This window comes from Solanum verrucosum, unplaced genomic scaffold (assembly GCF_900185275.1).
Source record: "Solanum verrucosum unplaced genomic scaffold, falcon-dt-bn FXZP01000229.1, whole genome shotgun sequence".
Classification (NCBI taxonomy): Eukaryota; Viridiplantae; Streptophyta; class Magnoliopsida; order Solanales; family Solanaceae; genus Solanum; species Solanum verrucosum.
In genome coordinates, this window is record NW_026020011.1 from 5,899,655 (window position 1) to 6,182,297 (window position 282,643).

The following is a 282,643-nucleotide window of genomic DNA, read 5'->3' on the forward strand; positions in this document are numbered from 1 at the left end:
GAGTTTGTTGAAGGATCACACCTTAAGGTTACGATATAAACAATGTAACCTAATTTAACAAACATCATGACTACACGACTCGAACTTGTGACCTACCGATTGGACCAAACATTTATAAACAACAAATTGATCGTTAAAATTCATAGTGGACAGAGCATTTTCCCTAGAAAAACATGAAAAAAAGCTTACACACAAAATTACAAAGCAAATGGTTCTATTTTATTTAATTTATGTCTAATCAAAGTCCCCATGCTCTAATGCTCTTTCTTAAAAGGTCTATTAGAATTTCAACGAGTGGTAGTGACAAATGTTGTCCTTTTCCCAAATTAGAAAATATTCTTCATAGGCCTTAATTTCTTTTTGGTAATTTTATTACATTAATTTTTCTGAAAAAGCAACATCATGTGTGTGCATCAACTTTATTATATAATAAATAGTACTAAGTTTTTATAAACCAACCAGGTCAGTTGTGACCTTTTTTGATAACCTTAAATAGGCAGCCATATTAATTGTATGCTAACATCAACAAAAAAAAGATTTAAACAAACCATCTTGCTTAGTGCATTTTTGTTCAATTTAATGGCCATATTATCATATCACACAGTCATTTGTATGTTTATTTTGTACATATTTATAATTTCTATTGCTCTTCAACAATTTGTGTTGGTAGATGCATCAAGGTCATTTTCAAGATATCCTCCACCTCCTCCTCCGGTCGAAATTACACATCGAAAGGTAAAAAGTCTGTCATCTAATAATTTTTCATTCAACGGTTCCAAAAGCAAGTACGAAAAGAAAGATATACCATATGTCACTCCTGGACATAGCCCGGGAATGGGGCACGATACTCCTCCGAGTTCCTCATGATTAATATGACTATTTTATCGAAGGGATATAAAGGGAGACAAGAACTACAATCAAAGTTGTAGAAGGTAGAAGTACTACAAAATTCATTTTTGTTTTTTTGGTTTTTTTAGTCCAAAGGGTAAAAGCACAAAAATGAGTGTTTCTTTTATTTCTTCTAAAATTGTTGTATTTTTATTTTTGTTTTGTGTGACTGTTTTCTTACCCTTTAATTAATTAAGTCTGTTTTTATTTCTTTCTTTTTATTTTTCTATTGGGATATAGAGAGTAATCTTATTTGATTTATCATGACACAACTAATATACTATGTCCATTTGCTATCAAATATATACAATACAAGATTTAGATCGAGTTAAAATAAATTTGAAGGTATTAAATTCGAATATAATTGGATCGCGATCATATGATATGTTATGCAAACGTAGAAATATATGCAATAATTATAACGCAACAACATACAAATAGCTTGTGCATGCAACACCCATAGTACCACAAACTAATTAACCTTCTCTAGTGTCATACACTATCACAAACAAGGTTTTTTTCCATCGTGAATTAGTGTAATATTCGTGTTATATAATATGATTTTCCACTTATCATTTTCCGTAGAATCAGCTCATTGGAAAAATGCACGGTTGGAAATAAATTCTCACTGAAATAGTGGGATACTTCCTAGTTCTCTTTCATATGATAAATAACATTATTATTTTTTCTTTTTTAACTTTTTCTCACTGATTTAATCAAATATCTATGGAAATACCCACTGAACATGTTTCATGACACGACTCTGTGCCCTAATTAAAGTGAAGCTCGGGACTCATCTTGATCTTCATTTTGCCTCAATAGCGCGACTCCAACTATGTCGTATATTTCATGTCAATGTTTCAAACGTTAACTAGCTAGCGTACTTCAATTTTCTCATATTTTATTGGACTAGATACGAACATTACTCGTGTTTTGTGCTCGTTAATTCGCCATGCAAGCAACTTGGGCTAGGATTCAATTTAGGGCAAATCACATAAATCCCACTAGTTTAGGTCTTAATTATTAAGATTCCCAATAGTTTCAAATATTACTTCCTCTACCATATTTTATGATTAGGATACATGAGTCTGAATCCATGATATACATGTATCTGTCGAATTTTAAAATTGAGATACAAAATTTATTTATTTAAATTAATTGGTTGTAACTTATTTCCTTAATTAGAGGAGTAATTGAGGATTTTCAAAATACATAGATAATTAATTTCATTTTATTATTCTTTGAAATAGTAAATTCATTAATATTATTAATATAAGATAAAAACATGTATATCTTGGTAATGTAATTTGATTATTTTCAAATTATTACTCTTAAAATAATAAATTCATTAATTTGATGTATCTATTATCAATATATGATGAATCCAACAAACTAAACATTTAGATACATGAGTGTCATACAAGTACATTCATATGTATCATAGAAGTATCTAGCATTAATTTCATGTATTTGTTATACGTATCTAGTATTAATTTTATATATATATATATATATATATATATATATATATATATATATATATTAATTTCATGTATCTTTTATATGTATCTAGTATGAATTTGATGTATCAAGTATCAATTGCATATGTTATATCCAAAAACATGTATCTCGAATACACAGTAAACATATACATCTAATTATGTGTATCTAAATATGGAATATACAAAAAGAAGAAGCATATACATCTAATTATGTGTATCTAAATTTCATACGTTATATCCAAAAACATGTATCTCAAATACATAATAAGCATATACATTTAATTATGTGTATCTAAATATGAAATGTAGTTGAAACACATGAATCTATGAACAAATCACGACTGTAGAGTATCTGTCGTATCATTAATATCATTGTGTTGTTAAAAATCATGTATCCGAAATTTAATATATAGTGGATACATATACATGTTCAGATACCCCTTTACTAAAAATACAACTCGAATCTTAATTAAGATTACTACTTATTGGATACACATGTTTCAAGGGCTATATCAAAGTAATATTGGTATTACCACATCCATATCACAGTAACCAAAGAAAGTCTTAGAAGAACACCAGCAAACAAAAACTCTCAACAATATTCCCTTTGATCCTTTTGCACTGTGACATAACATAATCAAAACTAAGATCCATTTCTTTCGGAGACAAACAATCAAGACCCACTATGAATTGAAAGTTTTCTCTGTAGCAGTTACTGTGATTGAAACTCGTGATAAATGAACAATACAAAATGATATTTTGGTTCAGGAGAATTTGTGGTGATGATATCTTGAGAAGAAGAGAGTAGATTAACTATTGTTGAAATGAAATTGTATGGTGAAATTCTTGAATCAGAAAGGAGGAGACATAACTGAGTGATAAACATGGGAGGGGAGAATTAAGAGATAGTGGTTGATTTGGAGTGAAAGAGTTATTTAAGCAGATAATTAATCAATAATAGTTTTAAGAAATATGGGTATCTAATAGTATTTTCAAATAATATATTAATATATGGTATAAAATACTAAAAGTGGTAATATATGTAATTGTTTAAAAGTAAAGATATATTAGTATATATAATAGTGATGTATGTCTAATAAGGTAGTTTATCCTTCAATTTAAGCCAATGTAAGGATTATTGTGGGCTGAGATTGAAACTATGGGCTTTTTAGTTAGGTTAAGTGTTAAAAAACATGACTTCCTAATATTGTGGGCCGATCGAATCATCATTGACTTTAGGAAAAATTACTTAAATACACAACACTTCTTTACCTATTCTCAATATTTCCCTATTCTTTTACTAAAATACAAAAATCCCTTATTTTCCCCCAATTCAACTTAACCGGATACTTTATTAGTTTAAGTATCCGCCCGTTATTAATTAAAGTATCCGCACAGCTATATTATGCATCCGCCCGTTAATTAAGTATCCGTGCTGCTAACAACTTAATAATTTAAGTATCCGCCCGTTATTAATTAAAGTATCTGCGCTGCTATCTTATGCATCCGCCCGTTAATTAGGTATATGTGTTGCTAACAACTTAATAATGTAAGTATCCGCCCGTTATTAATTAAAGTATCCGCGCTGCTATATTAAGTATCCACACTGCTATATTATGTATCCGAAAAACACTAAAAAAAGAGATTTTTGGTAATTAATGAAAGAGTAGGAAAAGGAAGTAATTTCTTTCTTATACTATGTCATTTGCCTAATTTTTACACTTGACTTTATTTATTAATGTCTGCGTACCTAACTACACAAAGAAATTGTCTTATAGCTTTACTAATAGAGTAACTCTTTTTTTCATCTTCTGAATATAAATAATTATTATTTTAAATAAACAATGAAATAATTGGATTCAAAATCCAAGTCAAACAGGCTTATTAATATTTCCAAGCTTAGAAAAATAAAAAATTGTAGAAAACAATAGAAATAAATTAACAAACACGTACTATATTAACTTCTTAATGAATCTCATTACATTAATCTAAAGAAGTTCTAGGATGTACAAAAAGGAAAACAAGAACCATTAACCATGTATACGATATAACTTAATTACACTGACGATGTATATAACATAAAACTTAGTCTGAATTAAACACGAATTATCTCGATTTGGTGTTACATTTTGGGTAAATAGTTCTTCCATCTAATGGTAGCTTAAGCTTACAATTAAGATGCAACCAGAATTTAACAGAACCAACTAACCCTAATCTCCATCTAGTCCTTGAACTTCCTTTAAGATCAAGAACTACTAGTCTTTGATTTAATGCCACCTCAGCATTTGCTCCTTCCTGTGGAGTCAACGCGATCGACGTTGACTCCACAGGATAATATAATGGGATTGTACTATTTTTAGATACATCAAAAGGGTCAGCTCTTAAATATGCAACTTTCACATCATGAAAGTATAGTGTATAAATTGTCTCATAGAAAGTTGCATGGGCTTTTACATTGTCATTTTCAGCATTGATCACAATTGACACCTTGATTGATAGGAGATTAGACATGTCATAGGCAAAAGTGTCTATATTTGCACTTGCCACACTCATTTGTGGAACTTTTGGCCTAACAATGATGAATCCGATGAAGACGATGATGCCAGTGATGATCACGGCTAGGGTTATGAAGGTGCAAAGTAGGGCAACACACCAAATTAAAGGGTTGGTGCGTCTTTCCGGGCCTAAAACGGGCTTTGGCATTGTTGGTAGGACGGATGAATAGGAGGGAGGTGAAAAAATACCTAGTTGTTTGTTATGTTCTACGAATTATCTGTTGTTACTGCTCTCGTTGCTTGATGATTTTGGCATTGGGAGGACGGACGAGTTGGAGGAGCAAGCAAGAGATCAACTTTGTGTGATTGATCTTGTGAAATAACGTTGCTTGTTGATCTGTATTTTACAAACTATTTGTTGTTACTGCTCTCATTGTTGATACGATAATCTGAGTAGACAATTCTCTCTTTTTTAATGTTCTTGATCATGAGATTCATAATCAATGCTATTGAATCTGCGATATCATCAATTCTTGAAATAAGAGCTCTAGGAAATCATGATAGAGTAACAACATTAGAAGAAGTCCAAAGAAATATTTTTTTCCCCTCTTTGGATAGGTGCATGTGTTGAAGTATACTTAGTTATAATTGGTGGAGAAGGTTTTGGTATCTTCTTTTCCTTAAGATAAAGTTTTCTTTATGAAAACTTGTATATTATGCTTTTCTCATTTTAGGTGAAAAATTATATACCTAGCTTGCAGACAATATACTTAATTTGCCACTTTTTGTTGGTTCTAAAAGAAATCTTAACATGCACATTTGCATACACACAAACACACATACAAAGGGTAATATGGTCTTTTTCCAGGCTTACACTAATTTAGAAGGTTACATAATATCATCGTTGAAAAAATATAGATATATATTTGTTTTAATAATACATCTATATTCTAGAAATTCTAAATTTGTAATTAAAAAAAAAAAACATACTTTATGTGATTGTCAAGATGGTCCAATTCACAATGATCGCTTCAAGTACAAGGACGTATCAATAAAGTTGAAGTAAAGAAGATAAACTTTTATTGAACTTGAGATCATAATTTCAATTTAAAAAATATATAAAATCGACTCATAATTTTATATTTTGTAAAAAAAAATAAAAAATTCATCACTTTAAATTTTGCAAAAACAGAATACTCATGCATGCTTGACTTGAAGAGATTATCCACCGTGATTTGCTATTTAGTATGACGGTTATAAAAATTGAGAATTTTAATAATTTTCATAATCTTTTTATAGTTACGAGAACAAAATAGTATATAAAAAATTCAAATCACATGTATAAACTATAAACAAAACTGCAGCTTTAAATTGATCTAATTTTAAATGATGATTTTATTGACCCAAGACCAAAAAAAAAAGGTTTGATACATTGATTTGGTAACAAAACGAAAAAACAAACAAAAACAAAGGAACTAGACATTAAATTTATCTTTGCCCAAGAAACTATTCCCTCTGTTTAAATTTATTTGTCAAATTTTAACTTGATAAATTTATTTAAAAAGTAAAAATTAATTAATATAATGAATTTATCATTTTTATTTTTATTAATAAATAAGTTCTAAATATATTTATTCACCATATTCTTAAAAAATATTTACTCAATGTAAATAAATTGAAAATATAATAAAAAGAAAAGTATATTTTCTAAATTATCAAAAATGACAAATAAAATTAAAAAATATTTAAAAATAAAAGTGAACGAAAAAATAATAAATAAACTATAAAAAAAGACAAAATTTTGTTTCGTCAATGATAGACAAATAGATTGCCAAATCGTCAACGTAATTAATCATTTCCACCAAACTATTTTGTTTTCATTAACACCCCCAAAAAATCTATGGCTGTCAATCTCCTAGTGACAAAATGGTACCCTCTTGTGTTAAATCGGATACGAAGTTTAAGAAATAAAAAGATATTTTTTATTATATTTATTAAAATTAGGGATATGATTGAAATTTTAAATACACATCTTAACTAAAATAAGGTCTTACTATTATTCTCATAACCTCAATTTTTTTGGTAATTTTGTATACCTTTTTAGCTTACGTGGTATCCAAACATCTCTCACTCGCGCCAACTACGGCGAGTCACGGAATATGCCACGTAAGCCAAAAGGTGTACAAAAATTACAAAAAAAATGAATTTGGAGAGGTAATAAAACCTTAGTTAATAAGTTAAAGTGTATCTCTGAAATTTCAGTCATAGTCTAAAGGGTCCCTTAAAATTAGTCGAGACTGACAATTTTTTCTATTTTTAGTAGTAGTATACTAGTGTACTAGTGTTTCAGTATCCAATTTTCTACAAGCAAATATTTGGAAGGTTCTGTAGAAATGGCACTATCCCTCCCAAATCTGTTTCCAAAAGGTCAGTATTTTTTTAAAAAAAAAAAATAATTTCATCTTTGAAGTTGATTTAATTGTGTTTTTTTTTAAAAAAAAATTGTGTTTATATATATATATATATATTGTGTTTTGGGTACTTTAGAGTATTGATTTGTTCTTGATTTTGTAGTGTTCGATCTGTTTTGGGAAATGATTGTTCTTATTGATTTAGCTAATGTTGTTTGGTTAATTGACTTTTAGGTATTATTTTCAGATTTGATTGATTTTGATTAGTTCTAATGAGGCTAAAAGTATGCAAATAATAGTCCATGAGATAAATGAATCAACAAGTATTTATTAGTGAAAAAAAATCAATTTGATGTGTTTGGTGATGAATACTAGTTGTTTTAGTAATTTGATTTGCTTAGACAAACAATAAGTCATTTTTTCCATGAAATTTAGCGTTGTTGATTCGAAATAATGGAGTTTTATATGAGTGAGATGTTTAGGGAGAGAAAAGGGGCAATATAGTTCCTTAGCCACGATTCTGCTATTTGCTGCAATAATCTAGGATGAAATAGAAAGAGTAAATACAATTTTCAATACTTTGTAGTAGTAGTTTTAGGTAGGTTTAAATCCTCGGTTGGGAGTGATGTGGGGCGATGATGGAATCGTTGAATGTTGAGAATAAGTACCCTCCTATCCCGACTTCCCTAGAGCTTCCGGAATCACAGCCTACACAGCGACGGGTTCTCTGGCCCTGCGGGGTTAGAGTGACAGAAGGTTTTTTGTGAGCTCGTATTCCAACATGTGGAAGTGCAGTGAGGTGTGAAGGTCATGGCGAGAATGAGCCATTTATCATTAAGATAGGTGTCAAGTGGAAGTGCAGTGAGGCATTCTAACAGACCGGTAGACTTGAACCTTGTTCCTACATGGCATGATCAATTCGATCAGGCATTAACCATCTATTTTTATTGTTCAAATCTTTTACAACACGAAAAAATTAACCGTTATGGTCTTAATCTAATTATATGTTACTTTTCAGGTGATGCTTATGGGACAAAGTATTTTGAGATTAAAACTAAGCCAAGTCAATTGAAGCTTTCCTTTAGCTATAGAGCCAGAGCAAATGCAGCTCTTAATTCTCGTTCGAGTTCTGTTGAAATCCCTCGTCAGTGGTACAATCTAGTTGCAGACCTTCCAATCAAACCCCCTCCGTCGTTGCATCCCAAGACGTTTCAGCCTATCAAACCGGAGGACTTATCTCCGCTTTTCTGTGATGAGTTGATTAAGCAGGAGGCAAGTGTCGAGCAGTTTATTGATATACCAGAAGAAGTTTTAGACGTCTACAGTCTTTGGCGCCCAACCCCTTTGATTAGGTTCGTATTCTGTTCTTTTTTTTTGAAGTATCAACTTTCATATCGCGAAAATTCTTAACATGTGGTGGTAACATTTAGAGCAAAGAGGTTGGAAAAACTGCTTGATACACCCGCACGAATATATTACAAGTATGAAGGTGGTAGCCCGGCAGGGTCACACAAGCCCAACTCTGCTGTTCCTCAGGCCTGGTACAATAAAATGGGGAATGTTAAGAATGTGGTCACGGAGACTGGGGCAGGTCAATGGGGGAGCGCGTTGTCGTTTGCTTGCAGCTTATTTGGTCTCAATTGTGAGGTAAATGTGTCTATAGTGTTTACGTGTTCATTTTCAATGAGGGGGTTCCTCTGCCCCTGATCTAGAATTTTTAATGCAGGTATGGCAAGTTCGAGCTTCGTTTGATCAGAAACCTTATCGTAAAATGATGATGCAAACTTGGGGTGCGAAGGTGCATCCTTCTCCTTCCGACCTTACAGAGGCAGGTCGGGCTATTCTACAAATGGATCCTTCAAGTCCAGGAAGTTTAGGAATAGCTATTTCAGAGGCTGTGGAGGTTGCAGCTAAGAATACAGACACAAAGTATTGTTTGGGAAGTGTTCTCAATCATGTTTTGTTACATCAGACCGTTATCGGTGAGGAGTGTATAAAACAGATGGAAGATTTCGGAGAGACTCCAGATGTGATCATCGGTTGCACCGGGGGTGGATCTAATTTTGCAGGACTTGCTTTCCCGTTTATCCGGGAGAAGCTTAAGGGGAAAATCAATCCTCTTTTTAGAGCGGTTGAACCTACAGCTTGCCCCTCGTTGACGAAAGGTGTATATGCTTACGACTATGGAGACACAGCAGGCATGACTCCTTTAATGAAAATGCATACACTTGGTCATGACTTCATACCGGATCCCATCCATTCCGGTAAGCCTTTGTCGCGTAGGATGGTTAAATTTATCCCCCTTTACTACTTCTTATAAAGATTTGAGTTCATTTTCAGGGGGTCTCCGTTACCATGGCATGGCGCCATTGATATCACACGTCTATGAACTCGGATTCATGGAAGCAATATCAATTCCGCAGATTGAATGCTTCCAAGGTATCTTTACTTCCGTCATATTAAGTACTCACTTTCGCCATTTTGACATTTAGTATATAATGAAAAGGCATAATACAGAGCCAACCCCTTAAACTTGTCAAGATATTCCATTCAGACACTCGAGCTAAGTCATGTTCCAATTAGACACTTTCAGTTCAAGTTTGGGAAAAACTTTTGCATGTGTTTTCATTCGTCTATTAAGTTAACTTGATAAAATATTGTCCAAACGCCAACTATGTAATTTTTCCGTTTCAGGTGCTATTCAGTTTGCAAGGTCTGAGGGGTTGATACCGGCACCAGAACCAACGCATGCTATAGCCGCTACTATAAGGGAAGCTCTAAGATGTAAAGAGACTGGAGAATCGAAAGTTATACTCATGGCAATGTGTGGACATGGACATTTTGATTTGTCATCTTATGATAAGTATTTGCAGGGAAGCTTGGTTGATTTGTCATTCTCAGAAGAGAAAATCAAAGCCTCACTCGCCAAAATACCCCGACCAGTGTCATAAGTTGATCCAAATCGAGGAGACGATGAAAACAGGAGGTATGTCGTGTACTTTTCTCCACGAATAATGTTTTCCTAGTTCAGCCAAGTTGAAGAATAACATGCTCCCCAATCTTTTGATCGAATAGTATTCGATAGGATTAGTTGTGGTTTTGTAAGTTGTTGTGTGACCTTCAATATTTCGAGTTGCATGTAATCGTCTATTTGATTGACTTGACAACAATGAAGGATCTGGGAGTGGCATTCCATCATTTTGTGCTAAGTATTTGTCGATTTTTTCTTAAATTTTCGATATCTACTAATGTATCGTTCAATATCTTTTCATTGGACATACTAGCTGAGGTCTCATCCTTTGCAGATGAGCAATGTTATCTTCATACAATATTAGAGTTGAACTTATCTGGAGTCGGTGAAGATTTATATAGTCGATACTAATCATGTGTTTGAGATTAAAGATAGTAATGTTGCTGTTGTTGTGATGGGCATCAGACACCTTCTTAGTGTAGCAGTATTGTAACAAGTGTATGTAGGAGGTTCTCTTAACGGGGTGAGGTTATTTTGAGAAAACTATGTTGGCTTAACCTAAAGAATATATATGGAGTGTCTTATTCCAACAACTGGTATCAGAGTTAATGGTCGATGAGACGAGTATTGAGATGGTGGAGTGAATAGCATGGGCTTGGTTTACTACCTTTACCATAACAAAGGTAGCTCGGAAATGCACGTGCAAATAAAGAAGCTAGCTCTAAGCTTTGTTGGTCATAAATGCTCGGTCTAGTAGGTGACACATATTGAATCTTGGAAATTGACTCGTGGATCATGGTGATGGACCGCGTTGAACTTAGTTCGAGGGGGAGATATTGGGTGCAAAAACAAAGTCCCATATTAATAGTGATCAAAAGATTTGGTAGCTACATATAAAGTATATGAATACTTTTAGAGCTCGTTTTGTTGGGGAACAAGTTATTTCGAGGTTAATTATCCACCCTTAATGTGAGAATAACAATAACACTACAATTTTAGGATAACTCGATAAGTTATTACGCGATTTTATTCCAATCAAACATAGGATAAACTCATTATAAAATTAATTTCAGGATTAGTTATCCCTTATCCCTCGTATCAAACAAGTCCTTAATGGCGTGAGGTTTTCTGAGTAATCATGCAGACTTGATCCAAAACGAACAAGAATGTTAATGGAGTATATGTTGACATAGGGTTCGAAAAAGGACTGCACCTCCTTAGCTATGAAAGGGTAATAAAGTAATCAAGCAACTTGTTGCTACTCATATAAAAAAAAAAAATCCATTAAAACATTGAATTCCGAAAAGGGTAACACGTTCCAATTAAATAAATCAACTATTAATTATTAATTAATTGAGATAAGATTCATTAAACCATTGGAGCATATGGCAATCACTACTTTGAAAAAAGTAGATTAATTAATATAGCAACTTGATAGTATTAATTATGAAGTCCTTAATTAATTAATTAATTAATTACACCACTTGTGTTAGATTTATTATAATTCAAAAAGTAATTTATCTTCCAACGATAAAAGTAGGACAATATGTCAAGGTTGTCACGATGGCTAGCTGAGGTAAGTAATTATATTTAACACTAAATTTGTCAGTATTGTTTATTAAGCCTAAAATGTAAATAGTTGTTATATTACTAATGAAATCTAATCAAAGGTAAATTCAATAGATCGAGTAGTTGTTAAATCGACTATGTTGTACAGGGTGAAGTACTAATCAATCACGAGTTCACATTTAGAAAATGAAGGTAGCAGAATGAGAATACTTAGATGGTTGTGCGTGTATATTAAATGAGAAAGATCAGGAATGAAGATATATGGAGCAAGGCGAGAGTAGTTGATGTGCATGTAAATTAAGAAGCAAGAATGTCCTAGTGAGAAAGTGTGAGAGGTTGACAAGTGATAAGTTTGTGGAGAGGTAGAAATAAATCAAAGAAGAATTGGGGGGGGGGGGGGGGGGGGCATTTGACAGAACACGATATATCTACACATTACTGAGCACATGACCATAGATAGAAAAACATTGAGGTCGAGAATTAGGGTAGACTGTAGACAGATAGTAGTTTATAGAATGTATATTATTATTCATACTTTTCTTTCTTTGATATTTTCAGCTTAACATTTTGAATTTTTCGATTCTATGAAATTAGAAATAAAATACGCATATACTTCATCCTCTTCAAATTCCACGTATAAAAATATATTAAATATGTTTGTAGTGATGTTAATCATTTTATTTTTAAACAATGTTCTTTAAATCTCCTCGCCGAAAGAGAAGCTAACTAAAAAGATGATTAATTAAGACAAGTATTATAAAATTTATAGACTTGACTAAATAATTTACCTTAAAAGAATTTGCTAATATAACTTTGATAATGTTGTCGATAAAGTTATCTTACCTATTTGTTCTCTCGATGCACTTTTACTTGTTTACTAAAAATTAATATCTATAAATAATAAAAAAATTGTACATTCGAGTTGCGAGATGAAAACTAATACCACAAGTTGAGAAATTTTCTTCTATTTAATGTGTATGAGTTTAATTTTTTACACTAGCAATATTGAAAATAAATACATAACTAGGTTATGACTTAATGACAAAGTCAGAATTTTTTTTAAGAGTGTCTAAGTTTTAATGTATATGAATAAAAAATAATTTTTGACCGATATATATATATATATATATATATATATATAGGATATCTGATTGACCACTCTGAGCTATATGTGGCTACACCACTGGGTCATGTAGTTATGAAATTACAAGTCGAACTCTTCTTTAACACCTCCCCCCCTCCACGTGAGCTCTTGGCGAGGCGATTTTGAATAAATTGCTAAAATAAAAAGGATGCATCGATCCATTCAGACAATTCTGAAGAAAAACGATTGATAATAAGTAACTCAATTTCTTTTTTTTCAACTTCAAAAATATGAAGAAATATGGACAAGGTAAAGCTAAATCAAAAGTTCGAGAGTAGGATATCGAAAATAAGATAGGATTGTGCCCTTGGATAAGAAAAGAATTCCAAACCTTTATGCATTCTATAAAAGAACAAAGAGAATAAGGAAAAGTTTCTTTTGGAGAAAGGTGTATTTGGTGAATCTAAGGACCTTATGTAGAAGGGAAATTGTCGGCCACTTTAGTATATAAAATTCCACCTAGGCGTGACAATTTTATTCTTATTTTTTTTAGTTATTCCGTCTTTTACGTGGTACTTTAATTCACTCTAATATTATTTTTAAGTCGATGTTTTAATGGAGCATGAATCTAGAGATCAAATAGAGATAGATCTGATTTTAATACTATATAAAGATATAATATATGAACTCAATTCACATTCAAAAGTTATTTGAGTAAATGTTATGAATTTGGAAGTACCAAAAATGATGTTTGGCATTCAATACTACCGATAAAAAAATTAGAAATATTTTTAGTTGATTTCCATAGTAGAATTTTTTTGTGGTTAGGTTTTGTAACTAGCGCCTCCAGATATATTCTTCTTTCTTAATTATCCGTATCATTCATCGTACATTTCTTTGTCTCTACTTACTTTTATTGCGTGCTATCTCTTCTCTAGCTACTTGTAATATATATATATACCCGTATCATTCATCGTACATTTCTTTGTCTCTACTTTTATTGCGTGTTATCTCTTCTCTAGCTACTTGTAATATATATATATATATATATATATATATATATATATATATATATATATACACACTCATATTCTACCTGCTATTTATGTTTGCTTTATTTTGGAGCTCAATCGGCCTGTGCCTACTAAGTATCACGTGTTTGATACTCATACTACACTTTTGCACCATATAGATCATAGTACGAGTTCTCACTGTTGACATGTGTCTCATACGAAGAAGTTGTGGATCAGAGACTGAGGGTGAACTCTTGACATTCATAGTTGTCCTTCTCCTTCAGTCGAAAAGATAAACATCTACCCGGTATATCAGCAATCCTTCTATGCGGATACCCTTTTTTTACTCTCAACCATTGTAGAGAAGAGAAAATGCTCAAGGTTCTATATATTCTTTCTTTATTCAATTCATTCCTATCCTTTTTGTTTTCAGTCTCGGGTTTCCTTTCCTCTCCAAGCCAATCGATCGCCTTTTTAGTTAACTGCAGAACCTACCCTTTAGCCATCTATCTTTAGATACGGAGGGCTTATCCTGACATTCAGAGTTGTCCTTCTCCTTCAGTTTTTGACTAGAATAGTCTTAGTCGGATACCATTAATCATCAACCCCCCCCCCCCACCCCAAAAAAAAAAAAATTCAACACTAGTTTTCTCCAAAATCAAACAATCAAAAAATCTAATTAAAACCATAATAACATAATTAACATCAAACATTTAATTAATTGCTTGAGGAATAATCTCAAATTTCAGAAATAAGTTGAAAATATTCTTTGTAAACCTCCTTTAGCATATTTTCCTCTAAGCATTCATTTGAAATATTGTTATCACATCCATTCAGCAATTCATCAAACAATTGAAATTTCTTACAAATTTCATCATTTTCTCCAATTTTATCTTGAAAATCACTTTTGCTTGAAGAAGAATATGAATATCCATGTGGAATAAGCCTTATTGGTTTTGGAATATGCACTTGAAACTTCCCAACTACTTCATCTTTTTCCATCCGGCTTTCACGCTTTTCGACCTCCTGTTGTAGAAGGTTATCAGTCTTTCTTGCCTTTTTACCTTGTCTTCGCCGTTTCTCTTCTTTGTTTTGTCTACATTTCTTTTTAGTAGTTCGTTTTGGAGTGGATTTTTTAGATTTTGGTTCGATTCCTAATGCCTTGAGTTTCTTCGAGAGATTAGTGTGCCAATGATTCTTGATCTCGTTATCAGTTCTCCCTGACAATCTTCCAGCTATTAGGGACCATCGACCACCAAGAAGTGAATAAAGACGGATGATAAGATCATCTTCGTCTGGACTAAAATTTCCTCTCTTAATGCCTGACATAGACGAATTTAGAATTTAGAATCATTATAATTATGTTGAGCAAACTGACTTATTATATGTAATATTTCAAAAAAATAGTCACTAGTCAGTTCAAATCCTAGGTGTCATATTCTATTTTTTTTAATCCCTCGTATATTGCTTGAATAAGATTGTATTCATGTTGAATGAATGCAATCTTATTATATGTATACATTTCAAAACATATATATAAACAATCGCAAAGCCAACATGAAATTTGAACATGTAATGAACCTAAAGCAATTTTTGAATTCTCTATGCCACTTGACTATAAGAGGATTCAATCGTTTATCACACTATAAATTTTCAATGCCATTTAATCAAATCAACAAAACCTACTCTAGATCTACCTTTAATACCTGGTCGAAGATAATTCACCCATCTTAATCTGCAACTTTTACCACATCTAAGAAGTCCTGAATATCAAAAATAAAAGGAAAAAAAATAAGAAAAAAAGCTCATCAAACATGAGCACATGAATAACTAACATTGATACACTAAAAACATTCAAACCTATTGTACTATTTACGTTTACTATAACAACAACAATTATATATTATGCTTAATTCGGTCTCAACAAGTTAAGATCGATTATATGAATCTACATTATTTCATTTATGCTCATATCGTATCATATCAGAATAACTATGTCTCAATCCTAAACAAGTAAAGATTGACGATATGAATCTTCATTATTTCATTTAAGCTCATATCATATCATAATCATTGTCGAACAAATATATCATATTAATTATTACCAGCATGCATTGGCAAAGATCTCCAATTACCTTCACCATGTAGGTGAATGTAATTAGTGAGCAACATATCTTCTTCTATAGACCATGGTCCTTTCTTCATTCCAACTTTAGAACAACATGGAGCTCTTCCCATTGAGAAATACTATGTGTGTGTGTGTGAGATAGAGATGGTAGAATTTAGAAGGCACAAAAAAGGGATAAAACTTTCTTTAAGGTGGAAGGTCTTTATTTATAATTAAATTACTGAGCAGATCTAGCAAAACCACACTAGTACTATAGTCTATTTTTAAAAATATAAATACTTATATAATAAGTTAATGGTAAAAAAACATATTTTGATATATATTGTGAGTTTCATATCTCGACTATTAGTTATTCTCTTTTATAATCTGAACTATCGTCATTTACAGAGGCAGAGCTAGCTAGGGTATTGGAAAGGGGTTTGTCTTCATCAAAAAATTACATTGTATATATACGATAAAAATGATTTTTTTATGTATATATAGTTGATATTGAACTCCCTTGACTTTTTTGTATGTTTAGTATATTTATTTATATTTTGAATCTCCTTAATACAAAGTTTGTTTCCGCTATTGATTATCTATGTATCAAAATACACTTTAATTATCAATATTATCTTTTTCTACATTATTTATATATCACTATCATTCAGATAGTAAAAGGGAACTACTGAAAATTAGAATTGTGAAACTCGTAAAGAAAATGATAGTTCTAATGTGTTTTAATTATTATAATCTCTTAATAATGAATTACTATATTATAGTAATAAGACATCTGGTAAGTTTTGTTTTTACTTTTTGTTTCACGTGAATCAATTCTTATCGATAAAGGACTAATGATACATTAAAAACTAAAAGAGGCACATGTTCTATTAAATATTACTCTCTCTATTCCAATTTATATGACACTTTTCATTTTTTGAGAGTCAAACAGTTTAAGTTTGATCGGAAATTTACGTACGAAATTTTCAATTTTTTTAAAATGAAATTTATATATTTGTAAACTACATAAGAAATACTATAAGTCACAATAATTGATAATTCAAAATGTAAAAGATCTATGAAAAATTTACGATCAAAGATAGACTTATTTAAATCCCGAAATCTGAAAAGTGACACATAGAATGAAACGGAGGGTGTAACAACTTGTCCAAATGCTTTTTTACTCTTTTATTTGTGTTTCATTTTAAAAGAATAATATGTTTCTAAATTTAAAAAAAAAAAATTTACATTTTGCATGTTAACTTTAGTGAAAAACTTTTATAATTTTACATAATAACTATGACATACTTCTTTTAATATTTGGTAAGTAAATTTTAAAAATATTTCAAAAGCATTTATATATAATTAATTAGCGAAATACATAAAAGTGAGATGAGGTGAGAAGTAGGGATTCGGGGGTGGGGGATTGGGGGGGGGGGGGGGTTTCTAGAGAAAATGTTTTTCACAACGTTTTAACCAACAAGATATGAAAAAAAATAGAAATCAGACACCCTTAATGATATGAAGTTTTTTGGAGATACTTGTGTGAGTTTGATCCAAAACAGATAATATTAATATTAAATCATATTCAAGGTATTTTAAAACTGTTTTAGCTCAACAAAATGATATATTGAGATAAAAATAGGGAAAATTGTATATAATAGCAAACTATTAATTCAAATTAAATGTTATAAATCATAGTTTGATTTAATTGTACCCCATAGCAAACTATTGTTATTTCGCCTCTCTCCTGGTGAATCTCGCTTGCCACTCTCGTTCTCGCTGGGCAGTCTCCCTCGCCTCTCTTGCTTTTATACAAACACAAATGTATAAAATGCGTTTGTGTTTGTTATAAGCGAGAGAAAATTGTATATATACATATATTTTCGTTCCCCTCTCTCCCTTCTCCCAGATCTCGCTCACCACTCTCACTTGCCTCTCTTACTTTATACAAACACAAATGTATACACTGCGTTTGTGTTTGTATAAAGCGAGAGAAAATTGCATATCCAAATACAAATGCATATATTTTCGTCCTATACACTTATGATTATACAAATACGGTCTTTCCCTGCCCAGTTTTCTTTTGTCTTTCTCTCTTTCTCGCTTTATACAAACACAGATTATACAATTGATCTTTTGTATATGTATACCGACACAAATTATACAATTGCTTTCTTTTGTATATGTATAGCGAAATATACATATTATATGTTTGCTATGAAGCACAATTATGCAAACTATAGCTATAACATACAAATATGATTTTTATGTTTGCTATATGTGAAAGTTGCTCATAAAAATATTGTGTATTAACTAATTATTACTATTACTTAAATAATAAAAGTATATGTAAATGACCATGTATATATGTGCTTATTGATTCCATATTCTTTCTTTGGAACACTACAAATTCTCTATAGTAATAGAGTAGTTGAGAATTTTTGGGGCCCAAAAAAAAGTTAAAAGGCTGTGCAATGAGTCAATGACTAATTAATGGATATTATCTCTATGGTCTTAAAATTTGTTCATATTGGTCTTGGGCTCTTGGCCCATGGTATGAACTTCTTTTTTCCCTTTGTCAATATATTGGAATGCGATCAAACTTGAATTTCTCTTTATAAAACTCATTTCTAGGCGAAAAACGCTGTAATAATTTTAGGAGATCGAATTCAAAATATCTAATAAAAAGGTGAAGAAATCTCAATAATTAGATAGCATGAACTTATTACTATCAGAAAAATATTTCTCATCAAATTAACTAATTTTACTTTATAATGAATTTCTATATATATATATATATATATTAAAAATCAACTTAATTTCTTTTTGATGATTTTCTTGAAATTCCCTGACCCCACACACACACACACATATATATATATATATATATATATATATTAAAAATCAACTTAATTTGGACGACTTTAGAACCAAGAGGATAAGATTGAACTATATATGTGGTCAGGGAATTTCAAGAAAATCATCAAAAAGAAAGTAGTACTTGTCACTTTAATTTGTTCTATTTTGAAAAAGTTAATTCCTTGATGTGAAATACATTTATACTCTTATCTGTTTTGATTTATTTGTCCAGTTTTAATTTGATACAAATAGTAATAAAGTTATAATTTTTAATTTTTTATCAAGAAAGTTTAAAATATAAAAAAATAAATATATAAAGAAGTCAAAAAGGTTCAATGTCAAATATATATAGTTTAAACACACAAAAAAAAGTAATTTTAATCAAATGTAAATAGTATAACTCCAACATACTTGTGACTAGATATGTAAAATATATCAAAATGTATATCTTTTTAATTTTGTGATCTTAAACATATTATGTAAAGTAAAAGAAAAAAATATTATTTTTTACACAAATTTTTAAAAAATACGACAAATAAATTAAAACAGAAAGTTATGCTATACCAAAATCAATAATGTTGATATGTCTTTATAGCTAAAGCAACTTTATTTTATAAGTAAAATCTCTATCACGCTGATATAAGTCATTTTCTTTCTTTTAAGGGAAGTGATATGATTTCTAGCATTAGATTATTTGATGCACTAAACGATTATTACACCTTTTTTTTTTGGTATTGACAATTTTGCATACTTACTATTTCAAACAAAAAAATAATAAAAATAAACATTACAAAATAAATTATTTTTCATGCAAATTAATTACATTTTCTTTATGCTACATAAATTTAAAGGAAAGGAAATAGCTTTGAAGAGGAAATAATCTTCTATGATTATGTTAATGAGTAAAAATATATTTAAAGTATTCCGAATTTTTAAATTTTACATCTGAACTATCATGTGAGTGAGTTTTTTTACTTGAACTATTACCAAATATTTATCAAAACACACATGAATTAATAATTGTTCACTTTTCCTACCTGAATCATAGTGATGTTTCCATTAGAAAAAGTGAACAAATTAATAGTTTAAGTATAATTCAAAAAATCAAAATATTTTATGTATTATTTTTTACCTTTCACTCTATGTAAACTTTGAATATAAAAAAAAACAATTTTTTTAGATTTCTTATATATAAAAATAAAGATTCTTATTAAAAAAAATAAAAAAAAATTATAAAATACAATAAAAGTCAATTCATGGTATGGTCATTCTTGCATTTTCCTTCCCTTTTTTGTGTCTACAAAATAAAAGATACTCCTTAAGTCATTATCCATTGAGTTTTTGTGGAGTGGCTTTTTGTGTTATTGGAGATGGACTAGGACTTAGAAAGGTGTCAATCTTCATGCCTATTAATTATTATTTTTATCATGAAATCAGAGTCGGTTTTTTTTTTCCAATTCATTATTTAGCTACTATTGAGTTTTATTTTATATTGATATTATTTTAATATATTTTGTCACGAGTGTGTTGGAGACAAGTAAAAATAAACAGAACGAGTAATACTTCATATTCATTAACATCACTAAAATCGAGGCAGAAGCAGTTCTATTGTAATATAACAGAGTTTGAGGCGGAGCAGACTCATCTTTGTCGACGTGCTTACTTCAACGAGCGTATTTTTGATTATTTTTTTTATAGAAAAAATGGGGGTTTTTTGGTTCTACTTAAGTGTAATTAGCGTAGAATTTCTTTGAAATTATTGGACCCACTTTAGCTATGTCCTTTAGTTTTAAATTCATATTATTTAGTTATGTAGCTTTAATACTTTGAAAGCAGTAATATTTGTATAAATTTTGTAACTACTTTGAATAAGAAATCAACAATTGATGAAGAAAAATATTTTAATTATTGGCACTACAATAGAACTCTTCGGATTAAATTTTTATTTTAGAGAAAATATTATAAATCATTTAATTAATATCACTTAAATAATTAATATTAATAATATTTATCATATATTTATATTACATTTAATGAGACCGGTGTAATATCATTTAAAAATAAATTTATTAATAAATATTGAACCAATATACAACACAAGATTTTCGTAACCAATATTCCCTCTATTCTTATTTAGTTGTCATCATTTTAGATTTCACGTTCCTTAAGAAACTCTATAAGTTTACCATTGTACCCTTATTTAGTGTTCTCCTGAAATCAAGTTTTCAATAAATAAATATAAATTAATTTATTTTGATTAAATTAGTTTGACCAATGGACATGAATAAATTACGTAGTTATCCTATATTGGTCAAATTCATACTTCTAAGACAAATAACTCTCAAAGATAAATAGAAAAAAAAAATAATCATTTATGCATTCACTTTTTTTTTTATGAAATGATAAGTATTAATGAATATTTATTTTTTATAAGAAGGACATATTATTATTATATTATATAGAAAGATGAAGCCAACCAGACGACCAAGGGTAGTTTTGTCAAACAAAAAATATTTCAAGCTTAGTTTAAGTGTACATTGTGCATAAAGTATTAAAATTTCCAAAAAAACCAACCAAAATTTATGTAATTCCCAATGAATCCATCACTAAGTCAATAGTTGTGGATTTTAATGGACACACGTGTACCAATACATTGGGAGGAGTAAAAGAAATCATTGCAAAGTTACATGGACCCCATTTATTGATTTACTTCAAAACCATGTACATTCAAGCTGATAAATTTTTTTAAAAATTCTTTTTTATTTTTGAATGTATAATTTTTAATGAGATTTTTTCATACCAAAAATTCAAATTTGAGGGCATTTAATCATTTCCTTTCTTAGTGTGGTTTGATCATGAAAAAATACTGTTTATTTTATTTAAAAAATTTATAGTTGAAGTCATGTTTGGTTAAATTTTATGCAAAAAATATTTAGAATTTAAATATACTTTTTCTAAAGGCATAATATATAAATATGTCATTTAATTTGTTTCATCTAACATGCCCTTCAATTTTAGATATTCATAAGTAGACACATAAACTTGTATAGAATTGAACAAGTTGACACTTGTGTCCTACTTGACGTCCTATATGACAATATAATTCACGTCCTATGCGATATTTTATGTGGCTCCCACGTGTGTTATTCCCCGTAGGACGCGTGTGTCTACTTCTTCAACTTTATAAAATTTTAAGTGCTTACTTGTGCACTCCCTAAGTTGAATGTCATAGATGTCAGACGAAGTCAAGTTAAAAGATATATTTATATATTATGTTTTTCTAAATATGGTTTATATTCCTCAGTTTCTAAAAATTACTTGACTAATATACCTGAGACGTACAACCAAATTGCAATAAAAAAAAGTAATATCTCAAAATAGATAGTTGTATAATGTCATAGATTAGATCTCATATAAGAACTACCACATACTATAACAAAAAAATATCACTTTATTTAAAAATTTTGAAGTTGAACTTGTGTCAAGCTATTGATTTTGCAAATTATATTTGATTATTTGAATGTGTTTTTTTTAAAAAATAAATAAACTAATATGAAATATAATTCAAATGGGGCCATTTTTATAAGAACAAAGAATTTGTGATAAATTTTAAAAAGGATAATATAGTTAGGGGCTGTTTGGTTATTGGTTAGACTTACGCAGTTTTTAGTAATGCATGGTTTAGTTATGTAGGATTTAGTTATGTGGTATTAATTATGTTGGTGTTAATTATGCAAATATTAGTTATGTAGGTATTACTTAGTTATGTAGAGATTACAATACATAAATTATTAATTATTGAATATATTATTTACAAATAAATAAGCAAGCAAATAGTATAATTTCCAAAAAAAAATAAAAATAGAAAGAAATCTTCTCTATACTTAAGTGGGAATTCTATTTATTTTTTCTCTCTCTATTTTTTTTTTAATGTTTAAAGCTTATAAAAATAAAATACCATAAATATATTTCAAGTACATTATAAAATCCTATTTTATATAATGTAAATTTCTATCAAGATGCTGCATGTATTGTTTGTACATTTTTAGTATACCAAATATATGAGTTATATATAAATTTATATTCCAAATAAAAAAACAATACATAATAATTAAATATGTGGAATATATTTAGTAATATATGGTGATAATATATGATTAGCATATGCGTTGTCAAAATTATACATTCCGATTCATCATATTAATAAAATATTTATATTTTGATTTCAAATGAAAACAAATAAAAAATTGTTCGTATACAAAAGAAATAAGAAACAAAAATAGCTAGGAAAATAGAATAGTTATGTAAAGTTTTTTCTAGAGTTTTCAATATAAAAAGGTAATAATAATAATATATTATTACTATATAGAAGCGTGAAGCCAACCAAACGACCAAGGGCAATATTGTAAATATATGTTCATTTAAAGGGCAAATATTAATTATATTTACTGAAAGCAAGTTAAGTGGGTTAAAAGTCCAATCAGAACAATTATTTTATTATTATTATTATTGTTATTTATCTTTTTGGTGTTCCCGAGGACCAATTAGGACAACGACCAGCCAATTCTAGATAATAAAAAATTTAATATTTCTTCCGTCCACTTTTAATTGTTATAATTTTAATTTTTAGAGTCAAACTATAAGAATTTTGATTAATATTTTATAATGTATTTTTCATCATATTGATATACACAAATCTGCAATTTATAGTAGTTTTTGTATACTTTTTTACTATCTATTTTTTTTTAAATGTCTTATTAATATAATAATCTAACTTATCTTTGAAAATTAGTAAAATTGATTTTCAAAAAGCGCAACATGACGATTAAAAGGGGACGAAGAGAGTAATTCTTCTTTCTCCATACATATGGCAATTTTTTTTTCCGGAACTCTGATATTATTATTTCATTTTATAAAATGTTTTCACAAACATAAAAATACAGATCCATTTAATAATTAAATATTCAACTTTGATTCTATAATGTAGCTTAAATTATACATATATTGAACTTCATGTGATAATGAAACATGCTACTTAGTTCCATTTTTTATGTGTGTGATAAATAAAAAATATTAATCTCTCCGTTTCAATTTGTTTGTTCAATTTTGACTTGGAATGAAGTTTAAGAAATTAAGAAAGATTTTTTAATCTTGTGGTTTTAAATTAAAAATGTGTGAAATATAGTAAATGTCTTTTAATCTTGTGATCTTAAATATATTATGTGGAGTTGGAACTAAGAAAAGAAAAGGAACATTACTTTTTAATAGATTATAAAGAAAAATATGACAGATTAATTGAAATGAATAGGATAGATTTCAAGATAATAATACATAATAATTCATGATTTTTATATAAGATATATAATTCAATCTAACAGACAAATTAACATTGAATCCTAATAAATTTGTGTCATTATAGTAAAAACTAAATAAATTAAATATTAGACTTGAGTGTTTTACAACTTAAAAAATGAATCTACCCATCCTTAATACCAATTATACTTAAAAAATATTATTGGGTTAATTTAATATTTTTTATTCAATATTCAATATTCAATATTCATATTGAAGTTCGATTAATTCTAATGTACGCCGAAATAGGGCACATTCGGATATAGTGGTCCCTACTAAGAATTTTTTTCATATTCAAAACTCAAAATTAAGATATTTAATTAAGGAAGGAGCAACTCAATGCAATGATGCACTATATTCTTTGATGGTAATTTCAACATTTTTTATACTAATTTTTTTATCAGAATCAATATTAATTAATATTGACCAAAATGCTATAGAAGTGCCTTTTAATATTTATTAAATAATGATTAATAATCGATTATATTGGGCCCGTATCACGGACCTTAAGAATCTATAGAAGTGTGAAGACAACCAACGACCAAGGGTATTTTGGTAATTTTCCACTATATCAATCTCTATAATAGACAAATTCAGGAAGTGAAATTATTGGTGTGCTCAAATGCACATGTCCAATCAAATACATGTATTGATAGTATAAGTGCAAATGATCTTTACTTCTTAAGCAGTTTCTTGCCTATTTCTTTTTCCATCAAATTGAATTTTTAATTATAAGAAAAATTGTATATCTTGATTCATTTTTATGATGGGAGTTGCATATTTCTGAGAATTTCTTTTCTGAGAAGCACTGAGTTCATGAAAATATAATTTGGTTACTTTAGAGGTGATCTTTGAATTAATTTAATTTAATTACTTCAGAGTTAATATATGAATTGTCGTAGTAGTAGTATTTGTAGCTATATCACATCTATATAAGTAATAAATCAACAGACTCCGCGCTAAAATACAAAAGTTGCTTCAAAAAAAAAAATTTATTGAAAAAACTTTAGTATGAATGAGACATAATTGACCTCAAATAATTTGAGATTGCACTTGATCAATTTTGGTGTATATCTATTAGTAACTGATTTATAAATAGTTATATGAAAATGTAATTAATACTCCCATATGTATAATGTTCAATTTATAAATAGTTAATATACAAATGTAATTAGTACTCCCATATGTATAATGTTCAATTTATAAATAGTTATATGCAAATGTAATTAGTATTCCCAAATGTACAATGTTCATCTACGTAAATATTTCACTTTAAAAACAACATTCAATATAATGACATTCACAAAATATATAGATAACACGTTTAACTGCTATATTATTTATTTATTTTATATAATGGTGTTTATATGCGATTGTCTCATTTATATTAATCAATTTTAGATCACGAATAAGACCACACGTTGGGCCCGTGCTTAGCACGGGCAATTCTTATCTAGTAATATATAAATAGAAGAAAATTTAACTTAGCAGTTACGTTGATTGATTGTTCCACTTTTACTGCAACAATCAGTAACTATAAACTTTATTTCACGCCCACGTGCAATTAATGTAAAATTTAATTACATCCAAAATTATTTGTAATTACAGGTGGCAGCAATAACAACAATATATTAATCTTATTGTAGTCCCATAAAATATAAATTGTCATTTGGAGAGGATAGTGAGTACGTTAAATTTTAAAATGTACCTCTAAATATAGAGATATTATTTTGATAGATTCTTGTTTTAAAAAGGCAATTCAAAGTGGTCCTGAAAAATAAAATAAAATAAAATAGCAAAAGTGCCAAAATTTAACAAACACTAACAATAGTACTTAGTAATTAGTAACAAAGACTAAAAATACAACAAAATAATAAACTTAAAAAAGAACGATTTAGTTTGACTTGATGCAAAACTTAAGAAAATAAAAAGAATTTTAAAATTTTATGATCCTAAATTAAAGTTATCTTAAATGTATCAAAATATTATTTGATTGTGTGCCCTTAAACATGATAGTGTCGGTTCAACTATGTAAAAGAAAAGATATGTGCCTTTGGTGGTACACATCAAAATTTGAGGGACCTCATTTTTTAAAATAATAACAACTAATAGATTATTATTTTTAAAAAAAGATATTTACTATTTGTAAGAAAAGTAAACTTTTTGTATATAATAAAAAAAATCATTAGAAGAATTTTAATATATTTGAAGTACTATGCCTGAGGAAAAATAAAGTAGATTGGTTCTATAATTGAATGAAAAAAGATAATAAAAGAAATAAGTTATTAGTTATTAACAATTTTTTTAAAGTTTAAAGCTTGATTTTAGCTTTAAGTCATTAATGTGTTTGAACCGCTCCTAAAATATGTCATGTCTTGGGGTGAAATTATTTAAGTGTTGCAAAAAAAAAAAGGGGTCATCATTTTTTTTAATAGATTAAAATAGAAAATATATCATTTTTAAAAAACAAATGGAGTCATAATTAAAGGACAAGAAACTGCAAGAGCAATATTATAACTATTAATATGAACAAAGAATAAGACAACACACTGCTACCCTTCGATCCTAATCTGCATCCTCTACATTATTCTTTCTAGAGAGAAGTATTGAAAACACTTTTGAACTTGACACAAATTATTAGTTTCATTTCTGAACTATTAATAGCCTTAAAAACAATCCTATACTAACTAAACTTAGCTACAATCTCGATCTGCCAAATGACATAACTAGTGGTCTCAAACTCTTGATAAATGATCGAGAGAAGCATTGAAAACTCCCCTAAATTTGACGGGAAATTAAAAATATATTTCACTCATGCTGCAAGATCAATGGTGTACTTAAGTTCTGTTAGTCAACTAAATGAGTGTTTTTAAGACTATCAACAGTGTGAAAATAAAACAGTTACTTCATGTCAAATTTAAAAGTGTTTTCAATACTTCTTTCTTTTATCTAAGATAATGACTCGATAAGTTGAAATTGTGTCATTAACCGCTACTAGTGGCATTCCCCCGTAATTATACCCCAACTCCAAGCCCTTATATACAGATCTGTCACCATTTTCACCAACCTCATTCAATATCCACGTGTCATCATCCTATTCGTCTGTTTTCTCTATAAAATCACCTTACAATATCTAACAAGTCTCTCACTTTCTCTCTCTAGCTATTTATAGGGAGAGTAGGTTTTTCCTTTCTCTCTCTAAAAATCTCAGATCTATATATGTACAGAATAGATACAGAAAGTTTGTATTTCTGTTGCGGCGGCCTCTCATTCGCTTGGTGCAGGTCGGGACCTACCTCGCCGGCAACAATGGCGGTAGCTGACGGCGACGGCAGCTTACCGGTAAAAACTAATTTTTTACATGTTGTCTGTGGCGTAGTTTGGGTCCCGCCTTGCATCAACTGAATAGGAGACTGCGGTGAAATTGTTTCGACGAAATCAGCTTTGTTATGGATCGATCTAATATCTTCAGCTTGTTTTACATGAGGTTTGAATTTGATGTTGTTCTATTTGATTTGTTTTTGTGATATTTCGATGGAATTCAGCTGGATCTAACTTTGTTAATTGCGCAGTGTGTAATTCCAGTATAGATCTTAATGCTGTACGACTTTATTTGTTAGTTGGATCTACGATTTTGAAATTTCGATGCTGTTAGTGAAGTAGAAAAGCTTAATTTTAATGAAAACTGTTTAATTTTGTATGATTTAGATAATTTTTAATTATGCTAGAAGCTTTCTAGTTTTCATTCTGCTTTAGGAGGACATAGTAGCTTAAAGATTCGATTTTTGACGAATGCAATCAAAAACTTGTTTAAATATTTGTTAAATGTAGTAGATCAACTTTAGAGAAGTTTAGTGCTGTTGTTTTTGCCATAGAAATTGAATAGTGCAGACAATTAGTTAAGAAGGAAGAGTGCATACATAGTAGCTTAAAAGATTCGATTTTTGACGAAGGCAATCAAAAGTTGTTTAAATATTTGTTACACTGTAGTACATCAACTTTAGAGAAGTTTAGTGCTGTTGTTTTTGCCATAGAAATTGAATAATGCAGACAATTCGTTAAGAAGGAAGAGTTTTCCGTCTTTGAATCTTTCATTTGATGCTAGTGTTAATTTTTCGATGTTTGTTGCACTTCAGTGTTATATTAGGACTGAGGTTGTATATGACAAATCATTTTTCAATTTTTAGTTACAAGAAAGAATTTTCTGAGGAAAACATATTTCACCGAAAGAAGAAAAATGACTTATTTGTAGGATTAGTTCATTCCTCTATAATCATTTGTTTCATGTGATAGGCAAACAATGTTTTCAATCTTTAAGTGTTAAGTAATTATCTTTTGAGAGAAATATTCGATGAAAACTATCTTGTCACCTTTACCTTCCTCTGTCAATTATAAAATTATTTACTTATCCAAGAAAAAAATACTACCTGAGTAACACTCATGTTTCAGAAAATGCTTTTTCAAGGTAAATTCTTTTGACGGAAAACATTTATTTGCATATCTAGTGCAGCTTGAGTCCCTGACATCTAGATGCTCTTATCTCGGGTTTAGGAGGAACAAGGTTATGTTCCTACAAAGCTGGAAAAAGATTGCGACGGAGAAGGTAGCTGTGTACTTTTTCTTTTGAAGATAATGTACTGGCCAAGTCATCTTATGCACCTATAAAGTGATAGGAGTCGTATTTAATCTACAACTTCTATGGTTTTCTCTAAGTGCATGTTTTGCCTAGGTATTTGTTGATATCAAATATACTATAAAGAGTTTATTAACCTAGTTATGTGGAAATTAGCGCAGGCTAGACTTCATTCTAAACAAAGGAAAACCATGCAGCGTGCTTGTTGCATGTTTTCTTTTTTACGTCGTTTCTATTCAATCAACTTATTTTTTTTTGAGAATTTTCTATTCTATCAACTTAGCACACTTATATTTAGGTTTTAGATTAACTTGGAAGCTAATGGTGCGTATTTCAGTATTATGATCTCGTCTCTGTAACTTTTTCTGTATGCAGTAGTTGAATTAATGGTTATAGTTCTCCTTAGCATCTTGTAACCACTTTCTTCTGGTTATATGGGAAAAGAAAATTGAAAATTTCTTTGAGAGTCTGACATTATGTGTTAATTATGTAACATCGTCATTCGTTGGACTAACTTCTAAAAGTTTAATCAAACTAAAAGTTCAGTCTGGAAAGTTTTATGTTGTAGGATTTGAATTTTACAATAGTCCAGTTTTGTCCAAGAAACATCAGAAGTAACTCATGTGCATGTTTGGTTGATGCAGATTTAGTTGTGTTTACATAGTTTTGAGATAATAGGCTCCATCACAAGTCCTATCCAGTCTGGTATTCTCTTGCACTAGGGCTAGAGCAATATATTTTCTTTAGAGTTTACTTGCTTGGCCTGCTGGGTGTTAACCAAACTTTCCCTTTATGTCTTCACAGTCAAAAATGTGTCACTCCCCGTCACCCCCTTTCTCTAACATCATTTATGTTTTCACTTATATCTGGATTGAAAATGAAGCTGAGGAATTTAGGCTGTGGTCTGTAGCATTTAGGTAATAGTAGCTGTTTTCCTTGGACTGACTTTACGACCTGAAGCAAGCATGGACTGTGTGTGGTTGATGGTAACATTCCAAGGATACAAGGTCACTGTACTAACTTAGTTACCATGTGAAACTGATGCTACAAGTTGGACTCGGATAATGTAGACTGTGACCCCTCCCGTTTCTCGTAGTTCCATTTTGTTCACATTTGTTAAGTAACCCTTAATCCACAGATATTTTGGTCGCCTAATGCTGTGAACGATGAAGTTTTTGCTGTACATCTAGGCATCTAGCACATCTGATGCCCGGAAAATGGAAGTCGGAAAGTATTTGTTCTTTTTTTTTTTAGGTCCAAATGATATTGCTTCTAATTTATAAACTACTGATCTAGTTCAGCAATATCTTTGTACTCTTCTTTTACTTTTTATTTCTTTGTGATGGCTGCAATCTGAAGTGATCATAGCTTAAATGACAGGGGATACCAATTGTGTTCAAATTTGTTGGAGAATCTCTTGAAACTACTCAATATTACTTAATTGATAATATAGAAAAAATTACACTGTCAATATGTAGATTTCAGTTTCATTGAGAACATACTCCCAAGAGAAAGACCAACATAATAGGATGTGGTTGAATGGATCAAATCTATCTGTCCTGAGGTTTCTAGTTTTCGAGCTTAGAGAAGAAAGAAAAAAAATTTCTTTCCTAAAATGGATCTTATGTGATGTGAATTATAATTAGTCAGGTTAGTAGTTTCATAATCAAGTGATTAGCCGACTCAATTCATTTTTTCATCGAATGATCTTTCACCTTAGGACTAACTTTGATCAGCGTATCTTGATTGCCTCGATAATGTTACCGTTGCAAGCTACTACTTAAAGAATAGGGAGTGAATGATCCTTTTTATCAAATCTACTAGATGGAAGATGATCGAGAGTCAACTATTGTGTTGCACAAGATGGTGCCTTTCACTTTGAGGTTCCTTTCTTCGTAGTTGAATATAATGAAATGTTCTATTTGTGTTACCTACCATATAAAAGATCTGTTAGGTGATCGAAATTGCTTTGGTCAGTGAAGACTCTTATTCACTCACCTACTCCTTATCTTTCCTCTTGACTAATTGCGTCGGGATATAAGAAAGATACAATTTTTGCAATACTTGATTGATTGAGAAGAAAGAGCTTCCATAAAAATTGGAAGCCTCTTGCATGTACGGTATGTCGGTAACCTCTCTCCAGCTACCTAAGCCAAGAAAATACGAACGAAGTGATAGGCCCTTATAGAAGATAGACGATAACTTTATTGTGGTTGTAATTGAGAACATCTCCCTCTTTTCTTAGCCTAGACAACTTACTTATATGTCGGCTTAGGCATATTTCTCTTTCTTAATTTTGTGATGGACTAATGATAATGAATGAAAGTAAGTCTTTTAATAAGTGTATCTAAGCGATTGTTTAGTGTATAAGCAATTCTTTAGTGATCGTAACAGAAATATATAATTTTCTAACTTACCTTTCCTCTCGTGTAACAGTGCAATACTAGTTCAGATGTTACGAGAGAGATAGTGACAAAAATGGACACAACACCATCTCCTAATAAAATCCAAAGGCTATAAATTTGTATTGGATTATTGTTAATATTGTCAATCTGTTTTTCTATCGTGTATTTTTTTGATGAGTTGATTTTGGTGAAATGAAACGAAAAAAATCTATGTTTTACTATCATTTTTAATTTTACGGAAAAATCTTCTTGTCCAGAATTTGGCCATATTTATATTATTTTACCTTTTAAAATAATTTTACCCTTTTAACTAAAAATGGATGATCAAAATCATTTAGCACTTCCCTAATTTAACCAGACAAATACATCAAATTCTTGTACAAAAACCCAGAAATTTAGTATGACAAAAGTCTTTTGAATAAGTTTCATCCTATCATATGATTGATTAGTGTGTAATTTTACTTTAATTTACACCCACTTTTAAGTTCAGATTACTTTATTTGGGGAACACGTATCAATACACCCCTCCCCCCCACCCCCCTCCCCAATATTAGGCAAAAAATAGTCATAAAAATATAATTAATTTAATTTGCTTAAGATTAGATGCATTATAGTTTTTTTTATCTGAATTATTACCTTCTACTAGTTATGTAGGAAAATGGACCAATCAATATTAGAATGTGAAATTCATGAAAAAAATAATAGTTTAAATATATATATTTTATTATTTCTTTAATTAATTATTTTAAAAACTTGTCGGATTTATCATAATATTAGAGACAAAGACTCTTGCCATCACAAAACAATGAAAAAATTGTATTATAAAACATATTATTTTTGTCTTATTTTCATCAAGCCAGTTCATTGAAAAAATATATAATAGAAAATAAATTTTTATCGAAATACTAAAATACCCCACCCCATCCTCCATTCCTATTTTATTTATTTTTGAGTTTCTTATTTAGTGTCTGATACCTATATTGAAGTATAATTATTTCGAATTCGTGCAGTGTAGGGCTCGATTCAAAAGGGAGCACTCTCTACACAATGAAGGACTTATTTTATGTTCAAAATTCAAATCCAAAACTTTTAATTAAATGAGGAACAATCTCATTCACTCCACCACATCCCGTTAAATTTAGTATGTCATCCTCTCTTCACCATAATAAATGTATTTATTGACATCCTCTCCCTCATTCCTCACACACGCAAATTCCTTTCTTCTCTGTTTTTGCTCTCTTTTGTCACTCTATTTTCAGCATTTGTTTACTGTTTCTTTCTTTAAAAAACAGATTTAATTATTATACCTCTGTTTTTTTTCCCACCATTTCACACTTGCAAATAAGAAAAATAATATTTTCTCTGTTTTTTTTTTTTCTTCTTCTTGTGAAAAAAAAGCTTAAAGTAGGTTCTTTTTTGAATGGTGCCCATTTTGATATGCTCGAAGATCGAAGAACTCCAATTTTGATCAAATAAGAAAAACAAGAAAAAGGTTAGCTTTTTGTTCTAACTCTATTTTTTTTTTTGGCTCAAATTAAAACTTCATTCTCATAGCTTTTGATCAGAGATCTCGGGTTTAAGCTCTGAAAAAAAAAACATGAACTTGGATTAGTTGGATATTTCAATTGTCAATACAAATACCGGACACCAGAAGAGAAATAAGAAAAAAAATCATTTTTATCATCTCTGGAGTTCAAGTTTTGAATATGTAAAAAATTCGGATAGAAATGATTCCTTCTTGAATTGGTTTTATGTTGTGTGAATCCAAAGTAATCGGACATTCGGGATAATACTGGGTGTGAGACACACAAAAAAAAGCTTCATTTTTTTTTTGTGAATGTAAAATGTTGTAGATGCAACAAGCTCAATTTTTAATTATTTTTTATGTATGATTCTCTGTTTTTTTTTAATTATTATTTATACAGTTCAGAAGAACAATGAAATCGGCATCATGATAAATCTGAATCGTCTGAAATAATCCAAAAACATTTTTAATCTCTACTTTTTATATTAGAGTTAATGGTGAAAAAAAAATATACGTTATTGCTTTTTCACGAGTTTTGTAACTAAATTTTCTCTTTATTAAAACATAACTTGATGTTGAGTTCGCCTACTCGTGCCTCTTATTAATTGAAAACCAAATATTTGGTCATGATGAGTGTTTTAATATAAAGAGCGTATTAGTTTAGAGGTGTGTTTTACTATTAACACTCTTTGTATTATGGTAATAAAGAAAGTTGATTGCTTGTATAAAAAGTTGTTTATTTTAGGAGGATTTTGGCCAATTATTATATGATCATATACACCTTTTTCTTATAATGGAAAAGTGATATTTTCTTTTCCTAAACCTTTTTTGTTTACATAATGTTAACTTTAGGAGTAACAAACAAAAGTGGCAATGCATATCACACTTCTATTTTAAATGTTTTGTCAATATCTGATTTGTAATTTAGGAGGTTGATGAGCTGCATTTTGGCCAATATTAATTGAGATTGATATCAAGATCTACGTACAATTTATCCTTATCAGATGAATATGATGATCGTGAGACGGACACTAGCTTGTTGTACAAGAGATAGAGAGATTAGTATTGACTTTGGTGGAGAAGAGAGTAAGATTCCCTTTTTGTGTTCCTTTTATTTGTTTTTTAGAATGTCACATGCTAATTTCCCTCCTATAATTTAGGTAAATCTAAGTTTTTTAATACAAAATGAGGATTATACTTTTCCACAAGTGAATGCTAACATATAGATTAAGTTTACTATATATAATTGAACTCCAACCACCTCATGTTTAGTGTAACTTTCTTGACTTTTGTGAACTAGACGAGTCTAGACAGAGTCAGATTCAATATATGAAGTTTATGAATTTTTATAACGACTTAAACTTAAATATATATAGATATTTTATTACTTGTAACCAACTTTCTAGATCCATCCCTAAATTTAGAATGTGGATATTTACACGTTGGTTATTCTACAATGATTATTACTACGTCTCTAATTGTTTATGTCACTCCATTTAAGCTGTCTCTTACCAATATTATTAAAAATAATGGGATGTTAGTTATATGTGAATGCTTATTAAAGTCAAGTGCTTTTAGCCAAGATAAGAGTAAGGTCTACGTAAACTCTATCCTTTCCGGCTCTTACTTGTGTATGTTGTTGTTATTTATTAAAGTCAAGAAACTTAACAACCAAATGTAGAGCATCAATGTCTTGAAGTTACAAGAGAATTTTTTTTTTTTATATTTTTCATAGTTTATAATTCAAGATCTTTTGTGGGACCCTTAAATTGTTAGGTACAACATGTTTTGAACTTATGTGTGTAACATGTGAGGAACATAAACTTTCAACTTTTCTTGTCTATTTGGTAAATGGAAAAATGAGAAAGAATCTTCCACTGTGAAATAGATAGATGGCATTATAGTGATAGTAATTTGTCACACCTTTGAGAGTTTTCTTGTTTTTTTATATATTGTCTAATTTGTAAAATGGGACCTAACTCTCATTTCATGAAGCACATAAGTGACTATGGGGACAAAATAGTCATTGTCTATTGGTATCAAAATTTCTACTTTTGGTATTCTCTTTTCAGTATGGTCTATTAATGGTTCTATTTGTTTATATTGTAAAGCATAAATACCTCTCAAAACTTATTTTTTAAAAAAGAATCATTGAGATATGATTAGCTATGCATATTTAAAGGATAAGGCACAAGCACCCCCTACACTATGATAGAAATTTCAGACACATCTTAACTAAATTAAGGTTCTAACCCCGAACTCATTTTTTTTGTAATTTCATACACCTTTTTGGCTTACGTGACATCCAAACATCTCCCACGTGCCTCAACTACGTGGAGTCACTGACAGTGGCGGATCCAGGATTTCTGTGGAGGGGGTTCGAAATATAAAGAAGTAAACATGTGAAAATTACAAGATAAAAAACTGAGCGAGATAGGAGGAAACTAGTAATCTGAATCCAATAAGTTTAACTTGCCTTGTCATGTCGCATTTAATTTTTTTTACTTTTACCCTTTTTCATTGAGGTTTTTTTAAAAAATATTTCTTGTGCTTTTTTTCTCTTTTATATTGCAGTGTTCTACTCTATTTTTTGAATTTTTTTAAAATTCAACCACTAAGATATTATAATATATATTCATAAGATAAATAATTGACATCGTCGATTTTTTAGTTCATTTAATTCAATTTACTAGGTTAATCATTCGTGAAAAAGATAAATGATGAATAGAACAAATAAGTTTAGTTTTAGATTTTATTAAAAGATTATACACAATTTTTAAATTTCTTCATTCGATTAACTTTAATTTAATTTATTTTATATAATATTTTTTGTAAATCAATTTCAAATTTAATAATAATTCATCGTTAGTACATGAAAAGAGACTTATGTAGAAATAAAATGAGAAGTATAAATAAGAAGAATAAAAGACAAAAGTATCTAAAATATATAAATTTAAACAAAGATAAATTGAGAAAAAGAAATAGCATAGAGATAAAAATAATGATAACAAAAATAATAAAACTTTACATTGAACCAAAAACAATGAGGCATTTCATTGAGTTGGATTTGAGCCCGAAACGAGAGCCCATTCAACCTTCCAAAAACAATGAAATATAGTTGGATTTGAGCCCAAAGCAAGAGCCCATTCAAAGAAAAAAAAAACAAAATGGGAAAATGTTGCAGCGAGTGGGAATCGAACCCAGACCCTCTTTCGGTTAGAGTTGAACTCCATAACCACTGAGCCATGCTTCTCTTTATATTTGAGGGGGTTCATTTTAATATATGTACTCATAAAATCAGAAATAGACCTTATATATACAGTATAATTTTTCAACGAGGGGGTTCGGGTGAACCCCCTGCCCTCCACGTGGGTCCGCCCCTGGTCACCGAGTGTGCCATGAAAATCAAAAGGTGTATAAAATTACAAAACAAATGAGTTCGGGGGTATAGGACCTTAGTTTAGTTAAGGCGTGTCTATGGAATTCCGGTCACAGTCTAGGAGGTACTTGTCCTTATCCCAAAATACTACTACTCTCTCCTTTTCACTTTGTTTGTTTACTTTTGACTTGACACGAAATTTAAGAAAATAAAAACTCTTAAACTTAAGATACGTAGAATGTAACACTATGCCTTTTAATCTCGTGGTCTTAAATATGTTGGTAGAAAGTTAGAATAAAAGAGGAGTCAAAACACAAAGAGGCATTCTTTTTGAAAAGACATAATACATAAACATGACCTTTAATTTGGCTTCATAATACATAACTATGACCTTTTTAAACTTCGTGTCATGTTAAGGTCATGTTTATGTATTATGTCTTTTCAAAAACTGATTAAAAATGAAAGGCAGATAAACAAATTGAAATAACAGAAGTAATAAAGATAACCTTTTTATTGTTTCCCACTTGGTGTCCGCCTGTCCGGTATCCATTTTGGGTCCGGACTAATTCCAAATCGCCACGTTAACCTATTAAAGAGGAAGTACTCCCTACCAAGATTTTTTCAACTGAGACCTATAGTTAAGGGCGGAGGGCGAAGAGTTCGGTTTTTTAAGTTCTACTATCAATTTTGAAGTATTGTGAATTATCTCCTTTATGTTCTTCAAGCAATATGAGTTGAGATGGTCGTCTTTGAAATGAAAAAGGAAAGTAAAATGCAGCTAGCATATGGTTTATTCTGTTATACTAGTGAAATGGTAAATGTAGTACAACTCGGGATCTATCGTAGGTGCATTCTACGAGTTAAAAATCCCTTCGTGAACAATGTCTTGTATTTAAGTGAAGAAGGGTAGATAGACGCGACCATAATCTTCATGGAGAAGTCATTTAACTTGTATCTATTTTCTTTGCAACTGATCGATACCTCGAGTTGTTTAGTATTCTGTACAATCTGTTTTTGGCACATCTTGTAACCAACACAAGAAACCATTATATTGTTATCTTTATATAGTTTTTTCGCGTGATCTAAAGCCCTGTATCTAACTAAATCTACGAATGGTTCTTCAGGAATTACAACGTATGATGGCCTCGAGAGCTGCATACTGAACAGTCAGTCTTATGACAATGAAAGTGTCAATAGCAGAGTTGATGTTGGTGTTACAGATTCTCTATATGATGACGACTCGAATAGCTCTTCTAGCAACAATGTTTTTGGATCATTTTTATCTCACTGGACAACAAGCCCTCAACATTTTTATGTGAACGAAAAAACTGGTTGTACAACACAACTTTCGGATGTGGAAATGATGAAAGAGAGATTTGCAAAGTTGTTGCTCGGGGAGGATGTGACCGGAGGAAGCAAGGGGGTTTCTACTGCATTAGCATTGTCTAATGCCATTACAAATCTTGCAGGTACATAATTGTTACTTCTTTATTGATCAATACGTTTTAGTGAAGAGACTCTCTGATACTTGAGGTTCTTCTGAATGTATTTTCGTTCTGTCTAATGCTATACTACTACTGGATTTAAAGCGTCTGTGTTTGGAGAGCTGTGGAAATTGGAGCCACTTGCAGAGGAACAAAAGATGAAATGGAGAACGGAAATGGATTGGTTACTCTCACCTACCAATCATATGATTGAGTTAGTTCCTGCTAGACAAAGTGGTTTGAATGGCCAAAGTTTGGAGGTAATAACTCATTTGATTAATCCGTAATGTGAAATGACAAATTCACTTAAATAGAACGACATGTTTAGTGAGAATTCATATGGCATAGTTGTCGTTGTTATACAAAACGACATATTGAGTTCCACTTCTCATTTGATGAGCAGATAATGACACCAAAAGTTCGTGCTGACATCCATATGAATCTTCCAGCACTTCGGAAATTGGATTCGATGCTTCTTGTAGGTGGTCTCTTAAAATCCTTTTAACTTATACAACTTACACTATGCATCAACTTGGGACCACATTCTTAAAGTTTCCTTCTCGACTTGATAGGAAACGCTGGATTCAATGGTTAGTACTGAGTTTTGGTATATGGAAGTGAGTTCCCGAGCAGAAGGAAAGAACATAAAGTGGCGTCTTCCTTCACCTAAGGTACCCGTAGCTGGACTCTCTGAAATCGAAAGAAAGAAATTGGTGAATCAAGGGAAATTGGTGAATCAAATATTCAAGGCAGCAAAAGCTATCAATGAAAATGTCTTGGCTGAAATGCCTGTTCCAACAGTTATCAAGGATGTACTCCTAAAGGCAAGAGAATTCTCAGTAAAGCTATTTTACTATTGAGTTTACGTTCTATGTACTGACATCGTAAAAAGTTTCCAAAAAGTGCTTATTTGAAAGAGTCGAGGTGTTTGACCAAGCTTTTAGGAAATGATAAGTTGTTTTTCAGATGTTGAAAGTAGTAGTTCACTCGTGGAAACACTTTCCGAACCTTAGTCAAGAGCAAATTGTTGCTCTAGTATTGACTTTTTAAAATTGATTAGCTAAACACAAACGGCTACTCTCCTACTTATGACAAAAAAAGAACCAAATTTATCGCTGAAAATGGTAACTAACGTACTATCACAAATTAAGTTACACTATATATTGTAAAAACTTTATATTGTCGATGTATATAACTCATATCCTTTGCTTTATGGTGTACTTAATTTGTTGAAATTGCTCAATTTGATCGATTCATTCCTGCAGTCTAGCAGGACAAGCCTCGGGGACGACCTTTATAGGATCCTGACTGCAGAATCAACTTCTGCTGAGGAAATGTTCAATTCTTTGAATTTGAAATCTGAAAACAGCGCGGTTGAAGTTGTTAATAGGTTAGAAGGATCCATTCTTGCTTGGAAAGAGAGAATAACTGATCAAGCTAGCGGAAAATCTCCAGCTCGAAGATCTTGGTCTTTTGGAAAAGATCCAATATCTGAGCTAGACAAATTGGAGGTCTTATTGTGCCAAGCAGAAGCTCTTGTACAACAGCTCAAATTTGAATATCCTAACCTTCCACAGACGTTCCTCAACGTCACAAAAATCCAGTATGGCACGGTGAGATAATCGTATCCACTAGTAAATTTTGTTCAATGCAACTAATAAGGATGATTCTACTAGTAAAATTCATCAAATGCAACTACGTTCACTTATGAAAAGGCACATTTCAGCTTTTGTTATAACGATGTCATTATAAATGTGATATAATTGTCTTGTCCTTAACTCGCGTTAAGATTATATGTATATATGTCTCTATGCTGCTATGATGTACACGAACGTGCTGTTAAATGCTCACTAACATTGCGATTAATCCTTGTTCTTTCTGTATCATTGTAGGACATTGGACATTTGATTATGGAAGCATACTCTCGAGTTCTCTTAAACTTAGCATACAACATTCTTACACGGATTAGAGAAGTTTTGCAAGTAGATTTCTCGAGCAACCTCAACTCACCTGCAGCTACTGTCTACTCGAGTCCTATATCGAGTGATGAAACACTCGTTTATCGAGCAGATGAACAGAGCTGATGGACATTTTAGAGACTCCTATGAAGATTGTAGCAGCATGTCTACTGCAGATTCACCTCAACAGAGTTGTTGTGCAAGTCTTTTTGTGATATATAAGTATATGGTACTCAATTAAGAGATAAAATGTGTGTATGGAAAACATATGTCTTGCATTTATCGACTTGGTATAAATACCGATTGTGTAAAAAAAATTATTCACACATGATGTTTACATCAAATCATATTGGTTTATTGTGATTAAGTGATAAACTAAAGTAAGAGTGCGTGATTAATTGATTATGGTTTAGTGATAAAATAGTACTAAAAAAATGTGTCATGTATATGTTGGTTTGATATAAATATCAGATACAAATAATTTTAACATATTGTGCACATATTGATTCACGTTCAATCATTTTTGTTTGATATTTAGATATATGTGCATGAAGTTCAAACATTTTTGCTTGAACTTCAATCATATGTGGAAGAATTCAATCGTTCTTTGCATGAAGCTAAGTTGTTTTTGCCTGAAGTTCATGCATATATATGAGTAGAGTTCAGTCATTTTTGTTTGAACTTCAGCAGAATAAAACTTCAGACACCACATATCTAAAATTATTTCTGATGGATTTGCAAAAAATATAAAAAATATAAAAATCTAGGTTCAAGTTAAACATTAGTGTCCAAATATGACACCTTGATATATTTTTTATGATTCCAAATCGAACCTACCATATACGAGTCTAAGATCTTAAAAAAATTCACCTATCATTGCTTAAATGACCCTCCTTTTGTTATCTTTGTAACTTGTAACCTTTTTTTTTATCACAATCTAAAATATTCCTTTTGTCAAGATGAAATTTTATAAGAAAACGTTAGATCACGATCTATATTTAAAAAAATATATGAGCAAATATTAGTCAATAGCCTATATTGCACTAACTTTTAAAAATAGTGACAAAATTTAAATAGTACCCTTAAAAGGGAACATTTGTGTAAATCTTTACTTATTATTTGGGCCAGACCCGAATAAGTATAAACTTTCACAAAACCCTAATAAGACATCAACATATATTTGCCGCATTTAGGTCACAGTCACATTCCCTATTGCCCTCCCGCCGATCAGAGCCATTCTCTTCAACAATTTCAAGGTAAATCTCCATTGACAGAACTATTTTTGTTCTAATTATGTGAATTGTTATCAGTTTTCATACACATTTGGTGCGATTTCCATTTTTTGAAGATTTTTTTTCATGTGAAATTGGTGGTGTTTTGTTGTATTTGAAGATGTTGTTGTGTTATCGGGTTCTAGTTGTGGAAACAGCTTTTTGTAGAAATGCAGGGGTAAGGCTGTGTAGAATAGATCCTTATGGTCCAACCACTGTGTATAGCGGGAGCTTAGTGTATCAGGCTGTTGTTTTTTGTTATGTTTGGAGATCTGAATTAAGCAAGTGTTTGTGTGTGTATTTAAGTTGTTAAGTGTTTTGAAGCCTAAAGGAAGGTTTTGTTTGCTGTGTTTGAAATGTTAGCAGCTGAAGGATTACTTTAGTTGTAGTTTGGTGTATGGATTAGAGTTTTGAATGCTGAAGAATATAAAATACTGGAAGAGCAATGAAAGAACTAGTCAGTAGTCACTATTGTTGCCTTTATGAATGTGTATTCTGATTCATGAAGCTGGGATATACTGTTGGAATAGGGAGAAGTGAAGTGAAGGACTCTGTTACTTTTGCCGCCTAGACATAGAGTGAAAGTTGATTTCTACCCTTACAGTTGAGCTGAAGTGTGTGTGTTTGTTGTTGAGTATTTTGAAGCGCGTTAGGTTTTTTTGAAATGTTAGCAGCCACTAAAAGATTACTTTAGTTTTAGGTAAAGCATTTGAGTTATGAATGCTGAAAAGATTAAAAAAACTAGAAGAGGATAGAAAGAATTAGTCATTATTGTTCCTTTTATGCATGTGTATTCTGATCTCTATGAAGTTGGGATATTTTGGTGGAATAGGGAAAAGTGAAATGAAGAGGTGTGATAGTAAACAAAATGAGTCTGGTGTCCGGGCTTTAAATTTTTTCTACTTTTTAACACAGAATCTGACTATATACACATGTAAGTGAATATCCTCCCACCACAATATTGGCACAAGGCAATGTGTTGTGCTGATGGTGTAGTAACCAGAAAGTCCGTGGGATGATCCACCTTTTTGCTGATATTTGAATGGAACGGAGAAATTAGACATAGTTTACTTTAAGTTGAGAGTTAATGTTGGTTAATCTTGTACAGAGATGGGTGAAACACCAGTTCCAGAGTCAGTTTTGAAGAAGCAGAAGAGGAGTGAGGAATGGGCTCTTGCAAAGAAGCAAGAACTTGAATCTGCAAAGAAGAAGAATGCTGAGAACAGGAAATTGATCTACAACAGGGCAAAGCTGTATGCAAAGGAGTACGCAGAACAGGTACTATCAAACTCCGTATTTTTTGGTCAACATGCTCGTATTATGTTAAGCTTGGTTATCAGAATTCAATTTCCTTTTCTTAGGACAAGGAATTGATCCGTTTGAAACGCGAGGCTAGATTGAAAGGTGGTTTCTATGTGGATCCTGAGGCAAAGTTGTTGTTTATCATCAGGATACGCGGGTAAGAACTATTTTGGTCTTCTTCGTTCTATAGTATGATGAAATGATTAATACTATGATACTCTTAAAATTTGATCTTTCAGGATTAACGCTATGCCCCCACAGACCAAAAAGATTTTGCAGCTACTACGTTTGCGCCAGGTACACACAACTCCTTTCTTATACCCTTAAAGAAGACGTGTATAATTTGATGTTTGCTGGTATATAGGCTACCTTTGATATATCCTTATATTGTTTTGTTTGCTGGAAATCCACTTGAGTATGTGTTGGGGTTATATCTCTCTCACTTGATAGTTAAGTACCTGTGTTGATCCTGATGATTGGACTGGCTTGTTATACCAAGTGTCTGATCATCAGCCAAGTTGTTGTGTTGTTGTCAAGATTATTTATAATTCTTATGTTATTCTTCTGATTCCCCTCTCGTTGAAAACAAAACAAAAAATATTTCTGGTTTTCTGGATGTGTTCGATTTTGAGAATGCCTGTTTTGAGTTATTTTAGTGTTACCTCTCTGCTCTAACAGTGAGCTCTTCTTCCTTTCCACATTTCTTGTGACAGATCTTTAATGGGGTCTTTTTGAAAGTTAACAAAGCCACAGTGAACATGTTGCATAGGGTTGAACCTTACGTAACCTATGGGTGGGTATCACTTAAAGCTCTGCTGTCTTCTCAAGTCTTTCCTCTCTACTGCTATTGCAAACTTGCAGTCCCTTATTTCCGTTGTTGTATCTTGCAGTTACCCAAACCTAAAGAGTGTTAGGGAATTGATCTACAAAAGAGGTTATGGAAAGCTTGACAAGCAGAGAATTCCTTTAACCGACAATTCCGTCATTGAGCAGGTAAGTTTCTGTCAGTTCTTCATCTCCGAATTTAGTGTTTTGTGATGTTGACAACTCAGAGTTCTCCGTGTATGTTTCAGGGATTGGGCAAACATGGAATTATCTGTGCTGAAGACCTTGTCCACGAGATCATGACTGTCGGGCCCAGCTTCAAGCAGGCCAACAACTTCCTATGGCCATTCCAGCTGAAGGCACCTTTGGGTGGACTCAAGAAGAAGAGAAATCACTACGTTGAAGGTGGTGATGCTGGTAACCGCGAGAACTTCATTAACGAACTTATCAGGAGGATGAACTAGAGTGCCTGAAATTTTGTTTTCTAGGCATTTTTAGTGATCAACAGTTCAGAATTTCCTCCATTTGAGATGTTATTTTGGTTTATGATAGTATACGACATTATTTTTGTTTTAATCCCCCCAGTCTCTATCGTATTGTGTTGGATTTTTGAATTTATGTTCATTTTGGTTTCAAAGCTATCTAGTTTTTTTTCTTCTCTTGAATGTTGAATGTACCATTTTTGTTGCAGTACTCTTGTTTAATTACATTCACATCTAAGTAGCTTTATCTAAATGCGTAGAGTAGATTGATCAACACTTGCGGCATAAATTCATTTTAAACTTATTGGTCCTAGTATCGTAAATAAATAGTCCTATGTTCGAATCTAAGAATAACATACCTTAATTAAAAGGTACAACGGCTCAAGCGACCAGACATGACAGCCTTCTATTTTTGTTCAAATAGCCAATTGTTTAAAGCTTCAGTAGATTGAGTTACTCGATGTAATTATATGTTATACCAAACATAAATGGGGGTCTCAGACTTACTCTCTATAAGTTGGGGGTGTGCAGTGGGGTATATAATTTGAAGATCTATTGATTCTAACAACTGATTGCAGAGTTGATCATTTGGATCTTTCAATTCTTCATAGATGTAGATCTCGGACCTATGAATGTTGGAATTGACACTCTAGATCTAGATAGATCGTATCTTGTAAATTTGAAATTCTTTCTTTTGTATTCTTTAATGACCAATGATCTCATCTTTTACGGATTCGATCTTCTTTGACTGCACATGAATTTGTGGAGCTCAGCATGCCTGGAAGCATAGGAGAACGTTCGTTTGTTGATATTATTACCAATATTCAATACTTGGTCATTCATAACACGTGAAGAGAAACCTTTACAAGTTAAGACGAAAAATATGTACGCTCTTATAATATTATTCAACGTTCGGTACATAAGATAGATGAGGATATTTAGGATTAATTTTATTTGGATAATAACTCGGATATAAAATTTAGGATTAATTTTATTTCATGTTTTGTTCGACGTATTAACTAAAGATATGGTGCATTAAAACACATCAAAATAAAACAAGGGGCTCATTTGTAACTTAAGTGAGAACTATAAGGACTTCATTGAGATTTTCTCTTCGTTACAACAGAGAGCGGCGGCCGGCGATGAAGTTTTGCTGGTAAGATTTCTGTTTTCTTCTTTTAATCATAAAGAATTCAATAGTATTGTTGTTTGATTCAGAAAAATATTTGTTTTTTTTGCAATAAATAAATAAATAAAATAATGAAGAGACCAAATTAATATGTAGATATGGATTTTGCAAATTCTTGTTCTTAAGCTTTGTTTTATATTCAGGTAGGAATGTTCTTAAGGAATTGAATTTGAAGGGTCTAGTTAGTTTTTAGAGAGGTAGGATTTCACTGTATATATACTGGGTCAGAGGTAGATTCAGGATTTGAAATTTACGTTATTGTATACCAGTTTGAGCAAAAGCTAGTGGGTTCCCGTGAACCCATAGGTAACACTCTGAATATATTCTAGCTAAATGAAGATGCAAGAATGGTACTTTCTTGATTTAGCACAAAGTTTGAGGTGATTTCTCAGATGGGTCATTCGACTAATAGTTGTTATCTTAGAAAGTTATTATCTTTGTTGAAAAAAAATTGGAATCAAGAAGAAGGGTGACTTTTTCACCCTTCTGAGATGATAAGTATTAGTTGAGTGTTTAAGAAATCAACCCCGTGAAGTTTTTAAGCTTAAAATGTAGATTAGGTCCCGTTTCGTTGTGCATATTGGTGAGCTTGCTAAGTAGTTGAGTAAGATATTTGTAGTGATGTGATACTATTGAGCTATCTAAAGCTCTATTTTGTGTGAGGAATAAGTAAATATTGAAACAAGGGTATGCTTCATTGTTCGACTATCAAGGATCAATTTTTTATTTTTCGTATAATCGAAGGTTAGGCTTGTTGTTTAACTAATTGTGAGTTTTTCTCTATGATTGTCTGATATGTGAGTAATTTTTATGTGGTGAGGTAAATCCCCAAATTTTCTGGTTGTAGGTATTGATCTTAATATAATACATGGGATTGCCGAGATTTAAACGTCCTGTAGGGACTAGTGAACCAAGTTCAAATCTTTATGTGGCCAATTGTGGACCTGCAGTTGGACTAACTTTGGACACAATTGAAGCCGTATTTGGTGCATATGGTCAAGTTAAGGGAGTCCATCTTGCTGATGAAAGTGGCACTAGAGTTATTGTGTCTTATCATGAAGAAAAGTCTGCAGAATCTGCCCTGACGGAGTTGAATAGACGTGAATGTCCTGAGCTTGGTGGCCGGTCTTTGCACATTCAGTATTCAGTACCCTCTATTTGTCAGGTGATTATCCTTATCCATAGTAAAGTCTTGATTTTTTTTACAGTCATGTAATTTTCATGAGATTATTTACCGTGCTTCTCTTTTGAGCATGTCGATTCAATTATTATTTTGAATGTACTGTACAGTGGAATTAGACAGCAGCTTTAAAGCATGATATAACATAACTGATTGCATAGAGCTTCTGAGGGACCCTTCACCATTCTTCCTTTCGGTTAACATGTTTGCATTTCTTTCTAGTCATTGCTAGATGAAAATTGAATTTATGAAGGATGATATAGTCATATAAGAATCAGTGCACTCATGCTTGACGTAAGCGCCCATTTTTCATGAATTAATGTTTGTGTTCTTTTATCAATTTTGGCCATGTCATTTAGGAACTGGTCAGTGTGTCTGTGAACTGTGGGTATTAAGTGGAACTTGTATCAGTTTAGCATAGAGGTTGCCGATTTCTTTTGTCTTTACTCCCTTGAATAACTTCTGTTGATAGTTTGTATATGTTTCTTTTCTTTATGAGCTTGCTTTCTGGTTCAGGTTGCAGTGGATGACTCAATTGAGGTGTCGATGGAAGCTTCAGAGTTAGATATTCCTGGTCTTTACTTGATTCATGACTTCATCAGTGTCAAAGAGGAGGAGGTCAGGGATCTCATTTTTGCGGGAAAATACTATAGGCATTTACACTATTCTTATATTTTCTCCATCCTTTCTCAAACCTTATTCTGAAGAGTTTCACTCAAGTCTAACTCAGTGTTGGTGAATCTTTAGGAACTACTTGCAGCCGTTGATTCAAGGCCTTGGCAAAAACTTGCTAAAAGAAGGGTGCAGCATTATGGTTATGAGTTTCACTATAATGTAAGTGCAGACCGCGTGGGTATTTGGAACTATGGAAATGCAAGTAATTATACCAGCATATAGCAGAAGCATGTTTTTTCTGAAGTTAGATATATGTATATGAAGAATTAGTTTCTTTGCTCTTCTTTACATCTGTGACCTGTTTTCTTAAATCAAAAATCCTACTGGATCTACTAAAAACAACCCCCCCACCCCCTTCCCCCTGGTCAAATGAACAAATCATAACAAATATGGGAGAAGAAAAGAGCAAGATGGTTTAAATTGAACGTTCTTGTTTTCCCTTGCTTGGATCCTTTGTTTTTGTACCAAAGGGCTACACATGTATGGACTCTTATTCTCAGAACCTGTGGTAGTGAAGAGTTAAGGGTAGCATATCGGGTCAGAGGGAATTAGCATTTCCAAAACCACTAAATCGGTTTAGCGGGGGATGTGTGGTTGGCACACGTTATGAGCTCGATTCTAGTGGAGCAGGGAAGAAGGTAGGACCCACTATCTACTCACTTTAGAAGTTGAAAACAGTGGATGTCTCGGTTTTAAAAAAAAATATCTGTAAACCATACAAAAGTCCCAACGAAATGCTTTATTGTTCCATCAAGGACAGCTGAACCCCAATTTTGGTTTGATTAAAATGTTCGAGAACTTCTATTTGCCACCTAATGGACCTATTAGACTTCTTCTGAGCTATCAACATTAACTTTCCCCTTCTCGTTTTCTTTTAAGCCCTTGACAATTCACAACTGCTTAAAAAGTTCATTTGCAGATGTTAGAAACTCTTGACACTCTCTGCTAAAAGCTGCCAATATCTCTTATATTGTTTATTTCTTTAGATTATTAAGCTTTCAAAGGCTGGTAGGCTTTAATATCTAAAATGCATTTATGCTTCACAAAAAAAAAGGATCTAAAATGCATTTATTAAATTCTCTCTCTATTCGCCACTGCAGACGAGGAATGTCAACACAAATCAGTACTTGGGTGAACTTCCATCATTTCTTTCGCCAATAATTGACAAGATGTCAAAGTTTCAAAAGCTTGGTTACACTGAAACCGTACTTTTGGACCAGCTCACGGTTAGTTAATTTCACATCTTATATTTCTTCATTTATGAGCTGTCCCTCCATGACTTGTCTAGTTTTATGCTGGGCAAGGGAACTAGCTCTTGTCTGACTTGCAATGTCGTAAGGATTTTCATTTTCATTTTCAGCGATAGCTTTAGTTTTCAAATGTTTTGTATGTCATGAACTTTTGTTGTTAAACTTTATGAAATGTGTTACAATCTTTAACAGGTTAATGAATATCCACCCGGAGTGGGATTGTCTCCACATATTGACACCCATTCAGCATTTGAAGGATTAATATTCAGCCTTTCATTGGCAGGGCCTTGCATCATGGAGTTCAGAAAGTATTCTACTAGTGTTTGGCCTACAGACCCTAACGCATTGAGTGATGAAGAGGCTCAAAATTCCGACAAGAGCTCAAAGTTTTTGAGAAGAGCTATTTATCTACCCCCTCGATCTATACTGTTGTTATCACGAGAAGCACGCTATGCTTGGCATCATTACATTCCACACCATAAGGTAACTCCTGCTGCCAATGCATGTTCTTTAATCGCCTCCCACCCCCACCCCACCCCCACCCAAGTCAATAAGTCGACTTTTGCTCCCTGCAACTGTGCACTTAATGATTTACTTCAAACATATGCTTCCTATCCTTGATGATGGTTTCAATTTTTTACCTGTTCTCTTGTGGCTATGACTTGGGATTCTAATATGTTGAAAATTTTGTTTTAAACCAAATAGATTATCTCTAATTCTTTATTACTGTCAACCAGAATTTCATTAGAGAATGTGAATCTTACTTCCAATGAGTAGTTAAGGTGGTAATTTGATAAGCTAAAAGATCCAGTTTGGAAGAGTTCACAATACGTGAGTCACTTCGAATGTTGGAAATTATGTAAGTGTGTCTCTCAGGAGAACATGAAATGAGTTTGATGCTCTTATAGCAACTTGAGTTGGATATGGTCTTTAAGAATTTCACATCCAACTATTATGACTCGAAACTTGGCCTCATTTACTTGTGCACCTAATTATTGGGAGCTCATTGACATCAAATTTCTCCTGCAAGAAAGTTTTTGCTATCCCTGAAAAACTTGAAAATTTTGGGGAACATCAAAAAAATTCCAAACTTTGCACCGACACCAAGTATTCATCAACAAGTGATACTTTTTTTCTGAATTTTCCAAAATCAAAAAAAGTATTTTGGATTATTGGGAGAATAATGGTTTAAGTGGGACGTAACAAGAGTTTTGATTTTAATCCGGGTATGTAACTGAGGATGTGGTGTCATTATTGGAGATGCCAGTGTCAATCTTATTGGTAGGATGCGGCACTACGGTCTTGGCTCCCTTGGTAATTTTATTGCGTCATTGCTTCAACCTATGAACTTTTATTGTTAATTCATTTCATTTTTGTTCCCTTTTGAACTTCAGATTCCATGTTCAATATATGTGCTTGATTGATCAAGTTTTGCTTCTCCTTCTATCTTTTCTTGCATCTGCATTTCAAGCATTCTTCAACTATAATGACAGTCTCAGTAAGTTCTTTTCCATTGATTTTGCCAAACTTGCGCATTGCAGATTGATGTGGTGAACGACACCAAAATCAGAAGGGCTTCAAGGAGAGTGTCCTTTACATTGCGCAAGGTATGTGGATTTGGGTCTGGCTTTGGTTCTGACTTCATAAAACTCGATTTTTGGAACTGTAAACTAGTTGTTTGGAGAGTAATAATAGCTCTCACACATTACCTTCTTGATGGGGACGGGACGTTCAGTTTTACCTTCCCAGAATGTAGTTGAACGTTCTGTACAACGTGTACAAGAGTGAATAATGGTAATATAACAACGATAACTATGCCTCAATCCAAACAAGTTGGGGCCTGGAACAATATGGTAATACATATAAATCGTGGGAAAAACTATCACGCATAAATTCAAGAAAAATACCATATCTTGAAAATACTTGAACTATTAGTGAGTGCTTCGTTTGTTATCTTCGTATATATTTGCTAATTTTAAGCTATGTCCCCTTGTTATGAAGATCTTTCCCTTCTTGATGCAGGTAAGAAAAGGACCATGCAAATGCGAGTTCCCCGAATACTGTGATTCTCAGAAGTAAAAGACAAATATACACTGATTATGTTTTGCCAGAAACCAGAAGATGTGATCATTGCTTATTTCATTCCGCGTGGTTATGTTCTGTCTGAACCGTTTTCTGGTGAATTTAAACAACCAGGTTCAGGTTGAGGTTGAGGTTGAGGTTGAGGTCGAGAATTTTGATATAAAGCTCAGAGGTTCATTGTGTTTTTAGCTGAACTCTATATTTAAGTTGCATTGAGTAAGTGTCAAATTTTCTTGTGTCCTTTTCTGTTTTCTGGTCTATTGCAGCAGAATTCCAGGACATATCTTTTTTCACATAGTTTAAGGGCATTTTAGACTATTTTCCGTCAAGTAGAAGAAAGAAATATAGGTTTAGACTTTAGTTACCTTCTAGCTAGTTTTTCATAGTAATACACCTTGTTTGGATTTTTGTTACTCGTTGTATTGTATTGTATTGTTAGTTCAAATACAATATATTTGTTTTGATTATTACTTAAATTTTATTGGATTGTATCGTTGAAATCTGTCGTTAGGTAACGACGAAAAGACTCATTTTATGTAACAATCGATTTGGTGTGATCGCGTGGTTGACTAATATTTTCTTCTCATTTTGTCTTAGTTATTATTTAATAATTATATTTCATCTTTTATCCTATCTTTTCATAGTAACTCTCTCTCATGTCCATTTTTTTCGATAGGTTTATCATTCAAATTATGAATATGTGACATTATATTATATACAATCTATCCAAACATTGTAATTCTTTTAAATAATATAATATAGTAATACAATGCAATAAATTATGACACAATACGTAACAACTGTTGAAACAAAGTGTAATAGGATGATAATTTAATGTAAATTATGACAAAAACTCAACATGGGACTTTAATTTGGAGCTTTATTTTCATTTGCGTAGTGATTACTCCATTCTTAATTAATTGCATGAATTATTAATTACATAAAGGTCAATGGTAATCCACGTAGTTTTAACGTGCTCCGCCAAATTAGTCCAATTAATTGACTAAATTGATATAATATTTAACTAAGTACCATACTATATTAGAGTAGGAAGCCCCAATTTTTTTTTAAAAAGTGACTATAATACCTTTTAACATAATATTATGTTAAATATATTGGGGGTTACCAACTTATTACTGATTTTCCGATTGATTTACGCTACATAGATTGATTGAACGCACAAAACCTTTTATTAACATCCATCTATATTTATTTCAACAAAAAAGACTGTAAGGCAAATTATATCAATTAAATTTAACAAAAATAATTGTATATTCTTCCTCATCAATAGATTTTTTCCAAGCCAAAAACTTATATTGTTTATAAACATTTCAAGTGTTTAAGATATTATGAGTCATTTAAAAAAAAATTATAAGACAATTTGACTAGCTTATATCCTAACCAACATGAGTTGTGGTGCACTGGTGGGAGTACTTCATCCTTAACTAGGGGTTTCGGGTTCGAGCCCTGGGTATGGAGAAAATCCTATTGGGAGCGCCACCCTCGAATGGGCCATGCAGAGTACGATCCGAATTTAGTTGGAGCTCCAATGTGGGTTCCGGACACCAGGTGGAAAACAAAAAAAAAAGCTTATATCCTAAGTCATACACCCTTTTATTCTAATATAATTTATATCAGCGTGATAATTTTTATTAATCGATATGAAATACATATGCTACGCACGTGATCGAGAGGCTAGTCAACTTAGAAAATTAAACATAATTCCTTGGAAACAAGTATTAATATGGATAATTCTTAGACTGCATTTTGCACTAAACTCTCTCTTTCTCTCTCATTTTTCCCCCTATTTTCTTTGTCAATCTTTTTTTTTTCTTGCATTTTTTAACATATTTGAAAATATGGGAAGCCAAACAAATTATTTAGGTGAAAATTACACAAAAGAGTTGGAAACACCTACAAATATCACTATAAAAAAGATTCTTGGCTTGTTGATGGGCATCATAGATGAAGGTAATGTTTAAAAATTGTATTTAAATATAAATAATAAGTAATTTTTTTTATATTATAAATGAAAAATTGTGTCTTTAAGTTTGATATATAGGTTAAGTTTTTATTATGTAGTGTTGCTTTTGTTTCAATTATTTGTCTTATAGATTGATTAAAAATATGTATAACGTATCAAAATATTTTTTTAGTTCTTATGGTTTTAAAACACGTTACATGTCAGGTATGATGTTGTATTTATAGAATTATCATTAAATATAGAAATGAATATTCTTTTTTTAGACAGATTAAAAAGAAAGTTAAAATACATAAATTGAGATGGTTGAAGTATTTATATATATTGTATGTTGGATCATTTTGACTTTTTTTACCTGTTTTTTTTTTTTAAAGAAAATTCTAATTCCGTCACTGAAATTTCGGACGGATGATGAAAGGAAGAGTGAAGTGATCTCATTGGGAATAGGAGATCCAACAGCTCATTCATGCTTTCACACAACAAATGCAGCTAAGGAAGCTGTTGTTGAGAGTCTTCTTATTGATAAATTCAATGGCTATTCTCCCTCTGTTGGTCTTCCAACTACTAGAAAGTAATTTTTTTTTCATATTTTATAGTTTATGATTTGTTCTATTAGGGTGTTTTTGGTATGGAGATAAATGTTTTCCAAAGATAAAATGTTTTTTTTTTTGGAGAATAAGTGATTTTTAAATTTATTTTTGGGTGTTTGGTTAGTAAGAAAATATTGTCCCAAGAGCATTTAGGTATAATCTGGATAAATACTATGATACTGAGACAACCATGACTACCAAACAGACACGAGACCTGACTCTGTAACCCGAATCAAAACTTGACTCCCAATCCTGATACTTGACCCCGACTTAAGATCCAATTCCCGATCCTGACACTCGACCCTGACTTGAGACCCTACTATCTATCCAAGACAAGACTTTCAATCTGAGATCCAACTCCCGACCTCAACACTCAACCCTGGCTTGAGAAACGTCTCTCGATCCACGACCCGACCCTAATTCGAGATTAAACTCTCAACCCGAGGACCTAACTCTCAACTCAATCCTGAGCCCAACGATCCTAATTCAAACCCCATTTTCCAAACCGGACATGTGTCCTAACTCCTTACCCCGATTCAAAATTTGACTCTCGATATCCCAACTCAAGATCAATCTCTCAACCTCGATAACCAACCTGGGACCCGATGATGACTCAATTTGGGGCCGGGGTCAGGAGTTGTGATTCGGGTCATCAAAATTCGGATGTTGAGGTTGAGATAGAGTCTTGAAGAATATTTTTCTTACTTTACGAAGTTAGGTCATTTTCCTTAAATTTGAGGAAAACAAGTCTAATAGAGAAAAAAAAAACATTTTTCACAACATTTAAGCCAACCAAACATGAGAGTTATGCATGTTTATTAAAGAATTTAAGTTATATACACTAAAAGTACCGTAAACATGTCATGTCATGTATATATATGAACTTATATTTTGTCAATGTGTCTTATATATACTAAAGTTTTTTTCTCTCTATATATTAACAGGGCAATTGCAAGCTACTTATCAAGAGATCTTTGTTATGAATTATCACCAGAAGATGTGTATATTACTGTTGGTTGCACACAAGCTATAGAAATAGCAGTGTCTTTTCTTGCAAAACCTAATTCTAACATTTTGATACCAAGGCCTGGCTACCCAACTTATGCACTTTGTGCTTCTTTTAGAAATATTGAAGTTAGGTACTATGATCTTGTACCTCAAAATAATTGACAACTTAATTTGGAGGCAATTGAAGATTTGGTTGATCAAAATACTATTGCAATTGTTATTATAAATCCTGGAAATCCTTGTGGAAATGTCTACTCTTATGACCATTTAAAGAAGGTACTTTTTTTGTTATTCTGCACTACGACTCGTTTCAATTGAGCATTCTGAATATATAAAGGGTTTTTATTAGTCACTTTTGGAAAAACTTTTGCAAGTGTTCTCAAGTGTCTATTTATTAGTTAATTAATCACATAAACTATGTCATCTCCTTAATTAAAATTTGTTTCATTTTGTTTAGGCATAATATATAAAAATGTCCTTTAACTTGACCTGAACTGACATCTATGTTCTTCAACTTTGGGTGTGCACAAAAACGCATTTAAACTTGTATATAATTGAACAATTCCTACATGACAATTTGCAGTCTTATATGGCATCTTACGTCTAATATGCCACGTAAGACGTGTGTGTCTGGTGCTTGTTCAACTTTATACACGTTTAAATGTCTATTTGTGCACATCCAGATTTGAAGGACGTAAATATCAGTTGAGGCCAAGTTAAATGATGACACGTTTATATATTATGTCTGTTGTTTATGATTAGATAGCAGAAACTGCAAAGAGAGTGAAGACATTGATCATAGCAGATGAAGTTTATGGACATCTTGCTTTTGGAGAAACCCCTTTTATACCAATGGGATTATTTAGTTCAATAACACCAATATTAACACTTGGTTCTTTGTCAAAAAGATGGTTAATTCCTGGTTGGAGACTTGGTTGGTTTGTCATTAATGATCCTAATTGCATTTTCAAATCCCCTAAGGTATGTTTCTAAATTAATTAGTACTATTAATAATCTTCAACTTTGCAAAAAAAATAATAGTTTGTTGCTAAATAGTAAAAATTTGTTGCTTATTTAGGGGTGGAGCTAGAAAATAATGTACATATTGGTTCGGTCAAACCTTAGTCCAAATATTATGTTTGTCCTAAGAAATTCATTTATTCTGCATTTCAGATGAATAAATAGGTGTGGGGGTAGTGGGACAAGGAGGGGAGGCTACGAGCCCTCTCTCGACTCTCGTTGTTGTTATCGAATTGACCACCCCAAATCTCTTCATTCCTCTTTGCCATGTTCGGTGAAATTAGATTTCTAGAGCGAAGTAAAGTGATAAGAAAAGATAATTGGCAAGGAATAATCCTTATTCGTGAAAGCCCCTTGTTAAGATTAAGGGAGAAGTCTAGAGAATATTTTTTATATAAAAATAAATAAGAGGTATATATGAGTTGCGCAAAAAGTTCTTTCAATTGAAGCGCCATTTAATAATGATATGTATAAGTTATTAATTTAAAACTCAATAGCTTAAAAACGATTAGAATCTTAAATATTTCGTAAGTTTCAAATTCTAATTCCACCTCTATTGATAGTGTTGTACTTATTTATATGTGATACTAATTATCATAAGCTTTTTTATTCATCTCTCAGATTATTGAACGTATCAATAATTATTGTGACATATGTGCAAGTCCCACAACTTTCATACAGGTAAATCGTAGCCTATATATCGTCAGTGTAAATAATATTTTTTCACGATATCAATTCATCTAAATGATATCTATAAATAAGTCTTCTTACCATATAAAATTTGAAATCTTAAAAACATATAAGATATGTTATAAGCTACAAGAAGTGTAAGATTATTTATTCCGATAGTGTATATATCACATAAACTCATAAAAAAATAATAATCTATGTTCTAGAGTTTCAAAATTTACAACTACGTGAGAATGTCCTAGAGTTTCACTTATTGAATCTTTAGCTCTAGAACAATGACTATTTTTCAAATATAGGATAAAAAAGTAGACATATGACATTATTTCTACCTATCCAAACACGTTGTAACGATTGTAATAGATAACCTACCTTATATAAATCAAACGTTAAACTATATTGACAAGGTATATAACTTAATTTATTTTTTTTGTAAAAAATTATTTTGATGTTGCAGGCAGCAGTCCCCAAAATTATTGAAAATACCAAAGAGGATTTCTTCAAAAATACACTCAAAATGTTAAAGAAAAATTCAGATATATGTTATGAAAAGATACTCGAAATTCCATGCCTAAATTGCCCTTATAAACCTCAAGGTTCAATGGTTGTTATGGTAACTCTTTAACTTCCCCAAACCTTTTAATTTCATACACTTTGGTCCCTTCTTTTTTGCTTTTATTTCTTTTTGGTCCTTCTATTTTTTAATTTTAATTTTCTATATGAAGGTGAATCTCAATATAATTCTCCTCCAAAATGTAATTGATGATATGGACTTCTTGTTTAAGCTTGCCAAGGAGGAATATGTCATTTTACTTCCTGGTTAGTACACCAATTCAGAATATAAATGTGTTTTACTTTTATTTTTTTTAATTAATATAAATATAAAACAATTTAGAAATGCTAAAAGGTGAAAGTTAAATATTCAAATATTAATCTAAAATGTGTTTGATTAAATAGGGAGTTTACAAAAGAAGGGGAGATTTTTGGGGATATTAAAAACATCATAAGTATTTGTGGTTCTAAGTATGTCATGATATTTTTGTATTTATTATTAAGAGTATGTTATTACGATTTACGAGTACAATTAGACGTTTAAAGTTACAATGTTTTATAGATGATTTTTCTATATGAATCATACCGTAGACTAGAAAATAGATTTTTAAAAAAAAAACAGAAACTACAAAATAATACCTTCAAATCTGATCCTGTTAAATTCTTTTTTTTCAAAGTCTCTGCTAAATTAATCTAACAAGTAGAATTGGTTAAATATTTGATAGAATATAACCCTTATAGTTTATATACATTTGTTCGATTGGACATGAAATTTATGAAAAAGAGAGACTTTTAATGAATAGCAAAATTATATGTATAATCGTCTTGATAGAGAACATGTTATTAAAAGATAAACATAAAAGTTTAAAGTTAACGAATTTCATAAATAGAAAGTATTATATTTCTTTTGAAAATGAATTAATTAGAAAGAGTAAAATATGATGTAAACTACTTATATTTTATAAAATATTTACACTAGTTATGCATGATAAATGAAATTGTCCTTTTTTATGCAACAAATTTAAACTAATTAGCCTGATTTTATTATTGTTTTTATAAACACAAATTTTTATATTATTTTTATTTTTAAATTTCAGGAACTTCTGTGGGACTTAAAAATTGGATCAGAATCACATTTGCAGTTGAGTCATCTTTTCTTGAAGAAGGATTAAAAAGACTCAAATCTTTTTGCCTCAGGCATTCCAAGCCCCAAAATTTAATTAATTAATTAATTCTAATTTTCTGAATTTCATTTTCATAATTCTTGGTCAATTTGGTGAATAGATTCAAGTATAATGTTTAGTCTAAAACTTTGTTGGATTTCAGTTATTAATATAATTTCCTTATTTAGTTGATATGATTTGCACTTTTTTCGAAAATAATTTCTCTACTACCACAAGATTGTGATATAATTTGCCTATATTTTATCTTATTTGTGGAATATCACTGAGTATATTGTTATTTTCGTCTACCTTTTCAACTCTAAACCATGTGAAATTGGCAGATCCTCAACATGAAAATAATAATAATAATAATAATAATAATAATAATCATGAAAATAATAATAATAATAATAATAATCATGAAAATAATAATAATAATAATAATAATGAAAATAATAATAATAATAATAATAATCATGAAAATAATAATCATGAAAAAAAAAATGAAAATAATAATGAAAATAATAATAATAATAATAATGAAAATAATAATAATAATAATAATAATAACAATATTGTCTACAAAGATTCACAGAAAACATGTTGCTGTTTCAACTTTTCTAAATTTAGTACACCAATCAAATATTATACTAAAGAAGGAGGAATCAAATCAATCAAGATTTCAAAATTAATAATATCCGACATCAGGTAAAAAAATATAATTAAAAGAAAGCATATTATATTGTAAAGAAAAAAAAATATTTTATTTAACTAGTTGATATAATGAAGCAACATGTATATTATAATATACTTTATTTGATACATTTCATAACCAAAGTAAAATTTATCTCGACTTTTCTGATACTTAGGTAAAATTGAGTGACTTTTCTGTCATAGTCTTGTCTAAACGGTGACGAATTCCATGAATTCTTCATCATTCTCCATTGCTAACAACGTGGAAGGCACAACACAAACTTCAATATCTACGCTTCCTTCTTCAACCCCAGGGAATAATGTAACTTTTCCATTGCCTTTATTCGCCATTCCACTTCTCACTGCCACTGGTTTTCCCCAACCAAAATCACAACTATAAATGCTAAATCTTGGAGAACTACTAATTGACAAGTTATTAGCCATAGCACGTGCTCTTTTACTAAGCATCACGGGTTTTTCAACCCATCCTTTGTATGAATTGATCACTTCTTCATAGTTTTGTGAAACAACAACTTTATTTATTTCCAATGCTGCAAATCCAAGTCGATTTTCGAGCAATTCCCCTGCTTTTACCTTAATTGGCTTGAAAATAGCTGCATTTCCCCAGTACTCTTGAGGTAGAGGCGGATTTAACCTTGTTCTTGTGCCAACGATAATGTTGAGAGTGACTTCTTCATTGGCATTGACACAATTACAACGTGTAACGGACCTGTTGAAATTAAAGATGGAATAACGTTTTATAAATGAATAACATGTGATAATTGACATAAAAATTATACGATATAAATAGAAGGCATTGTCTTCATAATAATTTTTTATGACCCCTTAGGTCTAAACAACAAAGTGACCTCTTAAACATAGTAAATTTTCGTTGGTGCAAACAATCACTTAGTCATCCACTTAGAGATAAAAGCATAACGCTTTATACACCTGAGTCCTACGCAGTAGCAGAGCTAAAACTTTATGTAACAAGACATTTATTAAAATGTCATATTTGAAATTTGAACATGTAACCTTAAACAAGTTTTGAACCGCACTACACTAAAATTTTCTCGTATGTCAATGAAATTCAATAGTTTGTCTATAACAAAAAAAACAAACTTATTTTTATTTGCGCAATTCAATGAAGGGGATGCGGTTCAACCTCTTTGACTTTAGATAATTACAGGTGAGTGAGGAATATATCCTATAGATATTGAAACAATCATATATACTCCCCCACCCCTCCTTTTTAAGTAAGGGGGAAGTCGTGCAAGCAAGCAAAGTGAAATCTATTAGAATAAAAAATAGTACAACTCGATCAGTATAAGAATAAAGCCAGGAGGTTGGCAGAAAATGTGACTTTCTTTTCCTTTTCAACTTCTTCCTTTCCGGTGAGGGGAACACAAGGCCTCCCCTCTAGTCTTTGGTATGAATACCAAATTACAAGGGGATATAAAGGCCTTGTAGGAGGATGACTATTTTGGATAGGATATATAGTAGTTCAAAGGGAGTTAGGTACATGCCTTTTTTCCTCTTTCCTAACTGCAATCGCAAGATCAAGATCAAAAGTTTCAGGGTTTTTGCCTATTACACCCCTTTGCTCTAGTGATCGCTTCGTATACTACGCTTTTTATCCATCGTATTGAACTCGTTTAGGCTTTCCCGATAGAAAAATTTGCATGCAATAGAGATCTCAATTCCGTGTATCTGATTAAGCAAGCCATGCCCTCCAGCTTCCACCCAGACAAAAAAGGTGAGCATCGCTCCGCCGCCCCTATTTTATTTGCGGCAACCACTCATAGAGAGTGAAACATAAACAACACATCTTTTCACGAGTAGATGGAGATAATTTCTCAGATGACAACTCAACTAATTGTTATTCTTTGATAAAGTTACTTCTTCTTTTTTTTGAAAAAGAGTTGAAATTAAGAAGATAGATGATTTTCTGAGATAATAACTACTCTCTCTGTCCCTAATTACTTGTCCACTTTTAAATTGACACACTTATTAAGAAAGCAATTATTGACATAGTGAGTTTACCATTTTACCCCTATTAATTATGAAATGGATGGATTAAAAATTTAAGATTTTCAAGAAATTCTACCTTTTTCAAAGTAATTAATTGAGGGTATAATAGGTAAAATTATTTTGTCCTTTCTGGATTTGTCAAAATGGACAAGTAATTAGGGACAACTATAAAAGGAAAAGTGGACAAGTAATTAGGGACAGAGGAAGTATTAATTAATTGATCTTTTGAGAAATCAACCCCGAATAGATGTATCCTATAAAGATCGGATACATCTTCATGATTAATGAACAAAGAAATTGAAACAATAGGCACATTAGATTTTGAATCGCATAAATAAAATTAAAAATAAAATACCTCCATAGATGAGCCAAGAAAGCTTGTAGAGAAGAAATGGACTTAGTACCCATTTCAGAGTTGGCTTTTGCTTTCAATTCACACACATTTTCTTTACTTAGATGAAAAATCCTTTCCTTCAATATTGGCATAGCTATACACTCATATAATTTTTCATCATCCAATTCCAAAGGGAAGTAAATTGGTGGATTTGTATTTTGAGGAAACCATCTTTCTAAAGCCGGAAATCGACTAATTAACTCAGATCCACGTGTTATTTCGGACCAAGAATTAAAAAAATGCCAGAAACAAGTTCCATCCCCGAGGCTATGACTCATACTGCAACCAATAAAGTAACCATCTACGAGCTCAGTTACTTGTACTCCAAGGAGAGGCTTCGTAACACATTGCATGTTACGAACTTTATTGAGTGGGAAAAGGGAATGTACTATAGTTGGCACATAAGAAGATTCAAGAATCTCTTTTACTGTTAACTCTGGAGCGATCGCATGAATGAATTCAGCTCCAGAGTTATTACAAGTGATGGAGAAAGAAGTCATTGTGTTGTCATTAGGGTTTTTGGTAGTGGAGAATCGCCCGGCTAGTGGTGGGAAAAAGTCTAAGGTGCGCGAAAGCGAGGCTTTCAAATGATCAACTAAAGAAAGAGAGTCGAGTGATTTGACCAGGTTGTTTTGTTGTTGTGGAGTTGGTTTCTTGAAAAGAAGGCCTTTTTGAATTGTGCCAACAAGGAGGAATTGTAAATCCCATGGTGTCATATCAATGTTTTGGGAAATGTGTTTGTTGCCATTGTTTGAGTTTGAAGATGCTCTAACTAAACAAGTAGAGATGATTTGAATTTCTTCCATTTTTTTCTCTAAGGAGTAAGTGGAATGAAAAGTTTGGGTGTAGTAGGTGTATATAATGTAACATTAATAATTAATAATAAATGCAAGTTGATCATGACATGGTCAGAAGCACATGCCTTGAGATCTGAAATTAAATTGTTTCGCCAAACATTTGAAATTATTGGGATTATTTAGTTGAAAAAAAGTATTTTGAAATTAAGGTATAGCTCTTGCCTCAATTTTTTCTTTAAAATCAGAGATTGTTTCAAAAAAAAATTTGTACCAACAGCACAAGGATATTCCTACGTTTTTTATGGGTGTACTATTAATTATATTCTAATTTATGCTAATTTCTCAATATAGATATACATATATACACATTATTTTTTCGAAGTTAAAGGGTGCACGTGCACCTCACCCTAACATGTGGATCCGCCTCTAATCATACACGTGTTAAAGATTAAAACAACTTAATATTGAGAATTAAGAAATCTTATATAAAATTTTTGCTGGAGACTAAAATATAAGATAATTTTCTCATTTATCTAAATGTTAGTGGACATAATTACTTGTTACATGTTATCTGTCTAATTCTTAGTAGACAAAGTTACTCAAACATGTGGTGATAGAAAGTGTTAGCGTCATAGCATGGATCGTATCTATGTTATTTAATTGACATAATACACAAATATATTCTTTAACTTGGTTTTGATTGGTACTTATACCCTCCAACTTTAAATATATACAACTATGCACTTAAACTTCTATAAAATTAAATAAGTAGACATATGCATGCGTCTTAGGTGTAGGGCTATTTAAAATCGATAATCCAAACCAATATTTTTTTAGTGATTTATCGATAATGGCTTAATGATTCAGCGCTCATATTAGAAACTCAAGGAGGAATTGTAAATCCAATGGTGTCATATCAATGTTTTGGGAAATGTGTTTGTTAGCATTGGTCGAGTTTGAAGATGCTCTAACTAAACAAGTAGAGATAATTTGAATTTTTTTTCATTTTTTTCTAAGGAGGAAGTGGAATGAAAAGTTTATGGTTTTATGAGGAAAAGTTAAGGTGTATATAATGAAGCATTTGTAAAATATTTATTTTAAAAAATTATATCACTTAAAATATAACTAGTGAGGGAATCATGTGAAAGAGATGGTGAAATATGAAATAATATTTTTAAAAAAGGATAGTAAGTCACAAAAATATAATATCACTCATATATATATGTTGTTAAATAATCTTTTTGCCTCAGGCATTCCAAGCTCCCAATTTTAATTAATTAATTAATTAATTAATGCTAATTTTCTGGATTTCATTTTCATAATTCTTGGCCAATTTGGTGTTTAAATTCAATAAGTCTAATATTTATCCTAAAACTTTGTTGGATTTCTATTAGTAATACAATTTCCTTAATACAGTTGATGGAATTTGTTGTCGTACCTTTTCAACTCTGAACCATGTGATATTGGCAGATCCTCTACGTGAAAATATTATTATTTTATATGCATAAAATAATAATATAGTCTACAAAGATACAGAGAAAACACGTTGCTCTTTCAACTTTTCCAAAGTTTAGCACACCATTCAAATATCGTAAAAAAGATAATATTTGAAATCTGATATGAAATCATAATAACCCTCCCACCCACCACCAACCCAAGATTTACTTGAGTCAAGGCAAATTCCACCATCCAATGACTTTATATGTGATACTTTATTCGATAAAGTTAGAATAATATTTCATTATAAAAATATAATTTATCTCGACTTTCTTGATACTTAGATAAAGTTAAGTGACTTTTCTGTCATAGTCTTGTCTAGACGGTGACAAATTCCATGAATTCTTCATCATTCTCCATTGCTAACAACGTTGAAGTCAAAAGACAAACTTCAATATCTACGCTTCCTTCTTCAACCCCAGGATATAATGTAACTTTCCCATCGCCTTTATTCGCCATTCCACTTCTCACTCCCACTGGTTTTCCCCAACCAAAATCGCAACTATAAATGCTAAATTTTGGAGAACTACTAATTGACAATTTATTAGCCACAAAAAGTGATTTTTTACCAACTATCACGGGTTTTTCAACCCATCCTTTGTATGAATCGATCACTTCTTCATAGTTTTGTGAAGCAACAACTTTATTTATTAGCATTGCTGCATAGCCAAGTCGATTTTCGAGTAATTCCCCTGCTTTTACCTTAATTGGCTTGAAAATAGCTGCATTTCCCCAGTATTCTTCGGGTAGAGGCGGATTTAGCCTTGTTCTTGTACCAATGACAATGTTGAGTGTGACTTCTTCGTTGGCATTGACACGATTACAACGTGTAATGGACCTATTCGAAAAATATTAGAGATGGACTTACTAATTATAAGAACGTAATGCATGAATATGATGTGATGATTGACATTAAAGGATACGATATAAATAAAAGACGTTGTGTTCAGAAGAAATCGACATGACTCATTAGGTACAAACACCAAAATAGTAGATTTTCTCATCTGTCAAGGAAATTCAACGGTTAAAGTTATGTATAACTAAAAGCAAACTTATTTTGAATAGCGCAATTCAATAAAGGGGATATGTTTCAACCTAACTCTATATAGCTCCGCCCCTACTTCTAAAGATACAATATTGAATCGCCCCTACTAAATAGAAGTTTTGAAAAGTTCATTAATTTGTCATATGTAAATAAAAATTGAAACAATAGGCACATTATATTTTGAATTGCGCGAAATTAAATAAGAAAAAGTACCTCCATAGATGAGCCAAGAAAGCTTGTAGAGAAGAAATGGACTTGGTATCCATTTCATAGTTGGCTTTTACTTTCAATTTACACACATTTTCTTTACTAAGATGAAAAACCCTTTCTTTCACTATTGGCATCTCCATACACTCATTTAATTTTTCATCATCCAATTCTAAAGGGAAATAAATTGGTGGATTTACATTTTGAGGGAACCATCTTTCGAAAGTCGGAAATCGACTAATTAACTCAAATCCACGTGTTATTTCGGACAAAGAATTAAGGAAATGCCATAAACAAGTCCCGTCTCCGAGGCTATGACTCATAGTGCAACCGATAAAGTAACCATCTACGAGCTCAGTTACTTGTACTCCAAGTAGAGGCTTTGTAACACATTGCACGTTACGTACTTTATTTAGTGGGAAAAGGGAATGTACTATAGTTGGCACGTAACATGATTCAAGAATCTCTTTTACTGTTAGCTCTGGAGCAATGGCATGAGTGAACTCAGCTCCAGAGTTACTACAAGTGATGGAGAAAGAAGTAATTGTATTGTCATTAGGGTTTTTGGTAGTGGAGTAACGCCCCGCTAGTGGAGGGAAAAAGTCTAAGGTGCGCGAAAGCGAGGCCTTCAAATGGTCAACTAAAGAAAGAGAGTTGAGTGATTTGACCAAGTTGTTTTGTTGTTGTGGAGTTGGTTTCTTGAAAAGAAGACCTTTTTGAATAGTCTCAACAAGGAGGAATTGTAAATCCCATGGTGTCATTTCAATATTTTGGGAAATGTGTTTGTTGCCATTGTTTGAGTTTGAAGATGCTCTAACTAAACAAGTAGAGATGATTTGAATTTCTTCCATATTTTTTTTCTAAGGAGGAAGTGGAATGAAAAGCTTATGGTTTTATGAGGAAAAGTTTGGGTGTAGTAGGTGCATATAATGGAGTAGTTGCAAAAAAAAATCTTTAAAATATTAGATCACTTAAAAGATAACTAGCATGAATCACATGACAGAGTTGTTGAAATATGAAATAACATTAAAAAAGAATCATTTGATGCACTATAAACTTGTGTTACATGGGAAGTTCAAGAAAAGATTTGACCATAACGATCTTTTGTATACAGTCTTATTTTGCATTAATTATGTTAAGAGATTATCTCTATCATTCAAATTATTACCTCACGAACATATGACAATAATTTTATCAGTTATACCAATTTCAAACATAAAAAATATGATGGTAAAAGAATATGTTGAACCATTTCTAGGTTGGGGTGATAAAGGTAAAAGAGCGGTAAAAGAATATGTTGAAACATAATAATGCAAGTTGATCATGACATGGTCAGAAGCACATGCCTTGAGATCTGAAATTAAATGGTTTTACCAAACATTTGGCTGGCTGAACAAAGATTGCTTGGATTGTTTAGTTGAAAAAAAAGAAAGTATTTGAAGTTAGGGTATTGTTTCAATTTTCTAGTGGGATAGTTGAGGGAAGCGATGGAAGAACTAGACGTATCTTACTAGGTTAAGACAGATTAAAATAAATCGCTTAGGCAGAAGAAAGAACTAGAACGTAAAGATGGTGGAATTGCAAAAGGAGGTAGAAGGGAGCTAGGGGGATTATGGAAATAAAGGTTCTCGCCTTCATAGACACATATTTTTACAGAATAGATCTCAAAGCTAAAGATTAGGCAGAAGAAAGAACTAGAATTAGAATTTTTCGCTCCTTTTCTTGTACCAAGAAGCAAGTTCAAAACATATGAATAATGAACTTATCTATTATAAATCTCGAATGTTAAAAAAAAAGAATATTTGGCCATATAATTAAGAAAATATTTGTGAACTTGACATATATTTTTAAACCTAATACTTGCTGATCCACTGAGATTTGTTAAGGAATTAGGTATAGATAGAGATGTAAAAAATGTATTATATCAGAGTTTGATATGATTCTTTTTGTTTTCTCCTCTCAAGATCTTCCTCCCTTTCTCTCTACGAAGATTCGCGGTTTTTGCTTTAGATTCGATTAATTAAATTTTTCTTGATAAGTTTCATTTGGGGTAAGATATTCACATCAAAGCCGATTTTTCAATGTTTGAACTTTGAATTTATCTTTGATTAAGACTGAAGAAATACTTTATTTTAATATGAAAAAAATAAAAATGTATGACTCTACTATAATGGACCCACACCGATAAAGTGTCTTGACTTTACTTTTATAAAAAGTTTTATTGTAATTTAATAGTAATAAAGTTTATTGTAATTTACTACTATAGTGAATGTAGTCAGTTTAATGTGACACTCTAATGTTACTAAAATTTGTATGACTACACATAAAATTAAACTAAACATAAACGTTTGACAAGATATCTTTCTTAATTATGCTTTCAAAGTTTAGATATACTATTAACTTAATAATCATACATGTGTTTAGATTAAAACAACTTAATATTAAGACCATCACATTTAAAGATGTGACTTAATAGTTAGTAAAAAGGGTTGAGAATCACGAAATATTTTATTAAAATTTTGGCGGAGACTAAAATATAAGAAAACCTTCTCATTTATCCAAATGTTAGTGGACGTAATTACTTGATACATCTTATTTATCTAAATCTTAGTAGACAAAGTTGCGCACACAAGTGGTGATAGAAGGGTTAGTATCATAGCGTGGATTGTATCTATGTTATTCAATCGACATGATAAATAAATATATTCTTCAACTTGGCTTTGATTGATATTTATGCTACCAATTTTAGATATATATAAATATGCACTTAAACTTCTATATAATTAAATAAGTAGACACATGCATGTGTCCTAGGTGAGGATTGTTCAAAACTGAACTGAAACCGATAACCCAATAGTAAATTAAATAATTATATTTATACCATTTGGTATATAAAGTTTTTGATTTAGAATTTAGTTTCATACTTTTATTTTAGATTGTCTCAAACTTTCGGTTATCCTACAATGTGAAAGTGTTTGGTTTTGAGCAAGATGCATTCAGGCAATTCATGTGCATGGTTCATTTGGTTTGTCACCTTATTTCTAAGTGATTTTTTAATAATTTTTTTGTGTATCAAATCTTATTAACGGTTAAACTGATAACAGAACCGATAACGATCAATAACTACTGATAAACCAATATCTTAACGATTCTATAAAGATTTAGTATGTCTATACAAACTGATAACTAATAAGTCAAATCACTAACTACAAAATCGAACCGAACCGACCGATACGCAACACAAATTCTGTACTGAAAAATTCCCTGCAATTTCTAGGGTTCCATTTTCCTCTCAAAAAACTCTTTTCTGCTTCCAATTCAAGCACAAAAATTCGTATATGAAACCGCCAAACACATTCCAAATTGGTTTCGGATTCATATAATTCAGCATTTTTAGAATTTGGATTTATATATATTTGTTTGTTTTTGGTATTTAATTTTATTATGATGATCATTTTTCTCCTCCGTTTTGCTCCAATTAAGCTCACTAATCTTCGTGTTTTTGGCCCTGGTTTGAATCCTTTTGCTCCTTACAACTTTGCTAATCATTCCTCTCGTTTTTGCCTATTTTGCTTTGTTGCTTCTCTTTTTTCAATCAATTATGTAAATTGAAATAAAGGGTCTTCGAAATTACCGCCATGTTAGAATAATAATTCAAAGTTGGAATAGGAATCCTAAATTGTTTAGGATTTGTGATTGTTTTGTATTTAATTAAATTAATGTATTGTTAGGATTTTTTTTTGTCATAATTCATATAGGAATATGCTTTCTAATCCTTGTTTAATTTGGTTGCTTACTATTTATAAATAGATATGTTACTAGTTATTTTCAATATACCGAAAATACATAAACATACATAGAACTTGAAGTAAACTTCAACAACTTAAAGTTTATAAATAAAATATTTTCTTTCATCACCTTTTTTGGGTCTTAGTAGCTGAAGAATTTCTGGGTTGTTTTAACAATCTGTTGCTGGAATTTGTAAAGAAAAATGCAAGAAGAGGGATTGAATATAAGTAGGGGTTCAAGACGAATGCAGATTATTACAGGCGGTTATATGGATGATCGAGGTTGGACTCTGCTTCATATTGTTGCTCGGAAAGGTGACCTGAAAGAGGTACTATTTGTTCGTTTTAGTTAATACTAAGGGGTCGTTTGGTTGGAAACAAGTTATCCAAGATAAGTTATCCTGGGGTTAGCTATCTTAGGATAACTTATCCCACCATGTATATGGGATAACTTATCTCATCACTATAATATAAATGGTGGGATAAGTTATCCCAAACATGGCAACCAAACAACATAAATTTTTTTTATCCCATCACTATTATTTTTAATCCCTTCACACCAAACGAGCCCTAATAGTAGTTCTGAGAGATCCGTGTTTATATTCTTGTCTTGGTTTCCATTCGTTATGTTTACAACAGGTCAAGAGACTTCTTAATGAAGGCATGGATGCAAATGTGACTGCAGGGGGGCCTAAAACACTTGGTGTGACTCCACTTCATCTAGCTGCTAAGGGTGGTCATGTTCGAGTTATGGATGAGTTGCTCGAGAGAGGTGCTGATATTGATGCAAGAACCAAAGGTGTCTGTGGATGTACGTACCTGTATTCATGTAATAGTCGTTCATCCTCTATGATGTCCTTACTCCTTACCTTGTTTGTGTGCTCGTTCCTTCGTTGCAGGGACTCCACTCCATCATGCAGCTAAAGAAAGAAAGAGGAAAGCAATCAAATTCTTGATCAGAAATGGTGCATTTTTGCCAGATGAAATCCATGATATCAGGTTCAATCCTCCACTTCACTATTGTCCTGGTCTCGAATGGGCTTACGAGGAGATGAAACTGCTGCAACTAGAGAGTTCATCCTCTAACACCTCAGGAAACTGAGTGTGCAACAACACTTCTCTAAGCATGTGTTCCACGAGGAAGAAACGTTTACAAGCATAGCCATGTTCTAGATTTCTCCATTCATAATCAACTTCGTCACATCTAGAATTGTCATCAGTAAACTCCACAGTTACAGTCTCAATGGATAATGGATCGTCTCTTCTATCCTTCTCTACTTAAATACTATTTTTTTGTACTTATAACACATTGTTATTAATACTTGGAAAGTGTAGAGTTACAAAGCATACTTACCTACATTATTTCATCTGCAATATTCAACAGCAGATATATATAGAATTTAAAGACCTAATAATATAGCAGTCAAGATAGCACAGAAATTTAAAAATTTAATTACAAAATAAACCAAAAAAGAAGAGGGTATTCGAATTGATTTACGTAGTTTTTGGTACAAATTCCTTTTTCATATCCAGCGTTTGTTGCGTCTTGAGTCGTTGCCTCCATGAAACCATCTATCTAAATGAACATTTATTGGCCCTCTAGTCCTGCAACCATTAATCATACAAATTTTAACCGGAATACGGGCATTAATCATGGGTATCGAGTAATTCTGTCCACCCAACTTAGCCAATAGAAAGAAATCACTCTCTAAGTCATAATGATAATAAAAATAAAAGAGCAAAATTAAGGTAAATACTTACACTGGAAGGAGAGCATCAGGTATTAACTCAACACTTGAAACTAATCTGCAATAAAATAAAACACAATTAATTAAGTTAATTACAGAATTTTTTCTTTTTATTTCAAAGACTTACTCTACTAAGTTTGTGTTTCTTCTATGAATATTTTGCTTTCACAATGTGATGTTTTATTGTTTGAATTCGACCGAAAGAACAAGGATCATAGTGTAGTGATCAATATTTCTTCATTCGTAATCAGAGATTTCAGGGTTCAAATCCTAGCACAATCGCTCCTTTGTTAGGAAAGGCTTTATCAGGTCACAAAGTGAATCTTGACTTAGTCGGACATCAATGTAGATACCAAACATCGAGTTCTTATATAAAATTTGCATATTCTTCTTCTTTTAGCACTCCAATTCTAATAATCACATCATCAATGTGCTCTTTTAACTTAGCCTCAACTCACATTTACGCTCTCAAACTTTGAATATGCATAAGTAGACACTTAAACTTATATAAAATTGAACAAAACATGCTTACTACATGGCAATTCACATGAGATACATTTGAACTGATATCCATTATGTCATATAGGACGCATACTATGTAATACAAGCTGTGTATATCTACTTATTCAACTTTATACAAATTAAAACGTATAATTGTGCACATTCAAAGTTAAAAGACCACCATGATTTATTATGACTTGTAAGCTTTCAAAATTGAAATGGAAGAAACAAAATGTTATACGAAAACTTACTCTCTGCAAACGAGTGAAGCCTCACCAAATGAATCAAGCTGATCCAATTCTTCCTAAATAACAACAAAAATATCCCCAAATTACGAAGAAGAAGAAAAAAACTCAAAACCCAGTAAAATATAGGATACTTACCTGAATGATGTTGATTTGCTGATTGAGAGCAGCAATTGCAGCAGCAAGACGATGTTTCCCCATAACCATATTATTCGGAGCTCCGGTTCTCGAAACGGGTCTTACAGATGAAGGAAGATCTGTTTGTACCTCATTCAGTTCTCGCGAAGCTGGTGATGGTGAAGACGACTCCATTAAAGCTCCAAAATTAGAGCTATGAGAGAGGTAGAAATGGAGATCGATTTGTGTTTTCTCTTTGTTGGGGGGTTCTGATTTGGGGGAGAGAGGTTGGACCGACAGATGAAGGAAATGAATAATAAGGTCAAAAAAGGTGAGTTGGAATAAAGTAGTAATAAAATAATAACGTATCAAGTGAAATTTCATAAGTAGAATTTGGAAAAGATAAAGCTCACATTTAAAATTAGGATGAATGTGTGATGTATTAAGAGAGATAAAATTAGGATCGAAGAAATTTAGTACAGAGAATAAGATGAGTAAAGTGAGACCGATGGTTTGAACATGTAAAGGAGTAACGCACAAATGTCCCACTAGGAAAGTTTGAGAGGTTAACTGAGGTGGGTATGAGGAGAGGTAGAGAGTCGAAGAAATATTAGAAGAAGTGATTAGATAGGATGTATGTACCTGCAACTTACAAAGGATAAGACACTACTATGAAAATATGAAGTTCGATAAATAGGATAGAATGTTGGTAGGTAATTTGAATGTTGTTTAGATTTCTTATTAATATTGTAATTATTGCTTTTTTAAATATCTTATTATTCAAATTTAGTATTACGCGTTATCTCCTTAACTTTAGTTATCATATTATTTGTTGGTACATTTCTCTTCTCTTTTTTTTTCTTCGTATTAGTGCTTCATTACTGTATTTGTTTTATAGACTTAATTTTTTATATGTTTTACTAAAGTTGTGGATCTTTCAAAAATAATCTTTTTATGGTTATTCTCAAAGAAAAGGTAAGACGACGTACAATTCTTTCCAGATCCTATTTGTAATAAGACACTAAGGGGTCGTTTGATAGAGTGTATTAGGAAAAATAACGCATGCATTAGCATTGTGTATTACTAGTACCTTGTTTGATACTCTTTTCCAACCTATGTATAACTAATGTTTGCATTAGTTATACACTCTATTGTGTATTAAGGTGTGTATTGCTAATACCATGGATTTCTAGGTATTAGTAATGCAATGGTTATAATGCATGCATTAGATTAACTAATGACAAAACTACCCTCTAATAATAATAATTATTATTATTATTATTTATAATAATAATTATTAATATTATTATTATTATAATTATAATAATAATAATAATTATAATAATAATTTTAAAATAATAATTATTGTAACACTGACAAGACCATTTGCAAGATGATTATTGAAGGATTTACCGGTCAACTAAGAGGATGGTGGGATAATTATATGCCCTCTGATGCGAGAGCAACAGTTATTAATGCTAAGGCAGTAAATGAAGGAGTTAATAATTTAGGCTTTGCCCTTGTTCAAAATAGAGAAGACGTTGTGTATACACTTATTTTGACTATTCTTGAACATTTTAGTGGTAGATTTACCAATCAATATGAAACCATTAGATCTCTACTAAATGGTCTTAGATGTAGACATTTAGGTGAGTTTAGATGGTATATAGACACTTATTTAAGTCGGGTAATGAAACTTTCCGAAAATGGTTTAGAATTCTGGAAAGCCAAATTTATTGATGGCTTACCTTTTTTATTTGCAGAAAGAGTAAAAAAGACTCTTAGAAATCCACAAGGAATTATTCCCTATAGTGATTTCACTTATGGAAAGCTTATTGGGGCTTGTACGCAAGAAGGCATAAATGTGTGCAATGAGTTAAAACTCTCAAGACAGCTTAAGATGGATAAGCTTAGAGAAACTCTCAATTAGGAGATTTTTGTACTCAATTCGGTTTACCGGATGCTTCAAAAAGCACCCACCGAGAAATTTCTAAATCAGAATATCATAGATCTCATCATAAGAAAAGAAGATCTAGAAGAAGGACTAGAGAAGAAAGAGATGAGCATAGGGCTCATCGTAAATCTCATAGATTTACCAGGAATAGGTCCAGGCGAAATCTTGATAAGATTAAGTGTTATAAATGTGAAAAATTTGGGCATATAGCTCCAAATTGTAAGCTAGAAAAGCTTAAGACTCTAGAACTTGATGATGATATTCAAGAGAAGATTTTTAGTTTTCTATATACTTCTGGTTCCGAATCAGATTATGATGATTCTGAAGCAAGTTATGCAACAGAAGATGAGCAACCTGAGTCATCTAGTAAGGTTCAACAAGATTCGAATGATGCTTGCAAATGTCATGGTGATAGTTGTCACTGCGAACATGATGAATTCTACAAGCTACAATCTCAGTTCGAAGACATGAATATGTTCACTATCACTGCAGACAATGTGATAAAACTTCTAAAAGAAGTTACCGATAATACTCTTCGTGAAAAGATCATTCAACTAGCTGCTAGTAAAACTAGCTCTTCAACTAGTATTCCTAGTATTAGAAAAGTTAAAGATGATTTTAATTATTCTGCTCCTTACTCTTTGTCTGAAGTTCATAATAGACTTTCTTCTAAACAAATCATGGTTATTCGTGATACCTCTTTTGATGATTTAAAAGGAGAAATTGAACATTTGAAGGAAGAAATTAAATTTCTTAAACAAAATCATATTATTTGTGATCACCGTCTTACTCAGATTGAGTCTGCTAATAGCAAAGAAAAAAATAAGGTTGATGAATCTACTGCTGAAGAAAATATTCTTGTCAACACTTTGAATATTGATCCGAAACAAAATATGCTTTTAGGAATGATGCAAATTGTTACAGCTCATAAATGGTGTGTTAAATGTACTATATTAATTGATAATGTTTTTTCTATAACTAACATTGCTATGATTGATAGTGGCGCTGATGTGAGTTGCATTCAAGAAGGTCTTGTACCTACTAAATATTTTGAAAAAACAACTCATATGGTTAAATCTGCATCTGGTCATGCTTTAGATATAAAGTATAAATTATCTAATACTCGTACTTGCCAAAATAAAGTTTGTATTCCTCACTTCTTTTTCTTAGTAAAAAATCAGTTATACCCTTCTATTATTCTAGGAACTCCTTTTATAAATGCAATTTATCCTTTTACTAATATAAATGCTAAAGGATTTTCTGCTAGTTATAAAAATCAAGATATTAGTTATACTTTTATCACCGAACCTATTTCTAGAGATATTAATGCTCTAATTGAAATGAAACAAAAGCATGTTGATTATTTACAGCTTGAGATATTTAGTATGAATATATTCGATACTTTAAAATCTGCTAAAGTACAGGAAAAAATTAAACTCATTTCTAAAAAAATGGCCATTGATATTTGTGCCGATCATCCTAGTGCCTTTTGGAATCGGAAAAAGCATATTGTAACTCTTCCATATGAAGATGATTTCTCTGAGGAAAATATCCCTACCAAATCACATCCTTGTCAGATGAATACCGAATTGGTTGAATTCTGCAAAAAAGAAATTGATAATTTATTACAAAAAGGGTTGATAAAGCCTTTCAAATCACCATGGTCGTGTTCTATTTTTTATGTTAATAACGCAGCAAAAAAAAAACGAGGTGTTCCCAGGTTAGTTATAAATTATAAACCTTTAAATAAATTTTTAAAATTGATTAGGTATCCTATTCCAAACAAAAGGGATTTATTAACCAGATTATATGATGCTAATATCTTTTCAAAATTTGATTTGAAATCTGGATATTGGCAAATCCAAATATTTAAAGACCATTCATATAGAACGACATTTAATGTTCCGTTTGGACAGTACGAATGGAATGTAATGCCTTTTGAGTTAAAAAATGCTCCCTCAGAATTTCAAAAGATAATGAACGATATTTTTAATCCCTATTTGGATTTCATCATAGTTTATATTGATGATATTTTGGTATACTCAAAGACTCTTGAAATGCATATTAAGCATTTAGACATTTTTAAGAAAATAGTTATTCAAAATGGTTTGGTCATATCTAAACCTAAAATGAGTCTTTTTCAAACAGAAATTAGATTTTTGGGTCATTTGATTTGTCAAGGAAAAATGACTCTTATTCAGCGATCTATTGAATTTGCATCGAAATTCCCTGATATTATTATAGATAAGACACAATTACAGCGATTTCTGGGAAGTTTAAACTACATTTCCCCATTCTACAAAAATTTATCTCGAGATTTAGCTTCGTTATATGACAGGCTAAAAAAAGATCATAAAAAGCCTTGGACTAATAGTCTCACAGATCTTGTAAAGACTATTAAAGAAAGAGTTAAATCTTTACCTTGTTTAACCCTTGCTAATCCTGCTTGGCCAAAGATTGTAGAGACGGATGCGTCTAATATTGGGTATGGAGGTATATTAAAACAAATTAATCCACATGATAAAAATGAATATTTTATTCGATTTCATTCAGGAAAATGGAGCGAAGCTCAGAAAAATATGCGACGGTAGCTCATGAAATGTTAACTATCGTTAAGTGCGTTTTAAAATTTCAAGATGATTTATATAATCAAAAAATTTTGATAAAAATTGATGCTCAGTCAGTCAAGTATATGTTTGATAAAGATTTTAAACATGATGCGTTTAAGTTAACTTTTGCTAGGTGGCAGGCACAATTAGCCCCTTTTGATTTCGAAATTCATTATAAAAAGGGAAGTGATAATTCCCTCCCAGACTTCTTATCAAGGGAATATCTTTCTTCTGATGGGTTTTCTTGACTTCTTTCCTGATAAAGATTTGGTTATGATTTTGAAGGCAGTTCCTCTTATTAGAGATTTAAAGGAACTTATATTATGGAAAATTATAGACAGAATGGTGATTGATATTGTCAATAATTACATGATTGAACAAGAGTTTTATGAAAAATTTTATTTTGATGAAGTTTATAACCTCTTGACTGATTAAAAATATAACCTCTTGAATGATTAAAACTAAATGTTATGTTTGCAGGATGGATCCTCCTTGGATAACCAAGGCTAGAGGAAAAGGCAGTTATACTTGCGGAAGGGGAAGATCATCCCCAAGTTCATCACGATCATCATACGGATCTTCATCATCTAGTACTCCAATTATACAAAAGGGAGGAATGAGTTTATATAACTTAAACTCTAGAGCACAAGAAAAAGCTTTATCATCAATACATCTGGAAGATATTCCAGAAAGTGATCCATTATATGCTAAACTACAGGAGTTTATAACTCAAAAGCAGGGTGATTCTTTTGCTTCAATCGCCAAAGAAGAAGTTGATGATATCAAAACATATGAAAAGGTAGAAAAAAGAGAAATGATATTTCTCTTAGAAAACTCTGACATACAGAGAAGAGAAAAACCTTGGAAGATATTCCAGAGGTATTTAGTTAATGGGCTTTATTTCCTGGGTGAGTCATACAAAACTCGAAAATATTATGAGACTCTGTTGATAAGCACAGGTATTGAATTTCAACATTTTTCAGGATATAATACAAGTGAGAATGTTTATAACTTCTCTAAAATGATTATAAAACACGTCATTCATATTGAAGATTGGGGTATTTCCTCAATGATTGAAAGACAATTCAGTCTAAACAAAGTCATGGTAAGCTTTACCTATTGGGATTATATTCAGGCATTTAATAAAGTTCTTTGTTATAACAATGAGAGGCATAAACATACTTGGTTTATAAAAGTATGTGCCAAGATATTTGTGAATCCTATACCAAATTGGTTTTTAAACTGGTGGTCATACCACGGGCCAACAATAAAAATATTGCCCGAACCATTTCACAAGTTATACAAAGAATGGGTCAAGGTTTCCCCAGATCTCAACAAGTTATATCATCAAGAACATATTTGTTATTTTCAACAAATTGAACATATATACTTTTTTATAGAATTCTCTGTTCCATGGATTCATAAATGGGTTCCGGAAGTAGATTTCACTAAGAAACAAATCCCTTGTCTATACAAAACTTATTATAATAATTTTTTGGACAAGCTGATGAAGAAAGATCCTCAAACAAAGTCCATATACGGACAAGAACTGCTGGATCTAATTACGAAAACCATACACGATTATAAATTAATTCCTAATAAAGGAATTATGACTGATGACTCAACCTCCGTAAAACATATGGCTAGAAAAATTTCTAATCATGATGAAGGAGAACAAAATGAAATGATTCTGAGATATCTAGAAGAAGTAAAGAAGAAGATTCTTCTAAATATAAGTCATTACGCAAAATCAGATTCATCAATGCGTAGTGAAACAGGTGAAGATATGCACGAAGCCCAACAATATGAAGAAGAAAGTCCAGTGGATGCACTGAAGAAAGCTGAAGATTTTTTGGCAAAATTAAAGCACAAAGTGTAAAGCTTATGCGCGTCGGTAGCGGGCCCGCGCTACTGTACCAGGACCCAGATAGGGGCCAGTATCCTGTATAAAGATGCTTTTCTTTTTCTATAAATAGGTCTGTTTTTCTTTAATTGAGGGCAGGTTTTAGAAACTATCTCTCCTTCTTTCTTTCTTTCTCTCTCCCCACTTGTAAAATATTTTCAAGTATTATAAGCTTACCGAACTTTGGTCGGAGGAATAGTAAAGTGTGTTGTTTGCTACAATGTACTTCCTTTTATTTTCAAGTTTTTATTTCTGAGTTAAGCCATGACTATGTCCGGCTAAGAAATTATATCTATGCCGGATAACTAACTACTTTTTTATATAGACCATGAACGGATCTAAGCTTTATTTAAATATAGAAGAATTTTAGTATGGCTTCTCGACTTGGTTCTGAGATTGAGGTACAGTCAGATCTAGTACTACTTTTATTGGCTTTGTCTTTATGACTCCGTCTGATGAGCCGTGGTTTTTAGCCCGAAATTGAGTTTAATAAGTAGGGCGCCTCATACCCGGTTAGAACTATCAGACACATGGGCTTAATAAAAGTATGTATTAGCTTCTTGACAGGCCTTTTGCTTGGGTAAAATAATAAAACCATGCAGTCTGAGAAACTATGTTAAAATTCTTGTGTATTTCGATTCTTATGTAGTTGGACTACCTCTAAGAATATTGACTTACTTGATCTATGACTAGGCGGACCACCGCCAGGTCAGTGATCCTGTAACGTTGTTATTATTATTATTATTATTATTGTAAAAGAATGTGGGGGTATTTTTGTAAACAAATATTTTTTTAATAGTCTTTATACAAGGCTTGTTATTTCCAATACATCAAACCAAACAATGTATAAGAAATAATGCAAGCATTACTAATGCATGCATTACTAATACATCATATTCAGCATTATTCTTATACACTCTACCAAACGACCCCTAAATACATTATTATTGTTGTTCAAAATGGCATACCAATTAAGAAGAAAATGAAATTTTGTGGCGGCTTAAATTTTTACTGAAAAAAGCAATAATTGAATGATTATATTGCTTAAAACCAATCAAAGTCATTTTTATAGACAATTTCAATAAATTGTAGTATAAATTATTTTGATGCATTTTTTTCATCATATTAATCTAATTCATAACTCCAAAAATTAGTTAGATTGATTTTCATAAAGCAAAACATGACAAATACAAGTTACTGAATTTGAACATGAATAGCAATAATTGACTAATTTATAGAGCTTTAAACTATTATTGGAGTAAATTGTTATACCTGTATATGGAAATGTGTATACCTCCAATATGTTAGGTTCATCAAAATATTATTGGAACATCAAGTTGTTCTTCTCCTAATCAACTACGTTGTTCGGATTCTCCTAAAATGTTGTTGTACCCGTGTCAGATCATTCAAAAATGCACTAACTCTGGAGGATCAGACACGCATGCATCAACATTTTTAAAGAGTTCGAGCAAACATAGTAAAAAAAATACATCTATCTATACCCGTACAAGATACTTATAGTCACCCGTAAATGAGTTCATATAACGTAGCAGAAACTCAGCAAACATACAGAGAAGCGATTATGTAGAGAATCATTGATTGTTCCGCAGGCGCTCCCTTGATCTTATATCAGCCTACAACATCAAATGTAAGAGAATCACAATAACAACGACATACCCAGTGTAGTCCCACGCAGTGGGGTCTGGAAAGGGTAGTGTGTACGTAGACCTAATGTCTATCTCAGAGGTGAGGTGGAGAGGTTGTTTCCGATAGAGTTAAGAAATTTAAATCAGATATCACCAGCAGCAACTATGCGAAAAAGTTCACTAACCTGCCGGATGGGCTCTGGAACACGAAATCTGCAAGTCATCCTCACAATTTCAATGGCAGTGGCGAGAGATATACGGTGACCAACTGAAATAAATATGGGCTTCAAAGAGCCCTCAGATGATCGCATTGCCTGCATAAGGGTTTAAACAACTTACGCCTAATTTGAAATTTGTGATGAAATAGAATAGTTACTACAGTAAAATTCACACGTGATCGAGAAAACCCAAAGTTTAAGCTTATTTTTCATTTCTGGAACTAGTAGTTAAACGATTCATGGGAAATGAAACAGTTTGGATTAATATAGCCAACCCCAACTTGTTTGAGACTGAGGCATAGTTGTTGTAGTTAACATATTTCAAGGATAATAAAGAAAGAGTGTCTTACCACTCCCCAGGTACATCCAGAGTCCCCAATTAGCAGTAAGACATGTTTGGGAGAGTCTGCTGCTTGAAGGAGTTCTCTTACCGTAGATTGTGTAAGACCATCAACATGGTGTAACTAGAAAAAGAAAGACAAAAAGACGGAATGTTCATAAACCAGTTCACCATTGATGCAAAACTAGTTATATAGAAATAATTCAATATCAAGCTAAGTCTATGTATAAGTATAAGAGAAAAAGTGGCCAGTCCGATGCACAAAGCATCCCGCGTTAGCAGGACAGGCAGAATACTAGGAGATGTTTGACAGTTCAGTATTCTGCATAGAGTAGTGTCCGATCTTTTGGAAACAACCTCTTTACCTCCATGAGGTAGGGTAAGGTCTGTGTACACTCTACCATCCCTAGACCCCACTTGTGGGATTACACTGGGTATGTTGTTATTAGAGATTCAATGAGAAAGATCAGACTACGATCTATCTTTCCTACCCACATTAGGTTCGCTTTATGTTCCTTCACTAAGAGCGAACAAACAAAAGCACGTTTCAATTGAGTCTACCTAGATTTTTAAGAAACTTGAGGATAAAGAAGTTTAAACTTACATTCTTCCCCACCCCAACAGTAGGAAGATCAGCTAAGACACCAATATGACAAGCCAAACCAAAACCTGCAGAACATAATTGTGGTTGTCGAGTTTTTAGCAAAAAATAAGTGTGAAATAGTACAGTTGAATTGATAAAGATGACTCATGTTCATATGATATCAAATTTAACAACTCTCTCAAGTTGAGCAGTCAGTGATACAGATAAAACTAATCAGTGAAGTCAACTTTCTAGTACTCTTATTAGATTTCATGAACAGTTTTCCCAAAGAGTATCTAAGAGGAGCTTAATCGTAAGTTATATCAAAGGGATGATTAAAGCTGAAATATCTTTACAAAGCCATGGCAGAACATCGGATTCAAACATATGATTGTGTTCTTTAATCCAGTCAAATTATCATCGGGATAAAGAAGATCATGATTAGCAGTAAGAAATTCCTTCTGATAACACAATATGACAGTGTCAACTTAGTGTCATAGATTAAGCACATTGATCACGACATGTAGTGGAAAGTCTTAGAGAATGATTAAGGGAGATGCAGAATTACATCAGCTGAGTACAAATTACGTTCAGGTCTCACCTGTTAATGAAAAAGCACTAGCAGCACATATATAAGAAGAGAGATATAAAATAGAGAAATATCCAAAGAGAATTAACATTTACAGATCAATATCCGAGAACCAGCTAGCTGATATACGTTAAAGAGGATATAGCTAAAATGGTATCAAGAGATTGCAGAACTCAGTTTCGTGTCTGTGGAATTACCTAAGCTATTTACACTATTATACATTTTTCTTAGAATAGGTTTTGGGAATAGAAGTTACTAGTAATTACTTTGACACACACACAAATTAGGTTGTAAACACTAGATGAAGAATATGATCATGATGTTGGACGATCTCCTCAATATCGCTGAGTACCTTACACAAAAGATGGAGACAGCATGGTATCTACTAATGTAGAGTCATAAACAATCTGCTAGATTTGGAAATTTTCTTTTTATCAGCTTTAGATAGAAACAAAACTTGCCTCGAGGATGAAGCAATCCATTGCCATCAACCATTAGTAGCTGTCAACACGAAGGTTAAATAGATGTCAGGTATTAGATTTTACGTAGTCCAGCTCAATAAGGTCCGTTGACTCCTACTACAAGTTGGGTATAAGAGAAAAGGGAAGGGGGAGGAATTAGAATTACCGGTGAGAGCAAATTTTGTAGCATAAACCCTTTCTTAGCTGCATCTATAGTCAAAGTTCCATACAAATGCCCCTTAAACTAAATATAACCACTAACTCTTAGATGTTTTGGCCCTGTTACACCACCAAATGAGGCCTCCGTTTGTACAACTCCAACATAATTCTTTTACTTATTTTTCACCCAACTGTACCTTTTTCCCTCTTGAGTACATTATAGTAGATAGAGTATAAGAATGTGCTTCATCTATTTGAGTTAGCGGATGAGGTCAAACTTCCTACCTATAATCGGGAGCAGGTTGGGTGTGAAGCAGAATACCGATGGTATGCGGAAGGTGTAGATTTGGTCTAACCTGCCCAATACCAGACAATGTCTTTCCAGGAAAGGATTGCAGCTCTAAAAGTTCTTTTACTACATGGTATATACCAAACTTATCATAACCTGTGGTTGATTCGAGCCAATATATACACTCTTAATCAAAGTTTCACCATTTGTAGAATGAGAAATAAGTAGGGAGAGGGGGGCAACAAAGGAGGAAAGTTATCAATATTTACCTGCGGGTAGAAACAATGAGCATTGTTCTTCATTTTATCCAAAAGCTCTAGAAGCACAGGAGCCTAAAGAACCAGTTCAATATTACAGCAATCAGTTTACATCATTCAAAACATATAGACATGATCACTCCTTTTTAGACAAACAACAAAGGCGATAAGTCAAAACACATTGTGAGCAACGGAAAATATAGAGAATATGAATAAGACCTCTCTGAAAGCAAGGAAGCCAGGAAGATATGGAATGTGAAGCCTAACAATAGAAGAATCTTCATAAACAACTTTGTGAGTGGTCAAGTCCAACACAACAAGAGTGCCACAGGCAATAGATGAATCATCTTTTGAAAAACTTAAGTCAACCCCACCAACATACTTCAGTATTTCACAACTTCCTTCTTTTTCTCTTGTGGGTAATCTCCATTTGAAGTCATCTTCAGTAATCAATTTCCCCTTTAGAGAATCTTGAACCCTGAGCTGAGTAAAAAAGTACCCAACTTGTAAAGATTCAATCTTTTATATGTACATTAATTACTACTGAAGCAAAAAACTTTACATCTTCAATAATTAGTTGCCCCATTAGAGAATCTTGAATCCTAAGCTGATTAAAACAGCACTCAACTTGTAAATCAAACTTTACCTGTATAAAAATTATCAATGAAGCAAAAAACTATACATTTCAGTAATCAGTTGCCCCATTAGAGAATCTTGAATTCTAAGCTCCAACTTGTAAAGAATCAAACTTTACATGTGCAAAAATTACTACTGAAGCAAAAAACTTCATATTTTCAGTAATCAGTTGCCCCATTAGAGAATCTTGAATTCTAAGCTCCAACTTGTAAAGATTTAAACTTTACATGTGCAAAAAAATTCTACTGAAGCAAAAAACTTCATATTTTCAGTAATCAGTTACCCCATTAGAGAATCTTGAATTCTAAGCTCCAACTTGTAAAGATTCAAACTTTACATGTGCAAAAATAACTACTGAAGCAAAAAAAACTTTACATTTTCAGTAATCAGTTGCCCCATTAGAGAATCTTGAATTCTAAGCTGATTTAAAAACCCCAACTTGTAAAGATTCAAACTTAACATGTGCAAAAAAATTCTACTGAAGCAAAAAACTTCACATTTTCAGTAATCAGTTGCCCCATTAGAGAATCTTGAATCCTAAGCTGATTAAAACAGTACCCAACTAATAAAGATTCAAACTTTACAACAACAACAACACCATAGCCAGCATAATCTCATAAGTATGATCTGAGAAATCAGATGTACGCAGAACTTATCTCTATCTTTATGTAGCAATGAGGTTGTTATCAATAGACTCCCGACTCAAAAACAAAGTTTTTGAAACAGGATTGCAAGAATAATACGACAATTAAATAGCAAGGGGAGCTAACTATTGAAGCATAAAAGGAAAGAAAGATTGAATTTTTTTTTGATACTTACCCAATCCATTTGTTGTGAACTCTGAAATTCATTAGAGAAATTACTGTTTGAAGAAGAGGGTTCCTTGGCATCGTTCATAATTTTTCTACGCCCAAATGAGACATTTTCATCGACTTTGTGATCATCCCTCCATTAAAACTGAATATTTTATGCTAAACATGCTCTATTAATTTATATTATATTGTAATGTAATAATTAATCTCAATATAAAAAATTGCATAGGATAATGTGATATGTTTGGCTATATGGAAAAATTAACTATACCACTTATTTTACTATTTCCTTTAAAATTTTCTACCATTTAAATTTTTTTTTAAAAACCCTACTTTACGTGATGTATCAATCGGATACATCACTTTACGCAGTGTATCGAGACGTACTCGATATATTGAGACGTTAGTTTATGCAATGTATCGATCAGTTACATCACTTTACGCGATATATCAAAACGTTGAGTAATGTATCTGAAATCGAGACGCGATGTATCAGGACGTTGAGATATATATTTGAAATCGAAACGTGATGTATCGAAACGTTTTGAGATATATTCGGATTTCACCAAATTTAAAACATAATATAAAAAGTTTGGTTGATATATCGGCAATATTAAACAATATATAATATTAAGTTGTGCATAAATATGTATTGTTTTTTATTAAATAAGATGAAAATATATTGATAATATCGGAATTAAACTATCTAAAAATATTATACAATTTAAAGGTAAAGTAATCCAAATATAGCAATTACTTCATTCTTAATTTTCGTACAATAATTACAAATATTGCTTGCATAAACAACTTGTGCATTGATTATAATCCTATGAAAAGCATATAATCTAACATTTTGCATTGCAAGACTCATTGAACAAATAATTTAAGTATTTTTTTGTTTAATTCTCATTCGATATATGATAGTCTTAATAAAATCTAATTAAATTTGAAATTAGTGTATTGTAAGACTCACTTTTGAAACAACGCTCTCAACAATAAACATTTCATTTCTAAAAACTCAAATATGAAATCACTGATTAAGAATAGCGATATCTCCCGCAATAATTCATATTGCATTTTAAGTTGTTCATCATATATTATAATTTTAAACATTCATAATGTCTATATTACAATCCCATTATTATTAATCTACATATTGATATTTTATATTATTATTTTGTTCGTAACTTGTTCACCGACCAAACGAACCCTTTTAATACTAATTATGTCACCTAAACATGTGCCGGAACTTGCCTTCAAAGGAAGATGGTGTTTTTCCCGACATTGATATACACCCTTTGACTCATTTGTTGATCCAAATAATAAAACACAAAAATAATACTAACAAATAAATAAATAATAAAATAATAATTTTAAATTATTTTAAAATTATGTATTTATTGATTATTCTCAAATCAAACCTAAAGAACATCTGAGAAAACAGAGAAACATTGTGTTGGTCGGCAAAAAATGCCACTGAAGGAAATCACAAGGTACAAAATCTAGCCAAGATTCAATTTTTATATCAAGAAAAGAAAAGGGGAAAGCATAGAACTTTCTGAAATTACTTCTTTTGGGTAAGTTACTGAATCTTTATTCCATTTTTAGCTTCATTTTTTTTTTTTTTTTTTTTTGTTGGTTTTCATGTTTTTGCATCATGGGTGAGGTTTATAATGTAGACCCATTTGGTTTTTTTTGGTGTATTGTTTATGGTATGATGATCTAGGTGTGTTTTAGTGTTTTTTGTTGCTCAATTTTGTGTTGAAGTTGTAAGCTTTATGCTTTTTTTTTTGTTGTTAATGGAGTTGTAGCTTATTTTCTTGTTTCTTCTGTTTGTGATGAGTGTGTTATGTTCAGATTTTGGGTTATTTGCTGAAATTTGATGATTTTGGTGTATTTACTATTTACTTGCTTAAATTTTTCTTTTTGCAGCTTATTTGCTTGTTTTTCTATCTGTGATTTCTGGTTGAAATGAGGTTGTTATGTTCAGATTTTGGGTTATTTGTTGATGTTTGATGGTTTTGGTGTATCTGATCTGTTATTTGCTTGGTTAATGGTTAAAATAAAGTAGAGAAGTTTTTACTTATAGCATTGGTTGGTTATTTGTTTGGTTTTTATTTGTATGGTTTTTGTTCAATTTTTACAGTGGATGATGTTTCTTATGTAGACCTGTTAGAGGTATCCTGGTTCAGTCTTTGTGATCCGATGATTTTGGGACATCCCTTCCGGTGGTTTGGTGAAATTGGAATGAACTTGAATTCTAGTTTCAGTTGTGCAGAGATGAACATATAATTGTAGGAAACATTTCTGGTGTTCATGGAACAATGTAATAGTTTGGATGAAGCTAAATCATCTCCCTTCCATTTTGTTTTTGGCTGGGTTAACGAGGGAAGGGAGAGGAATGGATGGATGATTTAAACGTCGAAATTATTCCCTTCTCCATTGTTTGGAAATAAGATTAAGATGTACCTCTTCTTTTTTTCTCTTTTTTCCTTTTCCTGTCTCTTTGCACGATGGTACTTATGTTTCCCCTGTATGTGAACTTAGTCACACATTGACTGAAGTGTCTTGAATTTGAATATGCAGGGCAAGGTAGTAACCATGACTGCTAAAACCAGGAGGAGAATGGCCACAGAAAATGGGGACACAACTACAGCTGAAGATTCTGTTCTTGTGACTATGATCAGTAATGGGGAAGATCTAGGTCCTATGGTCAGGCTTGCTTTTGAAAGTGGGAAGCCTGATGCCCTTCTACAGCAACTTAAGAATGTCGTCAAAAAGAAAGAAGTTGAAATAGAGGAGCTTTGTAAGCTTCATTATGAGGAGTTTATTATTGCGGTGGATGAGCTGCGCGGAGTCTTGGTCGATGCAGAAGAGTTAAAAGCTGAGTTGCAAACTGATAATCTGAAGCTGCAAGATGTGGGGAGCGTCCTTCTCTTAAAACTTGAAGAGCTTCTTGAATCTTTTTCAATTAAGAAAAATGTTACAGAAGCAATTAAGATGTCAGGCAACTGTGTCCAAGTGTTAGAACTTTGTGCGAAGTGTAACAACCACGTTTCTGAAGGTCGGTTTTACCCTGCTATCAAGGCTATTGATCTGATTGAGAAAAGTTATTTGCAGAACATTCCCGTCAAGCCACTCAGGACTATGATAGAGAAGAGAATACCACTGATTAAATTGCATATTGAGAAGAGAGTAACCAGTGAAGTTAATGAATGGCTAGTTCACATAAGGAGTACAGCAAAGGATATTGGGCAAACTGCAATAGGATATGCTGCATCTGCTCGTCAGAGGGATGAGGATATGCTAGCCCGTCAGAGAAAAGCCGAGGAACAAAGCTGTTTGGGGTTAGGAGACTTCACTTATACCCTAGATGTTGAAGAGATTAATGAAGAATCTGTCTTAAAGTTTGACCTGACACCTCTTTATCGAGCATGTCACATTCATGGTTGTATGGGGATTCAAGAGCAGTTTCGTGAATATTACTACAAGAATCGCTTATTGCAGCTGAGTTCAGATTTGCAGATTTCATTGTCACAACCTTTCCTAGAATCCCATCAAATCTTCTTGGCTCAGATTGCAGGTTATTTCATTGTTGAGGATCGAGTATTAAGGACTGCTGGTGGCCTGCTCTTGCCTAATCAGGTTGAGACAATGTGGGAAACAGCTGTAGGTAAAGTGACTGCACTCTTGGAAGAACAATTCTCCCACATGGATAGTGCCAGTCATCTTCTCATGGTCAAGGATTATGTGACTCTTCTTGGGTCAACCCTCAGACAATATGGCTATGAAGTGAGTGCGATTCTTGGGACTCTAAATAGTAGTCGAGAAAAATATCATGAACTTCTTTTGGCAGAGTGTAGGCAACAAATAACTGCTGTAGTCACCAATGATACATTTGAGCAGATGGTCATGAAGAGGGAGTCGGATTATCAGGCAAATGTTTTATTGTTCCATCTACAAACCTCTGATATAATGCCAGCTTTCCCTTTTATTGCTCCATTCTCTTCCATGGTGCCAGAATGCTGTCGCATCGTTAAGTCATTCATCAAAGATTCTGTCAATTACTTATCATATGGGAGCCAAATGAATTTTTTTGATTTTGTCAAAAAGTATTTGGATAAGCTCTTGATTGATGTACTGAATGAAGTCCTACTTGAGACTATCTACAGTGGTACAACTGGTGTGTCTCAGGCAATGCAAATTGCTGCAAATATAGCTGTTTTTGAAAGGGCTTGTGATTTCTTTCTTCAACATGCAGCCCAACAATGCGGCATTCCTGTCCGTTTAGTTGAAAGGCCTCAAGGCAGTTTAACAGCCAAGATTGTCCTTAAGACTTCAAGAGATGCTGCTTATATTGCATTACTAAGCTTAGTAAATGCAAAATTGGATGAATTCATGTCCCTCACAGAAAATGTCCATTGGACAGCCGATGATGCCCCACAGCAAGGCAACGAATGCATGAATGAGGTGGTTATATATCTCGACACCCTCTTGTCTACTGCTCAACAAATTTTACCTCTGGATGCTTTGTATAAAGTTGGGATTGGAGCTCTTGAGCATATCTCCAATTCAATTGTGGGAACTTTTCTGAGTGACTCAATAAAGAGATTCAATGTTAATGCAGTAATGAGCATCAACCACGATTTGAAAGCATTGGAGTCTTTTGCTGATGAGAGATTTCACAGTACTGGGCTGAGTGAAGTTTACAAGGACGATAGCTTTCGAAGTTGCTTGGTAGAAGTTAGACAATTAATAAACCTCCTCCTAAGCAGTCAACCAGAGAACTTCATGAATCCTGTCATAAGGGAGAAGAACTATAATGCTCTAGATTATAAAAAAGTTTCTACTATCTGTGACAAGTATAAAGATTCAGCTGATGGACTCTTCGGAAGTCTTTCAAGCAGAAACACAAAGCAGAGTGCTCGTAAAAAATCAATGGATGTGTTGAAGAAGAGATTGCGGGATTTCAACTGAAACTTGTGATAAATGAATGAGAAACTAGCTTTTTCTGTTAGAAGTAAATGAAAAACTTTATTTCCTGCTGATTTTGCTTCAGAAAGATTCACATTAGCTGTATCTTCGTTTTCAATCATGTTAGCACTACTTTGGTCATTTGGATAAGAACTCATCAGTTTTGCAGATAAGATGCCATTGACTCTGTTTGATAGAATGTCTTCGTAGCAATTATGTGAAACAAAATGCAAATGGAGCTAGTGGAACTCCAGATGCATTTCATATTAGATCAATAACAGACTGTCTTCTCGCATTTACCCCTGGTGCAACTCCCTTCATAGCGTACTTACATTTTTTCTTGTTGCAGAATTACAAGACTCAGTTACCTATTTTTCCTGACTAATTTATCTTTTTGAAAAAATAAATTAGTCAGGAAATTTGTTTATTCAATTGAGGGAAAAAAGTATCTTTTATTTGTTGTGTACTGAACAACTTAGCGTTCAATTTACTTCTCTATTATTGTTATTGTGACTCGTTTTTGACAATTTGTTTTTGTTACTTCTCCGTCACATCTTCTCCTCTCATATTTCAATCCTCAGAGGAATAATGAGTTCTGCATGGGTCACTTTGATACAGATGGTTAGTGTTTGTTACTGTTTTCTGCACTTATCTTAATCTTGATTTTTCAATAATTTCCACTTTTTTTAGAGATGCTGTAAATTTCGCTCTTCAGTGTGTTTATTCAGCTGGTATTAGACTTCCTGTTTGTCAATATAACTAGTTAAATGAAAAATGGAATTACTCTTTGGCTCTATGTAAACATCCATTGCTTCTCTATTATTTTCTTGACCCTCGTTGTTCTTTCCGTTTTTCTTCCACATGCTCCTAGTGCATTATGATATATCTTTCCTGCTAGTCTACTTGTCTTTTTTTCCACTTCCACCCCTAAGAAAGTGTTTTTGTGTTGAACCCTATGGATACAAGTAAAACATACTATAGGTTTTGAGAGACCACTTTGTTTTGCTTTCTTGCTTGATTAAATCTTCCTTGGTATGGACTCGTGACTACTTGTTGAAATATCTTACTGCATGCAATTTCATGTTTTTATTTTTTCTTCTTCTAGTGTTTTTTTCTTTGCGTCTGTGGTGATGTCTAAGATATGTTTCAATCGCTATAGATACATACAAAGTCATGTTTTGTGAATAAAATATGGTTTATGAAACTACATAATTTTTCATTTGTATTAGCTTTTGCCATTAAAATGAAGCAATCTATTGGTTTATGATTGCAGTTGCTCTGGATTGTCTTACATCAAGGTTAAGATAGAAAATGTCTAGTATTATTGGTCAAGTGGCCCATTATTCTGATCGAACAGCTCTAATGTCTGCAATGATGTCTTCATAAAAAATGTGTGCACTGATATAAGAGTTACTGTTTTGGACTGTTAGGTTAGTATGGAGGTTAGAGATATTTCGTATTTTCTAATGAAAACTATGAAAAGTGATTTTTATGGTGTTAACCTGTATCATGTATAACATAGACTTGGGAATAATAACATTTAAATTTATTCAAGACCAAAGGGTTTTGTGGATTTTTGGTTGTCCCTTCTGTCTGCATTTTGGGTGGCGTCCAGAGGGATTTCTTTATGAGACGCCTAGAATGGCAACAAATGTGTGTCATATTGCATCAAGTACGAGATGTTTGATGGTTCTATGAATTTCATTTTAATTCATTGTGCAAGTCAGAACAGTCATTCTCATTAGACATTTATTGAGATTTTCTGTCCAACCTGAATTCTCAATATGTTTTAGACCTGCATTGTAGCTGTCTTTGGGCCACAGCTGAATCGGTTTTATATATAGTGGTCCTCAGTTTTGGACCTCGATGGTCTGGAACAGGATAAATTGGTTTAGTTATATTGTTTTTCCAAGTTGAGCAAACGCTTTCGGAACTCATCTGGGATTCAGGGAACCATAGTCCTGGTAGTGAACAGAACCGGTGGCAAGCAGAACACGCGGTAAGACCAAATATCATTTCTCCTTTGTGCCTTGACTGCTTTCAGAGGGAGGCGTAAACTGATGTTGATTTTATTGATCTCTATGGGGAGTGTAGAGGGTATTATCTAGGTTGTGCTTTGCCTGTGCCGTTAAGCATTTCTATTGTTTGACATTCTGACTTACAAAATTTGATCCAAGTGTTTCATTGTTGTAACAATTTGTGAGTCCTTTCATAGTTCTTCCTAGCTACGGCCATTCATGTTGTTCAGTAGACTGGTAATCTTGAGGGAGTATCTCCAAAGCCATAGTGGGGTAGCTTAGAACAAGCAAGTACGTATTGCTTATTTTACACTGCTACCCCAGATAGATGACCTAGTTTGTCAAGCTTGGAAATTAATTTAGATTGAGGGAGTAGTGTGGTAGATTTTTAATTAGTGTTACAAGTTGCTTATAGCAATAATTATTATTATTTCTATAGGTTGTTGCTGATTCTGGGAGTCACAGTCCCATAGCGGCTACAGATGCTGCTATGTATAGCGAGAGCTACTAGAGCTGCTGCTACTCCAGTTACATACCATGTGAGGTTGGTGTTTCCCTGACTCAAATATTTAACTTCAATGGTGTTCTTCCTTTTCCTCTTCGAAATAATCGTTATCTAGATTCTATATTACTTGTAAATTAAAGCTCTAACACCTTAGAGTAACTACTAAGTACCTGGACTCTGCAATGCAAACTCATTTTTCAGTTCACTATCTCATAAAATCCAACTTGTTCTTCTCGAAAAGGTTTTTCTCTAAAAGAATTTTAGAAGTCTATACAGCTTGGATTTTATACTTAGGTAAAGGTGAACAATTTAAAAAGATTTTCCAAATAATATTCGACCAAATTGTACGCACTTTAACTTCTAATGGTTTCTACCTTCAAATTCAGGGAACTTTTACTCATCCATGAACAACTACAAACATGTGGTTTGGCAGGACTGCATCTGCACTTCTAATGGTAGCCTAGTTAACACATTTGCCGCTTTTAGCTGCCCTGTAATCTGTCTTATCAATCATCTGGGGCATGAGACATTATCTGTACTTGTTGGTCTGTCTTGAAAATCACTTCCTGGTGAATCCTCAACAATGACATCAGGCACAAATTTAGCACTTCTGCAAAGTGCTCCACACCAATAGCTACAGAAGAAACTCTACCTGTATCTGCAGCAAAATCAGGTGCGGAGCCAGACAATCAATACAAGACTCCCATTGTATTGTCAATGAAGCGGAGGTTAATGGATCTGAAGGAAAGTGGATCAGTACCGTCCCACAAGCGACTTATATTGGTTACCTTTCTGTCATTACTGCAGTTTGTGTTATGCCAAATACCTTCCGTAGAAGTGGTGTACCCTTGACTCTACCTTGCCTTATAACACCAAATTCTATGTCGAGAGATTACTATAATCCTTCTCTATCAAGTGGTTTTCCATTTGATAGCCTATGCAGCAAAGGTTTGATGACTCCAATGCTCGGTTGTCGTTCAGTGCCTGAAGCACCGACATCACCAATGTTTTTGCTCATATTTTCTCTTTCGATTGTGACACCCACATGTCTATCCTGATTCCTGAACGAAGGCAGATCCTTGATGCTGGTGCCGTATTATAGGTAATGCTTATGGCTTTCAATTGCAGAAAGTCATGCTGTAGTTACCTTCTCAACGTTACCAATCTCGTGTTTTGCTTCTCTTCTTTTTTGGTTTAGCTTGTTTATCCAGTTGTTGAGGGAAGCAAACTTGTTCATATTTTTATGTATTTTGATGCTTTTTACCTCTAGGTGGGTAATTTTTATGAATATGAAAATTACATGTTCACATTCATACTATGGTCATTCGTGATTGTTGTTTCTTGTACTTCCATTACTTCTTTCACTAGACTGCTTTGAACTGTTTTTTCTTGAGTTAGGGGGTCTATCGGAATCAACCTCTCTACCTCTGAGGTAGGGATAAGGTCTGCGTACACTCTATCCTTCACGGACTTCATTTTGTGAGATTAGACTAGGTATGTTGTTGATCATCCTCAACAATAGTGGATGCACAGAAAGGAAGTGACTGCAGACATGACCGCTTTACTTTGGACATGTGTTAATTATTTTGTCGGACAAAAGCTTAGTATTTTAGTGGGAAAAAGGGTAGAGGGGCAGGCACATTGTCCATCAAGATTGGAATAGTAAACCACCGAGTCCTTGAGAATTGTTTGGTTATAAAAAAGAAAGAGATCGTAACAAATATTTAATTCAAAACTTAACCTTCTAGGATTTTTGGGTTATCAAAAAGAGGAGAAAAACGAAGGCTCACCCAGAGGAGGTGAGATAGGCAAAGAGGTAGCTTGCATCTAAGCCACACCCAGCCATGAAGATTACAAGGTCTAATAAGGACAAAATGTACACAACCTTATCTCTATGCGTCATCTCTACGTGAGGGAGGTAGAGAGGTCGTTTCTAATAAGACTCTTGGCTACTTAATGTAAATGTAGTATGAAAATTTAAAACTTTTCATATAACAAGTTTTAAGAACCCAAACCAATTATAAAGAAGGAACAAAATAATAAAAGTCGGGATGATTTCATTCAACAAGTACTAAACAACCAAAATCTTTGATCAGAAAGATCACATAGTAAACGATACACTAACTTAAACTCATCACCTCAGAACATTAAAAAAGCTATCACAAGCAACATCAAGCAATAGCTATAACAGACCAGATCCAGATATCACAGATTGCTTCTTCCCAATGAACTTAAGCAGCAATAGATGGCTTGGAAGCGGCAGAAAGTCGAGACCTCTTCTTAGCCAAACTCTCACTTCGCCTTTCCCTTTGTTCCTTCAACCTAGACGCTAAAAGCTTCTGATAATCAGCAGCTTCTGACTTAGCCTTGGCAATTCTCTTCTTCTTGTCGGCGATTCTTGCTCTCTTCCTCTGGAGAGTCAATGGTGTTACCAGCCTCTGGATCTTAGGAGCCTTGCTAACCTCTTTCCCTGTCACACCATAGCAACACAGTCAACATTCAAGAATGGAACTGCCGACAAATAGAAGTATAGAGAGAAAACGAACCCTTTTTGTTTGTGAATGTTCGGCGATAGGTGTTGACATACTTCCTAACATCGTCATCCTTTCCAAGGTTGAAGAGCTTCCTAATCTTGGAAGCCCTTTTGGGACCTCTCATCCTAGGTTTTTCAGTGTCTGTCAGTCCGGGCAGATCATTCTCACCCTTCTTCACAATAACCAAATTCAGAACTGAAAGGTCAGGACTGACGATGCAACCACGGACAGACTTCCTTCTTCGCTCACCATTACGCCTACCATAACCACGGAAGCAAGGAGTGCCTGTTTAATGTGCATCAAATTAGATACTAAATAGCAACAGCTATACAGAAAATAAATAAAATGCATATCTGACATAAAGCACTTCATTACAGATACCTCTGTAAAGCAGAAGACGAACACGGCCTGGAGTTAACACTCCCTGCTTCATTGGGAAACCTTGCTTGTCACATCCTCCCATAATCTTGAAAACGTATCCCTTGAACTCCTGTCAATTGGGAGACACATCATTAGTCTGAAATAAATTTGACTGCAATGGCTAAATTACCATAGGGCCACAAAGTGGACATGAGACCTACCTCTCCCAAAGCATCTCCGTTAACCTCCTGGGAGATCCTCTTGTCATAGAAAGCTCGGCTGCATAACAATTAAGTATCATTAACCAACAGTACTTCCGTATGCACATTTACTTGTCAGTCAATCATAATTCAACATTCAATGTGCTAATGAAATATCGAGACTGCCAAATAAATATGACAGTGACAACTATACATCAAACTAAGCAACATTCCAAAACAAACGTACAGTCGAGTAAAGAGCAGAAATGAAAATATATCTCATCTTTTCATCAAGAAATAATATCCAGAATTTCTTACTACATCATCATATGCATGGGACTGAATACTATAGTGGGCTTGTTAGATATATAATAACAGATCTAGGTGGGGAACTTGTGAACCAAACACAAGCATGCATATGTATATACAGTAGTCTCTATCAACAGTAGCAAAAAATAATTTGAGATGCATCAAGAGTAGTTTTTTGTAAATTAAAATATCAACAAAAGTTCAGAAGGCAAAAATGAAAAAGAGCTCAAAGATTGGTTTTTTTGATAATTAAGAACTCAAGGATTGGTTCATCGACTAGTATTGAAAAACAATATAAGAGAATAATAATTACTTCATTGTCCGAATATTTGATTTGTTATTGAGATATCTATAATGGAACTGGTTTTAAATTGCACTAGGAAATTCTCAAAAAATAATTGTCTATTTTTTAAATTAATATATTCTATTTTGTAAGTTCTATTGTCATGTTATGATATTAAAGTACTAGAGAGACAATAAGTCCATTTTTCAGATGAAAAGGTAAATTATAACAGATTATCCATTTCTATTTCTCTCAAATAAAGAATACTTCTAATGAGGAATCTGAAATGCCAGTAAACTAAATATGGGGTAAATGGATATATTAAGGTTGAATGGATTAGGTTTTTCTAACTTCAAAATCATAACAACGAATTTACTAGAAACAAATGAGAGATAATCAATAGCAAAATACACAAGTAGCATTGCGAATTACATTATTGGTATCTACCTATCTTCAAGTTGTTGCTATTGACTCTTTTACATTGTTTGTTCAATCGAGGGCCTATCGGAAACACTATCTCTACCTTCTCAGAGGTAGGAGTAAGGTCTGCATACACTCTAAGCTCCTTATACCCCATTTGTGGGATTACTTTGTTGCTGTTGATACTTGTTCAGCTATGCCTAATACATGTTTTGTTATTCCATACCAAGGTTCATGTAAAACACTGTATCAAAACACAGATCCTTTAATTTCAAAACCTCAAAACATTCAGCTTACTACAAACTTCCATAACTGTATACTTTTAAAGGATATTAACATCAGAATTCTACAATTTGAGTTTCATTCTTCACACGTACCAAAAAGCATGCTCAATCAAATAAGAAACAGAGATATCTAACAATGAACCATAAAAAATGTATACAAACTACACCAGAAACAGCAAATCCTATTACATTTCATAAAAGGAATATGATAGCCTTACAGTTTCTGGTCATCATCGATCTCGAGCTTCTTCTGGCACCCAGTAGTCGGGTTCGCAATGTTGAACTGCAAAAACAAACAACAAAACACAATAAGTTGAGCAAATTCACAAAGAAAAATTCGTACAAATCTACAACATTGATAGAAACTGAAGATTTAGGGTTAATTAACGTACCTTCATCTTCGATTGAACTCAATGGAAGCGATGAAACTCTGAAACTTTCACGCTGAGCCCCTCTCTCTCTCTCACTCTGTGAGCTAGGGTTTACAGAGAAGACATTTTTATATACAGGCTTTTCTAGGTCAGCTATGTAATGGGCTTTTGGGCTTTGGGCTTTAGAAATTTGGGTCATTGTGAAGTATTTGGGCTTTTCTATATGTCCTTTCAAAAAAGGCCTATTTGATAATATTAGATTTTAGGCTACTATTTAAATTTTGTCCTTATTTTAGATAGTTGTGCAAATATAGCCTATTGAGAAATTAGCCATCTAAGCAATATTAAAGTGAGGTCTAATGTTTGTTTAAATTTACGGATAAAATATTAGATTGTCATCTAACGTTTGTAATAATTTTAAAATTTTAGATAGTGGTATATTGTTTTCTTATAAATAAAATTCAGTTTGCTCGGAAGGGAACTATATATTGTGATCTAGGAGTGGCAAAATCAGTCATAAAATGATGATTTTTCAACCTGATTAAAGTTTGGATAAGTTAGTAACTTGTTTTTTTATTAATTGGACTCATTTTAACTCGTTTAGTTCGGCTCATTTAAAAATAGGAATGATATATGATTGACTCATGAGAAACTTTGTTTGAATTTTTTTTAAAAGATTAGATTTTTTTACTTGATTATTTTACATATTAATAATAATAAGGATTTTAAAAAAATTATGTGTTCAAATAAATTATGAGAAACCAATTTTTGAATTTAAACTTAGAAGGAATTGATGGCATGTTGGGTTATGACCCGATTTTCAACTCATTTCAACACAATCCGCTTTAGCTCAAATAACACTTAAATTGATTATTAATCTGTTATTTCTTAACGCAACTCATTTTGACAATTTCAAATTCAACTCAATTTATTCATTTGACATTTTTATCGTGATCTAAAAGATTCAGAAATTATATTGTATTCTGATGAGTTAATTAAATGGATATTTTATGATCTTGTAAATCCATTTTCATGGTCAATCATCCTATCTATTTAACTTTATGACACTTAAAGCTGAAATAATTGTGGTATTATATTTTTGAAATTGCCAAAGATGTGAGGTACTTAGCTTTATTATGATAATAACTTTTGAGAATGATTGTTTATAGATATTCTCCCAATTCTTTGTAATTTAATCTTTTTCAACTTTGAAATTTCTAATAATGTCATCTTTACAAAAAGGGAAAATAAGATAACGTAAGATTTTCGAATGTACCAATAATTGTTCGATACACGTCTCAAAACAATTAGTTTACCATATGCAATCATCATTTTACAAGAAGTTGAGACTTTTCTTCTTCTATTTTTTTTTTACAAAAAGGAAGAATAATAACAAATAATTAGTAGGGAGGGAAAATATGTACATAATTTAATTTAATTTTACAATATTTATGTATTACTAAATGTGTCCTCTAGTATTGACGAATTAATAATTTTACCTCAAATCTATGTGTTAAAATAAGTACAAATAACATATATCCTAAAAATTCTGTTAATAAAATTTAAATTTTGAATTTGTATTTATCATTTAGTCCAAAACTAAATGAGCTAATTCCTCATTCCATTTGAGTACATGTAACATTTATAACATTTCTTATTAAAGAAACTTAAAAGTTTGAGTCCAAAGAAAAAGGTGGTTATAATCAAGATTAATAGGTACTCTAATGGTACTTGCAAAATTACGGCAAGAAAATATGAAATTAGCTAGGTAATTTATCGGTAATTTTTAGATTATAACTCGTTATGAGCTAATTAAATTTTCTTATTATTCGTTACTAATATGTAACTATATGAGATCATTAGTAGGAGATTTTTACTATTTAGTTACAAAATTTCGTCTGTCCCTATTTTCTCATTTTTTGAATAATAAATCTATTACGAAAAGGTGTGAATTCAATTTTTGCCGTCTCCATCCCCTTTCGCTTCGCTAATCCTCAATGCAGGCACAATACCATCATTGTTTAATTAGGGAAACAAATTGATACCTCTTTGTCAAAAAAAGGTTATAGATACACAACGTAGATAATTTAAAATTAAATTTCTGACTCCGCTATTAGTTGTTAAAAAGAAAAAAAGACAAGGTGGGTTATGAGAAGATAGGACAGTGGTAAGTTAAAGGCAAATTGGAAAAAAAAAAAATATGATGAGAAACGTGGAATTCCAAAGAAAAAATGTAAAGCAGGTGGGAGCATAGTGAGACTCCAACAAGAAAAAATTGTCTAGCAAAAGATAGATAATGTGAAAGATAAGTAGAAAAGGTACTACTAAAATTCGCATTGTGACGTGTATTGGGTTTGAAAGGTGATTAAGTCGTCATGCGGAAGTTTACAAATTGCAAATCATATGATTGATAAATCAGACGATAAAAACTTATACTAAAAACATAATATTATTATATGAAAACTAATAGAAAAGAAAAATATTATAAATTGTTGAGAGAATAAATCTCCCATAAACAAGACTCTTAAACGACTACATTGTGAATGTTATTGTGTTCTTGATATGAGAAAAAGGGTCTTCAATTTATAGGATTCCAAACATTTCTTCTAAGGAAAGAATAAACCAAATATGGAAGAAAATTATATTTTTCTTTCAAAAAAAGTTCAAGCATTTATGGTAATACTTTGACTTTTTTTTAAGGAAAAAAATAAACTTCAAATAAGATAAGAAAATTAGGGCAAAAACCTTAACAACGTGGTAAGTATTCTTTTATCTTTAATTAGAGATCTCATGTTTGAATCTCATCTGTGTATGCATGGAACCTTTGGTATAGAGCGTTTTACTTTCAAAATGAGGACTTTCCGATACGAATATGAATTAATCAAATCTAATACAAATACCAGACATCGAGTAAAAAATGGGAAAAAAGTAGAAAGGTGGCGAACAAGCCTAGCACGTATTGCATGCCTCATTTGTCTTTTTTCCATTCACAAAAAGAAATGGAAACGGAACGCATTGCCGCAAATGTGTTTGTCTCCTTTTATTTCGGTTACTTTCGACAAACAAAAGAATAACTGTTACGTAGAGTTGGAATTTTAAGTTTATAAATTTAAAATTTGTCATAGTGAGACTTCCCCTCGATCCTCTCAAAATTATGTTTTTGCCGGTGTAATCATTCGACATTTTCAATTTACTAATTCAACTAATTTATAATTGAGTCAGCAAATCAGTTAAAATGACTAATCGATCTTTGGCTATTGATGAAGATTTTTAATTATTAGAATTCAAACTCGCGATTCAAAAAAAAAAATGAGGGAAGGGAAGAATTCAAGTCGTATGTAGAGTTCTTTGTATTTTGCACTCATAATATATGGATATTTTTTTTATATTTTTTATAATAAGTGATTTAATGAGGCAAGAATGTATATTGACTAATCATAATTCATCACAATATGTATTTATTGACTTAATATAAATATTGAATACTGTATAAATTTTTACGTGAATTGAAATCGACTATATTTCTTAAAAGAAATAATGCAAAATGTCCTCTTTGACATAATACTCAAAACTTTAAAATATCTTTGATAAAAATCTAGAATCCTCCTCAGATTAATTTATATTGATTTCTTTATCATAATTTAACTCTACTTGATAAGAAGGTAATTTTTTTACTTTATAATTCCATTTCTCAAAATGCACTTCATAAAGTAATTCTCCATTAATCTACTTCAAGATAAAATAATTATTTTATATATATATGATTTTATCTTTTTTCACTTTTATGACTTTTTTGACTCAACTTTGTGAAGTACTAATAAACAACATAATCAATTAAACAAAAAGAATCCAAAAAATCTTAAGTGGTACATGTATGAGTCCACTTACCAAAATTTCTATTTATTGCATTTTTATATGTGTTTCCTTAAGAGACGCAACAGTATATATTTATTAAAACAAAATGAGTCATGCCTTGACGTATTTGACCTACTACTTCGAATAGATATAAGTCTTTTTTTAAAAAAAAATTGGTGAGTGACAAATTAAAACTCAAATTATGTAACTATCATAAACAAATGTATTCTCTAACACGAATCAAATGAAAAATTTATATCATAAGAGACATGATTTTTTTATTTGTTTCACATCAAACCAACTCACATGATTAGTAAAACGTACAGCGGGCCGCAGAAGTTGTTGGGTCGCAAGGCTAAATACTCTTGGATAATCAATAGTAAAGTAAAGTAGTACTCTGAGCGAAGGAAGGACAGGGAAACATATTCTCATTGAAATACTGAAAGATTTCTTTTCTTCCTTGGTTCGATAAAAAAATAATTGAGAACATAGTCACTAAATATTTTCTAACGAAAATTTTCAATAGAAAATAGTGATTTTTTAGTAGCGTGACAGAATTATTTGTAAAGATATATTATTATACTTCCTCTTTTAGAAAGATCTAATTGTGTGGCTTTTGGAGGGTATCTAGATTGTGGATCAGAAATCAAGAAATTTATTCATCTTGTGATAATTCTTACTGATCAATATATAACTCAAATCATAATTATTGTAGATAATTTGTTTCAGTAAAAAGAATATGTAAGTCACCAAAACTAGTATCTACGATTAAATAGTACAATATGTGTAGACATTATCTTTCTAGCTACTGGATGTATTATCTTTCTCTCAAAAAGAAAAAAAAAAGCATTCAAAGAATCAACTACCTGAAGAAAAAAATAATAATTTAAAGTTGAAAGAAAAAACAGACAAAATTAAATAATTTTCCAACACATGATTAGAAGCATGTTCCTCTAATTTTATGGAGTGGAAGTCTACTCTTTATTTTTATTTTTTGGACATACTTCTTTTTTACTTTAATTTCGTACATAGCACCGAAATTAGTCTACATTCATTTTATTGCTACTTATATATATGTGTTGTAATATAGAAAGCAACTCATTATTATATTCTTCTTCATAAAACATTAGAAAAAAATGGAATGGAGGAAGTGTTATTTGGATGTAATATTGGTGCCATTAGGGTTTATAATATGCATGGGATATCATATTTGGTTATGGCATAGGGTTAAAAATCAACCTCTTACTACAATTATTGGTACTAATGCTAATGGAAGACGTTTGTGGGTTGAAGCCATCATGAAGGTAATTAATTAATTAATTTCTTGTAGTAGTTCTTCTTTTTGAATATCGTCACTACTATTAGAAAATCGTTAATTTCTCATGACGTATTGTCAGAATTCAGTTCATTGGTAAGAATTTCCGATAATTTTTTGAAACATTATTGATGATGATGAGTCAAATTCTGATGGATTGTGTTGGAAATTAGCGATTTTTTTAGTAGTGTATATTATATCTAGCGAGTAATAAGGATATCATGTGTGTGATTTTTCATCAACTCATGTAGTGTGGTTGTATGAGCTAGTTGGCTGTGGTGTGGATAGTCATGATATACTCAACTTCTTTTTAAGTAAATTTAATATAATATATCATATATATTCGAGATCAATGAGTTTCACTCATTTGTATTTTACACTATGATTCGAATACCTTTTAGTTTTTTTGGTGTATCTCCTAAGAGTCATATCTTCCTTTTTCGCGGGCTAGGGCTGGAGGAGAGGGGATGAATCGGGTCAAGTAAATGGACCAGTTTATCGGTAGGGATAACACGACTTCTTTCATACCTCATAGATCACATTCATCGCGAGTTTTATATATATATATATATATATATATATATCAATTTCAAATAATTCTTACTTTTCCTTACTTTTTGGGAGGTGGTGGGGTTTGTTACCAAATGATAGAAGCATTATTTTCGTGTGTAGCTCTAATTATGTAACGGATGAATGAAGGAAGAAAAGAGTTAGAAGAAAGTAATAATCACTTGTAATTAGCAATTTAATTACATTAAACATGTTTTGGCTTCTTACTAATTAAGCTTTTGCCTATACGTTTGTGTTTAATTAATCTTTATAAAAAGTGTTATAACGTACTAACTTTTAACTTTAGATCGATTGGTTATATTTAATTGTTATACCTCTCCGACTTCGTTCTATATATTAGTCGTTCACTTTCTCATTTACACGCCCCTTAAGACCTCGTTCTACTAACTTATCCCTTAATAAACTTTTTTGAAGCTTTACAAATTTGTTTACACTTTAAAAAGAGAATTAATTGTAAGGGTGAAAAGGGAAAAAAATTTGATTAATTCTATTTTGATTTTATAAATTGACAGATAATTTGGGATAACTTTTTATAGTAAAGTGAACAACTAATATGAGATGGAGAAAATGTTGAGTTTAATTATCATATTCTATCGGTGTAGAGAATTTTACACAAGTAAATTACCTTCACTTCTTATTATAGCATGTCTTAATTTTAAAATTACAAATCACACATTTTAACATAACTTATATATAAACATATTTTAGATGATATGATAGTATAATTATGATTTTTTACACTAATAATATGTATAACTTAAACTCTTAAATGTTAAACAAAATATCAAGCATAGTGTGGAAAAATAACAAATTAATGGGAAGAGGCAATATATGAATCAATATGTCATATCCAACTCAACTTCACTATATATGAATTCTTGGTAATATTCTTTACTTACACTCATTAACCAAAGGATTTCCACTATATTACTAGTGGTTTTTATCATTCAATCTTTCTTTTAAAAAATCCATCTTTTTGTCTGTTGGTAGAAATTGATACTATTCTTCTTTTTCCTTGTTTTAAGTTATGTGAATCTACATAATTGAAAATCGAGTTTAAAAAAGAAAAAAGAACTTTTAATATTAAAGGTGTAACTATATTTGTGTGTATAAAACTTTTGAAACTTTTAATTTTTAACATGTCATAATATGTGTATGTACAAAAAATGTTTGTCATTAAGAGTAAAATAAAAAGTTTAAATTTATAAATTGTCTCCAGATTGATTTAGAATGGATTGTTCTTTTTCGAATGGACTAGAAAGGAAATAGACTCAAATAAATTGAAATAGGGAAAATACTTTTTATGAACAAAATTTTCCTATAAAGTATGCAAATTTATTTCAAAAACTTAAAGATTTTATGACTCTGTATCCCACCATATAAAGTGGATTGGAGCTAGGGTATACTATATATAAAGGAAACTTTACCGATATTTACAGTTCGATAAAACGTGTTACCAATATGAGTGAAATATACAAAATTTATATACTGACTCTCTCTCTATATATATATTATGTTTAAATATACATAGCATATACATTTGTTGGATATTTTATAAACTAGATCATTCAAAAACATTGAACTGTGATTATCCAGTTGTATATAAACACTTCTAAATCATTAGTCACAGTAGCGGAGTGAATTTCACAAAAGGTGTCCAGAAATAGAAAGTGGAAAAAAGATTTGCGAGCATTGCCTCATTCCAAGCGTCTGAAACCACTAGGCTATAACAACTTGTTCTGTTAAGGATGTCCTTTAATCATTTTGTGTATCATTTTACTTGTATTTACTATCTTTTTTTTTCCGACGAATCCAATTGGACACCCTGACCACCATGTAGCTACGCCACTGATCAGTCAGTGCATACAACTTAAACTCTTATATTTTCCATTTTTCTTTAAATTTTGCAGGACAATGAGAAGAAAAACATCTTAGCTGTCCAAACACTAAGAAACACAATAATGGGAGCAACCTTAATGGCTACAACATCAATCCTTCTGTGTTCTGGTCTTGCAGCTGTAATAAGCAGCACTTATAGTGTCAAACAACCACTAAATGATGCAATTTATGGTGCTCATGGTGAATTCATGGTGGCATTAAAATATGTTACACTTTTACTAATTTTCCTATTCTCATTCCTATGTCACACATTGTCAATTAGGTTCATTAACCAAGTCAATTTCCTCATCAATTGTCCACAAGACAATTTGGGAATTGTGAGTCCAGAGTATGTGTCTGAGTTGTTGGAAAAAGGATTTGGTTTGAACACTGTGGGGAATAGGTTGTTTTATGCAGCTTTGCCACTTTTGCTTTGGATATTTGGTCCTGTTTTAGTGTTCTTGTGTTTTGTTACTATGGTACCTATGTTTTATAATCTTGATTTTGTGTGTTCTAATCAAGAAAAAGGGAAAATAGAGTACCCTTGTGAGAATGGGTGTAACAGTGGTAGTGATCAATTTGTGGTTGTGTAAGAAATGATATACTATGTATTATTATCAATATAAATATATAAATGAACTTTATCCAATTTATATTAGTTACATTTGAGTTATGCCCCAGCCCATTTATTTTAATGATGATGAAGATATTTGAATTTGATTAGACATCTGAATATTAAGATGTTATATTCAGAATATTTGATCAATGTATGTTTGTTTTCTCAATATTTGAGGGGAATAGTATAGGATGGGGGTGGGGGTGTTATAGGACCTCCACAAAATTGGAGTGTGTAACAACAAATTGGTTGATGGCGGTGGTTGTGTGTACATAGTAGCTAGTGGTGTGGTAGGTGCCAATAGTGGTTAATAGTGATGGTTGATGATGACAGTTGGTGGTGGATGATATATAGTGGTAATTTATGGTGATGGTGATGGTGATGAGCAGGGGCGTAGCTATGTTATAGTCAGGGTGTCCAATTAGACACGGTCCGTCAGAAAATAATACCGTATATATAAGTAAAATAATACACGAAGTAATTAAATAATATATTTTGAACATCCTTGACAGAACAATGTGTTATAGACCAGTGATTTTAGACACCTTGAAAGAGCTTGTGCTTAGGGTGCTCACGCGTTCAAATTTTACTAGCAACAATTTTATTTTATTTCACTTTTTTTGACACCCTTTATTAATTTTTAGCTCCGCCACGGATGATTTAATGCTGATGTTTTAAGAATATCTAATGATGGTTGATGATGATTATCAATAGTAATAATTAATGATTGCTGATTAGGGAATAGTGATGGACACTCATTTGGAAATAGTGTGTCCAGAATAAATATTTTTCTGGATTTTAATTTGGGCCTGTTTTAATTAGTCTTCTTGTGTTTTATTAGTATGGTTCCTATGTTTTATGATCTTGATAAACTATATATTATCAATATGAATGTTGTAATTGATATATTATTTTGAACTTTGTCCAATATATATTAGTTATTTAAGTCATCATATTAAATCTTGAATTGCAATTATCAACTTTGTTTTGGATCATTTTATGAATAATTTCCATTCAACTTTGGGAAACAAAACTCATTTATCTTTTGATGAGAAAGAAAATCAAACTAAACTACAAAGTCGATGGTGAAATGAGATGATTATTTTTAGAATATTATACAACTTCAAACATAATAAGAGCTCACTTTATTGGACGTTACTGTTTACATTAAACTAATAAATGAAAGATATATATTTTTTATTTTAACATATAACTAAAAGAGAAAAATAATTAAAAAAAGAATCTAAAGATTAATTTGATTGATCTACTAATTAAAGTCAAATATAATCAAACTTTTCTATAATAATTTTTTTTTTTTTATGAAATCGATCTTTCATATTATACTATACTATATATCTTTTATTACAATATGTTTCTATAACTCTTAAAAATATCCAAATAAACTACGATATTACAGAGAAGTTTGACTATAACACCATTTGTTGCACCTTTTTGCCAAATAGAATTGTGGATTTTTTTAAGTTTGGACAGCACATGTTATGTCTATTGATAGCTAGCCCAACAAAAAAAATCACGTGCAATGCATTAATTTTTGCACCTTGTGTCCCTTTTTTTTTAAAAAAATAAATAAATTATAGGAATCACATATTATAAGTACTAAATAACATCATATTCCTTCTAGAAATTTACCAAAAATCCCTTAAAAATGATGTTTGCGGGATACATAGCGTTGTGCACGGGATACATTAGATTTGATACATTCCACATAGCGGGATACATAGCGTTGTGCACGGGATACATTAGGTTTGATACATTCCACTTAGCTGGATACATAGCGTTGTGCACGGGATACATGCAGGATACATAGTGTTGTGCACGGGATACATAGCGTTTGATACATTCCACATAGCGGGATACATAGCGTTGTGCACGGGATACATGCGGGATACATAGGTATTTTAAGAGATTTTTGAAAATTTTGAAATAAGTAGAGATAAATGGATATTAAGGTAAGTAAAGGAGTGTAGTTAAGTAATTTGTCCTTTTTTTTAAAATATTTTATCGGTAGTCGAGTATTTTCTCTCCTTCTAGTCATAACGTTGGGTTCTAATACGAAGGACCTATATTTATTCTTAATGTACTATTATATTTTATTTTTCAAATTTGGTACTATTATTATCTCTTTCGATTTGATTATTCTTACTGTTTTCACTGTCAATTCTTTTATTTCACTAATGTTTTCATCATCATTTTTTATTCTTGTATTTGTTTCAAACTCATTCAGAAAAATAATTTCCTTAAGCCAAGTGTTTATTAGAAACATCTTTTATATACCCTCAAAAGGCTAGAAGTAAAGTATACCACTATATACTAAATATATATGTGATTGTATTTATCCTTCAAGAGTCTATACTTTTACCACTAGTCTAAATTAAATTATTTATTTATGACATAATACATCAACGTGCACTTTAACTTGATTTTAACTATCATCTATGTCCTTTAACTTTGAGTGTACACAAATAAACACTTTAACTTGTATAAAATTAAACTTATCGATACATGCGTCCTATATGGCAATTTGTGTCTACGTGTATTATATCATGTATAACACATGTGTCTATTTGTATACACCCAAAATTAAAGGATATTGATGATATCTGAAGCCAAGTTAAATAACACGTTTATGTATCATATACTTATTTATCAATAAGATATTTAAAATTTGAGTTCAAGATTTTTTTTCCATAAAATTTAACTACCCCATATCACCCATATTAATTTATGGTCCCAAAACGAGGAAAATGAGTTAATTCAAGAAATCGTCTAGGTTCAATGAACTTTAAAAAAAAAACAATTTTATGAAATTGAAATTACCGTTTGTGGACTCAAAAAGGTAAGGTTTATTTGTAATGTTCTTTCAATATCATGCAAAATGCCATCAACATATGTACAAATTTGTTGACTAAATCAAATGTCAAAGAGTCGAAAATTGAAAAATTAAATTTAAAATAATATATAATGAGAAGTACATAGGAAAATTAAAATATTATTTCCACATGCTAGGCATGACTTTGATATTTTGATGAAATTAATTAGGTGAAATTGGTTTCTTTGGCATGACCTTGGATTAAGTGTAGTTAGGTGAAAATTGGATTTTGATGACATATGAACGGTATGCAGTGTATTTTCACAAGTGAAGTTTGGAAAGAGTAATGTATACACCAACTTTACTCTTGTTGTTGAGGTAAACAGACTATTTCAGAAAGATCCTCGACTCAAATAACACATTATTACAAAATGATATAAAATATTATTCTTTTACTGTCTTTTTACATGAATAAAGTATACTAATCATTCCTTTTTAGTTGCATTTCTTAAGGAAATGAAAGCAAAATATCTTGTAGGAGTGCATTTTTTTTCTCCAATGGTGCAATAGCACCATCATGATTCATGTACTCTTTAATTTATTCGATTTTATAAAAAAATCAAGAAGAATATTTCAAAAGTCAATTGGGATTTTCTCTTATTTTATATTTTGGAAAACACATTGAAAATATATTCTCATACCACAAGGGTTGATGTGATGGGATTAGTAGAATTATCCTTCTAATTACATTAATCAATCAGAAGTTTCGAGTTATATTTATGAAAAAAATCTTACGCAACATAAATTTGAATTAACCAGAGCTCTAATATATTCAAATGTTCAATCAAAATAGATCGTAATTTAAATCATTAATGATAAAAAAACATATCTGAAATATTTCAATTTATTGAATTTCCTGAATTATCAGGTGTACGACTTTTCAGAACTATCAATAACTATTTATCAAAACAAATCTCAACCATTTATTACTCCATTTTTCCTATCTAGAGGACGATAAATTAATAGTTGACGTATGTTTCAATAAATAATTAGAGATAGTTCAATTAGAAAACTCGCACACGACCCGGTGATATAAATAAATTGGTGTCTATAAATAGTTTTATTCTCTTCTTCATAAACCACACACACAAAGAGAGAGAGATACAGAGAGAGAAAAATTACCCACATTGCTCTCTCTTTCTCTCTCCTTAATTCCATATTCAATTTGCCTATTTCAAAACCCTCATCAAATTTCATTTTTCTCTGAAGAATTTGTGGAGCAAAAGGGGCAATTTCTGTAAAAGGCATTGCATTTTCATTGATTTGTGAACCTAACAATATTGTATTGGTAAGTATTTTAATCGATTTCCATTTTTTCTCATTTTTTTTGTGGTATTTTTAGAGTTTTTTCTTTTCTGGATGTTCATCATTTTTTAGCAATTTTATGGATCCCATGCTTCATTATGTTGTACATTGAGCTGCAACACTTGTACTGTTCTGTTGTTGTTAACCCTCTTATTGCCAGAAATAAACTGATTTGACCTTTTTTTCTGTTGTGCTTTGCAATATGTGACAACAAGAAAAACATGACTTAAAGGGTTCATTTAGTACGCGGACTAAATTATTCTAGAATTATATAATTTGTGGACTAATTTATTTCCACTTAGGAGACGGGATAAAATAATTTCAAGTTGGATGAGATAACGTGGGATATGATAATTGATTGTGATAGCACACCTTAGGATAGGATAGATAAAGTTATAGCATGGATCAAGATATGCTAATCTCGTCATTTTAGCACAAATGGTAGGATAAATAATCCCGGGACTAATGAATACCTCTAACCATAGCTTTTTATGCTGTATTTTGTTCTAATTTCTAATTTTTAACCAACAATAACCACAATAACGTATGTGGTGTAATCTCACAAGTAGAGGTCTAGGGAGGGTAGAGTGGATGCAGACCTTACCCTTACCTTGGGAGGTAGAGAGACTATCTCTGAGAGGTCCTCGACTCAAGGAGAAGCATATCAAAGCAGTACGGAAAAGGAACGGCCATGACAAATAATAGGGAAAGAATGAAAATGAACATTTAGACAACTAAATAGTAAGATAATCGAAGTAGAAGAAACAATAAATACTAACAGAAATCGAAGAACAAGAAATACAAGAGTAATACTACTACTACATGTATGCGATGAAAAGCTAGACAATCACGAGTGAGTCCAGTGTTATCAAAGGCGAAAAGCACAAAAAAGCTCTTAGGTCTGTGGGGGCTTTAAGCGCAAATAAAGCGTGGGCTTTAACGAAAAAAGGCGCAAAGGGAAAATATATATATATATATATATGTTTAGTCTAAGACTAATAATTATAAACATGAATGACAAATATATGACCAAAGAAATTGAAAAAAATTATGATAAAGTGAAATATCAATTATTTAGCTTCAAATTCTTCATAAGAGGCTCATTGGCAAGGAAATGTTTGCCTTAGAACCTTGATGACAACACTAAAGGGCACATAAAGCGAGGTGAAGCGCTCAACACGTTGAGCCTCACTTCAGGGCTTAAGCGCTCTTAAAGCGCGTCTTTGATAACATACCTACTAGCCTTCTATTATAACTCATGTCCAATCTCTAATTCTTCACCATTTTCAGAAATTCATGTATGTTTCTTTTGCCGAATTGGAGGAAAAGTATATTTTTAATTGATTTTATGGTTAATAGTGCAGATATTAACTAGAGGAAGATTCAGAAACATGGTGTTTTGGATTTTTGGCTATGGGTCATTGGTATGGAACCCTGGATTTGAGTATGATGAGAAATTGATTGGATACATTAAGGATTATAGGCGTGTGTTTGATCTCGGTATGTTCTTATTGATGCTTCAAAATTGTTGAGTTTTATTTGTCTAAAGTATAAAATACTAACTTTTTTGTGATTGTTGTTGAATGTTGAATACATCAATCATCAGCTTGCATTGATCACAGAGGTACACCTGAAAAACCTGCAAGAACCTGCACTCTGGATGAAAGCAAAGGAGCCATTTGTGTAAGTAGATATTAGCATCTATTACCTTCTTCAATATTGACACTTTTTGCGAGTTTCATATTTGAACTATCAGGTGCTTGCGTTTCCTACCTGAACTATTACTAACTATTTATCAAAACACACCTCGAGGGTGACTAGACCAAGTGTTTGAATTCAATCTCTAAAAGGCGCGTGACAACTTAATTTGCCTATAAAATTTCGTCTGCATGGTAATTAACTCATTAATTTCGAGTTGTGTTTTCATAAATAGTTTGGGTAGGAAATGCAAACAACTCCTAGTTCAGGTAGGAAACTCGCAAAAAAGTGATAATTGAGATGTGTGTTTTATCATTATTTCTTAATTTTGTTTTCTAATTAATTCTTTTAATTATCCGCGTGGAGTGCCATTTGGAACTATTTTGAAAACAAAAAAGAAATTTTACACCACACAGGCACGCACCATCAAATACTAGTCAATACGTGTTTTGATAAATAGTTTGTGATAGTTTAGGAAGGAAACACAAATACCATGATAGTTAAAGTAAGAAACTCGCAAAAACGTGATACTTCAAGTGTGTTTTTGACCATTATCTCCTAGTGTTAACTCTTTCTCCATGGTGAAGCTGATTTTCATAATAATAAGAACAAGAATTTAACTTGTATGCACTGCTTAATTTAACTTGTTTTAGGTAATTAGGAAATTAGTTGTAGCATTTATTTGCAAGCGACTATAGTTATCTTTTAGTTGACCTGATATTGTGTACTTTCTAAAAGTAAATATTTTTATTGATTCATAGCTGTTTCCACGACATAATTTAACTTATCTGTGCATTTTCTTTTAGTGGGGTGCTGCTTATTGTGTGAGAGGAGGACCTGAAAAAGAGAAGGAGGCAATGGAGGTACATTGGTTCTTCTTTGACTCCTCAATAATGTTTTCACAGTAAATGTTTATGAATCAGACTTGTCGCCTCTGGGGACTTGGCATTACAGTTTTGTTACATATCCTTTGATCAATATCACATTTACTCATCAGAGTTTGAAACGTTGTTTGGAATTGATCCTGAAAGTTTATTTTTTTGCTGTACAGTATTTAGAAAGAAGAGAGTGTGAGTATGATAGCAAGACCTTGGTGGACTTCTTCACGGTAAGTCGATAACCTTTGAAGTTTAGTAAAGCTCTGCTACAAAAGGGGAATGACATAGATTGTGTACTTAACATAGAATTGCTCACTTGGCTAACTTGGAAAATGTTTCCTTCTTTCTATTTCAGGAAGAAGACTCCTTACATCCTGCCTTAACTGGAGTGATAGTGTAAGTTCTATGGTTGCTATTCTATTTGCATTTCTTGCTGACGGTAGGGTCTGGGAAGGGTAGAGTGTAAGCAAACCTTACCCCTACCTCGTAGAGGTAGAGGGGTTGTTTCCAAAAGACCCACAGCCCAAGTAACACGCTAATCAAAGAACATCAAAACGGTAAATATTTTGTTCAATGATCGTTGAATTGATTCAAAAATCTATTTTCAGGTTTACGTCCACTCCTGACAAAGTAAATAATAAGTATTATCTTGGTCCTGCTCCACTGGAAGAGATGGCTAGGTGAGGATCATTGTTCTATTATCTTATCTTTTGCTTTGAGATTGAACATTTTCAACATATCTTAACTTTTCATATCCATTTTCAGGCAAATTGCTACTGCCTCTGGTCCCTGTGGAAATAACCAGGAATACATATTCAAAATGGAGAAGGCTTTACATGACATTAGTCACGAAGACGACTACATCATAGAGCTAGCAAATGAAGTGCGCAAAGTTCTTGGAATCACGGAATCTGTTCCAAAGGAGAAGAAGTTACTTAGTCCTTCCCAAATTCCGCTCAAATCCCACATTTCGCCTGTGAAAATCCTCCCCTTGCCAGAAGCTATAGCTGCTGTTGCTGCAGACTCTTGACAAAGGAATTGATCTAGAGATCTTTAGGAAGATGAAGTCTTTTCTTCTTTTTAGCTGACCAATCTAGTTATCTATTTCTTAGAAGTATCCCTTGTGTTTTTACTTTTCCTCTAAAACTTAGACTAGGAAGCTAGAATTGAGGGGGGGGGTAGGATAATGAGTTGAGTTGACATACTAACCAGCCAGATGACTTTGTGGCCAGTTTGAACATGGATTCTTGAGTTATTATGAGCACTTAAACACATGATAAAGTGTTTCTGTTAAGACTCGTTTGGTGTATGTTCACTAGCATCTATTAGATTAACATATGTCACCTTCTTTGATTATACACCTCAACTTCAATTGAAACAGGTATGAGGTTTTACGACTTATTGAGGAGAGCCAAGATTTATTTTTTGATTATACACGTCAACTTCAATTGGAACAGGTCCGAGGTTTTACGACTTATTGAGGAGAGCTAAGATTTATTTTTTCATTATACACATCAACTTCAATTGGAACAGGTCTGAGGTTTTACGACTTATTGAGGAGAGCCAAGATTTATTTTAGCTATCACTTGGTCATCCCTTAAGATTTAAGAATAAGAAACAAAAGGTTTGGTGAGATTTGCAAAAATTACCATATGATAAATGGCAATAGGAGATACAAAATTACATATACAATGTAAGATATATCAAGTGAAAATTACTATATTCCATTTTAATTTCTAACAAGATCAAAAAGATAGTTTGGTCTACAAAAGTGTCTTTTGTGTATTGGTTTGGCAAATGTTTCAAATGAATAATATCTTATCACAAGAAACAATAGTTGTCTAACTTGGTATCCAAAGACTCAAAAAGGATATAAATACACAAAACCTTTACTTCATTCATTAGAAATAGTGAAGATGGCATAATGAATTAGATCATTGTGGTGGCTAAAATGTCTAGGCCAGGCTTGTCAACATCGCAACGTTAGATCTGGACAGGCACATCAAGAGGTGTGACATGACACACACCATCGCGATAGAAGTACTATCTGGTTTCACAAACCGTGTAGTAAACCAAGCAAAACATCAAGTATTCGACGTGTCAAGACCTTGACAGACTTTTAGGATCTACGAATGAGGTTCTGCTCACTTCTCAACCACCTTCTTCTCTATAGGCACGTCGAATATCTATAATGGGGGCCAAGGTCATCCTCAAAAGGCAGTCCAAACCTGAGTTTAGTTGCTCTGATGGTGGTTGAATGAAATTTGGAAGTCATTTCAATTCCTTCTTCCAATTCCAAGAAATAGAAATCCTGAAAAAATTAGTCAATGAATTATCGACTCCATTTGATGGATGTTAACTTCTAGTTTGATCAGGAAAACTATCAAAATGAATATATATTAATAAAGGCAATAATCTAATCTCAACGAGCCAACCGTGTTAGGAGACTTTGACAGGTTTCTCCATATGATCAGCAGATCAGGTAACCTACACAAGGGTGTGATGCTATCATGCATATGATTGTTTGCTAAGTAGTTCACTTGAAATACTGAAGCACAATGGGTAATAAAGCTCGTTTTTTTATAAATACGTAATTACACCATTACTCTCCATACTCACTACTCAAGGCCAGTACAGCACATATGTTGAAACCCAATCCATTAAACGTAAATTACAAAGCACCAAGATGGAAAATAGAATAGAAGTTTCAAATATTTAGGCAGAAGTATTACCTGTACCTGTATTGGTTTATCATGGTTAAGACATCAATGTCTAGTGATGGTATTTCTGTCCTTTAAGAATGGTCCACCCTCTGTCAAAATATTCAGAACAACGTATCGATTAAATTTCTGGAAATTCATGCATGGACATGATAGATAAACAATCAGATTTCGGTGAAAAAGATTAATGCAAAAGACACTATGTACATAAATGGATGAAAGGAACCTATAGAGAAGGTAAAGGAGGATTAGGTGGCTAGTCATTTTAGCACAGTATCCGCCAAAGTTGTACAACACATGTCACTGAATCTCGTTTCCAGGAAGCTTTTGCTTGACTAAAATAATACTATCTCAGACAGTGTCTAATACGGAGAGGGACAGAGGATATATGTTTGCCTTTTAGTTCGAAAGACTAATGAGCACAGAGCAACTAGGACGCAGGACGCATGAATACATCAGGTTGTGAAACTATATTCTCAAACCATCTTCTCAACACTGAAATATTTACCAGCATAAATGAGGGACTGGGGGAGGGGTTAGCAGCACCAGCACTTCAAAAGAATAATAGTTTGTTCCAGTCTCTGACCTGTAAAGTTGTTCTATCAGTACAACTAAGGCAACCTCATGATTCAAGACTAAGGATGACAATTTAACTGATACGTTAGCTCTCTCTCGCAATTGTCTACCATGTCCATAAGGTCCACCAATGCAAAAGAGTAAGCTTGATGCTCCCTACAAGATAGAGGAGAAGAGTCATTCAAAAATTCTAGTGTTTATTTTTTTCGCGTAGAATCCCCTTCCCAGTGATGACTTTAAAATCTGTAAGCTCATTTCAGGAAAGAACTTTCATTTCTCGCCGGGATACTTACCGCTGAACCATGATAGATGATACCAGGAACAAAAGACTCTGCCATGATGAAGCATAACTCACCTTGTTTCCAGCGTCTCCGATTAAAGAAGCCACCTGCTCGGATCCCACATCATGACCACGCTCATCCAACATTACAACCTGGTTTTAAACAGATTAGGACGGTGATAGGGTAATTTTTATTTTCTAAATACTTCTGAACGCTTACCCATTCATCAGGCCTGATGAGGCCCATAACAGCAATGTCCTCATGTTCAATTTGAGCCACTACATCACTGTTTCAAATGAAAATAACAAGCTTTAAATTAACACTTCCGGGACTTATATCCCATCCATGATAGGTAAAACGCATTGTCACGGATTCCAGTAGGGACATTGGGATATCTGTAAAGTAAACAACTCTATTTAATGATATGAAATCATCAAACAACCACCTAATTTTTTATTTTCTTTTTGGAGAGTGCAATCACATCAAGTTCTTAAAGTCTAAGTGAGAAGGACCACTAAATAGGTGCGTTCAATCCAAAGATCAGAACCCACAAATTATCACCAATTTCCAATTGAAATATACCAACTTTGCCAAAAACAAGAATAAGAAAACAGAATTTCAACACACCGAACATTTTGGGGATGAATTTAAATGAAGAACATGGTCAATGAGGATTCATACGGCCAATCCCAACTTGTTTGGGATAGCGGAGTAGTTGTTGTTTTGTTGGAAGGTCCAATCACTTCAATAACTTAATGTCCAAGTGTAATGGACCACTACATCTAGTATTCAATACAAAGACCAGAATTCACTTATCATCACCAATTTCCGATTGAAATATAACAACTTTGCAAAGATTAAAGAAAAGGACAAAATTTCAACATACCTAGCATTTCTAGTATGAATTTAAATGAAGAACATTCATATACCCGACCCTAACTTGTTTAGGACTGAGGCGTAGTTGTTCCGTTGGAATGTCTAATCACTTCAACATCTTAATGTCTAAGTGAAATGGACCACTACATCTAGTGTTCAACACAGACCATAACTCACAAATTATCACCAATTCCCAATTGAAACATACCAACTTCGCAAAAAAAAAAAAAAAGTCAGATGAAATTAAACGAAGAAAATGGTCAATGAGGATTCACATAGCCAACCCCAACTTATTTGGTATTGAGGCGTAGTTGTTCTGTTGGAAGGTCCATTTTTTGATAAACATAGTATCCAACCCACTATTAATTCCAACGATACCTATCACCTCTGTCAATCACTTCAACATCTCAATCCCTAAGTGAAATTACCATTACCATTACATCTAGTGTTCAACACAAAGACTAAAACTCACAAATTTTCACCAATTTCCAATAAAAATATACCAAATCTACTCGAAAAAATCGACAATATTTCAACATACCGTGCATTTTTGGGATTAGACTTTATTCGAACATCATCAACACTACAATAATTCCTGAGCTTCTTCATATACTCATCAACTATTAACTGCACTCCATGTGACCTATTCTTCCCCACAGTTAATATGCGTATAGGTATTGCTCTCTATATCCAAAAAAACAAAAAAATTACAAGCAATTGTTACACATATGAGGAGTTTCTTTAGCTTAATTAAGAGAAATTAAGGAACTTTACCACTGATTGGCCAGTGAATTTGGAGTGTTGCTGCTTCCCTGAAGAAATAATCAAAAGATTAAAACCCAAAATACACAAGATAGAAATGAAGAATTAACCTAAATAGCAGCCCAATCAATTGAAATAGGGGAGATTTGAGGAACCTGAAGGAAGTGAAAGCTTGGAGTTGAGACCAGCTACAGGGGACACTGCCATTTTAGCTGAAAAGTTTGAACTCTGAATATTTCTTATCTAAATTGTTGCAGGCAGAAAATTTTACCGTTTGTTTGAGTTGGGTTTTTAAAGTTAATTTTCGGAGTCGTTTGGTTGGATGTATAAGAATTTTTTTTATTAGGTAATTGAATACATACACGATGACGTTAAGCTCCTAGTAAGAATAATAGGTTCGGTCTTGATGGGATTGTAGGTTTAGTCCTACGCTCATTTTAACACATGCCTTGATGATAGATGAATTGACGTGACATACTTAGGAAAGGTGTTGTGATGTATGTTATTTTCATAGATAATGTAATATTGATTGGCGAGATACACATAGTTAACGAGAAATTGGAACCTTTGAGACTAACTTCAAAGTCTAAAGGTTTTAAGTTTAGTATAACTAAGATCGAGTACTTAGGGTGCAAGTTCAGTGGCATAACATAAGAGACAAAGGTGGAAGTGAAGATTGATTCACATGCTATACTCAAGAGAAGCGTTTTCAAGTATCTTAGATTCAGATTGACGAGAATGTCGAACAGTGTAATGGAGCGAGATGTATGAAGTAAATGCTCATATTTAGGGGCCTGTGTGATAAGACTGTTACAGAGGCTTAATGAAGTTCTACAAAAATCAATGATTAGACCTGCATTGTTGTATGCAATTGTGTGTTGGCCAATCAAGAACATACAAGTTCAGAAGACGAAAGCAACAATGATGTTGATGCTCAAATGGATATGTGTGCATATCAAGAGACATGATTAAGAACAAATCTATTCATGATAAAGTAAGCTAGCGTTTGGCCATAGATTTCCAAATATTCTTGACAAATATTATTTGGGTGAAAATTTGGGTGAAATTTCACCATGTGTTTGGCCATAGTATTTATGAAATATATTTCACTTTTTAGAAAAATATGATTTATACCCATAAGTTTTAAAAACTATCAAAACTAACCATAAGTTTGTATTACAAGTCAATTGGATATTCGTTGCAACAAATAACAAGTAGTTTCCATGCCACTAGAGCAATGTGGTAGTTTGGAGTGAGTGCAACAACCACCATTTCATACATCGTGAAGTAGACAAAGCACATGACTTTGTTACCTTGAGCCGATTGTTCATCATTTTCATCAACAACCAAATCATCACTTTCAGATTCACTGAATATTTCATCACTACTTTGGTGTTCACGTAAAAAAAAATGTAATACAACGCAAACAACTACTATAGAGGGTGTTTTTGTAAAAGATAAAAGTTTGGTGTAAAATTTCAATTTTCAAAAGATCCCAAATAATGAGATTTGGCCCAAATACTAGAAAAAACTAGTATTTGGGAATTTGGGATATTTGCCAAAAATATTTGCCAAATAATGACAAATTGTATGGACAAACACTATTTGCCAAATTTTTCCCCAAATATTATTTGGGAAATCTATGGCCAAACGGGCCCTAAGAGTAGTCTTCGTGAAATATAAACTAAGTAAAAACAAGATTGAGATAGATCAGATAAGTGAAAGAGAATGTGTAAAAGATAAGAACTGAGGGAGGTGATTTTGCAGGACATAACACACCTCCGACTTACCGAAAACATGCCCTTTAAAAGACATATAAAGTTACAATCTGTGTTTATCCTAATCTCGAAACCAATAAATACACATTACAATTGATTATCTCCCGGGTAAATTTTGCAAGTAAATATGAAAAATAAAATACAAAATAACAGCACGCTAAGAGTCAACTACCTAAAACGAAAGTTCCGGCAAATTTCTTTTTCTTTGTTAGCAGCCGATAAAAATGGCCTACGGTCATCATCAACAAACAAAATATATTAATATAGTAACAAAAAGATCCCTTTTTTTTACACCAAATTCCAAGTTTTTATCACACTGTATCACTCTCTACACTACACATCCCTTGATCCAAAAAAAAAAAAAACCATTTTTCAATTCCTATATACTCAGAAAAATCATGTAATCACGAGAATTTTTATATATACTTATAGATAAAGGAGGTAACTTTTGCTATTTTGGGAAGTGGGTATTGTGCTTTTGGGTTTTTCTTTATATGGGTGTTTTTCATTTTTCCATTTTCGTGCAAAAGATCTGTTTTTGAGTTAATTGAAAGCTGTATCTGAAGTGGGTGTTTTTCGTTTTTCAATTTTGTGCTTTGATTATAGAGATTTCAGTAATTTTAGTGTGAAAGATTTGTTTTTGAGTTTATTGAAAGCTTGTATCTGAAGTGGGTATTGTGTTTTAGAGTTTTTCTTTATCTGGGTGTTTTACGTTTTCCAATTCTGTGCTTTGATTATAGAGATTTCAGTAATTTTAGTGTGAAAGATTTGTTTTTGAGTTTATTGAAAGCTTGTATCTGAAGTGGGTATTGTGCTTTTGGGTTTTTCTTTATCTGGGTGTTCTTCATTTTTCCATTTTCGTGCTTTGATTATAGAGATTTCAGTAATTTTAGTTCAAAAGATTTGTTTTTGAGTTAATTGAAAGCTTGTATCTGAAGTGGGGATTGTGCTTTCGGGTTTTCCTTATATGGGTGTTTTTCATTTTCTAATTTCGTGCTTAAGTTATAGAGATTTCGATAAATTGGTGCAAAACAATTGTTTTTTGAGTTAATTGAAAGCTGTATTTGAGCTCAACTGAGCAATCTCAAGCAGAGATTGATTTGGTTAGCAGATTTGGAGTGCATGTGATACTTTTTTTGGCTTTTATATCAATCTGGGTGTTCTTCTTTTCTAATTTCTTGATTCAATTGCAGATTTTTTTGTGTATATAAAGGACTGTCAATGAAGTGATAAGCTGTCTTTAAGGTTCAAAGATTTTCTGTTACTGAAGGATTCTTTCCTTTTTGTTTCGTTGGACAAATGGAGATTATGGATTCAAGTCCTTATTTGAGGTTCGTTTTCTTTCAATTAATAAACTGAATTATTCTAGTTACTTGCATGCAAGTAAATTTCTTATGGAGATTATTCATCCTTATACTAGTAGTCGTAGTATTTCTCTTGTAGTTTCTTGTCCTTCAATTTCTGTTAGTGTCTCTTGTACTTCGATTATTGCACTATTAAGTTGTAGTTAGTGTTCTTTTTTTCAGAATGTTTTGTCATGCTTTTCATGATTTCTTCAGTTCCATTATTTCTCTTTCGATCTGCCTTGATGTGCTTATCCTTGAGCCGAGGGTCTATCAGAAACAACCTCCCAAAGTAGGGGTAAGGTCCGCATACACACCACCCTCCCCAAATCCCACAAGTGGGATTACACTGGGTATGTTGTTGTTGTTGTTGCATGCAAGTAAATTATGACTTCTCCTTGTTGTGTTTTCGCTCTGTTGTTTGCTTTTTACATTTTCACCTTGTTTGGTAGTTTCCTCATAAATTGCATCCACTGAATCTTGTGGTAACTTGCTGAAAGAAAATTTGAAATGGCTGATTAAGCAGCACTTCTGTTAATGACTAAAGAATGAAGTGAATGTTCCTGAAATCTGTTTAAATTTCTGGAAGAATTAAGCAAAAAGAATGGAACATCATCTGTTTCAGTTCGCTGAGTGACACATTTCTTCTCCACTATACCACTCTGCCCAAAGCTTGGGGTTTTTGAGGGAGTCCTTTATTTTTCACCCCCAACAAGAATGCATGATAGGCTCGTAGAGCTTTATTAAATAATAGCCTAGTGAAAAAGGAGTATATATCCGGAGGTAGACATGTCCTTGCATCCTTTAACAAAGCAATATATATTAGGAAGACCAATTGATCAGGGAATTAAGAGTAGTCCCATTCTACTTTTCGCAATTAGAACGAAAATGATCCGTCAAGTGTGAGAACATAGAAGTATATTATGATCATGCTGTTTGGAGTTAATCATCTTTTATATGATAAACCTTACTGCAACCCATAGGCTGACAATGGTTTTTTCCTATTTTCCCGCTTTCGTGACTTGAACAAATTAACCTGCTACATCTTGGTTGGAAGTGGAGTGTCTTGTACAGAAGAGAAAACCAACCATCTCCTGCCTGTTTAAAGTTACATCACTGTATATGGTTTCTAGGAACTTATTGACTAACAGAACACATGTATTAAATGACAGTTTAATCGCTGCATTCTCGTATGGCATTGCATCTATGGCTATGGTTTTCATCAACAAGGCAGTGATCATGCAATATGCCCACTCAATGACTCTTCTCACAGTCCAGGTACAATAACATGACTTGTCAGTATGCTGAATAGACAGAAAACATATTGGATTTCTATCATCTTGTGAACTGTTGACTTGTGTTTCTTTTGTTCTTACCTTTTTTCCTTTTTGGCTGGACTATACACTGTTATTAGCAAATAGCAACAGCTTTGCTCATACACCTTGGTAGAGTCATGGGATACACAAAAGCCAAAGAATTAAATGCAGAGACTGCAAAAAGACTTTTCCCAGTTTCATTGTTCTACAATGCAAATGTGGGATTTGCTTTAGCAAGCTTGAAAGGAGTAAATATTCCTATGTATATTGCCATCAAAAGGCTTACGCCACTTGCTGTACTAGTAGCTGGATTCTTTACCGGAAAGGGTAGACCTACAACTCAGGTTGGTGATTAAGATATCTACCTGGTTTCATACTAGTTCGGTAGAGTAACTTCATTTTTAAGTGCTCTCAGTGTTGCTTGTTGCCTCGATAGATCTGCGAATTTCTTGATGGTGTTTTATATCTTTTCATCTCTGTGTATACTGTAACTTTACTGTACTTTATTTGGAATTTGATAAAAATTGGGATCTGGGAGTGTGGAAACATAGAGCTCTGATTTTCTTATACAATTAGCTATTATATGCCTAGCAGTGGCAGTATACTTAAATTGATAGACTGTCTCTACTTACGTAGTTACTTTTGTTTTTGCTTTCCGTGACTTCTACACAGATGTTCATGCACTAGTCACTATAAATAAGAGAATCCAAATGTGTATACATATTTGTAAACACCAGTAATCTGGTTCTGCATTTTAGCTTTCTCAACTTCTTTTGTTTACGTCTTGGTTTCATTCCTCCATGTGAGGAAACCAAGTGGAAGCTTTATACTAATAGTAAGTCGATTTGTGGCTTTATGAATTTTGGAGAAGTGAAAACCACAGAGGTAACATTTTTCCTTAGTTTACTATGTAGATGATATTGCCTGTATTACTCTATATGTAAGATAACTGACTTAAAAGTCAGGCCTGTAACCAAAGGGATGGATTTCAAGCTGTGTAGAGTTTCTTGCTAGTGGGCTAGTCCAACGGTTGTATTTACTTTCAACCTACCATTGACTATTCTATCAGCGCAAACAGTTAAAATAAAGCTAATGCAAATAGCAAAATGCAGTCAGAAGATTAGTTTGGAGAAGTATTTATTTGGGAAAAGATGGTACCCCCTTAACTAACGTAATGGTCATCATTTGATCCTTACTCAATGCTTAAGCCACTATCATTAACCTTGAGTGTAATGTATTCACGAGGTAAACAATTTAGTGTGTTCACCACCAAACTGGTTGGCCAGTGAACTTCTTCTACCCCTTTAAGATACAGGATAGTTAGTCTCTGACAAAATAGTAGCTGACATAGGAAAAGTTGGAGAAGGAGGCATTCATTCCGACATTTGTAAAGTATAGGTGGGTTTGGCTTGAAGACTCAAGTAGAATTTGACTCAATAATAAGGCACTAGACTTGATCTTTTGTTTACTAATATATATTCTTCCCTACAGATGCCAAATTGATATATCGTTGATTAATGAGAAAGCTATGTTCATCTACTATTGCCTACCATTTTATCATCCATTGGGGTTTTGCCCAACCATGTACTAAGTGGCACCACCTATAGTGTGTCAATGATAAAAAGAATGACTAAAGTTGGTAGGTAAATCTACTAATGGAATTTTCTGTCTTATTTCAGGTAACACTTTCCGTATTACTTATTGCTGCCGGAGTTCTTATCGCAGCTCTTGGAGATTTTTCCTTTGATCTTTTTGGATACAGTTTGGCCTTTATTTCTGTTTTCTTCCAGGTCTTGCCTTGTTTTTATCATTTAGTGCTTTTTGTTGCATGTATCTCTTCACTTATTGAGATTAAATTATAATTCCATCTTAGTTACATACCCTTGTTTCATTTGCAGACCATGTACCTTGTGTTGGTTGAGAAGTCAGGAGCAGAGGATGGGCTTTCGTCGATTGAGATCATGTTTTACAACAGTTTCTTATCTTTGCCATTTCTGCTATTCCTCATCATAGCCACAGGAGAATTTCCAAATTCTTTATCTCTTTTATTTGCAAAGGTTAGTTTCTTTGCTATATTCAGTATAGTCAACATCGTCCTTTATTGATACTAAGAAGCAAATTAGTTGGTAGTTACCGCTTGAGTAGTGCTGGACAATTTTTGAGTTATCATTGCCTTTTGTTGTCAAACTAAGTTAAAGAGAAAAGGCAAACGTAAAGGGAGATAATACAGAAGCATGTATCAATAAATTAGAATGATCAATGAAAGCTAAAATGAAGTATGAGACAAGTATTTCAGATCCCAACGGAGGAAAAAAAAGACTAGATAGTTTCTTACATTATGTCTAAAAGCTTTGGTGGGCAGTTGCTCAGCATATGTGCATGTACGAGGTAGTGGGTACACGGTAGATTAGGTAAGGTGTGTGCATTGATTCAGACACCCCTGTTACAAAATTAGAAAATTGAATAATTGCCAACTTGTAGGAATTAGGATATATAAATTAATCATTCAACATATACTTTCTTTTCTGAAATGAATTAACTATACTTTTCTTAGTTGAGATCTGCTATATGAATCCTCTATACTTGTGTATCCTAATACTTAAAGTTTAGAGGTTCGCTGAAGAGTCTTTAAGTTAAGAAGAGAGGAGCATAATAGAAGAAGGAACTCTCATACTACAAGAAGAAGAGAAAGAGTCATTGTTTAGATAATGAAAAGAAAAAATAAATCAAAAGAAGTAGATAAAAAAAATGTAGTAGCCGCACAGGCGTTTCAAACAAGAAGGTGGAGGAAAGGAAACAACAAGAAAGAGAACGCTGAAACATACTATGGATAGGAGTCCTAGTAATCAAATAGAAAAGGGTACTAGTTTTTCCTCCTTCTTTATCATCTATAAAGTTTATTCAAATAAATGAATACTCCATGGATCTGCGCTGGATGATCATTTTTCGTTAGAGATTGAATTGAGCTGAGTTTGTGCAGAAGTTTATTTACACTAGTGAGATATGCTTCACCTGGGCATTTTCACTTGTGTGTGTGACTGTTTTAATTTATGTGTCGACTCTTCCTTTCATCTGCAAAATCTGGAAAAGAAATTATTCGTTTCATTAGAATTTCAGATCACAATTTCGAATGGAAAAAATTGAATCTTCCCTTGGCTAATGTACTAGTTGAAGTCTATCTTTATCCTTTCTGAATGCTTATTGAAATTTTGTGGTTCTAAACTCGCCTTTTTCCCCCATGAACAGAGTAGTTCAATATCATTTCTTGCAATTCTTATTCTTTCATTGGTGATGGGCATCATCTTGAACTATACGATGTTCTTGTGCACCATTGTTAACTCAGCTTTAACTACCACAATCGTCGGAGTCCTCAAAGGAGTTGGATCTACGGTATGTGTACATCTTAAATCTTTCTTTTATTTCTTCAACTACCACGATTTGTCGGAGTCCTACATTTCACTTCAAAATTTCCCCTTTTCATTCACAGACACTTGGATTTGTCCTGTTGGGAGGAGTAGAAGTACATGCTTTGAATGTCACTGGTTTAGTGATCAACACAGCTGGTGGTGTGTGGTATTCATTAGCCAAATATCAACAGAAGAAGAGCAAATTGCCCAAGATAATGTCCGATATCGATAGTCATCGTAAATAAAAAGATTACAAGTTGGTTCCATAGAGTTCAATATTTATAATTTTCTTCCTTCACAAGTTGTGAAGAGGAAACTACAAGTTACAATCACCATGGATTTTGTTTACAATCAATTTGATAGTACCTTGAACATGTACTTCTTGTTTACATGTAAACATTGAAAATGTTGTATAACTCTTTTTTGTCTTGAAATCCTAGAGTATTTCTTTTCATCTGTCTAAATCTTGGTCGTGAATTTACTTCAAAAGAAACTTGTCTAAACCTACCTAAGCTAGTTGAGGTCAGGTTATTAATGTGAGGTGGATCCAGAAAAGGGGTGGTTCTAGTTATTATCTCGAAATGATTTGTATATATATTTCCTATAGACCTTGGTAGGTAGCGTTGTATCGTACTTCTATTAGGAGAGATATTATAGGTATCCGATAAAATAATCAAGCAAGCTGTGTTCAAACATCACTATTGTTGCACAAAACATGAAATGGAAAAATAAACATATGTTATATACCAATTACCAGCTTTCCTTACTCCATTGAGAATGACCAAAGATTTTTTTCTAGATGACAAAGACTTGAAAAAAGTTATAGTAAGCAAAATCATACGAAAAAGGGGTATGAGATAACCATAATCGATACATCGGAGGGACGTTAAGTGGTTGATATTATCCTTCTCGGACTAGAACTTCTTGTTATCGAGGACGAATCTTATCAGTAATGGTTATCGTGGGATGGATAAGATTCCTCCACTCTTAATCAGAAGTTTCTAGTTTCAGGAATGATTTTTTTTTTTGTAGGACAATGCTTTTCCTCTTTTAATTCTCTTTATGCGGCGTGACTTTAGATTAATCCTGCTCTAGAGAGTACCCGATATCGAGTGAAAAACGAAAAAATTCCACACGTATACGCGTAGAAAAAGATATATAGTTTTTCAGCATATTTCATTTTCTATTGTTGTTTGACAAAAAAGATATATGGTCCAGTCATAATAAATATCTATGTTCTAACCTTAGTCACTTCAAAGTTCATATCAAAATATTTCATATTTTCACATGAAAATTATTTAGACTCATTTGTCAAAGTTTAAGTGAGCAATTATATGGTATTTATGTCGGTGGAAGATAATAAAAATTATTTAAAATAATTAAAGTGCGTATAAATTGTCTCAAACATGATCGATGTTTACTAAATAATAGGTATTTGGTGTACGCTAAGTTATTCCGTACTTATATATTAGTTAGAGATAATAGATATCCGATAAAATAGTTAACGTCAGTCTGATTATATTATCAAGAAGAATGAGGTTGTAAATCCTTTGCCTTTAGATAAGTCATACTCTATTCATGTTGAACAAAACATGAAGTGGAAAAACACATTTACTAAACTTTTGTTTTTATTTTATTTAAAATGACCAAAGACTTTTTCTTTTTAAGGTGACCAATGACTTGAAATAAATAAATAAAATCAGTAAGAGTTATCGATTTATCGTGTGATGAATATGATTTCTTCGTTCTCAACTAGATATGTCATATTTTAGCCTTACAAATGGAAAAAAAGATGATAGGAAATGCTTCTCTCATTTATTTATTTTTGTTGGTTTTTCATTCGTTGTCCAGAGCCCACATTAGATCCTCGACTAAATTCGGATAGCGCACTGCAAGACCCATTCAGGAGTGACGCTCCCAACAAGATTTTTTTCATTCTCAGGGCTCAAACCCAAGATCTCTGATTAAGGATGAAACAGTCTCACCACTGCACCACAACCCATGTTGGTTAAAATACTTCTCTCATTTTAATTAGCCTTACATGGGTGATTTCAGATTAATCGAACTACAAAGTGAGTATCGAATATTGATCGACAAAAACAAAAAAAAACATATATTATACGCGTAGGAAAAGGTCGTTTTCCATCCAATATCATTTGTCATTTGTTGTTTTAATAAATATTTATTGACCAAAGTCATGATAGTAGACTCAGTCTAATTGCAATTTTCTAACTTCTAACCTTAGTTTCTTCAAAGTTGGTCATGTCAAATATGTTCCTTGACTATTTTATGTTTTTTTCCACGTAAACTACATTTTCAACCTAATTTCTTCGCTACTATATTTATTTTATATATTTCATCTGATGAATTTTATTTAAATAATTTTTTTTTATCGAAATCATCTTTATACCTTTATAAAGTAGGAATAAGATCGTGTATTGTTATATCACCTTCTCAAATCTCACTAAATATGTTATTATTGTTATAAGCTTTTTAAAAAAAATCATGCATATGTATATTTGTTATCTTTATTTATTTTTCTTCATATTTTCAAGTGAAAACAAAGATTACTCCTACATAATCTTAGTTGTACAAGTATATATTAGAAGATATTAACAAAGAACCTTTGATTAATTTAGTTTTTATAAAAAAATCTTGTTCGTTCCAAATAATCTAGTGAAACTTAATTAAAAATTAAGAACATTGATTTTTTTATGCTTAAATTTTAATAGGCAAATATATATCATTACAAGATAATAGCAAAGATCGGATCAAAGTAAATATAAACTGACTCGAATATCATCGTTAACTAAAAATAATTACTCTTATATATTAGAAGATATTAACAAATTAAGTTTTTATAAAAGAATCTTGTTTATCACAATAATCTACTAAAACTATAAAGTAAAACCTAAAAACTAACAACATTGATTTTTTCATGCCTAAATATTAATAGGCAAATGTATATTATTAGAAGCTAATAACAAAAATCGAATCAAAGTAAATATAAATTGACTCGAATATCATTATTATAACTAAAAATAATTACTCTTGTATAATCTTAGTATTGCAACATGGTTGATGTTTTCTAGAAGGTCAAGGTCAACTCTTATTAGTGAATCTCAGCCGTCCAATCTCACTTCAGGTAATGGACGGTCAGGATGTTAGATTAATCAGTTACCGGCCATAGCCGGTTAAAAAAAAAGGTAGTCAACGAATAGGCACAAAGCAAATACGTTTCCATATGGTTTTCCACAAAGAGTCAGCTTTAGTAAGTATGGCATTATTTAATTCTGGGAAAAATGACAAATATATTCTTGAATTATCATAAATAGTACGTAGATATTCTTCGTCATATTTTTGAGCTATTGGTGTCTCTGTCGTACAAAAACTAGATCATATATATACCATTTATACTAACGGACATAAAATTGCACCACGTCTTCTGTTAGAGTGAATGATATATATGCTCTAGTTTTTAAACGGCAAAAACAGCAATATTTCAAAAGTATGACGAAGAGTATCTGCATATCATTTACGATAGTTCAGAAGTATATTTGTCCTTTGAATAATAATAATAATAATAATAATAATAATAATAATGATAACAATGTCAAATGTAGCTTCGTGTATTGTTTCTTAATTAGAAGAAAAGTACAAATAAGTCAAATCGTTTAAAGATTTTATTCTCTTCTTTGATACCTTTTTTAAGTTTTTCATTCGGTTAATTTTGGGGTTTCGATTAATTTAGATTTACATGGTATAAAATTAATTAAAAAGAAAAATAATTTTATTATGATATTTTTTTCATTTTCAAGACTTGAAGTATAAGATCTTTAAATAAGAGTTGAGCATCCTGTTCATCCGACTAGAGGGTTAAATGAGAAAGTTAAGTTGAATTTAAGTTGTATCAAAATGGACTGAGTTAATAAATGAATTATAATGTGGACCAAATAAATTGGATCAAACCGGTTAAATAATGTGTCATGGGCTAACTGTCGAGTTTTTATCAAATTTTATTTTAATCACAGTTACAAATATCATATGAATGATATATCAGCCCAACTTATAGAATGACTGAATTGGACAAATCAAAATAGAATGATTTAACAAATAAGTGTGTCGTTAATCAGGCTAAACTTGAATGGCTCGTATGAATAATATTTTTGGAAAGTCACATATATATTTTGCTAAGTGTTCAAACAATAAATAAATTCGTTAGTTAAATATACACAAATTATATACACTATTTTGTGTGTGTATTTATATAAAAATAAATATTTATTGATGATTATTTGATGAACGATTGTAAAAGTTATTTTTAAAATTTTTATGAGCTAATTTTATCATATGAATCCGACCATGGCACTTGTTGATCTCTCATTTGATACCTAAAATATTAGTACTACCTTTGTTACCTATTATAATATATAATACATACAAGTGGTGGCTTACATTTTAATATTATGATCTTGTTTAGTCAATGATCCTAGGAATCATTTCCAAGTGGGTAAAAAGCAAAAAAAACAAGTAATTATAATTTTTAATTGATTATTGGATCCCAGCAACCCTTATTTTATCTCTTGAAGATTTTTTGTGATTTTTTTGCAACATGTTGGATATATATGCTTTATTTGCAATAATCTTTTTATCCATGTATATTTTAAAATTATTAGATTGATTTTGCATCAATATTATATATGGTTCAACAAATTTAACTCTAAGATTATAAAATATTAGAGACTTTATAGCCTTGTTGCATCCAACTTGGTCCAACCAATTTTTTTTATTGGAAAGATATTGTTTTAAATTTATTTGGTACTTAATTCTACTTCTTGGAATATAAAATGCTTCTATTATTTGGTGGCACACTATAGTAAATGGTATGATGAAGATACAAGAAATGTTTAAACTTAAAATTGCTTATTTTGTTCAATTAATATATGACAAGACAATAATCTAATCGTACTAATTAATTATGAATGTTTTATTTTATAGAGTGGAAATTTCAGACACAAATCTAAATAAGTCAAATCTCAAAATGAATATCAATTATCGAGCGAAGATAAAAAAAAATCGTAACTATGAATGCGACATAGTGATATCATTAAGAGTCCCATCCTTTTATTTGTGAAATATAGATATCAATGTCTCAACATTGATCATCGCAAAATAATAAAGTATGAGATAAGTTTCGAAATGTGAAAATAGTTCCAACGGTTATATTTTGATCAAAAAGAGGTCTGAAATTATTTTTGAAATTTAGAGATTTGTCTTTTAAAATAATCACGTTGGTATGTGAACAAAAATTGTTAAAAGATAAATAAAAATGGACATATACTTATAATCTAATGTAATATGTTTTACTTTTTGGATGGCAAATTAAAAATCATTTTATTCAGGGGAATGTACTTGGACTATCTTTAATTTAAAAAACGAATCTAATTAATTATTAGAGGAAAATGAACCTTGAACTTTAACTTTTAAAAAATGTACTTGATTAATTAGGTATAATGGATCTTTAACTTTGCATTTTTCACTCATAAACAAAAATACCAAAAAAAAAGAAGAAGAACATTCTAACTCCAATTTTATATTAGTTGTTAAAATAAATAAAAATTGCCAAAAAAATAAAATGGACATTATAATTTAATGTAATATCCTTACATACCCCCCCCCCCCCCCCCGCACCAATTATACATAACAAATATCTTCTGTTTGTTAATCTAGCATTACTCTTATATTGCATAATATAACTTTCAAGTTTAATCAAATTTTAGTAATTTAATAGATGATCAAATAACTCCTAAAAATATCAATATCTAATGTGGTCCATTTATGATAAAATTCTTGATAAAATGCTTTATAGAATCGTAGGCTTTTATATAAATACATAATCATACCAAATGATTAGAGTAGGTTATAATTTTTATAAAATAAATTCAAAAATATCATATGATATCAATTTTTTAATTCTTTTTTTGCTTTAGAGTGATAGAAACGACTACAAGCTAATAGGTAAATAACACCCAAAGTCTAATTTCTTAAACTTATTACATCCTATAAAAATTAAATTAATTGTAACATCAATCTTTAATAGAAAAAAACTACAATGTATTAAGTATTTTTTTTTCTCTTGTACTATGATTTAATTTTTCTTGTTGGATACTCAATTTTGTAGCACATGTTCCCAAGTTTTTGATTAATCAATATCTTTTTCACTCGTATGATTTATATTTCTCTAGTGTTTGCTCAATATATTATAACAATGATATAAATATATGGATTTTTATTTTTTTTCATTCTTTACGTTCTTTGATTCATCGTCTTTTAAATAATAAAAATGACTAGAGAACTTTTTTGCCAAATACTTGCTCGTATACTATAGTATCATATTATTACTTCTACTTGCAACCTTACGTGATGTTTCCAAATCATCAAAAAATAATTGAATCATACCAAAATTGAAGAGAAATCTAATTGATTTCAACGATATCAAAAGGTTTAATTTAATTATACAATATTGAATTACAAATAATTTAGCGTGGTATACTTTTTTACAAAATAAATAGACGAATCAAACCATTGACAAACTGAATCGAAAATCGAATCAAACCGCAAATCGAGTCAAACTGGAAAAAAACCTGACTAGTGGTTTGGTTTGACTTGGTTTGGTATTGGAAAAAAAAACCCAACTATATTTGGGTTGGTTTGGTTTTAACTAAAAAAAAACCAACCCGACATTATATATGTAATTTTAAAATTTTATTTTATACATAAAATTATTTACTTTGATATAATTTTAAAATATTTCTTATACTATTTCATAGTTTTTATCTTTTAATACATTATTTAAAGTTTAAAACTTAGAATTCGGAATGGTCCAATAAAGATTATAGTTCATAGATGTTGATAATTATAATAAAATTTAAATCAAAATCAAATTAATACTAATGCAAAAAGAAAATCAATTCAACACTAAGAATGACAGTAATATTGAATATTTGTTCTTTAGTTTTACATTGGTTTAGACAATTAAAATACATAATCTAATTTTAATTTTCCTTAAATATTTAGTAATGTAACTAATACTTATTAAACTTATAATTTTAGCATGATTTAACACTTTTAAATTATGATCATTTTCATTATGACTTTGCAATATTTATTTTATATGATTATTTCATTATTATTTTTTATTGAATATTTTTGTGTCATCAGTACTATCTCATATTTTGTGTTATTTTTTAAAGAAACACCTTAGATAATTATATTTTGGTTGGACTAAAGAAATATTTTGGAGCACAAGTTAATTATATGTTTGTATGCAAACTTTACCGAAAAAATCCAAAAATCTGAAAAAAAATTCCGAAGTTTATTATTTTAGTTTGATTTATAAATTTAAAAATTCGACACGATGATTTGGTTTGGTATTTGAAAAACCCGAACCAACCCGAGGTTGAAAAACCCAAAAAAAATCGAATTTTATTAATTTGGTTTGGTTTATAAATTTAAAAATTTTACACAAATAATTTGATTTGACATTTGAAAAATCCGAACCAATCCGGTCATGTGTCCCTAGACACTCCTTATAATATGTATACACAAGTTTTTGAGTAAATATTATACACATCAATCATATAATACTCTTAATACATACTTTATGCGATATATTAAAACTTATTATCATCTTATAACAAACAAACTAAAGATCCTAAAAATAACGTGAATCGTACATGACATTTTAAAAGTAAATCACCAAAAACCAATCAAATTATAATATCCATTTTTTAAAAAAGCTTAATTTTAGCTATATATATGTGACACCCCTGCTTAAGATTAGAAAGTCCCACATCGACAAACACATAAGAGATGTTGGGTATATACGTAAGCAAATCGTATCAACTAGTGACGCGTTTTAAAGTTGTGCGGACCTAGGCACAAAGCAGACAATATCATTAGCAGGTTGGGCCATTACAAATGGTATAAGATTCACTCACGTGTCAGCCTTTTCGATATCGGCTAGAGTTCAATTGAGTTTAGGTAAATTATGGTAAGACGGGGCAAACCTCAATGCTGAGTGAGTCCACAGAGAGGGTGTATGTGACACTAGCTTAAGATTAATAGTCCCATATCGGCAAACACATAAGACATGTTAGGTATATAAGTAATTAGATCTTACTAACTAGTGACACATTTTAAAATCGTGCATGCCTAGGCCCAAAACAAACAATATCACTAGCAGATTGGACCGTTACAATATAATTGAATAACTGAAAATCTAATACCAGATAATTATACAAAAATATCTTTCAATGTGAAAATGAGTTGTCAAAAAAAAGTGATATGATATTTGTATAATTTCAATTAATGTAAACAACCCATAAATCAAAACAAACTCAATCCTCTATTTGTCTTTTTCTTATTACCAGCAAAGAAAGAGAGGGTTACTATTGTCTATTTGTAAATTACATAGAAATTATCAAATGAATCAGAGCCGTTTGATCAAAAGAGAAAATTTGACCTACTTGATTAACCGGTTACCGGTCATCATTTTTCTCCTTTAAATATCTCAATCTTCTAGTTCATCTCCTTCATGAGAAAAAAAAAAATGGCTGTAGTTTCAAAAATGACTGAAAATTTTGCTGTACAAGAAGCAGCTTCTGCCGGTTTAAAATCTATGGAGCATTTAATCCGGTTGGTTTCTCATGAACCGGTTCAGGTTGATTGCCGTGAAATTGCTGATTTTACGGTTTCTAAGTTTAAGAAGGTGATTTCTATTTTGGACCGGACCGGTCATGCTCGGTTCCGGCGTGGACCGGTTCAGGCTCCGGTTCCGGTTCAGGTTCCGGTTTATCCTGATTCGTTTACTTCGTTGTCTCTTGCTCCGTCGTTGAGCTTTGCTCCGGCGAAGGAGACACCGGCGGTGCAGCTGCAGACGGCGTTGACGCTTGACTTTACGAAGCCGAGTGTTGAACGTCCGATCGGGAATTCTAGTGCTTTTACTGCTTTTGCTGTGAAATCTAAGGAGGTTTTAATGGCGACTCCGACGCAGACGAACTCCTCGTCGTTTATGTCGTCGATTACCGGCGAAGCAACTGTATCGAATGGTAAGCAGGTTTCTTCTTCTATGTTGTTGCTTCCGGCACAGGCTGGGAATCTTCCGATCACCGGAAAACGTTGCCGTGAGCATGAACAATCTGATGATATCTCCGGCAGCAAATCCACCGGCTCCGGCAAGTGTCACTGCAAAAAGAGGTACTTTTTTCGTTTTTGACTAAAATAGCGCGTGATATCCACGCTCCTTGTATCGCGTTTGATAACATTTTTTCTCCGTCTTTGTTGACTTCATCACATTCACGTTTCTCGAGTAAGGTCTCGAGAGGGTAATGTAGGAAAAATCAATAATTTTACTAGTAAGATGCATGTACGTAGTCTTATTCATATCTTATGAAATACGATTAATTTGACGATTTGATTTTTTTAAAATAGGAAATCTCGCGATAAGAAAGTGATAAGAATCGCGGCGATAAGTTCAAGGATTGCTGATATACCGGCAGATGAGTTTTCGTGGAGGAAATACGGGCAAAAGCCGATCAAGGGTTCAGCATACCCAAGGTAATTACAATGCACCATCAATCACATCCGTTAATTTAGTTTAATCAATTGGATGAACGATTATTTACGTGTTTTTTTTGTTTGATCAGGGGTTATTACAAGTGTAGCAGCTTACGTGGATGTCCAGCAAGGAAACACGTGGAGCGTGCGATGGATGATCCAACGATGCTGATTGTGACTTATGAAGGTGAACATTGTCATAAGCCAGTTGCTGCGATGCATGGGAACAATTCTCAAATGGTGAATTTTGGGTCAATGGAAAAGAAGTAGGGAGTGAAATGAAGATAGAGGAGAGTTGTAGGGTGATTTTGTAGTTTGGAGTAGTGGAGGGGTGAAAGTTATATTTGGGAAAAGTTAGGGGTTAAAAGAGTAGAGAGTAGGAAGCTGTGGGATTGGTTTGTTATGTAAATTTGGAAAGATTTTAGGGGGGTTGAAAGAGAAAAAAAGAAATAGTTTCGCAATATTTGACTCCTTTACTTTTTTATTTATTACTCCTATGATTAGCATGAAACGTTTGGATATGAATTTAAGGATATTTGAAAAAGAGAAAATTAAAAATTAAGTTAAGAAAAAGTAAATAAAAATAAAAATTATGTTTGGATATGTATCTAACTTTAAACAATATGTAGTTTTAAGGTGGAAGGTATTTATTGTCTTAGTAATTTTTTTTATCTGAACGAATAAGCATTATCACGATAAAAAATAATATTATAAGGAACCAACGACTAGGAGTACTTTTTTTCACTAAAAAAAGTGATCAAAACTTATTTTTCAAACTTGCAATTTTAGTTTTAAGTTGGAACACAAATTTGACTATAATATATAATCAAAAATTAAATTTAAAAAATGTGTTAGTATGTCTAAAAAGATCCTAAGTTTTGCTAACAAAATTTGACCAAACATGTTTCAGGATTTGTCATGTAATGATGTTTGTCTTCTTCCCATAGAGTCTTGTTTTTATATAAGAAAAAAATGCTTAACGATAAAGTCAAAAAGGTTGTGCTATAAAAAATGGGTTAGGCACATAGATTCCATTCAATTCTTTATTATTATTATTATTATTTTCTCTGTCCTATTTTATTTATCGCTTTAGCTTATCAAAAGATTGTTTTGAGAATTGAATCCTTCAATTATTTTAAAACGACAGTTAAAATGAAATGAAATTTTTGTGAAGGATTGTATGAATTAATTAATGAAATGCTTTGTTTATTGTAAATTAAAACTTGATTTACATTTGATGGGTGTGTGCACTCCTTAACCATTTTTTTTCTTTTTCCAATTTTAAATTACAAGGTTATTGCAAGTTCAAGATAGAACAATAATTTTGATTAGCAAAAGGTTGGGAGTGACTAAAATCTAAATACCATCTCATGAGCTAATACTTCTAGACTTGAGTTAGACTCAAAAAATTGATTTATTTTTTTAATCAAGATGTCAGAGTTAGCTCCATCTCTATTTAAGATAACTCGATGTTAGACCCTCATCTTACATTGGTCACTCCAAATATCATGTCGTGGAAATGCGGGGATTGAGTTTCCTCATCGATGGGTGATGAGTTATTTTGTCAACTTATATGGTTTTGAGCAATTCTCGTTTCATGCTTGTTGTTTGTCGGACAATAGACAATTGCAATGATGTAGTATTTCCACCATTTCAAAATAAGTGTCGCTCTAATTCATTTCATGTTCATTAAGAAAAACAATAAATAGAAGGTATAGTTTACTAAGTTACCCATTTTCTGTTAGATGTTTCTTGGGAATTGAACATTATTAAGAAGAAATAGTTCTCTAATACAAAAATATATAGAAAACAATTATTTTGGGACAATCTTTTTTTGCTTAAGCGATACTTATTTTGGGACGGAGGGAATAATTGTTTTAAGGCTACCATTGGAGGGTAGAAAGCATTCAATAACCACAATTGTAAAGAGAAGGAGAAAGGCAAATATAAGCAAAAAGAGATTTGACACAAAGGAATGGAGGAAAAGAATGATTACTTTCTTTTAACTCTCATTATTCTTCCTGTTGGTACTGAATTCCAACGGTTTTAATCTCCTTTCCATGTTGAGAAACTATGTTGTTCGGACTCTTCAAAAACATTGCTGCACTCATGTCAGATCTGACGTGCACCAAACATTTTTGAAGAGTCTGAGCAACATAGGCGTGAAATGGTGTTCAATAGGGAGAATGGAAAACAAAAGCATAGAAAATGAACAAGACTTGCCAAAACACAAGAAGCTAGTAGGATGATACTATAATCTAACAAGAAATATAAGAAAATCGACATTCCAAGATAAATCTTGTATAACTCGATCCATTGCCTCAGCTAGTCGACTAAAGGGCTCGAGTGCAACAAGAAACTTAAGTGAAAGATGTATTCATAACCAAATTATCAAATGGGAATCATATCATATGGAAATTGCTAGTAAAGAAGACATCATATTATCTTTATTGATAAACATCGTTCCGACTAACGCTCAGAGCTCAGAGCTCTACTTCAACTAACATTTCCATCTAACGGGAACAAATAACATGTTGCATATTATGTAAGGATCATAAAGATACATATAAGAATTGGTAAACCTCTAGAAAATGAAAATTACCTATATTGTACAAGACAGCAGCAACAGCAATTCAGGGGACTGTACTGCTTCATACTTTGTCGCTGAACTAGTAAGTATGCGAGACAAATTGAATAAGTTTAGCCGAAAAGTCCTCCATAGATCTAACTAAGGGGCCAATTGAGGATAGCTGCATCCCAGTGTGTCAACCGTTTTGTGTGGTGAGGATGTGCTTCTTTATGCTTGTAAATCCGACCTGGCTAAATGGTAGTGAATGAATCCTTCAGAAACTTACTATACACAGAGTGACAGATGAACACCAGAAGACCTGTCAAGTTTAACTGTTGCCTTAACGATAACAATCTAACGATTACTTAACAGTAGGAGAAGTCTGATTCTGATCTGTTATAACATTGCTGAATTTTCCACTAGGATGTCGAACTTTAAAACTACCATGTTTCAAAGGTTTTGGATGAAACAGACCGTTCAACACTTTTTCCAAAGATTGAGCTGTATATTTCACATATTTGCCATTTCCTTCTTGTTCAACCAATGGTCCATAGTTCTGCATGTAACTTCGGTAAACAGGCACAATTGCTTGAATGATTGACTGGCATGTCTTATCCCGTAGGTCTTTGTCCAGCATTACCCAATTAGACTGCTTCGTATACATTTCATCAAACGCTTCGTTAAAAGCTTTTAATCGTTTCTTGACAAGATCACGAGCAGTGGCGCGCCCACCTGAAAACAAAATAAGACCTTCCCTGCTTAATAAAGCAGGAAGCTTTCCCCAGCTGTCTTTCAAGAAAAAGGCAGAATAGTACTCCTTGTACTGTTCATGCTCCTTTAACCGAGAATCTCCCATCAGACCTCCAAGCTTAGTTCCTTTCAAATGCTTATATAGATGCCAATGATTATTCATCAAGAACACATATGACAAAATAACATCTTGATAGGCCTTTGACCATGTCTCTAAATTCACGTCAACAGCTCTCATTATATTCAGTAGCTCATTAATGAGAAGGCGCTCCTGAAATTTTTCCTGCTTCCAACTTCTTTCAATAATCAGAACTTGGGTGAGGATAGACTTATAATCATCCCCGAGCAGCTTATTGCAATAGTCGGTGATGAAAATGATAAGTTTCGGAACACTACCATCAGGAGGAGGTGGCATTTGCCTTTGCAACTCAACTTGAACCAGAAGTTCCCAAAAGATCTCACTAGCACCTTCAATCACACTCTTGATTAAATCCCTAGTCAAATTTTGTATTTCCAAACACGCAGTTCCACCAAAGAGCCGATTGAAATCCAATCTTAACTTGTTTAAAGATGCAAATATGTCCAACAACTTCAACAGCTTGATAGGATCCTTCTTACTCTCTGTAACCATTTTTCCAAATTGAAGGAATGCAAGAATGCCTGCTTGGGCAGCTATCTTAGCGAAACAGCTCATCCACACATCCAACCCGATTCTCTCAAACACATCATTACAAAGTTTATATTCTGCTTCAAAAAGATGTTTTACAGCAAATTCTAAATGCTTACCCCACTGAGCAATGTGACCCTCTATGCTCTGCACATCATTGAACTCGGAGACTGAAATTTCTAAATAATCCAAATTAAGAGCCTGCAAACTTGTCCGGACATTAGAACTCCTCACCTCAACATAAATAGATATGCACTTATCAAGCCTGTTATTAGCAATCAATCTTCCGATTATAGCCTGTAGCTTCTGGATAACCATCACTGGCAAAGGCGAGGGCGCAATGCAGGCTTGTTCACCTGGCAAGGCTGGATCAGACATTGGCAGTGGAATAGTATTTTCAACCAAGAGCCGTCGAAATTCACTTTCCAATCTGTCTAACGCAACCTCAAGAAGCCCTCCGTCAAGCCGGCCCTTTTCGTCCCCACTGTGCAATTCCCTTAGAGAAGTCAATGCCTCCTTCATACTTGAAGTAAACCTGTCATCAGCAACTGCATGATCCTCTAGGTACTCCACAATATCTGCCAACCACTGAATTGCCATCTCACAGTTCTCCCCTAAAAATCTCAATGCCTCTTCAAGCCTCTTAAGCACACCAAGGTACCCCGGGAGGTCCGATTGAGGATCAGACAACGACCTCTCCAGTCCATGAATTGCATCAAACACTTTTAAAACCGCCGTCGCAGGGACAACAGCACGATTAATATGTCCCCCAACAGCACCAAGAGCATCTTTCTGAGCCCTAATTGGCCTTATAGCAGCCTCCAAAGCTGGCAATCTCTGAATAATCTCATCAAATCTTGGCCCAGCTTTTTCAATAGATAAACCTAAAGCTTTTGACTTTTCAAAATTTGCCCTCAAACATTTTCTTGCTGACATCAAATTTTCAATCCCTTTCTCCATCTGGGTCATCCTTAAATTCACCAAAATCCCACTAATGAACCCACAAATGAATCTGAATAATCAAACAACTTAACACATAAAGATTAAATCTTTCCTTATAGAAAACTGCCCCCAAATCCCTAAAGCCCCTATAAATGCAATACACTGAAACAAACTTCTAAAAGATTCAATCTTTTGCTCTTCATCATGTCAAATGATCAAAAAAACACAACCCCAACAAACAATTCCCACCCCAAATCAAGAAAGTCAACACATACAACAACAACAAAAGGACTGATACATATATATATATATATAGAAAGAAAATGCAGTTGTCAGAAGAACTCACTCACAGATAAATTGCAAATCAAGATCCAGCAAATATGAGCAAGATTTGAATTTGGGACTTTTTGTATATACTAAATGAATGTTTTGGGAAGAAGAAAAGAGCAGGGGTGGAGAAAGTAAACCCTAAAAAGATAAATTGGGAAATGAAAAGTGACTGCTTTTTCTCACAACACACTCTTTGCTTAGTCCAAGAAATTGTTTATCCTCCTGGCAATGACAAAGTGCTGGACAGTACTACTACACTACACCATTTGTTTTCTCTCTCTTCTTTTTTCTCACTCTCTCTCTAAAACTTTTTTGACAAATTTGAGATCTTATGAAATGATTTTGTTCAAATGAAATCATATTTTGTGTTGATTCTACTTTGTGATTCACCCCTTTTGCTTTCTTTTGCTATTTTGGAAAAACAATAATTATTTTGTTTCATTTTAAAAATATTTTCAAAACTTTTTTTTTAAAGTAGTAATGAGTAAGACTGAGTTGAAGTTTGAAAGTTCGAGTTATGAAAAAGATAAATAGAAATATTATTAACCGTTCGAGATAAATACTAAGTTTAAACTCTATAAACTAAGCATAGAAGCAAGCCTAAAAAGTAGAAGGTTGAAGGAGAGGCATTATTCAAGGAACAACGATCAAGTGAATTAATTAAAAATTTAACGTATATACATCGAGTCGATTAAAAAGTAATTAATTGAGAATTTAACGTATATACACCAACTCTATTACCTAGGTTTAGGAGTTACAAATATTGTGACTGTCATGGCATACACATTGAAAACATTTTATTACCCAACCAAATCTAGTATGAACATATACATTATCAAAGAAGGTCAAAATTTTGTGTCCAATTGATGAACACAATATTTATTCGCATCGACAGCTTATATCATGGTTAAGTAGTTTAATAAAGTGAAGATATGCATTCATTAACCATAGTTAACTGATAAAAATGTACGTACAGACACATGTCATGCATTTATTGATTTGATGTAAACATTTGATGTACGTATATCTTTTTTTACAAAGGTGCACTAGGAACAATATCTTTGCTATCTACACCTTTTCCCTCTTCAATATTCTTCCATCCTCTACCCCTTTCAAAATCTTTTGCAGTGTCATAAGAAGCATGAAGTCCAAAAAACAAGTAATACACCAACAAAAAGCCAGTCCAGACACCAAATCTCATGAATGAAGCTCTATCTAGTGAACCTAATAGAAAAATGTTAATAGCAATTGAAGCTGATGGTAACCATGGCACTAGTGGTACACCCCAAAGCTTTGGTTTTCTAGCTTGAGGAACAAAATACCATAGTCCAATTGTTGCTAGTAACCATATTGGCAAAGTAATGCAATAGCCTATCCATCCATCTTTACTTAGTCCCCAATAAGTAGCCGTGGCGATTGAGGATGCAAGAATGATCAAGAGAAACGTGATAAGTTTGTTGCGATTTGCTATAGTTGTCTCACCATGAACATAGTAACGTCTAACGAGGAGAGCAAGGGCCACGAGCATGAAAATGAAGAGAGTGGAGATTGATAGGAGGTTGGAGAGGATATCGAGTTTCGTGAATAAGGCAATGATTGCTGTTGCACATGACATGACAGCTGTGGCATTGACTGGCGTGCCTGTAGATATAACATACAGTCAATGGGTTCAACGTTCAATAAATATTAGAACTGAACTCATAATTGCAAAAGTACATTGATGTTCATGGTCTTGAATTCATCCTGAATACGTACCTGTCTTGGCATTTACTTGAGAAAACCAAGGAGGCATCATGTGAGTTCGTGATATATGAGTTAGATAACGAGCCTGACCAACTGCACCCACCAGCAACACCGATGTCATTCCTTTCAACGCCCCTGCAGCTACGATATATTGTGCCCAATTCCATCCAACAGATTTAAACGCCACGGAGAATGGTGCTTGAGTATCAATCTTCTGATATGGCTGCATCAGGCACAAAGTTATGGCTAGTAAACAGTACAGAAAAGTTGTGATCACCATAGAACCAATTAGTCCAATTGGAATATCTCTGCCTGGATTTTTAGTTTCTTCAGCCATAGTGGAAACAGCATCGAATCCAACATACGCGAAGAACAGAACTGCAGAAGCTTTGAAAATTCCGCGAACTTTAAATGGAGCAAAGGGGGTATAGTTCTTGGTATCCGACTTTATTAGGCCACAAATGATGATGAAAAAGATCACGAAAATGTGAACAATAGTGGCAATGTAATTGAGACGAGACGAGCCCTTTGTACTAAGAATTGCAATTATACAGATGATGATACAAACTCCAACAGCAATCGGATCTAGCTCGTTGTATCCTTCTGCTAAACTATCCACTTTGATGAGGAATTTGTCCGAGTTGAAGTTTAGTAGAGTCGCGAAATAGGAAGTCCACGTACGAGCTACTGCAGCACCAGCAATGACATATTCAAGAAGTATGTTACCAGCAGCAATGAAGGCAACAAAGTCACCTAACTCCACCCTCAAGTAGGCAAATGAACCACCTAAAACATCAGTAAACAACTTCATTTGCGTTACCATTCATAAAAAGTGAAACTAGTAATCCGAAAAATAAGACAGATTACCTGCTATAATGCATCATAAATAACAAGTTCATTATACCTTACCTAATGTTTGTTGCCATAGTTGAAACTTAGTCCTATGTAGCTCGGACTCTTCAAAAATGTCATCAGGTGTGTGTTGAATCCTTCAAAAGTAGTACATTTTTGAAGAATCTGACACTGGTTCTGCAACATTTTTGGAGAGTCTGAACAACTTAGCCTTAGCCTCTATGTATAAAATTTTTAGAAAACAACTCGAGTTTGTATTCATGACTAAACACAACTTCAATTTTTCAAGTCATTTTTCACTTTTAAAACAAAAACTACTTTTCTCAAATTTTCGTGGCCAAACGCCCCTTAAGTATATCAAAATCGAAATCTTTATTCTTTTGTTTAAATACTCTCATAGCTGATTGTTATGTACCCCACCCCTCCCACCACACAAAAAACGGAAATGATATATATGTAACAACTACGCCTCAGTTCCAAACAAGTTAGAGTCAACAATTACCTGCTACAGGAATCTCAACCGCGAACTCCGTGTAGCAAAAAACAGAGAGCAAAGCAGAGACACCAGATACAACATATGATAAAACAACAGCAGGACCAGCTTCTTGATTAGCTTCAAGACCTGTAAGAACAAATATTCCAGCTCCTATAACAGCTCCCATTCCAAACCATATCAAATCCCACCATGTAAGTGTCTTCTTCATTTCATTCTGGCTCCGCGACTTTGATTCCAACTCTTCCTCGTCTTTAGAACGTGTTAGGATCCTATCGATTAGTCTTGTTGGCGTTTGTATCAGTGCATTCGCATAGTTTCCCCAGCTTTTGAACGATTCCTCAGGAAGAAAATCGTCTTTCGTGCATGAACATACTCTTCTCCTTATTCCTCCTTCTGAATTTGTTTGTTGATCTACACCCTCAACATCCATTCTTCACAACTTGCCTCCTAAATTTAACAAGTTTCAACATAAAGAGACGATAGAAACGCGATACAAACATGTACATAGGCGAATACAGGATTCAACGTTTACAAGAAAAACACATATTAAATCAAATAGATTCAATGTGACACACACATGTACATAGGCGAGTACAAGATTCAACGTCTATAAGAAAAACATGTACCTCCTAATGTCGACTTATCACATTCTCGACTGGTGAAAAAGTCAACAACATCGAATAACGACATAATACATAAACATGTTGTATAACTTGACTTCAGCTAGCATCTACATCCTCCAACTTTGGGTGTGTAGACACTTAAATTGTATAAAGTTGAACAAGTAAACACACTACATGACACAATACAAATAAGTTGACACGTAGGACGAGAGTCACTCATGCAAATTGTCACGTAAGACACATGTGTATACTTGTTCAATTTTATACAGTAACGTATATACTATTATGTTCCTTTCCACACCCCAAACATATAACTATGTGAATTCATCATTATGTTTTGGGAATTGAAGTAAAAACTAGAAAATAAAATATGGAAATTGAAGTAAAATAAAAGTATCATGCATGTATGATGTACCTATTAGAGCTCCAAGAGATATTCACAGAATCACAATATAAACTTTGCATATAATAAATATATATAAATAGAAGAAAAAAATGTGTTTATTAACGATATTTTCTCTGAATTCATCGTCCGGCAAAAGATACTATAAACAGCTAGCAATACACTCCAAAAAATGAACTATTTTTTGTTTATAACATTTATCGTTCAATAGTTTATCCAAATATTTCTTTAATTTTAAGCATAACACATAAATGTGCCTTTGAATTTGACTTCATCTGACATTTTTGCTCTACAACTTTGAGTGTGTACAAATAGACATTTAAATTGATATATAATTGAACAAGTATACACACGTTTCACGGGACATTTCATGTCTTATATGGCATCCTACGTGTACTATGTCATGTAGGACGTGCATGTCTACTTGTGCGCAACCAAAATGTTGAAGTAATGTCCATGCAAATCCTCCATCTTGCTAATTTCGATTTTATTGAATTAATCAATCGATGTACTATCAGACGTTTATTTTAAATTCGATAATTTTTGTAAAAACATTTTAACATATAGTAATTAATATTTGCATTATGAAATTAATAAGAAAAGGGCAAAAAAGGAACTTGAGAAAAAAAAAACAGATATGGGCACTCCATTCTGCTCCCGTTATGCTTCTCTCAACTTCACGCATTTTCCCCCCAGCTTAGCTCCGGCGATTCAGTTAACGTTCAATACAACTCTCCGGCGCCGGAACGGCGTCGTATCATCTCGAATGGAATCAACATCCATTTCTCTTTCCGGCGACTCCAGCACTACCTCCGTCAGCGCCACTGCTGCCGGCGGCGATACGACCACAACCGGCAATAATAGTACAGAGGAGAGCTCGATTACCGATACGGTGGTTCAGTATGTTGTTCTACGGAGAGATTTGATTGATACGTGGCCGTTAGGAAGTGTGGTTACGCAAGGCTGCCATGCCGCCGTCGCCGCCATTTGGTCTCACAAAGACGATGCTGTTACTCTTCAATATTGTAGCCCTTCCAATATCGATTCGATGCATAAGGTAAATCGTCTAATTAGTTGATTTTTGTTTAGTAAGATTCATCATTACTGTTTCGGATTCACCAGATCAGTTAGTTATAATACATTTGATCATGTTAAAGTATTTGTACTATAAGTCAGCTAGAAGGTAATTGGAGGTATATCTCTGTAAAAAACAATACTTTAGCTGAAGAAATTGTAAAGAACATACTATTATTGGTTAGCTTAGTATATGCTAATAAGACTGTGGAACTTGCAACAACTTTAATGATAATAGTTATGTTGACTGCAACAACTGAGGGTAAAAGTGCATATTGTGTGCACCTCGACTATTCCACTGGGTACCTGTTACCTATTAGATAAGTTTGTCCACCAAGGCTTAGTCAGATGGGATTCATAGGAAGAGATTATCTAGTTTTTCTTTTCCTGCTGGAACTTTGACTCTGATCTCCAAGGTTTGTGCCCACTACATTGACTGTTAGGCCATACACAAGGTGCTAGTGAAGAATGTATATTAGTCATTAGATTATTAATTTAGATATTAGTAAGCTAAGAATTCTCATGGTTGTAAGGTTAGCAAATGAAATTGATGGGTGAGGTTGTTTGATGCGTTGTGTTATGTCAGGAAAAGGCCAAAATGGTTACACTTGTTACAAGTTGTGTGGTTGGTTTCCTGGTGCACTAGCTCCTGTGTGATTTATTCTCTTAAGATGTTCAATTTTCAGTTGTATGAAGTTGAAAAGAGCAAATGGTGCTTATAGAAAAACAAAAGCCAGATTGGTGCTCTGTTAGTGATCGCTTAGGTTAGTATGTAAAACATGAATTATGCAGAATTTTACACTGAAGTTGCTTGCTGTGAACTTGGGGTCAATAAATGCCATTGGACATTTCTAAAGAAGCTCAATATTCTAGATTACACTATGGTTAACTTATATTATGCAATGAAATAAGATTGTTTTTTGAGGAGGAACTGAAGATTATTTGTAAGCAACTTCCTTATAATCAGGAAATAATTTTCAGAATGGCGTCCACATATTTTCCAGTTCGATGCATTCTAACGTAGATAAGTCCTTGGTATAGAGAATTTAGAGAAAATCAATGATTCAATGCAACTTCCTTTCTTGGCTATGTAGGTAACTCTTGAAGTGAAAGGTGAAGCCCAGATACTGAACTTGGCAGAAAAGCTAAAAGCTGGGGGCATTGCTCATAAACTGTGGATTGAACAACCAGAAAATATACCAACCTGTCTTGCTACAAAACCTTATCCAAAATCCCTGGTATCTTCATTTTTCAAGAAGCTAAAACTTTGTAAATGATGAATTTCAAGTGCCATCCGTTTTTGTGATACTGACACAAGTAGGCTTAGTTTCGGCGCTATGGAATTGAACCTATTTGCTAATGATGAGCTCCTCTATTTGTAATGATTAATATTCCTTGCTGAACCCTTTGACCTTTGCATGCGGTTCATCTTGATTTATAATCTGGTGATTCTGTCCCGATGAATATTGATCTTAATTTTTAGCTATATTTGAAGTTTTATTGATTTATGCTCTAATCTTTTGGGTAGTGGTGATGAACTTGTGTATTTTCTACTGTGGCTTCACAACTTTATTTCTGAGCTTCCACTCTGCCGTGCAGCTTATCCTCTTAATTATCAGGCCAACTTTTCATGTTTGGCCTGTCTCTCCAGCTCTAATCTTTCGGTAGTGGTGATTAACTTGTGTATTTTCTACTGTGACTTCACAACATTATTGTTGCGCTTCCACTCTTCTGTGATGCTTGTCCTCTTAATTATCAGCCCAAACTGTGTGTGTTTGGCCTATCTCTCCATAAGTTGTAATGGCTTTGGGCAATCCACCAAACTACCGGAAAATGGGTTCATTGAAGAATGCAGTACGTAAAGAACCTAACACAACCTAGTTGGTTGAGGAACCTGGTAAGCCAAATTCCTTTAAAAAAAATTCGGGAAATTGGTTTTCAGCATTTCTTTCTTTTGGCTATGAAAATTCTTTACCACTGAGTGAGTCATCAAAGTCTTTTGCCTTCCGTGTTGTCTCTATCAGCAGTCAAGTTTCATGAAATGTTAAAAGTTATTATAGTTTGCATCTTCTTAGATAAATATGAAAATTCTTCAAATCTTCTGAATTATTTTGTCGTTAACTGAAATGGATATACTGCTGCAGCTTTGTAGCAGTTGCTGTACACTGGCATATGTAGCCCTTAATTTGAAGGATGGCCCCCTAGTAGTTAGAGAGATTTTCCAATTTTAAGTCTACAAATAGGTAGTAATTGGATCATGCAATCATCTAATCAATCATGACAACTTTCAATCCAATCATTTCCATTTCAATTTGTCCAAACATTTCATATTACTTTTAATTACAAGCTTTATTACAACTTCTCTTACCATACACTACACTTAGGTTAGTTATCAGTTAAGTCCAATTCTTTCATTTTAGTTTTAACTTTTAATGTAACTTTCGGTGTTAGGATGCTATCAAGTAGTCTAGGAACTTAGTGTTGAGAAGTAGAATCTCCTTTTTCTACATTGATACTCTAATAGCAGTTGATAATCATTCAATGATATTTTGATTTATCGTTTGATCTGATACATTACCATTTTGGCCATCAACAATCCTATAAAATAAATTTCACTACCACCAGAACCTGTGGCAAATTCAAAGGGAAATATTACATGTGTATACAAATCTGATTTATACACGAATCACCAGGGTTTTTTCTCACTGGTACTTCTATACAGAGCCGTTTAAGATAAAAGCTCTAAAGCAATACAAAATAAAACCACATATTTGTCCTATCCTTTTTTTTTTCTTTGGATTTCTTTTTTCTTGAGCTTTTTTCTTCTTTTTTTTGTTTGTGAAAGAATTGTATGTTCCTAAAATTTACTAATGGAAATACCTTTCTGACCAACAATTATAGATGAATACAATTTTGGTGATGCATTCCCTATCAGCCATACTGTAGCTGTATGTCTGACTCTGATCTTCCACTCCAAGCATGTCCAGTTCTACCAAAAGTTCTAATTTACGCCCTGAAATTAGAATATTTCCAAAACGTTAATCAGAAAACTGTGTATGATTCAGCTGCAGATGTTAAATATACGTTTATGTCACATGCATCAGTGTCTCAACAGAAACACATATTGATTATAGTTAGAAATCATGACACATGATAAAAATATGAAGTGATTTGATTACAATTATATTATTGTTTCTGTTCATGTTGTTACTTGTTACTACGATTTTATCATTATCATCATTTTTATTGGTTTCTGAACAAAAATATAAGTAATACTTTTTTTGAAATATAAGTAATACTGAAAGTTCCTCAAAGCTGGTAACAGAATAAACTGAATGGTAACTATAATCATACAGCTACCAATGAAGATATGTATACTCGAAACAGAAATACTCACTTGGGCTCCTGCAAGGAGATGACAGTTTCAAAGGCACCAGCCAGTGCTTTCACTCTGTTCTTCCTTTGCTGTCTAAGCTTACTTGCAGTCTCTTCAATCACATCATTGGAGACCACGGATTCCTTCTTCCCTTGCACCACTTGACGTTGAGGCCTTGATGAAGCCACAATAGTATTAGTCTGTTGCACTGCTTCATGCTCCTCTGCCATTACAGTTTCCTTTCCTTGGTTTCTTCCTCCATCCTCTTCTTTCACTTCTTGAGTCTCATCCACTACTTTTACCGTGTTCTCTTCAAGATGATGTTTGTTAGGATCATTGGTAATTTCTTCTGGTTCTTTAGTGTTGCTGGTGCTGGTTTCTTCAACAAGTTGTTTCTCTTCTGTTTCTTCCATCTTATTAGTTTCTTGGTTCTCCAGATCTGTTTCAGCATTGATTACATTTCCATTATGCTCTTCTTGATCTTCAATGGCTGAATTGTTTTCTCCTGCATCAGAAGCAGCAGCTTCACTGTGGTTAATGATCACATCACTTTCAGTATCAGTAACTGGAAATTCTTGATTATCTTCTTGCTCTGATAGTTCAGCCTGAGGGCTAACATCCTCAGTTACATGGAGAGAATCAGTTATTACTGATGCTTTAGGTGTTAAATCATTGTGACCATCCTGATCGTTGCTCGACTTGTATATGTCTTCTTCATCAGTTTCAGCCTGCAGAATGACATCCTCCACTGCATGAGAAGAATTAGTTATTGATGCTTTTGGTGTTGAACTATTATGACCATCTTGATCATTTCTTGTTTTGTGTGTGCCATTATGACTAGTCCTGCCAGCCTCCTGTTTCTTGGAGATTATGCCGGTAGTTGTGCTCTTCTTTATTGTCCCTGGTGTAGCATACGTGCTAGTGCCACGTTGTTTACTGGTGGCATCCTTACTCATATGAGATGCTCTGGATAATCTATCTGAAGGGGGTTTCTGGGAAGTTGAACTTTTTCCTGAAAACGATGAGGATGACCGAAGAATTCTCTCTTTAGGATTAGCGTTTTTTTGCAAAGTAGCAAGAGGAGGCTTATCGAATGATCTTCTTCGAGTTAGAGTAGGTTTATTGTGAATGTTGGAATCACCTGATGAAGACATTGTAGGCTTGAGATAGTTGGGAACATTCTTGTTTGATGTAGTTGAATCTGCTTGCTTCCGCACCGGAGAGTTTGTAGTTGATGAATTAGGACTTCTCAGATAATTGGGAATAGGATGTGAAGGAGATACTCCTCTCTTCTCCTTTCCTGGTGGTGCAGTGTCCTTTCCCCTTGTTGCCATTATATTCTTTGGCTTAACTAGATTTTGAACTTGTATTTTGCTGCAAAACAGTAGTAATAAGTTAAAAGTTATGAAAAAGTCACCAAATGGACTTTTAACACAAGCTCCTACAGGCTACAAGCATTACTTTTATTATTTGCCATCATTGAATTCAATGAAAGACAAATGCATGCATTGTTCTAAATCTTAGCCCAATTTCTCCACAAATTAGAAATATTGATCCCAGAAACAATCTTATATATTCCTCCTTCTAACCCTTTCTTTTATAACTGTGGTGTATGTGTCAGCTGACACGTGCCTCGACTAATTGCAGAGATACCTACCATTTTCCACCAGCAGCAACAAATATCAGGTATCAAGTAACTTTATCCACTAAAGCTTAAGACATATGGGGAAAATTACCTAGTGTTCTTGTCCTATCTTTTATATTGTTCCCTTTTCCTTTTCTTATCCTAAGCCATACCCCCCCCCCCCCCCCCCGCGTGTGTGAATGGCCTGCCAAACCAAAAGTTTTTGTACACATTTGTTGCTCATAATTGAGAAGCAACTACCAAATATATAAGAACAATCTTTAGGAATACATTCATGCAAAATTGCAAAAAATAAAACGAAGAAAAACTTTTGGCAATCATGATTTTAATGCAATATAAGGAAAATGCACATATTAAATGGGAGTCTTAGAGCAATGATAAAGTTATTTCTGTTGAAGCAATGACTAAATACTTGCATTAGAATAAGTTATCTACATTACACCCTTAAGGTGCGACTCTTCCTCGAACCTTGCATGCGAAATATGTTGTGCACGGGCAAAAAATACACATTCAACAAAAGAAAACAGAAAGAAGGACAAATTTATAGCACCTTTTTAATTTTAATCAAAATAGATGATCCATGACCTCCACTATATTAGATAGATAGATAGATGATTGATAGGGAAAAGAAACTTAAAAGAGAATTGTGAAGAATTTTTTTAAAAATAAGTAGGAAAGAAAAGAAAAAAAAAGGTGAAGAAATAGAGAGATTGATGAATTTGGAAAGAGTTATTTTTGGGAGTTTGGTTGTTATATTAAGTACGAAAATTATGGATAACCCAAGGTTGTGGAAGCACATAAACACAAAGATGTGATTATCATTACAGCTAATACGAAATTATTAAATACTATAATATTACTTTGGCTATTTCACCAAGGAATATATGTCACAATTTTATTCGTTAGTCTATATGAATATTCTTTATTTAGTTTGATAATATAATCTTTAAAATTAGTAATGGGAAGCACAACATAGTATAGTGCTCTGCCTGCACTTTCTCCCACATCATAATCTAATTTTTATGTATTAATTTGTCAACAACCATCGAGACTAAAAGTGTCAAATTTGTGCTTTGGGCTAAATCTGAATAGGTCAAAATGAGTTAAGTTAGTAAATAAATCGATTAATAGGTTATGCAAGTTGAAATAGAGTTATGGACAAAGTTAGAATGAACTAAACAATAGGTCATGTCAAAATAAACAAGACCATTAGAGATCGTTTGGTTGAGAACAAGATATTTCAAAATTAATCATTTCAGAATAAGTTATTTCACCATGTATATGAGATAACTTATCTCATCACTAAGGTATAAATAGTGAGATAAATAATCTCAGGACCGCCTAATATCTAAGGCAAGAATAATTTTGGGAATTTTAGGAGCTCAATACCTGTTGGGCTAAGCCAAATGTAACAAGAATTGAACTTTTCCTTACGACAAATAGCCAAATAAACCATATATGAATTTATGTATTATTATATACAATATAGAACATGGAATAAGAATAAAGTGTTAGTAATAACTCTCATATGGTAAACACTTATGTTTTGCTTAAAAAGTATATATCCATTTTTTATTATACTATGTATATCGATATTTATAATATGACAAATTAAAGTTTCAACAAAATAGAATTCTTACATAATCTCAACATAACTTGACTCTTATAAGTTATAACACAATCCTTTAGAGCATCAACTTAGAAATAACAAGTCCTTACATTACTAGTATTTATTCTTTAGTGGTGTATACACAATTCAATTTTTGAGTCGGTTCGATTTGTAAACATACCCAATTATATCCAAATTGGAAAATCATAATATTTTATAATTGAATTTGTAAATCAAATTCAAATTTTATAATTCAAATAGTATTATTTGAATTGATTCGCATCGATTCGATGATTCGGGTTGAACCGATTTGTGCACATGCCTAATTTTGTGTTTGTATATTATTACCATTAATATTGTCAATTAAGTTTTCCTTTTTAAAAAGAAAAGTCCCCACCAAATGCTGACTTTTGTGCTTTTTATTAATTATTATTAAGGTTGTACTAATTATTGCTTGTGATTTGTTCCCTTCTTTTTTATTTTTAAATAAAGCAGTTGTGTCCCAATATGTTTGTCCTATTAATGGGCCTATATTCACGGACACAAAATTATTTTATTTTTAAAAAAAAAAATGTTTAATGGGGTTATCATTATTATTCAGAAAAGTGAAAATATAACATTTGGAAAACAAAAAAGTATAATTCCTATTAGAATATATGATAATTTAAAAAAAAATATTTTCCTCCATATTGAATATACCCTAAATACTACAACAAGGGGGTCTAGAAAAAACATAAACCTTACTCTTACCTCATGAAAGTGGTGAAAGAGAACTAATAATCCGCCGTCTTAGGTAACACATATAAGTGCCCATTTTTGGAGACGATGTTTTCAGTGATTTGTTTTGTCATTTTTAAGGATTCAAATTTAAAACTTCTGTCTAAGGATAAAAGAATTTCAATCATTCCTTCATAAGATTTATTTATTCGAAAAAGTGAAAAAAGAAAAATGAACAAATTAGAAAAACTTGACCTAATGATATATTCCTTGTGATTTGCATGAAGAAGATCACGAGAGTCAAAAGAGAAAGAAATTAAAAATAAAAGGGTGGTGACATCCATAATTCTATGAGACTATTCTCATTATTTTACATTGGGAAAGACCAAACATAAATTTTTATTGAAATTTAATACTCCCTCCATTTCATATTAACTTAAGCTTTGAGCCTTTTTTTATTTTTTAAATTAACTTAAATTTTCAATTTTCAAGACTATTTTTAAAATATTCTTCCAATTTTACCCTTTAAGTTAGTATTGGAATTAGTTATTATAATTAATGTTTAGTTATTTTTGACAATAATTAATAAGGGTAAAAATGGAAAATTATGTTCAATTTATATCCTAACCTACTTTTCTTAAAGGGTGTGAAACCCCTCAAAACTTAAGTTGATATGGAATGGAGGGAGTAAAGAGATACAAATTTGACTCCGATCATGGTGCGATGAATACAATCCTTTTTTTACGAGAGTTTTCAAGTTTGAGTTTTTTTATATGAATTCTTTTTAAAAAAAATTATTCGACATGACAAATTCAAAATAATAAATTTTCATGAAAACCAGTCTTACAGTATCTCTAACAACAAGAAGCTAAATATTTTATTTCTTACTGTTCCCCATCTCAACATCAATAACTAGACATTAATAAGTGGAATTGCATTTTAAGATCTTTAATTATAATAATCACTTTGAACAAGAATTACATCATCTTGTTTCTCAACCATACCACTAACGGGTTTCCAAATATATATATTAAAAGTCAAATAAATAATTGGGCTAAAACATATTAATATTATATTCATATAAATTATAATGGATTACAAAGTAATTTGTTATGGATTTTTAATTAATATACATTAGTACACTATCATGTATTTTAACCTATTATGACATGTTAATTTTAATATTCTTCAAGTTATTAATTTCACTTAATACGAACAATTTACTTATAATTATTATTTAGATGATTTAGTAGCGTAAAAATTCTTTTATAATGTCAACATATAAATTAAAAGTTAAACTTATCTAGTCATTTCCTAGTTGCCTTATAACCATAATTCATCAAAAGACTTTGTTTCACCAATAAAAATTGCAATGCTATGGATAGAATCCCCCTCTCTTAAATTGAGACCTCGAGTTTTCAAATTCTAAATTAAAAAAATAAATTGTTGAAGAAAGTATTTTTCTCTTAAATGGGCTTTATATTACATGAATTCGAACAGTTGAGATTCCAATACAAATATCAAACACCAAATAAGAAACAAGAAATAATTTTTTTTTTTTAATTTTTCACCTCATTATCGATATCTGTATTGAAACTCGATTAGATTTGAATTTCCGTGACTTTATCATTACCCTTTGAACCTTTGTCTCTTAAAATCTATTGTAAATTGTTTTTCCCTTTTGACTCTTGAGATTAATAAAACATACCCTCGTGACAATGCCCTTAGATTTCTCTAGAAAATATGATGGATCCACTTGCTTTAAACTATAGTGGATAACTTAATAAATAAATAAATAAAAATACACATGTTGAGTATTTCAAGATTGAAGGAAAATAATACTTATAAAAAAATAATAACTTAAGAACAAAGAATGAATATTGAAGAAGATGTCTGTGTTTACTGTGCATTTTTATTGTGACGGAAGTATTAAGTTTAGATGAATGCAACGTTAGATAAATTATATTCTTGAAGATTTGAAGTTTTATTATGTTACACATTGCAATTTAAAGATTAAGCTTATAATAGTACGAGAAAAAAAGAATATAATATATGAAAAGCTTATTATATATAAAAAGGAAGGTAATCGGACAATAAGTAACGATAAGATAAGGGGAAAACAAGGTAATGACGTAATTGCGTTGGCGATTTAATCAAATTTTAGATTTCAAAAATTAACTCATATCAGCTCAGCTTCTGTATTTTTAGGACTTTCACTCACAAAAGTTTAAATATTTTCAAACTATAAAATATTAATGCATATGATCAAACGCAACTTTAAATTTTAAAATTACAACTTTAAATATTCTTTTGCTTCTCAGTGCACTTTCTTATTAATATATAGAAGCTAATAGAACCAGAATCCGAAATCCGAATTGTTTGGATTGTGGATTTGGATACTTTGGATTTTTCAATATTTGGGAATCTGAAATTTTTGATTGGTTATTGAATCTCATATTTAATGCTTTTATTCTTTATAATTAATAACAATTTCAATACTTGCATGAATATTTTATTTGGATAATTATAGTGATAGTGTGTTTTATATGGATCCTCATTCCTTTGAGGAGGAGAAGTTGAATTTGTTTGTTCAGAATCCAAAATTTAAAATAATCCGATCCAAATTAAAAATATATAATTACTCAATATAAACTTATTTGAATTGTATTTTCATGAATATAAAAAAATAAAAATTCCAAACTAAAGTTTTCATATTCAATCATGAATGTCCAACCCTAATTGTAGGGTTATCGTGTAAGACTAAAATACCTAAAGAAAAAGGAATCAAGTAAACAAAATTTGCTAAATTTTCTTTTCATATACTCCTTTCCCAAATTATCGGTAGTAAATTCTAAAAATATTTATCTCAAATTATTTGTTATTTTAAAAGTTTAAGATAAATTAATTATTTTTTTCTATTTTATTCACAGAGTAAAAATTTAACGATGAGAGACTATATCTTAATACATATTAAATGAAGGTAATATAGTGAAAAATATTTGCTTATTACTAATATTTTCTCAAGGAACGTGTAAAAGAGAAACACAACAGAAAAGTTGAGACCGAGGGAGTACCAAACATAGATTTTGAGTTTGAAGTACCTAACAATATTACTATATGTATCCAATAAAAACCACCTAATTGTAATTTGTTTGAACTCAAAGTATTTCTGTCAATAGCAAGTGGAATTGCTAATTATGTAGAAAATGATATAGTTTAGGTCTTAATCTCAACAATATAATACCACTAAGACATATGTGCTAATTATTAGATCCACAATTAATATGATGGTCAAAATTATGTGTCATTGCTTAGTTGCCTAATTATAGTGCATCAAAACCTCCCAATATATTTGTCCTCTAATCTTGATTATTGTTAGGTCATTAAGATTTAAGGATGTGTTTAGTACGAAGGAAAATTTTTACGGAAAATATTTTCTTAGAAAATAAAAAAGTCTAATTAATATGTTTAGTAGTTGCAACAAAATTTTCACTTATATAGTAAACTATTGTTCTACCAAAATTAAATTTAAGACCTAAAACTAACTTGACTTGCACCACCATCGGAAGATTTGGTGCGGTACGGATGAAGTTGATCCTTTTAATCAAAGATCTCTGGATCGAGTTTGAGTATGAAAATAAAATTTCTGGTAGGAAGCGCTATTCCCGAATGGAGTCTTAATTGACACAGATTCAAATTAGTCAGACTGCAATACGAATATCAAAAATCAAAAGAAACTTGACTTGATTAATTTCGATGTACATCAACTAAGCTTATTAAGGAGGTAAAACGCCCCTAAAGAAAAAAAAATATTCAAAGATTCAAATTCGAAATCTCTAATTAATGACGGAGAAAAAAGTTTGATAAAGAAAATGAAAGTTTTGTGTATATTTTTTTTTTTAATTGGATTATTGTGGTCAATTAATCAACAATATTGGTGGGTCCATAGGATAGTTCGTGTACACAAGTCTTTATGTTAATCTAATAATCCATTCGTGTGTTCAACCTAAATCACAATTATTTGAAGGAAAACAAATAATTAGATATTTTATTTGAAATTTTAACTTTAGTCAATTTTAATATACATCAAATATTATAGTAATTAGATATAAGTATCTATAATAAATATAAGTTGTCTGTATTAAAAAAATAATTAACCAGTTATAATAGATTAACTACATTAATAAGAAAATATACAATCTTTACGATATATAATAATAACATAGTCATAAAAACGTAAAGTGTACACAAATTTTATCTCTACATGCATATAATGATCATGGAAAGTGTAAGTTTTAACTTATTTTCTGTTGTTAATATTAATATACTTAATCATAACTCTTTAAATACTTTATCAATTACAGCCATAAAGAAGGAACAAAATATATATAATTAATGATTGCTTGTTTATTTTATACAAATAAAAATACACAGAAAATAAATGGTACAGCCTTTATGAATTTCCCACGAACTCAAATGATTGTGTCACCACCTTATTTTATTCTAAAAAGTAATCAATTACAGTGTAAAGTACTCTTCATTAACAGATATAATAACTTACTTTAGAATTAATTATTTTAAAAAAATATGTGTAGTATATTTGGAACGCCCATAGTAAGGACGAATCGAAGAATAGAATTAACAGATTTCTAGATTGACAAATTTTTAAAAAGAATGTATATATGTTACACTTTTATATCCAAATGAGAAAAAAAAGAAAGATGAAAGCTTTATGATCAGACTTACTTGCTACATGCATTTATGGACATGATGATAATATAATGTAGGTCGAGAGATAAATACATAAAGTTTTTTGGATAAATCGAATTATACATATCACGAGCTTGGTTCGTGACAGATATAATATCAAAGTTAGATGCTTCTTTAGTATAATGATGAGATAAATCTCAACAAGAATGTTAAGCTATTCGAAGAAAAGGACTGATAGACTACTAATTAAATTGGCAAGATTTTGAAGAAGTATGACAAAGTCAGATTTATAAAACATAACGCAAGTTATTATTATAATATCAATTTTAATAATAGCATAGCTCAAAAATAAATTTATAAATTTTTTATTAGACAAAATGAACAATACGTGTGATTGAATTATTTATTTTTCCTTATATGTTAGTGGTGGGGTTTTCTTCTGTCCACAAAAGCAACAGCTAAATATTTTGGAGTTGGCCACTCATTTATTTTAGAGATTAATATTAATATATTTGTGGTTCTTCTAATTATTTAAATAATTCTCTATATTTATCTTTATTTATAATCTTAGAATTTATCTACTTGATCATTTAAAAATTAGCTGTTCAATCAGTTCGATTATTTTTATGAATATTTCGACACTTAATTTTACTTTACTAAATATAACAATTGACTAATTATATTCTAGCATACATTTTATTAAAAATCAAAATGATGCCCTAAATTCAATCCATAGGTTTAAATTACTTATGATTTAAATACAAATTTCGATTATTCAATATCAAAATTCTCAAAGTCAAAATCAATAAATCGGACTTAAGACTCACCTTAATATTTTAAGATTTTACTTTATAACAATTATTAGCAACACTATACATAAAGTCAAGAAAAAAATAGTTATAGAAAAAGTATATCGTGTACACTCAATATGTGTACTCCCAAAATTAACCTAAATTTATATATAAATAAATAATAAGATAAAATTTCTCAATTAGTATTATTAATCTTAGAAATTTATAAACTAATATTTGGCTTCTAAAAAGTAACCTTCTCACCCCACCTAACACAAGTCCATTTAATATATTGTTTCGATTAATTATTTAATCATTTATTATTCCTAAAATAATATACAACATATTTGATAGCGATGCTGCCATCTACCAAATACTTTTAAACAAAAAAATTGACCTTCTTTTTAAAAATATTTTTTCCCAAAAATGTATCGAAAATAATCTCTAATAGATAATGATAAAGTTTTTGTATATTTTAGTTTCCCAAAAAATTTAGTCGTAAAATTACATTAAATATATTATTATTGTTATTTTGTAAAAAGTCTTTTCTCTTAAATAAAAACTCCTTGTTTTATTAAAGTATCTTGTAATATGGTGATTTGTAATTAATAAAAGTATAAATAAAATCTCCTCTTTTGTATATTAGTAAAAAAATTAAATTTCTAAGCAATAACGAAGTTGTGTTTTATAATGTTATTCTTGTTAAGCTGAAGTCGATTAATTTTGACTACCACATATCATCTTCTGATATGTTCATATATCAAATCCGAATTTCGACCACTCAAATTAACTCACAACCCAAATTTCGACCGCTCAAATTAACTCACATTTTTCATGAGTGACTTCAAAATTCTCAAAATTAAGATGATTTTTTTATATTAATTAAGTAGTAATTTTCACTAATTTTTTAGCTTAGCAGGGGACCAAGTAAGAAAGAGTCAAAAACTTAGTTATAATTGAAACATTACATATAGATCATCATGAGCCGTTGATTTTCAACTTTTCAATCACAATTTTGATCCAACGGTTGATATTTCTTTACAAGACTCAATTGGCATTACGGCATTTTAGCGTTGTTTGTTGATGATTTGTTCGTCTTCTCTATATAGTCTTCCTCCATTTTCATCAGCTTCGATCCTATAATCTCACGGGTGAAAAAGGGATTTTTTTTCTTTGGATAAAGAAGAAGAAAACAACGAAAACAGAAGAGAAAAAGGTGGATTAATTAAAGAAAAAAGTTTTTTTTTCCGTTTTGAATGATTGTGATACTGTAGTTTTTTCACCTTTTTGTGATGTTTCTGAAATGGGTTTGAAGTAGAATGAATTTTTAGTCTTTTTATGAATTGGGTTTGGGTAAAAAATGAATTTTTAGTCGTTTTGATTCAATCGTCTTTTGGTTGATTATGGTGGTGTATAATTCTGTTTCCTGCGAGTTTGCGAATTGGGTTTGGAAGTATTGAAGCCAAAAATGAATTTTCTGTAGTTTTTATCAATCGTCTTTTGGCTAATTATGGTGATATAGTTCAGTTTTCTGCGATTTCTCGAATTGGGTTTGGAAGTAGAGGAGCAAAAAATGAATTTTTAGTTTTGTTTCAATCGCCTTTTGGTTGATTATGGTGCTGTAGTTCAGTTTTCTGGGATTTTGGTGAATTGGGTTTTGAAGTTAAAGAGGCAAAACAGGATTTCTGATCGGTTTTCTTTTGGATGATTATGGTGATATAATTCAGTTTCCGGTGATTTGGTGGATTGGGTTTGAAGTTAGATAGGCAAAAAAAGATTTTTTAGTCCTTTTTTTCATTTGGTTCGTAGCTGATTATGGTGATATAGTTTAGTTTCCTGTGAATTTGGTTTTGGAGTTAGAGAGGTGGAGATGAATTTTCGATTGTTTGTTGCTGATTATGATACTGTTATACTTCACTTTTTTGCGATAATTTGAATTGGCTTTGGAAGTAGAGAAGCAAAAAAATGAACTTTTAGTAGTTTCTCTCAATGTTTCATTGCTGATTATAGTGTTATAGTTCAGTTTCCTGCGATTTCGTGAATTGAGTTTTGTAGTTAGAGATGTGAAAAAGGATTTTCAATCAATTCTTTTGATGTGTTTTTTACTTTCTCTCCCATTTGATTGTTGTCTTGTTGATCAGTTTTATTGGGATTCTATGTCTTATCTCTGTTTAATTTTTTAATTGATTGATGAACTTTATGTGCCTCCGATGAAAGTTTTGGTATCTACTTTTGTTGGTTTGAAGCCTCTTGACAGCTTTTAGTTTTAATTTTTTATGTGACAGTGGTTGAATTCATATTGTATTTCTTTCTTATTGTTCCCTTGTGGATGATTCTTTTAGGTTGTCATTTATGTTATATCCTTGGGTTTCATTTATTTCTTTCACTTCTTTTTTAGTTTGACACCCCTTTGTGCATTATCGAAGTATGTTTAGGTCAAATATGAATATAGGGAAGTGGGGTTTAGCAAATGATTCTTGTCATCTATACTAGTTTAGCTATGGGATTTTGGTAGAATTTAGGATGTATTGATCTTTGAATTTGTTTAAAGATATGTGAATTACCAATTAGATGCGTGCGTTTGGTAAAAGAAAAAGTATGTAGGGAAAAAGAATTTGGCTTTTGGTTGTGATAGTACTATTGCCTAGGGTCTTTCGGAAACAACCTCTCTGTCTCCACGAGGTAAGGACTCCACTTCTGGTAATACACGAGGTATAATGTTGTTGTTGTGATAGTACTATTGACAAGTTTGGAAAGAGAATCTAAGGGGAGAATTTTTGATGATATTTATGAGTTAGATAGAGTTCTAGTCATCTACTCAGAGATGAACTGTTATGATTTATGCTTGAATCTCTTTGATGCTGATCACCTAAAACCAGTTGTCCACTTAATATGAATGAAGTTCCTCTTAGCTAGTAATTGCTAACAGTACGACATTACTTTAGTATTTTACTGAAATCCTGTTCTATCGTGAGGATTGTTGTCAGCTGCAAAAGAAATGTCTGCTTAGCCATATACAACTTCCTTGTTGTAAGGCTTAATCAAGGATTTCTAATTTAAGGCTATATGGTTTATGCAGATATAAATGGTGCTTCGTGTAAGACATGGATGAATATTCTGTTAAAAGAGCTGGCAATGGGCTTGTCGCCCCCAGAAGAGGTTCAAGGGACACGGCTGAAAACAAAGATAAAAATGTTCAGTATTGTTCTAGACTTGGATGTAGTGGCCGGGTCAATTATACTAAGAGTACCAGAGTTGGAGGCATGGAGAAACCGAGACCACTAAGACCTACTTTCGGTTCTTCAAACGGAAAGGAAGTAGTTGGGAGTTCATCTGTGACATCCTCTGGAATGACTACTGCGAGAAAGTCTGGCAAGGAATCTCACAGAAAATACTCTTCTAACATTGAAAACAAGCGATCAGATACCAGTTCCCTACGTAAAGAGCCAGAAGTTTTAAAACAGATGCAGTCATCAACAGAGCGTCAATTCCAATTTGATTCAGCAAAGAGAGATACTGGATCCAGCAAAGTTGTATTTACAGATGTTGGTTGCTCTAGTGGAACATCGAGCAGACCTCGAAAAATATTTGGTCATGGACCTGGTTCTTCCAACCAAAAGAGTCCAATGAACTCCTCTATTTCTTCGTTGTCTAAATCCATTAGTGCTGGGACAAGGAGCAGTAGTAGTGGGGAAGGATACAGGTTGAAAAATCTGAAGTGCAATTCCACACCAGATGTCCTCCCATATAGTTCTTCAGCATCAGAATCAAGTACCAGTCGAAGGGAAACGGTAAAAAGGAGAAATACTGAAGGTGAAAGCAGTTCATCATCTAAAGGGAAAAAAATGAGTGGGGCATCGCCAAATGAAGGACGTGCAGTTCGTCCCGCTACTGGAATCTCCATCTCTGACTCAAGGAGTAGTAGAAGCTCAGATTTCAGTGACGGTAATCGTGCTGTATCAGTTCGGACCCGCAGATCAATGAATGTGAGTACTAGGTTAAGGGGTCCTGTTCAGGATTCATTGCATACTAAGTCCTCTGGCTCAAGACAAAATTTACCTGAGCCTGGAACTCCAAATCTAGATATGCCTAGTTCATCCAGTCAACTTTTCATGGATTCTTCATCAAGTGATTATAGCACTTATAGTTTACCTGCAAATGATTATGATGATGATGATGATGATGACGACGATGAAGATGAAGATGATGATTTACCTGGTGTAGTACCATTCACTTCAGCAGAAATCGGCATTAACGGTATGAACCGTGAAGCATTGCAGCGATATAACATGGATGGAGTTGCTCAGGTATTCTTGGAGGAATTCAGATTCAATCTACTTCCTACAAGCTTACTGATATTTAAGTATATTGGTCTTGCTTTTACTTTGCAGGTATTGCTGGCACTTGAGAGAATCGAACAAGATGAAGAGTTATCTTATGAGGTATTCAATGTTGATTATTTTTCTTCTCCTGTGAATTTACTATTTCGGTTTGTGAATGAGCTCTTATTTTCTATCTACAGCGACTACTGGCGTTGGAGTCCAATTTGTTCCTCAGTGGCCTTAACTTCTATGACCAGCATAGAGACATGAGACTAGATATCGATGACATGTCCTATGAGGTCTGTTTTTATTTCTTTTTTCACAACTTATAAGACATTTATTACTATGACTTCCTCAAATACTTTGATAATCATATTTATGTTCTATAGTACTCATTTTGGTTTTTAGAACTGTATAGTTTGTCTTCAAAGTATGGAAAATTCATATCCTAAATCAAGTTAAAAGTTTACTACATCTGTCCCAATTTATGTGGCACCTTTTGACTTGGCACAAAGTTTAAGGAAGAAATGAAGACATTTGAAATTTGTGGTCTAAAATCCTCTTTGACCAGCTAAACGTGGAATTTTAAAGTTAAATTGTTTTTAATATAGAATAGTGACATGCTTTTTAGGACGGACTAAAAAAGAAAGTGTGCCACATAAATTTGGACAGAGGGAGTAAAAAGTAGTCCTCATTGTCGAACCCCATCATTCACGATTGGAGGATGGCAAAAGAGTTTATGACTACTTAATGTTCAGTGGTGTTCTCTTTTGCAAGAACGCTTGAGGGTTATTTATTTGAAGTTTTTTCTTAGCTGAAAGTTCCTCAATTGAAGTTTTCCCATCAGTCTAGTATGATATTTTCTACATCGTCTGAGAAATGTTTTTTTCCCTTGATATCCATCATCTGATAAATTGATTTTTTTAATAGGAATTATTAGCACTTGAGGAGAGGATTGGCTCTGTTAGTACCGCTCTGCCTGAGGAAGAACTATCGAAGTGCCTCAGGAGAAACATTTATCAGGGTATGGCTTCAGAAACAGAAACACTAGAAGCTGATGAGGATGGAGATGACATCAAGTGCAGCATTTGTCAGGTTGTCGTCCTATTTTAAGCATATTTATCATTTAATTCATCATTCATAGGTATCTTTTTCATTTTCGATATTTATAGCATTGTGTTGTGTATTGCCTTTGTCTATGAAATATCTTTTCAAATGGAGAGAAGCCGAATGCTATAAGATAACACTCATCTGACTACATAAGTATTTTCCCTCTTGTAAGTCCTTCTGATGCTTACTAGATTTTTTTGAGTACCTTATTAGAACCTTAAAAACTGGTGAATCTTTTCCGAAGAAAGAATATATTTCCTTGATCTCCTAGACATTTGATAAAATTTCGTACTGGTGCTTGAAAGATTGAACCTAGAACTCTTTTGAATGCAGCTCTGACCATGCTGTCGACATTTCCAAGCGAATATGATGTATCCTCTGTGTGAGACAAAAGCTTATATATGAACCCTCAGCTAGTTTGGTCGACACTCTACTATATGAATCCTCATTGACCATATCGCTCTGTTTGAGCTCATCTCAGTCCAAATGAATCGAGTTACTAACTGCTGACAATCATACATTTTTACAGGAGGAGTACGTGATCGGAGATGAAATAGGGAACCTGGGATGCGAACACGGGTATCATATGGAGTGCATAAAGCAGTGGTTTAAGCTCAAGAACTGGTGCCCTATCTGTAAGGCTGCAGTAGAATCATCGAAAACGACATCTTAGTTGCAAAATCTTTAGATACCTTAAAAACTCCAGATGTGGGAAAGCTGTTAACAGTTTCCCTGTGTACAAATTCATCTGGGGGTTGGTTCTTGTGGATTCCTGCAATTCATATTTACTGTTCTCTTTTTAGTTTTTTCTCTATTTTCTTGAACTTTTTTTCTCTTTTCTTTTACTTAATTGCTCTTGCCATATGAACCAATAAACCCAGGCCTTTTTCTGGCTTTGTGGTGGTGAATGTTTTCATATTCATTTCCTTCAACCTTTGCTAAAGTGTTTCAATCATTTGCTTGCTCTAATCGTGTTTTTATATCAATAAAACACATTCCTTAAAAGAGTTTATGGATATCATTTTCGACTATTAGTCCATAAAATATCACCTTGCAGAGGTAGGGGTAATGTTTGCATATATCTTACCCTTCCTGACCCCATTTGTGGGATTACATTGGGTTTGTTGTCGTTGTTGGAGTTGAGCCCAACTAAGAGGTGAGCCAAGAGAACAAAAAGAAATGAATTTTTAATCCTATGGTAAATGCTTAAGGTTGAGATATAACCAAGTGCAATCTATGTGTTACAAAAATATGTAGGAGTGAACATTGAGAAATCACAAAATGTGTTATAATACACAAGTCTTCACTGTTTTTTTTTTTTTTTCTCTTTAAGATTTATCTTAACCAAATCTTGTTAGGGGCTAAGCCGGTATGTTGGTTACGAGTTCAACCGAGTTTAGTAGTTTTAGTTCAAACTCTAAATTTGCAATAAGAAATTCATTGCAAGCATATAAATTATTAATTTAAAACTGAATAGCTCAAAATAAAAATAAAAAATTGAACCCACAAACCTCAAATTCTAACTCCGCTCTTTGCTTAGAACATAATTTTATGCATCAATAATTTACTTAATAAAAAAAATCATACAACTAAAACACTTATAATATAATTGTAAGTAAATTATTATGATGATCAAAAGATTAATATGATCAAAGTCTTTATTTTTGATGTATATGCATTACTTGATCTAGGTGCGAGTCTATCTTTTGTAACTCTGTATATTGCTATGTGATTCAATATTCTTCCCAAATGACTTCTTGAGACCTTCAGTGTTTCCACATATGTTGGTGAGTCTATTCTAGCCGAGAGAGTTAATCATGATTGTACCATCTTTGTCAATCACAAGGACACCATGGTTGACTTAGTTGTTATTCAGGTATGGACTGACTGCATGCTTGTTATGCCTCAGTTGATTGTAGAACTCGAATAGTCAAGTTTTTATTTTCGAATGAGCATGTTTTAGAGTAGAGGAGTAGTTCAACTGTGCCTAAGGGTCATTTCATTTCATACCTTAAGGCCAAAAGGTTAGTCTCTAAGAAGTGCATCTATCACTTAGTATGAGTTAATGACTCTAGTGTCACCACCAAAAGATTAAATTGTCGCCAATAAAAGACTGTATTAGTGGCAACTTGTGTCGCCACCAAAAGATTAAATTGTCGCAACTAACAGACTGTATTCGTAGCAACTTTTGTCGCCACTAAAACATTAAATTTTCGCCACAAAAAGACTGTATTAGTGCAACTTTTGTGGCCACTAAAAGACTGCTTTAGTAGCAACTTTAGTCGCCACTAAAAGACTGTATTAGTGTCAACTTTCGTCGCCACTAAAAGACTAAATTGTCGGACTGTATTCATGTCAACTTTAGTCGCCACTAAAGATTAAATTGCCGCCACTAAAAGTAGGTATTAGTGTCAACTTTAGTCGCCACTAGAGATTAAATTGTCGCCACTTAAACACTGTATTAGTGTCAACTTTAGTCACCACTAAAATATTAATTTATCGCCACTAAAAGTCTGTATTAGTGTCAACTTTATTCGCCACTAAAGATTAAATTGCCGCCACTAAAAGACTTTATTAGTGTCAACTTTAGTCGCCACTAAAAGATTAAGTTATCGCCACTAAAACATTAAATTGTCGCCACTAAAAGACTGTATTAGTGTCAACTTTAGTCGCCACTAAAGATTAAATTGCCGCCACTAAAAAACTGTATTAGTGTCAACTTTAGTCATCACTAAAAGATTAAGTTATCGCCACTAAAACATTAAATTGTCGCCACTAAAAGACTGTATTAGTGTCAACTTTAGTCGCCACTAAAGATTAAATTGCCGCCACTAAAAGACTATATTAGTGTCAACTTTTGTCGCCATTAAAAGATTAAATTGTCGCCACTAAAGATTAAATTGCCGCCACTAAAAAACTGTATTAGTGTCAACTTTAGTCATCACTAAAAGATTAAATTATCGCCACTAAAAGTCTGTATTAGTGTCAACTTTGGTCGCCACTAAAAGATTATATTGTCACCACTAAAAGATTAAATTGCCACCACTAAACGACTGTATTAGTGTCAACTTTTGACGCCACCTAAAAGATAAATTGCCACCACTAAAGGTAGCTTTTAGTGTCAACTTTAGTCGCCATTAAAGATTAAATTATCGCCATTAAAAGACTGTATTAGTGTCAACTTTAGTTGCCACTAAAGATTAAATTGTCGCCACTAAAAATCTGTATTAGTGTCAACTTTTGTCGCCACTAAAAGATAAATTGTTGCCACCAAAAGACTGTATTAGTGTCAACTTTTGTCGTCACTAAAAGATTAAATTGTCGCCATCAAAAGATTTTATTAGTGTCAACTTTGTCGCCACTAAAAGATTAAATTGTCGCCACTTAAAGACTGTACTAGTGTCAACTTTTGTCACCATTAAAAGATTAATAAGGGGCCTGTAAATTCGGAAATAAGCGTTAAAAATGGTATGAGTATGCGTGGTGATTCACCAACTCATTACAGAGGTCCTCATAAAAAAATTTCAGAAAAATATTTTGGGTGCTCCGGGCCCACAGATTCATTGCCTAATACACACGAATAATCGAGAAATTTGCATAAATCCTAAAGATGGCCTATAAATGGGGAAATAGATGTTAAAAAAATGGTGTAGGTATACGTAGTGATTCTCCAACTCATTACGGAAGTCTTTATAAAAAAATTTAGAATTTTTTTTTAAGTGCTCTAATGCGCCAGATCCATGGGCTTTATACACACGAAAAATTGAGAATTTTGCATTATTCCTGAAAAAGGATCTATAAATACGGATATATACGTTAAAAATTGTGTGAGTATACGTGGTGGTTCCGCAACTCATTACAGAGTTTCTCCCAAAGTTTTTTTTTAAAAAAAATTGGGTGCTCCGAGGCGCCAGATCAATAGGCTTATACACATAAAAAAATCAAGAAATTTACGTAATTCCTAAAAATGAACTTGTAAATATGTAATCAGGCGTTAAAAAAATGGTGTGAATATACGTGAGTGTTCCCAACTCAATACAGACGTGCTCATAAAAATTTTTAAGAAAAAAGGTTTGGATGCTCCAAGGCAAAATCCTTGGGCTAATACACATGAAAAAAATGAATATCACGTAATTTCTAAAAGTTGGCTTGTAATTGCAAAAACATGCCTGAAAGAAATGGTGAGATTGTACGTAACGCTTCCTCCACTCATTAAAGAGGTCCTTATGAAGATTTTTCAAAAATAAAATTTGGGTGCTCTGATGCGTATGATCCATGGACTAATATACACAAAAAATAAAAAAAAGTCGCGTAATTTCTAAAAGTTTGATTCAAATGTGAAAATATGCCTAAAAATGGTAGGATTGTACGTAACGCTTCCCCATGTCATTACGGAGGTTCACATAAAGCTTTTTGCAAAAAAAATTATTGAGTGTTCTTAGACGCCAGATTAATGGGCTAATACATATGAAAAAGCAAGAAAGTCACCTAATTTCTAAAAGTTGACTTCTAAATACGAAAATATGCCTAAAAAAAATAGTAGGACTGTACGTAATGCTTCCTCAACTCATTATTGAGGTCCATATGAAGATTTTTCAAAAAAAAATTGGGTTCTCCGAGGCGCTTGATCCATAGACTAATACACACAAAAGATAAAAAAAGTCGCATAATTCCTAAAAATTAGCTTGTAAATGCAACAATATGCCTGAAAAAAGGTGGGACTATGCGTAACACTTACCCAACTCATTAAAAAGGTTTTCATATAGTTTTTTTCTAAAAAAAATTGGGTGCTACGAGGCACCAAATTCATAAGCTAATACATATGAAAAATTATGGAATTCGCGTAATTCCAAAAGTAAGCCTGTAAATGTGGAAATAGGCGTTAAAAATTGTGTGAGTATACATGGTGGTTTCTCAATTCATTACGGAGGGCCTCATAAAGTCTTTTCAGAAAATATTTTGGGTGCTCTGAGGCGCCATAACAATGGTCTAATACACACGAAAAATTAATTTTTTTGCGTAATTCCTGAAAAAGGGCATGTAAATGTGGAAATAGACGTTAAAAAGGTGTGAGTATACGTGGTGGTTCCCCAACTCATTACGGAGATCTTCATAAAGTTTTTTCAGAATTAATTTTGGGTGCTCCGAGACGCCTGATCCATGGGCTAATACATACAAAAAATCAAAGAATTTACGTAATTCCTAAAAAGGGCTTGTAAATGCGAAAATAGACGTTAAAAATGGTGTGAGTGTACGTGGTGGTTCTCTAACTCATTACAGAAGTTCTCATAAAGTTTTTTCACATAGAAATTTGGGTGTTCTAAGGAGCCAAATCCATGCGCTAATACACACGACAAGATCGATGATTTTGCGTAAAACCTAAAAAAAGGCATGTAAATGCAAAAAATAGGCGTTAAAAATTGGTTTAAGTATATGTGGTGATTCACTCACTCATTACGGAAGTTCTCATAAAGATTTTTCAGAAAAAAAATTTGAGTGCTCCTAGGCGCTTGATCCATGGGCACACGGAAAATTGAGGAATTTGTATAATTTCTAAAAAGGCCTGTAAACGAAAATAAACGATAAATAAATTATGCGTGTATACGTGGTGGTTCCCCAACTAATTATAGAGGCACTCAAAGTTTTTCGGATAAAATTTTGGGTTCTTTGAGGCGCCTGATCCATGGGCTAATACACACATAAAAATTAAGGAATTCGCGTCATTCCTAAAAAAAGATTTGTAAATGTGGAAATAAGCGTTAAAAATGGTGTGAGTATTCGTGGTGGTTACCCAACTCATTACGGAAGTCTTCATAAAGTTTTTTCAGGAAAAAAAATTGGGTGCTCCGAGACGGCAGATCCATAGGCTAATACACACAAAAAATTGAGAAATTTGCGTAATTCCTAAAAAAGGGCATGTACATGCGAAAATAAACATTAAAAATGATGTAAGCACATGTGGTGGTTCCCCAACTCATTACAGAGGTCCTCATAAAGGTTTTCAAGAAAAAAATTGGGTACTCTGAGTCGCCACATCCATGGGCTAATACATACGAAAAATTGAGAAATTTGCGTAATTCAAAAAAATGGGCTTGTAAATGCGGTAATAGGCGTTAAAAAAGGTGTAAGTATACGTGGTGGTTCCTCAACTCATTACAGATGTCCTCATGATAAAATTTAAGAAAAAAATATTTGGTTCTTTGAGGCGCAAGATCCATGGGTTAATACATATAAAAAATAGAAGATTTGCGTAATTCCTAAAAAAGAGTCTGTAAATGCGGAAATAAGCATTAAAAATAATGTTAGTATACGCGGTGGTTTCCAAACTCATTATAGAGGTCCTCATAAAGTTATTTCAGAAAAAAAATTTGGGTGCTCCGAGGCTCCAGATCCATGGGCTAATACACACGAAAAATCAAGAAATTTGTGTAATTTCTAAAAAGGGCCTGTAAATGCATAAATAGACGTTAAAAATGGTGTAAGTATACATAGTGGTTCTCCAACTCAGTACAGAGGATCTCATAAAGTTTATTTCAGCAAATAATTTTGGGTGCTCCGAGGCACTAGATCCATGGGCTAATTAATACACATGAAAAATAAAAAAAATTGCGTAATTCCTAAAAAAGGGCTTGTGAGTGTGAAAATAGGCGTTGAAAAAAGAGAGGTGAGTATACGTGGTGGTTCCCCAACTCATTACGGAGGTCCTCATAAAGTTTTTTTAAGAAAAAATAAGGGTGCTCCGAGGCGCTTGATCCATGAACTAATACACACGAAAAATCAAAGAATTTGCAAAATTCCTAAAAAAGGGTCTATAAATGCATAAATGGACGTTAAAAATGGTGTAAGTATATATTGTTCCCTAACTCATTACGAAGATCCTCATAAAGTTTATTCAGAAAATAATTTTTGGTGCTACAAGACACCAAATCTATGAGCTAATACACACGAAAAATCGAGGAATTTGAGTAATTTTTTAAAAATGACCTGTAAATGCGGAAATAGACATTAATAAAATGGTGTAAGTATACGTGGTGGTTTTCCAACTCATTACAAAGGTCCTCATAAAGTTTTTTTCACAAAAATTATTGGGTGTTCCAAGGCGCCAAATCCATGGGCTAATACACACAAAAAAAATCGAGGATTTGTGTAATTCCTAAAAAGGGGCTTGTAAATGCGGAAATAGGCATTAAAAATAGTGGGACTATATGTAACACTTCCCCAACTCATTACGGAGGTCCTCATAAAGTTTTTTGAGAATTTTTTTTGGATGCTTTGAGGCGCCAGATCCATGGGCTAATACACACGAAAAAAATAAGAAAGTCACATAATTCGTAAAAATTGGCTTGTAAATGTGAAAATATGCTTGAAAAAAATGGTGAGACTGTACGTAATGTTTCCCTAACTCATTACAGAGGTTCTCATAAAGTTTTTTCAAAAAATTTTTTTGGGTGCTTTGAGGCGATAGATTAATGGGCTAACACACGAAAAACCAAGAAAGTCGTCTAATTCCTAAAAGTTGACTTTTAAATGCAAAAATATGCCTAAAAAAATGGTTGGATGGTACGTAATGCTTTCTCAACTTATTATAGAGGTCCTCATAAAGTTTTTTTTAGAAATAAAATTTGGATACTCCAAGGTGCCAGATCCATAAGCTAATACACACGAAAAATTGAAGAAATTGTTTACTTCCCATAAAATGGCTCCTAAATGTTTTAAAATGCCGCAGATCATGGTGAAGCTATACATACTACTCACCTAACTCCTTATAGAGGGACTCGTAAAACTTTTTCAAAAAAGAAATCGTCCAAAACCATTTAACTAAATATTCATGAGTTAACACACACGAAAGTTTCTTAAAATCGCCTATTTCCCTATTTTAAAAAAATGAAGATTTGAAATTTGTAGTCGTACCTTCCATATCATTTGTGTGGTTATAAGACTTTCAAAAAATTTAGTCTCAAAAATACTTAAACCGTTTAACGTTTGTATGATTATAAAAACTTCTCATTAAAGATAACACTTCATTCTTTTATTTTTTTACCTAATGTGCAGTGTGCAGCTGTGTCAATAATACACACAAAATGAAACATAGCAACCTCTCAATCATTCATGTAAAAGAAATATACAATTCATGTCTACAAGATGAATTTGACTTCCAAATCTAACTATGATTCTTGGTTATTTCTCTCTATACAACTTTATTTTCCAACACTATTGTAAATCATCAGAACTATTCATCTATACAACTCTGAATCTCCAATACTATCGTCAACTACAATCAGAAGAGGCTACTCACTTTCCCAGATCAGAGAATAAAGTCTCGTCAAGCGACTACAAGTATGTTCATTCACAGAATCTACCAGATTGTGGACTTTCACAAGATAAGCCAGACTGCGGGCGTGCATTTGTTTAAGATGAGCTTGAGTCAGAGGCATCGGAAGAAGAATCATACGGCATTTCACCAATTGTGGCAACAGAATCCTCACAAGGACTTTCAAACAGAGAGTCATGTGCAGTTCCTTCACATGTCTCGGTGTTTTCCTCAATGTCAGAAACAACGAATTCAACATCTGTAATTACAGAATCCTCCTCCTCACTAGAACTTCCAAACAGAGACTCATAAAAAGTTCTTCTCCACATCTCGGTTTTTTCCTCATTGTCAGAAACGGGAAATCTCCCTTCAGCTTTCTGTATTACAGTTTCAGCACAACTATCAATGAAGGAATAAGTAGCTGATAACATTCTTAGATAAGTTTCTCCATCTGCACTGGATTCTCTAACATCCTGAAGTTCCTGCAAGACTTTACGACTTTCCCCAGAATCTACCATATCTTGATCCTCCCTACCACCCTCAAAGTTAGTAACTGAGGGCAACTCCTCTTTTTCCCTGACAATCACTGATCTCTTATCAGTTGGCAATGAAACAGGATTAGAACATATAGCAGGAGACACAGTTGTCTTATGGCACTCAAGAGATGCAACTGTGGAATGCTGCTTGCCTTCCGCTTTGTCCTGTTTATTTAATGATTCAAGAGGATATAAGGATGTTGGCCTGGCTAAATGCCTGTAGAAAGCAAAGGCAGCAAGATTATTAGATGCCAAGATCCATTCCTCCCATCCTCTATCCAACTTTTTCAAACTTCCATACATGAAAATGATATATAAAATTAAAACTGAAAATAAAACTAAAAAGGGAAAGACAAATTCAAATATTGCAAAAATTAAAAACAAAAAATAAAGACATCACTTTATCTTAAGATTAATTTGTACAAGAAAATCATCTGTATTTTTGTCATCACTTTTTACATATGAAAATAACTTTAAAAGAGTAGCATAGGAAGACATGCATAAAATGAGCCTGTTTTGTTACACAATATAGAGGAAAAATTGAAGCTAGCTCATAAAACAAGTTGTCCATTCGCAGATTACAGATAGTTCTGTTACATAAAATATGTAAAAGGGAAAGTCCATGTTTGAGACCAGAAGAGAGATATATGTATCAAGTTGAAACCTCAGAGGAGGAATGTGTAATCCTCCTTAAGAATAATAATAACAAATTAATAAGAAGTACTATAAAATTGAACTCTCAAATTCAAAAATGCTATCGATTTACTTGAGAAAATCATGGTTAAAGAAAAATTCATTTGACTTTTTAAAGTAAAAGGGTTTAAGTTTTATTTGCGGAGGAGTAGTGAGCTTTCAGAGATCAATTAGACCATGGCTGAATGAAGATACCTGCTATATAAGAGCATGTATGCTTCCTGTGCAAGAACCTCATCAATTTTTACATCAATAACCTGAAATAAATTGTGAATTAAGACATGAAAATTAGAAAATGCGAGGACAAAGAAGGTGACAAATGCTCGATATGTATGGAATCATGAATTTCTTGTCACATGAAGCTCATGAACGTTTAAGGCTAGTCAAGCGTGAATACATACTTATTAATGACTTTGACAGAAAGAACTTTACTACTTTACCACAAGCACTTATGTAAGCAAGATGCTACCTTCAACATTATTGCAAAAATGAGACATAGGCGATCAAGTAACAAAGGGTCTCAAAGATGATGTCTATACTGTTGGAAAGGACACACAAACATACCACGCACCCCAAACATGTATGAAGGAACACAGGGTGAAGTTGAGATCTATTCATTATATTTCTGTTTTGACATATACCCGGGCAAGTTTGTCAGTTACATGCATGTTGCCAGTTGCATAGAGCCAAATGTCACATGCCGTGTCTTACCAAAACAGGATTTTTTGTTTTTGTTGCAGTTTAGACCCATCTATTAAATCATACAAGACCAAAAGGATCAGAAGGTTGCCTCTGAAGCTTCATTTTTTGACAAATAGTATACATCCTCCAGATATGAAGAGAACACCGCTATTGAATCTTGTGGGTGAACACACAAAGTAAAAAAGAGGAGATGAAGCCAGGAAACAGATGCCTCCTACCTCAGTGTCGTCGGCTCTATACCAATTCTCTCTCAAATCCTTGATGTAGCAGATATAATGGCCACAATGTAATGCATTTGACATATCCTCATGAACAATCACTGCATACAGATTGAAATGGTCATTGCCATCTCCTGTTTCACTCATGTTAGGATTTAGATCTAAACTTTCAGGAAAAGTCACCCTCTTATTTAGTTTGACAGGATCCCCACTCTGCAAAAAGATTTTAGGCCCAATTAGATTATGCTATCAGAAATCTAAAACATTCACTGATACAAGGTTTGCTGTTTAACAACAAGAAGAAAAAAAATCTAGACAGAACAAGATGGGACATGGCAACAGAGAGAAAGACACTTTTCCAAGAAAGCAAGAAAGGCTTAACATGGACTTGAGCAACCAGCACACTGCAGACCTAACTTCAGTACATCTGTAAAATCATAAATAGCTTCAGCTGGGTTCTTTTCTATGCAATGTCTATGTTTTTATGTACTATTTTAGTGTTAAAGCAGCTATAGTGCAAAGTTCCATCGTAATCCTCAGCAGAAGAGATTCTAGCTGTTATGACTTGTTGAAAAGTCATTCTAGCAATATGATTCATAACTGAAATATGGAATTTACATCACACACACTTGAATGTCATTAAATATGATGAAGAGCTTGAAAAAAACATATTAATAGTCACTTTTCACCTACGATGTAAGAGGAAGGATCAGACTGTGTTCAACAACAAAGATCTGCGATGTCGATTCCCAAAGCTATGATTAAGCAAACTGAAAGTTAAACATTCTAAATATAAAACCCCAAGCCAAATTAAGCCTAATATACCTAGATAGTATCATAGAGAGTTAAGGATGAAACTTTGTGCCTATCATTGTAGAGGAACATTAAAAATGCTGCATCCTGGAATAGTTAAGTCAATAGTGAGAGATGCATTAGGTAAGCACTTCAACCTTCAAACTATTATTTGGTGCATACAATAAAGACAAACCAAAACACTTCTGTCAGAAGTTGCCCATTCTTTATGTGATTCATGTGCCTCTTAAATGGAGAAACAGGGAGTATTTTAGTCTCTTCCATATCAAACAACTATCCTCACTTCTCGTTTCCGGACTTCAACCCTGCCAATTGGTCTCGCTGGTTTATTTATGAAACAAGCAAATCAAAGTCTCTTTTAATTTTACAGTTGGTAGTTTTGGTTGCAACTCTCTAGCCATGACAGGTTGAGAGAAAATCTATGGGTTTAGGGGGTCAAGTACTCTTAGCTTTTGATCTGCAACTTTTTTTGATCAGGAATGCAATGGCTTTTTGTACTACAAACTTTTTCCAATAGTTCTTTCTTACTACTCAGTATTTCCCTGGGAGTGAGTACTTCCCATTTCTAGTACCCAACTCCTTTGAGGTGCTTTTATGTATTAGCCATTTCCAGGTTTAGCTTTCATTAATAACCAGCAACCTACTTGCTGCTGCATCTGCGCCTTTCAATTTGGCAAATAAAAATCCATTTCACAGAAAGAGAGAAATTGATTCTGGACTGACACACAGGGGAGATGAAAATTGGACATATTCTTATGAAAATTGGACATGTATTTTTTCTTCAATCCTCTATGATGTTCTGCTTTCCTTAGGCTTGGTGCTACAAATCCTCATAAATGATTAAAATATCCCTTTGTTTTGTCACATTAATGGCACAGAACTTCATCTATGCGGAAAAAAGTGATACAGAAGGTGGTCTTTTTTTTCAATCTTTTAATGGCTAGTTATCAATAAAACTTAGTTCATAGGCCAAAGAGGTAATATAGATGAAAAGGAAATGAGATCAACCTGAAACCTTTTCAAAGCGATTGTCAGAATATTTGGTGCCTCCAGGATCGTTAGGCGCTTCCATGCCTTGACATAATCATTACATCTGCAAGAACATGTCATTCATTAGTGTTAGGCTGTTAGGTATAACAGAAAGGAAACCAAGTGAAGCTGCAACGAATAAACAAGTGAAGGAACCTTTAAAATATCATATCAGAGCAAATATAATTTCAAACAATCAATAACTGAGCAGTAGACAGTTGGAACAAACATCAAAGAGCAACTTTTAATGAAGATGCCCTGCAAGAACATGTCATTCATTACTGTTAGGTATAACAGAAAGGAAACCAAGTGAAGATGCAATGAAAAAACAAGTGAATGAACCTTTAAAATATCATATCAGAGCAAATATAATTTCAAACAATCAATAACTGAGCAGTAGACAGTTAATACAAACATCAAGAGCAACTTTTTGATGTAAGAGTGGACATCACCCAGATATTATAGGTAAGTCACACCTGCTCTCCCAAAAAGAATGTCGGTGATGCTTGAAGAAGTACTACCAACAAGAAACTTTGAAAATATTTCCCGAAAAAAATAAAAAATAAATTGAGGAAGTTCTGGCATCAAAAAAGTTCAGATTTTGCACTAGAAATTAGGTCAAATCAGGTGTGACAGAGTGAACCTGCATTTTATGTCCTAGCCACTTAGCCAGTCGTGTAATTAAAATGGATTTACATAAAAGTGAGAATAAAAGCAATGATCAGCATTGCATTGGCAGAATATACACTGGCATGTCTTCACTTGAAGGAATAACCAACTGGTATTTAAAAGTATAGACTAAGGTCACAGGTGACCCTTTGAAGAAGAAAGTCAGCATTGAAGAGAAGAAGCTACCTATCACATTTATACATATCTTCACCATCCATACACTCTTCGGCAGTGAATTGATCTAAGCATTCCTCCAAAGACTCAGCTTTCCCCTCAATCTCTACAGTCAGATCCATCATATTCTCAAACTGATTCGAGTGATTACCACATTCTGTACATACAACCTAAAAAGTAACAATAGCACATTATGCGAGAAAAGATGGAAGGGAGATTGACACTATACAGAAGTGTAAACACTGTGCAGCTTATATGTAATTTTTTTTTTAAAGCACATAATCATCAATCAACTATGCCTCAATCCCAAACCAACTCAAGGATCAGGTATGAATCTTCTGTACAAACCAACAAACAGAAATTTGTTTGGCCAATACAACAAATATCATGATAGTAATTTTTTTCAATCTGTTTCACATTGCACAATCACATTGAATAACTCTTTTCTCTCATGAATTAAAGATTACCTGAGATTGAAGGCGACCACCAAATATATGTTGAATAATAGTTGTTTCCTGAGCGCTAAGAGGTACAGCCTTATCTCCATCAAATTCAGCAAGTAACCCCGATTGCATTGTGTCAATAGCAAACCTACCAAGTAGGCAACTTTATTATGATTCAACATGTTTACTGACATACAACACAAGTAATTACATAATTGATCTTCATAAATTAGGTTTCCATGTTGTGCATTATACCAAATATACGCATCAACTCAGCTCAGACAACAACATACCTCATAAACTCATGGGCATCCTCCTGATTTCCACAAGAAAGATTACCACCAATGTTAGGCAACCCTGATAGTATGTCAATTGGTGAAAAGGGATTCTGACACCAGGTACATTGTTCAACATGGAGTTGAAATTCGCAGAGGAAGCACCAACCATTCGATCTACCTGGGTGGAAAGAGAGAATACATGATATAAGAATTATTTCCAATAATTTAAAATAAAGGGTTAGTTCATCATAATAATTTGATTTGATGCTCTACATTCTCTTTTATGGCCTTTCTCCAACAAGTAGGTGACAAGTGGTCTAGTCTGTGTTAGACATTGCAGAACCACATTAGCAAAACAGCTGCATAAGAACCAAAGAACGACATTAAGAGAACTCAAAGAATAGACTGAAAGGTAGATAATTCTTGGTCGTTAAGAGTCTATACTAGAGATACCTGTTACCACAATTTATGAGTCTACGAGGAGGATAGCCTGAACCACCCCAGTAAAAGTAATTCAAGAATTCTTCATATGGAAAAAGTTCCTGAAATAGGTTAAATCCCAACTCCGGTCAGGTCTTTAAAATACATGTTATTTGTGTTCATAGAAAGCTAATTAAGGAAGAAACATGTACCTGTATATTATTTTTTCCACTAAAAGGAACAAATGAAGTCCCAAACATGTACCTCCTTTGCAAAGTCGGTTGTGATTGCTCAGAATTACCTTTAACAGATGGTTGAAAATCCCTACATCCATACTTGTGCCCTGAGTTCCAATCGGATCTTTGGCAAGCATCAGAACTAGATAGATAAATAGGCACACAGACAGAGAGAGAAATAAAACAATTAGCCACTATCCTACACTCGAAGTCAGATTTATATAAAGAGAAGCAAAAAGATTATCGTTACTCCAAGGAAAGAAATGAAAACCAGAAGAACTAGGCAATAGCAAAAGTGGAAGAAAAGATGAAAGAGAACAATAAATCAAGACCCTGTAAGTAAAGTGAAGTAATTGGCAAGAATGCTTGTTGTGAGAGAGAGTACGCGTATCAACGATAACTTCTTTTTTTTCATAGAAGGTGATTAGAAGTTCTATTACTGAAAAAGTCAGCCAATTTTTGTACAGTGCAGGTCAGTACAAAAGTAGGGATGTATGTATATCAACAACTATATCAGTGAAGTTGCAACTCAGCTCGTCTGACATAGAGAAGCAGACATCCCAAACAAAAAGAAGCTCAAAATAGTTTATTCAGCACTAAAAAAAATCTGGAATATAAGATCTTAATGATTCCCAACATGATTTGACAAGGATAGACACACAAAAGCAAGTTTATACATCTACTTAATATGGAGAGTTTCTCTCTAGTTAAGTACTTTAAGTTGAATTTCGGTCCTCTTTGACGATGTTGTCAAATCAACACTTGAGCTCAAACTTTAATGCAAGGTGCAGTATACTGTGCCCAAGCTTCAAGTGAGGCACTTTCGTGTACACACAAACACACATTCAGACACACACACACATATATATACATAGAGAGAGAGGACGGGGTTCATGAAATTGGTAATCTTCCGCCCAATTATAGGCTAGAGATGCCTCTCATCACACTCCACTGATTGGGTAATTTAAAGAGCACTCTATCAATTTGGACTTAATTTTTTCTGTTTGACACCTTGCAAAGTGGATATTAAATGTAAAGAAAGGCATAACATGAAATCATTAGAACATGTGGCTACGAACCACAGTATTGGGGTTTTGAATCCTTCCTCACCCAGAACAAGCTTACTCCGTCTATTCTCATTATCATATATTCTACCTCTCTAAACTTCAAATACCCCTCCCACTCATTACACAAGTAATCCCCTACAATTGAGCGGCATGGATAGAACCACATCAGTTACATACATAACATTCATATGTAAAGATGGATATAGTGATCCAACTCGGAGAAAAAACATCACTACAATTTAACGCTTATAATTACCAGAAGTATAAGATTGGTAGGCAGCAGAATATAGTTAAAAAAATAAGGTTATTATTATTATTCAATATAGATGTTTTTAAGATTCTCCTCTCCCCCCCCCCCCCCCAAATCTATTTCCTTTGTAGAGGCTGTAAACTACAACAGAAGAAACCCAAAATAGAGGAATGATGACAAGAACAGCAACATTTCATCCTCAAAAGGATAAGAGCCTCAGCCACCGGATGATCAGGAAAGATTTACAAGATCCTAACATATATAAATCTTGCTAAATGGAATGAACAAAAACTATTTGCTATTCTATCACTAAGAATAGCAAGTAGTAAATCAAATAATCGGTCTATCCTTCACAGAATTAAACAATTTACCAAATTTCCCTATCAAATGCTTCATCAAACTATTACTCCATCCTTCGCAGAATTAAACAAATCTACCAAATTTACCCCACCTCACCCCCCCGCCCCATCCACCACCACCTTCAACAAGTAGATAGAACAAGACAACTAACAGAGTAATTGTAACACAATTTCTAGTTCAGTTATACCTAAATCTTGTGGCATTTCTCTACATTTACAGCTCAAATTAACCCTAGAAAAACAATCATCAAGTCTACTTAGAAACGTGTGTAACTTTCACTTCAATCAAAAACGATTACACAAACTACAAACTAAAACTTCAGTATCTTTGTATATATCGCGAATTCGAAAAGTGTGCATACCAGTAATTAACCATCTTGCAGCGGGAGCATCGTTTAGAGGTGACATTGCCGCAGACGGCGCAAGCACTCGGCATCCCCATATTCCGATCGGCGACGGCGAATTATCACCGGAATCAAAATTACCGGCGATATGTGGAGTAGTTAGTAGAGTTACTGTGAAAAAGAAGTATCGAATTGCAAATACCAAATTTATAGGCTCCTTGTTTCTAGAACTTTATAGGAACTTTCTAGAACTTTTTGGGAAATTCAAGTAACTGAATTTGGTGTTAGTTGATACTAGTAACTGAAATTCAAGTAGGTTCTTGTTAATGAGTTCTCCTTGGGTCAAAAATGCCCCTTTAAATTTTTGAAAATGACTTACGAGGGCGTTTGACCATGAAAATTGCGAGTATTTGATTTCGAGAAATTATATGAAGTTCTAATAATCATATGAAACAATCACTTGGGGTCATTTGATAGATGATTAGAGCTACGTAAGTATTAGTACAATAACATATCCATTGGAATATCATATGTGGGGGTTATTTGGCAGCTGATTAGAGCTACGCAAGTATTAGTACAATAACATATCCATTGGAATATCATAAGTGGGGCCTGAAGACATAGATCTCGTAAAGGTAGAGGGGTTGTTTCTTTTGCAAGTATTAGTAACATATGAATTAGTTATGAGTGAATGTATTATTTTATGCACGTATTAGTTATACAGGAACTGCATAAAATAAAAGTGCATAGATTTCTTCATAACTTGTACATATATTAGTTATGTAGATTTCTAAGTTGTCAACTAAACGTGTATTAATTTGTTACATGAATTACCTATTTCATATTTACCTATATAGCAAACGTCGTATAACTTATACGAGAATTAATACATGAATAAAATTTATTTCTTATCCAATTACTAAACGAGCCTTAAAAGAACAACAAATCTAGGATGTCATTAATTTTACTAACATAAAAATAGAGAGTAAAAATATTTGGGTACTGAGAGCTAGTCACACATATGAACTTGTGTTATGCTTTATAAAAACTACTCACTTTCTTCTCTTTTTTCGATGTGGATTTATTATCACTTCCTTAAAAAATTGTAATTATATTTCTAATAAAATAATTAACAATATTTGTATTAAAGAGAAGATCTGATTTTGATTTGAGACAAACTTTTATCTCATAAAATATTTCTGTTCATCTCATGTTGTGTACCAAATAATATGATAAGTTGATTATTATAATCATTGTCTTAGTAATTAAACAAATGTTCTCAAACTCATGGTGTCTAATATTAAACATAAACAGATCATATATCAAACATAAAATGCTGAAATCTCAAACAATTCAAATTTAAATAGCTAAACTTCAAGTGTCTTTCCCTTTCCAATCGACCACTTCACGCGCTGAAGTTCATACTCATACTGATCAACGAACCACCCTCCAACACTTCTTCTTGCCAAATACACTAACATCCGGCTTCTGAAAATTAGTTCGGAGAAACAAAACAAAGTAAAGTTAGTTCTCAATCACAAGTGTGTTTTTCGCAAAAAACAAATACATATGATTATCATTACGTCCTACTTACCACTCCTTTTGGATTACACGAAAGGATTTCTTCAAAACGATCCGGAATTCTTCTATCAACATGGATGTAGAAAGTTTCGATAGGAGTAACAAGGGTGAGATTTAAAACTTTAACCGTCATGAAATATTGTTCATATCCTGATATCATAAAATTTGCTTTCTCAATCTTCAAAACCTTGTACATGAAAACCTGTAATGAGATCAAGCAAATCATATATCATGCTCTACAGAATTAAGAAGAGTTATGATCATGTACACATACATTGTCCTGTTTTTCATTGTATTCCTCAATAGCACGGTTAGCTAGTTTCATCATTATCGCGAAGTCAGGATCTTCTTTGAGGTTCAGAATTCGTTCTAATGTAACTTCCCCACCGGAACAATCATAAAAGTCGAAACCCTGTCAATTTAAAGCAAGCAAACTATAATTAATTGACGAATTCAAACAAAAAGCTCTGTTATAATGGAAAGAAAGGAAGCGAACATGAGATTGACGAATCTGCTGGGTGTATCTCTCCCGAATTTGATCAATAGCAGGACGATGCTCCTTCAAAGTACCAATAGCATTCCCTGTTTTAATATTTAACCTGACTTCAGCTGAGATGTGTGTCTTCTAATTTTGGGTGTGTATAAATAGAGACGTAAACTTATATAAATTGAATAAGTAGACACACAAAAGTTTTAAATTGCAATAGAAATATAATTATCATGTTTAATGTTGAATATATTTTAAAAAGATAGAAAAAAAAGGTGAATATATAATATATTTATTTATAGGCATAAACATGACCTTTTAACTTGGTTTCAACAGACAATTATGACTTTTAACTTTGGATGTGCAGACACTTAAACTTATATAAAATTGAATAAATTGACATATTCGTCCTATATGGCAATTTTGTGTCTTATGTGACATCATACATGTATGTGAGACACGTGTGTCATGCCATGTGAGACACGTGTGTCTATTTGTTGAATTCTATATAAGTTTAAGTGTTTATTTATGCATGCACACTCAATGTTGGAGTGCATAGTTGTTCGCTGAAGTCAAGTTAAGGTCATGTTTATGTATTATTTGTCAGCATTATCAAACTTATTAAAACGCCGTCTAGCTAGCATCACACGTACTATGTATTAGCCCTTATACACTGTTTACAATGTCGCGCCTTGACTTCAATTGCTTGGTATATTAGCTGATAAGTAAACATTCCAACTTTGAGAGTACACATCTAAATACATATATTTGGTCTCAGTGGACAACTAAACAATCCAACTCGTCCTCACTGTGTCTTGTACTAGATACCCAATGCTGACGTGAAACATAAGTATTTAAGGTGTTTAGATGCTCATTTGTAAGTTGAAGTGTTCAACTGATACAGTGGAGACGAATTGAGAGTATATCATGCATACTCAAAATTAAACTGTATTTAAAACCATATTTTTTTGTTGTTTATCCTATAATTCTGGAAAAAGAGATTCATAATTTTCGATTAAAAACAACCAAAGGATGCCAAATGTTTGGTTTTGGTTTCTCATTTTATAATATTTAGCCAATTGTCATTCCAATAATCAACTTTACAAATATTATTAAGAAGAAGAAAAAAATCAAAGTAGAGGAAATTGAAAAAAAGAATTTTTTTTTTCTTTTCTACAATTAGAACAAATAGATATGAAAAATCGAAGCAAAGGAAAAATTTCACCTCTATGTATTTTTATTTTATGTTTCTTCAGCTTTGCTCTTGGAATGTTTTTCTCTAAAAGGTATAAAAAAAATTAATTTTTTTTACTGTTTAATTTGTTATTTTCTGGATAAAATTCTGAGGAGGGGTTTTTTGATTGAGTTTTGTGCTTATTTGTTTGAGTTTGTTGAAGAAATTATCAAAAAAAAAAAGGCAATTTTCTGATTCGTAAATACGTGCATGTCTTTTTTTAAAGTATAAATGTCGTGTCTGAGCCAACTTGCTTCCATCTAAACTAATTTCTTGAGATACCTGTTATCGACAATAGGTATCAGGTAACTCTGTTCACTAAGACACTTGTGTTGAATCCACACATTGGTCTAGGCTTGGATCATTTATCGTTTATGTGACTTATGAGTTAGATTTTGGGATTGAATTAGGCTCGAGGTTCATTTTCGTATCAATTTGTTATTCAATGATTGAACCATTTTTTATGTGTTTATCTTTGTATCTGTTAGAATTTGGGCTCCAACTGAATCAGTTGGAGAGATCGCGTTTCCAAGGCGGTACAATCAAGAGAAAAAATTCAGTTGTGATGACTGTGAAACCAAAAAGATCCAGGTTCGAGCTTTTTCTATTCTTTTATTAACTGATTTATGTATCGGATTTCATTCACCTCATTGTTTGGGGCTGAACGACTGGCTAGCTCTATCTATAAAGATTTTGGATTTGTCGAAACAAGAACTTAACATGAGAGTTAGGCAATCCTCTATGTAATATGTCATTTAATACAAGCGGACACACAAATGTACTCCCTATGTTTCAATTTATCTGTCTTAGTTTGACGAGAACAAAGTTTAAGAAAGTAAGAAGATTTTTTCCTATTTTTACCAGGAGGAGGATATGTTGGGCGAGTTTAGCAAAGCCCATGAAGCTATTAGGTGAGTTTCGTATCGTAAATAAGAAGTTTAGAGCTTCATTCCTTATGTTTTTCACATTTGAACCAAACTAAAATTTCGACAACAATGAAGAAGTGTGAGATTCATACAACGGACCCCAACTTGTTTGATACTGAGGCGTAGTTGTTGTTATTGTATTTTCATAATCTTGTTCTCGTGATGTGTGTCAGGTCATTAGATAGTTCAATTGCTAAGATCAGATTTGAAATGCCTTCAACTAAGACGTTCCTTGGTACGAAGGAAATGGAAGACTTACCTACCATGATCACCGCGGATACTGAAAGAATTGGGATAAGAAGGAAGCCTTTTGTGGTAATTGGAATAAACACCGCGTTCAGTGGCAGAAGGAGACGTGATTCCATTAGAGAAACTTGGATGCCTCAAGGTATGTAACATATTTATACTTTGTATTTTCAGTTTTCAGGTTGCATCCTCCTTTAACGATACGTGTATATTAGGTGAAAAATTACTCCGATTAGAGCAAGAAAAAGGGATCGTTGTTCGCTTCATGATAGGCCACAGGTGAATATTTCTTTCCAATGTTGTATTCTAAAGTTTTCATTTTGAAATGATTCGATATATCCAAAGAGAACTCTAGTTCTCTCATACTCGATCAGACTCTTCAAAAATACTGTAGGATGTATGTCGGATTCTCCAAATTTGGAGTCTCCGAGCAACAATATAGCTCAGAATGACATATCATTTTGCCTTTCTAGTCGAATCATTGGTGATGGTATTTCAAGTGATCATTTTTACGCGAAAAAAGAATGACATATCGAACAATTTGGGCATATTCTAGCCTAAAAGTTTGTCTATCTTTTTTATACAGTGCTATATCTAATAGCATTTTAGATCGAGCCGTTGATCTTGAAGATACTCAGCATAAAGACATTCTTCGCTTAGTAAGCACATACATTACAATTCGATCTGCATTTTGTATATACGGTTGAATTATGCTTATACTGTCATCTCGGATTTGCTATTTTTTACAGGATCACATAGAAGGATACCATGAGTTATCTGCAAAAACAAAAGATTTTTTCGCTACTGCAGTTGCAAACTGGGATGCAGAGTTCTATGTAAAGGTTGATGACGATGTTCACGTTAATTTAGGTATATATATATATATCCACTCTCCTTTTGATGACGATGTAATGTAAGTTCATGTTAACTGTCAGTGTATAGAAGTTAAACTCTTTGAATGTCGCAATGTTGAATAGGTACTCTGGCTGCAACGCTAGCCAGACATCGGTTGAAATCCATGGTGTATATAGGATGCATGAAATCTGGTCCAGTCCTTAATCGAAAGTAATTTCCTCTGAAACTTTCAATGTCAAGGCATTCTCAGTTCGTAAAAGTTAAAACTCGTATGCATAATTTTCATTTCTTTGTAGGAATGTTAAGTACCATGAACCTGAATTCTGGAAATTCGGAGATCCTGGAAATAAGTACTTCCGGCATGCTACTGGACAAATATATGCCATCTCAAGAGACCTCGCGAAATACATTGCCATTAACAGGTAAGATACATTGTTCTGTTTTGAAGTTCCTGAAAGATTTTGTAAATCGATGAAAGGACTTCTTTTGAATCTCTGATATGGATAACAAGTTTTAATCGGATAGAAGATCGTACTTGTAAAGTTAAAGTTGCAATGTGCGTTCTGTAAATAATCAAGAACTAGTCTTGTACTCCCGCTGTTTCAATTTGTTTGTCTGGTTTTGACTTGACACGGAGTTTAAGAAAGTAAAGATGAACTTTTGAATCTTTTGATCTTAAACATGTAATGTGGAAAGTGAGGAGTAAAAAGTTGTGAAGAAATGAAAGAGGCGTTCTTCATTAACGTACTAAACAGGAAAGTAAGACAGACAAATTGAAACGGAGAGAATATTTGATTATCATGTAGTGAAACAATATGGTGATTTCAGGCCTATTCTGCATAAATATGCAAATGAAGATGTTTCACTTGGTGCATGGTTAATTGGTCTTGAAGTTGAACACGTCGATGATCGTAGCATGTGTTGTGGAACTCCTCCTGGTAAACAACTTGTAGATTGCATATTGTTTATACCATCAGTGTATAGAACTTAAACTCTTTGAACTAATGATGTTCTGCGACTTCTTATATTGTTGCAGAATGCGAATGGAAAGCACAAGCTGGTAAAGTTTGTGTAGCATCGTTCGAATGGAGTTGCAGTGGAATTTGCAAATCCGTCCAGAGAATCAAGCATGTACACGCCAAGTGTGGCGAAAATGCTGCTACTCTTTGGGATGCTCTCTTGTAGTTTTGAGTTTATAGGTTCTTGATTTATATATGCATGAGGATATTTTAACACATATACACTAGTACGAGTCAAAGTTATTAGGTTCTGTCAAATCTGTAAGTATAATTGTAGCTCCGTCCCATGTAGTACCACAATATTTTTTCTTCTTGATTTTGAGACATTTTTGTTAGGAGGAGATATGCATACAAAATTTTGATCCCACAATGTGCATTGTGATCTAATATATGGAACTGTTAGTTATATTTGCTGCTACTTATTTTTTTTGGCAATTTTCTTATATTTTCATGTACGATAGACGATAGTAATGTACAAATGAGCAATATATCATATAAAAGATTGTCAATCCCACTAGCACTAGAGATATGTAGATATAGTAGTAAAGTGATTCACAAACTTTCGTTTTGACATTCTCCGCTTATATAGTAACACTCAATATAGGATCTTTTAGAGTTTTTTTGTGATTGTAATGTTAGTATAGAGATAGGTAAATATAGTATTAAAGCGACTTACAAACTCTCGTTAGACATTATAAGTATCGATTTACACTCTTATACTCTTTTTGCATATTTACCCCTCATTTCTTCCCTAAACTTCTCCCTCTTATTCAATTTCTCTTTTATTAGTTGCATTTTTATGATCGCGATTACAAAATGATGTCATTTTTCTATGAAATCACAACATGTTTAAAGGAGTTAAGTGGAAATCAAGATAAGTTGAGAATCGCGAGGATTTTAAAAAAAAAACAAACTTGGTTAATTACTCTTCCCTCCTTCCATGGTGAGTTTTTTCTAAGCCCATTTTGTGAATGGACTAAGTAGGCATTTAAACATAAAAAATGTGATCTTTAAAGAAAAAAGTATAATATTTTATATGTGAGTAACTTACCACCTAATTAATTACCAAACGTGGTACTATTACTTATACATGATTTAATATCTACATAACTTATCTCCAAACCAACTACCGAGTATCGAACGATCCCTAAGTTTACCCAATATTTTTTAGTCTAAATTTCAATTCTTCTAAAAATTTAGGGAAAATTTGGAATAAACATAAGATGTGGGCACTTTGTGATATTAGGGCCTAAATATTGACCGCCTAGCGGCCTCGCCTCCTTCAAAGCTTTTTGTGATACAAACCCTTACACGCAGCATATAAAGAAGAAGAAGAAGAAAGCCTCTACAAAATTCGCCATTTTTGAAGATTTTGAAATGCCAGGCTTAACTTGTAACGCTTGTGACAAGGAATTTGTTGATGATACTGAGCAAAAGCTTCATTACAAATCTGAATGGCACCGATACAATCTTAAACGCAAGGTATTTGCTCAAAAACCCCTTTTGAATTTGAAAAGAAGAGGGTAAAATCGTTTTTTGAATGATTTAATTTCTGTTTATTGTGTATTGGATTGAATGGTTCGGAACCTCTGTAATTAGGCAGATTAAACATAACCCCTATGTGCAGGGACAGAGCCAGATTGTTTGTTACAGGCTTGGCATAAGTCATAACCTAGTTATTTTGGCTCAAAACTTGTATGTGTGTTTAAAAATTCAATCTTTTCAGAACCCAGTAAAGAAAAATGATTCTGTTGAGCACCACGAGGTCTTGAGTTCAAATCGCAGTAGAGATAAAACACTAGGTGATGATGGATAGAATTACCTAATTTTGGCTTAAACCTTGTATTTGTGTTAGAAAGATTCAATCTTTCCAGAACCCAGTAAAGAAAAATATTTGTGTTGAGCAACATGAGGTCTCGAGTTCAAATCGCAGTAGAGATAAAACACTAGGTGATGATGGATAGAGTTACCTAGTACTTGTTGTAGGTGGGAGGTGGTAGATGTTTTGTGGAGGTGCGTGTGAGCTGGTCCGTATACCATGGTTATCAGAAAAAAGAAGAATTGTGGATTGAAACCCATAAACTAGAAATTGTAAACTTGGATGCACCTCAACCTCAACTAATTAATACTTGCCGTCTTTCATCAAATAGGACTTTATCCATCAAGGTGTAGATAGTTGTAACAAATAAAGTAGCTTCTTTTTTTTTTTGTTCCTGCTGGGAAAAACTATGCCCTTCCCTTAGCCCTCCTTCTGGGAAGCCAAAGGATGACGGGGTTCAGTTGTCACCATGAGCTAAGAATCGAGAGGGGTAAATATTACACTTGATGTCACGCGTAGAGCTTCTCCAAGTCCACAGCTGGTGTATTATCAGCTTTGGATCAGTTAGGTGGATGAAGCAGAGATGAACATTAGGAATATGAAGATCACGAGAGCATATGATTGTAAAAATATTGGCAGTTGCTTAGAGGATATTTTATAAGTACAGAGGGTGCTTTTGATTTGAATCATTTGATGATTCCAATTCAATTTTTCTGTAGTTAGAGGTTCTTCTGGTAGAGCTCTATTTTGTGAAGTAAGCGTAGAAGATTAGTGATTCGAGAAGGTTTAGATGCTAGGGTAAAAGATAAGAAGGACCTGGATTTTTGTGGGGTGGGGGTGAGAGGCTTACTCAATTTTAAGCTGATAATGTGAAGTTCAGTATCGTCATGACTTATGTAGTTGTAAGTTGATTATTGGGATGGGATTTATTATGGTAAGTAGTAAAAGAGTGTTGAGCATGATATGTGGGTTAGGAACAAAAGAACTGATATTAAAGTGAAGAAGGGTTGAGTGTCAGACTCATTGTGTGTCAAGTTTTGAACTATGTACAGCTGGCCATGGAGGATTTCTTGCTTATCAGAAGAGGATTGGGGGGAGGGGAGGGTTTGACATACTCTTGTGTCTTACAAATGTGACACCTTCCTCCTTATCTTTTTAACTCAAAAGGATAAATTTCTAGTTTGGTTTTGTTGGGGAAATGACATATTGTTACCCTTTATACTTGGTGACAGAAAAATGGAAGTCATATTTGATGCTTCATAGGATTTTTTTTCTTTTTATATCTCTGGTTTCGTTACCGAAATCCCACATATCACTGGCCTCTTTACCTATTATCTTCATAGGCCAGGAAGAGTATGAGTCTGGTAAAGGAACCTGTGTCCAATTGATATTTTTCAACTGAATGCTACCTCACTAGGGACTTTAGTTCATGTATCATTCATCAAAGCTTAGGATTGATGACTATATATGTCTACGTCTCTTCCATATGGTTTGTTATGGAATGGCTTCATGGTAAGTATGCAGAATTGATGTTTTTGCTCTCATGCATGGTTTTTTCAGGTCGCAGGAGTTCCTGGAGTGAGAGAGACTATTTTTCTAGCCAGACAGGCTGCTCTTGCAGAAGAGAAGGAAAAGTTAAGTGAAACTCCATTGCTATATGCCTGTGGTCTGTGTGACAAAGAGTATAGAAGCTCCAAGGCTCATGCTCAGCATCTGAAATCTAAAAGTCACCTAGCGCGGGCTTCTCAACAACCAGGTCATCCTAATGAGAATAGTGTTACAATCAAGCCGTTTCTACGCCACCCTCGAAATGAAACTTCACGCAAGGCTAAAGAGGAAATTGAGGAGAATGATGAAAGTGATGAAAGTGAATGGGAGGAGGTTGATCCAGATGAAGAGATGATTAGTGAAGCCACCGATTCTTTAACAGACTTGAAGATGAATGAGCATACATCTAATGGCAATATGGATGAAGATAGTGATGATGAATACGTTGGAAACTTAGACCCATCGTGTTGCTTCATGTGTGATAAAGAACACAAGACCATTGAGAGCTGCATGGTTCACATGCACAAGAATCATGGATTCTTCATACCTGATGTTGAGTATCTGAAGGATCCCAAAGGGTTCCTTACTTACCTTGGTCTCAAGGTAGAATATGTGCTTCCTCTAGACTTTTTTCCAGCCTTCCTTAACCATCTTCTGTGTTCACATTCTTTTTCTTTTTTCCTGTACAGGTTAAAAGGGATTTCATGTGCTTGTATTGCAACTACAGATGTCTACCTTTCAACAGTTTAGAAGCAGTTCGGAAGCATATGGAAGCTAAGAATCATTGCAGAGTGCATTATGGTGATGGTGATGATGATGAAGAAGCTGAATTAGAAGAGTTTTATGACTATAGCAGCAGGTATAATTTCTAACATGATTGCTTTCGATGTAATTTGGGTAGGATGAGTGTAGTAAGCTCTATATTCTTTTCAAGAAAAAAACAATTTAGGTAGGATGTGTATAGTTAAGCTCTGTAGTCTCTACCTTCTGTTATTGCTTCTGAAACGTCTCTTCGGTTGTAGCTTTGTTGATGAAACTGGGAAACAGCTCATTTCATCAGATGACACAGGCAACAGTGTGGAACTTGGAAGTGGTGGATCTGAGCTCATAATAACAAGAAGAAATAATGATGGGAGATCTGTTAGGACTCTTGGATCAAGAGAGTTTTTGCGATACTACCGACAAAAACTGAGGCCTACACGGACCAATGATGTGGCTATAAGTGCTGCATTAGCCGCAAGGTATGTATTTGATTTGTTCAAAAGTGTCCATTTCATCACACCTCAAAACTGTTATTTGAGCAAAACACCCTTTCCTTCCAGGTACCGAAGCATGGGTCTTGCAACTGTGCAGTCAAGAGAGCAAATGGTTAAGTTGAAGGTGTTGAGAGCCATGAACAAGTCTGGTGTGGAGATTATGCGCAGTAAGATTGGCATGAAAAGCAACGTCATTCGTAACCTCCCTAAGAATATACCATATTAGTCCCTTTCGATAGTATTATTAGCCTTCTTGTAAGAGATTGTTTGGTGTTTCTGTTATTCCAACTTGTGTAATTCCTCATACTTCTCAACTTTTTGGTTTGTATTGTCATATTGATTGTTTGGAAGTGACTTTTATATCTATTTCTAGTCCTGTTACGGTCAATTCACCAGGAGAATCGCGTTCCCAGTTTGATATCGTGTTACAGGGCATGTCTAATCTTTTTGCTGCCACAACGTTGGCTATATGCAGAAACTCGAATACCCCTAGTTCTAGAAGGTACATGAGTCTATTTTGTTTGAATTCCTTCGACTTGATTCTCTCAAGTGCCTTAGTATACCCTTAATTATAGGTCTTGTTTGAATTCCTTCGACCTGATTCTCTCAAGTGCCTTAGTATACCTTTAATTATAGGTCTCGAAGCTCGAATAAGGAAAATTCATGTTATAACAAGTCATATGTCACACACCTACCCCCTCTCTAGCTTTACTACATGTTGACCATCTCTTTTATAATAGCCTTACTTTATAGCATCTATAAAATGATTCTGAATTTTATTATTATCCTTAAAGTTGCTATTAGTCTAAGAGTAGGACTCTAGTATACACTTTTTTTTTAATCCTCCACACTATGTTTGATATCCACAAGTTCAACTAAATTCAGATTCATACTGAAAAGTTTCATATTAGGGGATAAATCCTAACAAAGGTGATTCTGTACCAGAGGATTCGAAGACTCTAGTACACACTTAATTAGTGGCAAAACAAAAAGAAATTATTCTTCTTTTTATGAATTTCCCCAACAAATAGGTGACATTTTTCTAATTATGTGGAATAAGCCTAAACAAGTTTTGACTTTGCTTAAATAAGTGTGACTAATTAACATGGTAGCCCAATTTTTCTAGCTTTTCTTGACAATAGACAATTTTATTATTAATATCAAAACATGACAAGTTATGTCAAATCAAAAAAATGACTTAGTATATTCTAATATTCTTCCAAAAAGATTAGATCAAAATGGAGGTGTGAAAAGAAATATATATTTTTTAAAAAAATAAATTAATCTAAATGACTGTTCACCTAATCACTTAAATTATAAATAACATGAATGTATATTTTAATTTCTTAAAAAAAAATTATTTAGTGTTTGATATTCACATTGAATTCGACTAATTAGGAATAAAGGCGTAAGGTGCTCTATAACAAAAGGTCCAGAGACACTCTTACTTGATAAGGACGAAAAACTACTTATCACTCCAACAATCTTTGTTGGTAACAACTATTTTATTACGGATAAAAAAACCGTTTTCGAAATACCGTTATTTATATTTACATCTCAAATTAAAAGAAATAGAAACACTTAACCTAGCTATTTTATTTTACTTGACTTTTCCATTTCACTTTTCTTTTTTCAACATAATCAACATATAAATACATTATTCTATATTTTTTTTGCTCTTTACCCTTCAATCTTCTTTTGGCTGTTCTTGATTTCTTACAAATTACTCAGGTTTGATCCACCCCCTTGAAAAAAATTGTTCTTTTTCTCTATGGGTATTTTAGATTAGTTTGAATGATCCATTACTGTTTTCATTTTCTGTATTGGGTTGACTTTTTTTCCAAAAAAATTGAATCTTTCTTGGTCAAAATTGATCTTTTGGGGGTTTTTTATGTTAAAGATTGATTTATCTGTTTACAGCACTTGATGTTGAAATTTTGGTATTTGGGGCATACCCTTTATCTGGTTTTGATTTTTCTATTTGGTGGCCTCTTTTGTTCCTTTGTGAATTGGTGAAATGATGCAGTGAGAAATGGGCACTCCTTATATTGAAGTTTATTATTAATCTGATAGTTAAGTAGAGATGTAGAAGAGAAAGAGAGGAAGTTAGAAATTGAAAGATAGTCTCTTGTACTTGGATTATTGCACTTTTATGGTGTAGTTACTGTTCCTTTTTTCGGAATGCTTTGTCATGCTTTCTATCGTATTTTGTTATGATCCCTTCACTTTTTTATTTCCTTTCTGATCTGTTTTGATATGCTTTTCGTTGAGCTGAGGGTCTATTGAAAATGTCTCTACCTCCCAAAGTAGGGAGTTAAGGTCGGGGTATACGCTACGCTCCCCAGACATCACTTGTGGGATGACACTAGGTATTATTGTTGTTGTTGTAGAGATTGAAAGATAGAGAGGAAGTTAGGTTTAATTCCTAGCAGAGGCAAAAACGCCATGTGATTTCTTTCTATATGTCCAAGCCTTGGTTGATAGGGTTATCCGGTACTTGGGTTGGTGGGAGGTTGCAAGTGCCTGTAGTCGAGGTGTGTGCAAGCTGGAGAGTGTATAGAGTGGGAAGTCCTCGTATAAGAGGTATAGAGAATCTAAAAGAATATGATTATCTATGAGGTACATCCATTCATCTATACTAATTGAGATCTCATGGCTGCACCAAAGATATACAAAAAATAAAAGATTGCCTCGATATAAATGTATTTTCTATCTTCTCAAAAGTTCTCCTATTCCTTTTCTTTAGTATAATTAATGCAGCACCAAGAAGCGGCTGTCAAAAGTATTTTAAAAAAAACCAGAACTATATTCCTTCTATTTTAAAGGGAATCTATGAGATTTATCACTGGTTCAGTATCATTTACATAGCTCTGTTTACACCAAAATTAAACAAAAGCAAGCAATTCATTTTGATCTTCTGTATTGAATTTCCTTTGTCTACAAAATATTTGGAGTTTCTTTCTCTCTAAATAGTCCACCAAATGCATGTTGGGATAGTTTGGGATTCGTTCCTTTTTGTTTTTCGAATAATTTGAAAGCTCACTTATATGTCCCGTGCTCCAGTTAAGTTCCACCATATTAAGAATCGTCCCCTTTGAATGTCATGTGTTAAACTTGCTTCTTGAGCAACGAAACAGGTAAAATATGCCACTTTATATGGAGCACTGGTTTTCCAAGTTAACATCCATGGCCAGAAAAATCTTTTCTCTCCAACCACCGTCTCGCTGAACTGTAATTGCCCAAGGGGCAATATCTCAAGCTCTGCATCTTTTCCGCGCTTGAAGTTCCAATTGAGATTGAGTATTACATCCTTGACTGTAGCTGGCATCATCAAACGTACGCGTAACATGTTCAAAAAAGTTTCCCACAACTAGGTAGCGACCTGGCAAGGCAACAAGAGGTGCTTTAAATCTTTCCCGCACATGTGACGCATTCACGCATCTTATCCCTTCTCTTTCTCAGATTTTCAGTTGTGACAATAGCCCCTCTTGCTGCCTACAAGTCATGTCATTCTCCTGGAATAATGAGCACAAGTATCTGATTTGTCCGCATTTGAGTTCAATAGTTGATCATTTGGTATTTTGATGTACAATTATTTTTAATATCGAATCTTCTTATAAAGAATCAATATTTGCATCTTCTTGAGGAAGTTTTTCCATACTTTTATTTTAGTTGCTTGTGATTGAAAAAGATAAATTGATGGTGAGTATTATGAGGTGAAAATGGCACAATGTATTGAGGAGATGACATTTTGGTATAGAGAAGTCAAGGATCTCTTTACCTTTACTCAATTACATTTTAATTCTCTTTTTTTTGATAAGTTGCAATTCATGATGAATCAATTGTCTGCCTCCAGAGTTTAATAGCTTTCACTGATTAGCTTACTCTTCTTTTAGTTTCTATCTTTCTTTTTGTTTTTTGCTTAATGGTTCTGAGACATTTTTTCTCTTCTGCCCCGTGAGTTCAGGCTTGTTTTAGTGAAATGTTTGTGTACTCATATTATACTGTTGCTTTTGTTTGCATAATTTCACAGTTAGTCATCTCGATATTATTTGATCCTGATCAGAGGAAGGGAGATGCTGCATGCTGACAGGAAGCTGGTCTTTAATCTCTCCCATCATTGAAACTTCAGACTGAAAGGAGTTATGAAAAAGATTTCTATGGAGGAGGTGGAGCTGTATACCAATTGGGATGATGTGTTCTGTCCCATTTGCTTGGACTTCCCTCACAATGGCGTTCTCCTCCAGTGCTCATCTTATGACAAGGGTTGCAGGCCTTTTTTGTGTGACACGGATCATTTGCATTCCAACTGTCTAGAACGTTTCAAACAAGCACATCGGGTGATAGCTCGTTCACCATCACTTTCGATATCCAATGAGAGAGAAGATGTGATAAAATCGGAGGCGAACAGCTGGTCTGCCTGCCCCTTGTGTAGGGGAGAAGTTACTGGATGGGTTGTTGTTGAGAAGGCTCGCGTACATCTCGATGTCAAGGAACGCTGTTGTGAAGAGGATAAATGTAGATTTAAAGGTACCTATGTGGAACTTCAGAAACATGCTAAAGTTGACCACCCTCATGCACGCCCCTCAAAAATAGATCCTGCTCGACAGATTGATTGGGATAACTTTCAGCAGTCCTCTGAAATAATAGACGTCTTGAGTACTATACATGCAGAAGTTCCCCGAGGTGTTGTTTTAGGTGATTATGTGATTGAATATGGACATGATAATTCTGATGATGAATTTGAGAATTTCCCTTCAGCAGAAGGAAACTGGTGGAGATCATGTATCTTGTATCAAGTATTTAATAACTTTAGGACATCTAGAAACAGAAGAAGATCTAGAGTTAGTAATGCAAGAAGAGGAAACCGCCATTTGGGTTATGATGCTTCAAACTCTGATGAGAGTTCTGTGACATCTGTAGAATATGTAGACTATGGGGCTGAGGAGCTTGAGGATGGTTTTGTAAGGATTGCTGGCCTCCCAAGGAGAAGAGCTGATAGTCGCAGGTCAGTAACTTCTAGGCAGATGGCCTTCATTTTCATATGCACTACATTTTTTTTACGCTCATCTTGATTTGAGGATGTTTTAGCCACTGCAAAATGTGAGAATCCATTATTGTAGATCTCTATTCTCTTGTTGGACTGCCACCTTAAATCAAGCTTTTATTGCGGCATGCTCTAGATCAACGGCTCCCTATTCCCTTCTGTAGTTGTGATTCCCCAGGCCCTTGTGTTGCTTCTTGTGAAGAGAGGGTCAAACTAACTGCACCCCCCACGTTATATGTTTTCTGAGCAGATTATTCACACATTTTGATGCATTAGATATTCTTTCTATGATTCTTATAAACTTTTCTGAGTTTTTCAGTCAAGTGCTAACCTTCTCTTACCTCATAAATCGTGTTCAACGGAAACAGTTGACTGTCCGTCATTTGTTATGGTAGTCTGTTTTTAATATATCCGACTAACAGTAGGATGATACACTGTTAACCTTCCAATACTGAACCAGTTACTAATCTAACAGTAGTTCACCAATTTGGGGAAGAGGTGTTAGACAGGACATGGGACACTTGCAGAGCTTACCGAGGACATGATCCTAGTTAGGAAGATATGGAGGTCGAAGACTAGGGTAAAAGTTTAGTAGGTAGTTGAGCGTTGTCTAGTCTCCCCTATCAGTAGTGTTTGTTATTAGTCGCATACTACCTTGTTACATTTTGTTTCCCTTGCTTCGGTTGCCCATATTATGTGTTGTTGCTACTGTTTCTCTTCTCCATTATGTTCAACGTGATTGCTTCATTATTATATCGTCCTTTTCATTCTTGATTTTATTATGCTTTACTTGAGCCGGGAGTTTATCAAAAACAATCTTTCTACCTTCACAAGGTAGGGGTAGGGCTGCATACACACCACCCTTCTCTAACCCCACTTGTGGGATTACACTACATATGTTATTGTCGATAGTGTCTCTGTTGTTAATGTTCAGTCTGATTCACAACTTTTTATTTTCTTCATGCTTCCTTTGTGGCACAGTTCTCGAAGACGACATTCCCGCTTCTATGACAATTAGGTAAGTACTTCAACTGGAATCCTCCACCACCATCACCACCCCCACATAATGGTCTATTGGACATGAATTATTTTCCTTGAAGATATCTTAATTAGAATTAGGTGCAGGAACAACACTTGATCTGGCTTGCACCTGGAAAAGGATCCCTGTATTCCCCCTTTTCCCCTCCCTGCCCCATCCTTCAATGGCTCCCCCCAACTACGATGGTTGCTTCCCGTTGCTCCAGTAATTAGATCATTCTTACTGGTGTTTTTTTTTTTTGCATGTTCTAGGAATAATAAGGATCAACTGGAAAGAGTGGAGCGTATCTTTCGTTCACCTGAAAACTAGCAATTACTTATCAAGTTCTTGTGTTCATGGTGGACTAGCGCCCACGACATGAGAAGGGAAAGGTTAAATCTCTTCGTTTAGTTGTGGTGCAAACGATTGTAAGTGTGATGCTTGCCCGTGATAGAGTGAAGGCTTCATAGATAGTCTTTAGACAATTTAACTTTTGTAAACATAACGTTTCAAATGGATTTTATTGTTATCTTTTGTAGACTGCAACTGCTTTAGATCCTTCAGAAATTTGCAAAAAGAGTAAATATTAACTTCCTATTTTGTTCATAGTGTGAATATTGCATTTTGTTCAATAATGATGGATATATTGATAGTTAACTTTGGTGAATGATCTTCATTTTGATGCAAATAAAAAACATCTCCTGGATGACCGCAAATAAAAGAGACATGTAGCAATAAGTTTACGCGCTTGTTTGGAAGGATCGTTTATTAAAGTGTAATTCACGATACATAAAATATTCAGCTAGAGCTGTTCGTGTAGACGTCATGTTTCAGCTACCACAATAGTGTATTCCATCAGAAATAAGATGCAACCAAACATGTCTGGTCTACATTAAAGAAGAAGTGAGACAACCCAATTAGACAAAATAAAGTACATTCATCAACAAGTTCAAAGCAAATTTAAACATTCAAACCAGTTATCGACATCACCCCCGTTGCTACCACGAAAGGAATCTCGAAACAAGCAATCTATCAATGGTGGCAACTACAGTTAACATTGGTAAGTTGAGTGAATCAGATATATAGAGATACATAGTAGTCAAGAGTTGTATCCTCCAATACATATATAGCTTTTGAGAAATCAAGAGGATGACAATGCAACGACCTCACAACCATCAGATTTATGTGATCACAGAGATTTGTTAGCAGGCATTACATCATTCCTCTCTTGAAGCAGGATCTAACCCGGCAGACGGGCTATCAGCAAAGTAATCTTGATGTTTGACGTTTACACCATACTGCAATGCAAATCAAAGGTTACGGGGAACTAAAGTAAGCAAAGTTGAAACACTAAAATGCAAAGAATATCGCAGAAGTGATAAAAATATTGACATCACAAGGACAACCTTTGGAGAGGAGGAAACAAGAGAGGTTCTACAGGGATGGAGAACAGCTTACTACCCATGAGAGCATGTATTTTGCTTCTAAATAATTTTGGAGCATACATAAGGTCCGGTCCCAGTTGGTATAGATGATTTAGTAGCTCTTTGTAGAGAATCACATTTTTAAATGTGAGGTTACTTTTTATACACCCATGGTATTATGCCCGATTGCATCGATTAAATCATTACCTTAACAAAAATTAAAATTTAAAGAAGGATCTATAGACCAAGAACTTTATGTCAACAAAGGAAGCCTGGTGCACAAAGCATCTCGCGTTAGCAGGGTTTGGGGAAGGGTTGATCCCAAGAGGGTGTGATGTAGACAATCTAACCTAATGCAAGCATTAGTAGTTGCTTCCATGGCTTGAGCGTGTGACCAATAGGTCACATGGAGACAACTTTACCATTGTTTCAAACAATGTGAATCACTTCTTTTATATCAGCATGTCCAGATCCACTTGTGTGCATCTCGACTATCCTACATGTACTTGCTACCACCCACCAGCATAGGTACCGGGTAAATATACCCAACAAGGCTTAAATAGATGGGAAAAATCACCTAGTTCTCTCTTGTCTCCGCGGGAATTTGAACCAGAAACCTCATTGGTTCTCCCACTTCATTGACCACTAGGTCACACCCATGGGTGCTACAATATGAATCACTTTTCAAGTTCACATAGGAAAATGCCACATCAAGCCGTGATCAACCAGCAAATTCTGCTAAAAGCGCTTATGCATAGACTCCATCCTTATTTCTTGATCGTCTTGTCACTATCTCTAATATACTTACTGTAAACTATTTAACTAGGAAAACACATTTAGAAAGAAAAAAAAGTAAAAACAAGTATACCACTTCAACAAAGAACTATGGGAGACTGCTTACAGAATAAATAAGATGAAATTACAATGATGAATAACTTTTTATTATTTTTTGATAGGCCAGCAAAGAGTGATTACCTCTCGTAGAGATTTTGAAAGATCATCCATTGTCAAGGTAAGGCGTTTGTCCTGCTAAAACAGAGTTAGAACCAATAAACATAAGAAAATGAACAGAGAAATAGGTGACGCACCTTTTGCTGCTTATCTCTTTTGTCCTTGACAATAGTTGACTGCCTTGCCTTGCAATGTCTGCATTACCATGAAAAATAAGAAAATTAATCTGATAGAAGCTCGGTTTCCAAGAAACATAAAACAAGAATTTCAAAATTCAACTATATTTCTTGTCTCAACACAAAAAATGAGGGTCTCTTTATCCTGGTCTACCCACAACTCATCAACTTTCCTTCCTTCAACCACTGTCATCTTGTTGTCTCAACCATATTTTCTAGTCTCTACACAGAATACCAATGGGGAAACCCCTTGCTCCTGATATATCCTCAACTTCTATTGACCTTCCTGCCTTCAACCACTGGCATTATGTTGTTTCGCTGTTGGAATGGCTCCTTTTCATAAATATCCATTTCTTTCGAAACATGAAGGATACATAAGAGACCAGTCACAAACTCTTATTCTTTCTTCCAACGAAAAAGCCATACTCTATCCTCAAAAGACTCACAGCATTTCATGAGTTTTTCTTTCATTACAACTATTCAAGGCAAAATAGTGAGTAAAGTGAGGCATTCACGAAATCTTGAGTCTATAACGAAACAAAACACAACTGATTTGTCACAGTTGAGAAGATCTACTACATTCCATCAGAAACATTAGGAAAAGAAAGTTCAGAGAAAGTTGGATGCTTTGTTATTTTTAATCATATATTCTGAAACAAGGTCTTTCTACATGTTTACTTAAGCCGTATCTTAGTGTCTTTATATTGTATTTTTCTGTTTCTTTGTCTCTTTTCTAAGGTTTTGGGGGTGTCACAGACAGTAATCTCCTGAGGTAGTAGTATTATTGCACTAACAATAGAGAATTTCAGGTGTTGTATTTTTGGTAGTGTAGTCTAGTTAGGATCGGCAGTCTTTGAAAATAAAACAGGCCTGGATTCTAAAATTACCAACTTAATGTTTCTAATTCATTAGAGACAAACCCAAAAGAGTTTTTTTTTTTTTTTTTTTGAGGTTTGGGGGAGGGGGGCAACTTGAACACTTAACAATTGGAAGTATCATACAATGACAAACACCTAGACAGGCACAACACAACAATTGCATTGAAGCCTCAAGAGTAGGGGACAATCAATGAGCAATATGCCGAAGAATTAGCAGCATACTTAACATAAGATGGAGGCTGAAACAAAATTCAAGAAAGATAAAATAATTAAGAAACATACTGGAGAGCATCAGTGGCAACATCTGCAATAAACTTCTGTGTAGCAACTGCCACCAACCTTATTCTGCACATCCAAAGGATAAACTCAATATAACAATACGGTGTTAAAAACTGATAACTTAAGATAAACTAGCCATCACTGTCAAAAGAAACATCAAATGCTACAATATTAAAATTTACAACTAGTAAAAAGGTAAATACCAATCCAATTCACATATACATAAATTTTATTTGAATTTACAGCTAAACCAGAAAAATAAAAAACGATCAAAACTAAAACGGAACTTAAAGCAGAGAATAATGTCGCTTAGTCACTGTTTGATTGCTATGAGTATAAAGATATTCAGCTACTTGCTCATCATAAAGATATTCAGCTACTTGCTCATCTAATTGTCCTAAAAATGGGTATTGCCTTGCGGCTCCACTAACAACCCACCAAGATGGTATATTATTGTTTACTGACGCAGGTTTACAGGTGGATACTGGACTGGCAAGTATTGGTGTTGCAGCTTTGGAAACCCTTGGGAAACTGATTCATGCCCATGTTTCCTCAATCCAGTTTGTGGGAAAAGCTATGACTGTTGAAGCACTTGCTATAAGAATGGCTCTTGAACGTACAATCAGGAACAATTGGAAGGATGTGAAAATTCTATTGGAAGCAAAGAGTGTTATTGATATGATTCAGAAAAAAGTTTACTACCTCATGGGAGATAGAAGTGACTTGTGAAGACATTTGGAAGCTATAAACTTTGCTTGATCATGTAGACTTTGTTCATATTCCTAGAAGTCTAAACAAAACTAGCACATAATTTAGCTAAGTTTTCTACCACTTCGTTGAAGGAAATATCTTGGGAGGACTTCCTCCCAAGCTGGATTGTAAATCATTATATAGGCACCTTTGCCCAATTTATTTGTTTGCTGCAGTAACATAATATCTCCCTTTGACCCCCCACCCCCCACCCCCCCTAGGGCTCAGCTCACTTGGCAAAAGTGTAGAGCTTTCGCTACACCAAGCAAACTAAACCTAGTATTTAAGTGGAGAAGGATTGAGGAGCGCGTCCATCATATTCGAGTTTCAAAGACTATGGTTGGCTCAAGACAGCCACAGAGGATAAACCTAGTGAAAATAGTTCTAGATAAACACACGAAAATCATTATCTTCCTTTTGAGCAATCGAAACAATTTTTCTATAACTAATCTAAGCAGGCTAAATTGCAGAAACATCAACACAAGAATGGGAACAAGGTACATACAATCGAACGTCAGGACATTGAAATCCACTTTTACCCAAGTAATGCTCCACTAATTCATCAGGAATCTGATCAAAAGCGTTAACCTTCATAAATACAACATAAAATTGATCTCGCCTATAAGAAAAAGGGCAAAAAGCAGCTCACAGTGGGAGTATAGTCCATTAAGGAAGCAAGGAAATCGGCTAGAACAGCATCATCCTCGTGTCTTCCTTCACTTGTTTGCTGACCTTGACTTTGGTTCATCTTCACCGTAGAAACAGAGTCAACGGAGGATCGACGGCGGTCGGAGTTTCAATTTCGCCGGAGGAAAATTGGGGAAGATGGAAGTATTTTTATGCTTTTACTTTGAGAAGGAATTGGAAGAAGAAATTGAAGAAAATATTATTATAGAAATACTATAGTTTTGTAATTATTTTTCTAAAATTCAAAATTATTTTTTCTCCTCTATTGTGAAAAAAAATAAACGAGACAAAGAACCCAAAATAGAGGGGAAAATTGCATTTTTGTTAAGTGAAATTCGTTAGCGGAGAAAGGTATATTTGTTTCACCTAGCTAACGATAATGGTATTTGTGTAAAAAAAAAACGAATAACATTACATTTTATTTTTTCTCTATTGAACCTAACGCGATTAAAATTCACATTGAAGCATATATACTCATAATCACTTCTCTTAACCACTTTATTCTTCTATCATCTCTATGATAGAAGATTAAAATGAATTATATTATTGTTTGCTAAACGGCTTTGATATTATTTGGTAACTAATTTAATTACAATAGAATTGAGTAACTTTAGTTGGTACGTCAAATGATTTGGCAAGCGCGACTTATAAATCACATTTCACAAACATGACTTAAATTACATTTGATCGGTATCACTTATAAATAACATTAGATAAACATAATTTATAAATCACATTCGAATAATAGCTCAATTAAGATATCATGTTCGAAAAATACGACTCATATATCACATTTGACAAGTACGACCTATAAATCGCATGAATAAGTACAATTTATAGATCACATTTAACCATCACAGTTTATCAAACACAACTTGTAAATCACACGAGATATAAAATCGCAATTGATAACCGCAAACACCATATATGCACATACTTTCAAAACTCTTCAAATAATTCATTCTCTATATCAATATATCATAAATTCTACTCTCTCTATTCATTATATTAAAAATATATGGTCAATTTTACTTTTTTCCATTTAAAAATTAAGAAACAATTTATCATTTTAATACCTATTTAACTTTTATTATTGAGTACTATTTATTTTTTAGCGAAATGACTTCTAATAATTATTGATGATTTCTTGATAGGTGTATCAAGTAGGAATAACAATTCTAAGGAAGCATATTACTCGAAAATGAATTTTTTTCTAACTCTTTGTTATCTCAACCAAAATTGAGTACAATTTCCCGAATCTCAAAATTGAAAAATTAAACCAAAATGGAAGAATTCCAAAAAAAAAAATGGAGAAAATTGCTCTGTTTTTTTTTTTCCAAAGCTCAGTGACTTCATCAATGGCCGATTTGAGATTCTTCATGAGCTTGATCCATAACTTCCATTGCAATTACTTCATCTTTCGACTTTTCATCATCAAATTCTCCACTTTCCTTTTCAAATTTCTTGTCAATTTTATCACCAGCACCAAACGAATTACCTCTGCTTGAAATAGGCGTAGCCAAAAAAGTTGGATTCAAATCTCCAGCCATTATCACTACAATTTTCTCCTCAAAAACCGGCGACGCCTTGAAAACATTACCGGCCGATTTCTCGCCGGTGCCGGATTCTGCATCGCCGTTTTCTCTCGGATAGCCGGATCGTCTCCAGTAAGAACAAGCTAAGATTACTAAAGCAAAAGTTATTAATACTAACATAGATGCTACGCCGGCGAAGAGATACGGCGCCGGTGAATGCCATGGCGATTTCTGAACGATCGCCGATGGGGAGATTGATGGAGAAGCAGTAGTAAAGGTACTTACTGTTCGCATTTTTATTTATTTTATTTTCGAAGATGAAATGTCTAATGTTTTTTTTTTCGATCGAAGAACTTATTGGATTGTTGCGAGCAAAACGAATATTAAGCTTTTTGAAGAAAGAAAATAAGAAAAATAAAACTTGCTTGGCTTGAGAAGTGCAAAGATGGTAGATGTGTGTATTTATATGAAACAATTTTAGTGGAGGAATAGGGAAGAGAGAAAAAAGGAAGTTAAAAAGAAGGGTGAAGTGATCAATGGGGAATCATAAAATTTAATGAGAAAAAAAAATATGAAAGGACCTTTTATCTTTTTTAGTAAAGATAAAAATTACATAAATACTCGCTCTATCTACTTTTAATTGTCATGCTGTTATTTTCGAAAGTTAATTTGACTAATTTTCAAAGTTAAATTAGATTATACTAATTCGATATTTTAAACAAAAAAATTTGATATTCAAAAACTATTCGAAAAGTACTATAAATTCCAATTTTTTGCATATCAATATGATGAAAAAATATATCGTAAAATGTTAGTCAAAATTATTATCGTTTGACTCTAAAAAAGGAAATTATGACAATTAAAAGTGGACGGAGGTAATAAGATATATCATAATCTCTAAAATTTCTTGTCATTTAAAAAATTACAAAAACTCACACTCAGATACATCCCTCTAATTAAGTAATGTATCATTTGCAATGCATCAGACAAACACGGAATGTATCCGAGAATAATTAAAAAAATAGGATTTTTGTAATTAAGGAAGTTTTTGAAATAGGATGTAATTAGCCCCTAAATGTATGAGATTTTTGTACTTTTTTATACTAATAATAATCATTTCATATGTTGATGTTTGGTGATTTGATTAATCTGACTTCGTATCGCATAGTGAACGAGACAGTTAGTTAGAAATGCCATGATATCCTTAGCTCTCTCTATCTCGCGAAACATATACTAGAATATATGTGTGACTCGTTTAGATCTCGAGCTTATTGAAATTTTAAAAAAAAACACTTCTTATTACTTATGAGTTTATCTATTTTTAGAATTTTAAACTCAAAATCTCTAATAGAAAATGAAGAAATCGCATCCATCTCATCAACGACGTTGCTTTAATGGTAAAATAAACAAATCTTTCATTTGAATTATTGCTATCGATACTAAGTGGAAAAAACACTCAAGCTTATGAGTAAAGCAGCAATAATCATTGAGCAAAAAAGAGAATTAAAAATATCATTAGTGGAGTAAAGTGATCGTATCATTATAATTCTTTATGAACTAAAGTATCATTATCTCATACTTATCAACTAAGCTTAGAGATGATGTTAATAATTAAATATTGATAATTAGTGTTGAAAAATAGTAAGTTATTAAAACTTTTTTTTCTCTGTTAAATTTTATGTCAAATCATAGCATATCACGTAAAATTAAATACAGAGAGCACGTAATTCTGCTAGCCCAAATGGTTCTGTCTTGATAAAAAATTATTTGCACCTAATATTTATATCGAATTATATAATTTTATAGTAATAATTATGTGAAAAAAATAAGTGTTACATATTTGTTAAATTAGTGTAAAGTGTAAACGCCAAATGCGGCAGCTGTACAGTGTAAGAATACTTGCAATTTTTTTATGAGAACTTCTTTTAATTTTATATTACATAATTGTAAATAGTTTTATTTTAAAAAGATAAAGTTGAGCTACTTTTATTTTCATAGTGAACAAATTATACCTTTTTACGTCACTAACTTCATATATTTGTTTGGTGGGGAGTGATATGTTTTTTTAATATAATGTATATTGGTTAGAGAATATTTGATAATCTATATGGAGCCCTTCATGGTTCGCCACATCTAATTAAGAAAGTTCTAAAATAAAATAGCACTTACTTTTGTTGCTATGAAATTTGTTTTATATTATTATTAATGGTGAGATGAGACAGATAAAATTATTAAATTTTTTTTAGAGATTTTAAGTTTGAATTTAAAAAATAAAATTAGTTCGGGATAGAGAGTGTTTTTTAATAGGTTTTATTTTATATGAATTTAAATTAATTAAATTAGTGAATATCGAATATCAGATAATTATTAAAAAAAAAAGATTTACTTTTTGCTTTGCGTCGTCCTTTCAAATTATCGATTCTACTATCAAAATGGATTAAAGAAGTTCTCACATAATAATATTTTGTTTTGTAAGTGGAAGAATTCGAATAGATAATATTTTTAAATATTTTAGCCACTTTCTTTTAGTTGGATGACGACGTAAAATATCAAAAGGCTTAAACTATTTGTTTCAATTATTCTTATGATGAAATGAATATAATTTCTTTATTCTTGATTAAAAATCTTTGATTTGAACTTAGAGAATTGAAAACAACTCTAATAGTTTGGGAAAGGGAAGCGCTTTCCCTTTTAATGACTCTTATACAACATGAATATATATTAGTCGGGAGTCTAAAATGAATATCAAATGCTGGGAGAAACGAAAGAAAATTGTCCATTTCAGAACAGAAATGACAAATGGTAGGACTACATTATCAGTAAAAAAAAAATTATATTCTACTTGGTGTTCGAATCTGCAATGCTGCTTGATTAAATTTGAATTGACATTGAAAAGCAAAATGTGCTCTAACAAAAATGATTTTGCATTTAAAAAATCTAATTAAAGATGAAAGAATCCTCACAATGCTTATATAATATATACCATCAATATAAATAATTTTTACTACAATCAAACCATCTTTACTCATTATAGCACATATCTTATTTTTACTAATGTTTTAAATTCCACATATTTAAGGAGATTTAGAAGGTTTTTGAATTGACTTAAAAATTGATCAAACCTACTTTTAAGTCAGTTTTTAATTTCTGAACACTCCTACTTTTTATGTTTTGATTTAAAAGTCATTACTTATTGTCAATAACTTACTAATATGACGAAAAAATATCATAACAATGTACAAAATTTAAACTCTTTGTTCCAGTCTTTGTATATGTCAAACAAAAATACAGTCTCCCAAATGTCAAAATTGAAAATCCAAACTAAAAGTAGGATTTTTAAATATAAAAAAAAAAAAAAACCGTCAAAGGATTTGGTGCAGCAGAAAGGTTGCTTCTTCGTTAATTAGGAAGCATTTTCCGAATGCATTTGTGTAGATACAAATCTCAATTAATCGAGCTTTCATGCGAATATGAAGGCCCTTTTGAGCTCAGTGGCTTTGTTCATGATTTTGGTCCATAATTACTTGATCTTTCAGCTTCTCATCAGCTAATTCTTCATTCTCCATCTCCAATTTCTTCTCGATTTTACTTCCATTTTCATCTCCAAACGAAGAGCTTTTGCTCGAAATTGGCGTAGCTAAAAAAGTTGGATTCAAATCTCCAGCCATTATCACTACAATTTTCTCTTCATAAATCGGCACAACCTTACATAAATCTCCGGCAGATTTCTCACCGGCGCCGGATTCCAGATCATCGCTACCATCTCCAGTCTCGCCGGAGCGTTTCAAGTAAGAACAAGCTAAAATTACAAGTGCAAAAGCTATTAACCCTAGCATCGCGGCGACACCGATGAATAGGTACGCCGCCGGTGAATGCCACGGCGATCTCTGAAAACTCTCCGCCGGCGAAAATGTTGTTTTTACCGTTGGTTCTATTGCTGCCATTGTTGACGGAGTAGTAATAAAGGTACTCACAGTTCTCATCTTTCTTTTTTTTTCCTTTTTTTTTTTTTTGGTACTATTTTTGTTTTTCTTTTCTTCTTAGTTTGAGAAATGAAGAAATGGTGTATATGTGTATTTATAATTAGTTTGTAAAAATGGAATAAATTGTTAATGGGGAATCAAACAATTTTAAAGAGGAAATTATGTCATAAATTTTTAAGAGGGAATAAACAATATATATATTTTTTTAATTTCTCATCCAGGTGTCCAGAGCCTGCATTGAAATTTCGATTAAATTCGAATCATGCACTGCGAGGTCCATTCGAAGATGGTGCTTCCAATAACATTTTCTTCATATCTAATACTCGAACAAGAGACCTTTAATTAAGGGGAATATAACATTTTTCCATTTTCTATTCGGAAAAGGATCAAAATTGCCCCTAAACTATGCGAAATAGACCACTTATACCCTCCATTACATCTTGGGATCAAAAATACCCCTTCCGTAATCCAGAAGATCACAAATACCCTCAAGAGTTAACACCCCAAATTTTTACTGATGTGGCAAGCCACATGGGACTAATCCCTCCACCTAAGCGTTGCCAACTATGATTCACTACAAAAGAACTTGACCTTTGTCGCCACAAAATCCCAAAATATTGCCACTAAAGGTTATGAGTGATTTTTAGTGGCAACTAAGGCTCCAACAACCATTCGCTAGTAAAACCTATTTTTTTCAACAAAATAAATATGATAATTAATTTTCGATTGCAACTTAATTTTTTAAAATAAATAACTTGCACTATCAATATTAAAAACATCCAATATTATTATGAAAATCATCAAATTTACTTCTCGATTTAAATCTCCTACTATATAATGCATCAGTGAACATTTTATACATTTACATATAACATAAAAAAAAACATACAGTGTCTTCAAACTCCTCCTTAATCAATATCATTTTTGGTTTTTTAAAAACAATGAAGAAAAAAACACAAAATTAGAATTTAATGTTAAAAACCCTTTAGTGACGATTTTCTAGGCTTTTGTGGCGACTGTTGTCGCCGCTAAAGGTCTAGTTCTTTTGTAGTGAATCCTAGTTGGCAATGCTTAGGTGGAAGGATTAGTCCCACGTGGCTAATAAAAATTTGGGGGGTTAACTCTTGAGGGTATTTGTGGTTTCTTAGGATAACGGCAGGGGCATTTTTGATCCCAAAATGTAACGAAGGATATAAGTGGTCTATTTCACATAGTTCAAGGGCAATTTTGACCCTTTTTCGTTTTCTATTTTAAAAAAAAGTTTGCTTTTCTTTATGAAATATCTTCTTTTATTGCATGAGAGTTCATTTCTTAATTGAATTTAACTTATAGTATATAGTTTTTGCATAACTAATATATTATTTTATTATTATTATGCTTAATCGTTATGAATGATTACTTGTATTTATATTTTAGGTGATATGATAGTGTAGCTATAATTTGAATGATAGAGTATTTTAATATGATTGTTACAAAATTGAATACAGTAAAAGTTAATCATCCAAATAGATACTTGAAAAAATAAAGAAAAATTGTAACAAAGAAGAGTCTAATTTTTGCGTATGATGTGAAATTTGGACTTGGCATGAGAATCAATAAAAAATTGGCATGCGAAAGCATCAATTTCATTTGAATTAGACACATAATGAAGTCTCCGATCCTAGTATGGCAATACTTAGCTTTTTCACCCTTTTAAATAAACTCTTGCATGAGAGAAGAGAACACCTCAAATATCTTATCTTTAATCGAGAAATTTACTGATATCTCAAACTTATAAACGAACTTCAAATTATGAATCCGTCTTTTTTACTTTAAAGGTAAACATGGAAAGTCTAGGATGGAAGTTTGATCCTATCTGTTTCCATATGTTCACTCAACTTTAATTTAATAATATTCCTATTTCCCACAAGGAATATGTCTCTATCATGATAATGATAAAAAAAAAATGAAAATGGATTTTTATATTGGGCCCCAAATAGTGGGCCTTGTTTTGGGCTGAGGTGCAACAGTTAAGTCCACACATCTAAGCTACAGGAAAAAACCACTAAGATTTTTCTCCTTTCTCAATCATTAAGCAAGCAAGTGAATTAATAATAGGATTGGTGGGTAAAGCAACAACAAAAAATATATTGTATTTTTTTTTTTTATATATTTGATTCCATTCTCTTTCATACATATCCATAATATTAGATTTTTCTTTTTCTTTTTAATTCTTTTGATTTTTTATTTAGTCTCATCATAACTTTTTGAAGAGAAGTATTGAAAACAGTCTTAAAAATACATTTTTAATTAAATTATTAATAACTTTAAAAACAATTTTTTACTTGACTATCTGAACCTAAATACATGCCCAATCCGGCAATATGAGTGAAATACAAGGGTGTTTTCATTACTTCTCTTGGTTTTTTATCAAGAGTTTCATGTTCGTATAAGAGTTTGAGATGACTTGCTATGTCATGTGGTAGATCGGGGTTGTATCTAAGTTTAGTTAGTCAAGTAGGAAGAGTGTTTTTAAGGCTATTAATAGTTCGAGAACGAAATTGATACTTTGCATCAAGTTCAGGAGTGTTTTCAATACTTCTCTCTAACTTATTATTCTGATACTTATCGCTTTTTCAGAATAAATTTTGCTAATTCTTAGAGTAAAAATAATTTATAGATTTATAATTTAAAATTAAAAAAGTTAAATGAATTGTATTATAAAACTATAATTTTTTTTCATATTAAAGATACATTCTAAGTTGTTATTTGAAGTACACATACAATGAATCTAGTTACAAACATTTGAGATAGAGGGGAAAATGTGAGAATCTTCATGAACAATGTGACATCATTTTTAAAAAAAATAAAAAGAGAACTACTTTCATTTTCATAATAGGCCACTTCTATCTTAAGAAAATATAATTAATTAATGGTGTAAAATTCTTATATATATATATATATATATATATATATATATATATATATATATTCTTTGATGTAAGAATATATTTTTGTTGTATATAGATGGCATATTACTTTTTTGTAACGTCCTTTATTATGTGTTTCCGCATGCCAAAAGGACAAAAGAGGCCTATCCCATCATTAAAATTGTTGCAAGTGGAAAAAATGGTTCAATCACTAACACAAAATAAAACAAAAAAAGGAACAATATATAGTGTATTAAGAGTAGATAATGTTTTTTATAAAAAAATATTCTCAAAGTTTATAGAGTACAAGAGTTGTATGAACTTTTGCACCCTTATAATTATTATAATAATATGTATAAGCTTTTTTTCCCCAAAGTTATCGTCAAATATAGTTTGTTACTGTTTTATTTAAAAATTTGTTTGCTATTACCTTGTGATGAATAGGCGCTCTTAATGAATAAAGGTCAACATACTTTCTCTAGGTATTAAAAAAATTCTAGGGTATTTTGTTCTCGAATATATGATAATTGTTGATGTCTCACCAGTTGAGCTCTAGGACAGTGTTGAAGTCAATCTCAAATTTGATCGTCGATTGTTGTTATTGTATCAATGGAAATGAACGGTAAGTTAATTTCCTTATTCCTAACTCAAAGTTATGACTTTGTACATGTATAATTATGTTTCAATCTCAACTATGACAATTGAATTAATCGTCTTAAAGTAATGGTATTTGTCTAGTTGAAAAGATTGAGAAGCAACAAATATAAGGTTTGGGATCTCATAATGATATGACGTCTTTTCAAGACAATCATGTAGATTTGACCTAAAGTGGATAATATCACACTATGTTAAGAGTATATTTAGATTGATAAGAGCAAAAACTGATATCAGAGCCTTGGTTCAACAAGATCCGTATGACAAACACAAATGATGGTGTGATGTTCTGTTTACTTCCACTTACAAGCTTAGAGACGCACACATACAAGAAGAAGCTAGTTGCGGGATTCAATTGCCATAATATACTTAGATGACGTGGGTGACACATAGTGAATCGTGATGATAGGCCACATGAAATTTAGTTTTGAGGGACAAATTGTTGAGTGTATGAATAAAGTCTCACATTGATATCTGAAAAGATTGAAAAACTACGTATAAGATCTAAGATCTCTTAATAATGCAAGTCCTTTTGAGGAAAATCGTGTAAGCTTGATCCAAACCGAATATTATAACATCTTTTGGCCGTACATTTAAGTGAAAGGACATACACTATTTTAGATTTGGAAACTCACTACCATATCCTAAAATCTAATTTTACTTTTGTTGAACCTCGTTTCATCATCTACCACCAACTAGTGTTTCCTCACTTTCTAAAAGTTTTTTCTATTATAATATTTAAAAGGAAAAAAATTCTTTTTGAACACTAAATAAAGTTGTGAAAACAGCTAGTAAATATTATTAGCAGTATTTTTGTGGGGTAGGAGATCAACCTAATCTTTTAGCAGCCTTTATTCATTGTGTCAATGGACTTCCCCTTTCATTTCCTCTTTTTTTTGTCGTTGTGAATCGAGGATTGTAGTGAGATGAATATGATCTCTCCGCATTTAATTAAAGCTTTCAAATTCGAGCCCTGACAAGCCGTGCTTTCCCCTTAAATTGATCTTATGCGGTACTATCCAAATTAATCGAAATCTCAATACAGATACCGAACACTTGATTAAAAAAACACACAAATGTCTCAAATTATTACCAAAAAGTAGCTATTTTTGCATATTTCTCCCATAGCAACATTGGACCTATCCAACTAACTTCAGGATTAATGGGCCATCATATGAACTATGAAGCCTTCAAGAGTAAGTAGGCCCAAATGGAGATTTTATCGAAGGATAAAGTTAAACCTTTTTGTAAAGTACAAATGTATTCGAATCGTTTTCATTTTTTTATAATAAAGATTTCATTGGGTGCGTTGTTTAATTCGTATCTAATTTTAACAAATATTAGACATGCAAACGTTTTAGTCATAATAAATCAAGATTTCAAGATAAATTTATCAAGAAATCAAGATTTCAAGTTCCATTCTAAACCCTTTTAATAAAACAAATATAAATTTCCAGTACATCAAAACACAAAAAATAAGCTTGTGATAAAACACTAAAAAATCGATTAATAATCATAACAGTAACGCATAAAAATACAAAAAAAAATAGTAAACAAATTAATAAATCAATCTTTACTAGAAATTACGTACTAAACAAATAAACTAGAGATTCCATCGTAAAACAGATACAAAAAGGGCACACCAATGACTAGAAACATGGTGGCACTAATAATAAGACAAACATTCTCACTGCGATATCGCCTTTTTCGACCATAACGTGCATCAGAACCCTTGGGATTAAAACTAGCCATCGAAAGACATTGTTTGTTGAGAGCACGACAACGTCCATTAATCATCTTCTCAATAGACACCATCTTATTAATCTTTTTAAGAAAAGAAAACGAACACAAAAAATTACTAGATTTGTTTGTTTTTTTCAATTTATTTGCTTCTTGTTGTTGATATTATTGATATGTTCATTCATTGCATAAATATGTACTATATTTATAGGCAACTAAAATTAAGAAAATTAAACCTTGTCCGAAACTACTTAGGAATTAATTATAGGGTTTAATTAGTTGATTCCTACTTGGAATAGGATTAATAAGATTCTTTTTTTCCATAAATAACTATCTTATAAATTAAAAAGTAAATTGAAATTATAATTAATAAGTATTTTATATAACTTTTATGCAACTTAATAGAGAAGATAAACGTTTTTATTGGACATCTTTAGTCACACATGACACAATTGATTAAAAATAGAGAATAAATATTTTTTTGAAAAGTTTATCTAACTTCATTATAAAGAATTAATAAATAAATATAAATTACTTAATAAGATATATTAATTGTTTGTATACTTTGTCTACGCGTTAAGCATGTAAATTGTTTCTAATTTTATTAGTTATAATATTTTATTTTACTATTTAGATATTTTTGCCAGAAGTTTAAGTAAAAATAATTGAATGGATGAGACTCGAAAGTAATGAGAGATGGGCTTTTGTTTTACTAAGAAAAGTATTTTATTAGCTTACATCAATACCATATATATCAATTCTAATTTCTATCTATCCTTTCAAATAGTTACGTATTTTATCACTAATTAAGAGTTTTCTAACATATATTGAATAAAATATACGTAGATACATGTATATTTGCTATCAGATACACTAAAATACGAAGAGAGGGAGACGAACAAGTTAGTCACGTATCCCAGATACATGTGAATCACACTATATACATGTATCTAGGATACCTAATACATAGGAGAGTGGAAAGCGATATGGGAGGGAGGTGAGGGAGATTTGTCATATATCCTAGATACATGTGAATCCACTTGGATACAATGTATTCAGAACAATTACACCTAATTTTGACCCTATGTATTCCGAGATACATGTATCTGGAAGTATCTAGACACACCAAAATCTGATAAGATTCGTAATATTACAAACTTCATGTTATTGTCAATACAATTAACTCCTAAACTAATGAATTTCCTATCATGTTATTGTCATTGGTTAAGTTGGGCTAATATGTGATTCTGAATGACAAACTTCATATCCTGTCCAGCCCAATTCATTGACAACTACATAGGAATGTTTAAAAAAATTCAAATCGAGTATTTTTAAGAATTTGAAGTTTATGTATTTTGAATTGTAATGCGAGGACTTCAATTACTAGTAACTCGTTAATTTATTTTTCGTATAAATTTGATAATTTTTTTTAGCAATATACATGATTTTGGTGAAAATTTATTTAATTATATTGAACCATTGCCCCATTCATTATATTGAGAATAATATCAAAATTTAGAGATTCTTATCGAATATACAAATTTCCAATACTTCAAAAAAACAAAAAAAACACACGAAATACTAAAATAAACAAATTAATAAATCAATTTTTACATAAATCCTAAGTAATTATATAAAGCATACCCTCTTAGTCCAATGAACTAAGAACAATATATAGAAACTATGTACTAAATAAACAAATCAGACATCCCATCATAAAACAAATACAAAAAGGGTATGCCAATAATTAGAAACATAACGGAACTAATAATAAGACAAACATTCTCGCTGCGATATCGCCTTTTTCGACCATAACGTGCATCGGAACCCTTAGGAATAAAACTAGTCATCGAAAGACATTGTTTGTTGAGAGTACGACAACGTCCATTGATGATCTTTTCTGGTGACACCATTTAATTATTTCTCAAAAAAAAGAAGCAAACGAACACAAAAGAAAAAAAATTACTAGATTTTATTTTGCTTCTTGTTTTTGATATGTTCATACAATGCATAAATACGTAGATATTTATAGGGTTTATTATTATTTTTCTTTAGTTGTTTCCTACTTGAAATAGATTTTGTAATAAAAAAACACTATTTTTTACCCTAATTAATGTCAAAAAAGGAAGTGGATTCCTTGTAGGGCATGGAGTGCCCTCATGAAGATTTAATTAAAAATAGCAATTAATTAAATTAAATATTTTATAATATGATTTAGTTTTAAATATATTTTTAAATAAAACATTTATAGACTTATAGTACCTTCATATGGATAAAGATCCGGTCAAGTATAATTAGGTCAAGTAATGTTCAATGGCCTTATAGATTCATGTCATGTGTGCTATATAATAATTTATGGTTGAGATCCATTTAAATTATATACTCATCTTAATAATAAAAACAACAAAGCTGTCAACTATTTTTATTTTGTAAAACTATCAAATAAAGCAATTAAGTGTACCCAAGCTAATATTTTCCAGAAAAAAAATTAAGATTGGCAGAAATATGTGAACTTCCTGACTTTTTACCCGCCAAACCTTGTACCTTTTGAGAAGACCATACCAATCAATTGAAAATATGCATTCATTTTTTATAAGTATGGTAAGATCAATGCTGCAGGTTTGTTACTGAGAATTCACAACATCCCTTCATTTTATCACCCTTTTTACAAGTATTAGTAAAAAATATAAGTACCAAGCATCATTTATGTGTCCAATCAAGTTGGATAGAAATGACCAATAAGGGTTGTGGTGGAGTAGTAAGTACTCCTTCATCCTTAACCAAGAGGTCTCGGGTTCGAGTCTCCTTGGGTACGGAGTCTCCTTTGTTAGAGAGCGTTTTATCCCCCAATGTGGGACTTCCCGGCCCGAATCCAAATTTAGTCGGGCTCCAATATGGGTGTATATTGGACACCGGGTGGAAAACCAAAAAAAACAAAGTTGGATAGAAATGATACTCATCAATAATATTTTTAGTGTAATTTCGTAAGTGTGATTTAAAAAGGGTAAAGCGTACGCTAAAGTTTTTTATATTTCGTAGAGATAGAGAGTTTGTTTCCATTAGACCTTAACCTTAAATAAAGCTACCAAAGAGTTCAAAAAATGGGGATACAAACAGGAGAGAATAATCGGAGCAAAAAAACAATAGTGATAGACTGATAGTCGATATCGGAGAGAAAGAAACTAAAAGAATAGTGTTAATATTGCTTTATTTGATAGTTTTAAAAAATAAAAATAGTTGACGGCTTTGTTGTTTTTATTATTAAGATGAGTATATAATTTAAATGAATCTCAACCATAAATTATTATATAGTACACATGGCGTGAATCTATAAGGCCATTGAACATTACTTGACCTAATTATACTTGACTGGATCTTTATCCCCTTCATATGAGGTGTATTCATAAGTAACTATGACAAGATTCTTATCATTTTGTGTTTTAATTCAAGTATTATTATTAGTATATGTATTGGTTATTTTATTAAATAATTTATGTTCCCTTCTGTCCCGCTTGATGGACGAAATCTTCTCTCTAATCAACAACCAAACAATCCTAATGATATGATTAAATTACTCTATAATAAGCATACTAATAAATAAGAGTAACTTACAAAAATAACTATATTTATAGGGTTAACGAATATCAATAGCTATAAATATGTTATTTACAATAAATGACTACAATTAATATCACTTTTTTGCTGTATTTTTGTATAGTTTTTTTATTTATACATTAATACATCTTTTAAGTACAACAAACTAAATAAGGAATTGATTCTAAATATAACACACTATCCTTACATTACTCCCATACAATGAGCAACTTCCCATAATTAACTTTATAACTAAAAATTACTTATTTAAAGACATATCAGGTCATATTCTTTATCAATTTAACAAAAATTGTGATACATCATACTCAATTTTCTTGTTGTCTCCATATTTCTTATTCTGGAGTTGTAAAGATATTAATAATTTTTTTTTTGTTAATTCAAGTTATTGTATGTAAACAAATTGTTGAATTTGTGAATGAAGGTTAAGTATTTCGATTTTGAATAGGTGAACTACATGGCAATATATACACTAGTTGTTAAACAAAAAATGAATACACCAATATAGAATACAATGAATACATTGTTGTTAAACACAAAAATGAATATGTTGGATACAACTATACTTGTATTCCAAATCAATATTTTATCTTGGATATAGTACTTATCTATCTAGATATAACTGTATTCGCAAATCAACATTTCAACTTGTGCTTATATAACAATGCAAGTATCTATGTATATAAATATGGATACATTTCAACACTGTTGTTAAGCAAAAATATGGATACAACATTAGACAAATGAGCAAAAAAGATACAATTTGTGGGTATCAAACTGTACAAGTATGGATACATTAGACAAACGAGCAAAAAAGATACAATTTGTGGGTAGTTCTAAATAAAATTTTGAAAAGGCCAACAATATAGTATTGATGTATCCAACTATACTTGAATTTCCTAATCAACTTTTTAAATTTGACAGAGTACTTATGTATTCAAATATAATTGTATTCACAGATCAACAGTTCAACTTGTGGTTATATAATAATACAAATGTCTATGTATATAAGTATTCTACTATATACAAAATTGACAATCAAAGAACCCTCAATCTCACTTTTGTTCATGTTTTTCTTGTACTCATTTTTTAACAACTATATACATACGAAATCAAATTTTCTGACAATTTCAATACAAGAGGACAATCCATAATGACAATGGCACACAATACATGTGTTGAGATAGATAAGTAAATGACATTAAACTAAAAAAAATAAAGCATACAAATCTCAATTGCATTTTCCTCTTGTTCCTTCACCCACTTGAATCAATATTGTTGACTTTTCTCCTTTTTTCAAGATTAGTTTTCACTTCCGAACGTTTTTTCCTCTTTATTAATTTTGCATGTTCGATTTCTTCAAGCAGATTTAAGGGTATATGGTCATTAACCTTTTTTGTTCTTCTTTCGTTCTCCATTGCAGCAATAGAGCCTGGATTTTTGGCTTGTTGTAGAGTAATACACAAATCAAAAGAAGGTAGTTCATCCAACAATTTGTCAAATAATTGTATACCTCTAGTAACCCTCATCGGAGTATCAATTTCAGCCATTGAAATGGATAAACAAATTCTTGAATCAAAATCCTATGAAAATAGAAGAAAGTGTAGATGTGTTGATATATAATGCTCATAAAAACGAGATAAATATGTAATTAGAAGATACCTGATGGATACAAAATCACAAAAATCACTCCTGTAGTGATGTAAAGGATCTTGAATTTGGGGTAAAAAATCAAAAAACATGTGATGTATGAATATTGATGAAAGAGAAAAATTTGATGATGGTAAACATGGGAAAAGATCACAAATGTGCCTGCCATAATTAATTAGGCATTCAATAATTACTTTCCTATTTAATATTTATTTATTATATTAAACGGAAAAGGATCAAAACTATCCTCAAACTATTCGAAATAGAGCAAATATACCCTTCATTTCATTTTTGGCTCAAAAATACCCTTGTTGTTAACATAAGAGTCCACAAATACCCTCCAAGTTAACAACCCCGTTAACCTCATGACGTGGCATTTGATGTGGAAAAATAAGCCACATGGCTCAACACCTAAAGATCCACACGATTGCCACCTAAGCTATCCATGCCCATTAACCCTTTACCCATCCCACTAAAGAGACCGACCCGTTCCCAATTAAAGGTTAAAGAATAGAGATTATGGCTGCTGCAGGTGTTGATTATGGCTGCCAAAAGGAGCAGATTGCCAATCTAACTCATAATGCTGAACAACTTTCTCTTAGAAACAGCGACCCCAAAAATGGCACAACCGAGATTAAGAGTGAAACAGTTGAGAGAGTTGCTATTCCAATCTCGGGTCAAGTGATATTAAAGTCGTTGCAGCAGATGCATCTGCGTTTAGTTTTGGAGATGATGAAGACTATGAATGTGAATGGGTCGGTCCATTTAGTGGGGTGGGTAAAGGGTTAATGGACATGGGTAGCTTAGGTGACAGTCATGTGGATCTTTATTCCACGTAGGACGCTTACGTGTTGAACCATTTGGCTTATTTTTTCCACATCAGATGCTATGTCATGAGGTTAACGGGGCTGTTAAGTTAGAGGGTATTTGTGGTCTCTTATGTTAACGGCAAGGGTATTTTTGAGCCAAAAATGAAGCGGAGGGTATATTTGCTCTATTTCAAATAGTTTGAGGCTAATCTTGACCCTTTTCCGTATATTAAATATATATTAAAAAAATTATTTATTTGTATATAATTAATTTTGCTATTGATAGTCTAATTATATCCATATAACATGAAAAAAATAAAAAATTATATGGATGTTTGCCATATTATAGATACAACGAAAAGTATGTTTGTTCTCATCATTCCACTAATCTCTAATGACATAATTAAAATATTCTTTAAACATACTATAATTGGTAGAAACAAAGTCAAAAAGATTTGTTAACACCAAACTCTAATCAAGAATTAATTGTGATATCTTCTGTGATACGATAAAAGGTACTTTCGCTCTTATTTATCCCATCATAATTTTAATTAACGTAATTAATCTATCTATAGACTATAAACATACTATAAATGATAGGAACAAAGTAAAAAAAATATTTATCCTATTTTTTAAAAAAAACAACCTACTTTCCTCTTTAGTCTATTTTTAAAAAATGTCATTTTTTTCTTCAATTTTAGTTTTTTATGTAACATGTTTAAGGTTCCATGATCAAAAGACATTTTGATATATTTGACATAATTTTAATTTAAAACTATAAAATTAAAAAATCTTTTTTATTTTTTAAAATATCATATCGAGTCAAACTAAGTATTTTTTTTTAAAATAGATAAAATAATTATTAACACTACTATGAGTGCCCCCACCGTCCCACGTGAAGCATTTGTTGGTATTGGTTGATAATAAAGTCCCAAACCAATGAAACACTTTATAGTGGCATGGGTATTTTGTTGGAGTGAACAGAGTTATACAGATATTAATAATATCGAAATTAGTTACGCAAAGTGCATTATGTAGCTTATACTCCCTTTGTCCTAATTACTTGTCCATTTTTTCTTTTATAGTTGTCCCTAATTACTTGTCCATTTTGACAAATCAAGAAAGAACAATTTTTTTTACCTATTATACCCTCAATTAAATGACTAATAACTTTGAAAAATATAGAATTTTTCATCCACTTCATAATTAATAGGGGTAAAATGGTAAACTCACTATGTCATTAATTAATTTCTTAATAGGTGTGTTGATTAAAAAATGGACAAGTAATTAGGAACATAGAGAGTACTAGTTTTATTTTTAATATTGTACATAATAATATATAGATTCATTATATCATAACTTTTATCTGGTTATGCAGAATTGAAAACTGATAACAAACATCATCTCTAATGTGTTGAATTTTATAAAGCATATAACAACCAAAACACTATCAACTATGATACTAAGTTATATTAATTTTAATAAAATACATGAATAATTCACTTTCTAAGTAACAATCAAGTGATTTATAAAATATTTTGTGTGAAAAATACTCCGTAGTGTTTAATCGGAAGTGAAAGTGTTCTCTAAAAATATTTATAACATGTTTTTGTTTTTATGCTGTTTCAAAATGAATATTATATTTTATAATTAAAAATAATTTAATTTCAAAATTCATTTTTATTGTTAATAAAATGATTAATAATCACTCAAATATCTAAGATTTGTTCTAAATCATAAATTTTAAAAAATAGTACTAATATTTATTAACTTAAATCTTGTGTCAGATACCACATAAATTGAGATAAACAAAATATTTTAAATAGCTATCAACACATAAAAGCAAAGTATTTATTACGCAGTTCGGCCAAACATTAATTAAATTATTTGTTAGATGTCAATTACTAAAGTATTCCACTTAAAAAGTACTTTAAATAATACTTATTTTTGTTAGATAATGTCCTCTTATCCTTCTTTCTTGGAGAGTTTGAATTGTATAATAAAAAAATTGTGATATACCATACTTGTTGATCTGAATATAAATTATTTTATTACGGGTAAAATAAAATTTCAAAGCTAAAATTATTTTCAATTATAAAACTATGACCATTTTAAAAACGAATTAAAATTTTTTTGTCTCATGAATTGGGATATACTATATCATACACATATATATGTCATTTAACTTGGACTCAACTGACATTTATGTTCTTCAATTTTGGGTGTGCACAATTAGACACTTAAACTTGTATAAAGTTAAACAGATAGACAACTGCATCTTACGTGACATCCTACATGATGATTTGTGTCCTATATGTATTATGCCACATATGACTCATGTGTCTACGTTATTGAAGTTTAAGTGTTTACTTGTACATAATCAAAGTTAAAAGACATAAACGTGAAAATGAGGTCGAGTTTAAAAGACATATTTATCTATTATACCTATAGATATAGTAAATGTTTTCCGCGATGACATTACTTTGGGACTACGTATGTCGCCCTTGCTTGGGTTCAAATCCGACTCTCAAAACCCCAATTCTCCATCTATCTCATTTGCATAATATTGTGTTAGAGATCATATAACTTAATTTCTCTCGAGATCACATTTCTAACTTACTTACCACCTACGCAGAACTGAACTGAATGTAAGTATCGAACATCAAATAAAAACGAAAAAATAATAGCAAGTATACTTCTCGTGACTCTTGAAAAGCTTCAAAAGCCAACCCCTACAAAGTGTACAAATTTAGTCACGAACCAATTTTTAAATATGGGACCCACATACACTAGTAATGGGTCCCACATTCATTATGAAGTTGGAGTTTTTTTTTCATATAAAGCCAAACATGTCTTTAATAATTATTCAATCCAAACACGGCTCTTCTTACTTGTGGACCCCACTACTTTTATGCCCAAAAAGACAACTCATTTTTTTTCTCATAAAAAGACAATTTATTATTTTCCCATCTTTAATTAATGCTTAAATTTGTTTGGCTATAAAACATCCTACGTATCAATTTCTTATTCGTCGACTTCCAAATATCCCTCTCATCTGAAATAACTTTTGTTTAAATAATTAAATGGTTCGAAATTTTTTCACCTTTAGTAAATTAGATATCTCGAGTTTAAGTTTCAAAACATAATAAAAGTGTATTGGAAGTGCTTACCGCCTCTAAAAATGAATTACAATGCGTGAAATTGAATTTAGTCAATCTACTAATATAAATATCAAATATTGCGTAAAAAAAAATTCAATCAAACAAGAGGATAGTATTGAAAACTTAAACTTGACGTAAATTATTAGTTTTGCTCTCGAATTATTGACAATCTTAATAACACTTTTCTACTTGACTAACTAAACTTAAATACACCTCGATGTTATGTCATGTTATAGATCGGGGTGAATTTTAGTTTAATTAGATTAAGTAGATGAATATTTTTAAGACCGTTAATAGATGAGTAAACAAACTAATAATTTATACTATGTTCGGGGGTGTTTTCAATACCTCTCTTTAAACAAAAAAAAAAAAAGAAAAATGATAAAATTGATCTAAATAGACACAAAATAACTCCTTAAATATCAACTGAATAATTTTAATTTTTTTAAGTATGCTAAAGATAACACTTTCAATCTATGTCAAATAATTATAAAACATTATCGATAAAATTTATGGTAATTATGAGAAAACAAAGAAAATAGCAAAATTCACATTTTATAGGTTTAGTGTAATTTGCAAAATTTCATTATTTCTAGTTGGATGCAATTTTTTTTAGGTGAGACATGGATCGTCTTATTGGGAACAAGTTCTTTCGAAATAAGTTATTTAATTATGTATATGAGATAATTTATCTCATTATTAAAATATAAATAGTGAAATAAATAATCTCCTAACACCTCCAAACAAATATAAAATAAAATAGTCATATGTTTTATCCGTTAGATTATTATACTATATACCTCACCCCAAACGACTACTCAGTGTTGAGTATTATTCTTTGTGTCGAATATTTTAGAATATGATGGATTTTTTTTGACTTTATCTTTAAACTTTTTCATTGTTTTCCTAAAATCAAACTAATATAAATTAGTATTAAATATTTGACAAAGACTAAAAATATTTAGTTTTGGTAATTTTTTAAAAATGAAAATTGATTAATACATATTTAATTGATTATTTTGTAGCTGTCCTAAAATGTAAGGGACCATTTTTGTCATTTTCTCAAACAAAGAAAACTGAGTTACTATTTATTACTTATATATATTAGTCAGTGTTAGTAATAAAAAATTAATTTTGACAAAAAAGCAAATCAAATTTTGATTCTCTCACTTAAACAGAGAAAACTAACCGAAATAATGGGAACGGAGAATTGGAGTTTGACGGCGAAGCTATGTGACTCATGCAAAACGACGCCGGCGACGGTGTTCTGCCGGGCAGATTCAGCGTTTCTCTGCTTAGGATGCGACTGCAAAATCCACGCAGCGAACAAGCTAGCGTCAAGGCACGCGCGTGTCTGGGTTTGTGAAGTGTGTGAGCAAGCTCCGGCGATTGTCACGTGTAAGGCGGACGCTGCTGCTCTCTGCGTTACGTGTGACCGTGATATTCATTCTGCAAATCCGTTAGCTCGTCGGCATGAGCGGTTTCCGGTAGTTCCGTTCTATGACTCCGCCGTCGCGAAATCTGACGGCGGTGGTGATGCCGATGCTGATGCTGCTGCTGATGAGAAGTACTTTGATAGTACTAGTGAAAATCCTTCTCAACCGGAGGAAGAAGCTGAAGCAGCGTCGTGGATACTTCCGACACCGAAAGAAGGAACTGATCAGTATAAATCTGCTGATTACTTGTTTAATGATATGGATTCGTATTTAGATATAGATCTAATGTCATGTGAGCAAAAACCGCATATTATTCATCATCAACAGCATCAACACGGCCATTACAGCTCCGACGGAGTTGTGCCGGTACAGAACAACAACAACGAAACGAGTAGTCATTTACCAGGTCCAGTCGTTGATGGATTTCCTACCTACGAAATCGATTTTACTGGATCTAAACCTTACATGTACAATTTCACCTCTCAATCCATTAGCCAAAGTGTATGCATCTACATCTTTTCTCTTCAATTTCCTTCTTCCTCTTCCTTCATGTGAATCGATCTCATTTTGCTTTTGTTTAACTAACAGGTTTCATCATCATCTCTTGACGTCGGAGTTGTACCGGACCACAGTGCGATGACGGATGTATCAAACACCTTTGTGATGAACTCATCTACCGGTGCCGGCACCGGCACCGAGGCTGTACCGAATGCAGTTTCCGGTTTAGACAGAGAAGCAAGGGTAATGAGGTACAGAGAGAAAAGGAAGAATAGAAAGTTCGAGAAGACGATTCGATATGCTTCTAGAAAAGCTTATGCTGAGACTCGACCCAGAATCAAAGGGAGATTCGCTAAACGTACTGAAATTGAAATCGATTCACTCATCGCCACCGATGCTTCATACGGCGTCGTTCCGTCGTTTTAATTTTTATATGTAATTATCATTTGTAGTTTTAAAAAAAACATCGAAGAAAAAATCGAATTTTCTATTTTTTTTTCTTTTTTTCTTCTTCACGTTGTTGTTGTTAGTGAGGAGGATCGTAACTATGTGTATATATCTAATTTTGTTTCCTATTTTTGTATCAAAACGCTATTAAAAAGATTAGAAATTTGTAATGGATAAATTTTGTAGTGAAATATTAAAATTGTATTTTATTTAGTTTAATGATTTATTTTTGATTTTTTTAAATAGTTATGAACAATTTAACGACAAATTAAGGCGAAATAACCTGAGAAACCATTACACGTTCGAATTGTAAACTACTTTTCTACTCATGATTTTGTCGACTAAACACTTAAACTTTGTAAAACTCAATTTTTTAAACTCCTCCGACTGTTGACTGAGCTTGTGTAGCAACTTGACGGCTGAGTTTCACACATATAAGGAGAGTGAATAGATGAATTATGATTTATAGACTAAAATCTATGGTAAGGAAAATTTTAAATTAGGTTATTGTCAAAATATGTTTTGACTTAAAAATGATATTTATTCTTCCTGTGTAAAATCAATTGCTTGATTGGTGAAATTTTTTGGATTTTAAAGTGGCTACAATTTCAGTTTCTTAATCTTCCATTTTCAATTCCTCCAAAAATTGTGATTTTATTATTAATTCATAAATCTTCTTTTTAATCTTTGTTTCTAGAGGTAAAAAAGAAAGATTTTTTTTTTTTTGGCAAGTTATTCAACTGTAATGAAGTTTTAATGGGAAGATGTGACTACATGTGGAAAGGTGCCGAGGTATTATGGTGGTGTGGTGGTGTTGAAAGGTGAAAATTTTGGGGATTTTTATTGTCAAAAAAGAAATTATTATAAAAATAAAAAATGACATGGCTAATTTTATCTGACATGGAGCGTGACATCAAAGCGATTGAGAGTCACAATGAGTTGGAAGGGTTCAAAAGGTTGAGTTTTATCAAATTTAAGTGTTTAGTTGGCAAAGTCGTGAGTAAAAGGGTCCCGTTTACAATTTGAGTTAAGTATAAGGGTCTTCTTAGTCATTCCGCCTTAAATTAATGATGAAATTTGATTTGATGATTTTTTTTTTTAGTGAGCGGCATAATAAGTGAATGCCAATATATCATTGAAAATAGTAATGCATATTCCAAAATTTACTTTCCTAAGTAATTTTAATTGCAAAACGAAGTGATATAGTCCAATATTCACACATAGTTGATATGACGTTTCAATAGCAATCTATCATAATGCATGATAAATATTACTATTAGCTAATTTCATTATTATGAATCCATAATTTACTTCAATTTTTTCATCATTTTCTTGGATAATACATTGAGCTTTCTTTGAATCTCAACATTGTGTGGGGAGTCTGGCATCAAAATGGACATTTTTTGAATCTAAAATATCAAAAGCTCTCTAAAAATACATTTCAAAATAGATAGTTCGTCCATTATGTACAAACTGTAACTACATCTATTGATACCGCGATCTTAGTTCAAAATACATCCAAAATAATATCACATAAATTTTAAGATAGTTCGTCCATTTATGTACAAACTGTAACTACATCTTTTGACACCGCCATCTTCATTCTAAATACATCCAAAATAATATCACATAAATTTTAAGGTAGTTCACCCAACAAATGGGAGAACCACAATTCTTTTATTAACTCCTCACGTGAATACTCTTTGCATTCACAAACATTTGATTCACGTGAGGAAGAAAGATACATAAATTCACATAGGGAGTTAATAAAAAGAATTGTATGGGTAAATTATCTTTAGTGTTTACGTGATATCATTTTGAATGAATTTGGAGTTAACGGGGATGATAGTGTTAAAAGATGGTAGTTATAATTTGTCCATAAATGAGTGATCAATCCTTTTTTTTGTGTGTTTTTAGAGAATATCACTTTTGATAGCTAAAGTTCGAAAAGTATCCATTTTGATCCCAAACTCTTATGCAGAACCTATTTAAAGAAAAAAAAAATACTTCCTATCCAAAAAATTTATATCATGAATTCAAACTTAAGACTTCTGCTTAAAGAAAAAACGAACTTTATTCATCTCATTATATTTCTAGATAATATCAAATTATGAATGGATTCATTCGATGTCAACATTGAGGGATAAGATCAATGGACTTTTCACAACACTGCTGTCATTTTACTTGGACAAAATTAATAGAAGACTATTAATAATAATAATAATAATAATTATTATTATTTATAATAATAATATTTAATTCATCTACTTTTTTGTGGACAGAAAATTAAGAATTGACACTCTAGTCAATGTCCAAAATAATGTCAAAACACATGGCCTATGTTCATGCATTAGTCTTTTTCAATTATAAATAACTAACCCAAAAGGAGAAAAACAAGAGTTTAATTAAAACTTTGGTATATTTGTTAGAGTCGTTTGGTTAATGAAATAAGATATACAAATTAATTTGAAAAGTATTATTATTAAATACATTTAATCTCCAATATCTTAACTTGATTTTTTGTTATTTCTACAAGATAAAATAAATTAATTTAATAATTATAATTTTGAGATAATTTAATCCGCGAACCAAACGAGTATGAGAATTATTAGATTTTGGGAGGACCGCATAGTATATCAAAATCTGAAAGCTTATTGGTAGATTAGATTTTCTCATATCTTTGACAAAAATGAACGGTCCTCTAATTACCAACTCCCTAATAAATAAATAAATTAATTAGTTAATAAAAAGAAATTGACACAAAAAAAAGATAGTATTATCACTATATTTTAATAATTTTATGCACTTTCTGTTTGGAACTTCATTAATTTTTAAGTAATTTTCTGTTTGGAAGTTCATTATTATATCCCAACTATATGAATATAAAAATTGAACAATTATTATATATTATTATTATACTCACGTTAACTTGGCTTATATATGTCATACATTATACGGTGAAACACTTATTTAAACTTACTTAGATTAAGGAAACTATTTTAAATTCTTATAAATGTGTATAAAATGGAATAATGTCAAATATCTTATCTACTTTTATCTTTTTTGTTTGAGCTTAATCCATTCTTTCTCACCTACTTGTTTAGGTTATTAACTTATGAAGAAATATGAAATCGTCTTTGGTAGGAACAAATATAGAGAGTTGTTATATATTAAATTTTTTATAGAATGTTAATAAATATTTGAATGTGAATTCAGTTATTATTAAAGTATTAACTTGAAATCGTTATAAGAATTCATAAATTAAACTTCAAATCGAATCAATCTATGATCTTTGGTAAGAAGTGGTTCATCACTTTATCTCCAAAGTGAAAATTTTCAACATATCATTATATACCCGAGCTTCAAAGAGGGTGTCAAATACTAAAAGGGAAACCAAATTGTGAAATATTTCGACATAAGACTATATAGTTGAGTTTCAAAGTAGGTATATTTTATTCATTTTATATCTCTCCCCTCCCCCTCCCCCCCACCCACCCCACCCCGAAACCACAATTCTAATTACAATATAAATACATTAAGTAATTTCTATTTAACTTCCATATCAACTATTGTATCTAAATCAATTTTAGTTTATTAGGTGATCTTTCAATATAATTGGTCAAAGTCAAAAGTTATATTAATTACACCTTGTTCTTTTTTTCAAACATGTTAATGAGTATCTAGTCCTATAACATGTCCATGTGTATATCATTAATTAGTTTCAAACACAACACAAAAATATGTTGTTTTTTTTGTTAAAAGAAAAATATGTTACACATATCATCAATTGCAATAATATTCTCTTAGAAGTCACATTAACCCTACTATGGAAAAATTTCAAAAAATAGTTAACATTTCAAATAAATGCAGTTAATCAACTTCAATATTCCAACTCCAAATTAGGCAAATGCCACCTCGACAAAACACGAAAAAAATGTTGGTTATATATAAAAAATAAGCCTTAATTAAATCTTAGTGACTCGTATTTAAAAAGCTCTGCAACCAACTTTCCAAGCTAGCTTACAAGTAGTTTATAAGTAGCTTTTGCGAGCAACTTTTTGAATTAGTTTATAAATTACCATCAACTCCCTCAGCTAGCTTACATGTAGTTCTGCGAGCAACTTACTAAAGTAGCTTATAAATTACAATTAACTTCGTGAAGTAACTAATAAAGCAACCGCCAAGCAGTGGCGGAGGCAGGAATTTTATCAGGGGGTTCGAAAAAAAAAAGATGTTGTTGCCTAGAATTGAACCCATGACCCCAAAAGCTCACATAAGCGAAATCCTGAACCCTATAACCGTTGAGCTACTCCTTTGACATATGCTTAAAGGGTTCAATTTTAAATATATACACATACACAAAAAAATTGATCTTATATATATAGTGTAATTTTTTTACCGAGGGGGTTCATCACACAATGTACATTAGCCCCTACCGCCAAGTAGCTTTGCGAGCATTTTCCTGAATTAGCTTATAAGTTACCATCAACTTTCTGAGCTAGTTTACAAGTAGCTAGCTTTGCGAGCAACCTCTTGAATTAGCTTATAAATTACCACCGGCTTCCTAAACTAGTTTACAAGTAGCTCAACAACTTACTAAAGTAGCCTATACATTACGACCAACTTCCTGAAGTAACTAACAAAGCAACCGACAAGTAGCTTTGTAAGCAACTTCCTAAATTAGCTTATAAATCATCACTAGCTTCCTCAGCTAGCTTACAAGTAGCTCTACGAGCAACTTATCGAAATAACTTATAAATTACGATCAACTTCCTGAAGTAACTAACAAAGCAATCGGCAAGTAGCTTTACGAGCAACTTCCTAAATTAGCTTATAAATCATCACTAGCTTCCTCAGCTAGCTTACAAATTGCTCTACGAGCAACTTATTGAAATAGCTTATAAATTACGACCAACTTCCTGAAGTAACCAACAAAGCAATCGGCAAGTAGCTTTGCGAGCAACTTCCTAAATTAGCTTATAGATTGTCACCACCTTCCTCAACTAGTTCTACGAGCAACTTATCGAAGTAGCTTATAAAATAAGATCAACTTTTTCTTGCAAGTAGCTTTGCGAGCAGCTTACAAATAGCTATGCAAGCAACTATTACCTCTGTTCTTCAAGTTATTCCTACTCCACAATCTCCATTGTCACACCAAACTAGCAACAATACCTTAAGGGGCTTAGAATCATGTTCATCAATGTCGCAACTCAAACAATTCCATGCCCAAATTGTCAAGCATGGCCTCTCCTATGACAATGACGCAATGGGTCGAGTTATTAAGTTCTGTGCAATATCCGAATTGGGCGATTTGAATTATGCAGTCCAAGTGTTTGATAAATTGCCTGAACCAGACCCTTTTATATATAATGCTGTTATTAGGGGTTTATTGAAATCTCAAATGCTGAGAGATTCTTTGTTTTTTTACTTGTGTATGTTGGAACGTTCCGTTTGGCCTAATAGTTTCACTTTTCCTCCTCTTATTAGAGTTTGTTGTATAGACAATGCTGTGGAAGAAGGTAAACAGATTCATGGTCATGTGGTGAAGTTTGGGTTCGGGTTTGATCGGTTTTCGCAGAATAATTTGATTCATATGTATGTGAATTTTCGTTGTTTGGAGGAAGCGAAGAGGGTGTTTGATAATATGTGTGAGAGAGATGATGTTTCTTTGACTACATTGATTAGTGGTTATGCTCAATTGGGGTATCTTGATGAAGCTTTTCAAGTGTTTGATTCGATTACGGAGAAAAGTTCTGTTATTTGGAATGCTATGATATCAGCTTATGTGCAGAGTAACCGGTTTCATGAGGCGTTTGCTTTGTTCGAAAGGATGGGGTCTGAGGGTGTTGTGGTTGATAAGTTTCTTGCTGCTAGTATGTTGTCAGCTTGTACGCGACTTGGAGCGTTGAAGCAAGGTGAGTGGATAGTTGAACATGTCAAGAAGAGTGGGATTGATCTGGACTCGAAATTGGGTGCTACGATTATTGATATGTATTGCAAATGTGGCTGCTTAGATAAGGCTGTTGAGTTCTTTAAAGGGTTGCCAAGAAAAGGAATATCGTCATGGAATTGTATGATTGGAGGGTTGGCGATGCACGGAAAAGGTGAGGCTGCCATTGAGGTTTTGAAGGAAATGGAGAGTGAGAGGGTAGCTCCAGACTACATTACGTTTGTGAATCTACTTAGTGCTTGTGCTCATTCAGGGTTGGTTGAAGAAGGAAAACACTATTTTCGTTACATGAAAGAAGCGTATGGCATTGAACCTGGCATGGAGCATTATGGATGTTTAGTTGATTTGCTCGGAAGAGCTGGATTACTGGTAGAAGCAAGAAGGGTCATAAACGAGATGCCTATGAGTCCCGATGTAGGTGTATTGGGTGCTCTTCTTGGCGCATGTAGGATTCACAAGAACATAGAGCTCGGAGAAAAGATAGGGAAGCAAGTGATCGAATTAGAACCTCAGAACAGTGGTCGATACGTGTTGTTAGCTAACTTATATGCCTATGCAGGTAGATGGGAAGATGTTGCCAGTATAAGAAAGTTGATGAATGACAGGGGAGTGAAAAAGGTCCCTGGCTTCTCCATCGTTGAATTAGAAGGCGTTGTTAACGAGTTCATTGCAGGAGGAAGAACTCATCCTCAAGCCAAAGAGATATATGCAAAAGTAAACGAAATGCTGGACCGTATAAAATCTGCAGGCTATTTTCCAGATTCTGATGGAATGCAACATGATATTGATGAGGAAGAAACAGAGAATCCTTTGAACTATCATAGTGAGAAACTAGCTATTGCTTTCGGGTTATTGAAGAGTAAACCTGGGGAAATTCTTCGAATCACAAAGAATTTACGCGTTTGCAAGGACTGTCATCAAGCAAGTAAGTTCATCTCAAAGGTTTATGATCGCGAAATCATCGTTAGAGATAGGAACAGGTTTCATCACTTTAAAGGTGGAGAATGTTCTTGTAAAGACTACTGGTAACGACATGGTTGTTATAAAAATGACTGTTATAGAAAAGTCGGACTATATATACATACTTCTGTTCACTTCATATATAGATATAATATAACAAATATTGTTATACACTGGTGAATCAAAATGCAATAAAATGGGAATTACAAGAAAACACAGCATATATTTGCAAGCTACTAACATAGAACAACAACAAATTTGGATTTTGACTATGCCAGATTCACTCTTGAACATTTCTTACAAGTTAGAGAAAGCTTTGACAATGTTCAATTCTCAAGGTTCCTTACATCATAAACCCAGAAGTCTCTATCTATATTCAATATTTACGTAACGTCCTATGGGATGGGTTTTCTTGTCGTCTAATTACCACGAGTTAGACGTGGCAATTACTTTTTAAGCCGAGGCACCACGTGAGGAACCCTCTTGGCTACCAAGAAAACGGACAACCACAATGGTGATGTTATCTGCACTGCCTCTTTGATATGCTTCCTGCATCAGCCTCTTAGCTGCATCTTCAGGATCTTGGATCGGCTTAACCATCGAGACAGCCTCCTGTAAATTTATTTGTAATGTTCAAACTGGGAATTGACTATAAACTACTTGATATTTAGAGTGAAACCATGGCGATGGATTGGATATCTAACGCAGAAAAAAGGGAAGAATTATTAACCTCATTCGTCACAACATCCCAGAGTCCATCACTTGCAAGGATGAGAAATTCAAGAGAGCCATCAACCTTTTCCTCCTGTGTTTTGAACAGAAAATTATGTCCGCAAATACAACAAAAACATTAGGTATATAAGATGTGGAAAATATAAAGAGCAATAAAGATTCAATCAACGTGTCTTCCAAAAAGAAACATGCTATCAGCTGCTATCGAAAACTTAAGACATGTCCTAAAATTATAATGAGATGGAAAATGCAATCAAGCAGGAAGAGTCTGTTGGGCATAAGGCTGAAAAAGATGGGAATGTTATACAATGAGGACCAACTACTAAACAGTTTCCGAAATGTGCCAAAATATACATCGAGAAAATAGGTTGAAAAATATAAATACATTCACACAGAGCATTTGATATTCATTTCGAAACATGTAGTCATATATTGAAACAATAAACAAGTTCTTCAAGTCACCTGTATTTCTGGATCAGCGACAACGTACTGCTTTAAAAGTCTATCGCCAAAAGCACGAGAAACAGCAAGTACACCTCCAACTCTCCAGGTACCTGCAACACAATATGTTATGTTTAGACTTGCACGAGATTTAGAAAAAAATCAATCGACTAAAAACGGACTGTCAAATGTGATGGGCTTACCTGCCCACATCACAAAACCTCCAGCATCTTCAATGCGCTGTCGCTCATCTGTTTGGTCAGGCTTGTGGTCTCGAGAAACAGCAATAGCTGAGAATGAAATTAGCATCCCCAATCAGGTGACTGAGTTAAACTACACGGTCATAATGAATTATTAATCAAAGATGTACCGTACTGTAACAGACATTTAAAAAAAAGGGCAGTCTGGTACACTAAGTTCATGCTATACACGGGGTTCAGAGAAGGGCTGAACCACATTGGGTCTTATGTTAGCAACCTTATATTGCAGAGGCTAGTTTTGGGGATTGAACCCTTGACCTCCTTGTCACACTGCAAATTTACCATTGCATTCATTCGCCAAGATAGTATAGCAGGATTATAAAGATTACCAGATCAACTTAGCAAGTAACAACAACAAACTGTTCATGGGAGTTGAAGAAGAAAGAGAAGAAACGAACTAGCACCAATTACCAATTTCTTCAAGTTTTAATCTTTGGCAGTGGTTTCTCGATCAACCATCTGACTTATTCAAAACAATGGTGAACCAAGACATGAAGTGCAATGCAAAAGAATGCCTTCTTATTGGATTAAGAAATATGTATTATTGGAAGTGCTAGCATGACATCTTCCATATTCCCACAATATTTCAGGACATACCATCAATATGCAAATGCACTTTTATTTTACTCCATTCTCTCTAAAACAAAAATTAAAGTATCCCATCTTGTTCTCCTGACTTCAAAGAGCAGTGAAACCTTACATTTACAGTGCAGGTCATCATAGTGTTAAGACCGAGTAATTAGAAAAGTAAACCTTAATAAGAATAACTTACCTTTAGACATATTTAGTACGACAACAACCAAATATCGCGGGATACCAAAATCATAACAAACTCTTGAGGTTGCTCTAACCCAGATATTATATACCAAAATGCATCATACTTTTGGGGTGAAATACTATGAGCAGGAACCAAAAGCCAAATAAGAATCAAATCGCCTAAGCCTTACCTGTGCCACCCCTGCAGATAACAGCTCTAGAATCGCCCACATTTGCAACAAGTAGACGATCGCCCACAAGTATGGCAGTAGAAGCAGTTGATCCAGCATCTTTGTGCTGATTGTTTTCTGATTTCAGAAACTCAGAGTCTGTATGGTTGTATGCATCAGCTGCAGAAACAAATATATGAATGACAAAAGATATAGATAAGTTGTTTGTGAAAAGGAACATAGCAAGATACTTCACAGTACGTCAACATACCTATGGCAGATTTGGTGTCAGAGATAAATTTTGGATGCCTAATCAGGTTACTGAAAAGGTTGTGTTTCACATATTCTGCAGCCCTAGCACCTCCATGACCTGAAATAAGAGCAAAATGCAGGTAAACATATCCAATTGGAAAACATTTGACCAACTTTGCATGAAATTGGAACTGTCTAATTATTATCTTTAAGCAGCCTCCAAAAAATTAACAAAGATATACACATTGGTATTGCACCAAGGGCAAAAATGAACCAGCAAGGATCTAGACGTTTTAGAGCAACAAAAGATGCAGCAGATGCGGCAGCCGGGGAGGAAAAGTTGCATGAGGAATTTGAGAGGGAGTAGGAAGCTTCCTTCTTAATTTGATGAATTTATTAAGGTGCAGATGGTGATTGCTAATTGGAAAAGATAGTGTTTTGGGGGAGAAGGTGGTGTACGGGTGAAGGAGATGAAGATGGTCATTTTTATTTAAAATTTATTTTGGGTAATAATACCATGCGGCGTTGGTCTACTGAAGGATAACTTTATTCCTTTGGTCAAAATATTTTTCCTAAAAATTATTTTTGGGTTAAAAAAATCATGTGGCATTGCTAAATTGGTTGTTTCTCCATGTCAATGCGTGTGAACACACACATCTTACTTTGAGATTATTGAGAAAAACGTGTCTAAATGGCACAATTTGACTAAAGATCTAATGTTCAAATGGAAACAAATTTAATTCAAGTGGCTAGATAGAATTTCCGAATTAGTTTAGGGGTCCGACTGTCTATGTATTTGGCCCAAAAAAATGCTTGTAAAAGACAATGGAAGCAATCCTCAAGCTTCGCCTTCAAAACCCAATATAAACAGAAAAAAATATAAGGATCTATGAAGTATGAAACAGCATTGATCCAACCACAAAATTTAAGACAAATTTATAGTCATCAGACTGAATGTCTTACTTGCCAAATCTTGAATGACACAGAAATGCTTAAACATAAAAACAAATGAAGATATGTCTTTTCTCATTCACTCTAGTTCATGCACTTCATTCCAGTCAGGTAGAAGTTACAGAGAAAGAAGAGTTACCATCAAAAACTCCAAAGAGACCAACTACCTCTCCATCAACGCCATCAATTCTTGTCTCATAGAAATCCTCCATGGAGGACCTTTTTCCCGGCGAGCTAGCATATCCATAGCTAAACTTCCCATTTTGACTGCAATGCATAGCACTTGTTAGGCTATAGTTTTGCAACATTGTGCATATTATATAAACCTCCATTAAAGCTCAAACAATCACAATGATAGCAATTTGAGAACAACGATATAAGGGATTTCTGGATAAGATGGAATGTGGAAAAGATCAGTCAGAATATAATTTTCAAAATGTCCTGAACAAACACGACTGCATATAACCTGAATCACCATAAATTAGTTTTATGTAAGGTCAGAAAATTGCCAAAAGTTACTCCAATTATCTCATGGTAATTTCCAGTGTCTTGTTCAGGTTTTAACTAGTATTTGTCATATCCAGTCAGATAATATTGTGAATGGAACTTGAATAATATGGATTTGATAGCAATGTAATATGATCTACATTCCGTTTTTTAAATGTGAACCTTCATATGGATACCAATATGGACTATACGGTAACCTAATTAAAAGCTGAACTTGGTATTCCTATTCAGGCATGGTGCACAAGGACATTATGTAAACAGGTAACTACTTTATTAGAGTACAAAATTGATATACAGTAAATTAGCAGCTTCTTTGAAAATGGTGTTCGTAAGCGGTAAGAAAAGAAATATTAGTAAATAAAACAAGGATTTCGAGTCATAGCTCTCATGCATTCTCAAAACTTCTGATTTTCTCTCCAATTATTCTTCAAAGTCAATAACACATCGGTTGCAACTTAAACATGTACTTCCTTATCTTCAGGGACATATGGCAAAATAATAGTTCTTTCAATGCAGAGACAGTTTAACACGTGTTTCAGTAGCAAATATGAATCGGTACTTGCTTGTTTACATACATCTCCATGATGAACATTCATCAACTAATTCACGTAAGAGCTAACACATGATACAGATCACACATTTCATTCACAAAAACAACTCATAACCACATTCCAGGAGAAGAAGAAATAACATCAAGCCACCAAGTTCAATCATCTCCTTTTTCGCTAAGTTTACCCATCTATATCGGTCTCCCTCTTCTCTTAGCTTCCTAAACGACTAAGCAAATCCAAACCCAAACGTCAAATCCAGCCGTCAAATTTAGTTGGAATCCAGCAAATGACAAGCCAATTTTAGCTCAACGACAAATCACCCCTTTAAAGGGTTACGACAACTAAAACTAGACATGCATTCATCACCCAAGAGGAAAATGAATCAAACAAATATCACCCTAACGAGGAAACGACAATTCATTAATAGCTAACCGAAAATAGCCAACAGAACTTTCAACATCCATATAAAATTAAACACAAGTAAATAAACAATTGGGTGTTCTTTATATATATCAGGGGCATAGCTAGAATTCTAATTATGGGTTCAGAAGAACCAATATCTTAAGCAAAAAAAATGCATTTTTTTTATAACCATGATCCACGGATACCTGCCACCTCCCACCAACAACACGTATAAGGGCACATCTAGAGTTCTGGTTATGGGTTCAGAAGAACCAATATCTTTAGCAAAAAATTGTTTTTTTTTTTAACCGTGATCCACGGATATCTACCACCTCCCACCAACATGTATAAGAGGCATAGCTAGAGTTCTAATTATGGGTTCAGAAAAACCGATATCATTGGCAAAAAAATTGTATTTTTATCACAACCATGATGTCCACGCCAGCTTACGGCACCTCAACTATTTCCTCGGGATACCTATCACCTCCCACCAACAACAAGTATCAGGTACCAAATAACCTGCAATTTTTTCTACAATTCATAACACATAAACTCAAAATTCCAAATCCGTCTCCGATTTACACAACCATTCTGCATCTTGCACACATAATTTTCCAATCAAATTAACAAAAAATCATCAATTAAATAAATCTGTAAAATAAAAAAGGAATCAAAATCACCTTAATCCACCGCCACTAACAGGCGCATCATCAGCATGAACTTGATTAGAAGAAGATGACAACACCGAATTCAAATAACCCATTACGATCCACCGAAAAATCCAAATTATCCAAATTGCAAATGCTTAATTATCACCAAAATACATTTCAATCAACAAAATTAACAATTGAATCTGCCAAAAAAACACAAAAATATCAAAATTCTATTCAGATCTAAAGCTAAATACATAAATCAAACATGAAATTAATGTATAATTAAAGATAATAACATTTGTTGAAATTTACCTAATTCAAAAGAGGAAAATAACCCAAAGAAAAAAAGGAAATAAGCAAATGAAATTAGAGGGAAAAAAAAGGAAGAGGAAAATGGACAAGAAAGAAAAAAATAAAAGGGTGCGGTTGGGGTTGTTAATTTTTTAAAATTATTTTGGTAATGAATTAGGTAAATGATTGTAATGTGGTTATGTTTTGCCTCAAATATTCAATAAAAAAATGAAAATATTTTTCAAGTTAATATCTTAATTTTAGTTTCGGAAAAGAGTCAAAAAATTTCCTGAACTATGCGAAATAAATCATTTATACCCTTTGTTATATTTTGGGATAAAAAATTGCCCCAATTGTTATCCTAGAATACCACAAATACCCTCGAGAGTTAACAACACAAACTTTTGATGATGTGGCAAGCCATCGTGAGACTAATCCCTCCACGTCCCTAAAAATTTGGGTTGTTAACTATTTAGGATATTTGTGGTCTCTTGAGATAATATTGGGGTAATTTTTATCCCAAAATATAACAAAGGGTATACATAATCTATTTCGCATAGTTCAGGAGCAATGTTGACCCTTTTCTGTTAAATTTTTTTGTGATATTTGATTAAGTATTTTTAGTCTCTAATTACGTGTGAGATGTGCACTTTTGATCCTCTTTTTTTTCATTCTACTTATGAAATATATTCACAAATTAATCATAATTATGAATTGTTTCAGTTAATTAGGTTAGGGTAGAGCTAGTTTAGGCTTAGGTCGACGGAAACTGCATCATTTATAAATGTTTAAAATTATCTTTTATGTAAATATAGTTGATGTTGAATTACCTTTGACTAATTCCTATATTTATTTATTCATATTTTGAACTCGATAATCATGATTTTTCCACTGTAATTGACTATGTGCTATGTTAAAAATTTATAGTATACTCTATACTTGTGATGTTAATATAATTTTAAAAATATTTAAATATAGTATACTTTCTTAAAAGGGGTTTGATACACTTGAGTTGAAGATCTTGCAAAAACAATATTTCTATCTTCACGAGGTAGTAGTAAAGTCTGCATATACTCTTCCCTTCTCTGACCCTACTTAGTGAAATTTCGTTGTGTATATTAGGGGGTTGAGGGTGTGTGGTGGTGGTGGGGGGGGGGGGGGGGTTGAGGGTGATGTACCAAAGCTAACAAGGCAATGACCTAAAATTGAGGTAATGTGTAAGATAGAGAATTGGTCAATAAGACAATAAAATTACTTGTCCAAATGAAACTAAACATGGTTACCCAACACTTGGCATGTTGAGTTGTTGACAATACATAGAAGTATTGAGGTGTGTACAACTCCAAAATATATTATACTAATAATCAATAATTTATGTTCAATCACTAATTCAATGATTGATCCTCATGGATTAGTTTTGAGTTTTATATTTTCTATGGTAAGTAAATTATGAATTAATTTTATGCAACGATGAGATGTACATGCTATGATGAATGTGTGATCAGATAATATTAAAATGAGTAGATTTAATATATCGATTTAAATAACTATATTTTTAACTTATTTGAGATTGAAAAAATAATTATAATATAAACTAATGCAAGTGGAGATTTAAGTTTTTGGTTGTTTACTACTTTCCTTTTTTCAAAATTATATTTTCTTTAATTAATACTTTAGATAGAACATTGCTGAGTCATAAAATAACACGTCATATTTTAACTTTTAGTAAGTTAGAAGGATAAATATGTCACTTTTAAAACTATGGACACCTTTTCTAGCAATTTCTAAAATTATACACACTACAAACTTTTTTATTAAGTGTGTGTTACATAAAGTATGGCTCACCGCCTCGAATCGACCAATCGCATAAATTGGTTTCATTTCCGAGATTCAAGACGACTCAATAAAATTAGTAGCTTAAAATTTAATTTGATGAAAATCTAAAAAAAAAAAAGATATCGTATATGTTTTGTATTAAGACATCATATAAAGTTATTAATAATCTTCTCATTCAAGGTAAAGATCTAGAGGGAGTGATTTCCTTTCTTATTTAACTTGAGCTTTGATACAGCCTTTTTTTTAATATCATATGTATTTTAAGAAATTCTAAAGAACTATTTCATATTGCATCGATGCTGAAAAAGATTGGACTATTTTCAATCGAGACAAAATAAACTCTCATTCGTTTTTATTTTTTAAAAAAAGAAAATCTACTTTGACTCAATTTTTTAAAAGAAAAATTAATCTATAATAGGTACAATTTGGGTTTAATCCTTCCTTAGCTAAAAGTCTTGAATTCAGTCTAGAAATGAAGAAAATCTTGCTAGATATATATGTAAAATAAAAACATAATATACGTATAATATGTATATGCAAACAAATGAAGTAACACACAAAAATGAATTTGAAATTATATATACCGACAGTGTAATAAATTAACTTATTACAAAATATGAATACATAAAATAAGTTGACACTTCTTGAAAATAATACAATTTAAATCCCAAACTCAAACCTACTTACAAGCCCAAATTATAACAATAGAAACTAACACACAAATAAAATTCTGCTTACTTCACTATATTACCATACATTAATTTATAACCGAACAAGAAGTTCTAACCTCTCCATTCTCTCCAGACTTCACTCCAAGCACAGAAAGTCGCACAAAAGATTGACTCCAACTCCTGAAAAATCCGTCTTGATCATTCGCGAACTCCATGACTCTTTCCTTTGTTCGTACGTCGTTAAATAAAACAGAATCAGATTGAAAAAGCCCCTTATGTTCTATTAAATCTTTGAAATATTGATTGTCAAAAAGTTGAGGTGTTTGAGGATCATTTTTTACTGTAATTGTTGAAGTTGCTGCCCCTGCTGGACATTGTTTTGTTAACTCTGTTGCATATGCTTTGTCTAATGAAGGGTCAATTAGAGTGAAATTGCCATTTGTGTCCACTCTAAAACGACCACTAAATGCATTGCAATGTGCTGATCCTATTGTGTGTGCACCTACAATTTTTGGCATAGAACAAAAGTATTAGTAAAGTTATATACTCAGTGTAGTCGCACAAGTGAGATCTGGGGAGGGTGTGGTGTATGAAGATTTTACATAGTTACACCCAGTGGTGGAAGCCACATATATCTCAGGGTGGTCAATCAAACATTTTTCGTCGAAAAAATTATATTATGTTTATGTATATAGATCGATCTCTACACCTACCTTTGGAGTAGAGAGACTATTTCTGATAGATTTTCGACTCAAGAAAAAAAAATCAGAAGAGTGCAAAGAGAAAAAATATTATGATGGAAGTATTGAAGACAGAAAAGTAGCGACATTAAATAGCAAAAGATAATTGAAGTATAAGAAACAACATCAATGAAAAAGTATTGTTTAATTAGTTTTCAATATCTCTCGCGCATTATACAAATTCTTACCGAAACATGACAAAATAAAATGAAAAAGATTCTAATTTTACGTCTTAAATGAAATAAGTGAACATCGATAGTATATGATTATAAGTTCATTCCATATCGAATCAGGTTGGAATAGGGTTGTATAAGTTTTCAATATGAGAAGGGGTTATTGAGGCCTATCGAAACAATTATATTATGTATATATATATATATATATATATATATGGATCCCTATATCTTTACATTACATTTAAGATTAAGAATACGTGCAATTCGATCTGCCTTTTACAATTCTAAATATTATTTAATGGGAAAAGGATCAAATTTATCGCTAAATTGAGTAACTTTATGGTATATTAAATGTTTGATCTAATATTACACTTTATATGGAATTGAGTCATAATTATTACTCCCTCTGTCCCAATTTATGTGATTCACTTTCCTTTTTAGTCAGTCCCAAAAAGAATGACACATTTCTATATAAAGTAACAATTTAACTATAAAATATCTATTTTACCCTTAATAAAATGATTTACAGTCACACAAATTTCTATCATTCATTTTGGACCACAAGTTTTAAAAGTTTTCATTTCTTTCTTAAACTCCGTGTCGAGTCAAAGTACCTCATATAAAATGGGACGGAGGGAGTATCAGTTGTGAGAAATAAATGACTTTAAATTCTTGTAACCCTACTTAAATTGTAGTACTATCTACTCATAAAGTTTTGTGACCCTAATATTAAAGACTTTTGACTACGTACATTATGAATTTGTCTTCTCACCTTAGAAATTATTGGCATCATTTTAAAAGCTCCAATAAGTTCGATTTCTTAGGATAAAAATTAAAGATCAACGAAAAATAAATCGCATAATTAAATGATATAATATATGTACCTGATAGGATAACAAGATCATCTAAAGAAAGCCCCTTTATAGTAAAAATATTAATCATTTGATCCATTGTGAAACTTGTGTCCACTATATTTGGTCTCACATTTGTTGTCAAACTAATTCTTCCATCTCTTCTTCCTGTTGGAATTTGAACATTTGGCCCTCCTGCCTGTTTTTATAATCATCAAAATAACAATAATTAACACCTTATTCTTAAGCAAATAATTAATTACTACTAAAAAAATCGTGAATTTTCGATGAGCGTTCCCATCAAAACACCATAAAAAATATGAAAACATTTCTGACAAGTCAATTTTCGAATAATAACAAGAACCAGTCAAAAATATGAAAACATTTAATTTTCACTAATCAGCAAAAATACGTATCAAATATGTTTAAAATGTAATTAAAAAGTTCGTAATGATAAGTACAATAATTTTTTTTTCTCAATCTTGGTCTAAATTCTTGAAGACTAGCTAATGTACTAGTCAAAACTCGATAGATAATGAACCTATCCTTATATCCTTTTCCATTTAAACATCAGACTTCTATAAGTGACAAACTAAACAATTTCTTTTATCGCAAATTAAACATGTCACATAAAATTAACATAAGACCATCACACATTAATTAAACAAACAAAAACACACTATAAAAAAAATAGAAATTAACAACGGATAACTTCTATCGCTAAATAATAAAAATTACTTCATCGCCAATCCTTATTTATGAGTAACAAAATATCAAAAAAATATGTTAATTACGAGCAATTTAGGGGGGGGGGGGGTTATAAGTTTTAGAAGAACATACAAATTCAACAGCATCTCTAGCAGCCAAAGCAACAATATCAGCACAAGAAACAGTAAAAGGGCAAAATATTTCCAAAACTCTTTTGGCATTTTCTATTACTGAAAATCCTCCAAGTGATTTGTTTGCTGGATCACTTCTTTCTGTTCCATTTCCTTCTAATAATATAGATGCATCACAACCCTAAAAAAAAATTAAAAAAATTATAATCTTCCTCAATATTTTAGCCCGGGGGCTTTTTGGTCTAGTAGTAAGAGCGCAACATATGATATCAGATGTGTGAGTTAGACACAAGTTACGAGCTTTTAATCCTACTCAACACAAAAAGTAAAGTTTGATATTTAAATGGAGAAGGGTAGACGGGAGGGCCTGTTATTAAAAAAGAAAAAAAAAGGGTCAATCTTTCATATGCTAAAATATTACGTCATTTGCCTTGATTTATATGACACATTTTTCTTTCTATCTTCTTGAAAATGATTAATGTCACTTTTTTTTTATAATAAAAGGAATTTTACTTTAAAATTTCCGTTTCAGCTTATATGAGATAATTTATAAATATGTAACATGTCCACAAACTTTTTAAGTCATTTTATTTTTAAAACTATGTGTCCAATCGAATGATATCATGTAAATTAAAACCAAAAAAAGTATTATTTGAGGAAGAATATAAGAACTTCATCGAATTTTTTTAGATAAAATTAACTTTATTCCATGTTTACACCAAGACCGATAAAATTACCTTAGTAAAGTGTAAATTGAAGTGAAAAGATACATTCCTAGTACTTAATTGCATGCAAATTAGTTATTAGTTAAATGTATATAAAGGACACATATCATGGTATCAATTGTCATAATAATTAAGTTGAATTTAATGGCGCTTCATGATATCCTTCATCAAAAAGTTTTATATATATATATATATATATATATATATATATATATATATATATAACCTTAAATATCTATAGCGAAATTCCTAATTTTGCTAACTATTTCAAATTACCAACATATTGTGACATGTTAGTTGAACGTTGATAATACAAATTTCTTTTATACGAGCGCAATACATATAAGTTAAATCCATAATTACTAGAAAATTTACCTCAACAAAGCAATCATGAAAAAGAAGACGAAGAAGTTTCCCAGGTATAGTTGGATCCATAGAAGAAGCTGATCTCACTGTATTTTTCACCATTAATTCAGCTGAGGGACAAGATAATCCATAAAAATTAAATGAAAGAGTTGAACATGATGTTTTCGAAAAAAATATTAACGAACACAAAAAAACAAGTAACGAAAATTTGTATATTTTTTTGTGTAAACATAGTGTTTGGATTAAATATATTTGTAGTTTGAGTTTCTCCATATATATTTTTGGTGTTACACAGAGCTAATTCCTTTGTGTTTTCAGTATATTGCCCAGTAAAATGAAGGAATATAATAAAAAATAAAAAGAAGAGGAGGAAAGTACAGGTTGAATATTTATGGGTGCATTTATTTAGTTTGGTTAGGTATAGTAAATGAATTTAATTATTTTCTGACAATAGTGGAAAACAGATGAATTCTTAAATAAATAATTAAGTACTTGTGAACATTTATTTTATGAATGTCTTGCATGTTCTATAGTATGATTTGTTCCATACTTTTTAAAAAAATATATTAATATTAATCTACCCCTTTATAATAAGCTAGCTACCAATATTATGATAAGTTGTAACACAAATTGTCATTATCTTTTTTTTAATCCACAATTGCTATTCTTTGAGTGCGCAAAAAATAGATTTAACTCTAGTGCAATGATCTGCTAACTACACAAAAGAAGAAAATTACAGTAAGTCTCGTGTAACAAACTCGATTGAGAGTACATAGAGAATTTTTAACCTGAAACACTCATTTTAGAGATTCTCTGCTTAATCAACTCAAGCTAAGTTATATACAAATAACTTCAATTAATTTCTTGTTTCTTTCACTATGTATGACTAGTTTTAAATCATAATGTACGTAAAGAATATACATATCTTGTTAAACTAATTGGTCTTTTTCATCACAATCTTATATAATCAAAAATCTTCTTGCTCACGACAAGAAAATATGAAATTATCGGTAATCTCCGATTAATTTTTCATTAAAGCTACATTTATTTGGTGTGGTTATGGGCTTATGGCAGTACATCCCTTATTATTAGTCAAGATAGACTAGACTGCATGCTTTAGGATCGATATAATTCTTCTTGAATTTCACGTGAATGTGGGATATTTTGTGCTCCGAATTTCACGTGAACTTAGAAATAAGGTGTCAGATGCAATGTGGGTTGACTTGTAGTATTTAGTACTCATCTGTTCCCCACCTTGGCAGAAATGAGTAATAACTGCCAAGGTGAGGAACAGATGAGTACTAAATACTACAAGTCAACCCACATTGCATCTGACACCTTATTTCTAAGTTCACGTGAAATTCGGAGCACAAAATATCCCACATTCACATGTAATTCAAGAAGAATTATATTGATCCTAAAGCACACAGTCTATCTTGACGCAAACATCAATAATTGATCTAACAATGAAACAAATTGCAAGTGTTTTGTTGAACCATAAAACAATGACCAGAACATGTGAATCTATAGTAGTTCATTAAAGATCCAAGATAGATGAAATTGCCTGCATGGCACAGTGTTTTTAAGAAGAGAATAATAGTCAAATTGAGTCCAACATTTGATGATCAAAATTTGGATAAAACAATAGAAACTAGGAGCTTGAACTCGGGGGTGCACCACCGAAACCTCCGGCTCCACGACCAAATCCAGGTCTTCCACCACCACCCTACAAGTACAAAATTATAGTTTAGATTTAATCAACACAATTAGATGTTCATACTTCAGCTTAGTTTTGATTAAATGAGAGAGCATCCACAAGATTGGTGTTGTATCAACCAAAAGAAACCATAATAGAAGAGGGCATTAGTGTCCACTAAACGAATTCTTTTGAATAGAGAACATTTCCACCATTCAATTGCCATGCAAATCACATGTTGGTCAAAGCAAAAAAGAAACGAGGAAGACAAGGTAAAGCAAAGGTACTTGAAAATCAACACCCTGAAATGCACTTGCCGGCTTCGATAAGAAGAGAGTGTGGGGGTGGGGAACCAAAATGATATAGGCAATATGGGAAGTTCAGTATCGAAGAGAAGAACTAGTACGGGGACATCTGAATGAAATTCACTATGGTGCAATATCTAGGTGAATCCTTACAGTAACTGTTACACCATTGGCAAGTACCAAATGCATCAAGCAGGAAACACAAGATAATAACATGGGGATTTTACAATTCAGCAAGTAAAAAGGCACATTGGCACCAGAGATGTATGTTTTCCCCATTTCAATTCCTCTAAAATGAAGGAAAGTGACTTTAGTTAAACAGAAAAAAATGAAAGAAATCTTGGTGAGGACCTGAGAGCAACTAAAATCGGCTTTGCTAATGTACTAAGACGAAATTTAATCTAAACAAAAAATGATTGCTATATCATTGCCTTGACTCCTCAATACAAAACATGCTCTGAAAATCTGACATAATAATGTAAAGGAGAAGTATTTTGACTTACCCTAAATGCGGGCTGGTAATCAGCTGGAGCTCCACCCTTCTCACCTCCAAATTCACCAGGTGGACCTCTTGGACCAGCACGGTAACCATCCCTATCACCAAACCTTGGTCTATCACCCTCGAACCTTGGTGGTCCACTGCAAAAATACAAAGGAGATACATCAAAATCAACTCAATCACTTGAGAAACTTTTATTTCAATCAAGCTACACATATGGTTGTGAAATTTACCGGGGCCTATCGCCTGGAGGTCCACCCATGGGACGACCAAGGGGCTTGGCAGACTTCTTCAATGTGGCAGGGACAATTTCAGAAGGAAGATTGAGGTAAGTCCTGAGGAACTCAATGCCATCATTGGTAAGATACCAGTAGTAGTGCATCCAAGCAAAGGTCTCACGCACATACTCCTTTGACTTAAAGCTCTGCATCAGCTTAATCACTTGTAGGTTCGGCACATCAATGTTGGGATGTTTCGCCAAGTTGTAGTCCTTCTTAGCAAAGCATACTCCCTCTACAACGCGTAAATGTAAATTCCGCAATAAATACCAACATCATTTCAAAGATCTCCGAAAGCATCCAACACATAAGAAAACAGAAAGAAATAATTAAAACCAAACCTTGGAAGAGGTACTTGGAGATCTCTCTCCTGTTTTTCTCTGAGATAATCTGAAAAACAATTTGATAAAACACATAAGAAATTCTGAGAGAATTAATTAATTAATTTAAATTTCTTTTTACAACCATGGCATCCACGAGTAACACTGTCCTCCAAAGCTTGAACAGATACGAAAAAATCAATCTTTTTGCCACACTCGGCATTTAACCGGTCACAGCTCAACCCACAGCATTGAATTTCTTTTTAAAACCATAACCATGGTGTCTACATGCAACACTGTCCCCCAAAGCTTGAACAGATGGGAAAAAATCAATCTTTTTACCACACCCTGGATTTGAATCTGAGACCTTGCAGCTCAACCCACCACATTGAATTTATTTATACAATCATGGCGTCCACAGGTAACCCTGACCCCCAAAGCTCAAACAGACAGGAAAAAATCAATCTTTTTAACACACCAGGGATTTGAACCTGAGACCTCGCGACTCAACCCACTACATGGAATTTCATTTTACAAACATGGCATCCACAGGTAATACTCCCCCAAAGCTTGAACAGATAGGAAAAAATCAATCTTTTTACCACACGGGATTTGAACCTGAGCCGTACCCAACCCACTATATTGAATTTCTTTTTACAATCATGGAGTCCACAAATATCACAGTCCCCCAAAGCTCAAACAGATGGGAAAAAATCTATCTTTTTACCACACCCAGGATTTGAACCTGAGCCCTCACAGCTCACCTCACCTCATCAAATTATCTTTCTGGTAATTAGTCATTCAGATTTACAAAAAAACAGATTTTTACTACTTAAACAAAAACTAGTACTGCTATTTCATCACAATTGAGCTATTACTCCATATATTAACACATAAAAATCACTACTAATTAAGAATTAATCTAAGAAATTCAAGCAAACACAGCATTATTATCCGATTAACTAACATTTAAAACACCATTAACGAATAAATACGATAAATTTAAGGTATAATTAGAGATAACCAGAAACATACCATTTGATTTCGTTGAAGAGAAGTGAAACTGAAGAGTTCTCTGAAGAAAGAGGAAGAGATAGGAAGGAGCAAATTAGGGTTTGCAAAGATTTTATTTAGTAGGAAAGAAAAAAAGCCTGTTCGGATTTGGGCTCTAATGGGCTTGGACAAGGTTATACCGTCAGAACTCGTTATAATAGTCATTCGTTATAACGGCCTAATTTTCATCAGAATCGAATTTTGATGTCATATTTTACTTTTCTCGTTAAATAGTTATTCGTTATAACAACAATTCACTATAATAGCCTGATTTTCTTTGGAATATATTTTTAATGTTATATTCTTCAAAATCGATTCTAATGTTATATTTTGCTCCTCTCGTAATAATAGTCATTCATTATAACAATGTTGTATTATAACAACTTGATCTTCTTCGAAATTGATTTTTGATGTTATATTTTATTTCACTATAACATAAGTGACTCATTATAGTGGTACACTCTTTTGTGAAATTATTCCTCTATAATAGTCGTAGTACTTAAATATTTTGTAAGAAATATATTATGTATAAAATAAATTATTAAAAAATTTATGATAATTGTCATAAATGTCACGTACACAATAAAGTTCAAGTACGAATATCTAAAAGGAAAAATATTGTATTTAAATAGTGTCCATGGAGTTATTTATGGCCATAACCTTGTGATAAAAGGTTATTGGTGTTTGCCATTTCTATATTCATATTCTTTCTATTATTATTATTATTTTGTTTAATTGATTAACAAATACATTTCTTCTTCTTGATACAAAAAAAATTGTTAAACTAATTGTATGCATACTTTTATTTGTAACAACTAAATTAGATCTGAACATCAAATATCAGTATACATATATTAACAACCACCTCACCATGCATGTCATGAAGTTTTCAAACAAATACTACTATTATAACGAGGTTTGATTATACCTTACATAAACTCCAAAAAAACAAGAAAACGAAATTGGCCTGGCCCAAAACAAAGGACCCAACCCAAAATCTATACCTAGTGGACTGATGATGGTGTTGAGAACAATTCAAACGTAGGCGATTGAAGTTGAAAATTCACATTTGTTATGCATTTTAAAATTGCTATAAATCTCAGTCACGTGTGTCTGAATTCGCCATAAGTATATATAATGAACAAATTTATCACTTAATTCTTATGATCTATTTCAGTGTTGTATGTGTTAATTGGCATACATATTTAGATACTTCTACATACCAAATAATAGCAATCCCATGAGCTCTCATGGACAATGGAAACAGAGGAACATAGTTAAATCATGGCAAAACCTTATTACAAGAGAACAAATGATCACGTCAACTTGCACACACCTCGACTTTTCATTGAGTACTTATTATCTCCCAGCGACACATATACCGAGTAACTCTTCCCATCAAAGCTAAGCAATCATCCAGAACTTAGTTTTTTTTTTTTTATGACTGTAGTGTCTAGACCAACTTGCACGCACCTCGTCCAGGTAGATAGTTGCACCAACATCCCCCGGACATTCAATTTCCTTAAGAAGCATACAGAACGATCAAGCATAGTAGAGATAATATGAGATTTACTTATTAGTGTCAAGTCAAACAGTATCACAAAAATTGGGATAGAGGGAGCAGTATGTATGAAAAAACATATAAACCTGAATCCTATTTTACATGAAAGACATCAATTTGAGTATAGCTATTATATACATACTTTTACAATCTTCTGTGAGTCCTTATGAAGTTGGTTGTGTTCATTGCAATGGCTGTTGAACAAGCATATGCACCAGCTAAACATAGCGACGTCCAAAGCAAAAGTAAGGCCTTCCATTGTCTTCCAGACACTAGAATCGCGAATGCAGTTGACACGAGAGCGATAACAGAGAGGGCCTTTTTCCAAGTCTCAAAAGCTTTAACAGCATTGCTGCAATCCCTGCAATGTACAACATGCCTGAAGTACCTGTTGGCGGGGTTCGGAGCATACATATCACCGATTCCTCCTTTAGCTGGCTGAGCAGCTGAAAAATTGGCAACGAAACCAGCAGGGGCGTGCTCAATGACAGCAGGTTGTTGGGGCAGGAAAATGGTGCTGTGACCGAAATGATAAGGCATTCCGTGCCCCACTTTGTCCATCCACTTCCTGTATTCAGCTACCCATGTATCCGACGACTTAAGGTTCAAGTATAGTTTCTTTGTTGGAACCTTTTCCTTCATCAGGATTTCGTTTTGGGACGAAAGGAACCCCATATCTTGCTCAAAAACCTTGCTTGCATTCTGGTGAAAGAACCAGTTTGGGATAAATTTAAGTATCCCGGTTCGTTTTCTTGTATTCCCAAACCGGACGATAAGCATGGATTTCCCTTGACCAGATGGTCTACAAAGGAAAAGACCTGAAAAGTAATGCTTCTCCCCACTTTCATCAACAATTTCTCTATTATTCTGAAGAACACAAGGAGATTCAAAACGTAAGAAGTTCGGAGTATAGTTTGCTTTGCCTTGATCCTTTTCCTTACCCCACCACCCTGCAAACCCCCGGTTAGTCCTTTCTGTCACCTCGAAAAACAGTGGTCCAGCATCTTCCCTTTTCGCTGTAAAATCTGTCCTATCGTGTGATATTGGAACATGAGCAGGGTCCATGAGGTTTTCGAGAAGAATAGAGTGATCATAAGGGAGCTCGTGAATAGTAGAAATGTCTCGAAATCCTTTCCTGTCAAAGTTTTCAAACCAGGGGATTTTGTTAACATTAGGTGATGTTCTGTGAGACATCCATATCCAGACTACTCCTTGGGAATCCTGAATTTCATATGTCTTCGTACAAGCTGATCGAGGAATTTTAGCATTTTCAGGTAGCTAGACAGAACAAAATCAAAGACGGAAATGAATATAGAGTGTACAACATTTGCAACACGAAACATAAACGAAAATGCATATATAAAACCAACCTGTGGTATCTTCACACATTTACCATCTCCATCAAACTGCCAACCGTGATACAAGCATTCCAGTTTGCCATCATACAGTTGTCCTTCAGAGAGTTTGGCCAATCTGAATTCAGAAGGAATTTGTCACGATTCCGGAGTTACTGTTATGAAATGCATAGAAGTAAAGCAGAAAGAGTTGATCCTGCTACAATCTGGAAGTCAATTTAGTTGAATCCTCAACTAATATATAGACAATACGGGGTAATGTAAGTGGTAGAGTGGCCATACTGTCACAGATTCAGCCCTTTGTTGCTCCGTCAAAACTAATAGATAGACAAAAGACACATGCCAGATAGAGGGAAAGACAGGGAACACTAAAGGAGGATTATTTCCCATATTATCAACAGATATGAAGAACTAAAATATAACAGACCGACAGTGATACATTATCGTGAATCGAACTCATATCAAGCTTCATTCATGAAAACACACAACAAACTTGTACTAAAATACTTCTAATAAATATCATATTTCACTATAAGGTTATGGAAGCGCGGAAAATTCAGCAGCTTAACAAGAACAAAACTAAAGAGGAAAGTTTTGTATGTTATTTCACTCATTTGAGCAATTTCAAGAGGATACAATAAGTAAGGGTGGATTCTGCTTGAACTCATTGCTTTTAACTCGAACCACATAAACCATTGGAAAATGCTATGGTCGGGTCCAGCCATAAGAGGTGCTAAGTAGACCATTAACTTGTCGTCCTCCTAAACTTTATTTACTATAACATATAAATACATCATTATAGGTGTTGGAAAACATATGTTTTTCCACCATAGTATGATGAAAAAAAAGGGAGTTCATCCGTCTTGTGAGACTTTCCAACGACTAGTAACTCAAGTCGTGGTTGCTACAAATTGCTTCTTCCTACTTTCCTTTTGTACTTGTCCCTTGTACCAAAATTAGATTTTACTTTCACTTATCCATTTTAGCAAATCAAGAGAAACTAAGTAACTACATTAAGTATAGCTGTCATACTTCAATTTTTCAAAGCATAACTAATAAGAATAATTTAGTAAAACAAACCCCTAATAGGGATTGTCAAATCAATTACAAGGAACAAGTAAAAAGGATATGTCTATGCATAACAAGATCATGCTAAAATGCTAAATTTTTGAAAAACAAAGTTATCTCTGTGTGACCTATACGTTTGAGTGGTGAAAGCAGTCACTAATTAATACTACTTGTATCAGGATATGTAACACGAGATGCTTTGTACACTGGACTGTAACAATAAAAACATATATGTTTTTTTACCTATGTGGACATCTGTCTTCAAAGCATCGAAGTTCACCACTTCCATCTTTATACAAAACAACTTGTTTATCAAAGACAGTAAGACCTAAAGGTGCATCATCAGGTACATTCTTGGTCAAATACAAAGGATACCATTCTTCAGTCCAATCATAACCAACAATTTCCCTTTGTCCCCTCAATTCATCTAAACTTGAATTTTCCAAAATCACACTTTGATCTTCATCAAGTACTTCAGCTCCAAGATTCTCAGCAATTGCATAACAACTTCTTCCTTGTTTCTTGAATTGCTTATTTTGAAGATAAAAATTGAATCTTTGAGGTATTTGTAGAGAAAAAAGTGAACTTTTTGGAAGTGTTGTCCTCTTTGAAGATGAGTGGAGTAATTCAGATAGAAATGGTTGTTGTAAAGCCATTATTTTGTGAGTGATTTTGGGGTTTGTTAGAGGAAAAAAGAGGAGTGGGAAGCATTAGAGACACTTGTAGGTTTTGTTGAAATGTTAAAAAGTAAAAGACTTGTGTTGCTTCTTGTTTTGTGGAACCAATGGTAGCCACACAAATACAAGAATTATTGTGTCTCAATCTACAATATTTCCAAAAGAGATGCCTTCTATCACATGATAAATCTACTTATAAAAATCTCTTTAAGATAGATGTCTTTTGCGGTAAAAGCAGAAAAAACAAGTTTCATATGTGACGTTTTGTTCCTTTCATCCTCCCGGTGGAAGTAGAGTATTTATTGCAAGTTCGATAGAATCTATTAGTTTTTTATTCTAAAACTTGTGTTTGTGTTAACAAATGGATCCAATTAATATGTGTAAATAATTTGTTCTGAACCCACTAAGCTATAAACTCAAAAAAATATATTCACATCTGCTCCAATACATGTTATCTCGCCTTGTCCCTGTCACCACGTGAAAGTAGAGAGATTAGTTCCCATACATTCTCATCTAATAGATTTTTTCCTAAAATTTGTGTTTATGTTAACAAATGGATCTAATAAATGTGTAAAATAATTTGTTCTGAACCCAATAAACTATAAACTCAAAAAAACTATTCACATCTGCTCCAATACATCCTATCTCGCGTTGTCCTTATCACCATGTGTAAGTAGAGATGTTAGTTCTCATACATTCTTATCCTTCGGCTCGAGTAAGCATATCGTAAATTAAGTGTGTAAAATAAATATAATAGCAAAATATCTTACTAAAAATAATTAATAAGAGAACAAGTAACAACATCAGATAACACTAAGTGCCAATAATTCTAATTGTGGTCATGCTAAAAGAAAAGGTCAAAGTAGGTTAACCACACCAATTCACCAAATTGGACGAGTTCTCATTAATTCTTTCAACATGGATTACATTTGCTTTCTGATTATTGCATATCTTACTTTTATATTTGAAAGGAGTAGAAACTTTATAAAGTATAAGTGGACCTTACTCTATTTCGTAAAGATAAAAATGTATTAATAATTAGTTATTAGAATATTAATTATTGAAATACTTGGTTGGTTGGTTGAGATTTATTTCATATTAGTTAAAAAATTAAATTAACCAGTAATAATGGAGGTTCAACTAATTAATTGGGGATTCATAAGGCAAGAATTGAACTCTCATTAACTACGTGAAAGTGTTAGTAGCTAACCAAGTGAGCTAGAGTTGTTCAAAATCGAACCAAAATCAATAATTCGAATAAAAAATTATTCGTATAGCAATTTCAATTACGATTTTAATTTATTTTTTTTGCTTATATTAGACTATTGATTCTTAACTGTTTGAGGAGATAATCGATAACCTAATAATAAATTAATAAATTATGTTTATACTATTCAATATATAAAGTCTTTGACTTAGAGTTTAGTTTCATACTTTCATTTCTGACTGTCTCAAACTCTCAATTATTCTACAAATTAAAGTGTCCGTTTTTAATTTTGAGAAAGATATATTTTGTCAACTCACATACTTGGTTCATCACTTTATTTCTAAGTAATTATATCAATGATCACAATCAATAACCAATAAAACTATATCTTAAAATTTTTATAACTTGTTTAGTATGTCTACTAAATTGATATATGATAAGTCAGATTAATAAATTTTAAAATCGAACCGAACGAACCGTGGCCGAATGGGTTTGAGTTGGTTTTTTCCCGGGTACCAAATGGACTATCCAGTTTAGCAGTTATAATTGTCTGCAGAGTTGAAGGCATATCGTCTCTCTTCTTCCCGGTGGATTTTTCATTTGCTTATCCTTCCGGTAGTCTCTGATCGGCGGCAGCATTTGTGATCCAGAGACCTAAAAGGACGGTGAAGAATTCGAGCTGGAGACCCAGGAGACTCCGGCGCCGGGAAACGGCAAGATCCGATATCGATCACCTTCGGCAGCCGAGCTTTTAGAGGCACAGCTCGATCCACTTCAAATGGAGAAGACAATGAAGCGAAACAACAGACAGTATGGTGGTGAGTCATTCTCCGATAAGATCCAGAGGTATAAAGGTGTGATCCTTGTGATTTGCGTTCCGTTGTTTCTCGTTTCTCTAGTGCTTTATGTAATGCCGACGCGTTATCCGTCTGATTCGATGGAATCGTTAAATCGGAAATTCTCTCCGAATCTCGGATCTATGAAATATGCGGTTATATTTGATGCTGGAAGTTCGGGTAGTAGAGTTCATGTCTTCTGTTTTGATGAGAATTTGGATCTTGTTCCCATTGGCAATGAACTCGAACTTTTCGTGCAGGTAACTTTCTATTTTGCATTTATTTAATCATTCATATATTGTCGTTCCCAGTAGGATCTAGTTTGGAAACAGTCATTCAGTTGAACATTCTTGGCCAAGACAGTTGAGAAAATTATACTGTGTATATATGTTCTGTTAGTATAATCAAAGTTTACTATGCAAGCAAGGAACTTTGAGCTATAGATTGGTATTTGACTAGCTTATAGCTGATTTATATTGTTGATCCCGACAGAATCTAGTTTGAGCGCGCCAGAAAGGCCTAGCTCAAGTGGCAAAAGGTGGAGGATTTGTGGCTTAGGTCACAAGTTCAAGCCCCACACCATGCAAAGCGAAGCCCGGTATTTAAGTGGAGAAAGGTAGAGGGGCGGGCCCATTATCCACCGAGTTTAGAAGGCTGTGATTGGTCCAAAGGGCGGGTCACAGGCGGATTTCTCGGTTATCAAAAAAAAAAAGAAAAAAAAAAGAATCTAGTTTGAACGCAGCAAGTTCGACCAAACCTGTGGTGTCTACCTCAGACCTTATATATTAAGTCAAAAGCAAAATAAAGTAGATATATTTTGGTAAGGAATAAAAGTAAGTATATGGATAAAGAGTTGAGTCTTCTATTTAAGTGGAAGTACTCTTGTATCTGCCTCCGCTGATGTTTTTGATAATGGGTGGTACTTGGTAGTGAGACGCATTCCAAGCCTAGTAATAAAAGCCATTCAAAAAGTTTTGAAAATCAAACTTAACACATAACTCAAGAACCTCTATCACTGATTATGTTCTGATTGAAATGTAATTGATAGATTGATTGAAATGCATCTCCAGTGAAGTCTGAAAATCTTTGCGAACAGCCTATGTGTTCCCCTCTTTCTAGTTTGTTATATATGAATCCCTAGATTTTGTGGAAAAGCTTTCTATTTGCAGCAGATGTTCATCTATATTTGGCTTTCGTACCAGAAAAAACCAGGTCTGAGTTCATTTGCTAGTGATCCTGTCGCTGCTGCGGATTCTCTTCTACCACTTTTAAAGGACGCAGAGAATGTAGTTCCACGCAATTTGCGCAGTAATACACCAGTGAGAGTTGGGGTTAGTGAACATTGTTTAAAGAAATTTCATATAATTGAAGTTTGAACTTTTTAGCCTGCCCATAGGCTCAATACTGATAGGCAGTTTATCTAGGCCACTGCAGGTTTGAGGCAGTTGGAAGGTGACGCATCTGACAGGATTCTTCAAGCGGTAAGATTGTTTTGTTTTACATCCTAGACCTTCATCTGTTTGGGCATGTCTTAGGTTATAATTTAAAGTGGTTTTTTGTACTTAAGTTTGTCGGTACTTAGAACAAATGTAAATGTGTTTTGAAGGTGAGGGATTTCCTGAAGAGCAAAAGCAGCTTCAAAGCAAATGCGGACGCGGTCATTGTTCTTGATGGAAATCAGGAGGGTGCTTATCAGTGGGTATGTGAATGAACTTCAAGCTGTTATGAGCTTCTCGATAGATTAAAATATTATTCGACACAAGAGTTGCTTCCTTAATATAGTTTTGAGCTCTTTATAGCTTATTAAAGGAAGAGTTATGGTCCTTACATAGATAATTCAATATTACTAATGAACATCTTCAAATTCCTTTTAACAATTTAAATGAATAGTAACATATCGAAAAACAAGTTTAATGAATATTCATGTCAAGGTGGAACTGTTGAACCAGAGAACGACTTGCATTTATTTGATGAGCAATGTAATTTATTGACAAAATACAACTAAAGGGCTTCTTTCTCCATCTAAACACTCTGTTCTCATGACATTCATTTTCCAACCTTTGATTTCTGGTAGAAGTACTACGGTCTCCGAAAATATTCAGTTTTCTACCCTATGTTGTTTGAAATAAAAGATAGGTTAAGAAAATAGAATGAATTGCCCTATTCAATCCTATGCAATTGAACATTGCCTTTGGCCATTTTGGCAATATTTTTTTGAGAAAGTTAACATTTTATAGACAACAATACACCAATGGTGTATTTCAGTAGTAATTACACCAGGAGTATACAGTAAGCAAAACCAAAGGATCTATCATTTATATTGCTCCTAAACTATCTAAAAAGTGAGGAATATCCTCCACCACTTTGGGGAGGACATGATTACACCAAAAATAGAGGGTTAAAAGACAGTTCAACTTCAAACTCTGGAAAGGTGCCCTTGTTTTCGAAGCATCTCTGGTTCCTTTCCTTCCACATTGTCTACCAGATGCAAGCAGGGACAATCTTCCATCTCTCCTTGTGGCCTGATGTATTCCCTTCTCTATTCCAGCATGCTAGAAAATCTGAGGTGTGTCTTGGCATGGACCAGCTAATTCCCCTCATATTAGTAATCCTGCATGAGAAGCAGCAATCCATTAGAACCGCAGAGAGTGAGGATGTTAAAGAGGGACGAGGTAGACCTAAAATCACATGAAAGGAAATAATCTCCTAAGACCTACATTCTCTTGGATCCCTGCAAGTTTAGCAAAAAATAGGGCACATTGGAAGACCAAAATTTATATAGGATACAAATTAATTGGGAATATGTTTTAGTCATGTTAGTATGATTACTTTAATTCCTATGTTTTCAGTCTTTTAGTTTGAGATTTTTACTATGTTAGTCGAAGAAGATATAAAGAACTTTTAGAGCTTCTACATTTGTTTTTATTTTGTATAACTTTGATCTCAGATGATCTTGAAAGAAGCGATTCGATTAGAGAGGATTCATATAGCTGATCTTACTTGCTTGGGATTAAGGCGTGGTTATGTAGTAGTAATTCTGCATGACAAAAACAAATCAATAAATCTCCCCTTCACTTTTATCCTTTGAAGCACTAGAGTGGCATTGCACATTTTAAGTGTTTTGTTTAGAAGTATGTACAATAAATACTTTCTGAACCATTTCGCACTCGAAAAAAACTTTCTGCGATCTGAAAATCAAGTATCTTTGGATGCAATTTGGAGAATATATTAGAAAAGGTTGTGGAGGCTACTTTCTTAACTAAAAATGTTTTACTATTTTGGGTTATTTGCATATTTGAATAAAAATGGTGTTCTTTTATTACTCTTTGAACTTTAACCCCCCCAACCATATTAGTTATACAGTTTGTGTCACCTCATGTTTCAGTCTAATATATGGATCAACCAATTGTATAGCCAGCTGATTTTTTAGTTTCTGATATTAATGCAGGTAACCATCAATTATTTATTAGGCAAATTGGGAAAGAAATACTCTGATACAGTTGGAGTGGTTGATCTTGGTGGTGGATCTGTGCAAATGGCGTATGCCATCTCAGAGTCAGATGCCCAAAAAGCTCCAAAGTTATCAGATGGAGAGGATACATACGTTCAGGAACTGTATTTGAAGGGGACAAAATACTTCCTTTATGTTCACAGGTCCTTCTCATCTTCTATACATAATTTATGTCATGATATTAGAGAATGTCAGCGTACCCATTTTGTGCTCTCCAACTTTTTGATCAGGATGAACTTGTGATCCTTCTAGTTGGCAAGATCATATTTGTCTTGTTATTCAGAGTGGGCTTATCTGGTATTTTGTCATCTTCGCTGTATAGGCTTAATGTGATCTATATTTATGCTTACAGCTATTTGCACTATGGTTTACTAGCAGCTCGAGCTGAGATCTTGAAGGTGTCCGGTGAATCTGGAAGTCCTTGCATATTGGGGGGCCATCATGGTATTTATTATCTCTCTCCTGGTGCAATGATCATTCTATACTTGTTTCTTTTGATGCAGTGCTTTCTGGAAGCATCATTTCTATCTGTAAGACGTAAAAGCGGAGGTTAACAAAGAGAAAAAACTCCCCCTCCCCTTACCTGAATTTTCATATCTTATCTTAAGTCACACAGATAAGTTGCAGAAAATAGGAGCACTGGGTCCTTAATTTACATTGAGCCTGTTATACTGTAATTAGAAAAGTAAGTATCCATTTTCCTGGATTAGCAAGTATCTCATTGAAGATGAACAATATTTTTTTGCAGGGACATACAAGTATGGAGGAGCAGTTTACCCAGCATCGTCCACGTCTCAAGGTTCAAGCATGAGTACTTGTAGGGAGGTAGCTCTAAAGGCTCTGAAAATTAATGAACCAGCATGTACCCACATGAAATGTACCTTTGGTGGCGTGTGGAATGGTGGAGGAGGAGATGGACAGAAGAATATGTTTGTTGCTTCGTTTTTCTTTGACAGAGCTGCTGAGGTATGAATCACTGTAGTTAAATCTAAACTTCTCTTCCTTGTATGTCTCTGACACAAATGTTATATGTTGTGGGCATAGGCTGGTATTATTAATCCAAGTTTAGCCGTTGCAAAAGTTCGCCCAGCTGATTACGAAAGTGCAGCTAATCGTGCTTGTGCAACTGGACTTGAGGGTGCCAAATCTGAATTTCCTCATGTAGAAACTGATAACCTGCCATACCTATGCATGGATCTCGTCTATCAGTACACTCTACTTGTAGATGGATTCGGTGAGTAAAAACTAGCTTTCATATTTCAGTCAGTTCACACGACATTCATTTCAGTACGTTATTCAATACTATTTCTTACTTTGCAGGACTTCAACCTCAGCAAGAAATCACATTGGTGAAAAAAGTTGAATACAAGAATTCCTTTGTTGAAGCAGCATGGCCATTAGGCAGTGCCATTGAAGTTGCATCATCATTGAGTTAAACTTATATGGGAAATGGAAAGATCCATTCATGCAATTTTGGGTTTTAATAGTTTATGATTTTCAACTATATATTTTTGACTGTAGCTTCTGATAAGCCTATTAGGTTAATGTTCTGAAGCAGAAGGGATTGCCATAGTCCAAAGCAGGTTGAGATTCTTTATTTTTCCCTTTTTATTAAAGGGAATCAAGAATAGTGATAAATCTGTTTGTAATCATGTATTATGAGAATTATGCACTATTTAAATGAGATCAATTTTTTATTCCCACACAAATTTCATAACATTGAAACTCCCAATTGAGTGTTCACTAAATCAATTGTCCCTACTCTTAGAGAAGGGTTATATTTGCCCTTCGTCATATTCAATATTAGTCACATATTTATCTTGGACTATTAAGTCTCATGTCACCATGTAGGCACTACGTAGGATGACAAAAGCGGAGAGATGAGACTTAACAGTTCAAGGGCAAATATGTACCTTAAGTTGGATGACCGAGGCAAATCCCTTTTCCGAATTTTAAATAAGTCTATTACATACAAACATCTATTTATCACTTAATTATAGTTAAGTGATAAGTTTTTTCACATTAGTTTTTAACTAATAAGGTTAATTTGATATATAAACACTTTATGTGAGCAAGTATTTATCATCTCAAACTAGACCCTAAATGATCTAGAATCTTAGAGTTACCCAATATCTATATTGACGAAAGATTGCAAAATTAGTTGAGGTGTGCCACAAAACCATCATTATGAAGAAAAAAAAGTACACAAGGCCAAGAGAATTTGATAAATAAACTCTCGAAACAACAATATTTCGTCATATTGAATATGGCCACAAGGTAGATTAGAATCTAAGGTGTAGCCTATCAATCAATAAAGTAAATTGAAAATCATAAAATTTTATGTTCAAATAGGCAGAGTCAATAATTACTCGATACATATATTGGTGAGAGATGATATTAGCTGACCCCGAACACCAAAGTTATCAAAAGAAATTAAAAAAAAAAGTAGATGAATGAGAGATTGAAAAAATGTATTATCATTTTGTAAAAACAAGTGAATCTACTATGATATTTTCTTCTAAACCACAATTAAAGATATGAGTAAGTCACATTTCTAACATTAGAAGGCATAAAAGCTAAGATCATAAGAACAACAAGAATGAAAATTGGGACTAACAACAACATAAAAGGTGGTGGTGGCAATGGTGGAAGTATCAATGGCAAAAGTAACAAAGATGCTGTAAGACCAAGTAGCAAAATTATTGACTCTAAGCTAAAATAACTCATTGACAACATCTTTTTGCCATGTCCTTGTGTAAATGATCTGTTATATTCCATTTTATTGCCTTCCATAATGTTGTTGAAATATTGATGATGTTCCTCCAAATAAATAAACCCTTTTGATGATCTCAATTTTGTCTCAGATGATTCCATGTCCATACTTTTAATCAGAAGTCTCGAGTTTCAACTTTGAACCAATCTTGAAACTTAGAGAAGGATGTGAGTTTTTCTTAATAAGATATCTCGGGTTGAACCAATCTTGAAATTTACTAAAAATCTTGTTATGAAGTTTTGGATTCGAGACCTGAATATGGAGTCGTCCTGAGGAGGTACTTTACCTTCAAAATAAGACTTTTCTATGCAGATATGAGACACCGAATGAATACTGAACTTGAAAATGTGCCAATCTTTAACAAGTTTCTTGAAAATGAAATCACAAATCAGCAGATAGCATGAGTTATATGGAGAGAATGAAGATTTTGTATGGTGTCTTCACTAAAGGGTATAATTTAAAGGAAAAAGTGAGAGATTTTGGAATGATGTAGAGCAGAGTTGTGGGAATCTGGCCTTTTTCTTGATTTAAATAAAATGTTGATTTTTGACACTGATGTTTATTGGTTCTAGGGGGATTGTGTATTGATTTTTGACATTGATATTTCTTGGTTTTGGGGGATTATGAGATATTACCCTTTGGTTTTTGAGATTTTGATGGATCTATAGTGGTTACAAAGTATCTTTTTGAGAATATATTTGCTAGTTTGATTTCTCATATTATATATATATATATATAATAGGCCTAGTACTCTGTTGTCTCAATGTATACCACTCATTTTTCTCTTTAGTCTATTTGAAAAGAATACTTTCTCCAACTCATTTTATATGATATCGTTTAACTTGACATGAACTTTAATACTTATTTTAGATCATAAATTTCAAATAAACTCTATGTCAAATCAAATTATGTCAGATAAATTAAAACAGAGAAAATATTAGAGATGTAAAGAAGGGGGTGGGGGTATGGGGTTAGAGAGGGGGGGGGGGTGTTGGAATTTGGGTGAATTCATTGAATTAAAGAAATAAAGTGGGGCAAGATGATTTGCATGTTGATTGTTTTTGGTAAACAAGAGATTGTCACACTGTCCAAGGTTCTTCACCCCTAGACAGCATTGTCTCTTACCCCCCTTCCCCCACACTTTCCACTTGTCCCTCTTGTCATCATTTTTTTTTTATAATAAGAAAAAAGACAAAAAAGGACTTCTTTGTTTTAAATATTTGCTTCAAATTATTCTATTTCGTCTCAAATTATCAGTTGTAATTTGCAGATTAATTTTGAAAGTTATAATCAAAGTGATGTTACGATTGTTCAAATACTGTAAAGGTTAAAATAGTTTAGAAACCCTCATAATTTCTTAAATTGTAGAAGAAAATTACCATAGATAATTTAAAGCAGATGGAGCACTAGATTTAAACTAAAGGTTTCTTACTAGTATGGTTTTAAATCATTTTATACATTTTTGTTTGATTATTTAGTATTCAAAATTTATTAACTAGAATAATTTATATTCATGTCGAATAGATTCATTAAAAAGATGAAATACAGTTTATCAAAAAGTTTTAAATTTGTATATTCTAAACTGAAATTTATGACTAAGAATGAAGATATCACATGTCTCAACCATCTTACCTAACCACTTGGTAATAACATTTCAAATAAATAAAAAAATCATTTCAATCTTTTTTTGTTTGACCATTTGATATTCAAAAGCAACTATCTCAATTATATAATAGCTTGTTCGATAAAGTTTTCAAAAAAATTTTATTTAAAAAAAAAAATCTTTTGAATAATAATAATTTTTGGCTAATTAATTTGTTTTTTTTAGTTAATATATTAGAATAATAGTTTATGCTTGATCAAAGTTCTAAAAAAAAAAAATGCTTTTACTGAAGAATATTTTTTTCAACTGAATTTTTTTTCTAAAAACTTGACCAAGTACATTAACTCTTTAGAATATACATTTTCTTAAAGAAAAACTAAACATTTTTAGCTTCCTTGCAACTTAACCACACCAATTATAATTCTTCAACTTCTTATAATTTCAACTCATTTATAACCTTTTTTTTATATTAACCTAAAACCCCATTGGCTAATGGACAATTCAAAAGAGGAATAAGTGTATAAGGTTTAGTCAACCAATCAAAATGAATTTGTCCTTTGACTTGGAAACAATGAATTCATCTAGTAATTACAAGACTAGAACCAAGATTTTTCTCATGTTATACATGTTTGACATATTGCTTCATTTCACTTGATTCATTTAATTTGTTCTCTAAATTAAAAAAAAAAATATAATATAGAAGTTAAAAGATAAAAAAGAAATACATAATACATAAATGTATCTAGTAATTTGAATTTAACTGATATTTATGTCCTTTAATTTTGATAGGTATAAATAGACACTTAAAATTTATATAGAATTAATCAAATAGACACATCTGTTCTATGTGGCATCTTACACGACAACTTATGTCTTACGTGTATTATGCTACCACGTAGGATATGTTTACTTGTTTAATTTTACAAATTAAAGTGTCTATTTATACCCATTCAAAATTAGAGAACATAAAAACCAGCTAAAATTAAATTAAAAAGTATATTTATGTATTATGCAGAAAGAAAAAGTATACAAAAGTATTGTCCATGATACGTGTTTCCACAATAACATTTAAATAAACTTAAATGGACATGGTTCGAAATTATTATTTTTTTAAAAAAGATTCCTATTCATGAAAAAATAAATATTTTAACACTTTCTATTTTGAGTTAAAAATCATTAAGATACTTATTCTATTAAAAAAAAAAGAAAAGGTAATGCTTAATAGCAGAAAATTTGGACAAAAATTTAAAAGTCTATATTCTTTTTATGTTAAAATAAATTGACCTTTTTTCATTTTTTAATTAAAAGATATTAAAGTTAAAAAGATAAAAATATTCAAAACAGATAAAATAACACAATATGAAATATGTTATTTTACCATTCTGACCAAAAGAATTTTTCCTAAAAAATAATTTGCATGTGACCGACCTTTTGATTCAATGAATTTTCATTCAAAACCTTTGAAGAAATTAATAAATGATTCTTAGCGACTTCCTCGTACAACCGACCCTATTGCATTAAATTCCCTGCATTTGCTTTTAATTTGCAACATAGACAGATTTATATGCAATTTATGAATTTACGAGAATTTAATAATTTTATATATGTATGTTGAATAATAAGTAGGTGAGTTATGGTTAGGTGTGAAATATAACTATCTCATTCAGAATTAGTTGGCTTTTCGTGAAATGCATTGAAATTGACTGAACATCTAAGAAGTAAAGCACGGTTTCAATGGGGACTACGAGAACGATATCAAATCGAGACGATGGAATAAATTTCATCGAGAAGAAAACAATTTGAATCACCACTTATTTTGGAAAAGTAAAAGTTAAAACTTGCAACTTCATTTTACATGCTCAATCAATCTTTAGACATTAATATTAATCTTTAACACTCAAAATTTTCATAAAAAATCCCCATTTTGCTAATATAATTATTAATCTTTAATTTAGAAAAAAAAAATTCTTGATTTTTTTTAATTTTATGAAACATTACTTTGGTATCATACCTAATATACTCTAACGATATGTTAGGCAACCTCTTGAAAACAACTAGTAGTAGTCAAATGCATAAAGGAATACCTAAATTTAGGAATGAATACATGAACTTGATCTGCAATTTTCAATTGTTCATGAACCAAATTTAGATTGCAATTAATTAAAAATAACAGTTTAATGCACAAAACATTCCGCGTTAGCATGATTCAGGAACGACCCTCATCATAAGAAATGTCTTATAGACTACCTAACCTAATATGAGTATTAGTGATTATTTCCACAACTCGAACTCATGACCTATAGATCATAAGGAGATAACTTTACCGTTGTTTCAAGGATCGTCAGTCCTTATATATTAGGTTGCCATACTAGTTGGATTGTGATTATTTGCCTGTTTTTGAGTGACATTTGGAAGTGATACTTAACAGTTACTCTGCATCTGACCACATTTGGAAGTGATATTTTGAAGTTCCTTAATTATGAAATTTAATTTCTTATGTCCTAAGTAATAAATGAATAATAGGTAATAAGTAGTTACTTTGCTAGCTGTTATTATTGCTTCATAAAGAGACTATCTTTTTAGATGGTGTTTTAAATTAGCCTAATGGTACAATTTGATAAGTCTTTATTTGTATTATTATTATTGTTGTTATCGATAGACGATAAGGTATATCATGTCAATATACTTTGGTGTTTTGTTGTTGTTGTATATACTCATAAGACGAGATAACGACCATCCATCTCAATCTTCCAAGGTCGAGCGTCCGAGAGTTTGAGTAGATCTGTCAATATGGATCGGCTTAGCCTCAGAGGGCTTGGAGATAAACTGCGACGAGTTAACCTGCCAATTAGATGTACTTCTAAAAAAAATTACACCTTTGTCTTTCAAATGAGCTGATTTTTAATTTCTGTTCGTCAAATGAGTTGATCTTTCAATTTTGTTCTTGGTAATCAGGTTTATGTTTAGCGGAACATAAGTTCCTTAAAGACGCTAAACGTAAATTATGAAATATTACGATGCAAAAATTTATATCCTGCAAGAAAAATTATTTGCCTTAAGAGATCAAAATTAAACACAAGCACAAAATAAGGGTAAAAGTGTCATCGACCCCGTTAAAATGGTCAACAACAAAATCCAATATAATTTTATAAGCGGAGTGTCGAACTCTTTCAAGCCTAGCCCTAAAAGAGTTGTGGGTTGGCCCATACTAAAAGGCATTGATCATACATAAGCTAAAAAAATCAGTCCAAACCTATCTAGCAAGGCTAGGCTGGCCAGCCCAAATGTCAAAGCCCATAATATGCTTCTTAGAGAATAAAATAGCCGCGTGAGCTCTGAAATCGAACTTATATCTTTATTAACATAAGTAATATACGAACTAAATCATGTCTCGTAAGACATATTTGTGCATTTTGAACTAAACTTATACGTCTAATAACACAAATTACGCAGAAATTAAGTTAAGTAGCATAATTTATGTTATATTCTGATTCAAAGATATAAACTTATAACAAAGACATTTTCAATCATTTTTAATCGGAAGATAAAGAAAAAAATAAAAATAAAAATAAAATTGAAAATCAATAATTTTATGGGCTAATTTTATCCCGATAAGTATGTAATGTAATAAGTTTGGTTAAACAACTTTTAAACAAATGGGTTTAGAGTGGTGGTTGACATGCAATTGAGGTATCCCCATAATAATGCAATTTGATTGAAATTTTTTTGAGATGAAAGGAGATTTCTCCGTCTTTTTTATCTCCTTTCATCGTCCCTCAAAATCCATCTTCATGGATTATTAAGCGCAAACACCTCACCGCCGTCGCCGCCGCCGTTCTCCGTCAACCGTAAGTTCCTTCTTCTTCTTATTTGAATCACTTTTTTCATTAATTCCGATTATGTAGAGTTGTATTTGTGTGTCAATTTTGTGTTTTTTTGTTTGTTTATAGGCATTTTGTTTTTTCCATGTAGGCGTTCCTAAATATCAGATATTGTTTCGTTTCTATACAATTTTTCACATTTTTAATGAATTCAAACTTGTTGAAAATTTTCAAATTTAAATTTTGATGTGATTTTTCCAACATTACATGATACCTAATGATATATATGTGGAATTAACATCTTAAACTATGTACATATTAAATATTTGGTATGAAAGATGGAGAAAATATGCTCATTGTACAATGCACATGATGAAAGTTTGCAAATTTTGTTGCTATTAGATAGATGCTTTCAAAGTTTTGATATGATTTTTTCTATTGTTAAACAACTTTTCATGGTACGTAATACTCTGTGCGTTTCAATTTGTTTGTTAAGTTTTGACTTGATACGGAGTTTGAGAAAGTAAAGAACTTTTGAATCTTATGGTATTAACTTAAAGATACGTAAAATGTACCAAAATGCCGCCTTTAATCTTGTTGTCTTAAATATGTTATGTGAAAAATTAGAATTAGAGAGTTGTCAAAAAGAAGAAGAAAAGAGGCATTCTTTTTGAAACACAAAGTAAAAAGGAAAGTAGGACAAATAAATTGAAACAAAAGTGAGTAATATATATGTCAAACTAACATCTTAAACGTTATATCTAGTTAAAGACTTGGTATAAAAAGCGGAGCATGTATGGTTGTTGCACTTGATGGTAGTTTGCAAATTTTGTTGTCATTAGAGGCTTTCAGTTGAATTTGCATTGAATCTGAGCTTCTTGACAAATGCTTCAGTTAATGCCGCCTTTGCTGGTCACCATGATTAAATAGCTTAATCTTTCATCAAACCATGATGTCTCTCGTATTTAATAGTAGTAGTAGTAGTTACTAACTAAGAAATTATTGACATCCTAGATATAACATCTTTGGCCGTTGGCAGACTGAAGACATGGCTTTCTACTTGAATGTCATATATATATATGTAAAGAACAAGTGTATATAACATTGAATATGTTGTCTTAGAACTCGCAACATTTAAATCCGTGATCAATCTGACCTACTCCTTTGTTGCTCTGCTTATTTGCCCCTTTCTTTTTGTAAAAGGCGAGTTGTCTTGTTTGTTTTCTCTATTTGCATATCAAATAAGTTCGAAATTTTTTGGTTGTAATAGATGTATCAAGTTGGTATCCATCATGAGGGAGATAGTTTGGAGCATCCTCCTTCGCTTGCCGATGGTGGGGCCCATGAATTAATAGATACAGTTGGAAAAGATGGGAAAGGTGGACAAACTCCACAGGGAAAGAGAAAAACGGAGCTTCCATCAAAGGTGGAAAATCTTTCCTTATTTTACTTTCTCAGGCTTTTTTCTTAACCGTCTTTAATACTGAATCTGTTTGTGTTGTTTGACTTCAATTGTGAGTTATGCACTGCTTTTTTTTTTGTCAATAGATGATTTAATTAACTTAGGCTTCAAGATTGCTAAAATGAAGAATGACTAATAGGCGAGTTGATGGAACAATGAACAGGAAAGAACGTAACGGAGAGAAGCATTAACTAGCTCAAATATGTGTAGCTACTGATTGTGTAACTGTCTTGCGTCTTATATTTTGCCTTGCAGTTCCCTTTTTTGAATATTTCCAGGAATCTAGTATTGGCATACCAAAGTCTTGGGGTGGTATATGGAGATTTGAGCACATCGCCGCTTTATGTCTATAGGAGTGTATTTGATGGGAAGTTGCAAGATTATCAGTCTCCAGAAACAATATTTGGTGCATTTTCATTGATCTTCTGGACAATAACACTCATTCCTTTGCTCAAATATGTATTTATCGTATTGTGTGCAGATGATAATGGTGAAGGTATGTTAAAGATAGACTCTACGTTAGTCAATGTTTATGGAAGAACTCATATACCTGATTATCTATGACGAATACACTTATATACATCCAGGTGGTTCATTTGCTCTTTACTCTCTGCTCTGTAGACATGCAAAGTTTAGTCTACTTCCCAACCAACAAGCAGCTGACGAGGAGCTATCTTCTTACAAATATGGCTACTCTGGGAGGTCAACAGCATGTTTACAGTTGAAGAGATTTCTTGAGAAGCATAAAAAGTCACGTACAGTATTACTTGTTATTGTTTTATTGGCTGCTTGTATGGTCATAGGCGATGGTGTTCTGACACCTGCAATGTCAGGTAGAAACTATTATAACAACTACTACTGTATTATTTTATGTGGTATTAGCTTGTGTAACTTTGTAATTTACAAGCTAGAATTTGTTTCAATGAGTTGGTTTCTTACTCATGGAACGATTCTAGATAGTAAATTAGGAGTATGACCAAGTGTTTGTGGGGCCTATTTTATGCTTGAAGTCCTTTAAGTCGAGCCGATTTGAGTATATGTTCTAATTAGGATACCTTTTCACTGTGACAGTTATATCATCGATGTCAGGGATACAGGCTGCTGCAGATCACCTAACTCATGGTAGCTTTATCGTAATTTACCTATTTCTGTTTAGTTTTGATGGATTCAATTAGTCAGCATTTGACAACAGTCTTAAGGCATTGACTATCAAAATATCTCTTATTGTAGATGGAGTGGTGTTTCTTTCTTGCATAATATTGGTTGGCCTGTTCGCTTTACAACATTCTGGAACCCACAGGGTTGGATTTTTGTTTGCACCAATCGTGCTCATCTGGTTGATATCAATTATGATCATTGGGTTGTACAACACTATCATTTGGAATCCCAAGATTGTGTCTGCTCTTTCGCCCTATTATATCGTCAAGTTTTTTAGGGAAACAGGAAAAGATGGTTGGATTTCTCTTGGAGGTATTCTCCTCTCAGTTGCAGGTATATGAAGTCTATTATCTCTTAACTCAGTAATTATTTCAGCATTATATATAAACAAACTCTCAAACATGGCCTCTGTTATGTAACCACTCCAATTTTGAGAGTGAACATCTAGACACCTCAACTCGTCTATACTGTGTCAGTTGAACACTCCAACCTACAAAATGATCATCTAGACACCTTCAAAATTTATGTGCCACGTCAACGTAGGGTGTCCATGACCATGAGACATAATAGGGACGAGTTGGAGTGTTTAGTTGTCACTTGAGACCAAGTTAAGATGTCTAGATGTGCACTCTCAAAGTTGGCGTGCTTACTTGCCAGTTGAGGCCAAGTTTGAGTGCCTGTTTATGTTATTTATACAAGAAATCATAGTAAACTTTGAGAATTCAGAGCAGTTGTTTGTGCAGACACTTTTTGAATGACGATGAGATAAAGATTTACTAGAATTTTGCATCTGATTTCCAATTATTTTCATTTATCAGGTACTGAAGCTATGTATGCAGATCTTGGTCATTTCTCTGCCTTCTCCATGAGGGTAAGTCAAACTATTTCTTGGAGTGGGACTAGATTAAACTGTGGACCATGAAAACTTTGTGCTCGTACTTGTCTATAAGCTTAGTGTCCTGGTGTCTGGCAGATTATATTGTCCGTAGTTGTCATTTTTTCTGCATCATATTGTTCAACTTCCTAGTTAACTTGTTGGATTCCTGGAACTTACACCATGTCTATCTGAATTCGTTTTGTCCAATGCAGATTACATTTGCATTTGTGGTGTATCCGTGCTTGGTGATACAGTACATGGGTCAAGCTGCTTTTCTGTCAAAAAATCTAGATTCCATTCCAAATAGCTTCTATAGCTCAATACCTGGTTGGTTTTTGTTTTTCTTTCTCTTTGTAACAGCTTAATGTTTTCATGAAATTATTCAATCTAACTGCTGGTCTACGCTATCCATGTAGATGGTGTATACTGGCCTGTTTTTGTTATTGCAACCCTTGCAGCCATTGTAGGCAGCCAATCTATCATCACAGCCACATTCTCAATCGTCAAGCAATGTAATTCACTAGGTTGCTTCCCGCGGGTCAAGATTGTCCACACCTCAAAGCATAAAGGGCAGATCTATGTACCAGAAATAAATTGGATCCTGATGATTCTCACTCTTGTTGTGGCTATTGGGTTCCAAGATACAACTTTGATTGGAAATGCATACGGTAAGCCTTCTTGTGTGCTAAAGATGTTTTATTTGGTCTAAAGTATAAACATCCCTCTATGAGACTTTAAATATCAAGCAACTCTCTCGACCAATTTTCTCTACAGAATCTGATTTGGTTTACATGATTCTGTTCTTCTAAATGCTGCTCCTTTTCTTAGTGTCTTCCCAATTTTTTATTTTTTTTTCAAGCTTGTGCTGGATGATTTATATATGTCCAATAAAGAAGATCTCTTGCAAAAAGAGAATAACAATTAAACAGAAATATAAATGGTGAACAAGGAGGATTCTCTAATTGGATGACATTTTTTTAAAAAAACTGCCCGGTGCACTAAGCTCCCGCTATGTGCGGGGTTCAGGGAAGGGACGGACCACAAGGGTCTACTTTATGTAGTCTTACTATGCAATTTTCAAGAGGTTGTTTCCACAGTTCGAACCCGTGACCTCCTGGTCACATGCCAACAATAACTTTACCAGCTACGCTAAGGCTCCCTTCCTTTAATTGGATGACATGGAGAAGTTAAATATTCCTTGTGTACAAGGGCTTTTTTATCTACATTACTGCAGTTAATAAAGTCCAGCTTGCCTTTTATAGTTGGATTTTTTTCTTTCTAAATTCGAGTCATTCTATAACTCTTGAATTAAACTTTCTTATAAACGTTTTTTTTTTCAGGGCTAGCTTGCATGACAGTTATGTTTATCACAACATTCCTCATGACACTTGTTATAATCTTTGTGTGGCAAAGAAGTTTAGTATTTGCCGCTGCTTTTCTCCTGTTCTTCTGGTTCATCGAAGGTCTCTACCTATCTTCCGCAGCCATTAAGGCTCCACAGGGAGGATGGGTATCCCTTTTGCTCTCTTTTATCCTCTTAGCCGTCATGCTTGTGTGGCACTATGGAACTCGCAAGAAGTACAAATATGACCTGCACAACAAAGTTCCATTGAAATGGATCCTTGGCTTGGGTCCGAGCCTTGGTATTGTCCGCGTCCCAGGGATAGGGCTAATATACTCCGAACTGGTAACAGGAGTTCCACCTATCTTCTCTCACTTTGTCACAAATCTCCCTGCGTTTCATAACGTAGTGGTGTTTATATGCATCAAATCTGTTCCTGTACCTTATGTCTCATCCGATGAACGCTTCCTCATTGGTCGTGTTGGCCCAAAACCATATCGCATGTATCGTTGCATTGTTCGTTATGGTTACAAGGACGCACAGCAAGATACTGGGAACTTTGAGGACCTTCTCATCCAAAGTCTAGCAGAGTTCATCCAAATGGAAGCTGTGGAACCACAATTATCGAGCCCTGATAGTTCATCACTTGATGGTAGGATGGCAGTTATAAGCACAAATCTACAGTCACACTCACCATTTATCATAGATGATGAGGATTTTGAAACATGTTCCACCATTCAAAGCAGTAAGTCACTGACACTTCAAAGTGTAAGATCTTCTTACGATGATGGGAACCATGAAAACAGGAAACGACGAGTCAGGTTCAACTTACCAGAGAACTCTGGCATGGATCCTGAAGTTCGGGACGAGCTTATAGATTTGGTTCAGGCAAAGGAGGCAGGGGTTGCATATATAATGGGACACTCATACGTGAAGGCACGTAGATCGTCTTCTTGCTGGAAGAAATTTGTCATTGACGTTGCATATTCATTTCTGCGCAAGAACTGCAGAGCTTCAGCTGTTGCACTTAACATTCCTCACATTAGTCTTATTGAAGTAGGCATGATATACTATGTCTAGAGAGAGGCTTGGAACTAAGAGAACGTCGAACGCCTTCATCGGAGTTGCCTGCAGAATTCTCTTTTCACAGGTAGATGAACTTTTTTTTTTTTGAATATTTTTGTCCCAAATACCAAGTCTCACCACTAATCTTTGTATTGTTAGTATATATTTGTTATCTCAACTCTTTTCACATATGATCTGTATTTATTTGTGTATTTAACAGTTAGATAGAGACAGTAGTTATAATTTTAATAGGTGATTTAAGCTATGATTGAAATAGCTATATAGGCTTTTGTAATCTAAGATTTTGAATTTTTCCTTTTTAAAAAAATATTGTCAATTATTTATGAACATTTGTGGATATAACGCTTAGGATCAGACAAGTTATAGTTTGCACCTTAAATTTCCAGATGCAATTGATTGATATATTTGTTTGAATTATGAGTAACTTGTTTTATAATTGTCATAGTCTATCCTATACACAAATTATCAATTTTGAACCATTAGTTCCAAGGGCAAGTTGATCTTTTACCATCTTTATGTAGAAACTCTTTTACTCCATATGTTTCAATTTATTTGTCTGATTTTGACTTGACACGAAGTTTAAGAAAACAATTTTTTTTAAAAATTTTGTGATATGAAATTAAAGATATGTAGAATGTACCGAAATATCTTTTATTCTTGTGGCCTTAAACATGTCAAGTAGAAAATTGAAATTAAAAAGTAGCCATAAAGGGAGGAGACATTCTTTTTTCAAACGGATAAAAGGAAAGTAAGACAAACAAATTGAAACGGAGGAAGTATATACTAACCTTGATAAATCAAGTTTTAGCACACACTATGGAAAGATCGTTATAATCAACCTACAGCAGTATGATACATACCATAAAAAGATTTTTCGTAAAATTTATTCAACACTCCCTCAATATATTTTTACTTGTTCAGTATTGACTTCGCCATTTTTGTTTTTTTTTTACTTCTTTTTCCTATTTTGGATAGGAGGTGGGAGAGAACTAATCAATTTTGAAGTTCCAATTCACATAGAACCAATTTGAAGTCCAAAACTCAATACTTAAAAGAGTACTATTATCCAAAACTCAGAACTTGATACAAAGTGCAACATTTTCTCATACAAGTGCAGCTTTTACAAGAATGTTTACATCCAGCATCAACAAGTAGATGAGGAAGGAAACCGAGCAGTGGAGGAAACTCCCCCCTCCCCCCCCTCCTTCGTAGCTCAGTTTCAAATCGGATGTCTAACCTTATTAGTCGGAGTAACTAGTTGGGATGGTAATGCGAGTGAGATTCTGTTTAAAGGTGAAAATCCAGAACCTTGTTGCGATAAGAAGGATCGTCTACTCTGAAGGCTTTAGGTGGTGCTCAAACAAAGATGCCATCTCAATCTGAAACGTTAAACACAATATATGCATTCAAGATCAGTCACTTATTGCAAACAGAACACTGAATCTAAGTTATTGATGTTTAAGTTTCAACAATTAATGACTCATAAGTTCCCAAATGCATAAATTATATTAGTCAGAGCCTTTGAATCACATATTAAGGCAGACAAATTTGAGCAGAATCAGACACTATTGAACTTGTTTTGAGGATAAAATCTAATTGTCACACAATCACAGGCAACTTACAGCTGTCAATGCTGTTTCGGAGCCTTTATTCCCAGACTTCCCACCAACGCGATTGAAAGCCTGCATTATATTACGATGTTGGTTAGCATACATGAGCAAGATAGATTCACACAGCCAAGAAGAATATTGCAAATTTAGTTCCAAGGAGAGTATATGTTACACAAATCCATAAAAACTAACAGCCACTATCAAATCTCTGTTAAAGTACATGAAACAACAATGACTATCTCGCTGTACAAAGCTACAAGGTATAACCTCTCAGCTGATGTAGATTATACTGTCGGTGAATTCTTTATTCCAACCACTATTTATACAATGGACAAAGAAGATAGAACATCAACACATGTATAACAGCTAATTGCTTACCTGCTCTAAGGTATCACATGTCAAAACACCAAATATGCAAGGAGTACCTGCAACTCATTACATAAGGGAGATTTTAGTTTGGCCAGCCAATTGAAAAAATTGAACTGAAAATAGCATATAATGACAGAAGATGTAGTTTTTTATAACAGAGGTAATCAAACCACCTTGTACCTTGATAAATTCATTGGAAATCCTATTATACGGCTCAGAAGCACAACCATCGAGTAAATATGACACCAGGACTAGAGCAAATGAACTCACACAGTTTTTAACTAGGATTCTAACATAGGATCTTCAAGTTGTTGTACTATGCCTGAGTGTCCGACACAGCTTAACCATCTAAGACGACTGTTTAAGACATAAGTAGTCTTCAACGACCCTTCTTTTCATCTTTCATGTGTACTTACACCTTCTGTCGGTTATCATTTCTAATCTTATCAATCTTGTATGTCCAAACATCCAGATTAACAAATTCATCCTGTGAATATGTTAGGACTTTAGAAGCCTAACAACCCCATATTACATGTTTAGTCTCACAACACTTTGTAGAGCTTGCCTTTCACTTTGTTGGATGATGGTCCCATAACAATCCTCTATTTCAACCATCATATTTAATTCCAGCTATTACATTCAAAGTTTAAACAATGTTCCAAAATCTTATCTATCAATAATACTGAAGAGTTGCAAAAAGATTAAATATTAGCATACTTATTATTGCTCATGTGGATTATAATGGAGTATCTCACCTGAATTTAGACCTGCTGAAAGTACTCCAGATGTGGCCGCATTAACGACTGCATCATAGTGAGATGTATCACCTCTGATCTACTAGCCACAAAGCAAAAAAGTTAAATTAAAGACAATAATACACATCACCAACAAGAAGAAAGGAAATATTAGGTTATGATTTGGACATAGGGAAAAGCAGAAAGGTGCCTATTTGATTTACAGAAACAAGTACCGACATAGAAGGCACTTCAATCTCTTGCCTGTGATGGATTTTTTCTTTCTTCGGGTTTGAAATGCACAGAGTTTTAGCTTTATATTACCTTTTCCTTTCCAGATATTTATTAACTGAGAAAGAAATCCACCAGGGCAAAAATACTATAGTGTTTATCAGTATGTTCAGATGAGGTTACTTCACAATAAGGCACTGAAATTCACGCATGCCTCCCCTACTATGTCCAACTAAAACAACTAAACGTTTGACCAGTCCAACAAAGAAAAATTAGAAGACACTGACCTAAATCCACAGATTTTTCCCTCCCTCACATCAATGTGAATTAGTTAAAGATGTCCATCAAATGACTTGTATCTTCAGTAAGGAATCTAAAGTTCAATAGATTCTTTCATTTAATAATTTTGCCTATCTATCAAAATAGCCTAGTCAATTTGTCTGCCGTGCTTGAGTTTTATTTGTTCAGCTTTATACTTCCATTGTTGAAGGAAGAGGATCACAACTAAATGCCAGTTTTCTCAACAGGAACAAAAGACACAGTTAATGCTTCTCATCATACTCTAAGCTGCTTCCCCTTCCGTAACTCAAAAGATCAGTTCACGCACAATGATAAACACATAAGACAAGCCAAAACAGAATAAACCAAAAGAATAACTTAAGCATCTTACCATAATCATCCATATTTCCATACACAATACAAAAGATATCATCAAATGAAACAGAATTGGAGTAGGCAAATAATGTAGGAGGAAAAACTACCAAGGTAAACTTATGTTTGGAAGTGAGCTTACCACAGCCCCAATGCAGAGTATTGCTTGATATTTCTGTGACTTTCCAAGAAGCTGTGCAGTCACGCCGATTTCAAAACAACCAGGAACCCACACAACCTGCATTATGAGGAAAAAACTAGATGACGCCATGAAATGGAAGAGACAACTTCCCACCACGCCTTATTCTGTTTTCGATCTACTGATACAACATTCTCCATAACATAGAACTTAGAAGTGCCATTTATCCCATAGTAGATCTTTATGCTCTAGTATAGCGTGTCATAGAGGGGTATTATGTAGCAATCAATCTCTCATTTAGATTTTTCATGGCAAGCGGACCTTCTGTAGTAATTGCATCAAGTTTAAGAGAAAATACAGGTTTTGGAGGAAGGGAGAATTAGATATAGAAAACATACATCAATATCTTCCTCTCTAACCGAGTAATTCTTGAAAGTCTCCAAAGCTCCCTCCAAAAGCTTCTTGGTGATCAGATCATTAAAACGTGCAACCACCTTTAGAACCAGCAGATGGTCAGTCAGTTCCAATAACACTCTATTAGAAACATTGCCAATGAAATGAACTCAACTTCTATATGACTTCAAGTAAAACCAAAAACATAACAGAACTACAGACCAAACCCAAATTGTATCAATTGACTTTCACAATTTCTTCAAATGGAACTATTAAATCCCGCAATTAAAAATCACTACTTTAAACTACAATTCCCTTTTCCATTTACTTGACACTTTTTCCTTTTTAATCTATTCCAAAATGATTGGCATACTTCTGTTCTTGAATACTCTTTTCTTTTTTAACATTTCAGGTTGCCCTTAGTGACAATTGACATGCTATTATTGGAATTAACAAAGCATGATAACCACCATATACTAAGGTACTTTTAGTATGTTTATTCCTCCGTCCTATGTCCTATGTTCTATTTTATGTGACACTGTTTGACTAGAAGTGAAGTTAAAGAGACGACGGAAGACCTCTAATATATAAGCTAAAAATATTCCAAGTATCTTTCTTTCTTGTATTAAAAAAAACTAACTTTTATATTAAGTGAGGTCCAACAAGTCATGTCATAAAACAAGATGTGTTTTAATCAATCACTTCTACACTATCAGTATACATAATTTAAATCCATCTCAACTTTTTTTCCATTTCTTAAATTCCTTGTCTACTAAATCACAACCATATGTAAGAAAAAAGCTACTCCCTTTGTCTCAGTCCCAAAAAGAATGACATATTTATAGCTACACAAGCATCTATAACTTATTATAGACGTCAAGTTATAAAAGTCGTGTCAGATTAAGCTACATCACATAAATCGGGTCTAAGGGAGAATACTTCATTTCTTATCACCCTATTAAATGAAATGCTAAGAGTATTGTATTGAGCTGTTGCTCAAATCTTAAAAAAATGACATTTTTTAGATGATCCGACACGAGTACAGCAACATATTTGGAGAGTCCGAGCAATCAAACAGAAAATAGATTAAAAAGAGAGAAAACTGACAATTGCAAACCGATGGCCCTTAGCAGAGATAACTGAACCGTTCAACTGACGAACAGCATCTGTTTTAATCAAATCCGACCCGTTTCGATCCACACAATGTCTCTCAATTGCAGACCCGAAACCTAATCAAATGCAATTTTTTTTAAAAAAAAATCCCCAAATTAAAACCAAACAAATTCAAATCAAATCGAATCGAAATCGATAAACGAAAGAAATAATATTAACCTATAGATTGAGTGAATGACAGTGCAGGAGGTGAAGAATTTACAGTTTGTCTATGGAAAGACAAACTGTAGAGCTGACGATGAGACTGCTGAGGATTCACAGATGCTGTACGAGGAAGAAGATTGCACTGTCCAAAAGCTGAAGCCGCCATTTTTATCTTCTCGGACTGTAAGTTGACTTTCTTCTTCCAGTTGGGTTTTGGTAACAGTAGCGTTTCTAATTTATATCTCCGTATTATTTATTTTCTTTTTAATATGTTTTAAAATAAATATTTCGTCAAGTTTAATTGACTCATTTTATAAAATAATTAATTGATTTTTTTCGTTAAATATAAATATGTGATAATATGTAACAAAGGAAAAAAAAAGGATACATATAACGAACTGTGTAACTGCAGGAGAGAAAGAGTCTTCTTCTAATGGAGAAGAGAGAAGACTTGAAGTCAATTCTTCCATTTTTACCCTTTTCACTCCGATCATCTTCACTTTTTTGGCCGGCGCCGGTAGCTGAAGCACTTACCGATCTCTCGAAAGGCCCTCATCACAGCAAAATTGACTCCGGCGAAGTCCTCTTCATCGCCGTTTCCGATATTCGAAACTCTCTCTCCCTCCACGATTTTTCAATTGATACTTCTGCTTCTCAAGGTTTTGCTCTGTTCTTCGATGATGTAAACTTCTTTTTCCCTAATTCTCTGTTCATGAACACATATATTGTATTATCGTAGCACAAATTTCAATCTTTTTTGCTAAAAGTACAGTAGTAGTTTGCGTTTAGATAATTAGTTTGAAAAACATTTTTGATAATATTAGAGCAATAATTTGTGCTTGATCATTGTTAATAGGTTGTGAAAAAGTTTCTGTTTTTATTATCGTGATTTATAATACTTTATATATAGTTTTCAAATAAATTGAAGTTTCTATGCCCGAATTTCGTTTGCCTCTGCACTCTGAATAAAGCCAAACAAATTTAAATAGAGGGAGAATGAGTATTAATTTTTCCAAAAACCTCAATTCTCTAAAATAAACACTTTTGACTTCCCAGAAACTTGGTCGAACAAGCTACTGGTCTATTATGAAAAAAAAGTTTGATCTGATGCGGTTGTCTACAAAATGCTGGATTGTTTGTGCAGTTGCTTCCTAGGGATGAAGCTGCAAAATGGTTCGAAGAAGTGGTGCCACAATTGGCTAACTTGCTTTTGAGATTGCCTTCATTGCTAGAAACTCATTATGAGAATGCTGATGATGGAGTTTTGAAAGGAGTTAAAACCGGTCTTCGCTTGTTGGAATCACAAGAGTCTGGCATTGTCTTTCTTAGTCAGGTAGTAGTTTAGAATTTTATGTATATATATATACTATATGATAACTCTCCTTATTTTTTATGTGTGGCTGGTTTTTATATTGTGACACTCCTTAGTAAAACTCTGGCTCTGCCACTGCGGGTTGGTGTGGTTGTGGCCAATATGCAGGCAGGAAAGAGCTATCCTTCTTTAAAGCAATTAGCTTCCCGTTCTAGATTTCTTCCTGTACCGAATACACCCAAATGAGTTCATTTCGTATGGGATACTCCACAATAAATTTGTTTCATACCTCTTTTACCCCTTTAACTGATTTCTGCAGCAGAATTTGATTATTCGATGTTGTAACAAGTATCTGTAGCATTAATTTTCATGGTTTTCAATATTCTTTTCCAGGAATTAATCGGTGCTCTTCTTGCATGCGCGTTGTTTTGTCTATTTCCTACCAGTCATAGAGGTGCCAAACATCTTCCAATGATCAACTTCGATCACTTATTTGCATATGTTTCATGAACTGTCTGATATGATTATTGCATCTATGCTTGTTTTTCTGTTCATATCTCTATATGAGTTGTTATAATCTGAGAACTTGACATAACTTCTCTATCTTAGGATACGGTTTAGATAAATAGTTTCATTAGGTTGATAATTAGATTGTAAGTTCTTAATTGAATAATTGTTATGTACGACTGTAAACCAGAATGAGTTATACAGAGTTGAAGAATAAGAACAGATCGATTATTTTGTACTCTTTCATAGTTGCACTGTGGTCTTTAAATATCTCGAACTGTCTAAATTGAATCAATGGAGTTCATGTGCTGACGTACATGTTTTTCAGGTGTCTACATGATCATTATGAAGAAGCATTCAAAAATAAATTGAAGTGCATTGTTCACTATTTTGGGAGGATATGTTCATCTATACCCGTGGGCTTTGTGTCGTTTGAGCGAAAGGTTCTTTCTTTAGAATATAGTCCATCTTGTATTCCCTATCCAAAGGAAAAATTATGGAGCCAGTCCAATATTTCCCTTTGCCATTTTGAGGTAAGAAGTGAAACTGTAAATCCCAATCCAGTTATCATAAGTCTCTTTTTTTTCACACGCCATGATATCATTCTGTTTCTTTTTAGATTTCCGTTTCCGGATTAATTGAAGATCAATCACGTGAAGCTATTGAAGTTGATTTTGCTAACATGTATTTAGGAGGTGGTGCTCTCGTTAGGGGCTGTGTGCAGGTTCTTTTCTGGACATTTTTCTTTCCGTTTTCATATTTTTGAATCTAACCATTAGCCATTATTTTCCATTATTAAGAAATTTTCAAAGTAATTCATCGAACAAGTTGCTTTTGTCCTTCATTTGCCACAATGCACCACACTTTTTGCCTTTGAAGTTAAAAGTTGGAGATTTTCGTCTAATTCCTAAAGTGAATGCACTGCATAAAAGCCTCCCTATGTTTTTGTTTTGATGAAAAAGAGAACTGATATACTGTCTGTTAATTTTCGACATTCAGAATCCCATCGCCATTATCATTTTGTTGCTTACAACCAAAACTTTGTCTTTTGTAGTGACGGGTAAAATGATCCACTTGCATCTTCGCGTTTTTAATAAGGTGTTTGCAGTTTGTTTTGGCTCGGATTTAACTTGCAAAGTAACTAAACCAACTAAGTTGGTTTATTAGATATATAAATCAAACCACAGATTGTACAAATTTATCAGTTCCGCTTTTTTGTCAGTTCAGTCAGTTTCTTTTAAATACCAACAAACCAAATATTGTTGGTTTTTTAAATTTAATGCCAAACCAAACTGAAGAATATATCTATTTATCAAGTAGGTTTGGTTTGGGTTCCTGTTTGGTGTGGTTTTTTGATTTTTTCAACACCTCTATCTTTAATCAATCAATCTACTATAACTCTGTTCCAAACTAAGTTACAGTTAGTTATATTAGGAGTTCTCTGAATGTCACACTTATTCCAAAACAACTTAAGAGTCTCTCAGCTAGACCTGCACATGTTTTAGTTAAAAATGAGACTTTTATAGATTTTCTAATGAGGACTGGATTTTCTCAACCCCAATAAAGAGTTACATCTTATACACAAAGCCCCAATTGATTGTTCGAGTGTATATGTTCAAAGATAATATCTAATAGGTAGTTTTCCTTTTAGGAAGAAATTCGATTTATGATCAATCCAGAGTTAATCGCTGGCATGCTTTTCCTGCCGTGCATGGCAGACAATGAAGCGATAGAAATTGTTGGTACGGAAAGGTTTTCAAGTTATACCGGGTGAGTTTAGATAGAGAATCAATTGCGTATTTGCAACACATTACTAAGTTAACTTGGAACAAATAGGGCTTTTGCTAATTTGTTGAAGCTATAATTACATGGAAATCTTTTGCTGACATTTTGGGCCTTCAACTGTAATTCCACTTATTTCACGTCTTTCAACTGGTGAAGGTATGCCTCTTCATTCCGGTTTAATGGTGACTATGTCGACAAAAAGGACATTGATGTTCTTGGAAGGCGTAAGACTAGGATAGTTGCAATAGATGCACTGTGCTGCCCAGGAAAGAGCCAATACCGACTTGAAGGCCTTCTAAGGTACACAAGTTTCCGTACTCTTTTGAAATTCTTATAAGGAATATAATTCTTTCGTGAAGTTTGTTGGTCCTTAAACAGATGATACTGAACCCAGTAAGTATTTGATTATTCTTTAGGTACAATTAGGTTCTGTTTTACATCTGTTAATAAATCTGTACACGTTGTATGCTCCTCTTTGCCACAAATATACTCTATTCTGGAGCTACAGAGTGACCTTGCAAGAATATCTACAAATATACTCAATTCTGGAGCTACAGAGTGACCTTGTAAGAATATCTGTAAACTGATCAATTGACAAAACTTGTCGCAGTGCACCTTGACTTGACCTTTTGTTAGAATGAAATGACAATATACTTCAATATGTTTCATTCTTTCATGAGATAATGTTGAACTGTGGCCACCTCATCTAGAAGTAAGCTGTTAGAGACAGTACACTTTTGTTTATTTTATTATATCTTCAATATTTCCCCTCACATGCAGATATGATTATTTTCATGGTCAAGCACGTGAAACTTCTTTTAATAATTGATGGAGGTGAGTTGAACCCGGAATCTCTGCCTTCTTTGATACCAAGTAAATAAAAAAGTAAAAGTGGATATTTTTGTCATATAACCCTCTAAAGGTACAATCTTGTCTATTCTTATATGACTGACTACACATCCATCTCTAAGACACTCATTTTGAGGATATGTTGGACTTCCACAAGATTAGTGTCACAGAGATGTGGATGCTAACATGGATGTGCGATCTCACAAGATAGACAAGAAAAAAATTGACATTATTTAGCAAAAAGTGCAAATAACACATGTTGATGATAAAATGAGAAGAAGTCGCTTTGAGATGGTAAAGAAGTATTTTTTTTCTTCCCTTTTCATGTGAGGCTGTATGTTGAATTGATAGGTTAGCATCTTCTGCACTGAGGGTGAGACATTTTGACATTTGAAATTCTAACTATTATTGGTCGATTAACGATGGACCTTTTGTATTTATAGCAAAAATGCTTGGTAGTTGTATTTATTTATTGATGATAAGTTGAATATGTTGTGCAGGGAGATTAACAAAGCGTTTTGTGGCTTCATGGATCAATGCAAGAGTCATCAGTATCAACAGCTTTTCAAAGATGATCAAACTGTTAATGCCACCGGTGGAAGGTCCATTGTTCATCTTCTGGTGGGATTTCCTTTTGTCATATTCTAAATCTCCCTCATTTTGTTATTTCCTTTTTCTCCCCTTTCCCATATCTCTATAGGTATTTCAATTTTTTCATGATCTTAATTGTCTCCGATAGTCACTTGGTCATACTTCAACTTCATCTCAAGCAACCGTGGGAACATCAGGGAATCAGTTAGCCAGAAATCACGAGGGGCACAAGTATCAACCTTTAGACAATATTCAGCATGAAATTGGTGTTGTGACCGGAAATTGGGGTTGTGGTGCTTTTGGAGGAGATCCTCAACTTAAAGCTATGCTTCAATGGATTGCTGCATCTCAGGTTGTTCATTCTCCTTGGACATTTTCCTGCATTTTTGTACGGGAAGTATTGGCTCATGTGAGGCACAGAGCAGTTGCCTTTTTTTTAGGGGATAAATGTACTTAGTGCTTTTTTTTCAATGTCTAGGCGCATTCTCTTTCTCTCTCCTTTTGAGTCGCATCGTAGTTTTTAGGCATAATACATAAACAGACACTCAAACTTCATGTAACCACTTCAACTTTGAGAGTGCACATCTAAACATCTCATCTTGGTCTCAACTAACTACTTAACACCCCAACTCGTCCCCACTGTGTCTCATGGACAACTGTCGCTGACGTGTCACATAAATTTTGGAGGTGTTCGGAAGATCATTTTGTAAGTTGGAGTGTTCAATTGTCACAATGGAGATGAGTTGAGGTGTCTAGATATGCATACTCAAAGTTGTTGTGTTTATTTGCCATATGAGGCCGTTTGAGTGACTGGTTATGTATTATGTCTAGTTTTTAACTTGAGGTTAATAATCTTTGAATTCTTGATACTTGTAAATTGTAATGGTCTGTGCTTTATTGCTACTTGTAAATTGTGTTAGACGTTTAAAAGCTTTCGGAAAGGGAAAATGATGTCTTATAGACAGAGATGGAGGCAGTAAAATGTCAAAATATCAAATATCTTCTTTTAGATGTTCATTTCACTTTGAACATCTTCTTCTTCTTTTTTACATTAAAATTTTATCTCCTTGCATCTCCTACAGGCAATGAGACCTTTCATCTTGTATTATACATTTGGACTGGAAGCATTGCAGATGCTGGAGCAGGTACTTTCTGTCTGTTAATTATTCTATAATGTGTCTGGTGCGAAGTTTCATTCGACTTTGAACTGATATGTTTAATCCTAAGGACGTTTGCCGATTGATATTTCTGTCTTTAATTTGTTATAGTTTCTGAAAGTCTTGGAAGCTTATATCCGCGTGTGACATTTCTTTGTTGAAAACTTGGTCTAGGTGATTCAATGGATTGTTTCACATAAGTGGACTGCAGGGGAGCTTTGGAATGTGTTGGTGGAATACTCATCTCAGAGATTGGGGGAAGAAACTAGAGTGGGCTTCTTCAATTGGCTCCTTCGATCATTGTCTTCTCACGATGACATGCTCAACGATTCCTATGATGATCGAACATGTTCGTGCTGTTGAGTTTAATAATGTTGCTTGGTCCTTGTATACGCCATTTCATTGTATTGTATTATAAGGTGAGATTTGTCGCCATGGTTCTATCTTTAAGCTGACTGTCAACCTACTGCATTCGAACTTGAGACCGACCATGTGAAGCTCCCATTGGAGGAGTTGTTGGTTAGATGAAGTTCTAGTTGTTATTATTACACTTATACTCTAGTCAAGTTAGATACTTGTATATTGTAATATTGTGGTATAATTGATTGATTGGTATCTAAATTGGGTGAAAGGTTTGAAAGGAAGAAAAGCTATTTACTCCACTCCATATATGGGTCTAGAGAGGGTAGAGTGTACTTAGACTTTACCCTACCTCGTGAAGGTAGAACGTCTGTTTCTGAAACACCCCCAATAAAAAGCATATGCTAATTTTGTTTGGTTGGATTACAATTTCAGTCTTTTATAACTAGTGATATATTTAGGGTCGTCAGCTTGCACATACCTCAATATTCCATCGGATACCTATCACCTCTTACTACATGTATCAAGTAACTTTGTCAATCAATGTTAACACATGTGAAGAACTTGTGCGTTTTTTTTGTTTCTGCTGAGATTTGAATCACGATCACTCATAATTCATTCACTTCATTAATAGCTAGGCCACACCGTTTCGATATTACAAGTTTAAATATCTCCCTTTCATCATTGAAAATATGTATGAAGACAATACTCTAAATACCCACCCACCAATAATAGAAACCCCAAATTTATAGAGGACAAGTAAGGTATATTCTCAAGGCATATACTTCTCATAGAATATGGATATTCTGAGCATATATTAATAGTCATAC

At 32.7% G+C, this 282,643-nt stretch overlaps 40 protein-coding genes and 1 pseudogene across 47 annotated transcripts; 21 read left to right on the forward strand and 20 right to left on the reverse strand.

Annotated features, from left to right (window-relative positions):
• Positions 1–4,490: 4,490 nt before the first annotated feature.
• LOC125820080 (NDR1/HIN1-like protein 12) lies at positions 4,491–5,190 on the reverse strand. Its single transcript, XM_049499495.1, has one exon. The coding sequence runs from the start codon at positions 5,091–5,093 to the stop codon at positions 4,497–4,499; it is 597 nt and encodes a 198-aa protein (XP_049355452.1). The 5' UTR covers positions 5,094–5,190; the 3' UTR covers positions 4,491–4,496.
• Positions 5,191–7,179: 1,989 nt separating this feature from the next.
• Positions 7,180–10,522, forward strand: LOC125820070 (uncharacterized). The gene is made up of 6 exons (XM_049499486.1): positions 7,180–7,312; positions 8,315–8,648; positions 8,727–8,943; positions 9,023–9,560; positions 9,637–9,735; positions 9,991–10,522. Exons 1-6 carry the CDS (start codon positions 7,279–7,281, stop codon positions 10,245–10,247), a joined length of 1,479 nt encoding a protein of 492 aa, XP_049355443.1. The 5' UTR covers positions 7,180–7,278; the 3' UTR covers positions 10,248–10,522.
• A 4,149-nt stretch (positions 10,523–14,671) lies between these two features.
• LOC125820377 (transcription repressor MYB6-like) lies at positions 14,672–16,171 on the reverse strand. The gene is made up of 3 exons (XM_049499809.1): positions 16,039–16,171; positions 15,640–15,696; positions 14,672–15,255 (listed from the first exon to the last, which is right to left on the reverse strand). Exons 1-3 carry the CDS (start codon positions 16,169–16,171, stop codon positions 14,672–14,674), a joined length of 774 nt encoding a protein of 257 aa, XP_049355766.1.
• A 17,649-nt stretch (positions 16,172–33,820) lies between these two features.
• On the forward strand, positions 33,821–39,822 carry LOC125820015 (rop guanine nucleotide exchange factor 14-like). Its single transcript, XM_049499432.1, has 7 exons — positions 33,821–33,903; positions 37,321–37,665; positions 37,786–37,940; positions 38,084–38,158; positions 38,253–38,504; positions 38,946–39,293; positions 39,573–39,822. Exons 1-7 carry the CDS (start codon positions 33,822–33,824, stop codon positions 39,762–39,764), a joined length of 1,449 nt encoding a protein of 482 aa, XP_049355389.1. The 5' UTR covers position 33,821; the 3' UTR covers positions 39,765–39,822.
• Positions 39,823–40,755: 933 nt separating this feature from the next.
• Positions 40,756–43,695, forward strand: LOC125819980 (60S ribosomal protein L7-4). The gene is made up of 7 exons (XM_049499391.1): positions 40,756–40,894; positions 42,018–42,187; positions 42,271–42,368; positions 42,451–42,508; positions 42,925–43,004; positions 43,102–43,204; positions 43,285–43,695. The coding sequence occupies exons 2-7, from the start codon at positions 42,020–42,022 to the stop codon at positions 43,498–43,500; spliced, it is 723 nt and encodes a 240-aa protein (XP_049355348.1). The 5' UTR covers positions 40,756–40,894; positions 42,018–42,019; the 3' UTR covers positions 43,501–43,695.
• An 891-nt stretch (positions 43,696–44,586) lies between these two features.
• Positions 44,587–50,026, forward strand: LOC125819952 (alkylated DNA repair protein ALKBH8 homolog). Its single transcript, XM_049499356.1, has 8 exons — positions 44,587–44,674; positions 45,555–45,872; positions 46,404–46,505; positions 46,635–46,721; positions 47,663–47,788; positions 48,005–48,295; positions 49,354–49,419; positions 49,835–50,026. The coding sequence occupies exons 2-8, from the start codon at positions 45,576–45,578 to the stop codon at positions 49,889–49,891; spliced, it is 1,026 nt and encodes a 341-aa protein (XP_049355313.1). The 5' UTR covers positions 44,587–44,674; positions 45,555–45,575; the 3' UTR covers positions 49,892–50,026.
• Positions 50,027–51,753: 1,727 nt separating this feature from the next.
• On the forward strand, positions 51,754–57,085 carry LOC125820003 (probable aminotransferase TAT2; annotated as a pseudogene). The gene is made up of 8 exons (XR_007442503.1): positions 51,754–51,862; positions 52,281–52,446; positions 53,410–53,749; positions 54,236–54,454; positions 55,115–55,174; positions 55,638–55,793; positions 55,906–55,999; positions 56,830–57,085. The product of XR_007442503.1 is annotated as a probable aminotransferase TAT2 (transcript).
• Positions 57,086–57,798: 713 nt separating this feature from the next.
• LOC125820321 (uncharacterized acetyltransferase At3g50280-like) lies at positions 57,799–60,819 on the reverse strand. Its single transcript, XM_049499761.1, has 2 exons — positions 59,975–60,819; positions 57,799–58,318 (listed from the first exon to the last, which is right to left on the reverse strand). The coding sequence occupies exons 1-2, from the start codon at positions 60,817–60,819 to the stop codon at positions 57,799–57,801; spliced, it is 1,365 nt and encodes a 454-aa protein (XP_049355718.1).
• A 1,779-nt stretch (positions 60,820–62,598) lies between these two features.
• LOC125820320 (protein ENHANCED PSEUDOMONAS SUSCEPTIBILITY 1-like) lies at positions 62,599–64,501 on the reverse strand. The gene is made up of 2 exons (XM_049499760.1): positions 63,566–64,501; positions 62,599–63,145 (listed from the first exon to the last, which is right to left on the reverse strand). The coding sequence occupies exons 1-2, from the start codon at positions 64,408–64,410 to the stop codon at positions 62,626–62,628; spliced, it is 1,365 nt and encodes a 454-aa protein (XP_049355717.1). The 5' UTR covers positions 64,411–64,501; the 3' UTR covers positions 62,599–62,625.
• Positions 64,502–67,550: 3,049 nt separating this feature from the next.
• On the forward strand, positions 67,551–68,638 carry LOC125820378 (phytochrome-interacting ankyrin-repeat protein 2-like). The gene is made up of 3 exons (XM_049499810.1): positions 67,551–67,676; positions 67,987–68,158; positions 68,247–68,638. Exons 1-3 carry the CDS (start codon positions 67,551–67,553, stop codon positions 68,447–68,449), a joined length of 501 nt encoding a protein of 166 aa, XP_049355767.1. The 3' UTR covers positions 68,450–68,638.
• Positions 68,639–68,662: 24 nt separating this feature from the next.
• LOC125820322 (guanine nucleotide-binding protein subunit gamma 2-like) lies at positions 68,663–70,270 on the reverse strand. The gene is made up of 4 exons (XM_049499762.1): positions 69,980–70,270; positions 69,848–69,900; positions 69,109–69,153; positions 68,663–68,952 (listed from the first exon to the last, which is right to left on the reverse strand). The coding sequence occupies exons 1-4, from the start codon at positions 70,151–70,153 to the stop codon at positions 68,871–68,873; spliced, it is 354 nt and encodes a 117-aa protein (XP_049355719.1). The 5' UTR covers positions 70,154–70,270; the 3' UTR covers positions 68,663–68,870.
• A 7,599-nt stretch (positions 70,271–77,869) lies between these two features.
• On the reverse strand, positions 77,870–82,523 carry LOC125819957 (uncharacterized). Of its 3 annotated transcripts, none has more exons than XM_049499361.1 (8): positions 82,422–82,523; positions 81,186–81,449; positions 80,979–81,041; positions 80,262–80,301; positions 79,233–79,297; positions 78,639–78,752; positions 78,256–78,384; positions 77,870–78,058 (listed from the first exon to the last, which is right to left on the reverse strand). In XM_049499361.1, exons 1-8 carry the CDS (start codon positions 82,497–82,499, stop codon positions 78,017–78,019), a joined length of 795 nt encoding a protein of 264 aa, XP_049355318.1. In that variant the 5' UTR covers positions 82,500–82,523; the 3' UTR covers positions 77,870–78,016. The 3 variants fall into 3 exon arrangements, with proteins under 3 accessions (XP_049355318.1, XP_049355320.1, XP_049355321.1); XM_049499363.1 differs by having other exon boundaries at positions 81,186–81,444; positions 82,422–82,505; XM_049499364.1 differs by lacking the exon at positions 82,422–82,523 and adding an exon at positions 81,978–82,000 and having other exon boundaries at positions 81,186–81,444.
• A 1,294-nt stretch (positions 82,524–83,817) lies between these two features.
• Positions 83,818–87,561, forward strand: LOC125819988 (exocyst complex component SEC15A). Its single transcript, XM_049499400.1, has 2 exons — positions 83,818–83,991; positions 85,001–87,561. The coding sequence occupies exon 2, from the start codon at positions 85,016–85,018 to the stop codon at positions 87,389–87,391; it is 2,376 nt and encodes a 791-aa protein (XP_049355357.1). The 5' UTR covers positions 83,818–83,991; positions 85,001–85,015; the 3' UTR covers positions 87,392–87,561.
• Positions 87,562–91,948: 4,387 nt separating this feature from the next.
• Positions 91,949–94,841, reverse strand: LOC125820019 (40S ribosomal protein S6). Its single transcript, XM_049499437.1, has 6 exons — positions 94,694–94,841; positions 94,520–94,584; positions 93,027–93,084; positions 92,827–92,935; positions 92,458–92,730; positions 91,949–92,381 (listed from the first exon to the last, which is right to left on the reverse strand). The coding sequence occupies exons 1-6, from the start codon at positions 94,697–94,699 to the stop codon at positions 92,143–92,145; spliced, it is 750 nt and encodes a 249-aa protein (XP_049355394.1). The 5' UTR covers positions 94,700–94,841; the 3' UTR covers positions 91,949–92,142.
• Positions 94,842–99,647: 4,806 nt separating this feature from the next.
• On the forward strand, positions 99,648–102,883 carry LOC125820009 (uncharacterized). Its single transcript, XM_049499425.1, has 2 exons — positions 99,648–99,831; positions 102,323–102,883. The coding sequence occupies exons 1-2, from the start codon at positions 99,664–99,666 to the stop codon at positions 102,881–102,883; spliced, it is 729 nt and encodes a 242-aa protein (XP_049355382.1). The 5' UTR covers positions 99,648–99,663.
• Positions 102,884–106,880: 3,997 nt separating this feature from the next.
• On the forward strand, positions 106,881–110,944 carry LOC125819944 (gamma-glutamylcyclotransferase 2-1-like). The gene is made up of 8 exons (XM_049499348.1): positions 106,881–107,084; positions 108,466–108,601; positions 108,708–108,784; positions 109,606–109,662; positions 109,851–109,907; positions 110,033–110,073; positions 110,286–110,357; positions 110,443–110,944. The coding sequence occupies exons 2-8, from the start codon at positions 108,493–108,495 to the stop codon at positions 110,705–110,707; spliced, it is 678 nt and encodes a 225-aa protein (XP_049355305.1). The 5' UTR covers positions 106,881–107,084; positions 108,466–108,492; the 3' UTR covers positions 110,708–110,944.
• Positions 110,945–112,431: 1,487 nt separating this feature from the next.
• On the reverse strand, positions 112,432–115,152 carry LOC125819987 (putative RNA methyltransferase At5g10620). The gene is made up of 7 exons (XM_049499399.1): positions 115,048–115,152; positions 114,905–114,942; positions 114,672–114,814; positions 113,474–113,540; positions 113,329–113,406; positions 112,984–113,129; positions 112,432–112,489 (listed from the first exon to the last, which is right to left on the reverse strand). Exons 1-7 carry the CDS (start codon positions 115,097–115,099, stop codon positions 112,450–112,452), a joined length of 564 nt encoding a protein of 187 aa, XP_049355356.1. The 5' UTR covers positions 115,100–115,152; the 3' UTR covers positions 112,432–112,449.
• Positions 115,153–117,868: 2,716 nt separating this feature from the next.
• Positions 117,869–123,200, forward strand: LOC125820146 (UDP-galactose/UDP-glucose transporter 7). 2 transcript variants are annotated; one of them, XM_049499570.1, is made up of 7 exons: positions 117,869–118,001; positions 119,147–119,291; positions 119,428–119,673; positions 121,009–121,119; positions 121,228–121,386; positions 122,576–122,719; positions 122,817–123,200. In XM_049499570.1, the coding sequence occupies exons 1-7, from the start codon at positions 117,970–117,972 to the stop codon at positions 122,979–122,981; spliced, it is 1,002 nt and encodes a 333-aa protein (XP_049355527.1). In that variant the 5' UTR covers positions 117,869–117,969; the 3' UTR covers positions 122,982–123,200. The 2 variants fall into 2 exon arrangements, with proteins under 2 accessions (XP_049355527.1, XP_049355528.1); XM_049499571.1 differs by having other exon boundaries at positions 119,186–119,291.
• An 8,147-nt stretch (positions 123,201–131,347) lies between these two features.
• On the forward strand, positions 131,348–132,652 carry LOC125819874 (probable WRKY transcription factor 17). The gene is made up of 3 exons (XM_049499275.1): positions 131,348–131,994; positions 132,229–132,354; positions 132,444–132,652. Exons 1-3 carry the CDS (start codon positions 131,348–131,350, stop codon positions 132,622–132,624), a joined length of 954 nt encoding a protein of 317 aa, XP_049355232.1. The 3' UTR covers positions 132,625–132,652.
• Positions 132,653–134,779: 2,127 nt separating this feature from the next.
• On the reverse strand, positions 134,780–137,650 carry LOC125819871 (exocyst complex component EXO70I). The gene is made up of 2 exons (XM_049499271.1): positions 137,629–137,650; positions 134,780–137,352 (listed from the first exon to the last, which is right to left on the reverse strand). The coding sequence occupies exon 2, from the start codon at positions 137,307–137,309 to the stop codon at positions 135,285–135,287; it is 2,025 nt and encodes a 674-aa protein (XP_049355228.1). The 5' UTR covers positions 137,310–137,352; positions 137,629–137,650; the 3' UTR covers positions 134,780–135,284.
• Positions 137,651–138,645: 995 nt separating this feature from the next.
• LOC125820379 (cationic amino acid transporter 1-like) lies at positions 138,646–141,133 on the reverse strand. Its single transcript, XM_049499811.1, has 3 exons — positions 140,710–141,133; positions 139,368–140,141; positions 138,646–139,253 (listed from the first exon to the last, which is right to left on the reverse strand). The coding sequence occupies exons 1-3, from the start codon at positions 141,131–141,133 to the stop codon at positions 138,646–138,648; spliced, it is 1,806 nt and encodes a 601-aa protein (XP_049355768.1).
• Positions 141,134–142,362: 1,229 nt separating this feature from the next.
• On the forward strand, positions 142,363–144,319 carry LOC125819875 (uncharacterized). The gene is made up of 2 exons (XM_049499276.1): positions 142,363–142,786; positions 143,898–144,319. The coding sequence occupies exons 1-2, from the start codon at positions 142,367–142,369 to the stop codon at positions 144,078–144,080; spliced, it is 603 nt and encodes a 200-aa protein (XP_049355233.1). The 5' UTR covers positions 142,363–142,366; the 3' UTR covers positions 144,081–144,319.
• A 1,325-nt stretch (positions 144,320–145,644) lies between these two features.
• Positions 145,645–147,549, reverse strand: LOC125819872 (uncharacterized). 3 transcript variants are annotated; one of them, XM_049499274.1, is made up of 3 exons: positions 147,321–147,549; positions 146,201–147,191; positions 145,645–145,816 (listed from the first exon to the last, which is right to left on the reverse strand). In XM_049499274.1, exons 1-3 carry the CDS (start codon positions 147,511–147,513, stop codon positions 145,810–145,812), a joined length of 1,191 nt encoding a protein of 396 aa, XP_049355231.1. In that variant the 5' UTR covers positions 147,514–147,549; the 3' UTR covers positions 145,645–145,809. The 3 variants fall into 3 exon arrangements, with proteins under 3 accessions (XP_049355231.1, XP_049355229.1, XP_049355230.1); XM_049499272.1 differs by having other exon boundaries at positions 146,201–147,549; XM_049499273.1 differs by lacking the exon at positions 145,645–145,816 and having other exon boundaries at positions 146,197–147,549.
• A 9,156-nt stretch (positions 147,550–156,705) lies between these two features.
• On the forward strand, positions 156,706–162,016 carry LOC125819968 (uncharacterized). Its single transcript, XM_049499376.1, has 6 exons — positions 156,706–156,867; positions 158,731–159,958; positions 160,043–160,093; positions 160,174–160,272; positions 160,904–161,068; positions 161,613–162,016. The coding sequence occupies exons 2-6, from the start codon at positions 158,756–158,758 to the stop codon at positions 161,754–161,756; spliced, it is 1,662 nt and encodes a 553-aa protein (XP_049355333.1). The 5' UTR covers positions 156,706–156,867; positions 158,731–158,755; the 3' UTR covers positions 161,757–162,016.
• A 7,407-nt stretch (positions 162,017–169,423) lies between these two features.
• LOC125819969 (ubiquitin carboxyl-terminal hydrolase 18) lies at positions 169,424–177,902 on the reverse strand. The gene is made up of 11 exons (XM_049499377.1): positions 177,644–177,902; positions 175,582–175,747; positions 175,403–175,491; positions 175,223–175,308; positions 174,965–175,127; positions 174,696–174,819; positions 174,241–174,398; positions 173,365–173,449; positions 171,544–171,756; positions 170,819–170,880; positions 169,424–170,147 (listed from the first exon to the last, which is right to left on the reverse strand). The coding sequence occupies exons 1-11, from the start codon at positions 177,721–177,723 to the stop codon at positions 169,493–169,495; spliced, it is 1,881 nt and encodes a 626-aa protein (XP_049355334.1). The 5' UTR covers positions 177,724–177,902; the 3' UTR covers positions 169,424–169,492.
• A 2,937-nt stretch (positions 177,903–180,839) lies between these two features.
• On the forward strand, positions 180,840–184,157 carry LOC125820011 (beta-1,3-galactosyltransferase 7-like). The gene is made up of 11 exons (XM_049499428.1): positions 180,840–180,979; positions 181,416–181,518; positions 181,792–181,838; positions 182,027–182,241; positions 182,315–182,378; positions 182,686–182,758; positions 182,849–182,969; positions 183,077–183,164; positions 183,251–183,376; positions 183,783–183,892; positions 183,991–184,157. The coding sequence occupies exons 1-11, from the start codon at positions 180,888–180,890 to the stop codon at positions 184,137–184,139; spliced, it is 1,188 nt and encodes a 395-aa protein (XP_049355385.1). The 5' UTR covers positions 180,840–180,887; the 3' UTR covers positions 184,140–184,157.
• Positions 184,158–185,294: 1,137 nt separating this feature from the next.
• On the forward strand, positions 185,295–188,962 carry LOC125820158 (cytoplasmic 60S subunit biogenesis factor REI1 homolog 1-like). Its single transcript, XM_049499580.1, has 5 exons — positions 185,295–185,455; positions 187,353–187,943; positions 188,030–188,199; positions 188,363–188,581; positions 188,663–188,962. Exons 1-5 carry the CDS (start codon positions 185,351–185,353, stop codon positions 188,820–188,822), a joined length of 1,245 nt encoding a protein of 414 aa, XP_049355537.1. The 5' UTR covers positions 185,295–185,350; the 3' UTR covers positions 188,823–188,962.
• Positions 188,963–190,190: 1,228 nt separating this feature from the next.
• LOC125820128 (uncharacterized) lies at positions 190,191–194,662 on the forward strand. Of its 2 annotated transcripts, XM_049499549.1 has the most exons (3): positions 190,191–190,327; positions 192,630–193,604; positions 194,625–194,662. In XM_049499549.1, exons 2-3 carry the CDS (start codon positions 192,742–192,744, stop codon positions 194,659–194,661), a joined length of 900 nt encoding a protein of 299 aa, XP_049355506.1. In that variant the 5' UTR covers positions 190,191–190,327; positions 192,630–192,741; the 3' UTR covers position 194,662. The 2 variants fall into 2 exon arrangements, with proteins under 2 accessions (XP_049355506.1, XP_049355505.1); XM_049499548.1 differs by lacking the exon at positions 190,191–190,327 and having other exon boundaries at positions 192,564–193,604.
• An 827-nt stretch (positions 194,663–195,489) lies between these two features.
• LOC125819950 (transcription initiation factor TFIID subunit 10) lies at positions 195,490–200,176 on the reverse strand. The gene is made up of 6 exons (XM_049499355.1): positions 199,769–200,176; positions 199,625–199,689; positions 198,373–198,435; positions 197,174–197,231; positions 197,061–197,111; positions 195,490–195,959 (listed from the first exon to the last, which is right to left on the reverse strand). The coding sequence occupies exons 1-6, from the start codon at positions 199,865–199,867 to the stop codon at positions 195,879–195,881; spliced, it is 417 nt and encodes a 138-aa protein (XP_049355312.1). The 5' UTR covers positions 199,868–200,176; the 3' UTR covers positions 195,490–195,878.
• A 967-nt stretch (positions 200,177–201,143) lies between these two features.
• On the reverse strand, positions 201,144–201,767 carry LOC125820079 (protein GLUTAMINE DUMPER 2-like). Its single transcript, XM_049499493.1, has one exon. The coding sequence runs from the start codon at positions 201,633–201,635 to the stop codon at positions 201,162–201,164; it is 474 nt and encodes a 157-aa protein (XP_049355450.1). The 5' UTR covers positions 201,636–201,767; the 3' UTR covers positions 201,144–201,161.
• Positions 201,768–204,827: 3,060 nt separating this feature from the next.
• On the reverse strand, positions 204,828–205,324 carry LOC125820078 (protein GLUTAMINE DUMPER 5-like). The gene has a single exon (XM_049499492.1). The coding sequence runs from the start codon at positions 205,322–205,324 to the stop codon at positions 204,830–204,832; it is 495 nt and encodes a 164-aa protein (XP_049355449.1). The 3' UTR covers positions 204,828–204,829.
• Positions 205,325–220,991: 15,667 nt separating this feature from the next.
• LOC125820087 (zinc finger protein CONSTANS-LIKE 4-like) lies at positions 220,992–222,459 on the forward strand. The gene is made up of 2 exons (XM_049499502.1): positions 220,992–221,796; positions 221,884–222,459. Exons 1-2 carry the CDS (start codon positions 221,056–221,058, stop codon positions 222,217–222,219), a joined length of 1,077 nt encoding a protein of 358 aa, XP_049355459.1. The 5' UTR covers positions 220,992–221,055; the 3' UTR covers positions 222,220–222,459.
• A 4,832-nt stretch (positions 222,460–227,291) lies between these two features.
• On the forward strand, positions 227,292–229,219 carry LOC125819935 (pentatricopeptide repeat-containing protein At5g66520-like). Its single transcript, XM_049499338.1, has one exon. The coding sequence runs from the start codon at positions 227,333–227,335 to the stop codon at positions 229,217–229,219; it is 1,887 nt and encodes a 628-aa protein (XP_049355295.1). The 5' UTR covers positions 227,292–227,332.
• A 330-nt stretch (positions 229,220–229,549) lies between these two features.
• LOC125819936 (probable protein phosphatase 2C 59) lies at positions 229,550–235,246 on the reverse strand. Its single transcript, XM_049499339.1, has 9 exons — positions 235,138–235,246; positions 234,853–235,025; positions 232,852–232,979; positions 231,781–231,879; positions 231,531–231,689; positions 230,527–230,613; positions 230,345–230,436; positions 229,881–229,955; positions 229,550–229,762 (listed from the first exon to the last, which is right to left on the reverse strand). Exons 2-9 carry the CDS (start codon positions 234,933–234,935, stop codon positions 229,604–229,606), a joined length of 882 nt encoding a protein of 293 aa, XP_049355296.1. The 5' UTR covers positions 234,936–235,025; positions 235,138–235,246; the 3' UTR covers positions 229,550–229,603.
• A 2,290-nt stretch (positions 235,247–237,536) lies between these two features.
• LOC125819999 (peroxidase 46) lies at positions 237,537–241,659 on the reverse strand. The gene is made up of 4 exons (XM_049499413.1): positions 241,330–241,659; positions 240,231–240,410; positions 239,424–239,589; positions 237,537–238,125 (listed from the first exon to the last, which is right to left on the reverse strand). The coding sequence occupies exons 1-4, from the start codon at positions 241,591–241,593 to the stop codon at positions 237,710–237,712; spliced, it is 1,026 nt and encodes a 341-aa protein (XP_049355370.1). The 5' UTR covers positions 241,594–241,659; the 3' UTR covers positions 237,537–237,709.
• Positions 241,660–242,787: 1,128 nt separating this feature from the next.
• LOC125820131 (40S ribosomal protein S10-1-like) lies at positions 242,788–245,547 on the reverse strand. Its single transcript, XM_049499553.1, has 5 exons — positions 245,454–245,547; positions 244,440–244,488; positions 244,054–244,333; positions 243,825–243,960; positions 242,788–243,046 (listed from the first exon to the last, which is right to left on the reverse strand). Exons 1-5 carry the CDS (start codon positions 245,454–245,456, stop codon positions 242,972–242,974), a joined length of 543 nt encoding a protein of 180 aa, XP_049355510.1. The 5' UTR covers positions 245,457–245,547; the 3' UTR covers positions 242,788–242,971.
• A 1,557-nt stretch (positions 245,548–247,104) lies between these two features.
• LOC125819937 (protein TIC 55, chloroplastic) lies at positions 247,105–250,166 on the reverse strand. The gene is given in 4 exon segments (XM_049499341.1): positions 247,105–248,310; positions 248,403–248,505; positions 249,699–250,123; positions 250,125–250,166. Coding segments are annotated over 4 exon segments (1,704 nt in total). The 3' UTR covers positions 247,105–247,176.
• A 1,730-nt stretch (positions 250,167–251,896) lies between these two features.
• LOC125819941 (apyrase 2-like) lies at positions 251,897–257,395 on the forward strand. The gene is made up of 9 exons (XM_049499346.1): positions 251,897–252,435; positions 253,378–253,506; positions 253,600–253,656; positions 253,782–253,874; positions 255,624–255,829; positions 256,039–256,130; positions 256,435–256,652; positions 256,731–256,920; positions 257,007–257,395. The coding sequence occupies exons 1-9, from the start codon at positions 252,118–252,120 to the stop codon at positions 257,120–257,122; spliced, it is 1,419 nt and encodes a 472-aa protein (XP_049355303.1). The 5' UTR covers positions 251,897–252,117; the 3' UTR covers positions 257,123–257,395.
• Positions 257,396–263,790: 6,395 nt separating this feature from the next.
• LOC125819973 (potassium transporter 4-like) lies at positions 263,791–269,873 on the forward strand. The gene is made up of 10 exons (XM_049499381.1): positions 263,791–263,910; positions 265,154–265,309; positions 265,601–265,841; positions 265,933–266,178; positions 266,417–266,467; positions 266,576–266,836; positions 267,322–267,374; positions 267,593–267,707; positions 267,797–268,048; positions 268,721–269,873. The coding sequence occupies exons 2-10, from the start codon at positions 265,154–265,156 to the stop codon at positions 269,800–269,802; spliced, it is 2,457 nt and encodes an 818-aa protein (XP_049355338.1). The 5' UTR covers positions 263,791–263,910; the 3' UTR covers positions 269,803–269,873.
• A 925-nt stretch (positions 269,874–270,798) lies between these two features.
• LOC125820053 (6,7-dimethyl-8-ribityllumazine synthase, chloroplastic-like) lies at positions 270,799–275,486 on the reverse strand. The gene is made up of 8 exons (XM_049499471.1): positions 275,268–275,486; positions 275,043–275,164; positions 273,941–274,036; positions 273,546–273,641; positions 272,543–272,621; positions 271,797–271,843; positions 271,431–271,490; positions 270,799–271,187 (listed from the first exon to the last, which is right to left on the reverse strand). Exons 1-8 carry the CDS (start codon positions 275,416–275,418, stop codon positions 271,140–271,142), a joined length of 699 nt encoding a protein of 232 aa, XP_049355428.1. The 5' UTR covers positions 275,419–275,486; the 3' UTR covers positions 270,799–271,139.
• A 199-nt stretch (positions 275,487–275,685) lies between these two features.
• Positions 275,686–282,112, forward strand: LOC125820029 (poly(ADP-ribose) glycohydrolase 1-like). Its single transcript, XM_049499447.1, has 11 exons — positions 275,686–275,934; positions 276,397–276,585; positions 276,958–277,061; positions 277,400–277,604; positions 277,691–277,795; positions 278,723–278,841; positions 279,013–279,156; positions 280,206–280,326; positions 280,445–280,648; positions 281,379–281,441; positions 281,628–282,112. Exons 1-11 carry the CDS (start codon positions 275,686–275,688, stop codon positions 281,814–281,816), a joined length of 1,692 nt encoding a protein of 563 aa, XP_049355404.1. The 3' UTR covers positions 281,817–282,112.
• The last annotated feature ends 531 nt before the right edge of the window (positions 282,113–282,643 follow it).

Coding starts and splice junctions, on each gene's coding strand:
- LOC125820080 (XM_049499495.1), bottom strand. CDS start 5,093: ATGCCAAAGCCCGTTTTAGGCCCGGAAAGACGCACCAACCCTTTAATT.
- LOC125820070 (XM_049499486.1), top strand. CDS start 7,279: ATGGCACTATCCCTCCCAAATCTGTTTCCAAAAG. Junction 8,944..9,022: donor TATTTGGTCTCAATTGTGAG/GTAAATGTGTCT, acceptor TTTTTAATGCAG/GTATGGCAAGTTCGAGCTTC. Junction 9,736..9,990: donor GCAGATTGAATGCTTCCAAG/GTATCTTTACTT, acceptor TTTCCGTTTCAG/GTGCTATTCAGTTTGCAAGG.
- LOC125820377 (XM_049499809.1), bottom strand. CDS start 16,171: ATGGGAAGAGCTCCATGTTGTTCTAAAGTTGGAATGAAGAAAGGACCA. Junction 15,697..16,038: donor ATCTTTGCCAATGCATGCTG/GTAATAATTAAT, acceptor TTTGATATTCAG/GACTTCTTAGATGTGGTAAA. Junction 15,256..15,639: donor GGTGAATTATCTTCGACCAG/GTATTAAAGGTA, acceptor CGTCTATGTCAG/GCATTAAGAGAGGAAATTTT.
- LOC125820015 (XM_049499432.1), top strand. CDS start 33,822: ATGAATATGATGATCGTGAGACGGACACTAGCTTGTTGTACAAGAGAT. Junction 33,904..37,320: donor TGACTTTGGTGGAGAAGAGA/GTAAGATTCCCT, acceptor ATGGTTCTTCAG/GAATTACAACGTATGATGGC. Junction 37,666..37,785: donor TGCCATTACAAATCTTGCAG/GTACATAATTGT, acceptor CTGGATTTAAAG/CGTCTGTGTTTGGAGAGCTG.
- LOC125819980 (XM_049499391.1), top strand. CDS start 42,020: ATGGGTGAAACACCAGTTCCAGAGTCAGTTTTGAAGAAGCAGAAGAGG. Junction 42,369..42,450: donor TTTATCATCAGGATACGCGG/GTAAGAACTATT, acceptor TTGATCTTTCAG/GATTAACGCTATGCCCCCAC. Junction 43,205..43,284: donor ACAATTCCGTCATTGAGCAG/GTAAGTTTCTGT, acceptor TGTATGTTTCAG/GGATTGGGCAAACATGGAAT.
- LOC125819952 (XM_049499356.1), top strand. CDS start 45,576: ATGGGATTGCCGAGATTTAAACGTCCTGTAGGGACTAGTGAACCAAGT. Junction 47,789..48,004: donor TACTTTTGGACCAGCTCACG/GTTAGTTAATTT, acceptor AATCTTTAACAG/GTTAATGAATATCCACCCGG. Junction 49,420..49,834: donor TGTCCTTTACATTGCGCAAG/GTATGTGGATTT, acceptor TTCTTGATGCAG/GTAAGAAAAGGACCATGCAA.
- LOC125820321 (XM_049499761.1), bottom strand. CDS start 60,819: ATGGAAGAAATTCAAATCATCTCTACTTGTTTAGTTAGAGCATCTTCA. Junction 58,319..59,974: donor TTCTTGGCTCATCTATGGAG/GTATTTTATTTT, acceptor TAATTTCAACAG/GTCCGTTACACGTTGTAATT.
- LOC125820320 (XM_049499760.1), bottom strand. CDS start 64,410: ATGGAAGAAATTCAAATCATCTCTACTTGTTTAGTTAGAGCATCTTCA. Junction 63,146..63,565: donor TTCTTGGCTCATCTATGGAG/GTACTTTTTCTT, acceptor TTTTTCGAATAG/GTCCATTACACGTTGTAATC.
- LOC125820378 (XM_049499810.1), top strand. CDS start 67,551: ATGCAAGAAGAGGGATTGAATATAAGTAGGGGTTCAAGACGAATGCAG. Junction 67,677..67,986: donor GGAAAGGTGACCTGAAAGAG/GTACTATTTGTT, acceptor TGTTTACAACAG/GTCAAGAGACTTCTTAATGA. Junction 68,159..68,246: donor AACCAAAGGTGTCTGTGGAT/GTACGTACCTGT, acceptor CCTTCGTTGCAG/GGACTCCACTCCATCATGCA.
- LOC125820322 (XM_049499762.1), bottom strand. CDS start 70,153: ATGGAGTCGTCTTCACCATCACCAGCTTCGCGAGAACTGAATGAGGTA. Junction 69,154..69,847: donor GCTTCACTCGTTTGCAGAGA/GTAAGTTTTCGT, acceptor ATTTTATTGCAG/ATTAGTTTCAAGTGTTGAGT. Junction 68,953..69,108: donor CCTGATGCTCTCCTTCCAGT/GTAAGTATTTAC, acceptor TAATGGTTGCAG/GACTAGAGGGCCAATAAATG.
- LOC125819957 (XM_049499361.1), bottom strand. CDS start 82,499: ATGAACGATGCCAAGGAACCCTCTTCTTCAAACAGTAATTTCTCTAAT. Junction 78,753..79,232: donor CTGTTGGGGTGGGGAAGAAT/GTAAGTTTAAAC, acceptor TTCTTTTTCTAG/TTACACCATGTTGATGGTCT. Junction 78,059..78,255: donor TTCCAGAGCCCATCCGGCAG/GTTAGTGAACTT, acceptor TTGATGTTGTAG/GCTGATATAAGATCAAGGGA.
- LOC125819988 (XM_049499400.1), top strand. CDS start 85,016: ATGACTGCTAAAACCAGGAGGAGAATGGCCACAGAAAATGGGGACACA.
- LOC125820019 (XM_049499437.1), bottom strand. Junction 92,936..93,026: donor ACGGAGATGCTTTGGGAGAG/GTAGGTCTCATG, acceptor CCCAATTGACAG/GAGTTCAAGGGATACGTTTT. Junction 92,731..92,826: donor TCGTCTTCTGCTTTACAGAG/GTATCTGTAATG, acceptor CACATTAAACAG/GCACTCCTTGCTTCCGTGGT.
- LOC125820009 (XM_049499425.1), top strand. CDS start 99,664: ATGGAATGGAGGAAGTGTTATTTGGATGTAATATTGGTGCCATTAGGG. Junction 99,832..102,322: donor GGGTTGAAGCCATCATGAAG/GTAATTAATTAA, acceptor TAAATTTTGCAG/GACAATGAGAAGAAAAACAT.
- LOC125819944 (XM_049499348.1), top strand. CDS start 108,493: ATGGTGTTTTGGATTTTTGGCTATGGGTCATTGGTATGGAACCCTGGA. Junction 109,908..110,032: donor CCTTGGTGGACTTCTTCACG/GTAAGTCGATAA, acceptor TTTCTATTTCAG/GAAGAAGACTCCTTACATCC. Junction 110,358..110,442: donor CCACTGGAAGAGATGGCTAG/GTGAGGATCATT, acceptor ATCCATTTTCAG/GCAAATTGCTACTGCCTCTG.
- LOC125819987 (XM_049499399.1), bottom strand. CDS start 115,099: ATGGCAGTGTCCCCTGTAGCTGGTCTCAACTCCAAGCTTTCACTTCCT. Junction 114,815..114,904: donor AATTCACTGGCCAATCAGTG/GTAAAGTTCCTT, acceptor TTTTGGATATAG/AGAGCAATACCTATACGCAT. Junction 113,407..113,473: donor TCATCAGGCCTGATGAATGG/GTAAGCGTTCAG, acceptor GTTTAAAACCAG/GTTGTAATGTTGGATGAGCG.
- LOC125820146 (XM_049499570.1), top strand. CDS start 117,970: ATGGAGATTATGGATTCAAGTCCTTATTTGAG. Junction 118,002..119,146: donor GATTCAAGTCCTTATTTGAG/GTTCGTTTTCTT, acceptor TATGGTTTCTAG/GAACTTATTGACTAACAGAA. Junction 122,720..122,816: donor TCAAAGGAGTTGGATCTACG/GTATGTGTACAT, acceptor TTTCATTCACAG/ACACTTGGATTTGTCCTGTT.
- LOC125819874 (XM_049499275.1), top strand. CDS start 131,348: ATGGCTGTAGTTTCAAAAATGACTGAAAATTTTGCTGTACAAGAAGCA. Junction 131,995..132,228: donor AAGTGTCACTGCAAAAAGAG/GTACTTTTTTCG, acceptor TTTTTAAAATAG/GAAATCTCGCGATAAGAAAG. Junction 132,355..132,443: donor AAGGGTTCAGCATACCCAAG/GTAATTACAATG, acceptor TTGTTTGATCAG/GGGTTATTACAAGTGTAGCA.
- LOC125819871 (XM_049499271.1), bottom strand. CDS start 137,309: ATGACCCAGATGGAGAAAGGGATTGAAAATTTGATGTCAGCAAGAAAA.
- LOC125820379 (XM_049499811.1), bottom strand. CDS start 141,133: ATGGATGTTGAGGGTGTAGATCAACAAACAAATTCAGAAGGAGGAATA. Junction 140,142..140,709: donor GGTTGAGATTCCTGTAGCAG/GTAATTGTTGAC, acceptor CTGATGTTTTAG/GTGGTTCATTTGCCTACTTG. Junction 139,254..139,367: donor TCAAGTAAATGCCAAGACAG/GTACGTATTCAG, acceptor TTATATCTACAG/GCACGCCAGTCAATGCCACA.
- LOC125819875 (XM_049499276.1), top strand. CDS start 142,367: ATGGGCACTCCATTCTGCTCCCGTTATGCTTCTCTCAACTTCACGCAT. Junction 142,787..143,897: donor ATATCGATTCGATGCATAAG/GTAAATCGTCTA, acceptor TTGGCTATGTAG/GTAACTCTTGAAGTGAAAGG.
- LOC125819872 (XM_049499272.1), bottom strand. CDS start 147,513: ATGGCAACAAGGGGAAAGGACACTGCACCACCAGGAAAGGAGAAGAGA.
- LOC125819968 (XM_049499376.1), top strand. CDS start 158,756: ATGGATGAATATTCTGTTAAAAGAGCTGGCAATGGGCTTGTCGCCCCC. Junction 159,959..160,042: donor ACATGGATGGAGTTGCTCAG/GTATTCTTGGAG, acceptor TTTACTTTGCAG/GTATTGCTGGCACTTGAGAG. Junction 160,273..160,903: donor TCGATGACATGTCCTATGAG/GTCTGTTTTTAT, acceptor TTTTTTTAATAG/GAATTATTAGCACTTGAGGA.
- LOC125819969 (XM_049499377.1), bottom strand. CDS start 177,723: ATGGGGATGCCGAGTGCTTGCGCCGTCTGCGGCAATGTCACCTCTAAA. Junction 173,450..174,240: donor GATATGTATAAATGTGATAG/GTAGCTTCTTCT, acceptor ATGTTCTTGCAG/ATGTAATGATTATGTCAAGG. Junction 170,148..170,818: donor TACATGCTCTTATATAGCAG/GTATCTTCATTC, acceptor TGCTTTCTACAG/GCATTTAGCCAGGCCAACAT.
- LOC125820011 (XM_049499428.1), top strand. CDS start 180,888: ATGAAAAATCGAAGCAAAGGAAAAATTTCACCTCTATGTATTTTTATT. Junction 182,970..183,076: donor CGATGTTCACGTTAATTTAG/GTATATATATAT, acceptor AATGTTGAATAG/GTACTCTGGCTGCAACGCTA. Junction 183,377..183,782: donor AAATACATTGCCATTAACAG/GTAAGATACATT, acceptor TGGTGATTTCAG/GCCTATTCTGCATAAATATG.
- LOC125820158 (XM_049499580.1), top strand. CDS start 185,351: ATGCCAGGCTTAACTTGTAACGCTTGTGACAAGGAATTTGTTGATGAT. Junction 185,456..187,352: donor GATACAATCTTAAACGCAAG/GTATTTGCTCAA, acceptor TGGTTTTTTCAG/GTCGCAGGAGTTCCTGGAGT. Junction 187,944..188,029: donor TTACTTACCTTGGTCTCAAG/GTAGAATATGTG, acceptor TTTCCTGTACAG/GTTAAAAGGGATTTCATGTG.
- LOC125820128 (XM_049499549.1), top strand. CDS start 192,742: ATGAAAAAGATTTCTATGGAGGAGGTGGAGCTGTATACCAATTGGGAT. Junction 193,605..194,624: donor AGAAGAGCTGATAGTCGCAG/GTCAGTAACTTC, acceptor TTTGTGGCACAG/TTCTCGAAGACGACATTCCC.
- LOC125819950 (XM_049499355.1), bottom strand. CDS start 199,867: ATGAACCAAAGTCAAGGTCAGCAAACAAGTGAAGGAAGACACGAGGAT. Junction 198,436..199,624: donor CAATGTCCTGACGTTCGATT/GTATGTACCTTG, acceptor TTGGATGTGCAG/AATAAGGTTGGTGGCAGTTG. Junction 195,960..197,060: donor TTTCAAAATCTCTACGAGAG/GTAATCACTCTT, acceptor TTTGCATTGCAG/TATGGTGTAAACGTCAAACA.
- LOC125820079 (XM_049499493.1), bottom strand. CDS start 201,635: ATGCGAACAGTAAGTACCTTTACTACTGCTTCTCCATCAATCTCCCCA.
- LOC125820078 (XM_049499492.1), bottom strand. CDS start 205,324: ATGAGAACTGTGAGTACCTTTATTACTACTCCGTCAACAATGGCAGCA.
- LOC125820087 (XM_049499502.1), top strand. CDS start 221,056: ATGGGAACGGAGAATTGGAGTTTGACGGCGAAGCTATGTGACTCATGC. Junction 221,797..221,883: donor CTCAATCCATTAGCCAAAGT/GTATGCATCTAC, acceptor TTTAACTAACAG/GTTTCATCATCATCTCTTGA.
- LOC125819935 (XM_049499338.1), top strand. CDS start 227,333: ATGCAAGCAACTATTACCTCTGTTCTTCAAGTTATTCCTACTCCACAA.
- LOC125819936 (XM_049499339.1), bottom strand. CDS start 234,935: ATGGGTTATTTGAATTCGGTGTTGTCATCTTCTTCTAATCAAGTTCAT. Junction 230,437..230,526: donor AGGTTTTGTGATGTGGGCAG/GTAAGCCCATCA, acceptor ATTGTGTTGCAG/GTACCTGGAGAGTTGGAGGT. Junction 229,956..230,344: donor TCGCTGATCCAGAAATACAG/GTGACTTGAAGA, acceptor TTCAAAACACAG/GAGGAAAAGGTTGATGGCTC.
- LOC125819999 (XM_049499413.1), bottom strand. CDS start 241,593: ATGGAGAAACTCAAACTACAAATATATTTAATCCAAACACTATGTTTA. Junction 240,411..241,329: donor TTCATGATTGCTTTGTTGAG/GTAAATTTTCTA, acceptor ATTTTTTTTTAG/GGTTGTGATGCATCTATATT. Junction 239,590..240,230: donor CTAGAGATGCTGTTGAATTT/GTATGTTCTTCT, acceptor TTATAAAAACAG/GCAGGAGGGCCAAATGTTCA.
- LOC125820131 (XM_049499553.1), bottom strand. Junction 244,334..244,439: donor CTCCAAGTACCTCTTCCAAG/GTTTGGTTTTAA, acceptor TACGCGTTGTAG/AGGGAGTATGCTTTGCTAAG. Junction 243,961..244,053: donor CCTCCAGGCGATAGGCCCCG/GTAAATTTCACA, acceptor GTATTTTTGCAG/TGGACCACCAAGGTTCGAGG.
- LOC125819941 (XM_049499346.1), top strand. CDS start 252,118: ATGGAGAAGACAATGAAGCGAAACAACAGACAGTATGGTGGTGAGTCA. Junction 253,875..255,623: donor AGGAGGGTGCTTATCAGTGG/GTATGTGAATGA, acceptor ATATTAATGCAG/GTAACCATCAATTATTTATT. Junction 256,921..257,006: donor TCTACTTGTAGATGGATTCG/GTGAGTAAAAAC, acceptor CTTACTTTGCAG/GACTTCAACCTCAGCAAGAA.
- LOC125819973 (XM_049499381.1), top strand. CDS start 265,154: ATGTATCAAGTTGGTATCCATCATGAGGGAGATAGTTTGGAGCATCCT. Junction 265,310..265,600: donor AAACGGAGCTTCCATCAAAG/GTGGAAAATCTT, acceptor TTTGCCTTGCAG/TTCCCTTTTTTGAATATTTC. Junction 266,468..266,575: donor TGCAGATCACCTAACTCATG/GTAGCTTTATCG, acceptor CTCTTATTGTAG/ATGGAGTGGTGTTTCTTTCT.
- LOC125820053 (XM_049499471.1), bottom strand. CDS start 275,418: ATGGCGGCTTCAGCTTTTGGACAGTGCAATCTTCTTCCTCGTACAGCA. Junction 275,165..275,267: donor GTCATTCACTCAATCTATAG/GTTAATATTATT, acceptor GCATTTGATTAG/GTTTCGGGTCTGCAATTGAG. Junction 274,037..275,042: donor AGGGCCATCGGTTTGCAATT/GTCAGTTTTCTC, acceptor CTGGTTCTAAAG/GTGGTTGCACGTTTTAATGA.
- LOC125820029 (XM_049499447.1), top strand. CDS start 275,686: ATGGAGAAGAGAGAAGACTTGAAGTCAATTCTTCCATTTTTACCCTTT. Junction 275,935..276,396: donor TTGCTCTGTTCTTCGATGAT/GTAAACTTCTTT, acceptor TTGTTTGTGCAG/TTGCTTCCTAGGGATGAAGC. Junction 280,649..281,378: donor AATGGATTGCTGCATCTCAG/GTTGTTCATTCT, acceptor CATCTCCTACAG/GCAATGAGACCTTTCATCTT.